The 250,142-nt window shown below is 54.4% G+C and overlaps 4 protein-coding genes and 1 long non-coding RNA gene across 41 annotated transcripts; 3 read left to right on the top strand and 2 right to left on the bottom strand.

Annotated features, from left to right (window-relative positions):
- The first annotated feature begins 16,805 nt into the window (after nucleotides 1–16,805).
- On the top strand, nucleotides 16,806–18,113 carry LOC309539631. Its single transcript, XR_014222883.1, has 2 exons — nucleotides 16,806–16,944; nucleotides 17,531–18,113. It is a non-coding gene; the product is annotated as an uncharacterized lncRNA (long non-coding RNA).
- Nucleotides 18,114–18,203: 90 nt separating this feature from the next.
- Nucleotides 18,204–136,672, bottom strand: PLEC (plectin). Of its 24 annotated transcripts, XM_082235369.1 has the most exons (36): nucleotides 136,510–136,672; nucleotides 134,560–134,600; nucleotides 133,912–134,019; nucleotides 125,338–125,539; nucleotides 54,144–54,205; nucleotides 53,101–53,115; nucleotides 52,505–52,594; nucleotides 50,138–50,215; nucleotides 49,921–50,013; nucleotides 47,595–47,761; nucleotides 44,916–45,031; nucleotides 44,675–44,781; nucleotides 44,467–44,586; nucleotides 43,606–43,701; nucleotides 42,555–42,682; nucleotides 42,039–42,132; nucleotides 41,766–41,920; nucleotides 41,094–41,403; nucleotides 40,444–40,521; nucleotides 39,489–39,650; nucleotides 39,294–39,398; nucleotides 38,913–39,008; nucleotides 38,585–38,710; nucleotides 37,217–37,369; nucleotides 36,966–37,120; nucleotides 36,358–36,484; nucleotides 36,051–36,234; nucleotides 34,717–34,874; nucleotides 34,384–34,562; nucleotides 33,365–33,503; nucleotides 32,192–32,548; nucleotides 31,662–31,745; nucleotides 31,433–31,537; nucleotides 30,516–30,614; nucleotides 25,587–28,967; nucleotides 18,204–24,560 (listed from the first exon to the last, which is right to left on the bottom strand). In XM_082235369.1, exons 1-36 carry the CDS (start codon nucleotides 136,655–136,657, stop codon nucleotides 18,207–18,209), a joined length of 14,172 nt encoding a protein of 4,723 aa, XP_082091495.1. In that variant the 5' UTR covers nucleotides 136,658–136,672; the 3' UTR covers nucleotides 18,204–18,206. The 24 variants fall into 24 exon arrangements, with proteins under 24 accessions (XP_082091495.1, XP_082091497.1, XP_082091493.1 ...); XM_082235371.1 differs by lacking the exon at nucleotides 53,101–53,115; XM_082235367.1 differs by lacking the exons at nucleotides 25,587–28,967; nucleotides 53,101–53,115.
- Nucleotides 136,673–146,811: 10,139 nt separating this feature from the next.
- PARP10 (poly(ADP-ribose) polymerase family member 10) lies at nucleotides 146,812–164,616 on the bottom strand. Its single transcript, XM_082235511.1, has 10 exons — nucleotides 164,430–164,616; nucleotides 161,862–162,107; nucleotides 161,480–161,731; nucleotides 157,158–158,011; nucleotides 154,982–155,194; nucleotides 154,187–154,307; nucleotides 151,759–152,718; nucleotides 151,475–151,614; nucleotides 150,148–150,322; nucleotides 146,812–147,431 (listed from the first exon to the last, which is right to left on the bottom strand). Exons 1-10 carry the CDS (start codon nucleotides 164,593–164,595, stop codon nucleotides 147,130–147,132), a joined length of 3,429 nt encoding a protein of 1,142 aa, XP_082091637.1. The 5' UTR covers nucleotides 164,596–164,616; the 3' UTR covers nucleotides 146,812–147,129.
- A 9,724-nt stretch (nucleotides 164,617–174,340) lies between these two features.
- GRINA (glutamate ionotropic receptor NMDA type subunit associated protein 1) lies at nucleotides 174,341–204,202 on the top strand. Of its 4 annotated transcripts, none has more exons than XM_082235808.1 (8): nucleotides 174,341–174,412; nucleotides 194,770–195,119; nucleotides 195,363–195,422; nucleotides 195,581–195,693; nucleotides 199,161–199,361; nucleotides 199,592–199,720; nucleotides 200,252–200,395; nucleotides 200,912–204,202. In XM_082235808.1, exons 2-8 carry the CDS (start codon nucleotides 194,798–194,800, stop codon nucleotides 201,059–201,061), a joined length of 1,119 nt encoding a protein of 372 aa, XP_082091934.1. In that variant the 5' UTR covers nucleotides 174,341–174,412; nucleotides 194,770–194,797; the 3' UTR covers nucleotides 201,062–204,202. The 4 variants fall into 4 exon arrangements, with proteins under 4 accessions (XP_082091934.1, XP_082091935.1, XP_082091933.1 ...); XM_082235809.1 differs by lacking the exon at nucleotides 174,341–174,412 and adding an exon at nucleotides 191,059–191,079; XM_082235807.1 differs by lacking the exon at nucleotides 174,341–174,412 and adding an exon at nucleotides 191,362–191,739.
- A 1,178-nt stretch (nucleotides 204,203–205,380) lies between these two features.
- SPATC1 (spermatogenesis and centriole associated 1) lies at nucleotides 205,381–249,914 on the top strand. 11 transcript variants are annotated; one of them, XR_014222829.1, is made up of 6 exons: nucleotides 205,381–205,773; nucleotides 206,487–206,747; nucleotides 221,973–225,058; nucleotides 225,239–225,326; nucleotides 227,117–227,189; nucleotides 229,181–229,314. XR_014222829.1 is itself a non-coding variant. In XM_082235470.1 (6 exons), the coding sequence occupies exons 1-6, from the start codon at nucleotides 205,587–205,589 to the stop codon at nucleotides 233,980–233,982; spliced, it is 4,086 nt and encodes a 1,361-aa protein (XP_082091596.1). In that variant the 5' UTR covers nucleotides 205,382–205,586; the 3' UTR covers nucleotides 233,983–234,045. The 11 variants fall into 11 exon arrangements, 6 of the variants coding, with proteins under 6 accessions (XP_082091596.1, XP_082091593.1, XP_082091597.1 ...); XM_082235470.1 differs by lacking the exon at nucleotides 227,117–227,189 and adding an exon at nucleotides 233,653–234,045 and having other exon boundaries at nucleotides 205,382–205,773; XM_082235471.1 differs by lacking the exons at nucleotides 221,973–225,058; nucleotides 225,239–225,326; nucleotides 227,117–227,189; nucleotides 229,181–229,314 and adding exons at nucleotides 236,870–238,353; nucleotides 238,606–239,494; nucleotides 245,539–245,678; nucleotides 249,508–249,914 and having other exon boundaries at nucleotides 205,418–205,773.
- Nucleotides 249,915–250,142: the final 228 nt, after the last annotated feature.

The following is a 250,142-nucleotide window of genomic DNA, read 5'->3' as shown; positions in this document are numbered from 1 at the left end:
TTGCCATTTCGATCCCCCGAGGGACAGCTGCGTATTCCTGCCTGGACTAGATGAGCCTCAGCTCCGTGTGGTGCTATGATTCTCTTTCCCCCTTGCAAGGGGGTCTGGCTGAGGGGTCTGGGGGTGCTGTGGGATGAGCTGAGGGTGGCCCTGCTCTCCCTGCTTGGTCACACACACACCCGCCAGCCGGACCCCTCCCCTCTGGCGGAGAGGAGCCCCCAGCCCAGCCCCTCTGGCCGCAGCCTCAGATCCTGGGAGCCGGGCGGTGGGCTTTCTCCGAGCCCCCCTTTGTCCGGCATGAATGAGCCTTTCAGTTTGTGCCGTCAGGGGAGCGGAGGGAGCCCATGCGCCCAGCAGGAGCAGAACAAAAGGCAGCGGGGGGGGACCCTTTCAGCAGCCTGGCAGCGGCTCAAGACGGAGGGCCTGGGGGGTGCGCACGCATGTGCACCGCCACACACACCCGTTAACCCCTTGTACACTGCGCCGCTGCCCACACGGGGATACAAACGGGGAGGCCAAAGGAAGGGGGAGGCACCTCCCGGCCCCCCCAAGCTGCCTGTACGTTGTTGAGGCCTCTTTTCAAGGCCGGGGTGAGCCAGGCTGTGTAAGGAAGGGCCTGCAAGCGCCAGAGGGCATCATGTGCCACACACCAAGTGGAAACACAGGCCAGCTCACAGAGCCAACCCCAGAGCGACATGAGCGCCACTCAATAAAACACTGGGGGCATGATGTGACACAGGGGCAGGTTCTACCCCTGCCCCAAAAACCCTACACTTGCCATCCTCAGACACCTTGAGTTGCACAGGGATGTGGGCCACCAGGGCTGTGCCCTCCACAGCTGGCACTTTCACCATGTGGGGCAGGACGAGGTGAGTCAGCCGCGAGCCAGCTCATTCCTGGCTTCAAACTGCACTCTGTCCTTGCAGAAGGCGGGGGGGGGGACCCAGTGGGGGGAGCGCTCATGGAGGAGATTCAGCATCTGGTTGGTCCCTGCGAGAACCGGAGGCTGGACTAGGGGGACCCCTGGCCGCATCCTGAAGGCTTTTCTTACGAATGGGAAACTTAAGTGCTGGTGGTTCAGGTTTTCCAAATTTCCTTCTGGTATCTTGCCAAGAATGCAGAAGAGCAGGACTCTTTTGCAAGGTACTTTGCTGGGATCGGACATCCTATGCACTTTTAAAATGGAGGGGGCTGGGGGGGGCGGTTATTGAGTTGTTGTTTTTATTTTGATTATGTAGTTTGTGGTTTTATATTTTGATTTTTATTCTGTGAACCGCCCTGAAACCTCCAGATATAGGGAGGTATATAAATTCTAATAATAATAATATGATCTCGCAAGCTCAGCTCCTTGGAAACTGAGCTCACCCAAACCAGAAAGCCTCAGAGCAGGAGCTGGTGCTGTTGCCTCAAGAGCCTGTTCTGGTGGGGCTGAGAAGCCTAGTCGTGCCCCCCCCATCCCCATTACCTCTGTGGCAGAGTCCCGCTCAGGGAGGCCCGGCAGCCTCTTCTCCAGGGCATCCAGCCAGTGGCGCAGGGAGAGCAGCTGCTCCCGCATGTCTGGGCTGCGCTCCTTCCAGTCGCCCCTCAGCCAGGCCCTGGGAGCAGAAGCAGAGTCAGACCCCACCAGGGCAAGGAGGCCGTCTCGCCTTCTGCCCCGCGGCCACAGAGGGCACTTGCAGCTGGGACAGCCATAGCTTCCTCTTCACCTCTTCCTCAACGGCCCATGGGACATCACGGGCAAGGCATGTAGCCCCCCACCTCTGAGCAAGGGGCCAAGCTCAGCTTTGGGATATTCTGGCTGGCAGGAAAAGGCTGGGCAGTGTCCCACATGCCACCCAGCACTCTGACTGTGGCAAGCAGCCCCCTGGCCGGAAAAACTATATACGGTATATATTGATATGGTGCTTCTATCCCTATGTGCCCCACCTTTGACATGCCTCCTCAAGGAGGCCACTGGCTGAGTCCATGTCCCTGAAGCCCCCCTCCAGACAGGCAAGCAGCGAGAACGACACCACTTCATTTATTTTCCTAAAGCGCCAGCCTGCTCACCCGGGAGTGTCTCCCCGTCTTCTTAATAAAAATGTTTGTGGCTGTCTCAGGGACTAAGCCTCAGGGGGATCCCAGGGGAAGCAAGTGGATCTTGCAGGGATGGGAGGAGCCGTGCTGCTTGCTGGGTCGTGGCCCATGGGGGGATCCAATGCTGGATGATTCAGGAAGTACAGAGTTAACCTGTGGAACTCCTTTCCACAGGAGGCAGGGATGGCCACCAACCTGGATGGCTTTAAAAGAGGATGAGCAAATTCATGGTGGAGAAGGGGCAGTCGGTGGCTCCTAGCCCTGATGGCTCTGCCTGGCTTCCGCAGTTGGGTCAGCAATGCTCCTGAATCCCAGCTGCTGGAAGGGGCTCTTGGGTGCTGCTTGCAAGCTTCCCTTGGGGGCAAGAACAGGAGGCTGGCCTAGATGGGCCATTGGCCGGATCCTGCAGACTGGCTCTTCGGAAGTTCTATCCCAGGCATCCCCAACCTGCGGCCCTCCAGATGTTTTGGCCTACAACTCCCATGATCCCTAGCTAACAGGACCAGTGGTCAGGGATGATGGGAATTGTAGTCCAAGACATCTGGAGGGCCGCAGGTTCTATCTCTTCTGGTCAGTGCAAGAGGGAGAGAGGAGCAGGGACAGAGCACAGTGGAAACATGAGCAGGCTCTGCTCTCTGGCTTCCTGGGGACACTTTAGGACGCCCCTCCCACCACGTGACACCTGGCTCAATCGGCTCAGTGGCTTTCCTCGAAACGGCTGCTTGGATGTTGGAGCAATCAGGGTCAACCTGTAAGCTCTGCTCGTAAGGGAAGATTAAAGGGAAACATTCAAGAGCCGGCAAAGGGGTCTTGAGGTGGACTCAGCACAGAGGCCAGCCGGAAAAAGCCTTTGCAGTGGATGGGAAAGGCAAGCTAACAAGGAGGACGAGTTGCAGAAGAACATAAGAAACCATCCAAGTTGGTGGCCATCACTGTGGCAGCGAGTTCCACGGTTAAACTCTGCCCTGCTTAAAGAACCTCTTCTGTTCCTCTGTCCTGTATCTCCAGCACCAGCCTTCTTGGACGACCACCCAAGTGTTATGAAAGAGGGAGGGCAGCTTCTCTCTCCACTTTCTCCAGGCCAGGACTAAGTCTATACCCTTCTGAGATGTTGCCTCTTACTCGACTTCTCTCTGAGCTCTTTCTCCAGAGAGCTCCCAGCGCCACAGCTGGGGATGTGGGCCCAGAGGGTGGCTTTGTCCCTTTGGGGAAAAGGCTCTGCTTTGGCTTTGAGGCTGGAAACCGACCAGGCGGCCAGGAGCCCCTTCCTTCCCCCTCGGCTGTTTGGCATGGAAGGACGCCAAGGGCAAGCTGGCAGGGCTTTAATCTGATGTAAAGGGCAGCTTCCACTTCATTGAAGGCATTCTCGGAGCAGGCTGGGGGTGCCCTCGCCAGATGCCACAGCAGGCGGCTCATGGCACAGCCCGAGCGCTCGCTGGAGCAGCACCAGCTTCACACTCACAAGCCCCAAGACGTCGTCCACATCTGCCCAGCACGGGGTCTCTCCCAGATTCCTGGTTACGTCTGCCATGGAGCCCTGGATTTGGACATACCTGCCTCCCCTAGACACCTGGTTGGCCTCTGTGAGAGCAGGGCGATGGAGTGCCTGATGGGGAAGAGCCACAGCTCAGGGACAGAGCATCTCTCTGCATGCAGAAGACTCCAGGCTCCACCTCCAATGGGACCTCCAGGCAGGGTTGGGAATGCCCCACTTGCAGCCCTGCAGAGCGGCTCCCAATCAGGGCAGATGATGCTCAGTTACAGAGACCCAAGGTCTGACTCAGGGCTCAGCCACACCTGCACTTGCCCCATGCCTACAAAGCACAGGTCCAAGTCCTTTCCTGCTGGTTCTTCTGTGCAGCTACCATCTCCAATGCTCCCAAAATGCCTGTGTGATGCCACCTCTGACTTGAGTCCCTTCCTGGAAACCCACCTTCCACATAAAGCTCTTGGTTCACCTGGGCCTCAGCTTGAACAGGTACAATGGAAGCACCACCTGTTGGCTCCCTGCGGCCTCTGCCACACCCTACAGGGCCACATTTTAGAGGGAAGGGACCCGCCCTCTTGCACTCTGACAAGCTCCACATACATCCAAGCCCGACCCAAACGCTTCCAGTCTCCAAAATCTCAGTGATGGACCCCTTCATACCTCTCTGATCCCTGTTCTGCATCTGGAGTTGGGGGGTCCGAGTTCCTTCCTGGGAAGCCAGCAGGATCCACCATGAAAAACGTCTGCAGAAGAGGAGAAAACACCACAGGGAGATGGGCATGGATACGGTCAGGTGGTCAAATCTGAAGTGAAGGAGGCTTTGGGGACAGCTCAAACCAACCAAACACATTCCTGGGCTTGCCTTTCTCCTGCAGATTTCTGCCTCAGACTTCACCTCCAGACACTTCATGGAGAATGTCTCTGAAGTTGTGATGGGATTAAGGGCTCATTCACATTTCCTTTTTCCCCTGGAGAAAACCTCTCTTTAGTGCTCATTCAAAGCAAATGGCAATTCCGGTTTTCTCTGGATTGACGTTTGCTCCAATTTAGAGCTAAAGAGCAGGTTTTCCCTGGGAAAGGAGAAAACCAGTTGGACCTGAGCTTTCTAGGAGTAGGAAGTGTGGAAGAGCCCAAAGTTGCACCTAGCTGTGCTTTCTGCATTGCAAAGGGTTGGACTGGATGACCCTTTGGGTTCCTTCCAGCTTACATACCTGCAATTCTGTGAAAGAACGGGAAGCCAGCAATGCGGCAGCAACAGACCCTGCCTGCAGAAAGCAGCTGGAATGCACCAGGCATGGCCATATTTAAATATGTTGTTCATCATGTTTTACATTCAATCTTTCCTTTTAAAACTGATTTATAAAGAGAGTCTTCTGACAGTCGTATTGTTCTAGGTTCTGTCTGCCGTAGAGCTGCATCCTGCACCCACAAGGAAGTGGAAAGGCCTCCTGAACTATGGCTGGCATTTTGTTCACTTTGGGGCCAGGTAAAACCTTTCTTTAAAAAAAAAAAATTCTCCAGGCTTTTAAAATAGTGTTGCTTCATCTACTTGATATTTTGGTTCATTGCCTCTCAGGTTTAGATTTTAGTTCTTTGTTTTGATATTGACATTTTGAATCTTCATGCATCTTCATGGAATCAGTATTTCAAGGAACATTTTCAAAAACACAGAGATTTACAACAGACCCTCCAACATCTGACAGACCCAACGGACCCAACAATAGCTGTGATCACCAATAGTCAGCATGGATTTCTGAAAAATAAGTCATGTTCCTCTTCATCCTGGAGAAGAGTGACTAGTGGGGTGCCACAGGGTTCTGTCTTGGGCCCGGTCTAATTCAACATCTTTATCAACGACTTGGATGATGGACTCAAGGGCATCCTGATCAAATTTGCAGATGACACCAAACTGGGAGGGGTGGCTAACACCCCAGAGGACAGGATCACACTTCAAAACGACCCTGACAGATTAGAGAACTGGGCAAAAACAAACAAGATGAATTTTAACAGGGAGAAATGTAAAGTATTGCACTTGGGCAAAAAAAAAAATGAGAGGCACAAATACAAGATGGGTGACACCTGGCTTGAGAGCAGTACATGTGAAAAGGATCTAGGAGTCTTGGTTGACCACAAACTTGACATGAGCCAACAGTGTGACGCGGCAGCTAAAAAAGCCAATGCAATTCTGGGCTGCATCAATAGGAGTATAGCATCTAGATCAAGGGAAGTAATAGTGCCACTGTATTCTGCTCTGGTCAGACCACACCTGGAGTACTGTGTCCAGTTCTGGGCACCACAGTTCAAGAAGGACACTGACAAACTGGAACGTGTCCAGAGGAGGGCAACCAAAATGGTCAAAGGCCTGGAAACGATGCCTTATGAGGAACGGCTAAGGGAGCTGGGCATGTTTAGCCTGGAGAAGAGGAGGTTAAGGGGTGATATGCTAGCCATGTTCAAATATATAAAAGGATGTCACATAGAGGAGGGAGAAAGGTTGTTTTCTGCTGCTCCAGAGAAGCGGACACGGAGCAATGGATCCAAACTACAAGAAAGAAGATTCCACCTAAACATTGGGAAGAACTTCCTGACAGTAAGAGCTGTTCGCCAGTGGAATTTGCTGCCAGGGAGTGTGGTGGAGTCTCCTACTTTGGAGGTCTTTAAGCAGAGGCTTGACAACCATATGTCAGGAGTGCTCTGATGGTGTTTCCTGCTTGGCAGGGGGTTGGACTCGATGGCCCTTGGGGTCTCTTCCAACTCTATGATTCTATGATTCCCCAAGTTGGTGACTGTCTCCTGAGGGTCTCTGGATGCTTCTAGAGGCTCAGATCATTGTGAACAGTCCTGGGGAAAGAGCTCTCCATCCACTCCAGAGGACTCTCCATAGATGCATCTTGAGATGGCTCCTCTGATTTCAGGATGCTCCTGAGACTCCCTCAGACATCTCTTGTAAGTCCTTTCGCCTTCATATAATCCCTGATGGAGGCAGAGGCCCATCCCTCTCATTTGTACTTGGACCTGTACTATCTTCTTGTGCCTCTTCCAGTATTTTTTGTGTGGTCTGGACTGTGCGTTCAGCCAGGCTGTTGGACTGAGAGTGGGCTGGGCTTGAGTGGTGCCACAATGATGCCCAATTCTCTGGCAAATGGAACATAGGCAGACACCATCTCCCTGGGAATCCCATGGCGGGCAAATACTAATTTGCCACTATTGTGGCAGCTAAATTGTCAGCGAAATGGGGAACTTTTGAGTAGTAATTATTATCAACAGTGTCTGAGTTTAAAAATGTCTGCTACAACTGGTGAAGCACCTGGTCACTAATGGAGTCTTTTTCTGTACAGCCAAAAATAACTCTTTCACCAAGTGTTCAGCATGGCATTGGATTTGAGAATGTGCTGGCTAGAAACATCCCCTTCCCTTGGTGTAGATAGACAATATGCAGGCCATATCATGGGAGTTGCAGGAGCACGTGAAAAGGATCCAGGGGTCTTAGTAGACCACAAGCTTAATATGAGTAAATGATGTAGCTAATGCTATTTTGTTAGTATTTGTACAGTGGAACCTTGTGTTATGTACCGTCCTCCTTACGAACGCTTCGGGTTATGAGCTCCACTAACCCAGAAGTAGCGAACTTTGCCCCGGGATGCAAGTGGAAGTCACGCAGCAGCAGCGGGAGGCCCCATTAGTGAAAGCATGCCTCAGGTTAAGAACGGACCTCCAGAATGAACTAAGTTCATAAACGGGGGTACCACTGTGCTGTATTCGTTAGAAAATGTATTTTAGAAAGAATAAATTGTACTGGGGAAAAGGAAACCAACGTAATGTAATAATGCCATGTAACAGCTGCAAAATCTTGTGACTCCAATTAAGGTCCCAGAAATGCTGAATCGTTGCCTTGTTGGTTTGTTAACTCCCTTTCAGAGTGAGCTTGTGGCTGTCTTAGGCAGTGATAGGAGAGGGGGCAGAATGGAGGTTGGCTGGCTGTTTCACCATTTTGCTGTTGTTTTGCTGAGTGTGGAAACTTCAAGCAGACACCACGTTCAGGAGTTTGTGAGGACAGACAAAGCTATGGACTCATAACTTAAGAAGTTTTTTGGAAGCAAGAAGACCCTCTCTTGGGCTCAAGGGAGAGGAATGCATTGTACTGGACTTGAAATGCCTAAATAACATGACTTATTAATAGTTGCTCTCCTGCAAGTAAAGATTCATCTTCAAAGTCTTGTGTGTGGAGTCTACCAGTAAAGTAGATAAATAGGTACCACTGCGGTGGGAAGGTAAACAGCTTCTGTCACGGTGTCCCATTGCACCATTGCTGGGCACATGACCTGGAAAAAACGGTCTGTGGACAAATGCCGGCTCCCTCGGCCAGAAAGCGAGCTGAGTGCCAGACCCCATAGTCAAGTTTGCCTGGACCAGGGTCCTTTACCTTTATTTCCTCACTAGAGCTTTGAGGGTGAAACTGCTACATCACTCTGCAGGACTCAGAAAAATAGACAACGCATTCTAGGCTGCATTTGCAGAAGTCAATCTATTCTGCCCTGGTCAGACCACAACTGGAGTATTTGGGCACTACTATTTAAGGAGGATGTTGACAAGAGTTTGGATTTGATATCCCGCCTTTCACTCCCCTTCAGGAGTCTCAAAGCGGCTAACATTCTCCTTTCCCTTCCTCCCCCACAACAAGCACTCTGTGAGGTGAGTGGGGCTGAGAGACTTCACAGAAGTGTGACTCGCCCAAGGTCACCCAGCAGCTGCATGTGGAGGAGCAGAGACACGAACCCGGTTTCCCAGATTACGTGACTACCGCTCTTAACCACTACACCACACTGGCCACACAAGCTGGAATGTGTGCAGAGGAGGGTGACCAAGATGATAAAAGGTTCTGGAAACCAAGTCTTATGAGGAACAGTTGAGGGAGTTGGGTCTGAGAGGAGATAAAATAGCCCTCATCCACTATCTGAAGCATTGCCGCAGTGAAGATGCAGCTGGCTTGTTTTCACCTGCTCTGGAGGGAAGGACCCAAACCAAGGGAGTCAAGTTACAATAAAGAAGATTCTGACTAAACATCAGAATGAAGTTTCTGACAGTAAGAGCTGTTGGACATTGCAACAGGTTCCCTCAGAAGGTAGTGGACTCCCCTTCTTCGGACAGCCATGTGTCCTGGGTGCTTTAGTTAAGATTCCTGCACTGTAGGGGTTGGACTATATAGATGACCTCAGGATTCCTTCCAACTCTACTGTTCTATGATTCTGTGAGTCTTTGCAGCCTTGCTGGGGCCTGTCCACTGGGCCTGGTAAAAAATCACTTCCAAGGGTTTGTGATCTGATTGGACCAACACTGCCATGACAAACAAGTATTGGCAAATGAAAGTGAGATATTCTTTGTCAATGTGTGCATAGGTTTTTCCAGCCTGACTTGGGGCTCGAGAGGCAAAGGCAATTAGCTGCTTCTTCAACAAGAGACATGACCTTTAGATGCACCTGCTTGAAATTGTAGTTGCTCTTGAAGATCAAAGAACCTTAAGACGGGGGCCGTTGTGACAGCTGTCTTCAGGCTGACCAAGGTTTGCTGGTGATTGGAGTCCCTTTGCCCTTGTGCATCTTTCCATAGGTGGACCCTTGCAGCACCCTCAGGGCTGGCACATCGGGGAGATGCAGAGAAAGATACTATATGTTCTTGTCCACCAGCAGAGGCATCTGAGGCACAACTTGGGACTTTGTCTGCATCAGGTTCAAGGCTGTCTTTTGTGCCAAGTCCCTGACCTTGTCAACCAGCAACTGGATTTCCCCTGGGTTGAACTGGGCACCATTCTGATGTGCTCTGTCTAGAACCTGTTTAGGGTTTTCCCTTTGTAGCTGTGGCTGTAATCATGTCACCTGCTACAATGCCTGCACCCATGTCACCCACACACTCTTGGTTCTTGGGCTGAACGTCTTCATTTCCTGATTTGATGCCCAAGGGGCAGGCAACCCCAAGGGGAGTTCAGCCGATTCCTGGTCACCTGGTCATTCTTGACAAATTCTTAGTTTTTGGATCTAACAATTCTGTTTCCACCTGGAAACCAACTTTTTTGTCCAATTTGTATGCCTCCATTATTTGATAATAATGGAGCCAATCTCTCACTTTGTTTTTCAATTTTTCAAAGCTCTGCAATTTTATTCTCTCTCCATCTTGTTCCAAAATTTCCCAATATTTTGGCCATTTGGCCTCCATATTGAGTTTTTTCTGTGCCTTTGCTTCCATTGGTGACAACCATCTTGGGGTTTTCCCCCCCTAACAAATCCTTATATCTTATCCAAACATTAGAATCATAGAATCATAGAATCCTAGAGTTGGAAGAGACCACAAGGGCCATCGAGTCCAACCCCCTGCCAAGCAGGAAACACCATCAGAGCACTCCTGACATATGGTTGTCAAGCCTCTGCTTAAAGACCTCCAAAGTAGGAGACTCCACCACACTCCTTGGCAGCAAATTCCACTGTCAAACAGCTCTTACTGTCAGGAAGTTCTTCCTAATGTTTAGGTGGAATCTTCTTTCTTGTAGTTTGGATCCATTGCTCCGTGTCCGCTTCTCCAGAGCAGCAGAAAACAACCTTTCTCCCTCCTCTATGTGACATCCTTTTATATATTTGAACATGGCTATCATATCACCCCTTAACCTCCTCTTCTCCAGGCTAAACATGCCCAGCTCCCTTAGCCGTTCCTCATAAGGCATCGTTTCCAGGCCTTTGACCATTTTGGTTGTCCTCCTCTGGACACGTTCCAGTTTGTCAGTGTCCTTCTTGAATTGTGGTGCCCAGAACTGGACACAGTACTCCAGGTGTGGTCTGACCAGAGCAAAATACAGTGGCACTATTACTTCCCTTGATCTAGATGCTATACTCCTATTGATGCAGCCCAGAATTGCATTGGCTTTTTTAGCTGCCGCGTCACACTGTTGGCTCATGTTTGTCAGTGTCCTTCTTGAACAGCCATGAAAAGCAACCCCCTGCCATGAAAAGCTGTTCGACAGTGGAATTTGCTGCCAAGGAGTGTGGTGGAGTCTCCTACTTTGGAGGTCTTTAAGCAGAGGCTTGACAACCATATGTCAGGAGTGCTCTGATGGTGTTTCCTGCTTGGCAGGGGGTTGGACTTCTTGAAAAGCATTAAACAATGCTTTTCTAACAATATGATTTTTGAAAGCTTTATGTACTTTTACCTTATCATACCACAAATATGCATGCCAACCAAATACATTGTTAAAACCTTCTAAATCCAACACTTCAGTATTTTCAAGAAGCAGCCATTCTCTCAGCCAGCAAAAAGCAGCTGATTCATAATAAAGTTTAAGGTCTGGCAGGGCAAATCCACCTCTTTCTTTAGCATCCGTTAATATCTTAAATTTTATTCGAGGCTTCTTGCCCTGCCAGACAAAACCTTGTCCTACCCCCAAATTATTCACTCCAGATGCTTTTTTAATAGCTCGGATTGAGGGCTGCATGAAACTTTGATCCCAGCTGGGCTTGAAGGGCCAGAAGGCAGGTGGACTAAGCTATGGGCACCTGCAGGATTTTTTGGGCAGTGGAATTGAAAGTAAACACTCCCAAGGAATAGAGATACAGAACTCACAGCAGAGAGCAGGGTGCCCATTTCTAGCAGACCTGGCGACTCTGGCCTCCGAGAAGCTGGCATCCCAGGCCCGCCCTTTGGTTGGTTCCCAGTGGGTAGACCGGCTGCCTGTCTAGATTTGTGGGCAGGGGTGGGGGGACTGGCATCCATTCACAGCTGAAACCTTCCATTTCCCCCTCCTGCCCCAGCCCTTAAATAATTGCACAGCTGCTCCCTTTAAAAAACCCCAAACCACGACCACCCAAAACATGAGGTGAGCAGCTCTGAGCTGCACTTCATGCCGGCCTCTCCCCTCCTTTCAGTAAAAGGGCAGGACCACGTGGGGTAACTCTGCTGCCCAAGCAGGGCTGCCGCCAAGCCCCGCAGAGCTGCTCTGAGTCCCGGGGCGTCCCTGCAAGGGGCAGGGCATGCCTGGCAGCAGGGCCCCTGGGCAGCTTCATCCTCCAGGGCCCGGAGCAAGTGTGCCTGGCTGCCTCCCTCCTCAGTTGCAATTCCACCCGGCTTCCATTCCGCTCCAGATTCGTGCCCAAGGCCTGCCAAGTCCATTTCCACAAACCTGGAGAAATTGTGGGAAGGGGGCTGGCACGACGCTGCAGTTGTGGGGCTGAAGGAAAGGGGCAGCTTCCTTGCAAAGCTGCTGGGCAAAAGATCTGCCCTCCATGAGCCAAACTCCCAGGCGCCATTGCAAGGGGTCAGGGTGGAGGGGAGAGAGGCAGCTGTGGGTCTCAGTCCAGCCCCACAGAAAGGGGTGTCTGCCCCTCATGCCACTGCTCACAAGGCCTGGAGCTCATCTTTTGCTTCAGAGAATGGCAGAGTCAACAAGGGGACAGAGACTGGCCTTTCTCTCACTCTCCTGCCCTTGCAGGGCAGTGGGTGATTCAGAGGGTGCCACCCCAGGGTGCTGCTGCCCTGAGGGCCTCCCCCCCCCCAGCTGAACTGAGGCAGAATGTGGCTCTTTGGGGTCCATCCGCCTGGACCTCATGGCTGCTGGAGAAAAGGGCGGGGGCAGCCCATTCATGCTCCTCTGGCGCTCCCAAACCTCCGGAAATGGCAGCCAGGCTCTGAGGAAACCATTCAATGTGGCCGTGGAGGGGGTTGGCCTGAGGAGAGCTGGACGGAGGGACGGCACTTCGGCCTGGGAAGGTGCAAGGCAGTTGGGCGGCAGCAGAAGATGGCTGCCTGGGAGGAAGGCTCTCTCTGCAGCCGAGGGAACCACATGCAGGCTGGAGGAGAAAGGCCCAGAGGAAACCCTGAAGGCTTGTGGGGGCAGGAGGCCTTGAAACTCTAGAGGAAGGAAGGAAGGAAGGAAGGAAGGAAGGAAGGAAGGAAGGAAGGGGTGCCCAACACTGGCAGCACCAGAAATTGTTTTTCTGAGATGAGGCACAAATGAGGCAAATTATATTTCTAGATGGACAAGAATCTAAAATAACGGTGCATGTTACTGTGGAGCCCACCTCAGGACCCGTGTTTTTGGGACATGTGCTTTCTACCTTGTTCATAAACGATCCAGAGTTAGAGGTGAGCCATGAGGTGGCCAACTTTGCTGATGACGCTCAATTACTCAGGGTTGATGGAAGAAAAAAGGTTTGGGAAGAGTTCCAAGAGGACCTCTCCAAAGGGCGTGAATGGGCGGTTTAATGGCAAATGCAGTTTGTTTTAAGCACCTGCGAAATGATGCACAGCAGGGGCCCCATCCTGGTTCCCTAGATATCGAAGTGTATCTGTGTGGCTCTGCATTGGCAGGTCCTGCTGACATTATACTCCTGCTCCACAACTCCATGGCGTGACCACACTGGAAATACGGTGGGAAAGAGCTCAGAAAAGGGCAGCCAAGATGAGTTTGGGGTGGAAGCTGGTCCCCTTTTCGGAGAAGTTGCAACTGGTGGGGCTCTTTCGTTCAGAAGAGAGACGGGGCTCCCAGAGTGTGTGGAATCCTGCAAGGTGTGGAGAACTTGAAATGAATGTGGTCGAGCGATGAAGCTGAAGGGCAAGAGCTTCAGGACAGAGAAAATAAAGTACCTCTTCATCCAGGGTACAGTTAAACTGTGGAACTCATTGCCACAGGATGGCCACCAACTTCAGACAGCTTTAAAAGAGGATTTGACAAATGAAAGCAGCAGAAGAATCTAAATGGCTGCAGGCCACAATGGCTACGTTCTCTGGCAATCGCAAGGGTTGCATTCAGCTTGGAATTATGGGCTTCCCTCTTCTGGGACATCTAGTCTGACATTTCCCACAGTGCAAGACGAGGTGGGCCTTAAATAAAAAAATGGAGGGGTCAGCTCCCTGCCCATTCTGTGCCCGTCACTCTTCACTTGGGCAGGATTTGGGCACTGGCGGAGGAAGAAGAGGAGTGCGGGGGGAGCACACCGCCCCTGGCAGTGCAATCCCAGTGGGGTGCCATCGTGGCTGCCCCCCCCACGCTGGGCACCATGCCCCCCCCGCAGGTGGCATGCCATGCCCCCACCTGTTCTCCGCCCCCCCAGTGCCAGAGCATGAAGCTCCACCACTGGACATGGGCACAGCTTGGGGAAAAGGGTACGCAATGGGAAGATGGATGGGGCAGATTTGGCCCATGTCAGGTTCCCCTGCGGCTCCTGCCAGGAATGGGTACCTGGTGAAAGAATCACAAACCCCTTCTGGATGGCAGCGTATTACTACCCTTGCCTGGCTTTAGTACATTTTGGCTTTGCATTTCTTAAACAGTGAATTGAAAGGACTTTTTCCTTCTTCCAAAAATGTCTCGGTATTTGCTATCCTTTTCTAAGTTTGACCTCAGATGCCGATCCTTCTTCTTTCATGAAATGACTTAGGTGCCCCAGTTGAAGACCCCCAAATTAAGGAGGAATGGGTTTCTAGTACCATAGAACAACCCTCAGGCATGCCACCCACCTCTATGAGGTGGGCACAGTGCCAGGGATCCCTGCCAGCCTGAGTGCCCAGGAGCTGCCAGCTGCAGCGGAGCCTCCAAGCTCCTCGTTAAAACCGAAGAGGCCCGGCTGTGCTTCCAAACAGCTACATTAGTGTAGTTTGCTCAAGGGAAGGAAAACCTCTTTGCTTTCTCTTGCCTTTGGAAAGGGGCAATGCGAGGAGCCAGGCCCTGGCCTGCTGCCACCTGCTCCAGAGGAGCTGGATAGAGCCGCCTTTTATGTGCCCTGGGACAAAGAGCAAAACAGGAACGGACCCAGGGGGTGGGCAGGAGGGAGGCAGGCCTGCCGCCTTCTGAGCCTGGCAGCTCCAGCAACATTGACACGAATATTCAGGCCCCCAAAACCCCACTGAGACCCATCCTAGCCAGAGGCGGCTTCCAGCCTGATCTGTTCCCAGAATTAAAACATACCTGCTTCATAATCCCTCTCTTTTTCCCCAGAGTTTCGGCATTATTCACGCAGAGATGCTTGGTAACAGTTCATGAGCTTCTATGGATACTGATGGGATCTAGCTCTCAAAGTGAGGTGGACTACAGGTCTTGGGAAGAGGGTGGGTTGCCTTGTGACCCCCTTGCGGGCTGCAGGCACCGTGGGGTGGGAGCCTGGGGCCAAGGGGCCTTAGCAGCAGAGGCCACAACTCCTTCTGCTCGGCTTGCAGCTCGAACCCTGGCGTGACTTTGAGACGGACTGCTTTGTTTCAGAGCACAGGCAGCAAAGACGTCTTGTAAGGAAGGCATGGAAAGCACCAGAGCCTCTTCTCCATACCCAACCAAGAGGTGAATTCACACCAGCGACTTCTCCGGGGTCACTCTTGCAGAGCAGCCCCCGACTCCAGGCCCACGTGGGCAACCCGGTCAGTTACTCACCGGAGGTCTGAAGCTCTTGTGGAGAACGCTCCTTCTGGAAGCACCGCAAAGACCCCATAGCCACCTCCCCCAGGCCGGGACCCACCCAAGGGCTTTGAAGCAAGGAGGGCAGGGAGTTTGGGGCGCTAGGGGGGGGCTCAGTGTCCTTGGAAGAGGAGCGAGTTGTCGCGAACAAACCACACGGAAGCCGTTTCATAGAATCTTCTTTACTGCCCCCGGAGCAGAGGGCCTGGTTCCATACTGCATGTTTTTACAAACACTTCATGGTATTTACAAGTCGCGGTTTAGTGTTCTGCCTCCCGAAAAACAGAGATGAGCCTGAACAGTTTAGTCTGAGGAGAACGAGGGCCGCCTCCGCTGCTTTGAGCAGAAAGAGGCAGGAGGGGAGCCAGGGGAGCTGGGGGGGGCGAGGGAGAGAAGGGGGAGGGCACCCCCAGCCTGTGCCAATGGCCGACACAGAATATGGATACAGGCTTGCTCGAGTTAATACATCATGCAAAAGCAAGAAAAAAAACCAACCAACTGGATAATGAGAGAAGAATATAACATCAACAAATGCCAAGGAATGGGATGGCTTGATTCACATGGAGCAAATAAGGATGGGCTGGCGGAGAAGGACCTTCCGATGCCGGGGGGGCACAGCATCCTCTTGGCTTCCGCAGGCAGGAGTTGGGGAGGCTGCCCAAGGACACCCCCCACCCCGCCGGGCTGTGGCTCCAGCAACAACCCCCCTCAGGACTGAGACCACCTCTGCTCTACTGCTGCCTTTGCATCTCTTATTGCTTTGAAAAGAGGGCAGATACGCCCTGTGTGAGCCCAGGAAAAGCACCCCGGCAGAGGAAGACGTGCCCCTGACCCCACTTATGCTGGAGGGTGGGGAGCAGGGGGGGAGGCAGCACCCTCTGAGCTGCAGCAGGCAGGGGGGCTTTCCGAGGGCCTCTCTCCCCTGCCCACCACTGCCTGGCTGCCTTCCTCCAGAGCACAGCACAGCAGCTCTCAGCCTCGCCCCCCAAGGGCCAGGGGACCAGCTCATCTGCGATGGGCAGAGGACCACTCCAGCTTTGCCAGGCAGCTGTTCCCAGGCCACCTAGGAGGAGGGCTCTCTGTGGCCACCCCTGCCTCCCTACCCCTGCCCCCACCTCACTGGCCCCTGACCGCCAGCCGCGGCCCCTGCTAGCTGCTCCGCTGCGGCGGCTGCAAAGGGAGGGGGAAGGGTCTGCCTGGGTCCTCAGTGCTCTCCCACTTGCCCCAACACTGGGGGACGAGATCCGCGGCAACTGGGAAGGAAGTTGAAATGGACATCCAGCAACGCTAAATAAAGTGAAGAAAAAGAACAGGATGGGATGAGAGAGAAGAAGTCACACGTGACAATGATGCCATCACATCAAGCCAGGAAGCCACTGCCATGCTCAGCCCCGCTGGCTCCTCTGACCCCCGCCTGCCTGTCTGCCACTCCCTGCCCACGATGGACCCTGAACACCCTTCCAAGGAGGAGAAGAGGCTGAGGCTGCCGGCCAGAGACCAGGGGAGGAGCAATGGCCCATCAGCCTCAGAGCCCCAGAGGTTCAGGAGGAGAGAAACAGTGGGAAAGGGGGTGGCTCTTCCCCAGAACAGGGGGCCACTGTTCTCATTCTCAGGATCCGTGGGGAGCACTCTTGGCACCTGCGTATTCTATTTCTAGCTTCCCTGGGTCTCCCTCTCTGCCGCTCTGCCCGCCTTCCATTCAGCACCACCTCAGCCCCCGGAAGCCAGCGCAAGAAGCTCACAGCCCAAAGCGGAAGGAGATTCCGAGCCCCGCAGTTACCTTTGTGGGCGAGAGCAGCGGAGGGAAGGCTGCTGCATCTGCTGCCGCCTCAGGGCCTCCTGCTGAGCTCCTCCAGGACTTGCTGACCTCAGAAAACCAGCTCAGGAGTTCTCCCAGCGACAGGGGGGCCTCTTTGGTGGGACTAGGAGAAAATGTCTGAGAGAAAGAGCGCATGTTATTACGAAGGAACACAAAGCAGCTGGGAAGAAAAAGCACAAGGACGGTGCCCGTTTCAGGGCGCGGCTGCTTCCGCAAGCGCCCATCCTGCCATTTGCCCTCGAAAAGAAGAAAAAGCGGGACTCTGAAAGCATAAGACCCAGGAGAAGACACAGCCTTGGTGGTCCCCGTGAGCATCCCCAGGGGAGACAGCTTTTAGCAAGAGGCCAGGGAACAGACCTTGCTGAGCCGTTGTGGCTTCAAGGGAGACCGTCCAGTTCTAACCTTTGCCTGTCCATGTTTTCATACAGGGCACTTCCCAGATACACAGAACCAGACAGACAGACAGAGAGACAGACGTGCAGAGGTCACAGCCAGCTAAGAGCAGCCCACAGCAGTGCAAAGCTCCCCGTGTGCTGAGCGCGGCAAGCAGAGCCCCACAGAAAGCGCCAGGAAGGATCTGCAGGTTGGAGGCGTGGGCAGGGAGAAGAGACGGGCAGAGGGGGAGGCGTGGAGAGAGGCAGGCAGGCCCATCCGCAAGGCGGCAGCAGCAGGAGGGAGGAGGCGGCGGCAGCGCCAGGGCACACTTACGGTCTGAGTGCAGAGTCCAGGCAGCGGAGGGGAAGCCAGCCAGAGAGTAGCCGCGGTGGAGTGCAGACAGCAGTGGTCTTGGTCGTCCGGCCGAGGGCCCGTGAGAAAGAGCAGTCCAGGCATGGCGTTGGAAGCTTGTGGCAGCCGAGGGGGGCTCTGGGGTGCCCAGGGGGGGTGGGGTCTCTCTTCCTTCCTGACTGGAGGCGGAGGGTGCAGCTTGCATAGGCACGAGGGTCATCCTCTCCCTTGGCGGAGGGAGCTGGTGGGGCTCCGTGGAGGAAGGCGCTGGCTGGTGAGGAGAAGGACAGAGTGCCGCTTCTGCCCAAAGGGCGGCATCCACAGGTCCCTGCCTGGGTTATTCTACTCTGCAGGTGGTACAAAGAGAAACAAGCTCCCGGGTGGCTAAACTGAGGGCGGGGGAAGGATGGTGGAGGATGACGGCGGAAACGCTCTCTCTCTCTTTCTCTCGATATACAAATACTGTCAGAACAATCATATATATTAATATATTAGTCTAGTCTTTTTTGGTTAAACTTTAGGCACTGCTTTGGAAGGAGATTGTGTTTTTAAACATTACAAAATAATAATAATAAAAATGAGAAGGTTAGCCAGCAGCTTTTCCACATGCAGAGCAGGATAAATGCAAAAGTTATCTCAGGCTTTAAGGAGGCAGGAGGGCTGGGAGCACGTTAGGCCACGGGAAGCTGCGGCTGCCCCTGCAGTCCAATAGATCTCCTGCCGCCTCCTTCTCCTCCTCCGCAGCTCACGCTTTGGGGGGCCGAGATGCCAGCAAGGCTGGGGGGGACATCTGTGCTGCCACCGCTGCTTGGACCTGATGTGTATCTTCGGCCGTAGTTGGAAGAACTGTAAGAGGCGGAAGAGAAGGACATGGAGAAGCCGGAGCCCGTCGCGTCGAAGCTCCCTCGCCTGGAGCCCGACCGGGATCCCGTTCGTGAGCCGGATCGAGACCCCGAGGTGGAGCCGGAGCCGCTGACATTGTAGGGGCTGTAATAGCCTTTGCTGGACTGGGAAGAGGCTTCCAGGAGACGCAGGCCGGTGCCCTCCTCTGTCATGCTCCTGTCCATGGCATCCTTGTAGGAGATCTTGAGCTTCGTTTTGGGGCAGGTCAAGTACTTGGAATAGGTGTTCACGTCCCGGAGCTTCTGGGCCGTGCGGGCATCGATGGTGCCCTTCTGCAGCGCCTCGTCCAGGGGGACCCGGCCAGCCACCTCCGGCTCAATCAGCCCTCCAGTCAGATACTGGACCTCCAGGAACCGCTGGCCGGCCTCATAGTACAGCCAGCCCTTCTTCAGGGCTTGCGCAGCGGACATCTTGGTCTTGGTTCTGGGGTCCTCAAAGCCGTAGAAAGCCTTCTGGGCAAGGTTGATCCTGTCCACCATGATCTTGTCCACTAGGCCTTTGTTAACGGCATCGGCGACGGAGAACTTCTCCCCGGAGCTTGGGTCAATGATCCCTCCCGTGCAGGCCTGAGCCTCCAGCAGTCTCTGGCCAGTGATGTTGTCCACCAGGTTGCGGTGCATGGCCTCTGTGATGGAGACCTTCTCCAGGGTGTCTGTGTCCAGGATGCCAGCCACTGGGCCGGTCTCCTCTGTGGGGTCACTCCAGGAGGTCAGCTGAGCTCTCCCGTGGGCTGGGCTTACGGGGTAGGAAGAGGAGGAGCCGACGGAGGAAGATCTGGATCGGAACCCGCTCATGTTGCCAGACAACATGTCTGCAAACTCTGTGATGGACAAAGTGCCCGAGCGGTACTGGTCCAGGGCAGACTGGTCAATCAGGCCCTTCGCAATGGCGTCGTCGATGTCATACTGCCTCCCTGACCTCCGGTCAATGATCATGGATTTGACCACCCCATCCGAGGAGGAAATTGTGATCTCTTCCCATTCGCACTCCTGCTCAGAGAGCTCCAAATAGGTCTGGTGGTCAATGAGGCCTTTGCGGTAGGCTTCGTACACGGACATCTCCTTCCCGGTCTCTGGGTCAACGATCACCACCCTGCGCTTGCGGACGGAGGACTTGGAGGAGGTCTTCCTCTCCCGCTTCTTCTCCTTCAAAGGCAGAAGGCAGAGCCCAGTCTCAGGGTCTGTCATGCACCGCTCCATCAGCTGCAGGTAGGTCAGGTTTTCCTCAGTGTTTGGGTCAAAGAACCCCTTGGTGTCATCGCTAGGATCCAGGAGGATCTCATTCATTTCCTCATCAAACAGGCCTCTCTTGTATGCCATTTCCACAGGCAGGCGATGGCTCTCCTCTGGATCAATGATGCCTCCTGTGGCAATCTGAGCTTCTAGCAAACGGATCCCGTGGTCTTTCAGAATCAGGCCTTTCTTCATGGCTTGGAAGAGGGAGATCATCTTGCCAGAGTAGGGGTCCTTGTAGCCTGTCACAGCCCTCTCTGCCGAAAGCAGCTTGTCCTTGAACTCGGGACCCACGATGCCCATGCGCACGGCTTCCTCCACAGTCAACTTGAGGCTCTTGATGGGGTCGATGACATACCCAGTAGCTGCCTGGGCTTCCAGCAGCTCAAAGGCTGTGCCGGGACGGATGATGCCTTTCTTCATGGCCTGGTACACAGACAGCCTCTCCTTGGAGGAGTCCACGTAGACGCCAGCAATGCAGCTGGTGCCCTCCAAGAACCTCTGCAGGTTTTTGGAGACTTCTTCCACAGAGGTCAAGCCCTCCTGGAGGCGCTGGGCGGTTGCTTCATCCATGACTTTGGAGCGCACCAGCTCTTCAACCGAGATCTGCTTCCTCAGGCCCCTGAAGGTCAGCTTGCGAGTGTCACAGAGGGGCAACAGCAGGCAGCCATTGTTCTCGTCCTTCCTGCATCGCTTGAGGAGCTGTGCATAGCTGAGCTTGTCATCGGTGGAGGGGTCCACATAGCTGCGGACCTCGCTGGGCTCAGACAGCCGGTCGTGCGTCTCCCTGTTTAAGTAGCCACGCTGAATGGCAATTTCTAAGGGCAGGTGGAAGCCCAGGTGTGGGTCTATTATGCCTCCAGTGGCCAACTGGGCATCAAGCAGCCTGAGGGCTTCCTCAGAAGGGATGAGATCCTTCTTCATGGCCTGGAAGAGAGAGATTTTCTGCTCGCTGTAGGGGTCGCGGTAGCCGGTCACAGCTCTCTCGGCAGACAGGAGACGGTCGTGCATTTCTGGGCCCACAACCCCCTTCCTGACGGCCTCATCAACAGTCAACATGTCATTTTTGATGGGCTCCACAATGAAGCCAGTGGCAGCCTGAGCTTCCAGCAAGGGCCGAGCCACCTCTGGGCTGATCAGCCCCTTCTTCAGGGCTTGGTAGATGCTGATCTTCTGTTTGCTGGATGGAATGTAGATTCCAGCAACACAGCCGGAGCCGTACAGGTACCTCCAGATGGTCTCGATCTCCAGGATCTCGCGGATGGTCTTGGAGCCCTGCTTCAGTGCATTGTATATTTCCAGGGAGATGATCCTGGCCTCATAGAGGTCCTCAGCAGTGATGCGGCGGCGGACATAGTCATAGGAGGTGAGGTCTTGCTGCCGGATGATCTCTGTCTTCTCAATGATTTCGATGATAATGATGATCATGCGCTCCTTCGTCACCTTGCCGGAGCGGAACTCATCCATCAGCCGATTGCGTTGCTCCTCGGGGATCAGGTCCGAGTTCATGATCTCCCACAAGGACATGGAGGAGCCGGCCCTGTCTCCCACCGGAATGTCAACCTGGGTCTCCTCAAAGACCTGCTTGGTCTCGGCCTCAGTGTACACCTGGGTTGTCTCCACCACAGTGGGTCTCTCAGGTTGCTTCAAGGGCAGCAGATAGAGGCCGGTCTCGGGGTCTTCAACACACCTCTCCTTCAGCTGCAGGTAAGTAAGATTCTCCTTGGTGTTGGGGTCAAAGAATCCCTTGGTGTCATCTGTGGGGTCCAAGAGGGTTCGGTTCAGTGCTTCATCAAAGTAACCTCGCTTGTAAGCCACCTCCACGGGGACACGATGACTGTGCACGGGGTCGATGATGCCTCCGGTAGCGACCTGGGCCTCCAGCAGGCGGATGGCGTGTTCCCTGAGGATCAGCCCCTTCTTCATGGCCTCAAAGAGGGAGATGGTGTTCCCGGAGTAAGGGTCCTTGTACCCAGTCACAGCCTTCTCGGCGGACAGCAGTTTCTCATGGAGCTCTGGTCCCACAATGCCAGCCTTCACCGCCTCATTGACATACAGCTTCTGGTTCCTGACTGGGTCCACCATGAACCCTGTGGCTGCCTGGGCCTCCAGGAGGACAACTGCTGTGCTGGGCAGGAGCAGGTTCTTCTTCATGGCCTCATAGATGCTCAGCTTCTCCTTGGTTTCTTCCACATACACACCAGCAATGCAGTCGCTCCCTTGGAGGTACCTCTTCACGTCCCCCGTCTCGGAAAGGTCCTTCACGGTCTTCTTCCCTTCCTTCAGCTGCTCATACTGGGCCTTGCTGAGAATCTTGGACTCCCAGAGCTCGCTGGCAGGCACAGGGGCACGCAAGCCACTGAAGGTCAGCTTCTCTTGCTTTTTGGTCTCAGTCTCTTCAATGATGGTGACAATTATTTTGATGACCCTCTCGATGGTGACTTTGCCGGATTTGAACTGCCGTATCAGCTCCCGCCTCTGCTCTTCGGTGAAATATTCAGAATGAATCAGCTCCCAGATTGTGACCGTTTTGCCCTTCAAGCTGCCAGCTGGGACTTCCACCACTGCCTTGCCAAAGGATTCCTTAGCCTGGCTATCAGAGTAGACCTCCTCCTGCTGAAGCCGGATGGCCTGGTCAGAGAGGGAGAGCAGGCGAAGGCCCGTCGGCTTGTCAACGTGGCATTTCCTCTGCAGCTGTGCGTAACTGACCTTCTCCTGGGCGTTGGGGTCATAGTACAGCTTGGCATCGTCGGCTGGAGCAGACAACGTCTTGTGCATCTCTTCACTGAAGTAGCCTCGCTTGCAAGCAATGTCAAGGGGGAGGCGGTGGCTGTTCACGGGGTCAATGATGCCCTCGGTGGCAAGCTGAGCGTCCAGCAGACGGACCCCTGTCTCCTTGGCAATGAGGCCTTTCTGCAGTGCTTGGAAAAGCGAGACCACCTGCCCCGTGTAAGGGTCCTTGTAGCCTGTCACAGCCTTCTCTGCAGACAGCAGCTTCTCATGCAACTCAGGGCCAACAATTCCAGATTTGACGGCTTCGTCCACAGGGAGATACTCATTCCTCACGGGGTCAATGATGTATCCACTTCCAGCCTGGGCCTCCAGGAGCATCAGGACCACCTCTGGCTTGAGGAGGTTTTTCTTCAAGGCATCATTGAGCAATAACTTCTGGCCTGTTGACTCTACCAAGATGCCTGCGATGGCGCTCGAGCCTTTCAGATACTTCTTGATGGCCTCATCGTTGGCGACATCCTTCACGGACTTCTTCCCCTGGTGCAACTGGTTGTAAAGATCCTTGTCAATGATTTTGCTCTCCAGCAGCTCAGCAGCTGGGACAGGCGCCCGGAGCCCATCGAAACAGAGCTGGCTCTTCTTCTCGCTCTCCTCCACCACTGTGATGACCAGCCGGATTATCTTCTCCACGGTGATCTTTCCAGTCTTGTACTGGCGCAGAAGGTCCCGCCTCTGCTCCTCAGTGAAATACTCAGAGTTGATGATTTCCCAGATGGTCACGGTCTTCCCCTTGAATTGGCCGAAGGAAGCGGACACTGTGGCTTTCCTGAAGACGTCTTTTGCCTCTTGGTCGGTGTAGACCAGCTCTCTGCCTTTGGCTGCTTTGTCTGTCAGCGGCAGCAAAGTGAGGCCAGTCTCCGGGTCGGTCACACATCTCTCCATCAGCTGCAAGTAAGTCAGGTTCTCCTGGGTGTTGGGGTCGAAGAAGCCTTTGGTGTCATCCGTGGGGTCAGAGAGGATCTTCTGCATCTCTTCATCGAAGAAGCCTCGCTTGTAGGCCACTTCCACGGGCAGGCGGTGACTATTGATGGGGTCAATGATGCCTCCTGTGGCAATCTGAGCCTCCAGGAGCCGGATTGCGTGGTCTTTCACAATGAGATCTTTTGTCATGGCTTGGAAGAGGGAGATCTTTTCCCCCGTGTAGGGGTCTTTGTAGCCGGTCACTGCTCTCTCAGCAGACAGCAATTTATTGTGCAGTTCAGGCCCCACAACTCCCTCTTTCACGGCCTCGTTGACGGACATCCGCTTGTTCTTTATGGGGTCGATGATGAAGCCAGAGGCAGCCTGCGCCTCCAGCAGGATGAGGGCTGTGCCTGGGCTGAGCAGCTGCTTCTTCATGGCCTGGTAGATGCTCACTTTCTCGTTGGTCGGCTTAACCACCAGGCCGGCGATGCTGTTGGTGCCTTGCAGGTACCTCCTGACGTCATCCCTCTTGGAGAGCTCCTCCACCGTCACCTTCCCTTTGGTCAATTTGTCCAGGTTCTTTCGGCTCAGGATGCCAGCCTCCAGCAGCTTCTTGGCAGGCACTTTCTGACGGATTCCATCGAAAGCCAGTTCTGGCTCACCATTCCGAGAGATGCCATCTACCATGTCTCGGCCGTTGGGCACAGCCTTCGACTGAGGTGCCTGCGTGGATGGGACAACCACCTCCTGGGGAAGGTCATCGGTCTGGATCATGATCTCCCTCGTCTGAGCCAGGGCCACCCGCTGCTCCTCCTGCAGCTTCTCCAGCTTCTCCCTCAGCTTCTGGTTTTCCTCTGCAAGAAGCTTCTCCTGCTGCTTCCGCTGCTTTTCCAGCTGCTGGAGCTCCTCCTGCTTCCGGCGGACATTCTCCTCGGCCTCCGCCTGCTTCTTCTTGGCCTCCTCCAGGGTGGCCGCCAGCTGCTGCTTCTCCTGCTCCATCTGCTTCTGCTGGCGCTCCTGCTCCACCTTTAGGCCCTGAGCCTTGTTGACCTCGTCCTGGAAGAGCTTCTCCAGCTTGGCCTTCTCCTCCTCCACGAACCTCTCCTTCTGCAAGAGGATGTCCTTCTCCGACAGGAAAGTCTGCTGGAGGATCTGCGTCTCCTGGAGCAACTGCTCCTTCTGAGCCACCTGCATCTGGGGGTGGAGGGAGACAAAAGGGAGGTCAGTTGCCTTACACACGATATGCACACAGTGCCCAAAGAGCAGTCAACTGTCAATAGGCGCCGACACAGCAGGTTACATTCAAAGCCAGCACTGAAGGGGGGGCACATGTTAAGGGTCAACCTGGCTGGCCCTGAGAGGCAGCACATGAGGAAGTTAGGGAGTTACCACAATTTCCATGTGAGTAAACAAGCAGCGGGAAAGGGTTGGGGGCACAGAGGGACACTGTACCCCTTCCTTGGGAAGTGGGACCAGGATGTGCTGGAGCAAATGGTGCCCTCTCTGGGTTAAGCGAGTCTTGTGCACAGCTGGCCTCCAGCGGCTCTTGGGCCCCAGCACAGACAATGGCCAGGAATGGGGGGGGGGAGCTGTAGTCCAGGGGTGCTGGGTGGGCCACCACAGAGGAAAGTAGACATGGGAGTTGCCCAAAGGCAGCCTTTTCCCTTTCGACAGGCCTCTCCTTGAAGGAGCCTGAGCTCAGCTGCTCTGAGGAACGACAGCAGAACCCCAGCCCTTCTCTGCACAACGGCCAGAATTGGGCTCCCACTCCTCTCTCCCACCCGCCTTTGACTCATAGGTGGTCTCAGGTGCATCAGAAGGAGGGGGCAGAGTGGACTGTAAAACCATGTCAGAACGTAGGTGGGGAGGGGTCACACTGTTCAATGCTCCACTATGCAAAATGAATAATAGAATAAAATAATATAAACTATCACAGCATGGAGCGGACTTTTATCCTTGCAGTCCAGTTCCATTTGATTTGCAGAGAGAGTTTACACAGAGGATCATCTGCTATCTAGACTACTTTTTCATAAAAGGCACGCAACCCTCTTACCAGGTGTACAAAAGCCTGAGCAAAAATGTGACACCCCCCCCCACCTGCCCTCTGAAGTGGTACAGCCTGCCCTGCCCCGGGGCTGCTGAGTGGGTGGAGCTTCCATGTGCCTTCCTCCCCTGGGGGAGCCCTGGGGGTGGGGCCTGTGGGCACAAGGAAAGGGGTACCTCCTCAGCCTGCTGCTGCAGCCGCTCCGCCTCGCGCTTCAGCCTCTCCTTCTCCTGCTCCAGCTCCGCGATGGCCTTCCGCAGCGCCTCGGCGTCCTGGTCGCTCTTCTGCCTCTGGATCTCCAGCGTCTGCACCAGGGTCACCTTCTCCCGGGTGGCCAGCTCCGTGTCGTGCAGCTTGCGGCTGATCTCCTCCGCCTGCTTCTTGAAGCGCTTGGCCTCCTCCTCGGCCTTGGCCTGGGCCAGGCTCAGCTCCGTCACCTGCACCTTCAGGCGCTCGGCGTCGGCCGTGATCTCCAGCTGCCGGCGGCGCTCCGCCTCCAGGGTCTTCTGGAAGCCCTCGGCCTCCTCGGCCAGCTGCATCTGCATCTGCTCCTTGTCCTCCTGCAGCTTCTTGGCCTGCTCCTGGGCCAGCTCCTTCTGCTTCTGCAGCATCTCCGCCTCGGCCTTCAGCCGCGTGGCCTCCTGCACCGCCTGCATCTTCTCCTTCAGGATCTTCTCCGCCAGCGCCCGCTGCTGCGCCAGGTCCTCCTCCGCCAGCTTGCGCATGCGCGCGGCCTCCTGCGCCTCCACGCTCAGCCGGGCGGCCTCCTCCGCCACCTGCTTCATCTTCTCCGCCTCCTCCGCCAGGAACTTCTGGGTGTTGTCCTTGTCCTTCATTATGAGGATCTTGTTCTCCTCCTCAATGCGCAGCTTCAGCTTGACCAGCTCCTCCATCTGGATCTTCACCTTGAAGAGCTCCTCCTCCACCTGCGCCTTCTGCTTCATGGCCTCTGTCACCTCGTTCTTCAGCCGCTGCTGCTCCTCCTCCAGGATGTTCTTCTGGTGGTCCGTCTCCTCCAGCCGAAGCTTGACCTTGGTCAGCTCCTGCTCCACCTGGGCCTTCTGCCGCAGGGTCTGCTCCGCAAACTTCTTGTGCTTCTCCATCTCGGCGTCCGCCAGCTGCTTCTGCTTGAGGGCCGCCTGCTCCGCCTGGGCCCTCCTGGCCGCCTCCAGCTCAGCCTCCTTCCGGAGCTTCTCCGCATCCTCCTGGGCCTGGGCCTTGGCCTGGGCCTCCTCCTCCGCCCGCTGCTTCATGTGCTCGGCTTCCTCCACCAGCTGCCGGGACAGGGCTGCGTCCTGCTCCGCCTTGACCCGCACAAACTCTGCTTCCTCGGCCGCCTTCTTGGCCCTCAGAGCCTCCTCCTTCAGCCTGTCCAGGATGCTCTGCTCCTGCTGCCTGCTCTGCAGCAGCTCCTGCTCCTTCTGCTGCACGGCGGCCAAGTGGGCCTTCTCTTCTGCCGCAATCCTTTTCTGGGCAGCCTCCTGGGCCAGCTGGATCTGCCTCTCCGACTCCTTCTCCGCCACCTCCTTCTGCCTCTTGGCCTCCTCCACCTTCGCCTTCAGCCGCTCCACCTCCTCCAGGGCTGCCTTGCGCTGACGGGCTGCGTCCTGCTCAGCAGCCAGGATCTGCTTGACCTTGGCTTCAGCCTCCCGCCGGCGGTTCTCCTCCTCCAGGGCCAGCTGCCGCAGCCTCTCAGCCTCATTCTCGGCCTGCTCCTTGCTGCGCTGGACCTCCTCAGCGTTCAGCTTGATCTTGCCCAGCTCCAGCTCCAGGTCCGTCTTCCCCACAGAGGCCTTCTCAAAGTTGATCTTGAGGATGCGGATCTCCTCCTCGATGATGCGCCGCTGCTTGAGCGTCTCGTCCACGATGGTCCTCTGCCTCTCCAGCTCACCTTCAGAGGACTTCTTCAGCTGAGTGATCTTCTCCTCAATGTCCTGCTTGTGCTGGGCGGCCTGCTCCTCCAGCAGCCTCCGCTGGTAGGCCTCGTCCTCCGCCAGCCGCCGCAGCCGCTCGTTCTCGGCCTCCTTCTCCTTCAGGGCAATCTCGGCCTCCGCCTTCAGCCGCGAGGCATCATTAATGGCCGCCAGTTTCTCCTTGAGGATCCGCTCAGCCTCTGCCCGCTGCCGGGCAGCTTCCTCCTCCGCCAGCTGCCGCTGCCGCTTGGCCTCCTCCGAGAGGGCACGCAGCCGGGCCGCCTCCTCCGCCAGCTCCCGCAGCTTGCTGGCCTCGGCCTCCAGGATCTGCTTGGACTTCTCGCTGGTCGAGCGGGTCTCCTCTTCTGCTTTAGTCTTGCTCCGCAGCAGCAGCTCCATCTCGGCCCGCAGCTTGGCCAGCTCCTCCTCCAGCTCCTTGCGCTTCTGGATGGCTTCGTTCACCTCGTTCTTGAGGCGGAAGAGCTCCTCCTCCAGCAGCAGCCGTTGCTGCTCCCCGTTCTCCATCTCGGCCTTCAGGCGGATGAGCTCCTGCTCCGCCAGGAACTTCTGCTGGGCGGTGCCCTCGGCCAGCTTCCGCTGCTTCTCCAGCTCCTCCTCGGCCAGCTCCTTCTGGCGCAGGGCGGACTCCTCGGCCTTCGACCGCTTCCGGGCCTCGCGCTCTGCGTCCTCCTTCTGCTTCTCAGCCTCTTCCTGCGCCAGGGCCTTCTTGTGGGCCACCTCCTCGGCCTGGAGCCGCAGGCGCAGCGCCTCGTTGGCCTTCTGGCGCCACTTCTCCACCTCCTTCTCCGCCTCCTCGCGAGATGCCTCTGCGTCCAGCTGCAGCTTCTTCAGCCTCTCGGCCTCCTCCTGCAGGTGGGTGACCGTGATGTGCTCCTGCTGGAGGGACATCTCCAGCTGCGCCGTCTTCTCAGCGAAGGAGAGGCGCCGGCTCTGCAGGTCTGCCTCAGCGCTCTTCTGCGCCATCTCCTGGGCCACGTGCACCTGCCGCTCCTTCTCCAGCTCGGCCTGCTTCATTCTGCGCCCGGCCTCCTCCGCCTGCAGGCGCAGCTTCTGCAGGTCCTCCAGGGCCTTCTGCTTCTCGCGGGCGGCCTGCTGCTCGGCCTGCACCTTGCGCTTCAGCTCGTCCTCCGCCTCCTTCTTCTTCTGGGCCTCCTCCTTGACCTGCTTGCGCAGGCGCTCGGCCTCCTCCTGGGCCAGGCGCTTCTGGCGCTCGGCCTCCTCGGCGCTGTCCCGCAGCGCCTGCAGCTCCCCCTCCGCGGCCGCCTTCTGCTTCTCGGTGGCGTGCAGCTGCAGGCGGATGATGTGGATCTCCTCCTCCACCTTCCGGCGGTTGATCTCGGCCTCCTCGATCACCTTGAGCTTGGACTGGATCTGCGCGTCCGAGCTGAGCTTCATCTGCTTCAGCTCCTGCTGGATGGTTTGCTGCTGCTGGACGGCGTCGACGGCCACCAGCTCCCTCCGGCTGACCTCCTCCTGCATCCGGCGCTGCAGCTCCTGGGCCTCCCGCTCGGCCTGCGCCTTGGCCTGCGCATGGGCCTCTGCCAGCTGCTTCTGCTTCTCCAGCTGCGCCTCCACCTCGGCCAGGCGCTTCCGCTCCTCCTCCTTCAGCTTCTCTGCGGTTTTCTGCGGGGGGGGGGAGGGAGCAGAGAGAAGGGGGGGAGAGAGAGAAAGATCACACAAGAGAGAGATTGGAGCAGGGGGTGAGCGAGGGGGGCAGGGGTGGGGGGCATGGTGTGGCGGCTCTTCCCAGGAGGCTGCGGGAAGACGTGTGGCAGTCGGGAGAAGCTGGCGCTCACGTCTCTCACTTAGTACGACAGGCAAGAAAGCAGGGAAGACCCACAAACCAAGGATGACGGACGGATGGATGGATGGATGAAGAGACGGACGCAAGACGATGGCAAAGACACACACAACGGAAGACAAAATGGCTGCAGGATGAAGAGAGCAGTTGGCACACCTCCACCATGCTCACCAGGCAGCGAGAAGCGAGATGCCCTCCAGGCAGAGACTCCCCCCACCGACAGCCCAAACTGTGGCAACAGGGAAGACCGATCCGCTCAGCAAAGGTGGGGAGGAGGAGCCAGCCCAACGTGGGGGGTGAGGCGAGGAAGGGCGCGGCAAGAAGGTAGAAAGCCCCACGGCCCCCGGGCGGCCCCCTGCAGGCTCACAAAGGCTGCCAACTTCATCGCCAGGTCCCAGGCCTGCGCCCCAGATGCCCCAAGGAACACCTGCAGGGGGAGGCCAGGGGAGAAGTGAAGAACGCTTCACCGGGTGGAAAGCCCAGGGGTCCGCTCCCTTGCTCCGCTCCCCACGAGGCAGGGAGGGAGGGGGAAACGGAGCGTGCACAGAGCACACCACAGAGACAGAAGCCCCGAATTCTCAGCCCTGGGAAGTGCCAAGAGGACGGCACCTCCTGGCTGGAGAATGCAGGCGGTGGCAGGAATGGCAGATGATCGCAGCAGGGCAGCGGTGATGGCAACCCCCTCTCCATTCTCCTGGCTGCCTCCAGTCGGTGGGCAGGACTAGGACCCCCCCCATCCCGCTCCAAAAAACTCTCCTTCTCAGTTGCATCTGAATTTCTGCCCTTCCTTCTCAACCTACGAGGAACCACAAAGGGTCCGGCCCACAGGAGTTGCAGGAGGGGGGGGAGGGAAAGGAGAAGCAAGGTGTGCACGGGGAACAGGGTCCATGGGGGGGGGGGTCGGCATGCGCACAGTGGAGTACCTGGTGCAGAAAAGGCCCGGATCCTCCTGGTTTTTAACCCTCCATTAGATCCCCAACCAATACAAACATCCCCCAAGACAAAGCACTGGCAAAGCGGCTGGACTTCCAGAGGGCAGAAATCAAGAGTTAGAAAGGTTACAGAGGAGCATTTCAGAGCAGAAGAGGACAGGAGAACCGGGCGGGAAGGAGCCCCGGCCCAAGAAGCAGGTGCAGCTGTACTAAGTGTGTATCTGGGAAATGCCTCTGGCGGACAGGACAGGCCCAGCGGAGGAGGCCCCCCCCCGGCGGGTTAGGGGGCCTCGCGGTCCAGCGTTAGTCATGCGGAAGAGGCAGTCAGGCGAGAGGGATGCTCTGGCCCAGGATGGACCGCGAGGGGGGGCAGGGGGAGAAGGATGCAGCCAAGGCACGCTGCCCCCCCACCCCTCCTCCCACAAGCTGCGCACTCACCTCCTCCTGCTCCAGCCGCCGAAGCGTCTCAGTGATGAACTTGATGTACTGGCTGCTCAGCGTGGTCAGCTCACTGTAGCGCGTCCGCAGGTCCACGTACTGGGAGACCAGAAAGCAGCAAGGTCACGGCGGGGTGGGGAGCAAGACTACAGCCCCCCAGGTCTTCCGAGGCCCCTGACTGGACTCGGCCAGAGGGAGCCACCTCAGAAGGCCTCTCCTGCCCCTGCTCCCCAGGGACTGGCATTTGGAGACAGAACGTGGCTTAGTTGCCACTCAGGAGCTTCTCCTCCTCCTCTGTGCCTTTCTCTTTCCAAAGCCATCAAAACTGGCAGTCATCCCTGCACATCCTGGTGCAGTGAGTTCCACAGTCCTAAATATGCAGTGAGCAAAGGAGCCTTTCCTTTTGTCTGTTCTGGATCTCCTGCCAATTCTTTTAGCAATACAAGGCAGAGTGAGAAAAAGATCTCTCTAAAGGCAAATATCTAGCACATGGTCAGAAGCCCATTTCCACTCAGCCATCAAATACCTCAAGGGCTGTCACATGGAAGAGGGAACATGCTTGTTTTCTCCTGCTCTGGAGGGTAGAATCCAAGCCAATGGCTTCAAGTTACAAGAAAGGAGATTCCCACTGAACATCAGCGGAAACTTTCTGGACAGGGGGACGGTCTCCCTTGGGAAGTTGTGGACTCTCCTTCCTCGGAGCTTATTAAGCAGAGCTTGGCTGGCCATCTGTCATGGACCCTTCAGCAGAGATTCCTGCAGTGCAGGGGGTGGACTAGAGGACCCTTGGGGTCCCCTCCAACTCTATGATTTTATGGCGGGGGAACTCAGTCTGCCTTGCGTGGCATATCTCCACTGTGCCTGCTGCCCAGGACGGCTCCAGGGTCCCTCTCCCCACCCAAGGGTGCCCCTCTCACCTCCTGGATGATGCTGTCCGAGGCTGACTGAACTTTTGGCTTCTTGGCTGGAGAGGCCACTGGCTCCACCTGCGCCTTGTAGGTCACCAGCTGGAGCTCATAATCCTTGTAAGAAGGGGGGAAGGGGCAGAGGCAGGGTCAGCACCTGGAAGCCCCAACTCCCCTCAGCCCCCAACTCCCCTCCTCCATTTGCACGGGACCCCTGTCTCTCCAGCCCCAGCTGCCTCACCTTGATGGCATCTATGTATTGCTTGGCAAAGCGTTGGCACTCCTCCACTTTCTCCCGGTTGCGCTCACATTCCTCCAGGAGTTTCTAGGGAGACAAAGACAGCTGTCAGTAGCCCCGCAGGGAGAGGATGGGCAGGGAAGGGACCACGCAGCCAGCTGTGGTCAGCTGAAATGCTCTGGGCTGAGGAACGACCACTGCCATGCCAACCCGTGCCCTTATAGATCAGGCGAGGGGATTCGTGGGGTGGGGGGCTGTGCTTTAGCTGGTGGGCCGCCAAGAGCCCTTCAGACAGCTGCACCCAGAGGGAAGGCCAGGAGCAGTCGCTCAGAGCTTTCGCTCAGCATCGGCCTTGCGGTGGAAAGCCCTACATGAGCCACCCCATGAGGCAACACTGGCAGCCTCCCCATGGACCCAAGAGGGCCCCCCCAAAAATCAGCAGAGGACAGGCCACCACCAGGGAGAGCCTCTGCTCCCCCCAGCGATGAGACAGAGCTGCAGGCTCAGGGCAGGGCAGGGCTGGGCTGCCTCACCTTCTCCTGCAGCAGCTGCTCCCGCACGCCCTTGCTGCTGGTGATGGGAACGGCCTGGAGGCTCTCCTGGCGCTGGCGGGCGTCCTGGATCCACTGGATGAGGCTGTCGTAGCTCTCGCGGTAGTAGCGCAGCTGGCGCCCCAGCTGGTCCAGCTCCCTCTGGCGCAGGTCGATCTGGGCCAGGATGGCCTGCCAACGCTCCAGCAGCTGCTGCACCCGCTCCCGGTAGCGGTCCAGGTCAATGTCCCTCTCGCTGTGGCCCTGCACCATCCGCTCGTTCACCTCGCTGGCCTTGCCCAGGTCGGCCTCCAGGGTGCTGAAGATGGGCTGGTGCCCTTCCACCTGACCACGCAGCCTCTGCGGAGGAAGACGCAAGGGGTCAGGCCTCCTCCCAAGGAGTGGCTGGGGCCGGGCCCCCTCCTGACCCAAGCAGGCACCAAAGCTAAGAGGCCTGGGGTTTTCCCCACAGGCCCTGATAGCTGTCGGTTATGAGAAAGCTAGAGCAATAATCTGCCAGCCAATTTGGGATGTGGAACTGCAATGCCACGTGAGCGAGAGGAATAAACACCCAGCAATAAAAGATAGTGGGAGAGGATTTACCCCAGCAAATTATTTCTCAAAATTACAAATACCTAAATACAGGCGGTCCTTTACCCTTGCTAGATTCAACGTGCTCCCATCTGCCTTATTGCAGGGCAGATCTGAGGGTAAGCCATACGTAGAACAAGTCTGCCCCTGTGGCTTGATGGAGGTGGAAACTCTCCCATGCCTTGTTATGCTGCCATTTCTACGGGAATATATGCTCGGTATTTATTACCCCTGCTATGCAAAAATCTCCAAATGAATCTGAACTTCAATGTCTAAAATCCCTGGTAGAGGACAAGGATCCTGAGGTCACGTTAAGGGTAGCCAAATTCTGTGCGATTGTCATAAAACTTAGGGAACAAGCTGTGCTATCATAATGATTAAGTTTTTAAATGATAATTTTAGGTTACCGTATATGTTAGTGACTAAGTTTTAATTTATATATTTTTAAACTGTTGCTATATCTGTATTGTCCCTGTTATACCTAATTGCAAATTCAAATGTATCCCTATCTTGTTTTATGACTTCTTTGATATTGTATGTGGGCTGGAACTGGTCTGGGACCGAAATAACAAATTCAGCAGGCACCTTCAGCTCCGTCCTGGTGGCCTCCAGGGCCTTGAGGTCAGAGGGCACCGCTTGCACATCCTTCAGCTGCTCCTCATACTTGCGGACCAGCTCCTCTGCCCCTTGCGTGCTGCGGATCACCAGGTTGATGGTCTTCAGCCTGTGGGGCGAGAAGAGGGGAGCTGGAGGTTTGCGTGGGAAGGGAAGGAGAGCCCAAGCGGCCTCCCATTTGCTCCAGACACCCAATGGCAGCGTGCAAAAGTTGTGACATGGGGGGTCGCTTAATAATAATAATAGTAATTTTATTATTTGCACCCCAGCCACTCTGGGCGGCTTCCAGCAAATAAAAAGCAGAATAAACATCCAACATTAAAAAACGTCCCTCCACAGGGCTGCTTTCAAATGCTGCGTTTATTTGTGATGCAAATGAATGGCTGAATGGGAGAATTTTATGGGTTTGGCACAAAAGGAGGCAGCGCTACGTCAATTCAAAACAGCAAGAGAGCAAAACCCAGCCAGAGCGGCAGCGCCATGCAAAAAGGCCTGGAGCAAGAAAAGGTGATTTGCCTGGCACCAAAATGACCTTCAGGCAAGTGCTGAGATGCCGCAAGGGGGGTTACTACTGAGAAGACACCTCCTAGGCACCTGGCGAGGGCACCCACAGAAGCGCCAGGGGGGATGGCAAGGTCAAGGACCAGGTGGGTCCATGTGGATGAAGCAACTCGCTTCCCCTGCGGAAGAAGAGCCAAGAAGCTCTCACCCCACCCCACAAATATTCCTTCCTCACAGGCTCAGCTCCCAAATGTTTTCACAGGTTGGGCAAACACAGACCAAGACCAGTGAAAGAGCCAATGGGAGAAAGGAGACAGTAGGCGGAGGATGCAAAAGCAGCCCCATTGTCCGGGCAGCAGGTGCAGAGAAGGGCACCCGCAAGACCCAAGGGAAGAGGGCACCAAAGGCCTCGGGAAGTGGAAGCAGCTCCTGGCGACTCCCAGCTGACCAGGTGGGCGGACAGAGTCCCAGGTGAGAGGAGGACCTACTTTTCCAGGTAGATGCTGGAGAGGCTGTACACCTGGTCCATCTTCTGCAGGGTGATGTCCAGCTCCGAGTGGAGGGTGGGGGCCGAGCTGGCCTGCTCTGGTTGTGCCAACACCTCCTCCGTCTTGGCGCTGACTTTGCCCAGGTTCTTCTTGATGCCCTCCAGTTCCAGGTGGATTTGCTAGAGGGAGGAGAGAGGCAGAGGAGGGAGCAGAATGAAGCCCGCAGTGAAGCCACAAAGCGGGGGCAGGATCCGCACTGGCAGTAGCAGCGTCAGACTCGGCGGCAGCTGCTTCACTGCCAGGGTAGGAAGGGATGCAGGGGGGGGGCAGTACCTGCTGGTCACTGATGCGCTGGGCACACTCCTTGGCAGGGTCCTTGTCCAGCGGAGAGCGGATCTTGTGGATGGTGCGGGACTCACAGCCCTCCAGCTGCAGGCGGATGTCCTTCAGCTGGGAGATGAAGTTCCTGCAGAGAGACTCCTCCTGCTCCCCTGCGGCCCCAAACAAACCAAGCCCAGTGAGTGGAGGAGCAGGCAGACACAGCTTCCATTGTGGGGAAGGGGCACAAGGGGAGAGAGAGGGTCTCCTGGGACAGGCCTCCAAAGCCAGCCTTGGGAGGAAAGGGGGCTGGCCGGGGTCCAGCTGAGCAGGGATGGAAGGATGGTTGGAGAAACACCCTCCACCCTCCGCCTGCAAACCTCCTCTTTGGGGACTTCCCTGGCTTTTTTCTGGCCCATGTAGGACCAGTCTGGAAAGTTAGCCTTGGTGAAGACTGAACGTTTTCATCCCCAAAAAAGTTTTTGATTTGAGTTTCCATTGAAATGAGGCTGTATTTTAATATATTTTAATGTTGTATTTTAATTTTGTTTTGAAGTTGTATTTCAGTTAATTTGTTTTTATATACAGTGGTGCCCCGCAAGACGAATGCCTCGCAAGACGGAAAACCCGCTAGACGAAAGAGTTTTCCGTTTTGGAGGTGCTTCGCAAAACGAATCTCCTATGGGCTTGCTTCGCAAGACGACAATGTCTTGCGAGTTCCTGCTGGGTTTTTTCCCTCCCCCCCCTTTTTCTAAGCCGCTAAGCCACTTATCAGCTGATCCGATCAGCAGATAAGCCGCTAAAAGCTGCTAATAGCGCTAATAGCGCTAATCCGTCAATGGGCTTGCTTCGCAAGACGAAAAAACCGCTAGATGAAGAGAATCACAGAACGGATTCTTTCCGTCTTGCGAGGAACCACTGTATCGGGTGTTAATCACCCTGAGCCTGGTCTTGGCTGGGGAGGACGGGGTATAAATAAAATTTATTATTATTATTATTATTATTATTATTATTATTATTATTATTGCCATTGGGGGGCAATTAAGGAAGGAGGGAGGGAACATAGAATTGTAGACTTGGAAGGAACCCAAACAAGACAGAGGCAGCCCCTCAGGAACCTGGGAAGCAGGCAGGCGGCCTCGGAAGATCATGGGATCTCTTGCACTGGGGCTTTTCAAGCAGTGGGTGGGGGGCTGAGACTCTCCAGCTGCGACTCCTGCGTTCCTGGGATTGCACTGGGTGCCCCTTGGGGTCTCTTCTGATTCTTTGACTTTGGAGACCCAGGAGATTTGTTTGGCTGCAGATGCCAGGGGCCTCCCCCCCCCCAGAAGAGCCACGGGGCGCCTCACCTTTCTCCAGGCCGCGCAGCAGCACCTCGTACTTCTGGGTGCAGAGGGTGTATTCGCGCTCCACGTGGAGCCGGTCATCCGGCAGGAAGTTCTGGGAGTCCTGGCTGTTGCGCAGGAACTCCTGGTAGTGGGTCTCCAGGCTGCGCAAGGTCTTCCGGTAATCCTCGGGGGGCATCGTCCGGAACTGGGGGAGGGGGAGAGGCCAGGTCAGGAGGGGGCCCTTCCCCTCCCCCCTCGAGCCCAGCTTGTGGGCCCCACCCCCCACCCCTCCCGCCCCCCAAGAGCTCCCTTAGCGCCCGGTCCTCACCATGAGCAGCGACCAGGACTGGATCTGCTGGATGTCCCTCTGCAGGTACTGCCAGGAGAGGAGGCTCTGCATGTCGATGTGCAGCTGGTGCCAGAAGGTCAGCAGGCTCTGGTGGCTGCCCTCCAACCTGCAGGCAAAGAGGGAAGGAGGCTGCAGACCCGTCTTGGGGGTGGGGAGCTCCCCAGGGCCGCCTGCCCCAAGGAGAGAGCAGAGCGGCAGAGAGGCAGAGTGCCCCCCATGCCACCCCAGAGCCCAAGGAGCAGTACAGCAGCTCTCCTCCTCAAGTGGGGCCGGGGGGGGAGGGCAGAGGCCCTGGGGGTGTCTATGGATGGGCACTGGCTGCCATGGCTCTGCTTCTGCACCCAGAGGGGGTTGTCTCTTGTGCCCACATCCTGCTTGTGGGTGAGAAGAGGAGGCTGGGCTAGAGGGGGCCCCTGAGGGCCTGATCCAGTTCCTGTGGTGTTCGCGTGAGTTTGCAGCAGCGGAAGCTTCAGTGAGATCTCTCTCTGCTGATACGATCCAAGAATTTAATCACGGTTTCTAATCTGCCCCACATGCCCTCAAGGAGAAAGGAAAGCAAGGGGGTTGGGGGGGTGAGGCTGACTCACCTGCTGATGGCCTCCAGGGCCTCCTTGTTGGGTGGGGGCACCAGGAAGACGATGGAGGGCACAGTGGCCTCGCTCCCGGCCACATTCAGCACCTTCCACTTGTACGGCTGGGCATTGCTGAGGAGGGTGCAGGAGTCGCCCTTGTGCACCGTGATCTGGGGGGGGGGGAGGAAGTGAGCAGCCTCAAAAGATGCACCCCAGACCCAGTTCGCCCCCACCCGGTTTCCAGACACGTGACCCCTCCCACTCACCTCCATCTGCTTGTAGTCGCAGACGGCCTGGAGAGGCAGTCGTCCCTTGAGGGTTGTGCTGGGGCTGCGTGGCTTCAGCTGGACAATGGCCTTGGCTCGCTTGGCCAGCCCGGCCAGCTGACCCTGGTACTCAGCCAGGTGCTCCTTCTCCTCCTGGCATGGGGGGCACAAAGGGGGGGGGCAGGAGAGGAAGAGTTAGACTCACAGGGAAGTGGAGCTGGAAGAGACCCATAGAGCTCCCTAATGCCTGCAGGGTACGGGGGTGTTACCGAAATTTATGTAAAGGCTGAAAGGAAGCTTTGCCCTTCCAGCAGACATCATACAGCGCCCCCTCACCAGTATCAGCACAATCACTCCTGCCAATGTCCCCACAAAACACTTCATCACACAGTTTCCTCCTATCTCTATTCAAAGGGCCTCTGCTGCACATTACCAAATGCAACGATTCACTGATAAATGTATCTAAGTACAGTGGTACCTCTGGATACGAACAGGATCCGTTCCGGAGTCCCATTCACATCCAGAAGCGAACACAACCCGCGACTGAACGTCTGTGCATGCCACGATTCGCACATGCACGTGACATCATTTTGCGTTTCTGCGCATGCGCGAGTGGCGGAACCCGGAAGTAACGTGCCCCGTTACTTCCGGGTCGCTGCGGAGCACAACCTGAAAGCGCTCAACCTGAAGCACATTTAACCCGAGGTATGACTGTACTGGCTCAATGGGAAAACTTTAGAAAGTCATACAAAATCGCTCCAGTATCAGATTTGCGCCATTCCACTGTTCAGAAAAGAAATGGCTAGCAAGGGGGGAGTCTGGGGTGTGGGCAGCCATGATCCCCCCAGCCTGAGACCACATACTCAGCAGCCTCCTTGCCTGGGAGAAAATCACTGGCATCCTGGCAAATGGGCGCCAGACAGGTAGTCATCCCACAGACAACAGAAGACCGTCCAGGAATGGATTAAGTTCTCGGACCTGACTGGGAATACCAGGAACTTGTAAATATTCCTACTGTATCACTCGATGGGTGTTTGGTGGTGGGCAAGGAGGGTTGAACCAGTTTCTGCCAGAAACCCCTCCCGGTTTGTGACATATGCATGATGTATATATGCTATGTGCATGATGCTTCCCCAAAGGTGTTTATAGGAAAAAGGGAAAACCTATAAGAGAGGAAGCGTCCCTTTTGGGGGGGCTTCTTCCTGCTTCTCCCAGGCCACCGCATGGAAGTCCTGTTGCAAGAGTCTTGAATAAAGACCAGGCCTACTGGCTGCTGTTTTGCTTCTATACTCCCGGCTGCTGTCTTTGTTTGGCTATCCAAGTGAGCCCAGGGAATGTCCTTTGACAGTGCACAGGGGCCGCACTCACGAGGGAGTCCTGCAGCAAGTCCTCCAGGCGCGTCACGGTGATGGAGCGGTCGCAGACAAACTTCTTCCGCATGGTCTCCTGGGTCTTGCGCAGGAATTCCTCCGCCTCCTTCACGTCGGAGAAGAACTTGGGGAGAGGCAGAGGGAGAGGCGGGTGAGGAGACGCCCAGCTGCGTCTGGCAGGAGGAAAGCAGCCCAGAGGTGCCGCCCTCCTCCCCAGGGACAATGGGGGCCCAGGAGCATCCGCAGGAGGGCAGCTGGCTGGCTGCAGGGGAGAAGGGGAGCAGCCCAGCCCCAGCCCTGCCCGGCCAGCCCCCCGCCCAAGATACCTGGAAGTAGGCGGTGTTCTCCTTCAGGTGGGCCTCAATGCAGCAGCACAGCTGGAGCATCCAGCTCCACTGGGTCTGCAGGGCAGCCTGGAAGGCCTGGAAAAGACGGGGGGGGGGAGAGAAGCTCAGCCCTGGGGCAGGAAAGTGGGGTGGGGCACACCCACCCAGCTCAGCTCCCCTGTGTCTTGTGAGACATTGGAGGGGGGGCAAGAGACCCCCCCCGGAGAGATAATGCCAGGGTGTGGCTCCCCGCCGAGGCCTCGTGAGGCCCACGTGGCAGAGGCAACCACAGCCATCACAAGCTGCAGCGTCATGGGACCCGTTGGCAAGCCTCGCTCCCCACCGAGCCCCGATCCTGCCTGGCGGCGCGCCCAGCCTCACCTCCACAGTCTGCCTGCCCGGGTGCTCCTCCCTCAGCAGCCGGTCTCCCGTGCTCTGGATCTCCTTGATCTTCCGCTCCCGCTGCTCCAGCTCCCGCATCAAGCCCTGGGGGACGGGGCAGAAAAGGCACAGTCAGAGGGCAAAGGGTGGCAGCTCCCCCAACCACCCCCCACCCCCGAGAGGACGGGGCCTTACGGAGTAGCTCTCCTTCTTGGCGGCCATGTTGCTGTTGCGCTCGCTCCAGTCGTAGTTGACCTCTTCCTCCTCCTTCTCGTTCAGCCACATCAGCTCCTTGGTGGCAGCCGCCACAAACGCCTGGAGGCTCTCGAGGTGGCGCAGGCGCGCCTTGGAGGAGTTCTGCGAGGGCACAGCGGGGACGGGGTCAGGCGCCCGGCCTCCCTCTGCACGCGCACAGGGGCACCCTCTCCTCCTCCTCCTCCCTCTGGGGTCCCAGCACCACAAGGGGGCAGCCTGCCCTCACCACCCCATCCTCCAGGCTGGGAAGGATGTTGGGATTCCATTCAAAAAAACAGGGAGGGGAGAAGGGGCCAACACCAAGGAGAGTCCCAAGGATTTGCCCTCTTTCCTTCGTTTGCCTGGGCTCTCCTGCCCACAAGCCCCATTGGGCTTCTCTTCTGAGTGCCAAGACCCACATTTTGGATGACAGGCACACACAAGGAACCGTGTCCATTATTATTATTATTATTATTATTATTATTATTATTATTATTATTATATTTCTTATTATTAAGCAAATGTATATACTGCTCTTTTTCCAAAGTCCACAGGGCAGTTGACATCATCAAAATGCAAAATATTTTTTTTTAAAAAAACCCCTCCCAACAATTTAAAAGGCCACGGACTGCTTATTTAGCCCAAGGCCCGGGAGAAGAGGAATGTCTTTGCCTGGGGTCTAAAGATAAGCAGTGAAGCAGTGAAGGTGCTTCATCCCTGGGGAGAGCATCCCACAAGTGGGGAGCCACTGCAGAAAAGGCCCTTTTGTACTGCCCTCAAGTTCTCTTGTGGAAGAGGCACCTCAGGTGATGATCATGCCCAAAGTCCAGGAGGAGACGGGAGATCCTCTTCAGGCCCTGGAGAGACTGGGATCCAGCCCCTCCCCCTCCCTGCCCTCAGCCCACATGCTCCTCACCAGCAGCTTGGCATACTGCAAGTCCAGCTTGTTCAGGCAGTCCCGGTAGGCACTTCGTGGGCCAGGGGAGAGCTGGGCCTGGGGGGGGGCAGAAGGAAGGAAGAAAAAGGCCGAGAGTTCCAGGACAGGCAGCAGACACACAGCAGACACAAGGGCAGGCCCATAGCACCACCCCACAACCCCCTCCCCTTTGCATGTGAAATTGGGGGGGGGGGCAATGTAGGGGGAGCTGCCTCTGCCTGGCACCTTGGGCACGGCATGCCCACCAAGTGGGGGGAGGCATGGGGGAATTATTTGGCTTCTGCTTAGACACCCCTGCCTCCAAAGCAGAGCTGAGGCACAAGGTAAAGGATACTGCCCCTAGAATTGGTCTGAGCAGTGGAACGGAGCTTACAGTCCTGGTGACCAAAAGGGGAAAACCCACATTTCAGAGGACTTCCTACCCCAAAAAAAACTTTCCTCCTTTCAGAGGGACAATTATGGAGGGTGCAATAATATTATTCCTGATAACAATAGGCAACAGGGTCAGGGTCCCATTTCTGCAATCCTTGCGTTGTAGAGGGCTGGACTAGAAGACCCTCGGGGGTCCCTTTCAACTCTAAGTCCAGGCAGTGCCGTGGGAAGGGCAGCTGGCAATGGGGGGGCCTCACCTCATCCACTCTTGCCCTCTCGATCTTGGCGCGGAACTCCTCGATGGACTGGTGGAGTCCGCGGTGGCTGCCCAGCTGAGACTCCACAGTGGGCAGGTCGACGCCCCACTCGGCCGCGTTCAGGCGCCGCTGGTTGTCCTCCACCCAGGCCAGCAGGTCCTGCAGGTAGCGCAGGGTGACGTCGTCTAGCTCCTGGCGCGGGCGCTGCGTGACGGGCACCGTGACCTGGGCGATGGGGGCCGACCCAGACTTCAGGCGCAGGTTGTATTCCGTGCGGATGGCCACCAGGCGCTCGTGCAGGCGGTAGACCCTGCGGGAGGAAGGGGGCGGTGAGTGGGGGCAGCGGGGGAGTCGCCTGGCAGGGGGCACCTCCTGGCAGCAGCAGCAGCAGCAATGGGGTGCATTCAGCGGACTAGATGCTGGGTGTAAGTTGCCACAAGGGGGCGCTAAGCACCTGCCTTCACATTCTGGGGAGGGGACCCCCTGCTCAGGCCAGACACCCCTCGGCACAGCACTGAGGAGCGTTCGCCCTGCACTACCACCTGCTGCCATCAGGCACAGGGGGGCGCTCTTGGCTTTTGCAGAGCAGCCCAGGCAAGCATGGAGTGAGCAGAGGCCCGTGGGGGCCACAGGAAGCCCCGCGGGGGCCGGAGGAGGAGCAGCGCTGCTGACCTGCGGTACATCTGCTCCCCTTGCGGGTGGCGTCCGTCCTTGAGCGCCTGCACATCGTTGAAGAGCAGGCGGATCATGGCATCGGCTTTGTCCAGGTCGCGCTCAATCTCGGCCGACTTCTGGGGCGCCTTCCCTGCAGCCAGCAGGCGGATGTCCTGCGGGGAGAAGGGGAAGCAGCTCACCAGCCGGCCCTGCAGAGCAGACCGCCCCAAGGTCCGGGGCCCAAGCAGGGGCCCAGCCCACGTGGGGGGGGGCGCAGAAAGGGCCTCTCACCGACTGCAGGAGGGTGTCCGCCTGGTTGAGGTGCTCCTCGCAGAGACCCGACTCCATCTGAAGTTTGCTGACAATGCGCTGCAGGCGCTCCAACCTGGAGGAGGGAAAGGCGACAGGTCAGCGCAGACGCCTCCCAGCATTGTGCCCCCACCTCTGGGCATCTCCCACCGGCCTCCCCAGCCCCCCCCCTCGCAGCAGAAGCGGAGCCCCGGGGCCCACCAGCAGCTGTTCCTGATGCTGCTCGCGGCTGCCTCCCCGGCCGGACTCTGCGGTTCAAGCTGTGCCGTTTCCTGAAGAGATCGGCGCAGATGAGTCACCAACCGTGTGTTTCCCATTAAAGCTGGGCTGGGCTGGCAGCCGGTTGGGGCGGAGGGGGGAGAGGGAGGGAGGGAGGGGGAGGGACCCAGCCGGACTCTCGTGCTCCCTCCCCCCCCCACCAAGGAAGGAGGGAGGGAGTGGCACCCTCTCTCTGTGCCTCCGCCCCCCAGGCAGGCGGACTCAGCCCAAGGGCCCCACCTCTCGAACTCGGAGCGCAGAAGCTTCTCCCGCTCCAGGATGGCCACGTGCAGCTTGCCCCACTCCTTCTCCACGTCCAGAGGGTGGTAGCCGGGAGGAACCTTCAACTGCCCAGACTGGACAGACGGCTGCGCCAGGGCAAGAGAAACGAGGAGACAACGGTCACAGGAAAGGCAAATCCGCTGGGCGGCCTGCACTGCAGGGGCTGGACTAGATGACACATGGGGTCCCTTCCTACAACTCTATGCTCCTATGAGCCCCAAGGGGCCTATACGTGTGTGCCCACATTCCTGGGCTGACCTCCCCTGCTGGCCATGGGCAGCCAGACCCCACCTGGTGCAGGTCCAGAGCCAGGATTGCTCCACCTCCTCCAGGCCCAAAGAGAGAGACACGGGCAACCGGTGCACTTGGGACCTTCTGCAGGCCAAGCAGCTGCTGTTGTGTTTTTTTTCTTTTCCCCTCATTGTGTTTTTACTGTGATTTTATTGGTGTTAGCCGCCCTGAGTCAGGCTCTGGCCGAGGAGGGCGGGGTATAATTATTATTATTATTATTATTATTATTATTATTATTATTATTATGTCACTGTGCTGGGGGCCCTCCTTACCCAGAGCTTCAGAGTCTGCAGACTGCTGGGGTAGGGGGACTGGCCTCTGAAGACCTAGACCTGTCCCACCCCACGGCCTAAACAGGCCCCCCTTTAAAGAAGAGAAGAAGAAGAAGAGTTTTGATTTGATATCCTGCTTTATCACTACCCTAGGGAGTCTCAAAGCGGCTAACATTCTCTTTTCCCTTCCTCCCCCACAACAAACACTCTGTGAGGTGAGTGGGGCTGAGAGACTTCAGAGAAGTGTGACTGGCCCAAGGTTACCCAGCAGCTGCATGCGGAGGAGCGGAGACGCGAACCCGGTTCCCCAGATTAGGAGACTACCGCTCTGAACCACTACACCACACTGGCCAGATCGCAACGCAGCCCCCACCCAGCGCTACCCCACGCGTTTCCCCCAGCCTGCCCCATAGCAAGATGGGGCAGGGAGAGAAGAGCGCTCTCACCTCCAGAGACTGGTAGATGGCCTTGGAGCGGTTCTTGTCGGCCTCCTTGGCGGGCAACTCCGTCTCCTTGAACTTCAGGAACTGGCGCCACAGGATCTGGGGTGGGGGGAGGAAACGGGGGTCAGCGGGGGGAGGGCAGAGCGTGGGACTCTCCGGGGCTTGTGGGCAAAGGCTGGCACTGCCCCTCTCCAGCACAGGAAAGAGCATTAGGAGTGGGTCCGTTCCTTGGGGTCCCCTTAGCTCCCTATGGCCCACACTGACTGGCAGCCGTGGCTCTCTGGGGGTTCAGGCAAGTCTGAGCCTGGAACCTCTTGCCTGTCCAGCCGCTGAGAGATGCCTCTTCCCCACAATCCTCCTGTTCCACTTTTCTAGTGGCTTCCTAACTTGCAGTTCCTGCCTTGCGGGGGGGTTTGGACTAGATGACCCCCAGGGTCCCTTCCAACTCTGCCGTCCTTCGATTCCATGGCAGCCCAGGGCCAGAGAGGAACCCGGATGCTGCTGGGAGGCGCTCAGCCTGGCCCCCTGGACCTCTGCCAGAGCAGCCCATAAAACTCGCACTCCTGGGCCTCCTTCCCCTGGGCACCCTGCCTGGGCACGCCTGCCTTCACGCTGGCAGCCGCCAGGATCCTCTCATGACCAAGGAGGAGGGAGCGCACGGCCTGCCCTTTCATCCGGTGCCAGCCAGGGAAGGGGGAAGGGAGCCGAGGGGGGGAGCCACTGGCCCAGCCCTGACTCAGGAGACCCAGCCTGGAGGGACAGGCTTGGAAGCAGGCGACTGGGGCAGAGCCGTGGGGGACTCAGGTGGACCCAGTCTTGGTGGGAGAGGTGGGCTTGGGCCAAGATGGGAGGTGGATCTCTCACCTCGATCTCCTCAAAGCTGGAGGGGAACTTGCGCTCCTCAAAGATCACCGTGTGGTGCCGGATCCATTGGAGGAGCAGCGTCACCACCTCGTAGTATTCCTGCCAGCGCAGCTGCAGCTCCTGGAGGGGCGAGAGGGAGATGTCAGAGGAGGGTCCCAACCCCAAGCCTCCCCTGGCCTCTTCTGCCCCCCAAATGCCCCCCGCTCACGTTGGCCTGGACGCCGTCCACCACGTCGGGCACGCGAGGCATGGCGTCGTAGAGAGAGGAGACGTAGGTAATGATGGACTTCTCGTCGGGCTGAGGAACGTCAACGTCTGCAAGAGGGCAGGAGAGCGGCCGTCAGCCCCCAAATGCCCTCCACAGAGGGGCCAGGCTGTGCCCACTTGGCCGCCCACTCCCCTTGAGTTGCAACTCCCCAACCCCACGATTGTCCTGCGTCCCTACGCACCTTCCGGGTCCAGCAGCCGCGTCACTCCCAGCTCGTGGTCGGCCACAGAGAAGGCCTGCTCCAGGTTCTCCACATTGGTCTGGCGGTAGACTTTGTTCATGTCAATCAGCATCGGCCTGTTGGGGGGAGAGGAGAGGGTTCTGAGCTGCCACTCCTGAATTGCAGGGGGGTACCAGATGGCCCTGCCAACCCTTTCGAGGGGCTTTCAACTTTGGGGGGGCAGCAGCACATTTGGAAATCTAAGGGACAGCGATGGACACCAAAGCAAAGGCATTTTGACAGCAGGAAAACTGGCAGCACTCAGGACTGCCCATCCCTAACAGGCCAAACTCCCATCGCCCACAAAATATTGAAAAGGGCAGGGAGTGATCTATCTGACTGGGGAGAGCCTTGGTGGGGCAGCATCCCGGACGTCGGAAAGGCTGAAGATGTCCCACAGGAAAACAGGCATTTGGCCTCCTGGGGGTGTACAACAACAACTTCCCAAAGGGGGGGTGTTCAGAAGAAGAAGAAGAAGAAGAGTTTGGATTTGATATCCTGCCTTTCACTCCCTTTAAGGAGTCTCAAAGCGGCTCACATTCTCCTTTCCCTTCCTGCCCCACAACAAACACTCTGTGAGGTGAGTGGGGCTGAGAGACTTCACAGAAGTGTGACTGGCCCAAGGTCACCCAGCAGCTGCAGGTGGAGGAGCGGAGACTCGAACCCGGTTCCCCAGATTACGAGTCCACCGCTCTTCACCACTACACCACACTGGCTCTCTGTTCAGGGCAGGATCATGGCACGCTGAATTTAGAAGCCTGGCCCAGCCCCCTCCCCACAAACTGCAGCAACAGGCTGCTCAGTGCTGGGGCCAAAGCCGGGGGGGGGCAGGAGATGCCTCCGCTCAGCTCAGAAGCATCTCCTGGCAGCAAGCAGCGGCAGGCAAGCGCCGGCAAGAAGCAGGAGCCCAGCCCAAGGCAGGATCACACCTGGCTGTATCCTTCCAGGTAAGCCCCAACAATCCCGGCCAGGTGTCAAGGAGCAGGAGCCGCCACACGCCAGGCGGCAGAGCACAGAAAAAACTTCCCGCGGTGCTCGGGTAAGTGAGCCAAGCCATGGGGCAAAGGGGAGGGCAAAAGAAAAACCAAACCAAAATCCTCCACCCCACCCCCTTGCCAGCCCCAAATGGGACCAACAGCCACAGGAGAAAGCTCAGCCACGCAATCCCATGGGAAGGACACCCCCCCCAAACATCACAATTAGGAGAAGGGACTTCCAATTCCCCAGGGCCAGAGTCAGGGTGGGACTGAGCAGTGACCACCTCCCTGAAGCTGGCGAGGAAGCCCCCAACCGACACAGTTACAGGAAGGAGAGGGAGGGGAGGGGGCTAGGAGGGGGGGCTAGGAGACCCTCCTACATTTCCTGGAGCCGCAGCGTGGAATGGACAGAGTACAAGGAGCCGCTGACGTTCCGGCCTCCTGCCAGCGCCCATCCTTCTTCGCCAGCCCCGTTGCAGCGCGGCAGTCTCTGTGCCCGCAGCCCAGAGTCCACAGTGGGCACCTCCTCACAGACCATCACCACCCGCTCCTCCTTGGTCCGCAGGGATCCAGACCCCACCAGGCCCCGGCGCCCGGCCCGGCGCTTGCCACGCGAGTGCCCGCTCATGCCCACGCGCTCGGAGGAGGGAGCAGCAAAGGCGTCTGCTGCCTCTGGCCCCACTGCACTCCCTGCTCCGAATGGAGCGCGCCGGCAGGGTGGGCCGGATCCCCGCCCTGCTCCCAGCCACGTGTGGGAAGGTGGGGCAGGCGTGCACCAGGCTCAGACTTGTTGCAGCTTTGCAGATCCGCCATTGCCATCCGGCCCACCGCCAGGACTGCTCTGCCAACAACCTTCTCCCTGAAGGACCCACACTCTTCCAGGCAGGGGCTGGGGCGGGGGGAGAGATGTGCCCCACAGGTCTTGGGGACCCGGAGAGGGGGGAGAAGGGGAGCACAGAAGGTGCAGGAAGACAGCAGCCCCCCCCCCGTGCGTGGCGGGTGCCAGCACTTCTCCCTGCTGCAGGCAGCCTCTGAGCAAACAAGCCCAGCCAAGTGGGTGCAGGCAAGCTCTCATGGGGGGGGGAGAGGAAGGTGGGGGGGCAGGAGGAGGAGATGGGGCAGAGCGGGAGAGCAGGGGCTGCAGTCCTGCGCTGCTCTGCATGGAGGCCCAGGGCTCACCCAGAGGGAGAAGCAGCAGAGGGGGCCATTATGCCCCTGGCAGACCACCGAGAGCCAGAGTCAGGCCGGCTGAGACTCTAGTTGCAGGGATGGAAGGGAATTGGGGGGCTAGGAAAAATGCGTGCTGGCCCCCTCCTTTCTACTCTCAACCTTCAAGCACCTTTCTGAAGAGAAAGGATGTTTGGGGCAGCAGGAAATGTGGGGCGTGTGGGGATTGCTTTCCCTTTCCTCCGCTGCCTCCCCAGATCTCCTTCCCCATTTCGTCCCTCTGACCCCCCCCCTTCACGGCGGTGTCTCACTTCCCCTCCTTTTCCGCCCCTCCACCAAACCCCAAACCCACAGGGTCTCCCTCGATGGAGGGCTGGGCTGCCTGTGAGTCATCGGACGAACAGCACTGAGACACTTGGCGTATATCCTACTTTCCCTGCATCCAGATTTGCGTTTGATTTTTTTTAAAAAAAAACCTCCTGCAGACCCCCCTTACTTGTGGCGGTGGATGATGGCGTTGAAGAGGCGCCCGTCTCGCCAGCTGGTGGTGAAGTTGTCGCAGCGCAGGCCCTGGTAGCCCTCGACCATCCGCTGGGACCACAGCAGCAGCTTCTCCTTGGCCGTCATGTCCTCCGACTGGCCGCTCACCTGGATGTCCGAGATCTGCGGGCGAGGGAAGCCGAGGGGTGAGCTGGGGGGGCACAAATGGGGGGCACCCAGGGCCAGCATCGTTCTGCAGCAAAACCCACGGCAGCCCCACTGCCCATGCCAAGGGGGCTGAGGAGGAGGAATGGATAGGTGTGTTCGGGGCAGGGGCATCAAGAGCCAAACGGGCATCGGGCAGCGAAGCAGAGCAGAGGGAGGGTGGGCACCTTCTCCCCTGGGCATCCTGCCTGCCTTCTGAGCCAGAAGGGCATCTGGTTGGCCCCTGTGGGGACAGGGGGCTGGGCTAGAGGGGGCCCCTCGGGTCTCATCCAGCAAGCTCTGATGGTGTCCTTATGTGGCTGGATCAAGGCAGCATCCTGTTCTCACAGTGGCTGCCATGTACCAGATGCAGAGAGGGGTGCCCACTGGGTCCCCCAAGAGGCACGTGCCCCCCTCCCTTCTCCCCACGCCCCCCCTTCTCTGGCGCACAAGCCAAGGTGGTTGCATCAGCGTCTAGCCCTGGAAAATCTGTGTGTCCTGGAGCAAGGGGTGAGTCAGGGCCAGCCAGCCACAGACTCCTCTCCTGCTGCAACCACAGCGCACAGCAGCAGCCCCACCCAGAGTGCGCCTCCCCCCCCAGCAGCACCTCAGGGTGCCCCTCCCCCTGCACAAGGCGAGAGCCTCTCTCCCAGGTCTCCTTCTATGCACCCTCACTGCATAAAAGAATGGGGGGGGGAGAAAGGAGGCAGCGAGGGAGGGGGCCTTTCCAGCAGAGCCCTCCATTGCCGTGCCCCCCAGGCAAAGCCTCTCCTATCCTCCCAAACTCCCACAATTCACTGTTTTGCTCCAGTTACACCTCATCTTTGCTTCCAAGAAGATCAAGGCGGCAGAGAACGGTTTAATCCTGCTCATTGAATTCCCAGAACACGCCTGCAGGGCAGGCGGAGAGGCAGCGACCGGCCCAAGGTCACCCTGTGATCTGCATCACCCAGTGGGGATTCAAACGCCGCTCTCCCAGGTCCTCGTATGGCCCTCTCACCACTGCCCCCCACTGCCCCTTGTCTTCCGTCTCATGAGGGGACCCAGCCCACGAGGTGGAGCAGCTCCCTGAGCCGGGGGGGGGGGCAGGGCTGAACTGTGGGGCTGGGCCACAACTCAGCCTGGACTCTTCTCTGGAGCTCCATGTGACTGATCGGTTTGACTGGTTTGTCCGAGATCTGGATGACCAACAAGCCAAGAGGCAGGAGCTGGGGAGGGGATTCTGCACCTGGATCTATTGGCTACTGTTAAAATGAGGCTGCGTTTTAAATTGCATTTTAACTTGTATTTTAAATTGGTGTTTTTTTCTTTTCCCCTATTATGTTCTTACTGTGATTTTATTGGTGTTAGCTGCCCTGAGCCCAGATCTGGCCGGGGAGGGCGGGGTATAAATAAAATTTATTATTTATTACTTTTATTTTTATTCCCTTCCCTTCCCTTCCCCTCAGAACACCCTCCCTGCCCTGCCCTGCCCTGGCATGGAATGAAGAGTATGGGGAACCTATTCCAGAAGATTGTTGTGATTTTGAGGAGATAGTGAACTGACAGGCTCAACTCTTCCTGGCTCCGGTTATCTATGTTTTCTTACTTTCTCTATCCCTTGTAAAAAAAGTGTCTTTGATGTGTGGTCTGTTGGCAAACGGCACTGGTCAGTGAAAGCCTTTGATGTGTGCCCTGCCTTTTGGTCTTTGATGTAGAAGAGCTCCTAGCCAAACCTGCCCTGGCCCCAACAGGGCACGGCATCTCTCAAATATCTAGTTTTTGAGCACGGCAGTGAGAAGCTGGTCACAGACTCGTGGCCAGAGGGTTGGGCAAAGGAAGACTATCGGGGGGGGGTCACTTTGCCACTTCTTTTGAGCTTCCCAGTGGCAGATTGAAGTGCTGCTTGGTAATGTATATTTTACCTGCTGTTCAGAATAAAATCTGCAATCTTCTCAGCCGCTTGCCTTTGTATTGCTTCTGAATCTAATTTTAAAAGAACCGTCTTGCATTTGACAAGACCGGTCGCTGGCTGGCAGGCCTCCGGGGCCACCACAAGGCAGGCAGCTCTGGCATAGCTGTGCCCAGGCCCCTTTCCCATGCCGCGCTCAGTGTCCCCTCAGTGCCCCCCCCCACAGCAGGCTCCCCTCCCCACTCACCTGGAAGTGGAGGATGATGGTCCAGATGAGGCCCAGCGTCAGCTTGGGGTTTCCGTCCGCAATGTCATCGTTCCGGATATTGACCAGCTTCACCTGGGAAATGGCACATCACGCCAATTATCAGGGGGGCTCCAGCCACCCCGACCCCTCAAGGCAGGCCAGGCCAGACTCCCTCCCTCCCTGACCCCCAGCCCCTTCACCAGCTCCCGGGTCTCACCTGCCGGTGCTTCAGGTAATCCAGGGCAATCTGCACATTCTGGAGCTTGTGGAACCGCATCCGGCCCTTTTCGCGGGGCTGCGGGGAGAGCGGGAGGGAAGTCAATGTCTCTGCCCTGCCAGGCTCCACATCTGGGTGCAGTGACCCCCCCCCAAAAAAAAAACACCCCTGCCCTGGTCCAAACAAGCCTCCCCAGCAGAGGATTCCAGCCCAGCAGGAGGAAAGAAGGGGGAGGCCAGCCCCCAAATCCTTCCTGCCAGACGCAAGTCAGAAAACAATGTCCAGGAAATGCTCCCCCCTCCCCCCCCCCACCGGACACCTTCAGGCAGAGCCAGTGTAAAGGCTTCTGTCATCCGCCTCCTCCCCTCCCCTTCCTGGCGTGCTTCCTGCGCCACACACTGGCCCATCTGAGGAACCCCCTACCCTTGCCCAGCTATGGGGCTGGCACAAGGAGAAGAGGCAGGATGCAGACACAGAGAAGGCCTCTTCCTTCTTTGCAAGTGCAGATCCTGCCCCCGCCAAGGCCCGGCTGAAGCCAAACCTGGGGGGCTGGGGAATGGCTTGCTGGGATCTTCCCTGGCCCACCCCCTTCACTGGCCCTCTTCTCCCTCCCATTTAGCACCCTGATGCCCATAACCATGGGCACCAAGGAAGGCTAACTCCTTCAATAGCCACATGGCTGGTGGCCAGGGGACAACTTCCCCCTCCATCCAGGCCTGGCATTAGCTAGCCATGGGCAGAGGCACCCACTTCCAAGGGAGAATGGAGGGGGCGCCACCAGGATGTTGGGCGGGGCCAGGAGCAGAGATGAATGGGGGGCTGCATCGTTTCAATGGCCAAGAGCTCTTCCTCCACCGCTTTTGAGCATTGGGGAGCCCCCAAAATATTGCGGGCCCCCAAAGAGCTCAGCCCCTGGGAGGTGGCACCTCTGGCCGTGTGCCAGGCAGAGCTCGCCTTGGGAGAGCCGGGAGCAACAGCACATCTGCGCCAGCGAGAGGGAGAGGGGTCTCCTTGGCACCCACCCCTGCAGCTCAGCCCAGGGCAGGCGTGTGGGTGGCGGGTGCAATGCCATGCAGAAAGCGACAAGGGGGGGCAGAGCAGAACCACTCACCAACCGCAAGTTCCGGATCACGTCGCGCTCTCTGGGCTACGGGGCGGCGGCAGGTGGGAGCCGAGCAAAGAGGGGGGCAGAGGCCAAAGGGCAGCAGTCAGAAGGCAGAGTCCCGCCCGGAGGAGAGACAAACAGAGCAGGCAGCAGAGAGAGAGAGAGAGAGAGAGACAGAGAGAGACCCCCGTGCAGCGCACAAGAGTTACGGTGTTAGAGCGCATAGACAGAGGGGGGAGGCGGGGGGAGCAACCGAAGACGAGAGCGGCAGGTGAGCAGCTGTTATTCCCAGGCAGGGCGGGCACCCAGCGTTGCGCTGCAAAGTTCCTGGGGCAAAAGGTGGGCGACGCCTCCTCAAACTAACTCTCTGGACCTCTGGAGTTGTGGGAGGTGGGGTGGGTGCTCTGAACCCCAAAGAGATTCTGGGTAGGTCTTGGGCGGCCCCAGGGCTCTCTGCCTGCCTGTGCCCCACACTTGCTGCCATTCACCAAGGCTTCTCTAGGGCAACCCTCCCCCCTGCAATTGGGGCACAGACGGACTGTGGGCAGAGGACTGGAAGATTGGGGGGGCGTATTTAGGAGACCCCTGCAAGCAGATGAAAACATTAGCAGGATTCAAACAACACTTGTAACGTAACAATTACTACGGACAATTGTAAAATATGGATTATGAAATAATATGCAGCTGAAAATGTTACCCATAGGGCCCAGGATGGAGGCAAGGCTGGAGATTCCAAGAAATCTCTAAATATGGACATGTATTTGGTATTGCTGTATCTTTACATTAGTAAAATCAAATGCAAATTATGTTTTTTTAAAAGGAAGATGGGGGGAAGCAGCTGGGCAAGAGCAAAGAAGCCCCCTTCCTGCCCCCCCCCAAATGCTTCTCTCGTTTTTTTAAAGAAAGAGCTGGACTCTCAGAATCAGGTGGGCTGCAAAATGGAGTTGGCAGGCACAGAGCACTGGATGGGGGGATATTCCCCCCCCAAAAAAAAATGTCTGCCCGGGAGCTGGCAACTCCAGGCTCAGCAGGGAGATGGACCGGGGGGGTCTGGGAGGGGGAGCCCCAAGCAGGAGGGCAATGGGAAGGGGGGGTGGGGAGCAGGCAGGAGAGGAGGGGGCTAAAACACTCTGGGGGGAGGCAGCAGGAGTTGGGGGGCAGTGCAGTGTTCGGAGGGGGCCTTGTTGGCCAGACTTGCTTTCCTGCTATCTGGGGGTACAGGGGGAGCAGCCAGTCCCCCCGGGGGTGAGGATTCTACGTACCAGAGTATCTCCTGAGAGCACCTCCAGGAGGGAGATGAGGTTGTGCCCATCGCGGAGGTCTTCGTAGAGGTCGTTGACGTGGCGATGGGCCTGGAAGGGGCAAAGAGAGAGTCAGGACCGGCAGGGGGGAGCCAGCCAGCCCCCCCTCCCATCCATTTACCACCAGCAAGCAAAGGGCAAGGCCTGAAACTAGGGATCCCAGGCCCCGACCACACAGGGGGCACTGATCCCATCCTGAACGGAGCCCCCACCCCCAGGCCTGGCCAACCTTAAAATGTTTGACCCAAAAGGGATCCCCTCTCCACTCTTAGGGGCCTCCAAGCAGATCTCTAGTTCTGCAGACCCTCCTGGCAGCAGCCGCCACCTGGGGGGAGCACAGGGCAAGGGTGGGGGCTGCAGTTCAGAAGCAGGGAAGCTGTGGGAGCCCCCCCCCCCCCGGAAACAGGAAAGTCCCCTGAAAGGCCAGGGAGTCACCGGCCGGCTGCCTGACTCTCCACGAGGCACCTTTGGGTGTTTGGATGGACAGAGCAGAAGGAAATATGGAGAGAAAGGAGGAGAAAGCAAGACAGAGCCCTGGGCACCTCCTGGGCACCTACCTCTGCTCGCCAGTGCTGTTGCCAGGAAGGAGGAAGAAGAGGAGGAGGAGGAAGAGGAGGAGGAGAGGAGGCAGGAAGAGAGAGAAAGAGGTTAGGAAGAAGAGGAAACAGCCCCAGAGAGAGCACAGGGGGCACAGCATGCCAGGGGACGGAACCTGCAGGGTGCCTGGCACTGGTGGGTTCACACTGGGCATCCCAGCCCTTGCCCCCACCAGGCCTGGCAGGGGCATCCGGGTCCCACCGGGCAGGTTTCTACCTCTCATGAGGCTGCCGGTGGTGGAGAGAAGAGCCCCCACCCCAATGAAGGCATTCAGCTTTTACTCAGAGGAGACCCATTGAAATTGATGGTCAGCTCAGCTCAGCTGGTCAGAGCATGTTGCTGATATTGCCAAGGTTTCAAAGCAAAGGAGTCCCTTCCGGGAATAGGGCTGCCCCCCAGGTGCCACTGGCTGGCAAGACACTGGAGGGTTTGGGTGTTGGGGGCCATGGGGCCTGCAGCCCCAAAGGAAGGAGGAGGACAGCCCAGCCCCCCCCCCCCAAGTGACTGTGATTCCTGCATTGCAGGGGGGCTGGACTAGATGAGCCTTGGGGTTCCTCCCAGTTGGACAATCCTACAGTTCTGTGGGCACCTCTGGCAACAGGAGTCACAGGACTGGGCGGGGGGGGGGGCAGACCACGCCCCACAACCACAGAGATAATAGACCCATTCAGAAGTGAAGCGGGTTGGGGGGGTGTTCTTTCCACCACAGGGGAAGGAAATATGGGGCGTGTCAGATCCAGAATGGGATGGTTGTCTGCCAGGGGAGTGGGGGAGGGAAGAGAAAGAGGCAACCTTCAACCAGCCCCCCCCCCCTGTCCTTGGCAAAGCTGGGTCTTCACCCACCCAAAGGCTGCCCCCCCCCCAGCCAGAGTGTCCTCAGATTCATTTAGTTGGAATATATTTCTCTCTCGCTTGGCAGCCCTGAGAGGCTCCCAGCCTGGCCAGCCATCTCCCAGGGATTTTTATTGGGGGGGGTGCAGGGGAAGGTGTCCCCAGCCCTTACCTTGATAAGGTGTTTGTTGACCCATTTGGTGAAGGTTTTCTTCTGGACCCGATCCCGTTCGTCTGCAAGAGAGGAGAGGCGGACGTGAGTCAAGGGGCTGGAGGGAGCAGCTCAGAGAGTTTGGGGGCAGCCCCCACCTCCAGGAAGGAAATTGCGGAGGGGGGAGGCGGCGGCGGCAGTCGTAGCCAGAATCACCACCAGGCGCAGGGAGGTGATTCACCCAATGCAACAGGAAGGAAATGCAAGAGTGACTCAGGAACCGGGTGCCAGCCCTTGCACCATCACCCTTAGCAGGCCTGGCACAAAAGCCAAGGCCCCCAGCAAGAGAAAAAGAGGCTCCCCGGCCCCTCCCACAAAGGCCATCCCACTACACGCACAGAGGAAGCTGCCCTCCCCTCAGACCATCAGGTCCACAGTTCAGGGTCATCTGCACCCCCTGACCCCCAAACTTTTGGGATCCACTGCCCCCTCAGTCCCATAAGCTCATGCCCAGTGCCCCCCACCCTGTCCTTGAAAAAGGATTATCCAGAATAGCAGTTTGCATGACCCGCGAAGGAAGATAATAACACAATAAAATGCGAAGCAACGACAATTAACCGCACGTGTATTCAAAATCCAATTAAAACTAATTAAGGCAACAAAACTGATGAACTTTATCCGGTGATACCAGCTTTCCAAAGTCCTGCGCTTGCTCTGTGCCCTCCGCTTTCGCCACCACAGCCCCTCCTCCTCCGGCCAGTTGCACACCGGGAGCCAGGCCTGGGGGGCTTTGCTGGGCCAGAGTCCTTCCCCCTGGCGCTTGGGACCCCTCCAAACCAGCACCCCACGAGGGCATGGGGGGGTCCCAGTGAAGTGCCACCAACAGGTCCACCTCCCATGGGTCTGGCTATAGTCCCCGTCCAGTCACCCAAGTCCATGGCTAGGGCCACATTCATGGGCCACCGGAAGCCCAAAGAGGCCACAGCAATCAGGAGGAGTGCCCCCCCCCCCCGTGACAACAATGGGGCACCCAGGGAGAAAGGAATCCAGCTGCACAGGTGGAAAGGGAAGAGAGCACCCAAAAAAAACCCCACCCTCCTGGAAAGACCCTGTCCTGTAAGAGGTGGCAGAAAGAGTCATGGCTCCTCTGCCCAAACTTGGTGTGAGCACAGTCTGCCTCAGCCCCACGGTGCCCTCGGACAGGGGGTTGGACTAGATGACCCCTGAGGTCCCTTGCCATCCACGGTTCCATGACTCTAAGACAGGATTCCCTGGGGAGGGTGTGCCTTGCCTGGAACAGGATGCCACCTGGGCCAGAAATCTAGCTAAGTGGTCACTGGGTGCCCCTCTCTGCCCCCTGGGGACCCCTCAGCCACCCCCTGCGCCTGGGCCGGGCCATGGCTCAGCCCCCATGTGACCGGTTGCCATGGCTTCCGGGGCAGACCAGGGGCTGGCTTGTTGTGTCTCGCTCCCTTCCTCCTCCTCCGGCTCCTGCAGGCTGGGATTTGCCCAGCAGAAGCCGAGCAGCCAGGAGCCCTGGAAGATCAGGGCCAGCCCCTCCCCACCCGACAGGGAATGTGTGGGGAGTGCCCACCCCACCCCAAGGCCTCATGTGCTGCTGCCCCCCACTCCTGGCTGGCAACCCACAGCCTCCTAAGGGGCTGGGCAAGGAAGCTCTCCTGGAATATCCCCTCACACCTGGATTTCCGGGGGCTGGTGGAGAGTCAACAGGCGCAAATCTGCAGAGGGGCGGAAAGCCTAACCTGTTTAATTTCTGCCTGTTAAAGGCACAGGGGCCCCACTAAAAGGTGGCAAGCTCACCCAAGTCTGACAGCAAAAAAGCAGCCACAGCCCCGACTCCAGGTGGGCACACACAGCACAGCCACCCCAGGAGACCCAGCTGTGCCAGGCTTAGGGGGCCCCCAACACACCGAGGGCCTCAGGAAAAGCAGCCAACTGACTGAGCCCAGGGACACCTGGAGTGCCTTTCAGGAGCACCTCGCCAGCACCCCAAGCCCCAGAACCCCTGCCAAGGTGAGGGCACCTGCAGGAGCAAAGCTGCCCTACCATGCGGTGCCTGTGCAGGAACACACAAAGACGCAGCCCAGCGGCAGCCACAACCCTTCTTGGACCTTTATCCCAACCAGAGCCTCCCACTTCCCCATAGCGCAGGCCCCGCTGTGCCCAGAGGGAGGGAAGGAAGGAAGGAAGCTGTGGGGAAATGCAAAATGCCCCACCCATCCCCATCTCTGTCCCAGGTGGGGCAGCATTAACCCCTCCAGCGCACCCACCCAGTACCTTTCTTGCCCTCCGATGCCCTGAGGACTGCCTTGTACAAGTTCTCCTCCGAGTTGCTCTGGTCGGCCAGCCCTGGGGAGAGGGGGGGCCCATCGGCCACCTCTCGGCTGCGCAGCCTCTGCCGGGACATGGTGGGGGCAGCGGCTGTGGGCACAGGCTCCGGGCACAAGGCGCTGAACCAAACAGACTCTGCTCCTGGCAGCATCTAGATGCTGCCGCCAGCAACTGCCTGAGCCCTGCCCCAGCCCTCAGCGCCTCCCCTGAGCCCTGCCCACCCCTCTCTCCAGGGAGGGGACTGGGCTTCCCCTGCTCTGCCCAGCCCAGCCCGGCAGGAAACCTCAGCTCTGCCCAGAGGGCTTCCTGAAAACTTAACCGCTTCCTGGCCAGCCTGCAGCAGAGGCCTGAAAGAAGAGCTCGCCTTGCACCCAGCAAGGCGAGCAGAAAAAGGGGATCAGGCCCCCTCTGCTTCCACACAGCGCTCCTGTTTCCACCCAGAGTATACCCAAAGGAAGAACTTCTATCACCATTTTCATTCATGGTCCCTTTGAAGACTCCCAGCCAGCTCCACTCCCTGATCTGATGCAGGCAGGCCAGCAGAATCACAGAACTGTGGAGTTGGAAGGGAGCCCAGAGGCCATCTAGTCCAACCCCCTGCAATGCCAGAATCACAGCTAAATAATCCAGGGCAGGTGGACATCCCATCTAGTTCCTCCAATGAATGAAAGTTCAGCACCTCTCAAGGTTGTCTGTTCCACTGAGGGCAGGAGCAGGGGAAAGGGTCATGGTGGGCAGTGTGTTGTGGTCTGGGTTCGAATCTCCACTTGCTGGGTAGCCTTGGGGGAAACCCTTCTCTCTGGCTAGCCCACCTCCCAGGGCTGGTGCGGAGAGACAATGAGATGCTGCCCCCAAGGGACCTGCAGAAAGGGCACCACCTGGGTCAGCCAGAGCCTGGGGTGTGGCCGGGTCTTCCTAGCACCAGGGAAGAAGGTTGCTGCCAGCAGACTCAGAGGAAGAAGGCAGGGCTCCCAATGCCCAGGAGGCCATCGCTGGCACCCCCCCCCCACACACACCCTGCTGCTGTCTCCCAGGGCCACTCCGCCATCCTGACAGGCCCAGAGTCTGGAAGCGTGGGCACAGCATTGGAGCTTGCCCGGGGGGAAGGCACCAGGCTGGCACGAGGCTGGGCTGTGACTCACCCTGCTAGTGGGGCAACGCCCAACTAATGGCCACGGGGCTGCGGGGGTGTTCGTGCGCCAACCCTCCCAAGGACCCCTCTGCTCACACCGGGAGGCACCCGGTCAGGTGTGGGCAGGGAGGAGGGGGCTAAACCTTGCCCAAGGTGCAAGGGAAGGAGCAAGAACCCCATGCACATCTCAGGGGCCGGGGGGGGGCAGCACCTTCATCCTCCCCAGTGGTTCCTCAGATCCCCCCCCCCCTTGAGGGAAGAGTCTGGAGAAGGCCACTGGGTGCCACCCCACCCCACCAACGGTGCAGCTGGGAGCAGAGAGACACCCAGGGCAAAGTCTGCAGAGGCGGCTGCTCCAGTGGCTGCCCCCCCCCCCCGCCCCGCCCCGCCCTGGCCCCAGGAGCACATTCCAGGACAGCCAGGCCCAGGCCCCGCCTGGCTCCCCAGAAGCAGAACTGGGCTGGGTCCCAGCGCACCAGAGGAATGTGCAGCACAACAGTTTCGAAACCACAGAGAAGTTCCAGCTGCTGCCGCCGCAGCCAACACATCTGGGCCAGCGGCCTGCACTCTGACGCCAGAGGACGTGGGGGCGCTGCTCACATCCTGCCCTGGTGCCAAGGCCCACACTGAGTCACACCACCAGCAGCAGTAGCAGCACCCCATAGGCAGGGGACACAGTGGCTAAGGAATTGGGGGGGGGGAGAGAGAAAGGCTCTCCTGGGGGCAAAAGAGGAAACAGGCAGGAGGCAGTTAGCTGTTTGCGCTGCTCCTCCCTGTGGTTCCCTCCACCCCACAGCTGCCCCTCCCTGGGCAAACCCAGGAGAAGGAAGGGCAGAACAAACAAGGCCTCAGGGAGAGAGGGGAACAGGGCCCGACCACAAGCCAGGACTCGCCAGCCTCCAGCACCAAGGGGCTCCTCCATCGGGACATTTTTGGGCCCCTCCTTCGCTCTCAAACAGGGAGCAGGGCAGCCCCCCCCCCAAGTGTGGCACATGGAGAAATCAGGGGACTTTTGGCTCCAGGCCTTCATCCCCTTTGGACCAGCACTGGGGCAGGGCTCTCCAGGAAGCTTCCGTAGAAGAGCATCAGAATCTGACCAGAGGCCCTGGAGGGAATCAAGAGTGGCCACAGATTCCCCAAGAGTAATCTATTCCAGCCTCCTGCAAATGCAGGAATCGCAGATAAAGAACGTAACCTTTGCTTATAAGCCTCCAAGGAAGGCGAGTCTGGCCGGCAGCAGCCTCTCCCCCTCGGGAGCCCATTCTGCCCCTGGAGCTGCAGGCAACGCCCTGCAGAGACAGCCTTATCTTCCTCCACAAAATCTCTCCCAGCCACTGTGCCCGGAGGGAGCAGATTCCAGGGGGTTAACTATGCGCCTTCCAGGTGAGCTGACGCCAGGGTGACTCAGGGCTCCAGGTGAGGGCACCCCTTGCCAGATCCTTCCGGTGCCGAGCAGTTGCCGCACTTGTGGGGCAAATCTTTGCACGCAGCAGCCTTGCCCCACAGCCAGGCCCCTCTGAAAAGTGGCTTGGGGGCAGGACCTTATTTGGGGGGGGCACTCACAGCCGGCATCTGCATTTGGGAGTAGAGGGAGCTGGAGTCCAACCCCCGGAGGGCCTGTGCAGGTGAGCCAGCCCTGGAAGAGTAGCAGGTCCCTGCCCCAAGGAGCTTACATTCTAAAAGGAAATAATGGTGCTTCCTCCTGTTGCAGGAATTTATGTATAGGTTGGGGGGGGGGGTTCCCCTCCAGCAGATATCAGGCACATGCAGCCCACTACCAAAATCAGCACAATCACTTTTGTGACTTGTCTCCGCAAAACACTTTATCACAGTTTCTTCCTATCTAATCAAAGGACCTTTGCTGCAAGATACCAAATGATAGATGTACCTATGTACTGGCTCACCTGGAAAACTTCAGAAATTCCTATAGACATGTGAGCTCAGCTCCTCAACAGCCCCTCTGCCTGAGGGATAATCCCTGGCCTCCTGATACCTGAGGGCCAGACAGGTAGCCATTCCAGAAATAACAAACCCAGATGAAGACAAAAGGGTGTGATTAACTTGGCTGGGAAACAGGGAAATGTAAATACCTATTTTGCTTCACTCGATGGGTGTTTGGTGGAGGGCAAGGGGAACCATGGGGCAGGGTCCAGGATGCTCAGATTACGGCCACCAGACCTCCCCTTTCATGATGTAACCGTGATGTATGAGTGATGTAGTTTGGGGGGTGTAACATGGGGATGAGCAGCTAATAAAAGTCTGGGGGCTCTGTTGTTTGGGGCTTCCATCTTGTTCCACCTGGTGGCAGGTGGGAGTCCTGTCACTACCGTCTTCAATAAAGACCAAGCCTCCTGGCTGCTCTTTTGCTCTGGTATTCCTGGCCGGGGTCCTTGTTTTTTGTCCAAGGGAGCCCTCGGATTTCTCCGTTAACACCCCCTTGCCTCTCCATCCTCTGCTCCCTCCTGTGTGTTTTGGATCTCAGGCTCCTCAGAGCAGGAAGGATGCAAAGTGCTGACTGTTCGGCTACATTTCTTTCTGCAACCAAGTTCCTAGCGCTGAGGCCTCCACACCCAGCCGTGAGCAGAAATTGCCAAAGGACTGGGGCGCTGTTGGCAGGGATCCCTCGGACTCCTCCTTCCCCTTTGCTGCCAGGTGAGCCTGCCAAGGGCGGGAGGGGCTCCCTCCTCCCCCCCCCCAGCCGACAGGAGCCCGACCAGGAACATTTTCCAGGCAGGACACCAGGCCTGCCGCGGCTTCCTCTGGGCTCCCAGCCCACCAGAAGGAAGGGGAAACTTTGATTCACAGTCTTCTAATGCAGCCTTGTAATTAAAAATGGTTCCTAGGAGCTGAGCCCCCCCCTCCCCCGCCAGACAGAGACCACCCCAAAGGCATGGAAGACTTGGGAGAGAAGGAGCGGAGTTTGCTTCAAGGACCTCAAGAATGGCCAGTTTGTTTTGCTGTTCGCTGCATTGTGAAAAACAATGAACACACTCGCATATGAGGATGTATTTTAAGACTTCCACTCGCCCGCGGCGTCTCTGCCTCTCCCCCGCGTGGCAAGGGTGGCAAGGGTGGCCTTCAGGGGTGCCAGTCCAGGCACAGAGATGGGGCAGCCTCACCAGAGGCGGCTCCAGCCGAGGAGACCCTGGGCTCTGGCCGGCAGCGGCGCCGGCAAAGGGCTCTGAAGGGTCGGGAGCGCGCACGCAGCCAGGACTCTCTCCCTTGCGAGGGAGCGCGCGTGCGCGGGCTGGTTGCTACGGGGACGGGAGGCGGAGACAGCTCGTTCCGCGCCCCCTTTAACCCTCGGCTCCCCGCGGCTGAGGACGAGGAGGACCGAGCCTGGACGGCGCGCACCCTTGGCAGGAGGGAGGGGGGCAGCTGCTGCCTGGCAGTGCCCGCCTCCCACCGCCCGCCCGCCCGCCCGCCCGCTCGCTGGCAGCCACGCACCCACCCACCTACCTACGCAGCAGAGCTGGCTGTAGAGAAGGCGCTGGCGGTAGCGCTCGGGGGCGCGGAGCCACTCCGAGGCGCCCAGTAGCACCTCCCGCTTGTAGGCGAAGTAGGCGCTCACCGACGGCTCCGCGCTCCCGCCGAGGGCGCTGCTGCTGCTACGGGAAGCCATGGCGACGCGCTCTGGCTCCCTCCCGCCCGGCCGGCTCGACGGCTCCGCCAGCAGGAAGCGCCCCGCCCCGCGCCCGCCCCTCGCCGCCAGGCCCGGCTGCTGCCAGAGATGCGCACCGCCGACGGCCCAGGCCTGGGACTGAGACAGGGGAGCCCAGAGGCCGTCTAGTCTAACCCTAACTGCGATCGGGGCCACTGCGCACACAGAAAAACGCCCCCAGGCGCGCACGGCAGGCCGCGCTCTGACTGCCACTGCCGCGGGATGCGCAAAACTAACCCCACAGGCTCTGGGAAAGGGCGCGCCTGCTCCAGTGCTGTTTCCAGTGCGCATTTGATACCTGCTTCCTCTAGTGATCATCCTCATAGAATCGCAAAGTTGGGAGGAACCACGGGGGTCATCTAGCCCAACCCCTCGCAAGGCAGGAAACGTTTTTGCCCAGCGTGGGGCTCGAAGCCACGACCCTACTGACTGAGCTATTCCAAGCCCGTCCCCTTCAAAGAATTTTTTGCTCTTAACTTTGCAACATTAAATGTGCATTCGACACTTTATCTTCCTCTGTAGGGTCTTGTTGCGAAACTATTATAATAATGTCTTAGGTTCCTGTTAATTGTGTTGCTCTGCAGGGATACATTCTATTTGTTTTCCTTCTGGTTTTGTTCGATGTTTCCACGCAGCTTGTAAACCGCTTTGAGGTTTGCCGCCGACTTCAAAACACAAAGCGACATCGAAACGAAACGAACGGCAAAGAAATAATCATTAACCAGCCGCCTTGCGCAGACTGGCGGGAAATGCCAGGCGGGCACCAAGCCAGGAGCCGGCCCTCGGAGGCTGCAGGCGAGCGACAAGCGCCACCGGAGCCACCCTCGGGGGCGCGGCGAGAAGCCCCCGGCAGCGGCAGCTCCGGCCCGCTGGGCGCTGCGGGACTCGAGCCAGCCGGTCCCCGAGGGCGCGAGCGAGGGAAGCCCCGCCGGAGCCGCGCGGGGACTCCGCACGTCGCCCTCTCGTCACCAGCGCCTTGGCCGGGCGCCGGGCGAGCCTCCCTCCCTGGCGGCGCAGTCAGCCAGCCCCGCCAAAGTCCCGTCCGGATGCCTCTGCTCCTTCTCAGCTCTCCAGAGCCGGGCAGGGGGCACCGGGCTGGGCAACCTCTGGCGCCCCCCGTGGGGTCTCGCTCCTGCCCACGAGGGGAGCCCCCGGGACACGGTGGGGGGCCCTGCGCAGGGAAAGGCCTGCCCGCCTGGCTATCTGGCCTCGCTCCCCCCGCCTGACCCCCGGCTCCCACGTGCGCGTCTGCACGGGGCAGATAAGGCCGCGCGCGGCTGCGAAAGGGCGCGATAAGCGCAGCGGGGGGGGGGAGAGGGGTGCATTTTTCCCTGCAGGCATCTGGCCCCCAGGGGGCTCCCTGGCCCCTGAGTCACGCTGGGATATTCTCAGGGCCAGCCTGGTTCCCAGGGTCTGGGCGGGGCAGGGGGCAGCAGCAGGATCCCGCTGCCCCCCCCCCTTCCCGCCCCACGGAGCAGAGGGACAACTGAGTCACTTGGCATAATCAGAACCAGATTCCTGCACCAGAAGAGCATCCGCCCGCCGCGGGAAGATGGAAAAAGTGAATAAGGACTTGGGGGGCGGGGGGTGCTGCGTCCGGGACAGGAAGAGCACGCAGGCGGCCTTTCCCGCTCACCAAAGCAGCGCCACACCCCGCCCCGCCAACGCCCGCGCTCTGCACATGCTCAGAGGTGCCCTTTATGCTGCACACGCACCAACACGGCTCACTGCCTCCACGCGGCACCGACTGTCCCTCCCAGCCTTGAGGTCTGACTTCCTTCGCCCGCCCCCCAGCAAAAAGCATCCCCCTCAAAGAGAGAGAAAGACCTGGGGGGTGGAAGCTGGGGGGAGGAGATGGGTGCTGCTCCTGAAACCGCGGAGGGAAAGCGGGAACCCCTCCCAGCACGAAGGAGGTGAGAAGAGCCCGCGCAGCAGCACCAGCAGCACAGGGGGCGCGGCTGCCCACTCTGCCCCCACCCCATAGGAAAGAGCAGAGTCTCCGGGCGAGAGACCCACACGCAGAGGGGCTCATCATTATCCCCGAGGTGGCCGCTAGGGGGCTCCACAGCCCCTCCAGCCAGGCCCAGCCAGGACGCCCCCCCCCCCTATCCCACCTGCCTTTTACTCATATCATCTGCCAGCGTCTAGGTCATGGGCAGGCAAACTAAGGCCCGGGGGCCGGATCCGGCCCAATCACCTAAATCCAGCCCGCAGAGGGTCCGGGAATCTACATGAGTAGAATGTGTCCTTTTATTTGAACTGCAACTCTGGGTTATTTGTGGGGCATAGGAATTCGTTCATTATTTTTTTCAAAATATAGTCCGGCCCCCCACATGGTCTGAGGGACGGTGGAGCGGCCCCCAGCTCAAAAAGTTTCCTGACCCCTGGTCTAGGTTGTTGGTGCCCTTGTTTTTACTCTCGTTTTTTCGGTTTTCTTCCCCCCCCCCCAATGCTTTTTATTGAGTTTTCTTTAACATAAACAAACAAAATAAATACTCTAAAATTCAACAGTCATATGTCCACTTATTTCGTTTTTCATGTTTGTTTTCTGTAAGTCACTTTGAGTTCACCTTGGCAGGAGAACTCCACTAATAAATATTATTAATAATACCACGTCACCAGCCTAGAGAAAAGTGGATCGTTCCCCCCCCCATGGGGTCAGAGAACACAAGGGAGCGAAGCGCCAGCCTCAGGACCAACAAATATCAGAATATGCCCCCCCTCAGCCCCAGCCCCTGGGAGAAGGGCCTTTGGCAGGTCTGAATGGTCAGGGGTCCCTTTACCAGTCGCCTGTGGGGAAACCAGCAAGCAGGAATCCCCTCCATGGGTCCCAGGGCAGAGAGAAGCCATCAGGGCAAATAGCCCTCACAGCCCTCTCTAGGTATTGGTCTCATCCTTTCTTAAGGCCATCCCAGTGGGGGGCCATCCCTGCCTCCTGGGGGAGCAAAGGCCACACTTTAACTCTTCATTGATTCTCCCCACACGCAGCTTCACTGAAGGCCCACAAGTCCCCAGGTATTTCCAGAGGGAGAGTGGAATCCCAGAGGCTGTGAAGTGCTCCCACTGCCTGGCCTGAGGCCAGTCCCCCCCCCCCAGTCTGGTCTGTGGTCTGGTGAGGGAGAAACAGCCCCATTAGCAGCAGCCACAGTAACCAGGCCTCTTATTTGGTTTCCAGGATAAACAGCCTCCCTCGGCGCTCACCAGCTGCAGACAGAAGCTGCGCCATCTAAAAATAGACCCAAGCCAGAACTGGGTGGGGCAGCCCCTCCCAGGTTGCCTTGCCCCACAGGGCCCCCACCGGCACAGGGGCCAGGCACCCCCTGGAAAGCCAGCAGCCCTGTCCGGAGTCCAGAGGTGACCTCCACGGCAGTCAAGAATCTGGACACACCCTGGAAGCTGATGCGTCCTGGCAGGTGTGACCTTGACGGGGTGGGGGGAGGGCAGCGGCAGCCCCCCCCCCTCGAGCAGGCCTGGCAAGGCGCCAAGGACAGCCACATAGGGAGGCAGGCAGGCAGGCAGGTGGCAAACAGCAAAAAGCGGAAGTTTTCTGCCCAGAAACAGGCTGCAGCCCAACAGGGATTAGCAGAATCAGCAGGGAGCAGCCAGAGAGGGGAATCTCTGTCAGATGGCTCAGCTACACCCCCACCTGACAGCAGCAGGAGGAGCTGGAAGTCCCTCTACCTCCGCCTGCCTATTCCACCCCCCAAAAAACCCTCCATCAACACTGGTCAGAGTCCATGTCAATTCTGCACTGTGTAGAACATTCAGCACAGACCGCCTGCAGGCTGAGCTTTGGGGCAGCAGTGGTCAGGAACCAGAGGCACCAGACACACGCACCCCTCCCCAGGCCTGCCTGCTTCATTGCCCAAGCTGTCCTTTGCCCTCCACCTGCCAAAAAACCCCATTCCCTCCCCTGCTCCGTCAGCTCCTGATCAGAGCTGTCAACTTTTCCCTTTTTTAAAGGAAAATTCCCTTATTCCGAATAGGATTCCTTGCAAGAAAAGGGAAAAAGCTGACAGCTATGCTCCTGATCTGCCAAAATGATCAGGGGGCTGAAGCAGAAACACAGAGAGGAGCCCCAAACACTCTCTCCCTCTGCGCACACAAACCCCACAAATGCTGTAAGTAGATGCCACCACATATTTAAGTCCATGGAACAACAACAACAACACAAAACACACACTTTAGTATGTAGTATTTAACATAAGCAACCACGGGTGTCGATTCACTGGAGGGGCAAAGCTTGCAGTGGGGGTTGGGGCCCAGCTGATGCCCCCCCTCCAATCAGGGCTGTCGCTTGCAACAACTTACAGTCCTGGGGCAAGGAAAGGCTCCAGCTCACCCACGAGGAGGCCTGGGCAGAGAGGACTCTGTGAGCCATTGCCCTGGAGGTCAAAGGCAAAAGGTTAGACAAGCGCAGAGAGAGAGACATTAGGAAGCAGGAGGCGTCGGGGTCCCCCACTTTGGGCAAGCCTAACAGCGCCCCACTCCCCACTGGCACAGCAGCTTCCATGGGCAGGAAGGCTACAATTCGGGCTTCGTATTCTAGAGAAAAGGCAAGTAAGAGGTAGAATTCTATAAAATTATGCACAACGTGGAGAGAGTGGATGGAGAAGGGTTTTTCCCTTCGGTCCAGGATACCTGAAGGGGCGTCTCCACCCACATCATTCTGCCAGGACACTGAGGTCCAGCTCCAAGGGCCTTCTGGCGGTTCCCTCACTGCGAGAGGCCACGTTTCAGGGAACCAGGCAGAGGGCCTTCTTGGTGGTGGCACCCACCCTATGGAATGCCCTCCCACGAGATGTCAAAGAGATAAACAACTACCAGACTTTTAGAAGACATCTGAAGGCAGCCCTGTTTAGGGAAGCTTTTAATGTTTGATGTATCACAGTATTTTAATATTCTTTTGGAAGCCAGCCAGAGTGGCTGGGGAAGCCCAGCCAGATGGGCGGGGTATAAAGAATAAATTATTATTATTATTATTATTATTATTATTATTATTATTATTATTATTATTATTATTATCTCTCACAGCACCAGGATGTGTGGACTTCCAGGGAAGCTTAATGTTGGCGGGTTCAGGGCGGCGCCAAAGGAAGGACAAGGGAAGAAGGCCGCAAGGGTCACCAACTGAGATGGCTTTAAAAGAGGACTGGGCAAGTTCATGCAGGAAAAGGCTAGCCATGGTTCCTGGCCGCAGTGACTACGCTCTCCCTCCACTATCGGAGAGCTGCTGCCAGGAATCAGGAGAGAGGGGGTGGCTGCTGCTGCTGCCCCCACATCCTGCATGTGGGTTTATTATTACTAGTAGTACCAGTAGTAAAGGTAAAGGACTCCTAGACGGTTAAGTCCAGTCAAAGGCGACTCTGGGGTTGTGGCGCTCATCTCGCTTTCAGGCTGAGGGAGCCAGCATTTGCCCACAGACAGCTTTCCGGGTCATGTGGCCAGCAGGACTAAACTGCTTCTGGCACAACGGGACAGCGTGATGGAAACCAGAGCGAACTGAAGTGCCATTTACCTTCCTGTCACAGCAGTACCTGTTTATCTACTTGCACTGTTTGGCGTGCTTTCGAACTGCTAGGCTGGCAGGAGCTGGGACTGAGCAATGGGAGCTCACCCCATCGCGGGGATTCGAACCACCGACCTTCTGACTGGCAATCCAAGAGGCTCAGTGGTTTAGACCACAGCACCACCTGCTCTCCTAGTAATAGTAGCAATAGTACCCCACCCATCTTGACTAGGTTGCCCCAACCACACTGGGCGGTTTCCAACACACATAAAAACATAATAAAATGTTAAAAGGCTTCACTATACAGGGCTGCCTTCAGATGTCTTCTAAAAGTCAGGTAGTTGTTTATTTTCTTGACATCTGATAGGAGGGTGCTCCACAGGGCAGGCGCCACCACCGAGAAGGCCCTCTGCCTGGTTCCCTGTAACTTGGCTTCTCGCAGGGAGGGAAGGAGCTGGACCTCCATGTCCGGGCTGGAGTGGAGGTGGAGATGCTCCTTCAGGTCTACAGGGCCATTTGGGCATTTGACTGGATGAACAGGATGCTGAGTGGGCTTTTTGCCTAATTCAGGAGCTTAGCTCATCTGCCAGGCCAGGGACTGTTTCCTTGAGCACTGAACCACCACAAGTGATGCAGCAAAATAGTACATCTATAAAGAGAAGCCTAGCCCTGCCATTCTGCCCCCATCCAAATCACAGAATGTTGTGCCTCCCCACCAGAGTGGATAAAAAGCAATGATTTTTTTAAAAATTATTTTTTTTAATTTAAATTGGTTTTTTGTATTTAAATTGGATTTTTAAAATAAAATGCTGGGGGGGGGGGAATCTTTCTAAAGATAGTTTTCTATTTAAGTTACATTACAGTCCAAAGGTTATTCATCAGGAAATAAGGATTTGCTTTAAGTTTTTTATGTGTGCTAAAACTCAGTCTAAGTTTTTTTTTATTGTTTAACCACATCAGTTAACAAACATGGATACATATGCTACAATGTTATTGTTTTAGCTAAATAAATGGTTTAAATAAATGGTTATTAAGGAAATTATTGTTTTTCTCCTTCCAATAAAGTATAGCAGAAAACTTGTCCAAATATAAACAGTTAACTTATTAAACCTCACAGTAATTTCATAATTATCAATGTATTTCTAATAGTATAACCAAATCAGAAATTTTTGATATAACTGTAAAAACTACTCTGAAAAATTATTATTCCAAAAATGAAACCTTCATCTGGTTCCCCACCCTGCCAGCCTCCCTCCCACCCGGGTCCCCAACCGCCACCGGCAGTTTCAAAGCCAGGAAGCTCCAATTTCACTGTTCACGACCAGACTGCGGTTTCCTGATCACTTGATGCGTGTTTTTTGGGGAGGAGGCTGCCATGGCAATGGAGGGAAGGCCCCACCCACACTGGTGCCCGGAATGAGTGGCAGAGTGGCAGAGATTCCGAGAAAACCACCAGCTCAGCTTCTGACAGAAGGGGCAGAGGGGGAAACAGGAGTTGTGGGCAGCCATAGGAACCTCCTCATTTGTGTCACGAAAGTCAGAGGATGTCACCCATGGGTGGGGCACCAAGGCCTGTGCAAGACATGGGACTTGCAGATGTTAAGACACAGAAGCGGGTCTCCCGCATGCAATATTTCTTTGTTTATTAAAGTATAGCAGCCTCTTGCAAAACAGCAGCGCATTGTACAGAAACCACACAAAAAAACCTTTAAAAGCAGGAATAGAACTACCATGAAGACGGCACAATTTTCCTGAGCTGAAAACCCTGTGGCACCCGAAGCCCAAGCTTAAGGGTGGGCTTTGGTTCTGCAGCACCAAGGGAAGATGCACTCTGCACATACTCAGAGAAAGTCACAGACTGAGTCCTAGACTCCTGCTTCTGCATTTGGCTGGGCACAGCACTGCCTGCCAAACGGCACCACAGAACTGGGCCTATGGGAGGGGGGGCAGCTGTGAAATGGGAGCTGAATGCAGCATGACTGGGCAGCATGGCGGGCTGGGCTGGGCCCAAGAGAAGCAGGGAAGGCGGGGGGGCTCTCTCCAGTCTCCCCCACTCTGGGAAACAGCTGGGGGCAGCAGCAGCTGGCAGGGGGAACAGAGCCCAACAAGGATGCCAGCTCAAAAGGCTGGCTGGCACATGATCCCCGTGAGAAGGATGGGGGGGGGGAGAGAGAGAGAGCACCCAGTGGTGACACTGCTATGCAACTCCAGCCTTTAGCTGGGGGGGGAGAGAGAAAGCACAGCAAGTACAGACCCCTTTGCCCCAGAGACCCTGCAGGACAACAGAGGAGGAAGCCGGGAGCACAGTCCTTCCCCCTCCTCCTGCCCCAAAGCGCAGCCAGAGAAGCAGCCTGGCTCCTCCCCACCCTTCTGAAAACATGCTCAGAGGCTGCCACCTGCGCTGTCTGGCACAGCCCCACCCAAGCTGAGGCACAGGTGCTGCTCAGGGTGACCAAGCCTAGCTGGCATCAAAAGGAGAAGGCTGCTGGTGCCTCAAGGAGCGTGTGGCAGAGGGGTGGGGCTGGCATGCTTTTATGTGAGCCATGATGCCACTTCCCTTGCCAGTCCTCTGTTCCCTGGGACCCTCAAGGGAAAGATGTGCTGTGCCTGCTAGAACAGAATGAACAAGGCGGCATGGCACTGCTGCCTCCACCATCCCATGAGGTTTGCTAAAGGCCTAAAAAAAGACATTACGCATGCGGAGCCCTGAGCAGCTGGCAGGAGAGGGTTAAACTCTCCCTCATCCTCCCCCTCCTCAATTTCCCACTGAAAATCACCCCTCCCCAAAGTGCTTTCGCTACCAGAACAAACTGTGCCATTTAAATGCACTCTCCTGCTCCCCCAACAAAGAGCTCTGGTGCCCAGTGCCCCACACACTTGTGTGGGATCGACACAGAACTGCCAAATGCCACATTCCTTCAACTGAAAGGTCACCGGCACATGTGAGGGCGAGGGCGGCATCCTAGGGTGGCCCCAGAAGTGAGATCTGGGGGTCTGACAGACAGACACTGACCCCCTTGCAGAAGACCAGGCAGCATCCCAAACAGAAAACTAAAACAGGAATGTTTGGCCAAAAGAGATTCTGCCTCCCCAATGCCCGCCCCCAGGGGGAAGTGTCCTCTCTGGAGATGGTCAGATGGCATCAGAAGTGGCACTGGAAAATATTCCAGGGGAGGCAATCACGTCATCAAGCAGGAACATCGCTTTCACTATCCAGAAATTAACCTCCTCCTTTCCTGCGCTTCCAAGAGAAAATCAATCCTACTGATCTTTAGGCAAAGCTTTGCTGCTCCCATTTAAAAGCCAGAGAAGCAGCAGCAGCAACAGCTGCCACCCTCCTTCCTGGGGGGGGCACCTGCTCATTCTCCCCCCCCCCCATACCTACAACTAAACCTGCCCTTTGTCCCACTCCTCTTGCCCCCACCCAAGTGGGCAGCTGCTGCTGCTGAAACATGCAATGAAGGCCCCCCCCCCAGTCATTCCCCCAAGGGCAGTGGAGACAGCCTTGCCACCCAGAGAGCAGCAACTCCCCAAGAGAGACCCTCTCCAGCCCCACAAGCAGCTGGCCCAGTGCTGTGCCTGCATTCCCCCCATCTCATGGCAGAGGTAATTCCAGAGTCCAGTGCAGGACACAGCTTGACGTCACGGGTCTCAGAAGGGAACTAATTCCGCAGACCTCATTCTGCTCCTATCTAGAAGATGCTCCAGCTTGGAGTCACGGAGAAGAGAGAGCCCCTCCGACTTGGGGGGCATCCAGTGGGGCAGTTTGAGAGGCCAGTTGGTGGAGCCCCAGAAGGAGGAGAGTGTAGCGTCTCCCCCCAGCTACTCTCGCTGCGAGACTCCCATCTCCCTGGAGAGCCAGGGGAAGCGGAGGAAGGGGCTTCCTCGCCAGGCGGGCTGCGCTGCATCAGGTCAGCAGCAGGAGGCGCCCCTGCTCCCCCTCTCGTCACCACAGCCTTGCAGGGGAGGTCGCCTTGAGCGCGACCCCGACCCAGCTCAGCCAGCGGCACTGAAGGCAGCGAAGGGACCCACAGAGCTTTCGACCCGAAGGCGGCACCCAAAAGGCGCCAAGCAGGGGTCCACGGAATTGGAGACCACCAGGGTCACCTAGTTCAACCCCCTGCAATGCAGGAATCTTTTGTCCAGCTTGGGGCTCCGACCCACAACTCTGCGGCCCAGAGCCCCCCACTCTACCGACCGAATTATCATCCCGACTGACAACCGACGGAGCGGCTCTCCAGCAAAGGCCGGCTTCTCGGCTCGCGGGCGCGCCTTCCAGCCACGCAGGGGTTAATGGGCGCGCGCCCACGTGTCAGTGTTTGGTTGCCGGGGGGGGAGGGGGGAGCTCGGTCGCCTGGCCCCGCCCCTCGGCGCGCGCCCGCCTGCCTCCGGGGCCCCAGCGCCGCCCGCGCGCCCTCTCGCCACTCACCGTCCTCGCCGGGGCTCCCCGCGCGGCGCCGGTACCAGACCAGGGCCAGCGTGAGCGCGTGGCCGGCCACCACCAGCGACGGAAAGAGGTGGCCGCCGCCGCCGCCGCCGGGATCCATGGCGGAGGCCGCGGGCGACGCCGAGCAGGGCACGGAGGTGCTCCGACGGCAGCCGCAGCCGCTACGCCGAGTCCCTGGCGCTGAGCGAGCGGCCGCCCCGCCCGCGCAGGATCCTGATCCTCCTCCTCCTCCTCCTCCTCCTCCTCCCGGGGCAGCCCGCAGGCCCGGCCCCCTCGGCCCGCCGCCCGCACTGCGGAGCCGCCGGAGCCCGGCCTAGCCCGGCGCAGCCTCGACGGCGCGAGCCGCTGTCCCTGCGCAGGCAGCGCTCAAGGTTACCCGCGCGCCTTGACCACTCCCTTCGCCCTCGCCAGGGCAGAGCCCAGCGCCTTGGCACGCCCTCACCAGCTTGGAGCTCGGCCCCTTCGAGCCAACCATTAGGCAGCGCGGCCACACGACCGAGGGAGGCAAGGAAGGAGAATCGCGGGCTTCGCTCGCGCCAGGCCTGATGCCCAACCCTGCCAAGTGCGCTTCGCATTCCCCGGAGCCAAGCGGGAGGGCGAGCGCGGCGCTGCCCCGGGTGGGCAGAGCAAATACCCCCTCCCCCCCCCTCCATCAATCACGGCCGGCAGCGGCCAAGCTTTTTATAACTGCCAGGAACTCGCCCGGCCGGCGCCAGTGCCTCCCCGCTCGGCCGCCCGAGACCCACGGCTTACCCGGCACGATCTTCATGGGAGAGCCGCTGTCCCGGAGGGCAACCCCCGGCCGCGCAAGAGGAGCAGCAACAGGACGCGGCAGCGGCAGCCCCCGAGTGAGGGTCGGGAGCTGCGGGCTTCACGACACCGCCAGCCCCCGCGGGTCCCCCGTGGCTCTTGGGGAGGGGGCAGTGGCGCAGGCGGGCCTATAAATAGCCCGGCGACGGCGAGGACGGGCCTTGTCACGGCTCTCGAGTTAGAACATTACACCGGAGCGAGGAGGAGGAGGAGGAGGAGGAGCCAGGCTGCGCTCGGCCAGGGACCCCACAGCGCAGCTGCCCCCTCCCCGCCGCGGCAGGCACCTGTGCGCGCCCCCTCGGACAAAGGGGGCCTCCGCCGCAGTTTCTCCTCCGGCCGGACCCTCCCTCTAGGGGCGAGGGGCGCTCTCCGCAAGCATCTTCCTACAGTGGGGTTGGTAGGGGGCTTCCACCCCCAACCCAGGGCCTGCGCCAATCGCGGGAGAGATCCTCTCCCTGGGGCCAGCGGCGAAGCTGCTTAGGAGCAATTGGCGCATCAGGAGCAGCGGGCCGAGGGCTAGAATGTCAGGTTCGGGGGTGAGGGGTATGGTCCGTACCCACCTCAAACGCCCTTCGTGCCACGAGTGGCGCCCCCACCCATCGCCCTCCAGCCGGGCTTGGCCTTTGCGCCAGGAGAGGACGCGCCGTCCAGCCTCTCCCAGGGGAGAATTCCAGGTCAGGGCATGGAAGCAACGGGAGGCAAGACCCGCTTCCAACAGCCTTGAAAGGCACGGAGGGGCCGCTTGGAAAGGGGAAAGGTTGCACCATCGTCGTCGTAAAAATGCTATAAACGTATCTGCGGGGCTGGCATGTAACCTTTGCTGCCCTTCAGCAGCACCCCACAGCCAGCGGGGGGTTAATCCTGACACCACAGGGCGGTCAAGCACCGGGGTCCACCCTGGAGGTGGTTCTGATGTAGGAGAGAGATGAGCTGCCCGCGAAGGTTTTGCTCTGTGCGAAAGAATCGGAGTCGATTAGTTGAGAACAATTAAGGCAGCCGCATTGCAAGTTCGGTAAAGGAGGTGGGGGGGGGGGCAGATTCGCTGGAATCAAAGGGCAGGTGGAGGATTCCCAAGCTGTTCATTCCACCCCTCTGCCAGCCCCAGGGCGCCCCCAAAGGCCTCTGAGCTCCAGTAAGGAAGAGCCCACCAGCTCCCTGGGTGGTTGGGTCAAAAGATGAGCCTGCAGGATCGGGCCCACTGCTCAACAAGATGCCAAACTGTGACGCCTGCAAGCTGGATCGGAGCACAACAGCCGCCCCTGCTCACCGGAGATGCCCAGCCCAAGCTGCCTTCTGCTCCTCCAGCCCTGAAAGCTCAAGAAGTCCCAGGGAAACCTTTCCTCTTGCGCCCCTTAGATCTAGCCTCTCCTTGCCCTCTGGGGCTGAGCATATGAGCCCGGACCCTCCTCTCTGAACCAGCCCTTGAAGTAGCTATTGAGCCCCCCCCCCCCCCAGGTTTCTCTGCCCAAGGTTAGATGCGCAATAATTCCTTCAACATTTCCTTTCAAGTTAAATTACATTTTTCTCTCTCCTTTCCTTTGAGGAGCCTGGTGTGTGCCTGTCAAATGTAAGCGATCCTCTTCACACCTTTCACTTCTGGCAGGGATCTAAAGTGCTTGCCTGGAGTCCTAGCTGCTTGATTTGTGGGGAGGGGAGGGGTACATCTGCACCCCCTTTGCTGGCAGTGGGCCTTACTTCCAAGTAAACATAAATGAACAGGATTAGGTTGCAATCGACAAACAAGTTCTGTGATTGCCTAGACATTTTGGCTACAAGTCCTGGCCTGATGACTTTCTACTGAGGAAGATCTCATTCAAAAGTACCAGCACTCTCTGTAAGTCCCAGAGGCTGGAGCCTGCACAGCCGGGTCTCCAGAAGTGGGCAAACCTTCATCGGGATGCAAACTAGGCCTAATAGACAAAATTATAAACTAACAAATCACCAGGACCAGATGAAATGAGCAAGCCTACAGTAGAACAAGCCTTGCTAAAGAAAAGCCAGCGTGGCTTCTGGAGGGACATGTCCTGTCTCACAAACCTAGTAGAGGTCTCAGAGAGTGTCAACAAACATCGACATCCGTACTTGGGATTTTTAAACAGCTTTCAGGTGAATAAGAATAAGAGGAGATATCCTCTTGTGGATCAGGAATTGTTTAAGTAAAAGGAAGCAATAGCAATAAACAGAGCAGAAATAAATGTGACAGTTCTCTGAATGGAGAGATGTAGGCAGTGGTGGAGCTTCATGCTCTGGCATGGGGGGGCAAGAGCAGGCAGGGGCAGGGCTGGGGTGCGTCCTGGGGGCATGACACGCCACCTGTGGGGGCATGGCACCCAGCGCAGGCAGAGGGACAGCCACAATGGCACCCCACCGGGATCGCACTGCAGGGGGCAATGTGCTCCTCCCCCCCCCCCCCCGCATACCTCTTCCTCTGCCACTGGATGTAGGAAGTGGAGTTCCTCAAGGATCAGTATTGGGGCCTGTGCTTTCAACGTGTTCATAAACATTCTAGAGTTAGGTGGTCAAGTTTGCTAACAATAATAATCTAAGGTCATTAAAATAAAGAGATTTGGTCCTTAAAACAAAGGCCCTCCAAACTGAGTAAATGGGTGGTAAAATGGCCAATGCAATTCAGTATGAATAAGTGTAAAGTATTGGCGCAAAAAATATATCTTAATTTCACTTAATATGCTCATGGGATCTGAACTGGCCACAAGTGACCATTAGTGTGACCTTGGGGTCAGTGGATCGCTCAATGAAGACTTTGCCCCGGGAGCAGCAGCTGTGAAAAAGGTGAATTCTATGCTCGGGATCGATAGGGAAGGAATGGAAAATAAAGCTGCCAATATCACCAGGCTATTAAAGAAATCTATGGGGCAACTGCACTTGGAATACTGTCTACAGTTCTGGTTGCATTACCTCAAAAAGGACCCTGCAGAAGTGGATAAGGAGAAGTTCTTCTCCATCTCTCATAACACTGAGGAAGCTGCTGTTGAGAGCCACAGACAAAGTCCTTCTTCCCACCTCAAGAGCACAAGCTCCAGGGTGACTCAGCCAGACGGGCTTCTCTCCAGAGGTCCCATTCAGGCTCTCTTGCCTTGCATGTTCAGAACACACCAGCCGACCATGGTAAGCTTGAAACCAGGCCCAGGTGAGGGAGCCGCCACCTAGCATTTTAAAGTGCCCACCTTAGCCTGAAGGGAAGAGGAGAAAGTGAGAGCTCCCCCATGCCAGGAGGAGACCCAGGTATGTAACTGAAGCTCCGCCACTCCTAGTGGCTTCTTAACTTTTCTAATTATTGCTGTTAGTAGTCTTACTGCTGCTACTACCTTGAGACCCCACCTTTTCTTCAACGCACTCAATGTGTCTTGGGTGCTTCTCCCTCACCCCACGGAAGAAGGTCCTGCGTTCAGACCTCAGCAGCATCTCCAGGCAGGCCTGGGACAGATTCTCATCTGAAAATCCTGGAAAACGGCTGCCAGTCAGTGTTGACAATACTGAATGGCAGTTGCCTATGTTCCTATGGTATGGATCTGAACCCAGGTCTCCCAGACCCTAGGCTAACTCTCTGACCCCACCACCCTGGCTCTCAGAAAGCCAGCTTCACAGGAAAACTGAAAACAACCCTGCCAAGCAATGAAGTCCAGGCGCAGGCCAAGCACTTGTGGGTCAACGGGGAAGGAGGTCTGGGGGTCGAGACCCCACCCCTGTTGCCCTGGAGAGCAGCTGATGATTAGACTTGGCAGGGGTGGGCTAGACTGTTAGGAAGACGCAAGGACCCTTTGTGGCTGGAAAAAGGACTTGAGTAACAACCATCTCATTGCAGCAAGTTCCAGAACAAAGTAGAAAAGTCCTCACCAGCCCCTTCCTGGTTACGTTGGGGAGAGGCTGGCTGGTGGTTTTCATTTGCTCAGCAGGGGACAACACATTTCACTCCACTGGAAGAGCAGCTCCTCTCTGAAACCTTCCTCAGCTTCCAGCTCCTGCCAGGCTCTCCAGGGGCAGCCAATGGGTCCTCCTGCCCGATGGGGAACTGCTCTGGTCCAGCTCCTGGACAGCCAACCTAGAGTTGCCCAGGAAGCTGCTCCAGGGACTTGGAGACCAAACTTCCAGCAACTGCACACACAGCTTGCAGTCACCCAAACCAGTCTTGCCTGCAGGGGGTGCCCTGTGCTCTCGCAACATCTGCCAAGGGGGCAGCCCCTGAAGCCCTTCCCCAGCAGATGAATGGCAGGCAGGGAGCATTGACATCTGTTCACCCCCTGCGGAGGCCTCAAATCAGGGCCAGTTTGGAAGAAGCAGCTGCAGAAGGAAGCCAGATGGGGCGGAGGGAGGGGTGCGCCACGCCCTAAAGGAGCAGGAAGAGGCTGACTCTCCAAAGGGGGAACACTCCACCCCCCTCTCCTGTTCCCGCCCAATTGTGGCTGCAGGGTCCTTCTCCAAAGCATGGCCTGTCCCAAGCCCTTCCTTGGAGCTCCTCCCAGGCATATACTGCCCCCCCCCTGCATACACCTAAGGGAGACGCAGGGCATTATCTCCTTGTGCTCCTTCACAGAACTGATGCCAGTTGTTGGCAACTGGGGGAAAGTGAGGCAGCCTGGAAGAGGAGTCCCTTAGGGCCACTCAGAGGCTGGGAGCTGGGGCTCTTTTGCAGGGAGAAGAGGGGTTTGCCTGGTGGGGGGGGGAGTTGTCTCTCGGCTGGGTCCATGCAGACTATCTCCCTGGACTCAGGAGCCCCTCCTGAACACAACAGAGAGGCACTCAGGGCTCCAACCTGTGCCAAGAGGATGCCTGTGGCACCTGGGTTCTGGGCGAGAAGACCTGGCATCGGATGTTCTGCCTTGCAGCTCAGGAGGCGGCTGCACTTCCTGTCCTCCTGCTGCCTCTTTCCCAGAGACCTGCCTCTCAGTCAAGCGGCTCCAGGCGCCAACTCCCCCTCTTCCCTCTTTCCCCCCCCCACCCAAATGCCACAGGACAGCCGCTCTGCCCTACCTTGCCCCTGCTGGATCAGGTCTTCCATAAAGTAGCGGCCATCCTCCCAGTCCAAGGCTGGAGCTGCCATCCTGCTGCTGCTGCTGCTGCTGCTCGGAGAGTGCAGAGCGCACCTTCCCTTCCCGCCAGATCCTGCCTCCCCGCCCCAGCCAGGACAAGCCTGTGCAGAGCCCCACAGCCGCCGAAGCCCCTCTTTGCCCGCCCCAGCAGCAGCAGCAGCAGCCACACCCCACAGGCCTCGCCCGCCCGCCCGCCCGCTCCCTCCAGCTCCCCCAATGCGCTCCAGCTGCCCTCCGGGAGCCGCCAGGATTCCTGCGGGGGAGCCTTCGGTCCGAGGCTTTGCCTGGGAAAGGGAACTCAAGAGGCAGATGTTGGGACGAGGAGGGGGCGGGGGGGCACGCAGACTCCTGCAGGAACTGGTGCCAAAAGAAGCTGGCAGGACTCTGCTCTGGGGAGGGGGTTTGGTGCGCAGTCCCATTCGGCCCTCCGTCTCCCTCCCACTGCACAGTCTCGCCCCTTCTTTGCGCCGGGGAAAAGCAGCCACAGGAGGTTGCCCCCCCCCAGGCCTGTGCTGCAGAAGAGACCCCCCTCCCGCTTCCTTGATTTTGACACCCCCAGGCAAAGGGGGCGGGCTTATTGAAGCAATGGCAGACATCCACCTGGGGGTCCCCCCTACAGCGCCACGAAAATAGCTGCTTCGGCCGGCAGCGGTGGGGGGGGGGGGTGTTCGGGCCTCCCTCTCTCCCAGGACCAAAGCAAGCAAACTCTCCCGGGAGGGCCAGAGGAGGGGGGGGAGGAGCCGCCGCCGGTGACTCAGGCTGCTGGAATACGAGGCGGGTGCGCGACGCATTTCCTTCCGCGCGCAACGGAAAGTATGAGCCCCCACATGACCGGCGGGGGGGGGTGATGCCCGGCCCCTCCGCCTCCTCGCAGCGGCAAAGGCAGGGCCGACACGTTGCAGCCCTGCCCGGCGAGCGAGCGGCCAGCTGGGGTGGGGGTGGGGGGTCGCCAGCAGCAGAGCGTCCTGCGCGCCTGGTGCGGGAATCAAGGGGGTGGGTATGATTGCAGAAACGCTTTCCCTTCCGCACACTTCTCCACAGACCCCCCCCCCCCCCGCTGAAACCAGCAGCCCGGAGGCTCAGGAGATGGGCGAGGCAGCCCCACAGGCTGCGCGGGGAGCGACGTGGAGGGCGGGATGCCGCGGAGCCAGGTCTCACCCACGCCCTGGGCACAAATGGGCACCCCCACCCCATCACGAGCAGAGACCCCCCCCCCTCATCCAACCTGCTCTATCCAGCGCAGGGGCCGCGGGCAGAAGCAGCCAGGCCGGTCCAGGCGAGCGCACCTGCTGCCCCCTCGCTCGTGCCCCCTTGCCCCCGCATCCCAACCGCCAAGATACCTTCGTCCGACTTGCCCCCCTTCCTCCGGCGCCCCCTGCGCCGCTTCTTGCGGGCCTCCTCCCCCGCAGCAGGGTCCATGGGCAGCCCAGGGGCCTCACTCTGACCTTGGCAGGCAGAAAGACGAGGCGCCGCCACCGGGAGCGGCCGCGAAGAAACGGCTAAGGATAGCCCGGCGCAGCAGCTGCTGCCCACCTGTCAGCACGGCGGCGCCCCCTCCCTCAGGCACGCCGGATCTCTGGACTTACCCCCCACCCGCGACACGCGCACAGGGCAGGGGGCCTCACACCCACGTGGCACAGATGCCGGCGGCAAAAGGGCGCCCCAGAAACCGCGGACTCCCCAACTTCCAGCTGAGCCCGGGGCAAAGGCCTCCCCTTCGCCGCTGCCGCCTTCCACCCCCCCCCCCAGCCCCTTCCTTCTGGCTCATGGAAGCGCGGGAGGGGGTCGCGTTACTGGGCCAACATCAATGAATGGATGGAAGAATGAATGGAGAAGCCCGCCCTGGTGCAACCTCTGACCCCAGATTTTGCAGGGGATGTGGGGCAAGTGATCTGGACACCACCACCCCAAGTTTTCCTCCTCCTGAGCCCACAATCACGGAACAACACAAGCAGCACCAAGGATCAAGAAGGGACCCAAGGGTGCTGGCTAAAAGGTAAGAAGGGAAACAGCCCTGCGCTATTGGCCCCAAACTGCATCTGCCCCCCCCACCTCCCAGACATCATGCCCAATTCCTGACACCCCCACCTTCCCCCACCTGGCTTGGGAACTCACCCACCCCCTCTGCCCTTACCCAGCTGCAGCTCACTTCCCCCAAGCCAGCTCCTGCCCCATAGCTCCCAGGCTTCCCCCACGTGGAGGGCATCTGACCTTCAGCAGGAGGGGCAGCAGAGGCCACCTGTGGCACTGCCCTGGCGGCAACCAGCTCCACGTGCCCAGCAGGCTCCTCCTTCCGGCGGTACTCCTGGCGTGAGGCCTCCTGGGGCTTCGGGGGGCAGGCCAGTGGGCCTGGCACGGTCTGGGTGCGAGGCGGGCGCGGGCGCGGGCTGGGCCTTGCCATGGCCACGGGGCGGCGGACGCGCTGCAAGGTGGCAGGCACAATCTCTGGCGGCAGGCGCAGGTACTGGCGCAGGTGCGCGATGCCCTCGTCCGTCAGGTACCAGTAGCAGTGGCGCCAGGCAAAGCTCTCGCGCACCAGTCCGCGGGCATGCAGGGAGCCCATGGCCCGCTGGACCTGCAGGTGGGTGATGCCCGGCAGCTGGGGGTGGTAGCTGTGGGGGCGCCGGTCCTTCTGGGCCACCATGACCCCGTCGCGAAAGAGCAGCTCGTAGATGGAGCGCAGCTGCTCCAAGGGCATCAGCATGCCAGCCACCATGGCGAAGGCGGCAGCAGAGGAGGCGGCCTAGCCTGGCTCTCCAAAGGGGCAGAAAAGTCTCTGTCTGGCCGGCCGGCTGCCTTCAACAGGAAGCAAGGAGGAAAGGATCCGACCGACCGCCCTCCCCAGGAACCTCAGCCTGGCAAGCTCACAGGAGGCAGCTGAAGCTCCCTCCAAACTCCTCCTCCCCCAGCAGCAGCCAGAGCGGGAGGGGCAGGAGCACATGCGGCTACTACAACCTCAACCTCTGCGCCTGCCTTGGAGCTAGCTCCCCCACCCACTGGGGGTGGGCACTGCCAGGCCTGACTCAGCAGCAAGAGCAGCAGGGCTGGCCAGCCCACAGACTCGTCATCCAGAGCCCCAGGGAGCGCAAGCAGGAGCCGCCACTGCTGTCATCAAAGTTTCCTTCAAGTTGGCAGCAGAGGGTTGGGGTGGGGGCGCCTTCCCTGCCCACAGAGCCCCCACCGGCCAAGCGGAGAAACCACTCCAACCAGGCGGGGGTGGGGTGGGGGAGGCCAGCCTGGGAAGAGAGGAGGGCAGCTGCGGTGGCAGAAGTGGGGGAGAACAGCTGGGACTTCTTCTGCCTGATGGTGGACGCCTCCTGACTGAGGGAGTGGGGCAGGGGGCCCAGAGAAGGCCCAGCCCAGCAGGGTTAACCCTTGGCACCCCATCATACACGGTGCACCCAAGACGGCAGAAGAGATCCCTCCCAGCATGCTCCCCAATTCCCAGGAGTGAAAACTGAGGCACAGGACAGCGCAACCAATGGGGGAGGGGGAGAAGAGAGAGTTATTTATTTGCTGGCTGGCTTGTTTTATAAAAGACATGCACTGTTTGATCGTTTTTAAAAAAAAAACCTCAAAGTGGTTTATGAATAGAGTGACGTGATCAAGTAACAACTCCTAAAACATTCAAAAGAGAGAGAGAACACACACCAACATCCTACATATCTGGGGACGCTTTCCGAAACAAGAATGGTTTTAGCAGGCCCCCAAAAGATGACAGTGAAGGTGCCAGCCTGGTGTCAATAGGCAAGGAGTTCCAAAGTGTAGGTGACGTCACATTAAATGATCAGTTTCTTACACAGATGGAGCAGTGCCAGTTCTTCTGAGTCAAGTGATCAAGTGGGCATATATGGGGTTAAGGTGATATTGCAGGTACCTTGGTCCCAAGCTGTTAGTAACACTTTGAACCTGGTCAGGTGGGAATCACCTATAATATTACAGGGCTCCTCACTTGAGCTGGGCAGAAAGGCTTTGCCCCTCCTTGCCCCTCAGCTGCCCGCTCTCCTCACTCCCCCGGGGCTATTTCTGGTACAAGACATGGATGCTATTTCTATGACTGAATGAGGCTTGCAATGCCCGCCCCCCAGGCCTCCAATTATAGCCTCAGGCCCAGGCTGTATCAAGCCCTCCCCAACACACACACACTAACTGCACCCCCTCCCTGGCTCCTTCTGCCTGGCTCCTTCTGCTCCTTATGAGCCACCTCAGCCCCCAACTCCCTCTCCTTGTGCAAGATGGTCAAGGGGCTGGAAACCAAACCTGATGAGGAATGGTTGAAGGAGCCGGGTCTTTTTAGCCCAAAGAGATGACCGAGAGGCGACATGAGAGCCATCTTCAAATATCTCAAGGGCTGCCACAGGGAAGAGGGAACATGCTTGTTTTCTCCTGCTCTAGAGGGTAGGACTTGAACCCATGGCTTCAAGTGACAAGAAAGGAGATGCCCACTAAACATCAGGAAGAACTTTCTGACAGTAAGAGCTGTTCGTCACTGAACCGCTCTCCCTCCAGATGTTGGGGATCATTCTTTCTTGGAGGTTTTTAAGCAGAGGTTGGACAACCATCTGTCATAGACGCTATAGCTGAGATTCCTGCATTTCAGGGGATTGGACTAGATGACTCTTGGGGGGGGGGCATAGCTGTCAACTTTTCCCTTTTCTTGCGAGGAATCCTATTCAGAATAAGGGAATTTCCCTTTAAAAAGGGAAAAGTTGGCAGCTATTGGGGGGGGGGTCCCTTCCAACTCTAAAGTTCTAAGATTTATCCGCAGGGGGGCCAGAGGATCTGCCCCAAGATAGTCCCCCCCCCCCGCCAAGAGCTCAGAGTGATATGTGCAGCTGGCAGAGCTTAAACCTTAGAGCCACCTGCACTTCAAGGATTAACCTGGGAACAAAGCCCCCCCCCCGAAACAGGACCTGCCCCCCAGCAAGTGAGCTTGACTTGGAACTGTGTGGAAAATGAGATGCAGGCCAGCTCTGTTTCAGGAGGGAGGCGGAGCTGGATTTGCGCAGGGCCACACCTGGCGTCCAGGGCAGAGGCGAGGCCACACCTTAGCTCTCATCTCCATCAACACACAGACACAGGAGCACACATCCTTCTCCACGCCAACCCCCCCCCCCAAGACACGTTCCCAGCCCATCCCTCCAGCCAGTTGGCACCCATTCTCTCCCCCCCCATCACTGGGTGAGGAGGGCATGACAGCAGGAAAAGCCAGCTCCTTTCCCAGGCTCTCCTGCCCTGCCCCCCCCAACCAGGGCAGGTTCCTGAGCTACCAGCCAAGGTCAATATTTGTCCAGGATTTGCCTCTGGCTGCTGCTTCCCCCAAGACCCAGGGAGCCCCACCCAAGGCATGCAAAGCAGATACTGACTGCCCTCTGGTGATGAGAGAGAACCTACGGCAGACATCCTTGCCCTCATCAGGGAGGGAAAGCACTCTGCACATGCTCAGGGGGCACAACCATGTTTTCACCGCAAACGCTGCAGCACTGTCTTCTGGCTCTGGGGCCGAGTCCTGCAGCTCTCTTGCCTTTTGGCCCCGGGGGCTTGAGCCAGGGCACAGGAGGGGGGGGCAGGGTGTAAAGAGAGAAACAACCCAGATCTGCTCTGTAAGAAGCCTCCCTCTTCCTGCTTCTCAGCAGCCGTGGAGAAGGAGGGTCATCAGCCTGACTGGGTAAAGGTAAAGGGACCCCTGACCATTAGGTCCAGTCGTGGCCCACTCTGGGGTTGCAGTGCTCATCTCGCTTTATTGGCCGAGGGAGCCGGCGTACAGCTTCCGGGTCATGTGGCGAACCAGAGCAGCGCACAGAAATGCCGTTTGCCTTCCCACCGGAGTGGTACCTACTTATCTACTTGCACTTTGACGTGCTTTCAAACTGCTAGCTTGGCAGGAGCAGGGACCAAGCAACGGGAGCTCACCCCGTCGCAGGGATTCGAACCACCGACCTTCTTATCGACAAGCCCAAGAGGCTCCGTGGTTTAACCCACAGCGCCACCCGTGTACCTCACCTAACTGGGTGGAGGGCTGCAAAACTCCCTTGGATAAGGAGTGCTGCTCCTCCCCCTCCCCACACACACCCCAGAGGTTACCTGCCCCCCCCCCAGCAAGAGATGCCTGTTATACCCCAGAGAAACAGGCAAGAGGCAGCAGTGGCAGCTAGGCCTCAACAAGAGCAGTGCCAGTGCCCTCCAGGAGGGGGCGCCAGCAGCTCAGCCTGGGCAAACAAAGAGCCTCCTGCCATTGCCCCCCCCCCTTTGGCCTCTGGCCCAGAAGCCGGCAGGAAACAGGCTGCATTGTTCCAAGGAGCTAATCATTAGCCAGAAGCATCTTGGGGGGCTGGCCAGGAGCGCCTGAGAAAGGGAAGCAGAAAGCCAGAGAACCTGGGAAGAATCCGCCAAAGTCCCAGAGGCCAGAGAGGGGGCACCAAGGAAGGAGAAGGCGACACCCAGGGGGAAGGAGGCTTCTTGGACATTCTGGACGCCAAGGCCTGCTTCCAACTCTCTGCCCCACCTGAGCCACACATGCAGAGACGCAGACCCAGAGGGAGGGGCCACGCCAGTGTTAAGAGAGAAATCAGAGGGCTCCCTTGGACAAAAAAAAACAAGGACCCCAGCCAGGAATCCCAGAGCAAAACAGCAGCCAGGAGGCTTGGTCTTTGTGACAGGACTCCCACCTGCCACCAGGTGGAACAAGATGGAAGCCCCAAACAAAAGAACCCCCCATCTTTATTAGCTGCCAATCCCCATGTTACACCCCCCCCCAACTACATCACGGTTACATCATGGTTACATCAGGAAAGGGGAGGTCTGGGGGCAGTAATCTGAGCATCCTGGACCCTGCCCCATGGTTCCCCTTGCCCTCCACCAAACACCCATCAAGTGTAACAAAAGAGATGTTTACATTTCCCTGTTTCCCAGCCCAGTTCATCCCACCCTTTTGTCTTCACCTGGGTTTGTTATTTCTGGAATGGCTACCTGTCTGGCACTCAGGTATCAGGAGGCCAGGGATTATCCCTCAGGCCGAGGGGCTGCTGAGGAGCTGAGCTCACATGTCTATAGGAATTTCTGAAGTTTTCCCAGTGAGCCAGTACACAGATACATTGATCAGTGAATTCTTACATTTGGTATCGTGTAGCAAAGGCCCTTTGAATAGATAGGAAGAAACTGTGATGAAGTGTTTTGTGGGGACAAGTCACAAAAGTCTCAAAAGGGATTGTGCTGATTTTGGTAGTGGGCTGCATGTGCAGGAGATCTGCTGGAGGGGCAACCCCCCCACACCTATACATAAATTCCTGCAACACCAGCCAGAGCCAACTCGGAACCTGCTCTGGGCAGGAGGAAATGGCTCCAGCAAGTGAGCCAAGCAGCAGGAGGCCAAGGGAACTGTCACTGTATAGTCGGAAGGGACCCCAAGGGTTATCTAGTCCAACCCTTTGCAGTGAAGGACTCCCTACTAAATTATGGTGGAAGCTTCCTTATGGCGGTTCATTCATTCATTGAAAATCATACACACTTCCTGCAGAGCGGGTACAGTAAGACACCAGCAGATATAAACAGATGGCAGGAGAGAGCCAGGCGGCAGAGCAGCTCACATAACTGGCGCCCAGTCAGGCAAGGAGCCTCAGCCCAAGAGAAAGACAAACAGGATTCCTCAATGAACACATCAACTGACCCATGCGAGGGACTGCAAGGAGGGGGCTGGCTTGAGAAGGGAAAGGTCTAGGGCAAAGGGATGGTGTGAATGCACTTGGGGTACTGGGGGGGGGCTCCTTGCCCCACCTGGAATCAGGAAAAAATGATGCCAGGAAAATGCACCCTGAACACACACCCCTCCTGCGGGGCCTCCTGAGGTATGCATAGAGGATTAGGAAAAGGATCAGAGGCTCTGGGGAACTTGGCCCCACACCCCCAACACCCAGGCCCCAAGGAGGGCACCTCCCCTGAGAAACATGTTGCACCTGCTCCTACCATTGCTGGGAAGTGCTGAGGAAAGGGCAGTTGTGAAAGGGGGGGGGAGCAGGGAAGAAGCAGCACTGGCAGGGAGAAAGGGGAGAGTTCTCCCGCTCTCAGACTAGAACTCGTGGGCCCCCAAGGAAGCTTGGAAGATTCAGGCCAGATAGAGAAATGACTTGTTCAGCCAGCGCAGGGTTAACCTGTGGAACTCCCTCCCCCAGGAGGCAGTGAAGGCCACTGTTAAAATCAGGAATGGGGGCAGTTAAAAGACTCCCCCAAAATCCCAAGTCCCCACCACAGCCTCTAAGGCCAGGACAATGACCGTTGACACAAGCGCCAGACATGCACAACAGCAAAGAGGCTCAGAAAAGCAGTCTATAAAACTGTAGCAATAAGCAGATACCATGTATCTGTACTGTTTCCTCTGACTATCCAATATAGAAAACTGTAGAAACTTAAAAAAAATAAATCCAAAACTCAATGGTTGGACAGATTTCCTAGGTTCCAGTGGCTAATGACTCCTCTGGAAGAGAGAAATCCAGGGCTCCCCCTGACTCCATAATCCCTTAAGCATAAGGTCACACACTCCTTCCCCTCCACAAGGTGTGAACTTAGCCACACAACAGGAGGCAGCCAAGGGCAGCCCCTACCCCAGACAGGGATGGTGGATTGAATCCTGACACTTCAAAGGAGAAGCGCAGGAGCTGGCCTTGCAGCCAGGGGGGGGAGGGGCAAATACTATTCTTGTTCTTTGGGGAAGAGTTAGAAGGTGTGGGACCTGGGGTTATTGACAGGGGTGGGTGATGGGCTCATGCTTCCACATGCTAAACACTCCCACTTTGTGACCTATTTTGTGAAAGGAGGCTGTATTTTAATGTTGTACTTTAAGTCGTATTTCAATCAATTGTTTTTGTATCTGGTGTTAGCCACCCTGAGCCCGGTCTTGGCTGGGGAGGGCGGGGTATAAATAAAGATATTATTATTATTATTATTATTATTATTATTATTATTATTATTAATCAATGATGCTGTTGAAAAATGTATTATGGGAAATGGGGAGAGGTCTTAAAAGTCCATGCAACTCCATGCTCAGGGTTCCTACTCTTTTGTGTATTTGAACTTTGTTGCAACAAATAAAGGCTGGGTCTACTGACCGCTGATTTGCTTCTTTAACTTGGCTGGAGACTCCTCCTTTTGCTGACCAGAGGGACTCACAGGGAGTGGCACCCTGAGGAGCTGGGCAGCGGAATAAATCCACACCCAAGGATTTTTCTTTTATCACAACTTTTTGTTGTCTGAAATTCGGATTTTGTGGGATAAAATATAACTGACAGAATTCTACAGGATGTGGTGAAAACAGTCAGTCTCCAAGGATCCCCAGGCAGGCAGATCTAGATGGGGGAGAAGTCAGGCTCCCCCACGTTCCCCAACTGCCCTGCAAAGCACCCCCCCTCCACCAGTGATGGGGGGGGGCAAGAGGCAGCAGGGCATCTGCTCAGAGAGGTCCTGGGGATGTGCCTGGTTTCACAGGCCGCCTCACCCGACAGGCGCAGCTCCCACCCCACTCAACACACACCAAAATATGTCACTGCTGCAGCTGCAGGAAAGCGCAGCGTCAGCAAAGCTCAGTGGCTGAAAGCAAGTCAGCCAGTGACAGGCAGGCGCCCGGATCTCTGCCTCCAGCCAGTCCCGACTGCCAGGGAGACACATGGACGGACGCGCACACACACATGCCAAAGCGCCACTGGAGATCAGGCCATGGCAACCACAAGCAGCTCTACGGGCCTCACAGAGAGAGAGAGAAAGACAAGCCAGGCAAAGCAAGGAGAGGAGGGGGTCCCTGCTTAGGACCCCACAACTGTGGAAACCCCAAGGTGCCAGCTTCACAAACCCCACTCAGCCACCCAGAGCTCTGGCCCTGCTCCATCCTTTCTCTGCTCTAGGAAACGGTTTCCTTACAACCTGGGGAAGTTGCTCCCTCACACTCTGGCTCCCAGGCCTCTCAGAGGGGCAGCCCACTGGACACAGGCAGGCAGGTGTTTCTGCAAGGGGAATAGACCCCCCCCAGTCCCACCCCCCTAGGGATCTGTGGCTTTGGCTGGGCACAATTTGCACCCAGGGTTCAGAGGAGGAGCCAACTGTGCAGCTTATGAAAACCTCCAAAGGAGCTTGCTGGGGGGCAAATGAGCACAGATATGCCACAAGGGGGGATGGACCCTCCCCAAATGATACTCTGTTCTCTCCAGCCAAATCATCACACCTGGTGCAGTTTGGAGTGCAGTTCAGGGGGAAGGACAGGCAGAGCATAAGGAGACCCCCCCCCGCCAGCTTCTCTGCTCTCCGAAGGCCCCTTGAAGAGCACAGGGTGTGGGGTGTCCTGAGAGGGAGATGGGGCACCAGAGATGTCATGCAGCCTCTTGGAGCCCCCACCGTCCTCCCCATCTCCTCCTCCTCTTCCGCCCCACACCCTGGGGGAAAGCCTTTGCAGAAGAGGGGCAGGACAGAGGCTCTGACCCCCTCCTTACCCCAGCCCCCATCACTGCCCAAAGTGGGGCTGCCCAGGGATCTCCGCTCTGAGCCAGGGAACAAAGAGGCGGCTGTTTGCAAGGGGAGCCTGGCAGGCTGTGCCAAGCAGGGAGGGCCTGGAGGGGGCAGGGGCCGGATTAATAATCAGGCCGGGGGAGGGGGCAGCCTGTTCTCATGGTAAATCAGGCAGGCTGGCACAAAGGCACCTCTGCAGTGCCTTGGCAGCCCAAGTGGCACACACTCAAACCACCCTGGCAATGTACGCAGGATCTGCCACACTGGGCCCCTCCCAGCCCACTCTGAAAGGCAGAAGGCCCCCTGGCCTGATCCCCAGAGACCAAGGGCAGCCCAAGGATCCCCACCTCTGCACAGCAGCAGCCCTTCCCTCCTGCAAGCAGGCCAAGCCAGCCTGCAATGCCCCCAACTGTTCCCAATGGGGCTTCTGTGTAGTAAAACCAGTCTAACTGGGCAGAAGGAACCTCCTCTGAATATAGGAGATAAATCAAAGATGGGAAGACGGTGAAGGGCACAGACAGGGGCATGTCTGACTGCCACGTGCTGCGTTGGGGAGAGAGGGGATGTGTTGCTGTACCTATTTTTACTATTTTTATATTGTAGAATCATAGAGTTGTAGAGTTGGAAGGTTCCCAGGGGTCATCTAGCCCAACCCCCTGCAATGCAGGAATTACATTGGGAGCTGCCCTGAGGTGTGACGGGCAGAATACAGATTTAATAACTAAATAAAAGAGTCTCACTGTGGACTAGTGTGCCCCAAAGGCTGCCCGGATTCAGTGAGCGCCACTCAGGGCCGGGTGTTGCCCTGGACTCTCACCTGAGCCTCCCACCCACAAGGCGCCTTGCCCCCTCCCCACTGCTGAAGCTCTCCCTGGGTTTCCTCCCCAGCTGCCAACACTCCCCCCCCACCACCCCCAGGGCCAAGTCCCAAGCAGAGCCAGGCCAAGTGGCCAGGCCTTGGGGGGGTGCTCTCGGACTGTGCACCCCCCACACACACCCCATGGCATTTCAAGGGCTGTGGGGCAGAAGGCAAGGAGTGTAGGGCAGGAGAGGACTCAGCTGAAGCCACAGCAGCTCAGGGCAGGCACCAGGACTCTCCCCTCCCCCACTCTCGACAGGCCCACCCTGACCCCATCAATCAGCAGAGGAAACAAGCTGGGTGCCCCCCCTGCCACCTCCCCAGCTGAAAACGGAATTAAGCGTCTCAGGCTCTGCCAGTTGAGCTATCTCTCATCGCTTACTCATCGCAGGAGCCCACTCCGGGGGCAGAGGGGACCAGCCCCCAAAGTTGGTGACACTGCCATTCAATGGGGGTGTGTTTGTGTGCACCACAGATTGTGATCAATTAGATGGGGCAGGGCTTATATACCCCCCCAATATTGTATTCAAGTTGGCATCCAGCCAGCTCCTACGCCAGGGACCCTGGCACCCCAACAGATATGAAGAGTCTTCTCTGGAGCCACGTCTCGCCCGAGTGGCACAGCGGCAAGAGAGCCCCACTGACGCTTTGCAGGATCAGACTCGTGGGGGGACATCTAGCCCAGGTGACTGGGCACAATCAGGGCAGAAGGCAGCATCCGGCAGGTGGGGCTAAACTGCCCCAGAGCCCCTGGAGCAGAGACTCTACACAACCACCAGGCGGGTGACTCTCTGCTGACTCTGCCTGTGTGTACTTTGCAAAGCTCCACTCCCGGGTGAAGGGTCAGACCCAGCCCTCGGCTGGAGGTCACGGTGCCTCTCAGCTGCTCCCCGACCAAAACCAAACACTGCAGCCTGGCCTTCGCAGCGCTCTGCACATGGCCTTGTGCCTCTTCTCTTCCCACCCCTTGGCAGATTCCCCAGCACAGGGTTCGCTGCCTGCAGGTCTCCCATTCAATCAGACAGCTCCGTCCGCTCTCCCTCACTGCCCCTGGTCCGGGGAGGGGGGGCAGATCAGATACTACCCCCCCTTTCCCCTCCTTCCTCTACCCCTCCCCCGCAGCTCATCCCTCCAGGAAACCCCTCGGCTGAGCAACGCCTTCACTCCCTTCCTGCCCCATGCCGGGTTTCAGACTGTAGCCTCCCGGGGCAGAGACCTGCTTCCTGCGAAGCCACAAGCGGCGGCGGCGCTTTCAAAAGCGGGCGGCTCCCCGGGGGATCTTTCCCAGCCCCCCCCCGGGGCTGACCGCGGGACCGGCTGCAGGAGCGACTCCCCCCCCCCCAGGAAACCAGGGCGTCTCTAACCTCCGTCTGAGTGCAGCCCTACGAAAAGGTCCCCCCTTCTCCCCGCCAAGCTCAAGCTGAGCAGCGGCGGCGGCCGCCGAGGAAACTCGAAGAGGGGCTTCCCTCCGAACGGGGGGGCGGCCCGGAGTGGCAACCCCGCCTGCACCGGAAGGGCGGCTGCCCCGCAGAGAGCGGAGGAGCCGCGGGGTTCCCGGGGGCGAGTTGGGCGGGCAAAGGGCCAAAGGTCAGCGGTGGCCGGAGCCCCGCAGGCCTCCCAGATCGATCTCCAGGGTGCCCCCCCCGCTCCTCCGAGCGCCCCTCGACGGGACGGGCCTCCGGAGGGCCCGGCATCTGAGCCACCGCCCCAGGCCTGCCGCCCTCCCTCACCTGGCCGGGCGGAGGTGCTGCGCCGCAGCCGAGGGATGGGGGGCGGCCTGCCCCACCCAGGCGCGCGCCCCGGACCCCTCTGTCGCGCCGCAGTCCTGGCAGGGGCCGCCCCGCTTCTGCCCCCCCCCCTCTCCCGCAGCGGATCTCCCGGGGGCGCAGGCAGGCGGCCGTCGGGTACCTTTGAGCGAGCTGATCTCGTGCTGGATGGAGCGCGCCGTGTCCATGGCGGCGGCGTTGTCGGGGGGTCCTGCTCGGCCGTCGCCCCCCGGGGGCTCTGTCGGCGGAGGGGGCCGGGCCCACCGGCAGCGCGGCAGCCAATCAGCGCGCGGGGCTCCGCCGGTCCCGTCCAGCAGCGAGCGGGAAGCCGCGGCCACTGCGGCACTTTGGAGGGGGGGGTGGCGCGTCGCGCAGGACCCGCCCCGCGGCCAGCAATGCCCGCCCCTCGCCCCGCACGTGCGCCCCGGCCGCACTCAGCCAAGCCTCACCTCTGCACACACTTTAGTGACACCCCCCCCCAAAAAAAAAACCCCAAGCCCGCTGCAGCCGGACGCGGCTTTTGCGAAGATCCGCGGCCTCGAGAGTTGGCGGCTGCAGCAACTCAGCCCCAGCCAAGTGGGGGGGGGGCGGGGAGGCTGCAGCACCAGGCGGCCTTGGCAAGGCCAGAGCGGCTCCCTTGCAGCACCCCAGCGGGGGCTCCTTCTGTCCAGGCCCCTCCCGCGTGGGACGCAGGTCGAGCGCGCCCGGACAGGGAGATTTCACTTGCTGGCACATCTAAGCGCTGCCTCAACTCCTGCCTGGGTGAAGTATAAATGGCACAGGAGGGGGCATATCCTACACCCTGCAGGACGCGGGGGGGGGCTCACACATCCAAAATATGTTGCTCTCAGACTTGGGGAGTGTTTGGAGGCCCCATGGAGGCTTCAGTGTTGGTTCTGCAGGGCTCAATCCTATTCCCTATGCAGTTTAATATCTACATGAAACTGCTGGGTGGGGTTATCCGGAGGTTTGGAGCATGTTGTCAGCAGGATGCTGGTGACACTCCGCTCTCTTTCTTCTCTACATCTGCAGGTGAGGCAGTGGAAGTGCTGGATCAGTGTCTTGCCTCAGTAATGGACTGGATGAGAGCCAACAAACTGAGGCTCAATCCAGATTAAGACTGAGGCACTGTTAGTGGGTGGTTTCTTAGACCAGATGGCTGGGAGGTGGCCTGCTCTTGATGAGACTTGCTCTGAAGGAGCAAGTTCATAGCCTGGGGTTACTCCTGGATCCCTTGCTGTTGCTCGAGGCTCAGGTGGGCTCAGTGGCCCAGAGCGCCTTCCATCAGCTTCGGCTGGTGGCCCAGCTATGCCCCTATCTGGACACGGATAGCCTAACTACTGTTGTCTATGCTCTGGTGACCTCAAGGTTAGATTACTGCAATGCGTTATATGTGGGGCTGCCTCTGAAGATGGTTTGGAAACTTCAGCTGGTGTAAAATTCAGTGGCCAGGTTGCTCACTGGAGAAGATGGTTTGAGCATATTACACCTGGTCCAACTGGCTACCAATTAGTTTCCGAGTCCAATTCAAATAGATGAAGGGCAGTAATAATAATATTAATAGAAGGAGAGGAGAGCATGAAAGGGGTGTGTCCTGTGCCCTCCAGAAGGGGTGGGGTGAGGCCCACGGCTGGTGCAGGAACACCAGGCCAACAGACAGCTGGGGCTACTGGACCCTGGGAGGGAGGGAGGATGGATCCTGCTCCTACTGCTTGATGGGAGGCAGCTCTAACAGGCTGTCGGAAGAACTCTGCTGGATCAGGGCCATGGCCCACCTCGCCCAGGTGCCTGTGGGAAGCCAGGGAGCAGAACATGAGCCCAGGAGCCCTCTCTTCTCCCGTGGGGTCCAGCAATGGGTCTCAGGAGCATCGCGGCCTCCAACTGTCAAGGCAGAGGGTAGCCGTCATGGCTGGTAGCCAAGAGCCTCCCAGAGCCTTCTTTTCCGTGAATTTGTCCACGGGGAGGACGAGGGGGAAGGACTGAAGTCACACGGACTGGAAGCGCGGCCTTCGTGATCAAGAGGAGTGTGGCAGAGGTCAAGTGGAACCTCCCCCCATCTGTGCAAGTCACAGAATGGTAGAGTTGGAAGGGACCTCGGGGGTCATCCAGTCCACCCCCTGCAATGCAGGAATCTCCGCTCAAGCATCCCTGACAGAGGACCAGCCACCTTCTGCATAAAGACCTCCAAGGAAGGAGACCTTCTGAGGGCGTCTGTTCCACTGTTGAGCAGCTCTTACTGCCAATAAAGTTCTTCCTGATCTTCAGTCGGAATTTCCTTTCTTGTAACTTGAAGCCACTGTCTGCCCCCACATCACTCTGAGCCCCCCACTGCCAGCCTGGTGCCAGGGGATGCCCAGTGGGCACAAGGCTGCAGAGGTTGCAAGCTGGCCACCCGCCCAAAGCCCCCTGGCAGAAACGCCAGATGTGCACGCCCCAAAATAATAATAATAAAAAATCTAGCTCCTGCCTCTGTGTCAAATGTGCAGAATTCCTGGTTCATTGTGGGGCTTAGGACTGGAAATGGGGGGGGCAGAGGGGAAGGGAGAGGAAGTGACTCAGCCCCAGCAGCTGTGGTTCCCAGGCCCCCAGCAGCAACCAGCACAGGGTCCTAGTGCCTGACGGGCCCATCTGAGGGCACTTTTGGCGTGGTTTCACAACGCAAAGCAACAGTCCACAAGCCCAGGGGACAGTCAGCAGGCAACACCTGGGGCACTGATGTTCCCAGCTCCACAAGGTTGCTATTTGTGTAAAAGGAAAAGGGGGGGAGCACAAGGCCTGGCCCCAATCCCAACCCCAGGTGGCAAAGCAGGCTGCAGCCTCAGCGCGAGAATGGCTCCTCCCCAGCCCTGGAACCAGAGATCTGCTTAGCTGAAACTAGCAGGGGCTTCTCCCACCCCTGCCCCATTTGGAGCCCCAGGGGCTCCTAGGGGAGGTGCCCCTCATGTTGCAAATCAAGGCCTGCCTGAGTGATGAAAGAAAGTATTTCTTTACACAACAGGGGCTGCGAGAACACTAATTGCCAGAAATTGGGGAAAAAGAAATAATACTGACAAAAAAAGAATGGCAAGATAAATTATTGGATTATATAGAATTGGCTAGAATGACTGATGTATTTAGGGGTCAGCCCAAACAAAAATTTCAAAAAGATTGGGGGAAATATAGAGATTACCTTAAAAAGCAGTGCCCTCAAATTAATACTTGGACTTGTTTCGATTAACTTCTGCAAATAAATTATGCTGTAAAAGCTAAAAATGGAAAGAAAAGAGGGTAAAAATGAAGTGTGATGAGTGATGAGGTTCTGTGGAACTTCCGCATTCAGAGGCAGTCTACCTTCTGGCCAGCAGCTGCTACCTTCTGGCCAATTCCCTGTGGTTGGGATTGGGACCAGGCCTTGTGCTCTGCCCCTTTTTCTTTTACACAAATAGCAACCTTGTGGAGCTGGGAACATCAGTGCACCAGAAGAGAGCCAAGGAGGAAACGATGTCCCATTTCAGGCGAAGGTGCAAGGCAAGAAGACTCCAGGGCAGGCACCCCCCTAACTTGGCCCTCCAGATGTTTTTAGCCTACAACTCTAGCAGGACCACTGGTCAGGGATGATGGGAATTGTAGTCTCAAAACATCTGGAGGGCCGAGTTTGAAGAAGCCTGAATTCTAGGAGGCAGCAGGCGGAATCCCAGAACTGCAAGATCACACCCTCCAGAACTTGCTTGCAGGAGGAAATAGCCAGAGAGCCCGCTGGGCTGTTTTGCCAGCCCCTGCTCTGCACCAGCCCCACGGCAGAACACACACCGAGTGGCTCTTGGCTCTGATCTTGAATACTTCAGAACCCGCGCAGATTGCAACAGAAGTGACGACTGAAGCAGGCAGCTCAGAAGTATCAGCTCCTTCTGGCATCTTTCCTGGAGGAGAGGAAAGGAACGTGGCTGGTCCTGCCTGTGGTGCAGAGAGGGCACTCAGTCACGCCTCTTGGAAGGGAGAAGAACCCCTATAGGGCGCTCCTCCCCAGAAGGGTCCAGAGAAACCCCTCTCTGTCCACTATCAGAGAACCTAAGGAGAGCCTGGGGGATCAGGCCAATGCCTGTCTAGTCCTGTTCTCACAGTGGCCAACCAGGTGCCCCAGGGGGAGACCCTCAAGCAGGACTCGAACACAGAGCAGCACTCTCCCCTCCTGCATTTGTAAGTTGTATTTCAATCAGTTTGTTTTATATTTGGTGTTAGCCGCTCTGAGCCTGGTCTTGGCTGGGGAGGGCAGGGAATAAATAAAATTTATTTATTTATTATTATTATTATTATTATTATTATTATTATTATTATGACCCTCTCAATCAGGATTCGAACACAAGAGCAGCCCTCTCTCCACCTGTGTCTTCCAGCAAGTGGGGTTTGGAAGCACTGCTGCCTCCCAGAACATGGGGCCCATTGTGTAACGCGACCCACAGAGAAAGGAAGGCCGAGTCTGCACTGGCAGGAGATCCTGAAAACCCCTGCTTTCATTTTATTCTTTCTCTAGTCAGTTTCTAGTCCTTGAGATGACAGAGCAGACGGCTTTAAAATATGTGGGAAGTAGTAACTCTTGAAATCCCAGAAACTGGAGGAGGAGGAGGAGGAGGGAGCTGGCTACGGTCCCCTGGGGTCTGGCAAGATGGACATGAGAGGCCGCCTGCCTCCTTGCAAGGCCTGCCTCCTTGCAAGGCCTGTGCGGACTCGCTCTCCTCGCTTCTCAGGCCAAGGTGGGGGGGGCAGTTTCTTTTCTTTCAAACTGGGGGCTGAAACTGGCGACTTCTGCAAGCCAAGCCAAGGCTGGGATGAGGCTCCAGCGTGTCTCCTTCTCCCGAACCAGGATTAGCAGAAGCAGAATTTTGCAAGCAGTAGAAAAAAAAGTGCAGAATAAATTATGCCTCCCCCTCAAAACTCATTTGGGGAGTTTTATTGAATAAAGGTGAAAGGACTGCCTAATGAACAGGGTGAGAGACAAGGAGGCTGCATTTGCAGGATTTAGAAAAAGGAACAGGATTTATGGGTTACTTTGGGCCTAAGAACCCCCCTGCTTGGAGGGACTTCCGGTTCGGCGCCAGCGCTAATGGCTGCTCCCTCTCCGAGCTCCGGAGAGAGGACGGCTCTGCGAGTTCGGGTCTGACCCGCTACGGCAAGCGGGGGACCCCTAAAATCACAGGAACGGAGCCTGTGAACAAGGAGATTCGGTGGGCACCTGAAGCGCCCCCCTTTACCGCAGAAAGAGCCTTTTTAAAGGCTCCGGAACGACAACGGGGAGCGCGGTGCTGAGAATCGCTACCCAGCCCGCAGGGTGAAGCCGCGTCGCCATTAGTGGAGAGCGCCGATTCCCTTCCTGAACAATTTGGACAAAAAAGACCCGTGAGTAAGATTGAACCTCTATTCGTGCCAAAACTATCTGAAATTAGGCTGAAAACGGGAAAGGCGAAAATTAAGGAAGTCTGCCTTCCCCCGACTGCATGACAATTAAAGCAACGAAAGTTACTGAGCTGCATCCGTATGGGATATTGTTTTTAACTGCTTGAATCCGACATTTGGACTTTGACTATCCCCTCTAGCTTGCAGGGCAGAGGGGAGGAATAAGTGACTCTATAAGCTGCATGACCAACTGAAAGGAAAGGGAACTCTCTGCAGCCTTCAACCTGGCACAAACTGCTATTAGAACAAAGGAACACTGAACTGACTTTAGACTCTTGTGAAAGTAACAAAGTGGAAGTCTCATTGCTTATTTGATACAAAGTTTTGGGACTTTGTGGATACAATATATCAGGGAAGGCTGGGACTTTATTTAATGAGAAAGTGTTGCAATATACATATAGAAGCCTCCCGATAAATTTGCTTTTCAAATACTCCTTGCCTTTGTTTACGGACATTTTGATTTGCTCCCTCTAGAGGGTAAATTAAAAGTTGCTACGCTTTGGGACAGTGGAATTTTCCTTTAGGAGAAGGCTCTCGTGGGAAACGACCTTGAGATATGAGTGGCCCAGTAGATGAGATAAGCACGAGAGTCAAGACAAGGCAATATCAACAACAGCTACAGCAACATAAGAAAAGAGGCTCGATCTCAGGCATAACCCCTACAGTGACAACAGGACAAGAAAAAGGTACAGCAGTCTCCATGGATGCAGTGTCGCAAGCCCTTCTTAAGATAAACCAGTCTTTGGAGAATCTAACAAAGCAGACGGCTGAAAATACCAAGAAATTGACAGAGAATTCACAGAAATTGACAGATTTAACAACAAGACTTGACCTGAATACAGAATCTATAAACAGGCTTACACAAGAAAATTCTGCCACACGTCAAATTGCAGAGGAAGCCAGAACTATTGCTGGAGAGACCCAGGAAAAATTAGAACCGATTGCCAGGAAGGTCTATGACCACGACACAACTCTGGCATTGTGGGAACTACAAAGAAAAGAAAGGAATTTGAAATTACGATCAATTCCAGAGGACGAAGGAGACAATCTTACGGACTTTTTAACGAAAGAGTTTGCTGATTTCTGGGAAGACCTAGAGGAAGACGAATTTAAAATCACAACAGCATTTAGACTGGGCAGAAGACAGAACAGAAAGGCGCCGAGAGACTGTCTGATTACCTTGAGATCGAAGGAGGAAAGAGACAAAATTCTAAGACTGCACTTTGAAAAGGCCTTACAAATTGGGAACTCTCCGATACAGATCTTTAAAGATATTCCTAAACATATTTTGGACTTGAGAGCTTCTTATAAGGATTTGGTCTACCTGTTGAAGAAGAACACCATTCTTTTCAGGTGGGAATTTCCACAGGGACTGTCTTTTGACTATAGAGGGAAGAAGGTGAAAATAAAGACGATACAGGATAAAGACAGGTTCCTGCAAAGAAATCAGGAAGACCTACAGAAAGGAACTGTAGACCCAATTGCTGAGCAAAGGAGTGTAATTGACATCCTGAACCTTTCGTTTGGACAGAACCTTCCACCACCAACAGAGGAGGAACAACAACTGGGAGCTGTTGGAGGAATACCAGAAAAATAACAAGATGGCCCTGCAATTCCTTAGTTGGAATTGTAATGGGATGAACAGCCCTTTGAAGAGACGACAAATATTCCATATTTTGAACAGAGAACAACTGGACTTGATTTGTTTACAGGAAACCCATATAACCAGAGCACACAGGAGACTGCTTATGAATAAAAAATTGGGACAAGAATTTATTTCGTCGGACAAAGTTAAAAAAAGAGGAGTTGTGATTTATGTAAAAGAGAAGTGGACCCCAAAAATGATGTTTAAAGATGAACAAGGAAGATATTTAGCGGTGGAGATTCAGGTACAAGGAGAAAAATTTTTGATAATTGGGATCTATGCGCCAAATGAAGGTAAAGCAGAATTTTTCAAAAAACTTCATGAAACTTTGACGGACTATTTGGAATACAATATGATAATTATGGGAGATATGAATGGTGTAGTTTCTACAAACATGGACAAGACACAAAGACTGACTCTTACTAAAGAAGGGAGACTCCCGAAGACTTTTTTCGAAATGACTGAAAATATGGACTTAATAGACATTTGGAGAACAAGGAACCCTCTTGAAAGAGAGGGAACCTTTTTCTCCCATGCAAAGATGACCTGGACCAGAATTGACCAAATCTGGGTTACTAGTGGAATGGCTCCGAAGATTAAGAAGGTAGAAATCTGCCCAAAAACCTGTTCCGACCATAACGCCGTGAAGATGGAAATGAAATTTACAACAACTGGTCAGTTTAGATGGAGAATGAATGACACCCTATTTCGAGATAGAGAGATCCACATGAAGGCCCAAAAAACTCTAAAGGACTATTTTGAAATCAATCTAAAGGGCGATGTGGAAAAAAGAGTGATCTGGGACGCAAGTAAAGCTGTGATGCGAGGATTTTTGATTCAACAAAACTCAATAAAGAAGAGAAAACAGAATGAGAAAAAGGAAAAAATTTTGGAAAAGATAAAAGAAGGAGAGAAAAAATTAAGATCAAAACCAAAGTCCCAGGAGATTTTGAGGGAGATTAAGTTGTATCAAACACAATATATGGAATTGATGAACCAAGAGATAGAATGGAAAATAAAGCAAATGAAACAAAAGACATTTGAGTCGGCAGACAAATGTGGTAAACTTCTGGCATGGCAACTTAAGAAAAGACAGAAATTAAACACAGTTACAAGTCTAGAAGTGGATGGAAAAAATATATCTAAACCCAACGAGATAAGAAATTGCTTTGTGAGTTATTTCAAAAAACTCTATTCCCAAGGATTACAAAATGAAGAGGACATAGATAAATTCCTTAATAAATATGGATTACAAAAAATCTCTCATCATAGCAAGGTGGAGCTAAACCAGAGAATAACAGAACAAGAGATAGAGGGTGCCATTCAGGATATGCAATTGGGCAAATCTCCAGGGCCAGATGGACTGACTTCCAGATATTACAAATCTTTAAAGGAATGGCTAATACAACCGTTGAAGGAAGTTTGTAACGAGATCTTAGAGGGAAAAAAGGCACCCGAATCGTGGAAAGAAGCATATATCTCACTCATACCAAAGACAGAGACTGAAAAGACTCAATTGAAGAACTACCGCCCAATTTCATTATTGAATGTGGATTACAAAATTTTTGCAGACATTTTAGCAAAAAGATTTAAAAGAGTATTGATGGAGAAGATTCACAGAGACCAAGCAGGCTTTCTCCCAAAAAGACACCTCTCAGACAATGTTAGGAACATAATAGACATTTTGGAAAAGTTAGAGGTGAATATAAATACTAAAGCAGTTTTGATATTTGTGGATGCGGAGAAAGCCTTTGACAATATTTCGTGGAGTTTTATGAAAAAGAATCTTCATGGGATGGGGGTAGGACAAGGATTTGAGAATGGTATGGGTGCAATATATTCTGAACAAAAAGCTAAGCTAATTGTAAACAATGTAATAACTGAGGAACTTAAGATAGAAAAAGGAACACGACAGGGGTGCCCAATTTCCCCATTGCTTTTTATTTCGGTCCTGGAGGTGTTGCTGAATATGATTAGAGATGACCAGCAAGTTAAAGGTGTACAGGTCGGAACTAAACACTATAAGTTAAGAGCGTTCGCAGATGACCTCGTATTGACTTTGCAGGAGCCAAACACTAGTACAAAAAGAGTGTTGGAAATAATCCAACAATTTGGGCAGGTAGCCGGATTTAAATTGAATAAACAAAAAACTAAAGTCTTAGGGAAAAACCTAACAGATATGGAAAAGAATAAGTTTCAAGAAGAGACAGGTCTGACGGTGGTTAAGAAGGTGAAATATTTAGGGGTTAATTTAACATCTAAAAATTTGAATCTGTATAAGGATAATTATGAAAAATGCTGGTCAGAAATTAAAAAAGATCTAGAAATTTGGTCAAATTTGAGATTGTCAATGTTAGGCCGAATTGCAGTGATTAAGATGAATGTATTGCCAAGAATGTTGTTTTTATTTCAAACTTTGCAGATTATTGACAAGATGGACTGTTTCAAGAGGTGGCAGAAAGATATTGCGAAATTTGTCTGGCAGGGCAAAAAGCCCAGAATAAAATATAAAATATTAACAGATGCAAAAGAAAGAGGGGGATTTGCCCTGCCGGACTTAAAATTGTACTATGAAGCAGCAGCATTCTGCTGGCTGAAAGAGTGGATGCTCCTCGAGAATACAGATATCTTGGACTTAGAAGGTTTCAATAATGCATTTGGCTGGCATGCATATCTATGGTATGACAAAATCAAAGTGCATAGTGCCTTTAAAAATCATATTGTAAGGAAAGCGTTGTTCAATGTTTGGATGAGATATAAAGATCTGTTGGAAAACAAAACCCCTAGATGGTTGTCACCCTTAGAGGCTAAGGCCCACAAGAAAGTTAATATGGAGGACGGATGGCCAAAGTATTGTGAGATCTTAGAACAGGATGGAGAGAAACTGAAATTAAAGAGCCATGAAAAACTAAAACCAAAAGTACAAGATTGGCTCCACTACTATCAAATAATGGAGGTTTTCAAACAAGACAGGAAAATTGGCTTCCAGGTGGAAAAATCAAAACTTGAGACAGAACTGTTAGAACCCAATACTAAGAACTTGTCAAGAATGTATAACTTGCTGTTGAAATGGAATACACAAGATGAAACAGTTAAATCAGTTATGATTAAGTGGGCACAGGATATTGGTCATAATATTATGTCTGCTGACTGGGAAAGGTTGTGGAACACTGGTATTAAATTTACGGCATGTAGTGCTTTAAAGGAAAATGTTATGAAAATGGTCTATAGGTGGTACATGACCCCAGTTAAGCTAGCAAAAATTTACCATTTGCCTGATAACAAATGTTGGAAATGTAAGGAAACTGAAGGTACTTTTTATCATCTTTGGTGGACATGCCCGAAGATTAAGGCTTTCTGGGAGATGATATATAATGAAATGAAAAAGGTATTTAAATATACCTTCCTTAAGAAACCAGAGGCCTTTCTCTTGGGCATTGTCGGCCAATTGGTGCCAAAAAAGGATAGAACTTTTTTTATGTATGCAACAACAGCAGCAAGAATACTGATCGCAAAGTATTGGAAGACACAAGATTTACCCACCTTGGAAGAATGGCAGATGAAAGTGATTGACTATATGACATTGGCGGAAATGACGAGCAGAATTCGTGACCAGGGAAAGGAGACTGCGGAAGAAGACTGGAAGAAATTCAAGATTTATCTTAAGAACTATTATAAACTTGATGAAGCTTAGAATGTCGAGATTTTACAGAGAGAAAGGGTTGCAGTAATATAAGATTAGATTAAGAAAGGACTATGATGAATTAGGATGGGAAAGAACATTTATAAGTTGCTATAAAATTTGGACATGAGGATGCAGAAAGGGGAGGTATGGGGAAGTCCGAGGAAAGAAGTCTATGAAAGGATATTTTGAAATTATATTTGTTTGTTTGTTTGTTTTTCTTTTATGTTTGTTTGTTATAAAAACTTTTGTAAAACTAATAAAAATCTTATAAAAAAAAAAAGAACCCCCCTGCTTGGATCAGGCTGAAGGGAGCAACCCCGGATCAGCCCCCTCTTTCTACGGGGACCAAGCAGACGCCTCTTCTGGAAGCCCACAAGGGAGCAGGGCCTGAGGGCAAGAGCAGGGCTCTCCTGCCCTGTGCTGGCCAACAACTGTCCCTCAGAAGCATCACCTCCTCCAGCTGCGGAGGCCCAGCAGAACCACCAGAGTCAAGAGCTGGGCCATTATTCTAGGGAAAGAGGTGCCAGAACTCATCTTGGACGCCTCCCATGTTCTCTTACGATGGCAATGGTGCCCACCTGAGCAGTGCCAGAACTCAGTTCTGGTGGGTTCTGGCTTAAAAGAAGCCCTGCTCAGGAGCCACTGAGAGCCTCCATGAATTTCTCCAATCCTCTTTTAAAACCACCCTGAGTTTGTGTCCATCACTACATCTTGTGGGCGGGAGTTCCACAGTCTAACTATGCCCTGCATGCAGAGCTTACTTTCTGCTTCACTACATGGCCCCATTGGGTTCCAATGTTATTCAAGAGAGGGAGAGAAGCTTTCTAGCTGCTTTCTCCACAGCTTGCGTAATTTTAATGCACCCCCATTCTTTATTCACCATTTTCCTGGGCCAGGCGCCCTCCTCCCTGCCCCAAGCAGGCAGGGGAAGGTGCATGGGGGCCCCCAGAGGTCTGGGCCACTTGGCTGGGGCAGGGCAGAGCTGCCTGGCTCCATCTCTCTGCTTGCAGCAATCCGGGGGGGGGGTTACCATTTGGAGGAACTCCACAGCCCATGCTCTATCCTTGCCCACCCCCGCGTGAGTCTGAACCAGCCGGAACATAAAGCCCCCCCCCCAAGGCAGAGCACCCTGTCCTTTGCACCATGCAGCTGCCACAGGAACGCCTGCCAGGCCACTTGCCAGAATCAGCCACAGCAGCAATTCCAGCTGCACTGCAGCCTTGCGGGGCCATAAATCCTGGTGCACCAGCAAGGAGGATGAGTCTGGCCAGCCAGCCAGCCCTCCGGCATCTCCCAGTCTTGCGCTTGGGGGCCTGGCTCTCTCGCTAGTATCTCCATGTTCCTGCATTGCGCCTCACCCCACCCACTGCCCTTTCCACACCAGCTCCCAACAGGACCAGAGACAGGCAGGAGCTGCACTGCCCCCCCCCCAGGCAGGCACAGGTGGCTGCTGCTCCTCCTCCAGCAGGTGCTTCCCTCCCCCCCCCCCAGGCTAGAAGGAGCCAGGCAGGGATGGGCGTGACTCACAGGAGCCCCAGCTGAGTGCAGCAGACAGCCAGGATTGGAAGAAGGCCCTCACACAAATCTATGGCGGGACCACATTTGGAATATTCTGTGTGCAGTATTTTGGTCGCCTCACCTCAAAAGGGATATTTCAGAGTGGGAAAGGGTTCAGAAAAGGGTCACTGAAACGGATCAGGAGGGGGAGCGATGGAGCAACTCTCCTCTGAAGAAAAGCTGCAGGATTGGGGGCTTTTTAGCTTAGGGAAAAGGCAAGTCAGAGGCAGCAAGAGAGACGTTTATAAGCGGACGCATGACCTGGAGGAAAATAGAAAGAGAGGAGTTTGTCTCCTTCTCCCACATAACACCAATTAAGTCCTTCTTCACACAGCGCAGTTAACCTGTGGAACTCCAACCTGGATGGCTTTCAAAGAGGATTGGATAAATTCATGGAGGATTGGGGGGGGGCTATCAGGGGCTATTAGCCAGGATGGCTGTGTTTGCCTTCACTGCTGAAAACCCACAGGAGGGGAGAGGGCTCTTGGGCTGGAATTCTGCCTGGGGATTCCCAGGCAACTGCTTGACCTCTGCCAGGGCTTCTGCTGCAGAAGGCAGAGCAAAGCAGAGGATGTTAAGCCCCCACCCCCCCTCATGTCCCCCACCCACAGGAAAGCATACCTGGCTTATTTATTAGATGTTCAGACCACCTTTTATCCCATAGTATCCCAGGGCAGAGTTCAAAAAGCAAAGGACTTTGTTGGCCCCAAACTGGAAATCCCAAGAAGTTCCCACCACTGCGGAGTGGCAGACGAAAAGGACAGACTATGCGGAGCTATCCTGACCAGCAGGATTCGGGATAAGGATGATCAGAGATTCCAGGAAAATTGGAGTAAATTTATTGTATACTTAAAGGATAACTGTAAAAACTTAAAGACACTAGCAGGATTGAAGTAATTCCTACAATGTAGATAAGATAGATAAGATGTAAAAAGTTAAAATACGCAACTGGATTTGATAAGGGACACCAAGTGGAGGGAAGGTGCCAGCTGAGCAGAGCAAAAAGGTTCATATGTTGATTAATGTATTGTAAGAATGAACATGTAAAGAAAATAATAAAAATTTATGGGGGCGGGGGGGGGGGACAAAAAGCAAAGTCAAACCAGACCACATAAGTAGCTGGCATCCGTCTGTCTCGGGAGACAAAGGAAGAGTGTGCCTTGGGGTGAATTCCACCCTTGGCAAGTTCAGCGCCTGCTTCTGCACTGTGCAAAAACTAATTAAAACCAGGACACACCACCAGAAGAAGTAAATAGTAGCAGACATGTTGTTTTTAAAATGCCCAGATCTAGACTGACAAGTCTTCCACAACCATCTGCATGAACAATCCAAGTTTTGACACTCTGGCCTTTAGGAGCCCAGCCCCCCCCCTCCCACCCAGGGCTCTGGAAATATTACTGCAGGGCCTCCCCAGACCCTCCCAAACTCTCGCTTGTAGGAACTGCCTTGCATGCAAAGGAACAGGTGACGCAGCTCTGGTTACGCCTGCAAAGGGAGGGGTGTGGCAATTGCGGGGAGGGGGTTGTGGAAGCATTTCTCAAGAGGCAGCAGACACTCAGCAATTTCCCCCCCCACCACCTCAAAAGTGAGCTCTGCAGCTACCAGCAACACCCCTTTGAACCACTCAGTGCAATGGCCCACGTTGGTCAACACAGCTGCCCTACTTTAATCTTGGAACAACCACACATAACAGGGGCAGACCTAGGCTGGCATCACCCACAAGTTGCTGCCAGATTGGGGGGGGGCATGGCAAGGGAGATACAACTCCCAGATGGAGAAGAGCCTGGTGGGGGCTGCCACTTTCAAGTCACGCTTCCTGCATTGCAGGGGGTTGGACTAGATGTCCTCAGGATCACTCTCAATTCTGCAAGTCTAGGATTCCACCTGGTGGGAGGAACATGTGCAGACAGCCGTTGTCTCGTAGCCGCAGAACCACAACGCAATGCCACACACGCTTCTGCCTTGCACAAGATCGGGAGGCAGCAGGGCTTCTCCACCTAGTCCCACCTGGAAATGTGCCCCCCCCCGGCAATCGCAGTGGGGGCAGCAGCCAGCGGCTGAAGCAAGCCACACTCAGCTCTCCAGGGGGCTAAGAGAGCCTGGGCTGCCAAGGTGGTTTGGGGGGGAGCCAGAGTCATGCAGGGGCCCCTCCCTCTCCAAGCAGCCCCCGGTTCAGCTGCAGGGACCGGGACCAGGCAGCAGAGGCCCAGCCGTCAATTGCAAAGGCACCCATCCCTGGCTGGCAAGTGGCAGGTGCCAAGGCCAGAGTGGGCAAGAGCAGCCTTTGCCCACCTGGTAGCTTCCTGAGTCTTTGGACCACAAATGCCACCAGCTGAACAGGTTGAGACGGAGGGGAATCGTAGTCCCAAGCCTCTGAAGGGCACCAGGTGGGCGGAGACTGGGCAGCAGTGCCAGGCCAAGGGGACCCAGGGGCCGCTCCCCACTCAGCATCACCCAGGAGGTCACAGCGTTGCAAGCCCCCCCCCCAAACGGGTCATCCATTGCAAGAATCCCTGACAGGTGGCTGTCTACCCTCTGCTTGGAAACCTCAAAGGAGGGGAGTCCACCCCTTTCTGAGGGAGAAGGTTCCACTTTCAAACAGGTCTCACACTCAGAAAGGTCTTCCTTAATGTTCCTGACTGCTGCGAGGATTTAAAAAAAGGGAAAGGAGAGAGGGAAACGTCTATGGAATAAATAAACTGCAGATTTCTGGGGTTCCCAATTGTGCCCCCAATTCCCAGCCCTGAGAGCTGAACAGGGCACAGCCCCGCCCACCTGCTGTCAGTCAGGAAAAGGGGGGGCAGCCTGCCTGTCCTTGGAAGGGCAGCTGAAAAGCATGAAGGCAGCTCCATGGGACTCGGGGAGGGGCAGGGTACCCCCACTCCCTGCCCATCATCCCTGAGAGACATCAATGAGGACTCTGGCAACAAGGGCAGAGGAAGGAGGGCCAGAGTAAAGGGAGGAGGGGCCCCAGGAAGCTTCTAAATAGCTCCCAGGTCCCTCTCCCACCACAAGCAGGCAATTATCTCCCTTTGAGAGGGGACCCACTCCTCCCCCCCCCAGCAACCGCTGCCCAGCATCCTGCCCAGGGGACCCACTGCCCACCCCCAGCCCAGCATTCACATGTCCTGCAATCAGAAAATGTCTGGAAATTGGTGGAGGGGGGGGGCATTGCCAAAGACTGACAGAGAAAAGCTGCTCTCAGGGGTAATAAATAAATCAAGGCGTGCAGAGTGCCTTTGTCTAAGTGGCCACAACCAGCCTGAGCTGAAAGGGGAGGGGTTCGGGTCAAAGGGCAACGGCCCCCCACCTCCCCAAAGTGGGAGCTAATGTGAAGAGATGTGCATTAGAGACTGAGCATAGAGCATCTCCAGATCAGAAGGGTTTATCAGCTCTCATGGGGCCAAAAAATGTGCCCTGTCTAGTTGGAAGCCCTCAAGGCGTTGTCCTTGGCCCAGGAAGGCGGGGGGGGGGGGCTCTCCTCCCCAGCTCCCCTCAGTCACTGGCAGAACCCGGGGGGGGGGGAGGAAGCGACCCCTGGCGAAGTCCGCCCATTGCTCCATCTGGCTCAGGATTGTGCCCACTGACTGGCACCAGCTTTCCAGGATTTCAGATTTTGTGTATAAAACTTCCAAGGAGAGAGGGGGCGAGGGGGGCACCCAGAGTGAGCCCCCCATCCTTGGCCCACACAGCCCACCACCTGCTCCCCAAGGGGCAACCCTGGTCCGCTTTTCCCTGCTCCTGTCAGTGCACAGCACCTTGTGGTATGTGGGGCCCCTTCCTCCGGACTCTGCCCCACACCCTGCCAACTTCTGCCCCAGACCCCAAAGCCTCGCCCCTTCATCGACAGCAGCTGCAGAGGGACGGAGGCAACCCAACCCCCAGCCCAGCTTCTCCTCGGAGGGACAGAAGTTGCAGCTTCTGCTTCCAAGATGGTCCATTTTTATTCCCTTTCCGCTTCACCAAAAACAAAACCTTCCCCCAAACAGAAGCGAGCCCGCCCTGCTGTTCTAAAGAGCAACGCGCTTCTCGCGTTTCCTCCGACTTAAAAGGACAGGAAGGCGGAATATCGACGTGTTAATTGATTTTACTAATTGGCCCCGCGGCCCCCAAGCCTGCCCTGCCCACTTCAGCGCGCTAACGGAGCGCATTCATGGAGCCCCGAAGGGAAAGGGCAGCCGGGCGGCGGCGGCGGAGCCGGGCTCGGCCAGGACCCTTCCTCCTCTCCGGCAGCGCCCCGGGGTCTCGCCCGCCTGCCTGCCTGCCTGGCCGGCTCCCCTTGGTGGGCCAGACGGCGCGGCCTCGCTCCCCGGCGCCCGGGGCTCCGCAACAGGTCCGGCCCGGCGCAAACTTATGCCCTATTAAGGGAAGGCGGCGGCGGCGGCGGTGCGTGGCGCCCGTCGGGCACCGGGAGCTCCCTGGGCCGCCCGCCCGCCCGCCCGCCCGCCCGCGCCACGTGGGGCGCACCGCCCGCCTACCTTTGTACTTCTCGCGCACGTCCTCGTAGGCTTGGATGAAGTCCTTCTCCTCGGGGTTGGCGGGCAGCAGGCTGAGGTTGAAGGTGGCCATGGCGCGGGGCGGACTGGCCGGCGAGGGGGCGCGCCCGGCCTGCCTGCCTGCCTCTCCGGGGGCGGGGAAGCGCGACGGGGCGGGAGGCGGCCCGGCCGGGGAGCCAAGCCCTGCAAGGACATTCCAGCTGCTGCCGGCCGGGCCCGACCCTTTAAAGGCACCGCCGCCCACGCCGCCCAACCCCGCCCGGGGCGGAGGAGCGACGGGGCGGACCGGCCGGCCGACGGACTGCGGAGCACCTGCCCCCTCCGACCTCGGGGCCAGGCCTGCCAGGGACCCCGCCGTCCCCTTGGGAAGGAGGCGGCGCGGGGCCACTTCCAGACTCCTCGAGGGACGAGGCCACGGGGAGATCCCAGCTAGCCGGGTCCCCCCCCCCTGTCCTCCCGGGGCCCACGGGGGTCTCTTCCGGGCCTGAGCGCAACTGCAGCTGCTCTCCCCACCTGCAGCTCCCCACAGCTGGCCCTCAGAGGGGGAAGGGAGGCGGTAGCCATGGTGGCTAGTGGCCTGCAATAGCCTGGTCCTCCAGGAATTTGCCTCCTTCCCTTTTAAAGTCTCAGCCATGCCACCTCTAGTGGGAGAGAGTTCCATAGGGCCCATTTGGTCCAGCGTCCTATTCTCACAGTGGCACAGCCAGCAGGACCAGAGAGCAAGGGCCCGCTCCGCCTCCTCTCTGGCGAGGCAGAACAGAGCCCTCCTGGCTACATCCACAGCCCTCCACCTCCTCCATGAATTTGTCTAAGCCTCTTTCTAAGCCCTCCAGGTGGGTGGCCTCTCCATCACGGCCACCAGAGGTGGGGGGGGGCTGCCTTGGTTCTTCCTTCAGTGGCTGGTATGGGGAGGGTCTGTGCCTGGGGACCCTGGAACCCCAAGAAGGGGACCCCGACATAAAGACTCTCTGGCTGGCTGCAGAGGGATTTCCAGGGCAAGCGTCCTCCTCCTGTGGATTTCTCCTCCAGGTCCCCCCCACCCAAGTCCTTCTGCCTGAGCCTCTGGCCCAGCCATCTTCTCTTGGTAGCAGGAGTGTAACTCGAGCAGGTGGGTGGGTGGGCTTCCCCTCCCACAAAGCCCAGCAGGACAGACAGAGGGAGAGAGACGGGGCCATGTGTCCTTTTATTGCGCCAGCCCGCCTGCCCCACCCCCTGCAAGCTATGAGGCCAACAGGTATTTATAAAGCGCCCGCTCTGACTCCAACAGGTTCCAGGGATTTTTCCAGCAGAGTTCTTTCTCTCTCCAACCCCCTCCCCCCGAAAAAACTCCTCAATGGCCAATTATCCCTCGTCTTCCCCGCAGCTGGCACATGTGCCCCACCACTGACGTCAGCGGCAACAAAATAGCCCCATGGCTGCACCAAAAGTACTGGACGAGGGGGGGGGAGAAGGAGTGAGAACCCCAGCGGGATTATTTGTGCTGCAGAACTCAGAGTGCCCCAGCCTGGCCCAAGTATGCGCTATGAAGTCAATGTGCCCTCTTAGGGAATGACAATCGCCTCGTGTTCCTAAGCCTGCAGGACAGCACGGTGGCACCAGAAAGTGCTGCCAGGGAGCCAGGGGGTTTGGGGGCAAAGCAGGGGGCACAATTCAGCCAGGGAGGGGGCCACCCAGGGCATTAATTCAGGCAGGACTTGGAGGACCAACTGGCATAGGCAGGGCTGCCCACCCACTCATCCCCACCTGGGCTTGGGTTTGGGGGTCCTCCTCTGCACCCAGTTTGCCAAGGTCTCCAGTATGATGGGGAGAGAGGAAAGGTCAAAGGTCGGGCTGGCTCCTGCAGCTGTTGAGAGCCAGCCTGAGCCCCCTCCTCCAGCCCAGAAGTCATGCTCAGACTTCGGGAGTTGGCCCCCTGGCTGTGTGCCAGGAGCTCCTGTGACTCAGCCCTGGGGCAGAAGGGAGTGGTGTCAGGTGGACTCTGGGCAGGCTGTGGCCATGCCAGGCTGATCACTGGCCTTTGACAGGAGCAGACGTGTCAGAAACCAGCCAGGGAACTCCCCTGGGGTGCCCCACCTGGGTTACCCAATGCAGCGCCACAGAGGGCATCTGGAGGGGCCAAGAGGGAGCCTCTGCCACTGGTCTGGCCAGCTGCTGGTGGCCTGAAGGCAGCCAGCAAATGGGTTGCCCAGGGAAGACCCCATAAAAGCTCCTTGCCAGCCGCCAACTGCTCGGCTCGGCTGCTCCAGCTGTGAAGAAGCAAAGGCAACCTGGCCGGCCCGTTGAAAGCAGCCCAGCAAGAACTGAAAGAAGCACCTCTGGGCTGGAGGGAACCCAAAGGCCATCCAATCCAGCCCCTCCTCCCCACCCCCATTCCCAAGACAGAAGATTCAGAAGAGATAAGACGAAGGACTTCTGCATGCAGCACAGAGTCGAACTGTGGAACTCCCTCCCACAGGAGGCCACCAGCCTAGAGGGATCTATACCAATTCATGGCAGAGGGGGCCAGGGAGGGCTCTGCTCTGCCCCCACAACTGGGGGCTACAATGTTTCTGGATATCAGATACTGGAAACCACAGGAAGGTTTCCCACAGGCCTCTGGACGGCCAGTGTGAGAACAGGAGGCTGGGCTAGATGTGCCGCTGGCCTGATCCTGCAGGCGCTTGTACTGTTCACATGATCCTTTTTACGCACAAGAACTGGCCTGGGGTGCCAGCGCCTTAATGCAGGATGGCGGCTAGAGGTAATTCAGGGCCCACCCTCTTTCTTACCCATTGTGAAGTCAGACTAGGCTCAGAGTGTTGGGGGTCACCATCAGTGGTCCCTCCTAACCAGCAAAGGGGGACCCACACACACACACACACACGCAGCACCCCAGAGGCCTCTGCCCAGGTGACTCATGCCAGTAAGCCAGGCCGCCTGCCAGATTCCATCGCTTCCCAGCTCTTCCCAGTGTCCCTTGTGGGTTTGGGTTAACCCCGTGGGAGCTGAGCTGCATCCCACACATCCAACGAGAACGGCAACTTAGCTCACAGAAAAACCTAGTTACGACTAAGGCAAAGGAGAGTCCACAGTCTCCCAGGAGAGACTGTTCCACTATCAAACCGCTCGTGTGTCGACTCTTAGATTTGCAGGAAGCGCACCCCAAGGGCAGAATTGGACCGCGACATTTAATAATAATAATAATAATAAATTTTATTTATATCCCGCCCTCCCCAGCCGAAGCCGGGCTCAGGGCGGCTAACAACACTAAAATAGTGAACATTATAAAAACATCATAAGAATTTCCCTGGACCTTGGTAGGGAGAAGCTGCATGTGGCAGAATTACACACACACACACACACACACACCTCCCCCAGAGGAAAGAGGCTCAAAAGTGCTTAATTGTGCCTGGATCGCTGCCCTCTAGTTTTCATGCCGCCAGCTTGGGATAGGAAGAAAAGGGAGCTCTCTTGGGTTGCCAGGATACCTCCTTCCATGGGAAGAGTAGCTGCCTTCTGGGAGCTGAGGGGCCTCCTGACATCACACACACACACACACACACACACACACCCGGATTCCTAGAGCCAGGGGCAAACATTTCAGCCACAAGGTCACAAACTCTGCTTTGCCAGGCTAGCCTGGATCCCTGCTGGGAAGAGGAGAAGGAGAGCGGGGACTTGGGTCCACTTCCACGCTGGCTGGGCCTGGCAGGAAACTCTGGACTCCACAGGCCAGCGATCAAAGGGCTCCTAGGTATGAATAATGACCCCCACCTGCATTCCAGAGCAGGGATCGCCTCTGAACCTTTGGCGCAGGAGGAGGGGAGGAAGACGCAAACTTGCCAGACAAGAGGGCTTTGCTGGCAGTGATCTAGGGGTCAAGCACATTCCTCCACCAGGAGGGGAATCCCACAGCCCTTCCGGCTCCTCTTGGAATCACATAATTATTGAGGAACGCCAGGGGTCATCTAGTCCAACCCCCAGCAATGCAAGAACCAGAGTTCAAGTGTCCCTGACAGGGACTTGACCCTTAAACACCTGGTGCCTTTTGCCCCACCCTCTTTGGGGCACTCCTCTTCCTGGCGACAGGTCTCCTGGCAGACATGGCAGCATTTCACAATACAGCCAGGTGTGGGGCTGAGGGGTTGCACCTGGGTGAGCAAAAGTCCCTTCATTTCCCTGAAAACAGGGCTGGGCCTTTCAGGGCTCCTCCTTCACCCCCCCCCCCCCAGGGATGGCTGGAAGGAGGAAACTGGCTCTCTTACTGGTAATCAGCCTCTGCCCAGAGCGCAGGAGCAGGATGATGCCCCTCCAGGCTGGCCCCAGCCACTGCCCAAGATTGCTTAAGGCAGGTGAGTGACCTGCGTGGTGGGAGGGGGAGGGAGGACAAAGTGTCTGTCCAGGGAGGGTGATGTCATCTCCCCAGATGGGTGCTATTTGCCGAACCTCTGCACACCAAATAAATAAGCTTTTCAGAGAGAGAAACCCACTGAACAAGCCCAGCCAAGAGGGAGGCCACACCTGTGTGCAGAGCGAAGGGTTAAGCCGCCACTGCCCTGGGATTGCAGGTACCCAAAAGAAAGACAAGTGAGGCTTCTGAGTCCTCCGGAATCCCCCCTCAGGCTGGAGGGAAGCAAAGCAGGAGGTTTGAAGAAGAAGAAATTGAGGAAGAAATTCAGACGAAAGAAGAATGGCAGACAAATTAATGGACTATGCAGAATTGGACAAAATGACGGGAGGGATTCGAAACCTGCAGGACCAGAGATTTACACAAGATTGGAAGAAGTACCATATTTTTCGCCCCATAAGACGCACCGGCCCATAGGACGCACCAAGTTTTTTTGGGGGGAAATAAAGGGGAAAAAATTTATTTCCCCCCCAGGCGCTTGTGGGGCCGGCAGCGGGGAGAAGCGCTCTTCTCCCCACCGCCCGCCTTCAGATCAGGTCTGGGGACAGCGGGAAGACGCGCTGTGCCTCCCAGCTGTCCCCGGAGCTTGGGGGGCAGGCAGTGGGGAGAAGCGCTCTTCTCCCCGCCACCAGCCTTCAGATCAGGTCCGGGGACAGCGGGAAGACGCGCTGCGCCTCCCCACTGTCCCCAGAGCTTGCGGGGGCTGGCGGCGGGGTCTCCCCGCCGTCAGCCTCCAAACCACTTCGGGAGACAGCGGGATGGCGGCGTTCCGCCTCCCTCTGTCCCCCGACCTTGTGGGGCTGGCGGTGGGGCTCTCCTGAAGCCTGGAGAGCGAGAGGGTTCGGTGCGCACCGACCCCTCTCACTCTCCAGGCTTCAGTGAAAGCCTGCATTCGCCCCATAGGACGCACTCACATTTCCCCTTCATTTTTGGAGGGGGGAAAGTGCGTCCTATAGAGCGAAAAATACGGTATATGAATTATTTGAAGAGCAACTGTAATCAACAAATTACGCCAGTAGGACTACGAGAAGTTTTGTAAGGAGAAATATACAAAGTGTTACAAAGTAGAAAAAGAGCGAGAGATTGCCTATGAGTTTGAAATGTAACAGGGAAAATAAGAAATGCATACTAAGAGATTAGATCAGAAAATTTTCAGATAGGACTGATGGAAGTAAAAAAAATTGAATAAGATGTAAAAGTATGTTTAATTATTGTTGAAAATGGTATGTTATAAAACTAATGAAAATTTATATTTTTTAAAAAAGGAAGCAAAGCAGGAGGACCACAGAAGGGCAGAGCTGGAAGGGATCCTCAAGGGTCATCTAGTCCAGCTGAAGAATCCCTGACGGATGGCCACCCAACCTCTGCCCTGAAACCTCCAAGGAAGGAGAGCACTGCCTCCCCAGGGAGTCGGCTCCATGGCTAAGAAGCTCTCATTCGCCAGGAGCAGAGAGAGAGTCACCCCCCAGCTTCCTCCCTTCAGCTGCCCCAGAGCGGTTTCAGAGGCTCCCCTGGGAATCAGATGTTTCTCAAAACTGGGGGGTCATAGGATGTCCCTTGCAGAATAGAATGCATCTCCCAAGCTCCCCATGGCCTGCCAGAACTGCAAGTTAAAAGTCAGAAGATCCCTTGGATGAGCTAAGAAGAAGAAGAAGAAGAAGAAGAAGAAGAAGAAGAAGAGGAAGAAGAAAATTTATTTATACCCCGCTCTCCCCAGCCAAGACCAGGCTCATGGCAGCTAACACCAAATATAAAAACAATGGATTGAAATACAGCTTAAAAAACAAGATTAAAATACAACATAAAAACATTAAAATGCAGCCTCATTTCAGTGGAAACTCAAATCCAAAACTTTTTGGGGGATGAAAACGTCAAGTCTTCACCAAAGCTAACTATCCAGACTGGTCCCACGTGGGCCAGAAAAAAGCCAGGGAAGTCCCCAAATAGGAGTTCCATCACAGAAGGAGAAAGGAAAAAGAAAGAAAGAGGGGGAGGGAATCAAATTGATTCCAAGCTGCCCTCCTTTCTGGCAGCAGTTCAATGGATGCCGGAAACTGAACCCGGGACCTTCTGCAGGCAAAGAAGATGCTCTCTGGCCCCATCCCCAAAAAGAAAAAGATCACCGATGGGAGCGTCTCACAGAGCTGCTCTGGCTGCCCATCTGCTACCCAGCCAGCTTCAAAGTCCTTCTATTAATTGACAACACCCTGAAGAATTTGGGTCCAGGGCACCGCAGGAATCGCCTGAACCCTTCTGATCCAGCTCAATCACTGAAGGAAGCTCGTTTTACAACATCTGCCTCATTGACCCGGTCCTGTGGAACTCCCTGCCAATGGAGATTCAGCGGGCGCCTTCTGTGCCAACTTTTAAAAGCCTGCTGAAAACTTTACTCTTCCATCTAAGGCCCAAGCAGGCAGTTAATACATCCCTTCCACAATCGTCTACTGATGTTTGTTTTTAATTCTTTTGCTTTGAACTTGTTTCTGAGTTTTTCTTATTTTACTGTGTGGCTTTCTATTATTGTAAACCACTGTGATAGAAATGATACAGTGGTATGGAAATATTTTTTATATAAATAAAGAGTCGCACCCCTTCCACTCCCCCTGGCAGGTAGCCAGACCTCTTTCCCCATGAGCAAAGGCGCACAGCCAGGAAAGGCTCCCATGGGATGAGTGCGCATGCCAGAGAACTCCTCCAGGGAAGACCATCTCACCTGCAGGCCAGGAGAGGCTACGCAGCCTCCATGCGCTGGCATCAAGGCAGCCAAAGCCGGGAACCTGAGACAGGTGAAGCCAAGGACACAGAGGGAGGGCCCAGAGCGGGCAGGACTGGGCGCCCCAGGCCCCTTCCTTCGCAGGGCTCACTGCTCCCTCAGGCATCCCTGGCATGCCACCCGGGCCCAAGTCCTTCAGCCTTCAGAAGTGGCACCTGGGCAAAGCGCCAGGAGGGGCACAAAGACAGGCAGAGGAAACCAACTGCCCTCAAGTCTGTGGCTGGAGCTTGGAGGGCAGGGGCTGCAGGGGAAAGGGGCGTCTGTATGGGATTCAGAGCTCAGCTTCAACGAAAAGAACTGCAGCCCCTGGTCTCCCTCAGAGCAGAAGGAAAAGACTTCGGGGGAAGCCAGGGAGAGAGAACCAGGGAGCTGGAAGGGAGAGGCCAAGGGCACCCCCCACAAGGCCAGGCCAGGCCCCAGCCCTCAACCAGCCAGTGCAAGGCAGGGCACACCACAGGGCTGTAACTCATCAGCAGAACACCTGGCTTCAGTCCTCCGCACCTCAGTACCTGACGGACCACCTCTCCCCATGGAAACTGACCCTGCAGGTGTCCTTTGAGGCCCGTCTCGAGGTGCCCCCTGCCTGAGAGGTCCAGAGGGTAGCAGCACGAGAACAGGCCTTTTCTGCAGTGGCTCCCCATCTGTGGTTGACTCTCCCCAGGGAGGCATCACATGTCTTCAGGCGCCAGGCAAAAACAGCCCTCTTGACCCTTCGGCCATTAAACAGTCTATAGTATTTTAAATGTGGGGGGACTGTTATCACAATTATTCTATTATTAAGCTACCTCAAAGGGTTGTTGCAAGGAAAAAAATACAGATGGGAGAACTGTGCACATTACCTTGAAAGCCTTGGAAGAGAAGATGGGATCATGGAATCATAGACAGAAATGCAAGACGTAAATACAGTGGGCCCTCGGGTTGCAAACGTGATCCATGCAGGAGGCACGTTCGCAACCCACAGCGTCCACAACTCGCAGCACCACTTTTGCACACGAGCAGGTTGCAATTTGGCGCTTCTGTGCATGTGCAAAGTGCAATTTAGTGCTTCTGCACGAGCACCGAAACCTGGAAGTAACCTGTTCCGGTACTTCCGGGTTTTGGCATGTCCGTAACCTGAAAACGCGCAACCTGAAGCGTCTGTAACCCGAGGTATGACTGTAAATAAATGGGCTGTCTGTGGGTCCAGTGCCAGGCCTTGCCCTCCCTCCTGTGGGGCTGAGGGAGGTGCAGAGAAGCTGGACTGGACACTGCCCAGCCTGAGATCAGGGGAAGGACCCAGCCAGGAGTGCTGGCCTAAGGGAGGAAGAGGGGGGGACACCGTGGCCCCCGCTCTCTGCCCAGGCGGCTCCTGAGTCTCTGCTTGGCTCCTCCAGGGGCTCCTTTGCTGCCAATGGACAAGGAGGTGCTGGGGGGGGGGCGCGAAGGGAGCTGTATTGCAGGGCCCCCTGCTGGAGGCTGCTCTCACTGCAGGGCAGGACCAAGGCAAGGGGCATCTCTGCCCACACAGCCACCGCTGCAACACACCCACATCCCCAGCCCCTCCCCGCAGGAGACTAGGCAAGAGGGGCCCAGGCCCCCAGGGTCCCACCCAGCACAGGAGAGAAACAGTCACCCCACTAAGGACAGAGAGAAACTGGTGGGTGAATCTGTCCCTTTCAGGCCCTTCTGCTCTTCAGTTCTCCAGGCCAGTTTGCAAATTATTATTTTTTAAAGTCTCCATGAAGATCCACCAGCATGTTCATGCAAATGTCTCTCCCAATATACAATGCAGTTTTCCCTAATAAGCTCCTTTCTGCACACAAGGCTATGCACACATTATCCCAGTACAGCTGTACCTTGGTTCTTGAACTTAATCCGTTCCAGGAGCCTGTTTGACTCCCAAAACCATTCGAAAACCAAGGCACAGTTTCCAATTAACTGCAAGAGCTTCCTGCACTCAATAAGAAGCTGAGTCGGACGTTCGGCTTCTGAAAAACGTTTGAAAACCAGAACACTTACTTCCAGGTATTCAGTGCTCAGGAGCCAAAACGTCCAAGTACCAAGGCGTTTGAGAACCAAGGTATATGCAGAGCTGGAGTTACCTGGCTGAGAAACTGCCCTGCAAAATCAGGAGAATTTCAAAGGACGCAGGGTCCAGTCTAGTCCTTGCCTTGCTTGGAAAAGTGGGAATTAGGCTGGGCCAGGGATAGACTGGGGAATGGAGTCAGTTCACGTTTCCTTGGATTTCTCTCCCCCATCCTTACCTGTGGCCAAAGGGTGTGCAGGTGACTCTCAAGGTGGGGGAGGGGAGAGCTTGAGCCAAGGCAGACCCAAGGAGAGTGACCCAGAGCGTGCCCACTTAATTTACAACAAAGTGGCAGTGCATAGGGATTTTTTTAGTCATATAGTTAGAAACTCATTATATAAGGTCTGGGACAGGTATCACAGGTTATTAGAGCCTAAGATACCCTGGTGGGTATCCCCAGAGGAGATGATATCAGTAAAAAAGAAGAATATGGATACAGATTGAGTAACCTGCCAGCAACTGATAAAAATAGAACAGGGTCAATAGGTTACGATTTTTTTCAATGAACCCAGAGACACTTTTCAACTTCAATGGATTTTGTATGGGGACTGATTTGTAAATCCGGGGACTGACCCCGGGAAATGGGGACATCTGGTAACCTTACAATACACACATGTGTAAACCTTTTTTTCTTTCTGTTATTTTGTAGAGATAAAAACCTCAATATAAATTAATTTATCAGGTTTTTTTAAAAAAGGAGAGTGACCCAGAGGTGCTGAATGGAGCAGGATGACACCCCCCCCCCCTCGCAGGCAGAGGGCCAACCAGAGCCTCAGCGTCAAACAGAGCAAGCAAACAAGACCTGCCCATGCCCTGCTGGCTATGGCAGGTGGTGGCTGGGTGTGCCCCTCCCTCTGCCAACAGGAAAGGAGCTGTGGGGGGGGCATGAACCTGGACAGCACAAGGGTGGGGGGTTTGCAGGGTTTGCAGGGTCTCTCATTCTCACACAACAAGCCTCAGGGGTTGCTGTGTTGTAGGGATCAGATGGGATTACCATGAGGAATTATAAAATATATATCAAACCATTGTGTCCACGATGAATGCATTGTGTTGACTGGGTTTAATGTATTGACAATAATTTCTGATTAAATCCCATAAGCTTCTACATTTATGCCATATTTCCTCTACTGTCCATTTCTCTTGCTTGACAAGTCAGGCACACAGCACCCAGGCAGGCATCCTGGGTCATCAGAGACAGTGGGCAGTTTCTTTGATGTAGATTTTCTGATATGTTAATCTTAGGATGTTAATCTTAGGGCCAGGAAAGAGATCTCACCTGAAGGTGATAATGATAGCTGTCCTCCTGGCCATCCTTCTTATCATGTTTATTGCTTGTTTATCACCTTCTGGGGTTGCCAGACAGCACTCCTTTGTAGTTCTGTTCTTTATTTACCCCAGAAGTGCATGCTTAATTAGCTTTTGTAGTTTAACATTGTCCCCACGGTGGGGTTTGTTGAAATGCTCAGAAGAAATCTGATTGGTTCTTCCGAACCCTCTGTAAAAGGTTCTTGTGAATAACGACCTGGGCCACAGGGTGGAGAGAGAGATTATTATAGGCACCCTTCCCAGAGTCTTGCTGGTTCAAGCCTCTGTGTGCATTCTTATTAATCAGAGTTCAATCCTTCCTTTGCTTTGGGAATGCCTCACTGTGTAAAACCAGCAACTGGCTCTGCCAACGGCCAGGAAGAATGAAGGCCAAGGGGGAGCTCTTTGCCCTCCCCTCCAACCAAAAAGAAACCCCCTTACAGCACATCACAGAAATGGCCAAAAGGCTCTGGAGGCCAAAACCCAAGACCTCCAACCCACGCGACTGACCACCAAAGCTTGGACTGCCCCTGTGAGGCCAGCTGGAAGGGGTTTCAGGTTTGGGGGAAAGGGCTTTCTGTTTGCTCAAGGCTTGCAGCATTTAGTTTTTCAGTTTTGCATTTGCTTCTGAGTTTCATTGTTTTCCATCTGCAAATCGTTTGGTTCTTTCTATCTTTGGCTTCTTTTAATATTGCTTTTGTTGTTCTTGTGAAATTGTTAAATTGGAAGCCTCCTTGTAGATTCATGAAACCGAAAAGCAAAACAGATTTTTTTAAAAAAGCTGACTATAATAACTAGAGAGAGCAGGTGCCAGCCAGCTGCTTAGCAGGAGGAAGGTGCCAGTCAAAAGGAGAGGGCCAGGGTGCTCTGCAAGACCTCACCTGGAGTACTGTGTCCAGTTCTGGGCACCACAGTTTAAGAAGGACACTGACAAACTGGAACGTGTCCAGAGGAGGGCAACCAAAATGGTCAAAGGCCTGGAAACGATGCCTTATGAGGAACGGCTAAGGGAGCTGGGCATGTTTAGCCTGGAGAAGAGGAGGTTAAGGGGTGATATGATAGCCATGTTCAAATATATAAAAGGATGTCACATAGAGGAGGGAGAAAGGTTGTTTTCTGCTGCTCCAGAGAAGCGGACACGGAGCAATGGATCCAAACTACAAGAAAGAAGATTCCAGCTAAACATTAGGAAGAACTTCCTGACAGTAAGAGCTGTTTGACAGTGGAATTTGCTGCCAAGGAGTGTGGTGGAGTCTCCTACTTTGGAGGTCTTTAAGCAGAGGCTTGACAACCATATGTCAGGAGTGCTCTGATGGTGTTTCCTGCTTGGCAGGGGGTTGGACTCGATGGCCCTTGGGGTCTCTTCCAACTCTATGATTCTATGATTCTAAGGTCTTGTCCACATTGGAGCATCATTCAGCTGCTATTCCATTCCCCTCCATTCAAATTAGATGCAGAGCAATGCACACCTGCACATATTTGAATTTATATATGAGGAGCAACTTCCTCCTTCCTGTTCCCTTTTGGATCTGTCCCTGCCATCCGATGGGTTGTGCATGCACACAGATCGCAGAGCATGAGCCTTGCTTTTTAAAATAAAATTTCCCACCCAAGAAGTGTGCAAAAGCACGGAGCCAGCCTATTGTAACTTACTTGTGAAAGATTTGTGCAAGTCTGAGTGATCTGAAAATATATGTACACACACATGATGTGATTATATATCAATGGCTGAGCTCCTGAAGTGCTCTTACTAGCAAACTGGGGGCAGGAGAGAATGAAAGCAATTATAAATTCTCAGCAAACGCTTTTCAGAATGCTGCCCAGTATATCGGGTGTATAGATTTTTAATGCGGCTTGCTTCTGCAGTTTTCTGGTTTTGATCTGAGGGATCAAACAAAAAAGAATATTCCTTCCTTCCGGAAAGCACTGGAAATAGTTAAGAGCACAGCTGGGAAAGTCATGGGGAAGCAGCAGGCATGGAAAAGGGAGCAGCAGAACCGCCCACCCAGACACACTGAAACAAATTGCTGGCGACCCCCATCAGAGAGGTCTGGAGCCCAGTTTCCCCCTGACTTGCTGCATCTTCCCCATATGCAAGCATGGAGATCCCTGGGCCCTCCAGGTGGGACCCAACTAGAGCAAGTACGGCTGATAGCCAGGGCTACTTACTGATGGGAGTTGCTGGCCTCTGTCTGTCTCGAGAGGCAATGGAGTCTGCCTCCAGGGGTGAAGTCCAACCGCTGTGTTAGCAGCACTGAAGGGACTTCCCTGGGATGCAAGCCTGGGCTGCGTGTCTGGAGGTCCTGGGCTGCCCAGGCGACAAGACCCCCCTCTCGGCATTGCAAAGGAAAGCAGAGCGAGACTTTGGCACCAACTTGGCTGCAGGAATTGCGTGAAGGAGGCGTGCCAGGCACCACCCAACCGCCTTAGGGACTCCCCTTTGGTTTACTCCTGAGCCTTTTCCTCTCCCAAAGAGATCCCGCAAGGCAGTGGGGGTTTAGGAGCAGAGTTTTCCTTCTCCTAGGTGGGCTCCCTTCCCAGGTGGATGAGCCCCACCTGCCCCTCACATCCCTCTTTAGTACATGCAGAAACTGCCTTCTTGACCCCTGGACCCCCTCCTGGTCTTGTTGATGGGAGCTGTAGTGCAGCAAAATATGGCGGGCCAAAGGTTCCCTATTCCTGCCGTATCAAGTAAGCCCAAATTTCCAGGGGGAAAGCACTGAGCCCGGTGTTGTTTGGTAGTAACATCATGCGAAGGACGCAAATTAGACCAGGACACATGCAGCTGCAAACACACAGTGAGGACCAGCCCCACGTGAGCCCCACAAAGTCACAAAGCACCACACGCCTATTAAGCCAGCTGCTAGAAGCAGCTTTGCCATCCACCCCACCTGTCTTCCCTGCAGGCAGGCAACATGGATTCCACATCCATTCAGAGCCCTCCCCAGGTATTTCCTGAGAGGTGCCAACCCAGACCAGGTGCCTCCCCAAGTCTGCCATCTGCTGATGACTCTACACCCCTTGGAAAAAAGAAATATACCTCCAGCCACATTTTCTCTGCACTCCGGAGCAGAGACAACGGCACAAGGAATCTTTCTGTGTGAAGTGAGGTCTCTTTCTCTCAGAAAAAAGGGGTTTGGGGATCCCCTGTGCATAACATCCTAACTTGTTCTACTTATAATGCTTGTTTTTCCATCTCTGAAATCGCCTGAAGCCTAAACTAGAACGCATTTTTGTTGTTTCGGGGTTTTGTTTTGTTTTAATTAACTTGGGTTTAGGGTCTGTTTGTTCCTGAACATTTACGCCCCTTGCTTCAGGTGGCTCCTGCAGCTGCCTGGGGGATTCCCAAGATCTGGCCCAGACCGGCCTCTGCGCTGCCCCTGCCTGGATCTTTGGGAGGAAAAACAAGTGCGGCACATGAAAAGCGAAGCCCCAGCAGACAGGCTCCCTCCGCGCTGGTTTGGAAGGTGTGCGTGGCTCTGCCGGATAAGCCCTGGCTTTGCGGCTGGCTCCCCTCACGTAGGTGGCAAAGACTGGTTGGACAGCTTTCATGTTTACAGAATCGTAGCTAAGCTTTGTGCAAAAGCTTATTGTGGCCCAGAAACATACCTGGAGCCAGGTGAGGAGGACAGAAACCAGTTAAGGTGCAGAAGGGAAGTTCCCTGCTCTTAACAAGCTGAACTTGGACAAAGTTGGCAGGCTGGTCTGTGGCCGAGTTTGGTGGAGGGGCCGCACTCTGGCTCCCCTGCTCAGAATGGGCCACACTATCAGAAAGAAAATTTAATCATGCCACACTGATTTTTCTTTTTCCTGATAAGCAATACATTGTAAAACAAAACAAAACAACTCCTGGCACTGCTCGATTTATAACACAGAACACAACTGCTTTATAATATGACTAAGGGACATCTAGGGACGCGGGTGGCGCTGTGGGTTAAACCACAGAGCCTAGGGCTTGCCGATCAAAAGGTCGGCGGTTCAAATCCCCGCAACGGGGTGAGCTCCCCTTGCTCGGTCCCTGCTCCTGCCAACCTAGCAGTTCGAAAGCACATCAGAGTGCAAGTAGATCAATAGGTACCGCTCTGGCAGGAAGGTAAACGGCATTTCTGTGCGCTGCTCTGGTTTGCCAGAAGCGGCTTAGTCCTGCTGGCCACATGACCCGGAAGCTCCCTCGGCCAGTAAAGCGAGATGAGCACCGCAATCCCAGAGCCATCCACGACTGGACCTAATGGTCAGGGGTCCCTTTACCTTTAAGGGACATCCAGGAAATATAAAACAATGCAGCTACATAAGAACATGAATTGTTCCCAAATACAATATTGGTTGTTCTTGAATCTTCCTGCCACACTCGCCCTCCTCTCCTGCCACACCCTTGGAGAACCACTGGTCCAGAAGAGTTTGGATTTGATATCCCACCTTTCACTCCCTTTAAGGAGTCTCAAAGTGGCTAACATTCTCCTTTCCCTTCCTGCCCCACAACAAACACCCTGTGAGGTGAGTGGGGCTGAGAGACTTCAGAAAAGTGTGACTGGCCCAAGGTCACCCAGCAGCTGCATGTGGAGGAGCGGGGAAGCGAACCCGGTTCACCAGATTACGAGTCCACCGCTCTTAACCACTGCACCACACTGGCTCATCACAGGTGCATCAGAATCCCAGACGGTGGAATCTCCCGCCTGAGGGAGACATACCCCTTTCAGTCACATAATAAACAAGCCTCTGGAGGGTACCAGTTTGGGGAGAACTCATCTGGCCTTCAGCCATGCAGGTTTTATTTGCTTGCATGCAACAACTGTCCGCCCAGTCCAAGGGGTCTAACCATCCAGTCACAAAATGATAAAACACCACAATGTTGTTTGTTTGTCTTGTAAAGCCCCAGCAAACAATAAAAAGCAGCAGACCTGTGATCCCTGCATTGCAGGGGTTGGACTAGATGACCCTTGGGGTCCCCTCCAATGGCTCCAGGACTTATTCTCCAACAGCAGCAAAAGGCAAAAATGCCAGATCCCTTTGCCTGCCCCTATGTGCCCCCCTTCTCTCCCGAGGGCAGCATAAGATGGGCTTCTTCTTGCCTTATGGAGGGGCTTCCACTGAAGAGGCCCTGCTGTCCCCCTTGCACTCATTCACCCACTGCCCCTCAATGGACAGGACCTCTGATGTGGACCACAGCGCATGGGAAGCGGCAGAGAGGAAAAAGCGGTCCTTAGGCTGCCCATTAGGTCCCAGTCTGCTAACGGGAAGAACCAGCACCTTCCGTTGAGCCCCAAAAGAAGCAGGGAATCAACAAAGAATGAACTGGATCTTCAAATAGGATCAGCTGTTTTCCAGCAAATGTGTGGCTGCGGCATTGGGACCTTTTTGCAGTTTCCAGAGGTGTTCAAGGGCTGCCCCACGGAGAGCAGATGACAGGAGTCTAGTCTGAAAGTACTTGATGCAGTATAACACCTGCTTGGGGTGTGTGTGTGTGTAGCAAGATCAGTTCATGTGGCCTGTCCTGCTCCCAGCTTTTCAGACTGGACTTCCTAGCAGAGAAAGATAAGGGGCCAGGCTTACTGGGGGTGGTGGGGGGAGCAGGATGCTGCCATGGCCTGGCCTGCAAACTGAGCTGGGACCCCTCTGTCGCTTGGCGCTGGGCTCCTTCCATGACCCTGACAAGGGCCTCAAGTGAGCGGGGGTTGTCGCCAAATAAGCTTTACTCAGAGTAGTCTCACTGAAATGAACAAACATGACTAATCTCAATAGGTCTGCTCTGAGCAAAGCTTCCCTAGGAGGCCAGGCTCAACTGATGGCCTCTGGGATGCTTTATTGCCTGTGAGATCCCAGCCCAGGTCCCGAATAATGCTCTGCTAATGAGATTTCATCCTCAGCCAGGCAGACGAGCTTCCTGCATTTCAGGCCCAGGAGGAAACGAGAGGGAGGAATATCACGCACCCCCACCTGTCCTGCCCCCCCCCCACTTGCATTCACTAGGGTGGCTGTTAGGCGGTAATTTTCTGAAGCACCAAAATTTTTGGTATACAAAAAGCTTATTTATACAGTGAGTGTTTTCTCCTAACTTCAGAAGAATGGAGGCGGCTTGAAAGAGAAAGGAGATTCGGGGCTCTCCCCCCCCCACTGCCCCCCCCCTGCTCCCTGCAGCTGCAGCAGCACCCTGAGCTGGGGAGTTGGGACTGTGAGGAGGAAGGTCTTTCCCCCTTGCAGGGGGGCTGCTGCTGCCCCCACTGCCCTTGCCAGGGGGGTCAGAGCAGCAAGGAGAGCAGGGAGGCCCCCCCCATTTCTGACCATAACTGGCCTGCGGGCTTCCTGGCCCCCAGCACACCTCCCCCCCCCAAGGCAGAAGGCAGCTCCCCCTGGGCCAGAGGATGATAATTCCACAAAATAAGCAGACCGTGGGGAGGACAGTTAAACGCTGCAACTGCAACTGTTGATGACACAGCGAATGCAAAAAATAACGGCTCATCAGAAATGTCCCAACTCAGTTGTAGCAGAAGCTGTTAAGGAGGAGGAAACGGGCAGCAGGTTAAGAGGCACTTTTGGGAAATCTCTGGGTTCCTTGCCAAAATCTCCAGAGCAAACCTAGCAGTCACAGGTTGAGAGGGCAGAACCATCCCTCCCCCCACCTATCTGTTTTTATTTATTAAACTTCCTCATATATATTTCCAGGCAATGTCCAATCGGCAATAAAAGCAACTCAAAATCAGCAGGAGAAACGCAATGCAATGTGGCCTCCCGCCGTCCTTCTCTCGATTCAAGGTCACCCATCAAGGCAATCAAGGCTGACTCAGTTCCAACCCTGATCTCAACCCAGATCAAAATGAGTCAAGGGGGTCAGTTTCCCCCACAAATATCTGTGTTTGTGCCCCATGACCATCTCAAGTGCTCTGCCCCCAAAGGGGGTATTTGCAACAGGGTGGGGGTTGCTAAGACCATCAGGCGCAGGGTGGGTTTCCTCCAAGGAGGGGCCACCCTACCACCTCCTTCGGGGCAACAGGCCCCCCACCCCCCTCAACACGGAAAGGCTCATCAACCCTAGTGATCTAAATCGATATATGAGAATATGCAGGAATGGTGGGAAAATTAAAGGGAAGGGAAGATGTTGAATATTTTTGTTAAAAGAAAAATATTGATGGTGGAAATATATTTTTGAAAGCGAATGTGATTTTGGAAATGGTAATAGTGAAAAATGTAAATAAAATTTACAAAAAGAAAGAGAGGGTCTCCAACCCGTGACCCTCCATCCCACCCAGCAGCAACCAGGCCAGCTTCCATCAGCCAGGAAGGGCAGCGGTCAAGAGGGCACCTCGCTGGGCACAGACTCACAAGCACCCTCTCAAGGGTGGCAAAAACGGACCCCACAAACTGTGTCTGGATGGAGCAACGGAAACCTCACCAGGAGCTGCATCAAACATGGCGTCCGTTTCCCTAAGGAGGCAAACAACTTTGGCCCCCAAGTGCCCCTGAGCAAGACCCCCAGGCTCCCTCCACCAACGTGGATCTCAACTGCCTACAGACCATCCTAGAGAGCTCAAGAGACGTGACGCAAGCCCCCGACACAACACTCAGCCCAGACTCAGCTGCACAGGAGACCCCAAAGCACCTCTGGCAAGTGGCCCCCAGAGGGACCCCCGGGTGCACAACAACACAGCGCCACAACACAGCGCAAGGAGGGGCAGGGCCAGGGATGGTGGCTCACAGAAGCTCCTGGTGCCCTCGCCAAGGTCAACTCAGGAGAGCCCCTCACCCTCCGGGCCCCAATCCAGCAAGACCCCCTGATCTGGGCCTCCCAGCCTCAGCCCCCTCTACCTGCAATGCGGATGACCGCTCTCTCCGCAGGGTCCAGGACCGTCCCGTTGCCGGACGACGCCTTGGTCCTCTTGGTGCGCTGGTGCTTGGGGAGGTTCCAGGGCAGGGTGTCCCCCGGACTAGGAGAGCCCCCGCTGCTGCCGCTGGAGCTCTCCTCCGCCATCTTCGGCTTCTCCTTCCGGCGGGAAGAAGACATCACCTCCTGCAAGGCGGGGAGGAGCAGGGTCAGAGATGAAGAGACAGGGAGCAGCCTGGCCCCACCCTGGACCCCCACTCTGCAGGACGGGCGGGGTCCACGTGGCCAGAGCAAAGCAGCTTGTCCTGCAGGGAGGGCCTAGGAGCCCCCACTCCACCCTCCTTGCAGGGTGCAGACAATGGCAAGGAGGGAGCAGAGCCCATCCCACCCTCTGAGCCAGGCAGCTCGAGCCAGCCAGCCAAGCCGCATCCTGCAGCAGGGAGGGGAGCAAAGTCCTCATCCCAAGGGGGTCACTTGGCAACCTGGCGGGAGGGAGGGGGAATTCCTGGCCAGCCTCAGACGCCTCCATCCAAAGACCCTCAGTGCGAGCCAAGCCCTCAGCCTCAACTCCCTGCTGCCTGTCCTGGCTCCCGGTGGGGCTGCTCAGGGGGAGCTCCCAGAAGGACAGCTAACACCATCCTGCCCCACCACTTGGGGGTCAGGATCCTCCAGGATAATCCTGGCACTCACCCAGAATCCCCCTGGCCTGAGAAGACATGCGACACCAGAGGGCCAATCCTGTGCCATGACCAGCTATGAAAGCTCTGCTTTTGGGGGGGCGATATAGACACTCCACCCCCAGGCCCCCCCAAGCAGCTGGCCTTCAGTACTCGAGGGGAAGCTGGGGGGGGTCTGCATTCCTGGTGGGGTTCCAGGTTAGGGGGAAGTGCTTGGGGGTGGGGGGCGGGAGGGAGAAGCACTTGCCCCAAACAGCCCCTTGGGGACTATGAAGATTCAGAGCTGAGCCACCCATGGCACTAACCACTGAACGACACTGACAAAGGTTGAGGAAGTCCTGCCAAGGCCCGGTCTGCCGCACCCCCAGCCCCCAGCCTTGAGGAGTTCTGTGCTGCAATTCCTGGGGCTCACCTGGGCACGGTGGGGGCCAGGAGCAAAAGCCCCCCCACAGAATGCCTCAGCACAACAGCAGTGGAGGGAGGTGGACCCCCATCGTTTTTCAAACGGTTCTTTATGACCCTCCTAACTAGAGGCAAAAGTTGCTCCAGGGCCAGAGATTGTCTCCTGAAACATCCCCAGGTCTCTTAAGCAAGCCAGCCAAGCCACACTTTCCGGAAGAGGAGGGGAGAAAGGCAGACCTTTTTGCACCCTTCCTCACCAGGAAGAGAAATGAGAATTAGCCAGGCTCCAGGCCTTAAACAAACCCTTTCCCCTCCCCAGTCTTTCCTCCCTATCGCAGAAGAGAGATAAAAGTGAAACCACAAGTCTCTCTGTAGAAACCGAGAACTCATGGAGCTCCAAGGAAGAGGAGCCTGGGGAGAGGCGTGGCCTAGGAAAGAAAGCAGCGTGAGGGTAAACTGTGGAACTCCCTGCCACAGGAGGCAGCCATAGCCACCAACCCAGATGCCTTAAGAGAGGGCACGTCTATGGAGGGGGGGGGCTATCCCTGGCTCCCAGCCAGGAGGGAGGCTCTGCCTCCGAACCCCACTGCTGGGAAGGGCAGCTCAGCAGAGGAGGCTTGTGAGCTTCTTCCCGTCTGGGCATCTGAGCTGCCCTGGGAGAACAGGGTGCTGGGCTCCGTGGGCCCCTGGCCTCATCCAGCACAGGAAGCCCTCTCTCTTTCCCAACCCAAGAGGCTCTTGTGGCCTCAAGCAAAGCAGCTGAGGTGCAAGCCCACCCAAGACCCCACGCCCCTTACGCACATGCACACACACAACCCCTCTGCACATAGACACTGGCACCCAGGCACTGACAGGCACTCTCCCCCTCCAGAGCGCTCCCATGTGCATCCTTCCCCTGGCACACCCACCCATTCCCTGGTACAGGCTGGCCCGCGGGTGTGTGCGTGTCTATGGTCCTGCCATAGACAGCCCCTGGACGACCCAAACTTTGGCTGCTGCAGGAGCACCACCAGAGCTAGGAGCCCAGCCCCACCTGCCTCTCCCCTCAGCAGGCCCCACTTCCTCCATGCTGACTCACCCCCTGCTCTGGGGAAGGGGGCACACAGCTCCCAGAGTCTCTGGAGGAGACTCTGCCACCAGCCGGGTCCCATTTTGGCCCAATGAAGGGGCACAGGCAGGACCAGGCGGGCAGAGAGATGGGCAGAGCCCCCTGGCTCAAGGACAGCTCTTCCAGGTCAGGGGAGGGAAAAGACACCCCCAGTTGTGGCCTGACTCTGTGCCCAAGGGAGCTCCTTCTGTCCCCAGGAGCCCAAGAGGCTCCCCCCCATGTCCTGGTGGGGAGAGGGGGAGGCAGGAAGACCTGGAGCCCCCCCCATTCCAGGGAAAGCGTGGCTAAGCAAGGCCAGCCCTCTGGACCCTGTGAGGCTCTGCTGCCTGCCTTCATTTCAGCAGCCAGTTCCAGGCCCCTGAGACCCTCCTCCTCCCCCCCCCAGCACAGACTGCAGCCCCCTCTCAGGTGCACCCCCTCCGCCCCCAACTGCCTCTTGCACTGGGGAGCCTGACGTCAGGCTGCCTCTGCCAGGAAGTGTGTGTGGGGGGGGGGGTGATTTAGCATCCTCCAGGGCGGCTGGGGGCTGAAGTGACAGTGCCAGCTCTGCCTCTACTTGGCACTTCGTGGTTGCCATGGACACAGCTTCCTGGGCACCAATAGGAAGCTGGCAGGGGGGCACAAGCCCAGGTGAAATCAGGAGGCGCCCCACCCCCTGCCCCCCACCCCCCTCCTGCACAGGGGCTTCCCTGGGCCGCAAAGGCCTCTCTCCCCAAAGGGCTCCGCAAACTGGCCCCTTTCTGGCCTTTCCCCTGGGGATCCCCCAGCCCCACTCACGCTTTCTCTGGGTCGCAAGACGCTGCACGCTGCCCTAGAGAAGGACTGGAGGAAGGGAGGAAGGCGGCTGTGAGCAGGAGCTCCGGATCCCAGCAGGACTGCTTGGCCTCAGGGCCAGGAACCAGCCCGGCAGGCCAGAGGCCGGGCCCAGCTCCCCTAACCGGTTCCCGCCCCTGGGGGGGGCCTGGCTTCTCCACCCTCTTCTCCCCACCCCCCAACACCAGCACCCCCTGAGGCCTGGGAGGAAACCGCAGGGAGGGGGTGGGTGTCCAGGGAGCCCGTGCCCCACAGCAGCACCCTCCCCCTGCCCAAGGGGCTCTGCCTGGAGAATGCACAGTGCCCCATGGCTTCCCCTTTGCTTTGCCCACACAGCAGGGCCCGGAGTCTGCAGGGGGCGCCCAGCTCTGCCCCACTCTGCTCCCTGGCCAGGCCAGGCCAGCAGAGGACACAGACCGGCTCCCCACGACACCCACAGACAGGGCACAGGGGAAGCAGCAGCAGCAGAAGCAGAAGCCGGCCAGGGGAGGGGAGCACCGTCCTGGCATCCCTCGGCCCCTGAGCCTGGCACTCTCCTGCCGCATCTTAGGAAGGAAGGAGGGCAGGCGGGCAAGCCGGCAGACCCCCCACGCCCGACCACTCACCGTCTCCGGGTGCGCGGGTGCGTCCTGCCCCTCTCCTGCCCACGAAGCATGTCTGCCTACCTTGCCAAGGCAGCCAGGGGAGCCGGCCGGGCATGGGCAGGGAGCAGCGGGCAGGCGGCAGGCGGCATGGGGAAGGGGCGACCCTGGCGGGGCTCAGCGCCTGGCAGGCGTCCCGCGGAGCCCGGCAGCAGCGCCGGCAGCGATGATAAGTCGGGCCGGCCGTAGCAACATGCAGCCGTTTCTTGCAGCGCAGGCTCCGCCTCCCGCTCTGCAGGCTGGGTGCGCGCCTGGGTGTGTGTGTGTGTGTGTGTGCATGCGTGTGCGCGTGTGCGTGCGAGTGTCTATCTCGCCTCCGCACCCGCCCAGCGCCGAGCGGCCGGGCCGGCTGAATTATTAACCAGGGCACAGGCTGGCAGCAGAACAGAGCCCATTCAGACCCGGACAATGGACGGAGCCCATCCGCTGCCAGCCTCACAAACACAGAGCGCCTGGCAGCCGGACCCACGCCGGGGCCTGCCAAGCAGGGGGGCACAGCGCGCCCTCCCTCCTCGCCTGCCCACCCCGAGGCAACTATCCTGCCCCCAGGGTCCCTGGCCTGCCGGCAGGGGGGGGGGCGCTGGGCGAGCCCCGCAGGCCTCCCCACTGGGACCCCCATCTCCCCCCGGGGGGGCAGACAAGGAATTCTGCATCTCTGCCAGGCAAGGGCACCTCTCTGACCTCGGCTGGCCTGACCCACAAGCACGGGATATCCGGGGCCTCTGAACACACAAACCCGGGCAAGGTCGCCTTCAGCGGAAAAACAAAAGGAATAAATAGAGCTCGCACTTGGAGCCCCCCCTTTCCCCCTCCCCCTTCAGCCCCTGCTCAGCCCGCCTGAGGATGTGGTTAAAGGAAAGTAACGGCAGCCCTGAGGGGGGGCCACGGAAAATAAAAGGAAGTTGGGGGGTCGCGCACCCCTCTTCCCCTGCCCTTGGGGAGCCCCACTCAGATCACACCACGCGGCTTCATTTGCACCCCAACCACCGCCCCCCGACCTTCCTGCAGTCCAATTCCTGGTTCCCCTTTTGCCTGCCCTCCCCCTGTGGGGCTGGGGGCAGAGGACCCCCACCCTAGCTGCCATGCCCCGCTCCGAAGAGAGAAGCCCCGGCCTCGCCCCACACAAACACACCCCACTGCTGCCCCCACATCTCCCGCTCGCCTTCCGCCAGGCGGAGACTGCAGGCAGCTGGGAGCCCCACCCTCGCTCCCCACAAGCCCGAGGAAACGCCGCGCCCCACCCAGGAGGAGCTCGGGCGAAGCCGAGAAGGCGCCGCTGCTCTCTGCCCCCCAGCAATGCCCAAAAGGGAGCCGAGCTTCTCCTCCATCGCGAAGCTTCGGCCGCTTGGAGAGACCGTCCGCTCGACCCTGTTCTTCGTGGGTAACATGGGGAGATTTGGGGGGGGGTGACACTTGTCTTTTCCTAAGCCCGATTCACCCCCCGAGACACAATGTGCCACGTAGGCCGGGGAGCGGGGCTCTCTGCAAAGTGGCCCCTTCCCTTCTCGGTGGAGGGGGTGCCCAAAACGAAAGGAAGCCCCCCATGGGAGTCACCTAGGGCAAGAAGGACCCGATCCTCCAGGCGCAGGACCCCCTCCCAGGGCAGCTACAGACCCCCAGCCCCTGGCTCCCCAGGGCTGTTAAGAGCCGCGCAACAGTCAGGCATCCAACTGGTGCAGCCTCCAAAAGCCAGGAGACACACTGGTGGGGAAACAGCTGCTTAGGGCCTGCCTGTCACACCCCAGCTAAAAGTTCAGGAGCCCAAACCCCCCCAGTAAGAAATAAAAGTGGCGGAAGAGGCTGCGAGGTCTTGGGCCTCTGCTTGTGAGCTGCTGCTCCAGGCTGTGCTATGGTCCTTCGCGGGCACTCCACAAGCAGGTGGCAGGGAGTCCCGCAGGCCGTAACAGCAAGCCCTGAAGCCTAGAGGTGGGCAGAGGTCTTGGAAGCAGGCACTTTATCCTAGTCCCGCCTGGAGATGCCACGGGGGGGGGGGGTTGAACCTGGGTCGTCCTGCATGCCAAGCCGACGCTCTGCCACTCAGCTAGCTACTTCCCTCCCCTTATTTGTGGCCCTTATATGAGCTGGTAAAGCCCAGAGGCAGGCAGAGGGCCTGCTTCTGATGCAAAAGGGCCCCATGCAGACAGGCAAGAGCTGGCCCTGGGAGCAGAGGAGCCCACTCCTTGGAAGAAGGTGGCACCCACAGCTCCCCCCCACCCACAGCCCCCATTGCGCTACCTACAGGCCTCCTGAAGCAGCAGCAGCAGCAGCAGGAAGAGAACGCCAGGCAGCAGCGGCGGGTGAAGGTCGGCTGCATGTGAGCCCCCAGGATGGAGCCAGGGCCCCCAGGTGGCACTTCGTGGGCAGCGTGGGTCTTGCCGAACGCAGCAAGCGGCCCAGGCTTAAATGGCAGGGGCAGCGGGGGCGGAGGAGGAGCAGAGGAAAGGCCTCTTCCTGCCCCCCCCCCCGCGTGGTGCCTTGTTGATCTGGCACAGAGAACAAGGCCAGGCTGTCCGGAGCCACAGCAGCCCCACCCAAGGCCCCGGGGCAGGAGGCGCTCAGCAAGGCGGACATTGCTTCATAGAACCAGAGAAGGGTAGAGCTGGACGGGACCCCTGGCGGTCATCTAGTCCAACCCCCTGCAAGGCAGGAATCGCAAGGGAAGCATCCCTGACGGATGGCCACCCAAACTCTGCTTAAAAGGAGGTTCCCCAGAGCAGGGGAACGGCAGGCAGAAGGTCCCAGGTTCAGTCCCCAACAGCCTCTCACCTACATAGTTGGGGTTGGACTAGATGACCCTCAGGTCCCTTCCACCTCCGGTTCTGTGATTCTCTTCTCTCCGAGTCGGGCTGGGAATGTCCCCTGCCTAAGACCCCAGAGAGCCATTTCTGCAGCAGACTAAACTGAGCAAGGCGGACCAGTGGCAGCTGTCAGGCCCCCTGCCTGAAATCCTGGACTAGACAGACCAGCGACCTGACTCTGTATAAGGCACCTTCTTCCTACGCTCCAGGGACAGAGACGGAGAAGGGCTGTTGGGAAATGGCAGCGCCCACAGACAAGTCCCTGAAAGGATGAGTCCTGGGCAGGCGTCATCCTGCGGCACTCACTGCCACTAGGCGGCTCCAGGGACTCAGCTACATTAGTAAAGAAACAACAATTCGGATGCGCTATAAACATGAAACACCAGATGGCGCCAGAGAGCAGGACATTTTTTTATACCTGTTTTTATATAGGGTTTTGTTGTTATAACCATCTAATTTCTGACTTATTTATAGTGGGGGTTTCCCCCTGTGTGTAGATCCACGTCAGGAACTGTGCACATTGACCTATAGAGTTTCACAACTGGCCAAACAGCCCCAGCCCAGAGGAAGGGGTCAAGGTGTTCAGGCTCCGCTGCCAAACCCCCATGGCTTGCGCATGGGACAATTGTGGCGGGTCCCCCAGGAGAGACTCCTTAGGGAGCTGGCAGCATCTGTGCTCACCATCAGCCCCACTCATAACAAGCCTCTTGCATGCCTGTCTCTCAGAGGCAAGAGCGAGGTAGAAAAAGGAGCCTTTGCAGGATCTGGGCCTCTTGGGTCCCCTCTTCTCCACCCTGGGTCCTCAACATGGCGCAGGTGGGCACCTGGCGCCTTCAAACATCCTTCTTGGCATCTGCCAAGCCACTCTGTCCCTTCCAGGTGTTGTTTTTTTTATTATTATTATTACAGAAGGTGGCTTTCGGATTCTTCACATTTATTTGTTTGGTTAGGGGGAGTTGCCTGCTTCGTTTGTTTGCTTTGAGTTGAGTTTTATTCGTTAGACAATATTAGGAGACATTTTGCCTGTTGTGCTTTTCTGGAGGGGAATTCTGAGCACCAGATTCTCTTCTTTGAAATGAGAATTTAGCAGAATCTGTGACATTTGCATAGCTTTCCAAATATATCCAGAAAATTTTGGGGACACCTCTGGTTTGCTCTGGTGCCCAGTTCTGCCCCCCCCCCCTTGGCCTCTTGCCTCTCCCTTGTAAACTCCCTGGGAGAAACAGGGGGGGCCTCCCTCTCCCTTGGCACAGGTTGGAAAAGTGCTGCATGCATCCTTCACCCTCCGGCTATTGATTGATTGATTGATTGATTGATTGCATTTGTTTATTTCGCCCAGAAGCTCAAGGTGGCATATACATGGTTCTCCCCCTCCTCACTGAATCTGCACAACAACAACAACCCTGTGAAGTAGAGCAAGCCGAGAGGCAGTGACTGGTCCAGGGTGGGCTTCGTGGCTGAGTGGGGAGGACTTGAACCCAGGTCTCTCCCAACCCAACATGCCAACCATCGCACCACCACTGGCTCTCAAACAGGGTTTTGGAAGGGCTCATCCTGCAAGCCTCCCCATACCAGACGCCTCATCTTCAGAGCTTGAATATTTTGCAAGAGGAAGGCCAGCGGGAGAGGCCTTTGGGGTCAGAGCCCAGGGTCTTCTGCCCCTGGGCTACCTTTGCAACCCAAACCTTTGCATCCCAAATGTTCAAAGCGGTTTGCAAATAACATTCAGCAATAAGTAACATATCCACCCACAATAAGCCCTTGAACTGGATCAACGTAAAACACACCTCTTCCTTCTCCTTCTGGGAGTCGAGGAGGAAGGAAGCTGAGCAGAATTCCTCCACCTGACCCCTGAGGGCCCACAGCTCCCAGGTGCCCCCCCCCGGGGCCTGGCCTGTGGCGAAAGGATCCGGCCAGGAGAAGCCCCTCGGGAGTTCATGGTGGCAGCAGCAGCAGCAGAGGCTCCTCAGAGTAACCAACCAGCACCTCCCATGCCAGGTGCAAGGCAGGTGGCACAGGGGGTGAGGGGCAGCTGGGCTGAGCCTGAGCAGCAGGTGCAAAGCGGGGAGAGGCACCCTCTGGGCTTCCACCTAGCCGGGCACACCCTGATCGTCCTCACCTGCTGCTTTGTTGCTGCCAGGGGCGCAGAGTCCGGCCCAGAGGGTGCTGCCTGCTCCTTCCTCTGACTGGGTGGCGGCTTTCCCTTGGCACTCTTCTTCCGGCGCTTCTGGAGGTGGCAGACAAAAAGAGGGTGGTCTGGGGACCTGCAAGCAGCCCTGAGACGCAGGCGCACCCCCTGCCCTCCAGTGCCCCCAGGGGGCAGAGGCCGGAAGGGGCGCAGGGTGGCTGCGTGCCAGCCGGCCGTGGACGTCTCTCTCTTCCCTCTCCTCCTCCTCCTTCCGCAACCAAGAGCCTTCTGTTCTCGCTGGCATGGTGAGGAGGCGAAGTGAGTGCCCTTGTCAAGTGCCCAGACAATGGGGGCCTTGAGGGCTCCCTGCCTGCCCCCTATCACGTGCAGGAGGACCCTCCCCTGCCCCCCCGCCTGGGGCCCCCACAGCAGGGCAGCCGCAGGCTCTGAGATGCTTCAGGGAAGGTTTGGGGTGGCAGGGAAAAGGAGAGGCCACTAGCCAACAGGGCCAGTGTTATGCTTATGACCCTGTCCATCTGGCTGGGTAAGGTGTGGGCAAAGCCTGGGGTCAGGGCAGCCCCAGCCGGGAGCTCTAGGGTGGGCTGGGGGAGCGCAAAGCAGACCCAGGCCTGGACTCACCTCGGAGGTTGTCTGGGACTTGCTTCCTCCCAGCTGCTGACCTGGGGGGAGAGAGTGGGGGGCAGAGAGTTAGGCCAGCAGTGGAGAGAAAAGAGAACTGCCCCACTCCAAGCCAGAGGGCAGGATGGAAACCAGAGCCGGCTGGATCAGGCCCGTGTCCCAGCAAGCCCAGCATCCTGTTCCCACAGTGGCTGTGCAGTTGCCCATTATGGGAAGCGGGGCAAGCAGGATTGGAACCCAGACCCCGCCGTTTCCAGCCACTGAGATTCAGAAGCAACGCTTCCTCCAGATGTGAAGAAAGAGGAGGGGGCTCAGGACTGGCACCCCTTTCAGGCGGGCCTTTTCTTGGCTCCTTGTCTTGGCTTGGTGGCTGTTGCCCTGCGCCCAGTTCCCAGGAGGCCCAAATAGCAGACACAGAAAAAGGAGAGGGACAAGGTGCTGCCTGATTATCCACCGGACAAAGCAGCCTGCGGAACAGAAGGCCACAGGAAATCAGCTGCCACCTCAGGAAGGCCTCAGAAATGGGGCCAAGGCGGTTGCTCTTCTGGATTCTGCTCCAGAATGCTTTCTCCGAAACCGACTCAACCTCGTTTGCTCCTGTGCTTCACCATAAAGCACCCCAGACATCTTTAATAAAGGGCAGTAGAAATTGCCTAGAGGGCCCATCTTGTCGGCCTCCTGTTCCCACAGCGGCCAACAGGCAGCGGGGGATGGTGGCACCGTCCATATGGGTGGGGGCTCAGCCCCTGCCCCGAAATATTGAGGGGACTGAAGCCCCTTCTGCCCCCTATCACCGGCACCCCGCTAGTAGCCTTCAATAGCCCTCTCCTCCATGAATTTGTCTCATAATTCTTTAGCGCACCGTTAAACTATGGAACTCACTCCCACTTGAGCGCTTGTGCTTGAATCCTGCTTGCATCGGTGAGAACAGGAGGCTGGACAAGATGGGACATTGGCCTGATCCAGCCGGCTCTTGTGATGTTCTTACGGGTCCAGAGGGCCATTCCCCACGACCCCAAGGTCTCGCCCCCTTCAGAGCCCGTGAGAGTATTTGAATTCTCACGTGCCTCACTTTACGCTCTCTTGCATGGACTCACATTTGCCGTTTGGATGGCTATTCTGGCTCTGTGTTGCTCTGCATCAACATCGAGTTTTGACCTTGGATGAACTAACCCCAAATTCCTTCCAAATTGCGATGTTGGGGGGGGGGCAGGAGGCAGAGAGGAACTAAGACAAGCCCTTCTGCATCCGGGCCAGAGGTCCATTGGGCGCAGCCTCGGGTTCCCACAGGGGCCGCTTCTGCCTCTCGCTCGTCAGAAATCATCTTAAACCGGCTGCATGCTTTAAGCCAGCAAATAATGGGAATAATAATAATAATAATAATAATAATAATAATAATAATAAGCCACAGCCCTTATTTTCCTGAAGGAGAGACACTGGCAAAAGGTCAAAGGAGGGAGAAGATCGCTGCATTAGCTGGGGCATTATGGGAGGGCAGCGTGGTCCAGTGAGGTGAGCCACTGAAAAGTTGTGGCTAAAGACATGTCTGTGAAATGGGCGCAGCAGCGATGCTACATCCAAGCCCTTTGGAGTCAGGAGGGACTGGAGGAGAACCTTGCTCACAGGAACTGCCTTGCAGGGCAAAGGAAGGGCAGAGGGAGTGTGCCCCATATTGCTCACCCCCCAGTTCACTTGGAAGGGAGATAAATAAATGCCTCGCATCCAAGTATTATGATAAATAACACTCCCTCCAAAGCTGCAACAGACACCCCAAGAAATGGGCTCCAGGCCCCGCAGCCCTCTGCCGCCTGCTGCCCCCCTGCAAGTGAGAGGAGGGGGTCAGGCCCAGAGCATCTCCCTCCCTCCTGCAGCCCCTTGGAAGGGCTCCCCTGCCTGGCCAGGATGCCCTGCATGCCCACGGGGGGCTGGATGGGCAGCCCCGGCACCTACCTGCCCAGAGGCTGGGGGGCTGGCGTCCCCGCAGGGAGCAGAGCAGGAAGAGAGCCCAGACTCCCAGGGAGCCCAGCACCAGGGAAGCCACCCAGGCCACGCGCAGCCAGGCAGGATCGCTCAGTGCCCACGGGCTCAGGGAGGCCATACTCAGCCGCCGTGCCACGCCAGCCGCTGCCTTTGGGGCGAGAGGGAGGGAGGGAGGAAGGAAGGAGGGTGTGCCGGCAGCAGCAGCGGCGGCCCCGTTAACCCTCGACGGCCTGTCCGCGGCCCAGATGGGTTCCAGATGTGCGCAGCCCCGTCCGCTGCCTCCCTCCCCACAGCTGGGCCGCTCCTGGTGAGTCAGACGGGCAGGGCGGGCTCTTAACCCTCAGTGGGAACACAGGCCCTGCCAGGGCTGACGGAGCCAGAGGAGTCCAGAGGGGGCACAGAGGACCCCCTTCTCCTCCCCACAGCCCTGGAAGTGGGCGACACCAGCTTCAGGGCTTTGGGCTGTCAATCAAAGGGCTTTCTAGGGCGAGGAAAGCAGGTCCAGACCTGGCTCATGTACAAGCGTGGCTTGTTGCCCCCCTTGCCTAGTTGTCCCAATGCCCCCCTCCCCCAGCAGGGGGCTCTGCCAGGAAGGGCCTGGGAGTGTCAGAGCCCCCTCCGGGGCAAGACCTTCAGCTCCAGCTGAGAGCCAAGGAGGCATTGTGTGCTCCTTTTGAGGTGGAGAGGCCACCTTTCCGGGATGCTTGAGTTGCGGTTCCTGCACAGCCGCGGGTTGGGCTAGATGACCCCTGGGGTGCCTCCCAGCTCTACAGTTCTGTGATTCTATGATTTATTCTGCTCGTCGTCCTCCTCCCCCCTTTCCTTTCAGCTGCCTCTAGATTCAGCTTTTTAAACTCAAGCAAGATGTATTTTTGGAAACGAAGGGTGGGCTGACTCATGTTGCCTCTGACGCTCCGTTCTGCCTTCACCCAGAAAGAGGGGCAGCCCCAGTCCCCACGGAGGCCCCTGTGGCTCCCCCGGCTGGGGTCCCGGAGGCAGGAGGGGCTGGGCCCCCCCCCCAGGGAAGGGCAGCCTTTGCCACATGGCATCATGCACACACGACATCAGAAGAGGGTGCTGGATCAGGCCAAGTCGGCCTCCTGTCCTCCCAGTGGCCAGCCAGAAGCCCCAGCGGGAACTCGTGCGCAGGATCCGATCACAAGAGCAGCCGCAGCTGGGATTCAGAAGCAGGGCTGCCTCCAGATGTGGAAGCGGAGCAGAGCCTTCAGGGCCCCCCCCCCCATGACAGGAGACGGTGGCCTTTGGGGATCAGCACAGCCTCTCTGCAGAGAGAGAAACAGCCTGCCAAGGGAAACGCTCAGCTCAAGTTCCCCCTTCTGGACATTTCTGCATGCAGGATTTGCCCCCTGCCTTTGGAGGGCTGCCTTTGGAGGGCTCCAACTTGCCAGTGCAAACTGGGCCCCTTGATTCTGCAGCACACCTATTATTATTATTATTATTATTATTATTATTATTATTATTATTATTATCTTGTTCCCCACCCAGCCTCTCTGAACAGGTTATATCTATTTGCTTCACAAGGAGCCCGGGGGCCCCAAAGGGGGCCCAGAAGAAAACGTTAGGGTTAGGGAAGTTTTTAACGTTTGAAGTTTTATTCTGTTTTTAGTCCTCTGTTGGGAGGTGTCCAGAGTGGCTGGGGAAACCCAGCCAGATGGGCGGGGTACAAATAAAATAATAATAATAATAATAATAATAATAATAATAATAATAATAATAATAGGGTCCCTCCCCCCGGCCCTCCGTAAACCACTTCCCAGTTCACCTAAGACAATGGGACCCCTGAGCCAGGACTCCTCGTGGGCAACTGAGGCAGGCCAAGATCTATAGCTGGAGGGCAGCATCCCCTCCCCTGGCTGGAAGCAGCTGCCCTGGGGGGGAAAGGAGCCCAGCAGCAGCAGCAAGCAGGCAGCCCAGTTTCATCAGCTGAGCTGCTCCCCGGCCCCCTATCCCCCCCCCCCCGAGGCCACCAGTGCTACCTACCCTGGGAGGAAGAGGAGTCGAGAGGCAAGGCGGTCTTCTTGGAGTTTTCTAGCACCCAGGTTTGAACTGTGAGGTGCCTCACAGCAGGAGACTCATCTGCTTGGGAGTGGGAGTCATCGTGTGCCTTCTCCTCCCTCCCAACCCCTTTTCCTTTTGTGCTGTGTCTTTTAGACTGTAGGCATAAGGGGGGGCAGGACTGCCTTTTTACCGATCTGGGGGGGGGGCTGCTCTGGGAGCCTTTTTTTGCTGAAAAGTGGGATGCAAATTGCTTCAATAAATAAAATTTCAAAAATACCTTCAGCTGGGGATGTCACAACGTGAAAAACAGCACCAGAGGCTGTTATGCAATCTCTCTGGTGACGCAGAAGTCTTTGGGGGGAAATTAGGAAGGAGAATGGAAGAGGCCTCTGAGCGAACAGCCAGCCTTGCTCTGCTGAGCGCCTCTCTCGTCCGCCTGGAGAGACCCTCCACAGCTTTGTTGGATGCGGCAGGGATGGCCTGGCCACGATCCAGAGCAAGTGGACAGGCTCAGGCAGCACATGCAAAGTGTGGGGAGGGCAGCAGAGGGGGCCCCAGCCCCCATGCCCTCTCAGCTCACCAGCCCCTGCCCTCTGCTGCAGGACAGGCAGGCGGGGGGGGGGAGGGCGGTTGTGTTGGTGTCTCTACATGGACTGTGGGGAAGGAGGGGGGGGGCTTTGCCTCCAAAGTGGACCCAGCTAGAGCAGCCTCTTCTGGGAAGCTCCAAGCAGAACCTGGGTGCAACAGGTCGACCTGTCCTTGTGATTCCCAGGATCCAGTATTCATTGGCCTCCTGCAACTGCCCTTGCGATAGCCTCATCGCCCCTTAATTTAGGACATGCCGGCACCAGCCCCGTTGGCAGACCTGTTCTGTGCTCCAGAGATGTCTGCAAAGGTGGCATGGAGGCTGGCAACGTCCACCTCACTGTGTGGGAACCCCTTCCAGGCGACCGCAGCAATGACCAGAGGAGGAATGGCCGCTGGGAGGAGTGCAAAGAGAAGAAAGGCCCCCTGGCATCTGCAGCAGCACAACTGGATGCTCTTGTCTGGCCCGGCTGCAACAGAACATGTCTCTCCTGCGTCGGTCTCTACAGCCCCAGCAAGGATCCAGCAGTAGGACTTCACCCCCAAAGGTGCCTCCTCCCGTTTCCCAAGACACAGATGCCAACCAACTTTTTAAATGCCACCCAAGTCAGTGGCCATCTCTGCCTCCTTCCTGCAGGAGCTGTGAGAGAGGGAGGAAAACTTGTCTCCTTCCACTTTCTCCAGGCCAGGCATAGTTTGAAACTTCTGCCTCTGACGCCTCTTTCCTCTAAACTAAAAAGCCTCAAGTGCTGCAACTCTCTTCATAGCAGAGCTGCTCCCAGACCCTGGGACATTTTGGCTGCCCTTGGCTGAACCTTTTCCAATTCTTCAATATCCTTTTTGAGGCGAGGCGCCCAGAACGGGACGCCGTGTTCCAAACGCGCTCTAGACTTGTATAGCAGCACCACCATAGGGGCAGTTCTGTTTTCGGATCCTTGCCAAGAATTCGCCTTTCCTTTGAGGTCCACCCACTCCTGGTTAGATGGGGCAGCCGGCTGCTTGGTGAGAGACGCCCCCACCCTGCTGGGCTCCCAAGGGGGGGGAGAAAGGCTGGAGGGCCCGAGGAGGGAGAGGCGGGGGGCTGCCCCACGTGGCTGGGGGGCATGCAAGATCTCCTGGTGTTTCTGAAAACAGCTGGAGTCCCAAACGGAGGGAGGGGCTGGTTATATTCCCCTGTGACGCAGTGATTGGCAGGGCCTGTTGTGGGCAGGCTCACTGCATGGCGGGGTTGGACTAGATGACCCTTGGGGGTCCCTTCCAGCTCTCCGAGTCTCGGATTCTTGGCTTCTTCCCCCAAAGAGGCTCCCGCCCCGCCCTTCTCCCCTGGGTGGGCGGGGCTGCCGGGAAAGTGCGGGGGAGGGGGAGGGGCGCGCCCGATTCGGAAAGCGAAAGTGATCCTGGCCTCCCGCGGCGCGGCTGCTGCTGCCACCTAGAGGCCGAGCCCGGAAGCGCAGCAGCCCTCCGGCCCCGGGGTGGCCCGCCCGGCCCCCGCCTGGCTCCCAGGGCGGGGAGGGGGCAAAAGGGAGCAACTGGAGGAGGATCGCGGCTGGGAGGGGGGCGCTTTCTGGGGCGGGAGGGGCCTTGGGGTGCCCCGCAGCCTGGTGCCCGCTGGTGGTGCGGGAGGAAGGGGTCGCGTGGGCGCGCCCTTGGCGAAGGGAGGCGGGGAGCCCCGGAGCTGCCTGCCAGAGCCAGGCGCTTTGGAAAGAGAGTCCGGGAGCCCTCCGCGAAACGCGGCTTTGCGGCACAGCCCCTTCTCACCATGGGTGGGGGACTGCCTGTCTTGGGGGGTGGCGTGGGAGGTGAGGGAGACCCCCCCCTTCATGCGTCAGAGCCCTCCCATTTTGGTCCAGTCTCTTGCACACTTGGGGAGGGGGTGGGCTGCGCTGCCTGGACACCTCCGTGAGTTTCTTGGGTGGAAAGTGAGATAAAGATGTACAGTATGCGGGTGGTGCTGTGGGTTAAACCAGAACCTAGGACTTGCCGATGGGAAGGTCAGCGGTTCGAATCCCCGCGACGGGGTGAGCTCCCGTTGCTTGGTCCCTGCTCCTGCCAACCTAGCAATTCAAAAGCCCGTCCAGTGCAAGTAGATAACTAGGTACCGCTCCAGCGGGAAGGTAAGCGGCTTTTCCGTGCACTGCTCTGTTCAACAGAAGCAGCTTAGTCATGCTGGCCACATGACCTAGAAGCTGTCTGCAGACAAACGCTGGCTCCCTCGGTCAATAAAGCGAGATGAGCGCCACAACCCCAGAGTCGGCCACGACTGGACCTAATGGTCAGGGGTCCCTTTACCTTTACATGCAATAAGGCAGTCCAGAAGCTTCAGCCATGAGGAAGCGCAATGGAGAGGTGTGCCTTGCTGCAAAGGCATCGCCCCTCTTTGCATCTGCTCCCCGTTCGCCTCCAGCCCCATATCAAGGTTTCAGAGCTTTCAAACGGAGGCTGGGGAGTCTTTAGCCCGTCCACACTGGCTGGACAGCAAGTCCCAGGACCCCAGACCATTGGGCATACTGGCTGCGGGAATCCAGGAACATCTGGAGGACCCCACCCCACTTGGAAGTTTTCCGGGGCCCCTCCACATCCAGGGCCCAAAGACCAGGAGAGGCAAAAGGGCTTCGCTCAGGCAGCCCCTCCTGAGAAAGAGGCAAGGGGCCTTTGGAAACCCTCCTCCCTTGTCAGAAAAAGAAAACAAAAGAGGGTTTTTTAATGGCAGGAGGCCTTCAGCTTACTGGAATCAAATGGAGGCAATTCTTAAATTTCTTTACTGGCCCTTACACTGCAAAGCTTTGCAAATTATTGTCATTGATTTATATTTTGACTGCAGACGAAGGCGGCTAGAATTGGACGTTTTCGCAGGAGCAAAGGCCTGATGTCCCTGCAGAGGAAGCTCTCCCTGGAGGGAGATGTGGAAGGCAAGAAGCAGCTGGGCTTGGACTGGAAGCGTGGCTGCCCAAGGGGGGGGCTCTCCTCCCAAACTCTGCTGCCTCCACAGGGCTTTGTTGTGCTCCCCACCTTCTGTTCTGTTACGGCTAAAATCTGGGTGCGGGGTTACTCTGCCACCCAGCTCATCGGACTAAGTCCGTGGGTCCCTGCGGAAGAAAATGAGCTCAGCCGGACGCAGGAGCAAACTGCAGAAGATCCAAGTTTATTGCGCAACAGGTTCAAGGCGAGATTGAACCCAGAGAAAGGGGTGACATGAACTTTTGAAATTTCCCTCCATATCCCAGAATACAGTGCATGAAACGTCACGAATACATTATGGGAAGGTTGGGTTTCACAAGTTACATCATGAATATACTTTACACGTCATGAATACATTATGAAAAGGTGGGATTACATTAATTAGCATTTTCGGATGAGGGAGGGGGGATATGCGGAGCGGGAAATATACATAGATACACATTTATTGAGTACCGGTGGTGGCAAGACAATGGGTCAGAGATATGCATCGTCTGCCACCTAATATTGCCTAGAGGGAAGGTTTGGCGAATTAAGAAGTTCCTGCGTACGTGACCTGCCGCTTCGGGGATTATGGAAGTAGGGATAGCATCATGGAGTCCACGGGGAACTGAGTTGAATGACACTGAGAGCGAAGAAATCGGAGTTACGGTTGATTTTATATCAATTTCTAAAGATTTCAATGATTTCAAACCCCTTCTGTACTATAGGGCAAAAGCAGAAACAGAATGGATACATTGTAACAGGTTTCGGATCCACTGTTCTCGCCGTGGGGGGCCGTCAGCAGCTTGTCAGGGGTGAAATGAGGCGTGCAGGAGCTCCCTGAGCTAGCTTCTGCAGGACGAATGCATGGCTGTGATTGGCTAAAGCGGGGCCATAGGAATAAGCGGGGCCTCGGATGTTCCTAGAAGGAAGGGGGAAAGGAGCCCCCCCCTTCCGTTCCGTATCAGTTCCCTCCTGCTTGGAGTAAGTTGGCAGCCACTAGGTTTGTGGGTAGCAGTGCCCCCCACTCAAAGGCGTACCCAGGGGCTGGCATGGTTGTCCCCTGCCAAGGGCACAAGGGAGCCGATGTACGTATGCTTAAGGTTGAGGCGCCTCTCCTGGACCCCGTCCTTTCAGACTCAGAACCCGGGGGGGGTTTCACAGAGACTCCTGGAGACAACCACTCACCCCCTTTTGGGTGTTCCATTCTGGGGGGGGGGCATTTCAGAGCAGCAGAGGCACTGGGAGCAAAGCTCATCTGGGGCGAAGAATGAGCACAGCTCCCCCTGCACACACACCCCCCATTTCGGACATGCAGGGGGTGGGGAGAGGCCTTTGCATCCAAGACTTGGGGCACCATCAGAGGCTAAGTTGTTAACAAGCTCCCATTGTCCTTTCTTCCTATAAGAAGTTGGCCTGTGGAGCTGCCTGGCAAGAAAGTGAAACCGCATTGGCTTAGGTGCCCCTCTCCCCCCAGTGCCCAGCCGCTGCCAGTTGGCTCTGGAGGGAGCTTGGCCTCTGGGGGCCCTGAGCAAGTGCCCCCCTCGTGGGCTCTGCAAGGCCGCAGCAGAACAGACCGGCCAGCCCCAAAGTGAGCATTTCCGCCATGTGGGGAGAAACTGTCCCAACTGGTTTGGTACCTTATTCTGCATATACTCAAGGGCAAAACAGTGCTTGGCAGCATCAGGCGTCAGTTGCAAAATCCTGGGACTGAATATTCAGCCACAGAAGTGGGCATTTTTGCAAAGCTCTGCTTTCCGCCTCCTATGAAGGCTCCCACCGCCCAGTGACCTGGCGTGAGCATGAGGCATCGGGAGCACCGTTGAGCCAGGGCCACCCCTGATCTTGCCTGGCACAACTTCTGCTACAGCACAGGGTGGGGGGCACACTCCTTGCCCCCCCCAGTAGCAGCGCCACCACCCCTGGCTGGTTTTAGAAGGGCTGCAGCACATAAAGGGTTAAGCCCCAGGCTCCCTCCTCTGCATGGAAAAACTGCCTCAAACCAACCCTTTTCATTACATGAAAAGCAGCTTCTGCTCCCAAACCGCAGCCCTGGCACCGCCCCATAGCGGCCCCTTTGATCTGGTGGGGCAGCAGCTTCCAGGGAACAGGAGGAGGGGGCAGGACCCCCCAGGGAGGGAGAAAGGGCCCTTATCCGCACCCCACCACGTGCATTGAATTGGAGGGAGAGGCAGCGGAAGGATTTTTTGCAGGGGGAGGGTTGTACTCAAGCTGAAGTCCCCCCCCCCAGGCCTCTGGCCCACCATCATGGGTCTCCCCCCCCCCACCAAAGTTTGTGATGCCCCCTGCCCGCCTGGGGTGCCCCCCTCCTCTCCCCACTGCCACTGCACCCATAAAAAGCCGCAGGCCACCCTGTGAGCCCATCACTAAGCTGGCGGGGGGGGGTCTTCTGCCTCATGAACACCTGGGACATGCTTCCTTTGCACTGGGGGCTACAGGGCCCTGTTGGCCCCCTCCCACAAGGCTTTCTCCTCCCATTACCTCCAAGGCTCAGATCCACTTTCTCCAGAGAGAAAAAAGACCTCAAAACATCTGATCTGTCAGAGCAAACACACACACAAACACCACACACACAGACTTTCACCAACACAGTTGTTTTTCTGCTGCTTGGAACATTCTGCCCCCCCCCCCCTGATGTTCCCCAAGTAATGAGCAATCGGGGAAGAATGGGCCCCAGGGAGCTGGCGCTTCCTGAAGCTGCCACACAAAGGGCCGGAAATGCCTCTTGTGCAGGAACTGCCAGCTTCCCTGCCACCACCACCCCAGCCCCCCCCCCCAGCCCTGCCCGAAAGCAGCCAGCTTCCTCACACACACACACACCACCTCTCTGGCATCAATCGGCCAGGGTGGGCTCGACAAGAGCACCCCCTTGTGGTGCGCGGAGGAACGGGAAACTCCTGCTGGCCAGAGAAGGTGCCCACTTCAGCTCTGCAGCGCCAGGAGGGAGGAGCCCCCAGCCCCACGGCTTCAACAGGTGCTGCCCCAGGCCCAGGAGGAAGCGCCTGCTGGATCAGGCCCAGGGCCCATCCAGTCCAGCCTCCTCTTCTCACGGGGGCCAAGCAGCTGCCCATGACGGGGAGCCTGCAAGCAGGATTCGAACACAGAGCCCCCTCTCATCCTGTGGCTTCTGATCTCCCTCTGAAAGCATCCAAGTTGGCGGCCATCACTCGTCTCCTGGGAGGGCAAGTTCCCTGGTTTGAGTTCTTCTGTTTACACTCTGTAGTAACGGAAAAAGCTTTCTCCATTTCCGTGGTCTCTGTCTGAAGCCAAGCAGAGCCACGGCTGCGTTGGACTCCAGAAACAAACAGGAGGACACACTTTCCCGGGTCAGATTGTGCTCCCAGAAAACCAAAACTGATGAGGAACAGTTGAGGGAGTTGGGGGTGTTTAGCCTGAAGAAGAGGGCGAGGAGATGGAGATGGAGATAGTTGTTTTCTTTTGTTCTGGAGTGTTACGGAAATTACGGGGGGGGGGACGGGACACATCTTTAAAGTTATTAAATGTTACAAATATTATGCATAAACGTATCCCATTGACTTGACAGCTCAGGGAAGTTACCTAGCTTTAAAAATCATATAAAACCAACTCCTTTGCCAGTTTCCTTCATTCCACCGCCAATTTGCTTCATTGGCCAAGGACTTGGAAACCACTCGGTCCCCGCCATAATCCCTCAAGTGGGAGGAAGGGACTCATAGGTGTCAATCTCTGGGCAAAGGCACCCCTCAGGACTTGCCCAGGTGGCAGACTATGCAAACCCAAGTTCTATTGTCCCTTTGTCGCAGGTGCTTAGAATGTACTTCCCAAGACATATCCTGAATCCGCCGGTTGCCCCAACACATTCCTCCGATGTTCATCATGTATAACCCGCCCCTTTTCTGATGTAGCAATGATGCTGTACAAACTGTATTCTGGTATATGGTGGGAACGTTTTAAAAGTTCTTGTCCCCCCATCCTCGGGGTTCAAATTTCCTCTTTGAACCAATAAACTTTGGTCCACAGCTATTTGCTCCGGTTGGTGGCTGGACTCCTTCCTTTATTCCTTTATTCCGCAGGGACCCGCGGACTCTGCCCAACCAGCTGGGGGACGGAGCAGCCTCACACCTAGATTTTTCCGTAACAGGAGGGAAGGACTCAAACCCATGGCTTCAAATGACAAGAAAGGAGATCCTGACTAAACGTTTGAAAGGACTTTCTGAGGACAAGAGCTGCTCAACAGTGGAGACTCTCCTTCCTTGGAGGTTTCTAAACAGAGATGGGCTGGCCATCCGTCAGGGATAATCGAGCTGCAATTCCTGCATTGCAGGGGGCTGGACTAGATGGCCCTTGGGGTCCCTTTGAGCTCCACAGTTCTCCGATTCCTCTCCCCTCCAGGCTACTCTCAGGCTGCAGGAGGGAGGGAAGCCAGATTCAAAGGCTGGAACAAGAATCGAAGAAGAGAGGACATGCGCCAACGTGGCGAAGTTGCCTGCAGGGCGCTGGGCTTCTTGGGGGACAGGCGCAGTCTGGGGCAAAGGCACAGAGGCAGCCCGTCTCCCCTGCCCCCCAGCCCCACCCAACCGGCCCTTGGATCCTGCCCAGAACCTGCAGAGCCTGAGACTCTCCCAGTCAGGCTGGTCTCTGCTGCTCTTGCCAAGCCAAGGAGCAAAGGAAGGGGGCAGAGGGGGCACCCCCCAAATAAAACACCCCCCAAGCAAGACAGGCCCTGCTCTGACTTTTCCTTGTGTGCCTTTTAATGCATGGCTTCTCCATCCTTCAAACCACCCCCAAAGTGATGCCCCAAGTAGGCAGCAGCAGCAGAATCAGCAGCCCCCCTCCCCCCCCCACAAAAAGAGGTAATATGTTGAAAGCAGGGTCTGTAGCAGATCCAGTCTGAACCAAGGCTGGTGCCCAGTGGAGTCTCGCTGGCTCTGCCCCCTCGAGAAGGCCCAAATCAGACAGTCTGGCCACGGGCATCCTTGCCCACCCCCTGCTCAGTTTTGCCTGGCAGCCCTGGGGGAGAGGGGAACAGCAGCCCCCCCCTTGCCCCCCTCAGGGCTGCTTGGACCAGCGGCAGGTGATGAGGTGCTGAGGATACGCCTGAGTGTCGTTGAAGATGACAAAGACGCCTGGGTTGCTGAGGTTGTCCACGGTGCTGTCGTAGCGCCGCGGAACGGCGTCCCCTTCCCGCAGAGGCGGTGCCCGCATGCTCGGGTTGCCCAGCGCATAGTCCCCGGTCAGCGTCCGCGTGACAAAGATGTACTTGTTGCCGTCGCTGCTGGAGGGGGAGTACATCTCCTGCACGGAGACGACGGCCTTGACAGCAAAGTAGACCCCGTGGCCGTAGCGTGTGGCTGGAGGGACAAAGAGGAAGGGAGAGGGGGCTGGGGTCAGGAAATGGGACGCAGGCAGTGTAGGACCCCTTGGCTCTTCCTGAGGTCTCCCCCAGCCCCAAAGCACCTCCTGCCAACCTGCCTAACCCCTGCGAGGCTTGGGGAATTATAGAGCAGCAGGCAAGGACCTGCAGTTCCCCATGTGTCCAGCTGGGGGCTCTGCTCAGAACAATTCTCCAAGGAGGGACAAGCCTTGCTGTTTTCCAAAGCATGGCTGGTGAAGAACCCTCGCCTGATGGGTCAGTCCAAAAACCTGTTGGATCAGTCTAAAAGTCACCAGGACAGTAGTGTTCTCACATGCCCCTTATAGGGAACCTTCCAGCAGGATCCGTGCCCAAGAGGAACTTTTCCCTCCTGCGGTTCCCAGCATATCCATCTGGCCAGCAGCCATTGCGAGCCCCTCCTCCGTGAATCTGTCAAACCCTCTTGCAATGCCAAACTTTAAAAGCTAAACCTTCCCTCTGTTTATTATTTACCATATTTTTCGCTCTATAAGATGCACCCAGTTTTTAGAGGAGGAAAGCAAGAAAAGCCAGCAAGAGCCGCAGACACGCTCACTCGACGCGGCTCTTTAGAGATAGAGTGGCTCTTGCTGGCTTTTCCGGGAGGTGGGAGAAGGGACTGACGGGCTGCCCTCTGTCCCTTCTCCCACCTCCCGGAAAAGTCAGAGCAAGCTGCGCTGCTCTCCCTCTTGCTGTGCTGGCTTCAGCGATAGCTGCGCAGTCTGCATTCGCTCCATAAGACGCACACACATTTCCCCTTATTTTTTAGGAGGGAAAAAGTGTGTCTTATGGAGCGAAAAATACGGTACTTAGTTTATTTCTTACATTTATAGACCATGTTTTTTCTACCAAGGATCTCAAGGGGGTTTGAATGGTTCTTCTTCTTCTTCTCCCCACCTCATCCTCCTCGGTTAGGCTAAGACAGGGGTCGGCAAACTACGGACCACGGACCACATCCGGCCCAATTGCCCTCAGGATCTGGCCGGCGGACATTCTGTGGATTGGCGATTCTGTTTGTTTGCAGTGCCATTTTTTTCTGGCCCTATTCCCCCCCCCACACACACACCGCAGTGCCTCCTCCCTCCTCCTGGCTTCTCCCCGCCCTGCGTAGTGGAGGAAGGAGGCTGCGCTGAGCTGCCTGAGCACCATTTTGGGCAGCACCTCTCTGGAGCCAGCCAGCACTTTCGGGCCACTCGTCCCGCCGCTGCCGCCACCAGCCTCTGCTGCTCGCAAGGGCAGGCACAGGAGCTGTAGTTAGCGCAGTGCAGTGCCTCTCCCAACCGCAGCTCCTGTGCTTGCCCTTGCCAGCGGCAGAGACTGGCGGTGGGGAGATAAGCGGCCCGAAAGCAGCCCTCGTATGGGCAGGCACAGGCGCCGCGGTTGGGAGAGCACAGCGCCGACGGCAGCAGCATAGGGAGGCAGGGGGAGGGGAGGGGCTGGGGGAGAGAGAGAAGCTTCCTCCGCCCCACACGCGCGCGGTCTAGCCCACCACAAGGTCATTAGGATATACCGTATTTTTCACTCTACAGGACGCACTTTTCCCCTCCAAAAAATGAAGGGGAAATGTGTGTGCATCCTATGGAGCGAATGCAGGCTCCTTGGCTTCAGCGAAAGCAACGTGAAGCCTCCGGAGCACAGCGCGAATTCCCGCTGCTCTCCGAAGGCTTCGGGTTCCTTTTGCTGAAGCCGGGAGAGCAAGACTCTCTTGGCTTCAGCAGAGAGGGAGAGCTGCGCAGCACCCCTTCAGCCAAGCGGGAGGGGCGCTGAGCAGAGAGGGGGGGTTTCTTGTTCTCACCTTCTAAAACAAGGTGCGTCCTATGGTCGGGTGCGTCCTATAGAGCAAAGAATACGGTAGTTCCATTCCACCTTAAAAGGGACAGGCGTGACTATTGTATGTCACGTGCCCGTTTACATTTCCAGCACAGCGCTTTCCGGGAACTTCCATTTGTATATAGCTTTTGCACTGCTGCTGTTTTGCTGGAGATGAAGGGAAGCAGACATGTTTTCCTCTGTTCCTGAACTATGCTGAATAAAATGTTGTACATTATGCTTGCACATCTCTCTGTCCGCCTCTTCTGCTGTGAGAAGATTTACGCACTCTGCTTTCAGAGCATGAACGGGTCTCTAAATGTATCTGAGGCTCATGTCGCTGATTGATGCTGTTCCAAGGGAGACCAGCTGCCGGCCAGTGGCTGGAGCCAGCTGGGGGCCGGCCTGATGCCCCCATCTTCCAGGCAGTATCCCAACAAAGGTCTGGGGGATGGTGAACTGGCCCCCTCCCAAAAAAGTTTCCTGACCCCTGGGCTAAGAGATGGTGACTGGCCCAAGGTCACCCAGGGAGCTTCACGGCTGAGTGGGGATTCGAACTCTGCTCTCCCAGGTCCCAGTCCGACACTCTAGGCAAGGTGTCCATTTCCAGGCAGGAGCAAGTGCCCAGGGAGGTCCAAAGGAGAGCAGAGAATCATAGAATTGTAGAGTTGTAGAGTTGGAAGGGACCATGAGGGTCATCTAGTCCAACCCCCTGCAATCTTTTGCCCCTCGCCCACAACTCTCAGATTTTTTTTGCCCAATGTTGGGGCCCAAACTCTGGAAGCTGCTAGATCTGGGGCCCTTGTGGTAGCCCTCCTGGGTGCTCCAGCCTCCCCAAATCCAGCCCCTTCCCACCCCTGGCTCACCGTTCTTTCCGCAGAAGCTGCGGTTGAAGCCGTGCAGGCAGATCTCGCGGCTGGACTCCTCCGTGGTGCCGTGGAAGAGGAGGCGCTCCACATCCCGGCGCCTGCAAACGTTCAGCAGGGCCACCTTCTTCAGCTGGTACTGCTGGTAGAGAAGAGGGTGCAGCAGCTTCTCCACCTGCCGGGCACGGAGGGAAAAGGAGGGACCATGAAGGCAGCGGTGGTGCAGTGGTTAGAGTGCCAGATGAGGACCTGGGCCAGACCTCAGCCACGAAGTTCACTATCTGTGCCAGGCTTTGGAGAAACGCAGCCATTCTCATAGTGAAGGTGCTCCCAATTAAGCTTCCCTCCTACTCCTACCCCCCCCCCCAAATTATCTCCATCACTTCCCCCTTCTTGCAACCTGATCTCGCAACCACTGAGCCTTCTGCGTAGCAACCTTATCAGCACTCCTGGGAGAGAGAGGCTGGACACTTCCTAGCGAAGGGGAATCAGTTCTCTCTCTTCCTCTTCTGCTTCTCCTAGCTGTTCCCCACTCAGTTCTGCCCAGCTGTTGTTTTCCGAGCTATGCCCCTCTGCAAACCAGTTCTCTAAATCTATGCTGCTCCACTGTTCCTGGGCAGCGTCAGGATCCTGAGCAGGAGCAGGAAGAGGGGGAGGTTCCCACCGTTCCGCATCAGAGCTGTAATCCTCAGTCGGGTCTCTGACAATTTGTGACCCTGCACCAACTCACTGCTGCCCAGTCTGCTTGCTAGTTAAGGCATCATGAACACCCAAAAAAGATTGAAAGGTCCGTCAAACAACCATGTCAGCCCCCTCCCCCCACTGTATCCAATTCTGGGTACCGAATTTTAAGGAGGACGTTGACAAGCTGGAAGGTGTGCAGAGGAGGGCAACCAAGATGATCAAGTATCTGGAAACTAGGCCTGATGAGGAACGGTTGAAGGAGCTGGGGATGTTTATCCTGGGAAAGAGGAGACTTTGAGGAGGTAGGAGAGCCACCTTCAAATGTCTCAGGGGCTGTCACAGGGAAGAGGGAACGTGCTTATCTTCTCCTGCTCTGGACGGTAAGACTCGAACCCATGGCTTAAATTGACAAGAAATGAGACTCCCACTAAACAGACAGAAACACTTTCTCACAGTAAAAGCTGTTCAGCAGAGGAACAGAACGAGAGATGGTGGACTCTCCTTCCTTGGAGGTTTCAAAGCAGAGGTTATTTGTCGGGTCAAGCTTCTTGCCAGTCTAATTCCAGCACGGGCACCACGCTGGCTCCCCTTGCTCCGCAGCATGGTGCCCCCGGCTGCCCCAGACCAGTGCCCGCCCCAATACCTTGACAATGCGGATCTTGTTGTGCATGTCCTCCAGGGTGTCGTAGAAATGGCGCACCGTCTCCCGGAACTCCTCTGTTCCCTCCACAAGCTGCACCAGCCTCGCCTCCCCGTCATCCAGCCCCACAGGGACAGAAGGACCTGCAGAGGGGGGCACTGCCCGTCAGGAGGAGGGCGTGGGCTCAGAGGGACCCTCCCCCCACGCCACGGCCGCTCTTGGGCCAAGAGGGAGCCCATGCAGCCCTGGAGGGGAAGACCACCCCCGAAGGGGGTGGCAGAGCCTACCTGGGAGGCGGCCAATGGGCACAGTGCGGGCACTGCCCAGATCGTACTCTTCCATGCGCTCGAAGTCGATGGCGAAGGGGCGGCCGTCAAAGAAGACGTCCAGGCGCTTGAGCCCCCGACCCCACGCCTGCTCCAGAAGGGCGCTGGCCTGCGCGGAGTATGGGGCGGAAGACCCCTGGAGGTCCCAGTGCACCCAGCAGGCGTCGCCAGGGTCCCCCACGGCCTCCGTGCGCAGCAGCCGGGTGAGCAGCAGCGCCAGGTCCCGCGTGGCGGCCACGGGGTAGTCAGCGAAGCCTCGCACCACGGCCACCTCCCCGTCCAGCGAGATGCGCACGGCGTGCTTGCGCTCCAGGTGCGCCAGGTAGGCCAGGCAGGGCGGCGCCAGGGAGCGCAGGGCGACGTGGGGCACCCTCTCCTCCCGCAGCTGGGCACGCAGGGCGGCCTGCAGCTCCCGCGCCAGGGGGGCTGCGTCCTCCTCCGCCCCCAGGAAGACGGCCACCTGGGCTGAGTCGGCCGCCTGCCTGGCATCCTCCAGGGAGATGCTGAGAGCCGAGAGGAGGGTGGCGTCGGCGCCAGGCGCCTGCTCCTGTGCCCAGCTGGTGAGGGAGAGCTCCATGGCGCGGCGCAGCTCCTCCTCCTCGCGCCGGGCGCTGTCCATCGACTGCTGGATGGCCAGCAGCAGCTGAGCCTCCTCTTCCTCCTCGGCCACGCTGCTCCGCAGGGACAGGGGTCCTTCCTCCAGCGCCCCCTCCTCCTCCTCCACCGTGGCATCAGTGCCCTCCGCCCTGGCAGCTGCAGGGGCCGTCTCTGCCCCCTGCGAGGGCCGCTCGGGGTCAGTGTACAGGTCCTCCTGCTCTTCCTCCTCCACCTTGACGTTCTCCAAGGACCAGGACCCCCGTCCGGCGGCTGGGGAAGCCCCCCGGGGAGGCTGGAGGGCAGCCAGCAGACCCTTGATCTCTTCTGCAGAGGGAAAGGAGGCCATCAGGGGGCAGAACAGGGGCAGGGAGGGGGGCTCGCTGCCCTGGCAGCCCCGCAAGCACACACCCCCACGCCCGCCCCCCCCAGTTAGAGGGCTTCCCAAGCCGGGCTCAGGGCAGCTAACAACAAATTTAAAACACTTAATTATAGAAGCAGCATAAAATACAGTATAAAAACATGAATAACAATAGAAATCAAAAATCAATCAGATAATCCCCAGGGCTAGCTGGCTGAATTGGTCCTACTTGGGCCAGCGAGGAGACCAGGGGAGAATTAGCTGTGGGGTCTCAGAGCGGGTAATGTTCATAAAAAGGGGAGGGGGAGGGAAGGAAGGGGAATAAAAGATCAGGCTAAGTTCAAATTAAAAGCCAGGCGGAATAGCTCTGTCTTACAGGCCCTGTGGAAGAAGTTAAATCCTGAAGGTCCCTGGTCTCCTGGGACAGAGCATTCCACCAGGTCGGAGCCATCACTGAAAAGGCCCTGGCCCTGGCGGAGGATAGTCTGACTTCCTTAGGGCCCGGGACGTCTAAACTATGGTTATTCATAGACCTTAAGGTCCTCTGTGGGGCAGACCAGGAGAGGCAGTCCTGTAAATACGAGTTGGAAGTAGAGCTGGAAGGGGTCTTCAGGGCCAGCCCAACCCCCTGCAATGCAGGAATCTGAATAGTGATTTTATGATTTATTCCTCTGGGGCTCTGGCAGGGTGGATAAAAATCAATGATTTAAAATAAGAATAATAATCGGATTTTTAAAAATTTAAATCAGATTCTTTAAATTTAAATTGGATTTTTAAAACAAAATGCTTTCAGAAGAAAAATCTTTCTAAAGCTAGTTTTCTATTTAAGTTACATTACAGTCCAAAGGCTGTTCATCAGGAAATATGGGTTTGTTTTAAGTTTTTCATGTCTGCTAAAACTCAGTCTCAGTTTTCTGTTTAAAAAATTGTTTAACCACATCAGTTAACAAACATGGATACATATGCTAGTATGTTATTGCTTTAGTTAAATAAATTGTTTACATTTTTATTAAGGAAATCGTTATTTTTCTCCTTCCAATAAAGTCCAGAAGAAAAATTGTCCAAATATAAACAGTTAACTTATTAAACCTCACAACAATTTCATAATTATCTGTCTTTGTATTTCTAATAGTATAACCAAATCAGAAATTTTTGATATAACTGCAAAAACTACTCTGAAAATTTATTATTCCAAAAATGAAACCTTCACCTGGTTGTAAAGATTAAGATCATACTAGCAAGAATGAGTCTTTCTGTAAAAAAAAGTGATTTAAAGCAAGCCTTACTTTGGGGGTGGGGGAGGGACATCTCCAGAGCCCCTCCCAGGGGCAAGAAAGGGCAGGAAGCTCAACCCCCCCCCTCCATCATGCCAGCCCCACAGCGCCTCTCTCCTCTCCGTCCCCCGGCAGGCAGGAGAAGGGGGCAGGATCTTACCCAGGTTGGCGTCACTCGGCTCACCAGCTGCGCCCACTGGGGCTCCCAGCCGCTCCTGCCCATGGGGGGCATCTCGTGGGCAGCTCACCGCCAGCGGCTCCTGAGACGTCTCCAGTTCGTGCTGGGGAGAAATTGGGGGAAAGAAAGTCAGAGGCATTCGCAGAGTCAAGACGGGTCCAGTCTGGTTTCAGGGGGGGGGAGGGCTGGATACCCTTCCAACTGTACAAGTCTATGATTCTATGCGCCGTACCAGAAAATAAAAGGCACATAGCATATTATTATTATTATTATTATTATTATTATTATTATTATTATTATTATTTTATTTATACCCCAGCCATGAAAGTATAAAGGGAAAAGGGAGAGGGGCTGGAAACCCCCCTTCAGCTGGAATATGGTTTCACCCCCAGGGAAAATTGTTGTTGTTGTTTGTTAAATTTACACACCACCTTACATCCAAAATTCACAAGGCGGTTTAAGACATAAGAACATAAAGTGCAGAATGTAATAATACAAAAAAAAATTCTGCCCCCCCCCCAGGTGCACCTAGAAGGCCACAGACTGCTTAACAACCAAAGGCCTGGGAAAAGAGGGAGAGTTTTGTCTGGCGCCTAGTGGAGGCAGCAGGTGAGCTTCCCCAGGGAGTCCCATCAAAGGGGGGCCACTGCAGAAAAGGCCCCACCACTAAGCCGCTTGGCCTTCACATTCATGGGGGGTGTCTCCTTCCCGCTTTCCTCCTGAGCTCCCCTTTTCCAGGGCACCCTCCCTCTCCCGAAAAAGTGCACCTGAACCCACCTGCGTCTCTGGGGGGCTCCAGCGGACCCTCTCCAGGCCGATGGTGCAACGAAAGCGCCTCTCCAGTTCCTGCAGCGTCTCCTGGCCCCGTTTCTCCAGCAGGAAGCGGCTGATGCCCGGCAGCTCCAGCCTCACCGTCTGGGTGTGGATGGCGCTGAGCAGACTCTGCAGGAGCTCAGCTGCCGCCTGGCAGGCTCCGGCTTCCCCACTCAGCTGCACAGCAGGAGGAGAGCAGAGGCAACAGAGACGTTTGCATTCCCCAAAGGTCCAGCTCAGAGCCGATTGCTAGAATCACAACAGCGTCACGGAACAAGAAGCGTGGCGATCGCCAGCCAGTTCAGTCACATCTTGCACAGGGGCCACGCTCCGGGAGGGGCGCGCATATGGAAAAAGACAAAAGTGGAACCTTGGTTCTCGAACTTAATCCATTCCGGAAGTCCGTTTGACTCCCGAAACCGTTTGAAAATCAAGGCGCAACTTCCAATTGGCTGCAGGAGTTCCTGCACTCAAGCGGAAGCTGCGACAGACGTTTGGCTTCCGAAAAACGTTCGAAAACTGGAACACTTACTTCTGAGTTTTTGGCATTCAAGAACCAAGGTGCGACTGTACTCAAATTGCATCCTTGGGGAAAAACAAAAGCCATGCAAGAGTTGCAAAAAAGAGCTTTAAAGCTCTCTGTCTTGCTGGCCGCTCAACACATTGGCTCTGGAAAACTAGGGATGCTCAGAAGCCCTGCCAGATCTTGTGAGGGCAGCTCGGAATGGGTGTGCCCCAGACAGGGCGGCGGCGGGGGGGGGAATAAAGGGGGGAAATTATTATTTTTTTCCCAGCCCCAAAGAGCAAAGAAGCCAAGACAGCCAGAGGGATCCATCCACTCCGAAGGCTTGCGGATAGCTTCCTGAAGCCTGGAGAGTGAGAGGGGTAGGTGTGCTTTAGTGAAAGCCTGCATTCACCCCATAGGACACACACACATTTCGCCTTCATTTTTGCAGGGGGGAAAGTGCGTCCTATAGGGCGAAAAATACAGTAATTGGAAAGAGCTCCTGAGTGCCAGACGACATCCTCTCTCTGGGAAGCAGAAGACACATCGCCTTTCCTGCCAGGGGCTCCCCTGAGAAGGCGCTTGGTGTTCTCCCCCTCCCCATTTTATCCCCACAGCAGCTCTGTGGGGCTATGCCAGGCTGAAGGCACCCATCTCTCTGTCCAGGCACCAGGGGGGAGGGGATCGTGGCCTCCTGCACCCAACCTTCGGGGGCTCAGAAGCACCCCAAAGGCAGCCGGCCCGGCACAAACCTGTCTCACCCAGGCTGCACCCTCCCCCCAGGCCACAGAGCCCTCCAGCCCCAATGATCTGGGGCAGAGTGGACTGCAGAAAGCCAGATGGAGGAGGAGGGGACCAACCCTGACCTGGCTGGGGGGCCCAGAGAAGGGAGGGGCGCTGGGAGGAAGGTGCCCAGGCCCCACAACAGACACCCTGGGGCAGTGGGAGGGGGTGGGGGTTGAAAAAAGAGGAGAGGGCCACGGAGGCAGCATGACGTGGCAGCTGCATTCCCCTCTTGGGGGTCCCTCCCCACTCTCCAGTTCTATGGCTCTGGGGGTCCACCCTGCTGGGGACATCATCATAATCATTTTTCATCATTTTTCATTTTGTATACCATCTTTCTGTCTTACAATACTCAAGGCGGTTTACAAGCTGAAGAAACAAAAAATGTACATCTTATAACAATCTAATGCAATACAAAAATGCGATAGTGAAACTTTAAAATAGGCAAACTACATCAAAAAAGTATCATAACAATCATTACAATAATATTAAATAATAATAATAACAACATATAAAACATATACTGTATTTTTCACTCCATAAGATGCACCTGACCATAAGGCGTACCTAGTTTTTAGAGGGGGAATGCAAGGGAAAAATATTCTTTAAAGGGAGTGCTGAGCAGAGCCTCCTGCCTGCATTCGCTCCATAAGACACACACACATTTCCCCTTACTTTTGAGGATGGGAAAAGTGCGTCTTATAGAGCGAAAAATGCAGTAATAACATATAAAAGTTAAACAGAAATCCACTCAACAGTTACAATAAATAATTTCTAAACTATAATCAATAAAACAACGGCAAGCCAATACAATCCAAACGGAGAAGCAGGACCCCGCAGCCCCTCTCTTACCCGCAAGCCTGTGACGTCGTCTCCTTCCAGGGGCAGGAGGGTGACGCTGCCCATGCCCGCCAGCACCTCCTGGTAATAGCTCTGCAGGTAGCGCAGGGCGCCCGGCTCCATGGCCACCAGGGCCTCGTCGGGCATGCTCTCCTGCAGGCAGGCCGCCAGCCGCGCCCGGTTCTCGGCCTCCATCCCGGCCAGGGTCAGGCCCTCCAGCCGCTCCCCGCCCTCCCCCAGGCGCACCAGGCAGCAGGGGAGCGTCTCCTGCAGCTGCGCCCAGCGGGGGGAGGCCAGGGCCGGCAGGTGCCTCTCCGACAAGGGCAGGGCAAAGTGGCCCAGGGAGGAGCCCAGCAGCTCAGTGGCCAGCCGGGCCGTCTCGGGCCTCAGGGCCGCCACCAGCACCTCGTCCGCAGCGGGGAGGAAGCAGGCGCCCAGCCCCCGCTCGGCCAGCCGCTCCGCCAGGCAACGCCGCACATCCTCCTGCCGAAGGAAGTCCAGGACCCAGGCGGAGAAGGGCAGGCGCTCGGGGGTCACGTTCTGCAGGACCCCCTGGATGTGCTCCAGCAGCCACTTTTGGCACAGCGGGTCGCCCCCCGAGACGCGCAGGCCGGCTTCGTCCAGGGCGATCGCGCATTCCGGGTCAGGGGCGGTCAGCTCCCGAAGGACCAGGTCCACTTGCAGCAGCTGCCGGGGGAAGGCTTCCGGGAGGGGCAGGAGGGCAAAGGGGGTCCCCGAGTCCCCCGGAGAGGCTCCGTCCACCTCAGCCCCTTCTTGCTCTGGGGGCTCCAGGAAGTCATAGTGGGGGGAGACAGCCAAGCTGTGGTCCTGGAGGCGGTGGGTCTTCTGCAGCACATTCTCCACCACTGCAAGGGAAGAGGGAGAGGAGACAGGCAGGTGAAGTGCCATCACCGCGACTGCGGGCACACTCCAAAGACGGAGCCACAGAATCACCCAACGGTAGGGGGGAAGGGGTCCGAGGGTCAGCCAGCTCCACCCCCTGAAATGCAGGATTCTCAAGCACCGGGCAGGGGGCCGTGGAGGTTGGAAAGAAAGGGATCTGGAGATGCAAAGAGGTTGAGGATATGTTTTGTCATATGCGGTGGACTTGTAAAACGGTTTTGGGAAACGATATATAATGAATTGGAAGAAAACAGTATCCTTTTTGTTGGGGATAATTCAGAGGGAAATTCCCAGTTATCAGAAAAGACTTTTTAGGTACACTACTACTGCAGCCCATATTCTGTTAGCCCAAAAATGGAAAACGAGAGAGGTCTCAGCCAAAGAAGAACGGCAACTTAAGGTGACAGAATATGCACAGAATATGCACTTAACATATACAGGTGAAACTCAAAAAATTAGAATATTGTGGAAAAGTTCATTTATTTCAGTAATTCAACTTAAAAGGTAAAACTAATATGAGATAGACTCATGATATGCAAAGCGAGATATATCAAGCCTTTATTTGTTATAACTGTGATGTTTATGGCGTACAGTTGATGAAAACTCAAAATTAACAATCTCAGAAAATTAGAATATTAAATGAAATCAGCAAAATGAGGACTGCAAATAGAGCAATACTGGACCTCTGAGAAGTAGAAGCAAGCACAGTAATCCCATGGGCATTGAACCAGGTTTTGGTACTTTTGGCAGTGTGGGCAGGTGCCAAGTCCTGCTGGAAAATGAAGTCAGCATCCCCATAAAGCTCTTTTTTTTAAATAAATATTTTATTAAGTTTTCACAATAGAAAAGCATTCAAGAAAATATACCAAGACAAAGAAAATACAAAATCACAGAAAACAATACAATACAAAAATACAAACATTGAACACATCAAAAGAAAAAGAGAAAAGAGATAAAAACACATATAATAACAAAAAACAAAAATTCCCTCTTTCTTAATTTCTCATCTTCAATTAACTTATTTTCCCGACTTCCTCACGTCTCCCGTTCTTGTATCCCTTTTAGAAATTAATTCAGCAAATTCATATCCTATTAATTTATCTGTTATTAATCCAATCTTACATTTTACTTTGTTGCTAAAGCCCCTGCGATTCATTTCAATGTCCTCAACATTCAAAAATTTTACAATATTTCTGCAAATAAATTTTAAATTTCTTCCAATCTTTCTTCACCGACTCCTCTCCCTGGTCTCGGATTCTGCCAGTCATTTCCATTTCCAGCATCCCCATAAAGCTCGTCTGCGGAAGGAAGCATGAAGTGCTCCAAAATCTCCTGGTAGATGGCTGCGTTGAGCCTGGACTTAATGAAGCACAGTGGACCAACACCAGCTGATGCCATGGCTCCCCAAATCAACACAGACTGTGGAAACTTCACACTGGACTTCCAGCGTCTGGAATTGTGTGCCTCCCCATTCTTCCTCCAGACTCTGGGTCCTTGGTTTCCAAATGAGATGCAAAAGCTGCTCTCATCAGAAAAGAGATTTGGGGAGCCATGGCATCAGGTGGTGTTGGTCCACTGTGCTTCATTAAGTCCAGGGTCAAAGCAACCGTCTACCAGGAGATTTTGGAGCACTTCATGCTTCCTTCCGCAGACGAGCTTTATGGGGATGCTGACTTCATTTTCCAGCAGGACTTGGCACCTGCCCACACTGCCAAAAGTACCAAAACCTGGTTCAATGCCCATGGGATTACTGTGCTTGATCGGCCAGCAAACTCGCCTGACCTGAACCCCATAGAGAATCTATGGGGCAATGGCAAGAGAAAGATGAGAGACATGAAACTGAGCAATGCAGAAGAGCTGAAGGCTGCTATTGAAGCATCCTGGTCTTTCATAACACCTCTGGAGTGCCACAGGCTGATATCATCCATGCCACACCGCACTGAGGCAGTAATTGATGCAAAAGGGGCCCAAACCAAGTACTGAGTACATATGCATGCTTCTACTTCTCAGAGGTCCATTATTGCTCTATTTGCAATCCTTGTTTTGCTGATTTCATTTAATATTCTAATTTTCTGAGATTGTTAATTTGGGGTTTTCATCAGCTGTACGAAATAATCATCACAATTATAACAAATTAAAGGCTTGGCATATCTCGCTTTGCATGTCATGAGTCTATCTCATATATTAGTTTCACCTTTTAAGTTGAATTACTGAAATAAATGAACTTTTCCACAATATTCTAATTTTCCGAGTTTCACCTGTAGAATAAGAGAACCAGAAAAATGTACGCCTAAAGAAGACTGGAAAATGTTTACTGAGTACATGGGTGAAAATTGTGTTCATTTAAAAAGGCTGGTAGCATTAAGATAAATTCAATTGTGTAAATAAGTTTTGATGGATGTAACAATGGATTACTGAATGGTTTAGTTCATGTAAAATATGTCGGGATGTGTGGTATGTAAAATGAACCACGGAAAGAGAAGGGAAGTCACTGATTTAAGGCTGTTTAAATGAACATTTTGAAATGTAAATCTGAAAATTTAATAACAATTATATATATGAAAAAAGAACAGAAAGAAAGGGATCTGGTCATTGCAAACACCAGACCAAGCGGTAGCAATGTTGATGAACCCCCCTGCCGTGCGTGAAGCCTGGGGGGCAGCTGCCCCCACTGCTCTCCCTCAAAAGCCCCCACCTCTTGCGGTCAAGGCCAGCCGTCTCCTGCAGGAAGCCAGCGCAGGAGGGATACCAGAAGGACTAGGCTGACTTGGCTCGGACTACTGCAGTGCGCTCTGCATGGGGCTACCTTTGAAGGTGACCTGGAAACTACAACTAATCCAGAATGCGGCAGCTAGACTGGTGACTTGGGAGTGGCTGCAGAGACCATATAACACTGGTCCTGAAAGATCTGCATTGGCTCCCAGGACGTTTCCGAGCACAATTCAAAGTGTTGGTGCTGACCTTGAAAGCCCTAAACAGCCTCGGCCCAGTATACCCGAAGGAGCGTCTCCACCCCCATTGTTCTGCCTGGACACTGAGGTCCAGCGCCAAGGGCCTTCTGGTGGTTCCCTTGCTGCGAGAAGCCAAGTTACAGGGAACCAGGCAGAGGGCCTTCTTGGTGGTGGCTCCCTCCCTGTGAAACGCCCTCCCATCAGATATCAAGGGAATAAACAACTATCTGACATTTGAAGGCAGCCCTGTTCAGGAAAGTTTTTAATGTGTGACATTTTGATTTATTTTTAATCTTTGTTGGAAGCCACCCAGATAAATTATGATTATGATTATTATTATTATTGAGTCCCATCAGGTCTGACTGCCTGAATTTTTAACACTGCCCCCCCACCCACTCAGGTTGGCAGAGGATGCCTGCAACCCCCCCTGGCCTTCCTGGAGGAAGTGAATCTGTGGAGAGTTCCAGACTCAGCCCTTACCTGCCGGGTTCTGGAAGGAGACGACAGCCACCGTGGCCCCCGCAAGCAGCCTGATGGCCCGCACTGGCCCCCCACCGCTGCGCTTGCTCTCAAAGTACAGCTCCAGCAGGTCCTGGCTGAGGGGGCGGGGGCTGGGGCGGGGGCCCTCCCCCCACTGCACCAACACGCTGTCCGTCTGCTCCACCCAGTCCAGCGCCAGGCGGGCCCCGTCCAGCGGCCGACTCTCCACATGCTCCGCCAAGGCCAGGAACTCTGTCAGGACGAGAGGGAGAGAAAGGAGACCGAGTGAAGAGGAAGAAGCCCAGAGGAAGGAAGAAGAGCCCCCCCCCCCCCCGCGCGAGGAAGACAGGAGGGAAGCAGGAGACACGCAAGCCCCCCGTACCTGCGTTGCTGAGCGGACTGGGCAGCTGCACCAGGGCCTGATCCCCTCTGGGGCTGCAGAAGACGGAGCAGTCGCCACTCTCGCAGTTCAACATCCTCTCCACGTAAAGCTCCACCAGGTCCCGGCTGGTCTGGGGGTTCAGGCCTTGCAGGACCACCTTCCCATAATCCCGAGGGGCGGCCGGGTGCACCGTCAGGTGGGCGTCCTGCAGCTGGTGGTCTGTTCTGGAGAGGACCCGCTGGGCATCTGGATGGAGAGAGCAGGAGGCCAGAAGGTCAGCTTGCAGAAGAGAAAGCGCCAAGCCAGCAGCCCAGGAGCTCCATCCCTGGGGGGCCCAGAGGCTGGAGCGGCAGCAGCAGGCAAGGCGAACCTGCTGCCCCCAGGGGCCACGGGACCCCCTTCACCCTAGGCAGCACGGCCAACGGTCAGGGTGGGTGGGAGTTGCATTGGCACCTGGAGGGCACCACAGGTTCCCCGCTCACTCTGGGCTACGGCAACACCAGCGCAGCAAAGCACCCCTGGACTATCGGATTATCTCCCAGATCACATGCCAAGGGCCAGACCCCCCCAGCCCTGCTTCCCATGGAGGCATCCGCAGGGCCACGGTGGGAACACCAGGCTGGACGAGATGGGCCCCATCCAACTGCAGGGCTCTTCTGGGGTGTAAAGGCCCACTTCCAGCTCCCCGTCCGGAAGGGGAGCTGCCCTGCTTCCCCCTCCCCTCCCCATGGCCGCTGAGAGGTCCTCCTCCAAGGGCCTTCTGGTGGTTCCCTCCCTGCGAGAAGTGAGGTTACAGGGAACCAGGCAGAGGGCCTTCTCGGTGGTGGTGCCCGCCCTGTGGAATGCCCTCCCATCAGATGTCAAGGAATAATAATAATAATAATAATAATATTTACACCCCGCCCATCTGGCTGGGCTTCCCCAACTACTCTGGGCGGCTTACAACAAAATATAAAAATACCGTGATACATCAAACATTAAAAGCTTCCCTAAAGAGGGCTGCCTTCAGATGTCTTCTAAAAGCCTGGCGGTTGTTGTTCTCTGTGACATCTGGTGGGAGGGAGTTCCATAGGGCAGACACCACTACCGAGAAGGCCCTCTGCCTGGTTCCCTGTAACTTGGCTTCTTGCAGCGAGGGAACCGCCAGAAGGCGCTTGGTGCTGGACCTCAGTTTTCAGGCAGAATGATGGGGGTGGAGATGCTCCTTCAGATATACTGGAAATAAACAACTATCTGACTTTTAGAAGACATCTGAAGGCAGCCCTCTTTAGGGAAGCCTTTTAATGTTTAGTGTTCTGTTGGGAGCCAGCCAGAGTAGCTGGGGAAGCCCAGCCAGACAGGCGGGGTATAAATAATAAATGGATGATGATGATGATGAGAGTCGCCTTTCTCCCCCAGTAAGGATGACAACAAGTGCTCCCCTGCCTCTTTTGTGCAATACAAATTTTCTTCCATGTTCGCAGACCAAAATAATTTCTCTGGCATGGCTGTGGGAGACAATCATGGTCTACAAAATGGGAGCAGCAGTCTCCAAGGAGAGGAACCGCAAAGGATGGCAGGAGTCCCCTGCCAGCCAGCCAAGCCTCTGCACCCCCCAAGGTTCCCTTTGTTGATGGAGAAATCTGAGGGCTCCCTTGGACAAAAAACGAGGACACCAGCCAGGAATACCAGAGCAAAACAGCAGCCAGGAGGCTTGGTCTTGATTGAAGACGGTCATGACAGGACTCCCACCTGCCACCAGGTGGAACAAGATGGAAGCCCCAAACAAAAGAACCCCCCATCTTTATTAGCTGCCAATCCCCATGTTACACCCCCCTCCAACTACATCACGATTACATCAGGAAAGGGGAGGTCTGGGGGCCGTAATCTGAGCATCCTGGACCCTGCCCCATGGTTCCCCTTGCCCTCCACCAAACACCCATCAAGTGTCACAAAAGAGATCTTTACATTTCCCTGTTTCCCAGCCAAGTTCATCCCACCCTTTTGTCTCCATCTGGGTTTGCTCTTTCTGGAATGGCTACCTGTCTGGCCCTCAGGTATCAGGAGGCCAGGGATTATCCCTCAGGCTGAGGAGCTGAGCTCACATGTCTATAGGGATTTCTGAAGTTTTCCCAGTGAGCCAGTACACAAATACATCTATCAGTGAATTCTTACATTTGGTATCGTGTAGCAAAGGCCCTTTGAATAGATAGGAAGAAACTGTGATGAAGTGTTTTGTGGGGACAAATCACAAAAGTCACAAAAGGGATTGTGCTGATTTTGGTAGTGGGCTGCATGTGCAGGATATCTGCTGGAGGGGCAACCCCCCCCCCCGAACCTATACATAAATTCCTGCAACCCCTTTCCATTTGCGGGGCGCACTTGGGCAAAAGCAGGCAGCCCCGCCCCCCTCTGCCAGGCCACCCCACGGGGCGCGGGGGGCACACTCGGACCCCCCTTGATGTGCCGGGGGGCTCCTGCTTTCCCCTGTCAAGGGGGAGGGGCGGGGAAGCTGCAAAAGAGCCCAGCCCTTGTTTGGGTGCCCTTTGGTGCCCCGCCTGCCCCCCCCCTGCCCGGCGGGCGACGCACCCTCTTCCCTCTCGAAGGTGAGCGTGGCGCGGGCGCCCCTCCGACGGCAGCTCCGCACGGCGCCCCCGCCCGAGCGACGCCGGTTCTCGAAGTAGAGCACCAGCAGCTCGTCCGCCACGGCGCCGGGGACCCCGCGCACCTCCACCGCCGCCGCCGCCGCCGCCATCCCGGGAAGCGAAAGCGAAAGCGCCGCAGGAAGGGGCGGGGACGCGCGCGCGCGAGAGAGAGACCCGGAGCCCCGACGCCCCCCAGCGGACGCGCGCAGCCCCGACGGACTCGGCGCCCGGGATCCCCGCCGCCGCTGCGCAGGGCAAGAGCCGCCCGTCCCGCGCCGCGGCAGCCCCGGACTACAAGGCCCACAAGCCTCTGCGGCCCCTGCGCGCCCCCGTGCCTGGAGGAGGCGGACCCAGGGCGAGCAAGAGCCCCCCCCCGCGGCCCCCCAGATCTGGAAGGGCCCTGCCCGCCTCTCGCCCTTCTCTCTCCGGCGCCGACCCTCAGGATCGCACTGCGCGCCGGCGCTCCCTCCCCTTGAAGGATGCTGGTGACCCCCAGCCTGAGCGAGGAGGGGCTGCTGCCCTGCCCCACTGCGGGGACTGAAGGCAGGGGGACCAGGCGGGGGGGGGGCGTCCAGAGGGGGTCCCCTCGATTTATTTCCTTTCCATTCCCCCTTTATCTGCTCCAGGTGGTCTGCCTGGTTCTCCTCCTCCTGGGAGGCAGGTGAGGCCAAGAGATCGGGACTGGCAGCCCGGGAGCTGCAGGGCGGAGCGGGGTCTCGAACCCTCAGCCTAGGCTGGCTGCCCATGAGGGAAAAGCTTCCCCACTAGAAGTTAGAATCAGAGTGAAGGGCCGTTACAATATTGTTCTCTATAGGATCCCAAAAACTCCTCTAGGCATTTTCTCCTCTCTCAGATGTTCTCCCCGAAACCCCTCCCTTTCAAGCCCGGAGGTTTTCACAACCAGCCAGAAGAGCAAGGCTTTTTCTCCTCTCTCAGATGTTACAGTGAAAATGGGCCTCTCTCTCTCTGGAATGTCTGGCTGAGGCGGGTAGAGATAAGAGCAAGGTTGAATGGCTGTTATTGCAACCCCAGACGGGGGGGGGGGAGGCTGAAAAGGAGGAGGGTAACACAAGAAACAAAGCCCCATCTTATTGCTATTAGTGTAAATCACGGGTTTTACATGTGAACACGTGTCTATGCATTCTAAGGGGCATAAAAAGTGGGCGCACCCTTACTGGGGTGTGCAGGTTGCGAGCGTATCGCTCTGTACCTTTGTTCTGCAGATGCATTTCAAAGAAAACCTTGTTAATAACCTGCAAGGACGTTTTGCCACTTTGTGTGAATCTGTGCTCCGGGGACCCAATAGCAGATATGGAACAGGTCACAGACTTGTAAGGTTGGAAAGGGACACCGACGGTCATCTAGTTCAAATGTATTGGTGAGCAACAGAAATAAAAAACCAGGAGTCTGCTTTTATAAAAAGTTGGCTAGCCAAAGATGCCCCCCTAATCCATCTCTGCCTCCCCACAACAGGCAGGTAGTTCAAGTGAGCATCCTGGGTCTCCTGCTCAGCAGCTCCCCCCTCTCTTTCCCCTCCGTCTCTTCCTTGTGGGTCTCCTCTCATGACTAAAGAAGGAGTCACTCGAACTCAGGACACAAGGGAGAAATGTGCTAAGAGGAAGGCACGCTTGGCAAATCCACACCGGGATCAGCTCCCACCTGGAAACCTATGTCCCCACTGTGGAAGGATGTGTGGATCCAGAACTGGCCTCCACAGTCACTTAAGGACTCACTGTTAAAACCGTGCTTATGGAAGACAATCTTACTCAGCTATGAGTGGTTGCCGAAGAAGAAGAAGAAGAAGAAGAAGAAGAAGAAGAAGAAGAAGAAGACACAGCTACCATTCAGCCTCTGCAGCCTGCACCTCATTCCCTGCCATCCAGATTTCATAAAGGATTTGGCTCTATCCAGGCAACATGGCGGCCTCCCTGCTTCCTTCTGGATACCAGACCAGCTGCTCCCTCTCAGGCCAGGCCTGTGGCAACGCAGGTGGGAACCTCTGTGGTCTGGAGGGGATTCCTTTACCTGCGACAGGTGGGCTTCCTGCTTCCCTTGGTCTGGCCCTTGGGACTCTCCGCAGGCCTTGCCCATCACAGTCCTCCTCTGGAGCTCTGCTGCTGCAGGAGGATGGAGAAACCTCTGGCTGTGCAGGGCTGGGGGGCCACTGGCTGTACAAAGTTTAGCGAGGGCTGCAGCAGGCAAATGTCGAAGAGAGAGTTAAGTCCTTGAATCAACAACACACAGCCTGGTCAGATGTTTATTGCCTGTAGGACCCCCCCCCCTTTTAAGGTTTCATGAATGTGTCTTTGTGAAGTCTCCATTTAGGCAAAAACAAGGGACCCCCTCCCTTTCTGAAGGCAGCCCTCTTTAGGGAAGCTTTTAATGTTTGATGTATTGCAGTATTTTAATATTCTTTTGGAAGCCTCCCAGAGTGGCTGGGGAAACCCAGCCAGATGGGTGGGGTATAAATAATAAATTATTATTATTATTATTATTATTATTATTATTATTATTATTATTATTACTATTACTATTTTACACAAGTGTGCTGATGACATCCCTGAAGTGGACCAGCGAGGCATCGCTTGGGGTCTATGAAGGAACAAGGTGGGCCATGAGAGACCTGCCCAGTCCAGTCGGGGGGGGGGTGTCCCGGAAGCTCCCAGCGCTATGAAATGTGGTAGCTAAAAGGCCTGGGTCTCCATCCCATATGTGAATTGGAAGTGCCACTTGGCTTGGCTTTCTTTAGAAGCTCAGCCTACTCCTGGGCTTACCACAAATGATGCACAGGGTGAGTCCTTTAAAAGAGGCCCCGTGGATACAGAGTTCACATGTTCCACAGGACCTCTTTTAAAAGACTCACCTTGTATAAAGGGGAGAAATTCACCTCCAGCCAGAGGAAGTGCTCTGCCAACAGGACTGTATTTTGAGGCCCCACTCGCGGGATCATCACCTTGTGGTGAGTGGGTTGCATGTTCCTATGACCCTTGTGAGCGAAGCCGTCTCATACTCCGTAAGGTCAAAGGGAAGGAGCCAGACAAAGAATGATCCAAGAAGTCCTCAACGGCAGAACAGGCGGATGATAACAAGCGATATGTTACAATGGCTGTGAAGGCGGATGAAGGCGGCAGCAGATAGGAATCTACCAGTTTGTAGAGACTACTTCATGCCAACGGAACAGAGCCCTACTGCGAAGACTGTGCGTTGGTCAGTGTGCACTGATCTACACGCATAAAACAAATTCACACACAGGCATCTTCCAAAAACCCATCCCAAACTCCAAATGTCCCCTGGCGATCAGCAAATGGTAATGGGGGCAGGATCGTGAAATCTGGAAGCCCCTAGTTATGAACTGGCACATGGGCGGTGGATACAGATTCAGTCGTTCTGACTCTAGGAAAGAGGCAGTTGAGCAGCTCAGCAGCTGTATCCATGACAGAGCAGCCCTTTTTAGGATCCACTCTGCTCACCCCGAAAAGGGGGAGGGGCTAGAAAAGGTGCCCTAAGCATAGTCTGCCTCCCTTTTCTCCTGACTGGATTACCGCGCCCAGTGGGGTCACCACCTAGCTGTCGTAAAAGACAATTGAACTTTGGAACATGGAATAAACAGACTTTGTCAGATAACACAGACAGCGAACGTCCTGAACGCAGAACTGCCATCATTGCAAGAGAGCTACGACGTTTTAACATCGATATTGCAGCGCTTCAAGACTTTTGAAGAGCAGGCGAGGGACAAGTGAAGGAAGAAAAAGGAGGCTACACATTCTTCTGGAAAGGTCTATCTGAACAAGAACATTGAATACATGGGATAGGCTTCGCTATAAAAAACGACCTTGTGAAGCTCCTGTCAGAAGTCCCTACCAGCATTAATGAGCGACTCTCAACCCTTCGAATAAAGCTCACCAAAAACCAACAGGCTACTATTATAAGCACTATTATAAGCACTTATACACCAACACTGAATGATGATGAAGACATTAAAGAAAAAGTTTACTCTCAGCTGGATACTGTCCTATTAGAGACGCCTAATGAAGATAAAATTATCCTGGGTGATTTTAATGCAAGAGTTGAGCGAGATTTCAATCTGTGGCCTGGGACTATTGGGAAAGAAGGAGTTAGCAACAGCAACCAGAACAGAATCTTACTTTTGACGATATGTGCAGCACACAACCTTGTTATTACTAACACACTCTTTCGACAGAAAATAAATTTAAAACTTCATGGAGGCATCCTCGGTCAAACCGCTGGCACCTCTTAGACTATGTTATTGTCCGTGCTAAAGATCAACATGATGTGCTCCTAACCAGCCACAAAGACCATCTATGGGCCAATAAATCATGGCATATGCCCCCTACACTCAGCACACGGTACCACACTTCTAAAAGGTAAAGAAGCTATTGCACTGTGCTGGAAAGGCCACTACCAACATCTCCTTAACTGCAACTCCCCCATAGCTGCTGAGGTCCTCTCACAAATCCCACAAAAACAAATTAGAGATGAGCTTGCAATATGTCCAAATCTGGGAGAGTTGTGTACAGCTATTAACCAAATGAAAGACAACAAAGCCAGTGGACCTGATGGGATACCTGCCGAAATCTTCAAAGTGGGCGGAATTGAACTTACACAACAACTTCACAAACTCATCGAAAAAAATCTGGGAAAGAGAAGAAATCCTAGCAGACTTTAGAGATGCCAAAATTAAGGTGACAGAACTGATTGTGGAAACTATCAAGACATCTCTCTATTAGCTGCGGCCGACAAAATTCTCGTAACAATATCCAAGGTGACCCTTCCTGAATCCCAAAATGGCTTCCGGCCTTCTAGGGGGACAGTGGACATGATTTTCACCGCTCAACGGCTTCAAGAAAAATGCAGAGAGCAAAACCAACCCCTGTCTATGGCATTTATTGACCTGACTAAGGCTTTCGACACTGTAAATTGTAATGCCCTGTGGACTGTCCTTCTGAAAATTGGCTGCCCAGATAAATGTGTGAACATCATTCGGCTCCTCTATGATAATATGACAGCAACAATTGCAGATAACAGTGGCTCTCAAAGTGAACCATTCACAGTGGGATCAGGTGTTAAACAGGGTTGTGTTCTTGCCCCAACTCTATTCATTATTTTCTTGGCCGTGATCCTACACTTTGTCGAAGGGAAACTCCCCACCAGGGTAGAAATCATACATCGAACAGATGGAGAGCTCTTCAATCTGAGCAGGCTGAAAGCAAAGAGTAAGGTTACCGTAACTTCCATCATAGAGCTTCAGTATGCTGGTGACAACATAGTGTGCGCACGCTCAGAGGAAGACCTCCAAACCATCCTAAATATCTTCGCAGAAGCTTATGAAAAGCTTAGGTCTATTGCTCAACACCCCCAAAACCAAAGTGCTGCACCAACAAGTACAAAATAACCCCTGTGCAGTGCCACAAATCCAACTCAATGGTGTAACATTGGAAAATGTCGCTTCTCCTACCTAGACAGTTATCTTTCCACAAGGGTCAACATTGATGCAGAAATCCAGTATCGCCTGAGCTCTGCGAGTGCGGCTTTCTCCCAATTGAAGTGCAGAGTGTTTGAGGACTAGGACATTCGCAGGGAAACCAAAATGTTTGTTTACAAAACTATTGTACTGCCAACCATATGCTTGTGAAACATGGACCAATTATAAACGCCATCTCCAACTCCTCAAAAGATTCCATCAACGGTGTCTCCGAAATCACTTGGGAACACAACACTTGGGAAGACAGGCGAAGTAATATTAGTATACTGGAAGAAGCAAAGATCACCAGTGTTGAAGCAATGATTCTTCAACATCAACTTCATTGGACTGGTCATGTTGTGCGGATGACTAATGATCATCTTCCAAAGCAACTACTGTATTCCGAACTTAAAAATGGAAAGCGTAATGCTGGTGGTCAACAAGAGAGGTTTAAAGGCTGTCTCAAGGCAAATCTAAAGAAATGTAGTATAAACATCGACAAATGGGAAACACTGGCCTGTGAGCGCTCCAGTTGGAGAACAGCCTTTTCCAAAGGTGCCATGGGCTTTGAAGACACTTGAACTCAGGACGCAAGGGAGAAATGTGCTAAGAGGAAGGCAAATCCACAGTGTGATCAACTCCTGCCCGGGAACCAATGTCCCCACTGTGGAAAGATGTGTGGATCCAGAACTGGCCTCCACAGTCACTTACGGACTCGCTTTTAAAACCGTGTTTATGGAAGACAATCTTACTTGGCTACGAGGGATCGCCAAAGGAGGAGAAGATTTTGAGGCCCAACCTTGGAAGTTACCAACTTCCTGTTCTGCTGCAAGTAAAGCCCCCCCCCCCCATTCTAGATCATCCTGTTATACAAATTGGGGGTTGCCTTGGTTCAGCCCTACTCAAGGGACCTGCCACCCCTCAAGATTCATTCCTCAGTCAGAGTAAAAGAAAAGGGGGAAATCTTCCCCATTCCCCCCCCCCACAGCTGCCCTGTTTGGCAGCTCCATTTTTGCCAGCTGCTCTCCTTGCTCCCCTCTTGCTCCAAAGGGCTTCATGATTTGTTTTGGATAACAAAATTAATAATAATAATAATAATAATAATAATAATAATAATAATAATAATAATAATTTATTTATACCCCGCCCATCTGGCTGGGTTTCCCCAGCCACTCTGGGCATCTTCCAACAGAGTATTAAAATACAATAACCTATTAAACATTAAAAGCTTCCCTAAACAGGAAAGAAATAGGAAGCTTCTCTTTGACAGAGGGAGGTTCAGGGTCTTATAAATTATTATAAATCAACTTCCGGGGTGGCGCCACCAGCAATGGCGGACTCCCTCTGAACTGGAGGGACTGGCTCCGCGGTAAACAGGGTCTTCTCCGCTACTGCGAAGCGGGGACCCCTTTAAAATCACAGGCGGATGAAGCCTGTGACCGTGGGACTCAGCGGGCACCTCTAGGGCCCCCCAATCCGCCAAGGAACCCACTAACGGGCTCCGAAGTGAGGAGGGGGAAGCGGCGCGGTGCTGTGAGTCAATCACTATTTCCGTGGAGCGAAGCCGCATAGCTGTTGCCGGAGAGCGCTGCCTTTTTCCTTGGACAATTTGGACTCTAAAATAAGCACCTGTGAGTACCTAGAGTTTGAACAATTGGATATCAAACAAAGATTTGTGAGTAGGACAGAATCGGACTTTAAAAAAATTAACTTGAATTTGGTACGGAACGGAAAGGGCTAAACAGGAAGTCACCCTTCCGTTCTTTTGTAAACAGAACAAAGCAAAGGCAATTTAAACTAGAGCTTAGAAAATCGTCTTTAAAAGACTGGATTTCAGCATTTTAAATTGTGAACCTTTTTTCCCCCGGACTGTTTGAAGTGATTTTAAAGGGAAGTAATTTTCCTCCGTCCTGACCCTGGAACAGGGTGTCAGGACTGACCTGGAAGTTCATTGACCAAAGACAACTGCTTTTTGACAGATAGTTAAAAGAAGAGAAATTTTGCGATTCCACTGCTCCCTTTCGCATTTTAAAGGGATACATATGGACAAAGTATCTCAAAAAAGGATATTCTGTAGCAAGAATAAACATAAGTCTTCCCCCTAGGGGAAGCTTGTGAAATTGTAACTAACTCCAGGGAACCGACAGCTGTTACAGAATAACCGTGGGAACAAGTACGTGACCTTGTACGACAATGCATTCAGAAGCCTTGTTGTGTGCTTTTTACAAAACAAATGCTCTACTGGAAGAATTACATGAAAAGGTGAACTGGATGGTGACTTCGACTAGAAATCTTCAACAGGCAGTGGAACATTTTGACCAGACAGTGGGAAAACATGTGGAGCCCACTCAAGATTTAAACCAGGAGTGTGTTTTGACAGAACAGGAGACCCAACAGGTGTATGATCCTTTGGATTGGACAATTGAATTTGGAAAAAGCCAGATCTGGAAAGGAAAAGCTTGGTGTGGTTTGGAAATGGGGGGCTGGATTGACCCCCCTATGTTGGGATGTCTGGACTTTTTAAATATGGTAATGGGCTGCGAAATGTTTGGGACTACGGGGGCTCTCAATTTTGGAGGGCCCTTGAAACATGCTTTTAAATTCTACATGGAATGCAGTGACGATTACGGAAAAGGGTCTGATCTGTCGAGAAGGGTTAAAAACATTGTCAAGTTGGAGCTACCACGAGCAGGAGATAAGGGAAACTGCAGCTACAAATATGAAGAAGAGCCGCGGAATGGCCATGGAAGTGGCTTGAGGGCCTCGGACATAAGGCTACCAGGTTAATGGGCTAGTCTGATGAGAATAAGGACTGACAAAACCCGGAACCAGGAGGAAGGGACGTTGGAAAAAAATTGGATCTGTTTGTACCTTTCTTTCTTTTTTCTTATTACTAGAATGTTTTATAAAGTTGATGAATGATAGAAAAAATGTTGGAAGAAATTACCTGGCTTTAGCAAAGATGCTTAAAGAATTATGAAAGAATATTATGATTATAAGAAGCTGGTAAGGTTAAGACTTAAGTTTTAAATTTTAAGGTTTATTCTATTATAGAAAGATAAGATCAAAATAGTCTAGGGTGATGTAATGACAGAATTTTATGAAACATGGAATGGAAAGGATTTGCTGGGATAATTAATAACTAGGATACAAAGGAAGGGAGGAGGAGGAAGTCTAAGAAAGAAGGCTATGACAGTTAAGGGTCTGAAAACAATGAATTTGTTTTTAAATGTTTTTAAAAGGTTAGGGTTTTTTGTATTTTTGTCACTTTTTTGTTCTCTTTTTATTGATTTTTTCCCCTTCTTTTTTACACGGTGGGAAGGGGTTTGCTTTTTTCTTTTTCTTTTTACTCTGTTAATTATTTTTATTCTTTGTATTCCCTTTTGATTCTACTTTGTTTGTTTTTCTTTTTGTAATATATTGAAAACTTTAATAAATATCTTATTAAATATATATATATATAAATTATTATAAATCATTACTCCAAATTGCAAGCCACCCGCCACTTGCAACTTCAGCCCCGGCTGCGCGCGCAGCCAGCAGGCTCGCTCCGGCTCATTCACGTCGACCAGCTTTTCCCACGCAACCCTTTTCCGATTGGTGACTCTGGCTGTCAGTCCGAGCCCCAGAATCTGATTGGCCCGGCTGCCTCCCTTCTTCCCTCCCTCCCATTGGTTGCCTCCGTCGCTTCAAGCGCTCTAATCCCACCCCAACATTGACTTTCGCTCGGCTTCGTTGGGAGCGGCTGATTCGCCAGACGCCGCGTCCCTCAACCTGCCCGGTCCAATCAGCGCACATGTTTATTGCTCGGGACCCTGTTTTTCCCACGAAGGTGACGGGCCGCTCAAGGCAGCGCGCCCCCTGGCGGCGGAAAGGGCTTCGGCGGGGAAGCGGCTCGGGGCAGAGCCCTGCTTGGGGGGCCGAGGAGGAGGAGGGGCGGGCGTGGGGTGGGGGCCCCCCGGGGCTGCCCTGGGCTGGCGGTGGGGCAGGACGGCTGATCCGGCTGCCCCCTCGGATGCCGCGCAGGGAGAGCGCTGCTGCTGCGCTCGGGTCCCGCGCAGACGGAGGGGCTTCCACTGGGGATCTTCGGTCCCCCCCCCCGTGGGCGCGGCTTAGGCTGCCCGAGAAGCCCCCTGCGCTGCCTTGGGGCCGGATCCGGCGCCCGCCGGGCTGGTGGCGCAAGCTGCCTCCGAGGTGCGCTTTCCCTTGCCCGGAATCCAGAGCTGCAGCAGCCAGCCTCTCCGAGGGGGCGGGCGGGTCTCTTTCTGGTCGGGCGGCGCTGCTGCGCCTCCCCCTCCCCCCCGGCTGCCTTGCGCCTCCTGGCCACGCCCCCTCCTCCTGACGCTCCGCCCCCGCCCGGGAGGAAAGCCCCCCCCGCCCCTCCCGCCATCCCTCGACGCCGAGCTGCGCCAGGCGAGCCGCGGAGCTGCGCCCGAGCCCGTCAGGTGAGCCCGGCGACGGGGGGGGGGGTCCCAGCAGCGCTTCGGCGGGGGCTGCGCGGCCCGAGCGGGATCCTAAGCCCTGGGTGGGGGGGGGGGAGAGGTGATGCTGCGGATGCAAACTGGCGCCGGAGGAGGGATGCCTTGGTGCGCCACGCGAGCGGGGGCCCCGTCGCGTCACCTGCTCGCCCCCCCCCCCGTTCCTGCAATGGGGTCCTGGTCGCGGTCTTTCGTCGGGCGGGGGCCGTCGAGCTGCCCCGCGGCGTCCGGGGCTGGAAGGCGAGGCCGGAGCCGAGCCTCCTCCTCGGGGGGGTGGGCAGGCGGTGGCCGGTAGGGGGCTCAGCCCCTCTGGCTCTCCCCGGAGGCCTGCAATGCGGTGGGGCGGGAGGGGGGTCCGGGCCGGGCATGGCACCCCCCCTTTCCGGCTTTGGCTCCGTCGAAGGAGGGATGGAGCCGGGGAGGAAGGGGCGACGGAGATTTTACCCCCCCCATTAAAACCAATTCCAGCCTCACCTGCCTTTCCAGGAGCCCCCTAAGGTAGCCTCGATCAGGCGGGGCGGAAAAACCCAGCGCGGCCTGAGCAGCATCGGAGCAGAGGCAGCGCCCCCCCCTCAAAAAAAACCGGGATTAAATCGTGAATGAAAGCTGGCCCAGATGAAACGCAGGCGGGCAAGGCAGGTTGGCTGCCTTCAGTATTGAAGACTTTCTGGCATAGGAGCCAACTCCTGGGGGCCGAGGTCCCTTGCCCCCCCCCATAAAATATTTGAGAAGCTTCCCCCCAGTTGATGGGCATTGGCAGGCAAATGGTGTGCATGAACCCTGCCTTGTGGTCGATTATGTGGGACTGGGCTTACCTGCCCCTCCCAGGTATTTTATTCTCAAGTTGGCACCCCTGCTCTCTGGCTTTTCGTTTTCCTTTCGTTTTTTCCGAGGGGAATGATTTCCTTGATATCTTTGGGAGGGGGCCTTTTTAGAAGGCGGGGGGAGGCAAGGGGGGTCCTGGCACCAGGTGGGTGTTGAGGGAATAAAGCCCAGACTGGGGGTGTGGGAGGAAGGAGCCAGGAGGAAAAAGAAGTCGTGTGGTTCCCGTTGTTGGTTCTTACCTCTATATCCTTGATTTGTCCCTCTGGGCAGCTGGCAGCTTTGAAGAAGGCAGGACACAGGCAGACAAGAGAGTCTGATTCAGACGGGGTGGTGAATCCCCCCCCCCCACTGGCTGACCCCCTCCTGTGGTTTTGCAGCTGGCTTGGCCTTGCGGGAGTCACACTCAGCCTTGCTGGGAGAGAGGAGAGTTGACTGGCTTGGGGGCCTTCAGGTGTGTCAGACCACAACTCCCATTTGCCCCAGGGAACTTGGCCTCAGGGGGAGGGCAGGTGTCATTCACAACATCTGCTGGAGAGTACCAGTGTGCTAGGATGCGGGGGGGCGCTGTGGGTTAAACCACAGAGCCTAGGACTTGCCAATCAGGTGGTCGGCGGTTCAAATCCCCGTGACATGGTGAGCTCCCATTGCTTGGTCCCTGCTCCTGCCAACCTAGCAGTTCGAAAGCACGTCAAAGTGCAAGTAGATAAATAGGTACCACTCTGGCGGGAAGGTAAACGGCGTTTCTGTGCGCTGCTCTGGTTCGCCAGAAGCGCTTAGTCCTGCTGGCCACATAACCCGGAAGCTGTATGCTGGCTCCCTTGACCAGTAAAGCGAGATGAGCGCCACAACCCGAGTCGGTCGCGACTGTACTGAACTGCCAGGGGTCCCTTTACCAGTGTGCTACAACCATGGTGGGTGACTGGACACAGCCCAGTTCCTCCTTGGTGCAGGGCGCTGAGGTCCCACGAGTGGGCAGGCAGGATCAGAGCCCCTGTGCTCAGTGCCTGGGCCTTGGCGCATGTCCTCCCTGTAGCTGGGGGAGCCAGATGTGTGTCCCAAATGCAGCAGCTGCCTCTGGTCAGCGCTGGCTGGGTGGGAGCAAAGGGTCTTGGCTTGCCACGTTGGCTAGTGGGGAAGTGGCGCAGAACCAGAATGTGCTGCGAGGGCCTGCAAGCAGTGAGCTGGGGGCTGCGAAATGCTTTGGCCCCTCCAGTCTCCTTTGCAGCCGGCTGAAATCAGCTCCAGCCCAGGGCCCAGATGACGTGGGTCTGTGTGGCGGTGGCCCCCGGGGGCCCTGATGGGGCAGGGAGGACTGCTGCTGCACCAGAAGGCTGCTGCCCCCTCCCAGCTCATGGGCCTTCCCCTAGGAGGAAGAAGGGGGGGCTCCCGTGCTGCGGCTGGGGGGGTGGCAGAGCAGCCCACCCAGGACTGGGGTCCCTCATGGAAGCTGCGTGTGGCACTAAGTCTGCCTTTCAAAGAGTTGGAGGGGACCCCAAGTTTCACCCAGAGCAGCTAAAGGTCCTTGGCAAGATTGCTGGTCCCACAGAGCAAAGGACCCCGAGGGAGCAAGGCCCCATTTTAGGGGGTCCACCTGTGTTTCTGAAGCTTGGCAGGGGGTTGGACTCGATGGCCCTTGGGGTCTCTTCCAACTCTCGGATTCTGTGAAGCTGGGAGGGAGGTTTCCGACTATGCTGAACTCTTCAAGTGTTCAAGGCGCACCGTGCAAGACAGAGATTGAGGGTTGGAACTTCTACACTGGACCATTTTCTGTCTGCCTTGCACCACCCAGGTGTGCAAAGGATGAGCGGAGGGGAAGAATCTCCTTGCCAGGTAGAGCAACCATTTCAGCAATGAGAGTGCAGGATCCTACCCTTGGCTCAGACTTCTCAAGAAATGAGACAAGGGGCAGCCTTTTGCTCCAGATTTCGCTGCATTTCTGGAGTCTCTGTAAAAAAAGGGGGGGCTGACCAGGATGGGGAGATAGAAGGGAGGCCAGCACTGGGATCCAGATGGGTGGAGAGTGGAGAGTGTCTGGTGGAAGGAGGGATTGGGGCCTTGTGTGGGGGACAAAGGGAGAGCAGCTTAATCTTGTGGAGAAACAGGTGCCTGGGGGCCAGTTTGTTTAATGGCCCCTTGGAGCCATTGGGAGCGTTTAACCCTTGGACGCTGCTTTGCACGTCTGCTTGATTTTTAAAAAGAAAGAAAGAAAGAAAGCAGACTATGAGCAGGGCACATTCCTTGCCAGCGCGATGCTCTCCGCCACAGATCAAGCGAGGGGCTGCTGCTCTCCAGATGGCAGAAGAGAATTATGGGATGTTTTCCTGTGACGACACTGAACATGCTGCTCCCTCGACGGGGGGGGGGGGGATATCTTCTCACTCTGTGAGGGAAGAGCGCAGTCACACGCTCCGTGTGCTAAATGGGGCTGCTTTTCATGTACGGCGTCAATGCACAACCCCGCAAAATGCGTAGAGAGAGGCACATTGCCATATATTCTAGCGCACATAAAACGCTCCATCTCAGGGAAGTGAGGGCCGGAGAATCTATTGTGTTGGATGTGGAGGTGCTTCTAAGGCAGGCATCCCAACCTCCGGCCCTCCAGATGTTTTGGACTACAATTCCCATCATCCCTGACCACTGGTCCTGGTAGCTGGGGATCATGGGAGTTGTAGGCCAAAACATCTGGAGGGCCGCCCACCCGCCCAGCCTGTGTTCTGGTCTGGTTTCTTTCTAGGTGATTAGGCTGGGTTTGGGGTTTAGGGGCTGGTCGGTGCCCTGAAGTCTCTTGCCTGGTTCCCACAATGCCAGACGTCACGTAACACATTTCTGGATTGGCTCCCGGCGTCTGTCATCTTGGTCTCCAAGCCCAGTTTCCAGAGGGCAAGACACTGAGAGTTGTGAAGTGAAATCCTAGCTAGATGCACTTGGGAGAAGGGTTCTCCAGAACCCTCCACTTGAAGGGGGGCTTCTGGGGCCACAGAAAGGGGGTCTCCCCCCCCACTGGTATGACTTGAGCCTTCAGCCGCTGTGTGAGGCTGGTCCCTCTGCCCAGGGCATGGGAGGAGGTACAGAGTGGGGCTGTGTGCCCCGTGGAGCTTCCTGTCTTGCTGGCTGGCCCTTCCTGCAGAAGAGCTGCTTTGGCCTTGGGCCCTCTGCGGCTCTGAGCTTGCGGGTTTGTGTTGTGCGTTGCCAGGTGCCTCTCTCCCAGACTGGCCCCGAGTCTCCCCCTGGCCAGGCGGCACACCCCAAGAATTGGTCTTCCACTGCCAGTCTCTTCAGGGGCCCTTTTATCCCTCTCCATAATGGAAAGGGGCTTGGAGAGAAAGGCCGCCCCCCACAGGCCCAGCAGAGGAGGCGGCCTGCTCTAGCCCCTGGCAGGGATGCCAGGCAGGACCCAGGAGCCATGGTGGGGGCGCTGGGCGGCAGGGGGACCCGGGAACTTCGCCCCTAGAGCTTCCCTTGGCGCCTTTATCCGCCTTTGTGGAAAGGACCTCCGCCCCCAGAATCACCCCCTGCCGCAAGCCTCGTTTTTAAAAAGAGGGGGCAGCTGATCTTTGCGGGTGGGGAGGGGGCGCTTGGGGTTTCTGTGGTTTTGGTGATGTGGAAAGATCCAAGGTCCCTGGTCTTTGCTGCCCTCCGCTCCTGGTGGCTGATTTGGCCGGGGGCATCTCAGTGCCCTCTCCCCGTGGTGGGTGGGCCGAGTGAAGGGATTAGGGTTGTGAGGCCAGAAATAGGCCCGGCCGGGAATTAGGGCGCCTTAAGCTCAAAGCGGATTACGAGCCGGGGGGGAGGGGACGCCGTAACCCCCCCATCCTCGGCTGGCGCTGCCACCCGTAGGGGTCTCTGTGTGCCTTGCGTGGAGACGGAGCCTGGTGACGCAGCAGCAGCGACGGCAACGGGGGCATGTGCAGCCTTGGCCTGCTGGGATGTTGCTGGGATGCTTGGCCCTTGGGAGGGGCGGCCTCTCCCTCCACAGCCTCCCAGGAGGGGGGTCTTTGGCCGGCCTCCTTTCAGGCAACTCCCACCCTGTTGCTTCCGCTCTGCTGCCCTGTTTGGGCTTGGCGTCTCTGCTGGAGGGGCTTCTTGGCTGGCGAGCGCTGCAAGTGGCACCAGCAAGGGCTCCTTCCTCCCCCCCCCCCCCGCAGTTCCCAGTCTGCCATCATCCATTCTCAGTGAGCCTGGAGCAGAGCCTCTCTGGGCATGGGGAAAGGAAGCCCCTTTGGGTGCCTAGGGGGCTGCTTTGGGGTCCCTCTTGGGCCAGGGAGCAGGGGCATAATTCTTGGCCAGCTGCAGCCCCCCCCAGCCTCCCCCCTCCCCCAGTGCAGCCAGCCACCCTGCCCCATCCTGGCCTTGTTTCAGCTGGGAAAGTGCTGGAGCCCAAGTTTCCTTTTCTACAAACAGCTGCCTGGTCCCCTCCTAGTTGCTGACAGAAGCGGCAAGTGCTAGGAATGGGCACTAAGGGGGGGTCGAGGGGGGGCGTGATCAAAATGCTGCCTTCCTCCCTTCCATCTTGCAGCTCCTGGCTAAGTGGCACAACCAAGTTGTGCCCGTAGCTGTGGGCTGCAAAAGTGGAATAACATGTCCCTTGCTGCTGGCACAGCCTGGCATCTTCTCTGAGCACCCTCACCAGACCCCCTGCTTGGTCTGAGGGGAGGAGGGAGCAACACCCCCCCCAGTTTGCTAGGGTGTTATCATGGACTGCTGCCACTATCTGGGGTCCTTGAGCAAGAGATTCCATGCAGAATTCCTCCTTCGCTTACCTGTTTGCCCTTCCTGATTACCTGGGTGTTTGCCTTGCCTTGCATCTCATGTCTTGTTTCTGGGAAGGTGTCTCCCCCTTTCATTTCCTTAAATCCATGCTCAAGGTCCAGCTCCCCTGCCAAGGCTCAGGCTGCTTCCTTCAGCTGCCCAATCATTGCTGCTCCATTGCCAGCTGCGAGGAGGAGGAGGAGGAGCAGTGCTGCAGTGGCCTCTTCGTACTGCGGGGAGTGCTGGGCTCTGCCTGCTACTTTCTGTTCACACAAGCAGGCAAGCTGCGTCTGCTGCGGGGGGGGGGGCGCTTTGCACCTCAGCACACGTTCACCAGAACCCCGGTGGGGGTTCATTTTACAACCCTGTTTTAATTTTTAAAATAAAGCTTTTAATCATAATTAACGTTCCCCCCCCCGCCTTTTTTTAATGAAAGAGAGGTGCACTGTTGAATCAAAAGAACAAAAATGGAATTATAGGAGGTGCCCCCCTGCAAATGCTGCAATGGGCCTGCGCTGCGCTGCGATGGGTTCAGTCTGCCGACACTTCGCTGTCTGCATCAAAGCCATGCCTTTTAAAAAAAGACAGAAGGCACTGCTAAGGAACTCCTATTTGGGGACTTGCCTGGCTTTTTTCTGGCCCATGTAGGACCAGTCTGGATAGTTGGCCTTGGTGAAGACTTGACGTTTTCATCCCCAAAAAAGTTTTTTGATTTGAGTTTCCATTGAAATAAGGCTGTATTTTAATGTTTTAATGTTGTATTTTAATCTTGTTTTTAAGTTGTATTTCAATCAATTTGTTTTTATATTGGGTGTTAGCCGCCCTGAGCCTGGTCTTGGCTGGGGAGAGCGGGGTATAAATAAAATGTATTATTATTATTATTATTATTATTATTATTATTATTATTATTATTATTGACATCTGCCCTGGCAGATCTGTGGTCCTCATCTGTTCTTCCGACAAGTTTCTGTCATCTGGGAAAGTCCAAAATGGGGAAAGCACGAGTTTAGCATGACAGTGTTAAGTGGATATCCCGTAAAAAGTGAGCAAACAGTGTCACACTCAATGCTGGTTGTGACAGAGCCCTGAAAGGGTCACATGGTGGATGCAATTCGCCCTTTCATAACAGCTGTCTTGGTCTTGCAAAACAAAAGTCAAGGCCCAAGAGACAATCTGGCCCCTGTCAGTCTATCCAGGGAAACAGCCTTCGCCGCTAATCTGAGTAACTTCAATTACTCAAGCACTTGATATTTACTGTTTGGGGCCAGTGAACCATTTCATCCGCTTCTTCTTGTTGCGTATACAGTAGTTCAGATTGTGCTCATCAAAGGCAGAAGAGCGCTGCCTCCTCAAAGGACACACGACCCAGACTGTGCGACACACACACACCCTTCTCCTCTTGGCGCACTGTGTGCTCTCAGCCAGGCCTGGCCGTCTTTGCACATTGCAAGGAGCCAGGATGGCTGGCACAGCTGTGTCCACTTGGGAGCAACGGGGGGGGGTCCTTTCTGCCCGGCCACCCTTCCCTAGATGTGAGGGGAAGAAGCAAAGCACAAGACCACACTTTATTTAATTTATATGCTACTTTCCCTTGCCCCTTTTATTTTCACAACCACCCTGTGAGGTATACTGGGCTGAGAGACTAGACTGACTCACGTTCACCCAGTCCGCTTCGTGACCGAGTGGTGATTTGAACCTTGATCTCCCCCGTTCTTGCCTGTGACACTTCTGTAAAACAACTCCTGCTATTGCACCACTACTTGGAGAACTGACTGTTGCTCCCTGTGACACCCAAATCGGAGAGCCCGGCCGGCTTCTCCCTAAGAAGCCAGGGCTTGCAGGGCAGCAACAAGACACTGTCTGAGGCCAGCAACGCTGGGTTCAGATGTCACAGGAAGCCAAGGTTCATTGCACTTTCTGGTTTGTTGCTCAGAAGCAGGAGGGCCGCAGCAGGTGCCCCTGTGTGCTCCTCTTTCCTGGTAAGGTGGCAAACCCCGGCAGCTTTTCTCATTTGCTGGAAGAAGAGGCCGAACTTGCACACTCTGCTTGCAAATTGCGCACCTTGAATCCGCGGTGTCCTTGGGATTATTTGAAGTCCTCCCTTTCTCTGCAGACAGAGCAAAAACCAGAGCATGCTTTGGCTCCTGATCCTGGGCATCGTTACCAAGAGGGAAGTCCTGTTGACTGCAGGAGGACTTTGCTCCAGGGAGGCGGACTTGAGGCGGAGCTCAGGGCCTGTTTCCGGGAATGGCAGATTGAGCAGCTGCTTAAAGCAGGCTCTAGACCAGTGGTGGCCAAACTTGGCCCTCCAGCTGTTTTGGGACTTCAGCTCCCATCATCCCTAGCTAACAGGACCAGTGGTCAGGGATGATGGGAATTGTAGTCCCAAAACAGATGGAGGGCCAAGTTTGGCCACCACTGCTCTAGACCAGCGGTTCTCCACCTGTGGGTCCCCAGATGTTGTTGGACTACAACTCCCATCATCCCTGAGCTCTGGCCTTGCTAGCTAGGGGTGATGGGAGTTGTAGTCCAACATCTGGGGACCCACAGGTGGAGAAAGGCTGCTCTGTGTGCTGATTGGGCTGTCAGGATCCTGCAGGAGCATCTGCAAGTGGCTATTTGGGCAAGGCGTTGAGGCCCAAGCACAAAGAGGGTGCCCCCCTTACTGCCGGTAAGGGATGGATTCCTGCTGCTGCTTTGGCAAGAGGGTCACACACACCCCCCATTGCATCTTGAGGGGAGTAGACGCTGGATCCCCTGAGGAGATGGAGGTGCTGACGGCAGCAAGCCCTTCATGGCCGCAGGAGGAGAGCAGCTTCCCTGGAGAGAAGGAGGCTTGGCCGGGCTCAGCTGGGATTCTGCAGAGGGCTGTTGTGGCTGTCATTGGACCCCCCAGGGGAAAGGGAGAGGCACATGTTGTTGATCCAGGCTGGCTGGTGAAGAAGAGAAGGCTCATGTGAGCAGCTGGGCTGAGGCACAGGGCTGCACCTTGGGCCGCGTGCGGCAGAGGCTGGTGTGGCCCCTGAGGCTGGTGGGGGGCTCAGCGTGGAGGTCCAGGGCAGGCTCATGCTGGTCCCCAGAAGCAAGAGCTTCCTGGCAGGGATGTGGGAAGATGCTCTCCCTTTCAAAGTTACAAGTGGGGAAACAGGAGTGTTTTTGCAGCTTCTGCCCCCGCAGGAATGTCCGGCCTGCTGCACACGGGGCTGGTGGTGTCGCTTGCCCTTTGAGAGTGTGTGGCGCAGCACATTTGCCAGCTGGGCAGGACAGGCAAGTCCTGGAGGAATCGAGGGAGGGAAGGGGGCAGGTGCCAGCCCAGTGGTGGGTCAAGTGGGAGGGGGAAGGGAGGGAAAGAGGGGTCTAGTTCTGGGAATTGGAGGGGGGGGGAATTCCCAGCCACCCTTTGCTCCTTGTTTCCCGCAGGTAGACAGGCTTCCCTCTGGCTCTGCCTTGAGCTCTCCCCAAGGGGTGGGGTGCGAACTGGGTGCAGATGGGGGCTCTTCTTCCCCAGGAGGATCACGCTGGCAGCTAAGGAGGCAGCTGTCGTGCTCCCAAGGTGAGGGCTGGTCTCAAGAGGCCTCTTGTGTCACAAGGAGCCAGCCAGGCATTGAGGCTGCCGGAGGACAGCGGTCAGATTATGAACTGGAGTGAGCTGATGGGGCTCTCACTTGTGAGCCAGCGTGGTGTAGTGGTTAAGAGCGGTAGACTCGTAATCTGGTGAACCAGGTTCGCTTCCCCGCTCCTCCACCTGCAGCTGCTGGGTGACCCTGGGCCAGTCACACTTCTTTGAAGTCTCTCAGCCCCACTCACCTCACAGACAAAATAAAAAAAATCCTTCCAGTAGCACCTTAAAGACCAACTAAGTTAGTACTTGGTATGAGCTTTCGTGTGCATGCACACTTCTTCAGATACACTGAAACAGAAGTTGCCAGATCCTTCTATATAGTGAGAAGGTGGGGAGGGGTATTACTCAGAAGGGTGGTGAAACCCCTCCCCACCTTCTCACTATATAGAAGGATCTGGCAACTTCTGTTTCAGTGTATCTGAAGAAGTGTGCATGCACACGAAAGCTCATACCAAGAACTAACTTAGTTGGTCTTAAAGGTGCTACTGGAAGGAATTTTTTTATTTTGACTATGGCAGACCAACACGGCTACCTATCTGTAACTCACCTCACAGAGTGTTTGTTGTGGGGCAGGAAGGGAAAGGAGAATGTTAGCCGCTTTGAGACTCCTTCGGGTAGCAATAAAGCGGGATATCAAATCCAAACTCTTCTTCTACTTGCCAGCATAAAACTAATGTGGAGCAGCTTCTGGTGCATTTGCAGGCTCAGGTTGAGGGGGTGGTTTTGGCCCATGAAGCCGCCTGCAGCTTGAGATCAGGAGGACCCCTTGCACCACCCCGATCCCACCCCCGTCTTTAAAGTATTCATCAGAAGGCCCTCTCCAGGCTCCTCTTCCTCCCAGTCAACATCCCTTCAGAAGTGAGGAGTTCAGTGCTTGAAAATAGTGGTCCCTTGCTTCAGATATCTTAGTACGTGGGGCGGAATAGGGGTGCCTTGGAAGGGAAGGGCCCTAATATTGCCTTGGGGTGCTCTTCCCACTGTGGCTCAGCTGGTGCCCAGACTCTGGACCTGAGGCACAAGGCTAACATGTTTTTGTCCTCTTGTGAGCGTTTAATTAGGTCACTCCGTGATCTTTTGCTCCTGGGCTGCTCTCTTCCAGCTGCGTTTCATGGCTTGCCTGCCTGCTTTTGCTGCTGCTTTTGCTGACTGACTTCTTCGCTGGTTCACACATAGTGCCAAGTCACGGCTTGGCAGACCAAGAACCTGACACTGCAAGTTGCTGCTTTCCCCCAAGTTTGTTCTGTTTACAGCTGCTCTTGCTCCGTGTCAAGGAAGAGTGTTGGGCTTGCACATGACATCAAGCCACAGTTGACAGAAACCATGGTTGTGAGCCGACAGCAAACCATGGTTAAGCCACTGGGCAGGGTTTGGGTGACCAAGCAAACCATAGGTGAAATGAACCGTGGCTTGGCGTCATCTGCAAACAAGGCTTGTTTTGAATCTGTCATGGTTCGTCACCTTGAAAATTCCTTAAGAGCTGGAAGATGGGGTGTGCACTTTAGCATACATTTAGGACCATCCTCAACCTGACCCGGGGGGGGGGGATCTTCATGCTAGACTGTGTGGCACTCAGGCAGCCGCCAAGACACGGTGGAGTCCTTGTTTTCTTCCCTTACATAGGGACCCGGAAGTATCTGATGAAAGATTGCATTAGGTTCCAGTTAAACAGCTCAGATTTCCTCCAACGCCCTGCCTTAGCCAGAGCTGAGTAGCACACCCGGTGTGGGGAGAGGCAGGAGGACGTTTGACCAGCAGGATTAGGCCAGCCTTGCCTGGTGGCCTTGAACTGTTCCAGTCTCCCTCCTGGGTGTCACTGCCCCACCTGGGCCCTGGCATCCCTGTGGGCAAAAGGCCGACTCAGAGCTGAACAGAAAGCAGCCCTGCCCTTTGAACTGGGCACCTGGCCCTGGACTGACTCCAGGCTGTTCCCAGTCCCATTCCCTCCGTCTCTGATCCAAGGTAGATGAGATGTTGGCTGCCTGGCATCTGAGTTTGGCAAGTCAGAATGGGGCATAGCAAACGGGCTGGGGGCATTTAACCCCCCCTTCTGTGTCCCTGGCTGGAAATCACCCAAGGGAATTGTTCCTTCTGGCGGGGGGCGGGGGGGGGGTCTAGTGGCCTCGATCCTGATTCTTTCTCTCCTGCTCCACATTATTTTAACCACCAAAACAAAGCTTGCTCCTTGAATGCCAGCCCCAGCCCGGCTATCTATGTGTGAGGAGGAGCTGATCTTTCTGCCATGACTCTGATGCTCTTATGAGTCACCTGCTGCTCTGGAGTAACTAAAACTATTAGTACTAATCGGTCGTTCAGTTCTCTCTCCCTCTCCCTCCCTCCCTCCCTCCCTCCCTTCCATTTGGCACCATGAAGAGTTTTCTGGTGGCAGCGTCAGGGAAGGAGGGGCTGGTCACTTCTGTCTCTTAGGGGCTGCCCTGTTGCAGTTCCTATGGGAGCCCATCTCTAGGGAGAGACAGTGGCCTTGTGGGGAAGAGGGGACGGCCGAGTGACCTGGCAGCCTTGGGAGTGGCTATCTGATGCGCAGGCAGGCTTGCAGCAGTCCAGAGGGGCCCAGAATGACAGCTTGAAGGGGGGGGAGGCATGGCTGCTGGATGCAGAGGACTGTCCAGACTTTATCTATCCCTCAAGGAGGAGATGAGGAACTGCCCAGGGGATCTGTTTGGGGTACTGTGGAGGCATGAGGATAGGTCCTTAGGGATCCCTGGATTGCCCCCTGGCCAAGCTCATTTTGGGAAAGCCGACGGGACTTTAATTCAGAAAGTACACTGGGAAGAGTTTAGAACAGGGGTCGACAACCTAAGGCCCATGGGCCACAAGCGGCCCACGGGGGTCGTTTAACCGGCCCCCTAGCCAAGCCTCCCGTGCAGTGCTAAACCGGTGCAGCACGGCACACAGACTCACTTCTGCAGCGCCAGAAATCGTGTCTGTGCAGACGCCAGAAATGGCGAGCACAGAGGGATCTCTGCTGTAGTGAACTGGCCCAGGTGAGGTAAACCTTGCCAACCCCTGGTTTAGAAGAAAAGGGGCAACAGGGAGGAGCACCTGATAGGCTTCAGCACCCTCTCTGCCCACCTGGGTGTTGGGGACATTGGACTTTTAGCTGCTACCCTCTGAAATGGGATGTGTGCCTTGGTGGAACAGGAGGAGAGGGCCTCTCGTGGGTCGGAAGGGGGTCAAGGAGCAGGAAGAAATGGACAGGCCTCCAAATAGGGAGTTGTAGCAAGTGGAGTCTCCCAAGGATCAGTCTTGGGACCTCTGATTTTTAAATGTTCATGGACAGTTAGCGGGGAGCATTGGGGTTGCCAGGTTTGCAGATTGTTCAGGGTTGCTAGAACAAAAAGAGATTGTGGAGAACTTCAAAAGGAACCCTCTCTCCAGATGCAGTTCAGTGTCAGCAAGTGTGAACTGATGCACATCAGGGCAAAAAATAAATAAATCTGAATTCCACGTAAATGTCCCTGGGGTCTGAACTGGCAGGGATCGTTGAAACTGCAAGGAAAACTGCCAATAGTGTAATGCCGATATACAAATCTATGGTGCAACTGCATATGAAATACTTTGCACAGTTTGGGTTGCCTCCCGTCCAAAGGGATATCGCAGAGTCAGAAAAGGTTCTGGAAAGTCCAATCAAAGGGGATGGAGTCCCATGGAGAAAAGCTGCAGCACTGGGAACTTTTCAGTTTAAAGAAAAGTGACATGATAGAAGTTTAAATAAAAAAATTCCTTCCAGTAGCACCTTAAAGACCAACTAAGTTAGTTCTTGGTATAAGCTTTCGTGTGCATGCACACTTCTTCAGATACACACGAAAGCTTATACCAAGAACTAACTTAGTTGGTCTTTAAGGTGCTACTGGAAGGAATTTTTTAATTTTGACTATGGCAGACCAACACGGCTACCTATCTGTAAATGATAGAAGTTTGTAATACTATGCATGGCTTGCGGAAAGTGGGTAGAGAAATGTTCTTTCCCTCTCTCACCTAATACCAGAATTCAAGGATGTCCAATGAAACTGATTGTTGGAAAATTGAGGACCAATACAATAAAGTCCTTCTTCATGCAGAGCACAGTTAAATGATGGCACTTGATCAGTGTTAGAAACTCAGATATATAAGCTAGGTGCCAAAATGGTTCTTTAAACCAAGGTTAGAGTCGCCAAAACAGAATTTTGCCATTTGGGGGCAAGACTAAAGTCTTATTTTTCAACGGATGGACTGACTGTGATTGATTCTCCGTTAAACATCTGGCTGGTTCCAATGACAACCCTGAGCTCGGTTAAGAACTTTGAGAACTTAAAGAAGAAAAGTCACTTGGCCCAGGGACAGTCAACTTATACACCGGCCTATTCCTACCTCTTTTTCTTAATGGTGATAAGGACCATTCATAACATAATAATATTATTCACAACTGTGGGGTAATTGAAGACAAATGACAATAATTAGCTATAACTTTGTTCACTGCTCAGGCTGCACAGAAAAAGCATTTTGATTCCTGAAATTCATTCTGATTCTGCAGATAAAATATAATGGATAGAATTCTACAGGATAGAGTATTAGTTGAGATCCAAGGATCCCCAGGAACGCGCCTCCAGATGGTGGAGATGTGAGGTGCCACAACACAAAAGGAAAAATGTGGAGGGAAGAGGGAAGCAGGAAAACGCAGGACACTTCCTTCTTCCTGCTAGAATGTTCTTAAGGCCTTGGCGATTCCCAAGAAAAACCAATGACCCTCCCTTGCTGGAAATGGCTAATGCGGACCGTGGAATGTGGGGTCATTGTCTTCTGGGGCCAGGCTGGGCTCTGTAGGTTCACAGGGTTGCAGCTGACAGCATTGCTGAATTGAATTTGACAGGAGCCTCTTTGTGGGCAAAGAGGAGCCCTGTCCTACTGGGGAGGGCAGCAGCAGGAACTGGAGGGGCAGCTGCTCACTATCTGCCGCCGCTGCAGCTGCTGCTGTTCCTCCAACGTAGACAAGGACATGGTCCTAACAAACTTGGCACATGTGCAAACAGAAAGTAAAATCTGGTCACATTTAACCTCAAAAGAAGAAACCAAAATGAGGAAATCAGTTGCAAAGAGTTATTCTTCCTGCTGCCAATTATAGTAGAGTGCCTGCAAGTTATTCCAGTCCTATGGCTGTTCTCCTCTGGTCGGCCACTGCAGGCCGGGAACAGGAAGTGTGCCGGACTTCCCTTGCTTCCTTGCTCAGCCTCCCCCAACCTGCTCCCCTCCAGATGTGGGGCTGCAATTCCTGTCAACCCCCCCCCCCAGCATGGCTGAAGGGAGTTGGGAGTCCAGCTTCGTCTGAGTGGCCAAAGTGCTCCAGGTAATATGTTTCCTCTGCAGCCCCTCCAAATGGTTCAGCGACTGCAGGCGCTTCCAGAGACAGGAGGCGTGTGAAGGCAAGGCATCGTGGCCAGAGATGTTGCTGGCCAGCCGGGTGTAGGCAAGAGATGCTGAGGTTCAGTTGTACTGGGATGGGGTGTCCTCTGAGGAGCAACTGGCTGCCCCATGAGGTGCCTGAAGAATATGCTTGAATTGCCCATGACAACTCCTTAGACCAGCGGCTAATCTCCAGGAACAATTACTCTGTGGTTACTCGTTCTTGTGAATTGGGGAAGACAGACGGTTGTGAAAAGTCTTTGCACTGGAAGCAAGTGGGGCATTTCCCCTTGACAGCCACCTGATGAGGCAGCGGATGATGTTCTAAAGAGGTCCAGAAGCAGCCTGCAAAAAGGAGGACAGGGTCCAACCCCACACCCCACTCCTGGAAATAACCTTTGGGCAATGGCAGGTCCACTAGGAAGAGGCCCCAGTTCCTTTTTCGCAAGGCATAAAGATCTGGACCCCTCACCGATTGCATGGAGTCTGGACTTGAGCGAAGGAGAAGGTCCCCCAGGGTGGAGAGCTTGGTGTTTTGGGATTCTTCTTGGGCGCTGAACTGCAGGCGCCAGTTGCTGTGATTCTGAGGGTCTCAGACAGGGAGAAGTGTGTGAAAGCAGAGCATCTTGGCGGAGGAGAATCTACAGGCATCATAAAAGCAGAAGACACCCTGAACTGCAGAACCAAAGGAGGGCTCCTGGGGTAGCTGTGCACAGGGATACCAAGAAAAGACAATGGAGAGATCCGGTCTCCTGTTTTATTAAAGAAAGAGGTAGACTCACAGCAAGTCTCCCAGCCTTTGCAGACGCAGGATGGACACCACAGCAAGGAGACTTCGGTTTGCCTGCACCCTAGAAAATGTTCACACATTCTTTATACACAAAGCAGCATCCGTCCCTCTGCCTAGGACCCCCCAGCGGAGGGCAGAGGTGGTAATAGCCAAACCTTACCCTTAGCTCCCCTTTCGGGGCTCAGAGCCCCGCACTGCAAAGCCCACAGATAAGGGGAACATCCAAGCCAGTCAGTTAGCCTGTATCAAAGCAAGCAAATATAAGCATCTATGAGCCCACTGCTACAACCACTGCCAGTTAACTGTGGGGTTATCTTGACTACCAGCATGGCGTTAGGGAAGCTTTCAGAACAGCTCAGCTTTGGTTCAACACCCTGGATGAGGCCCACCTTGTCCAGCCTCCTGTTCTCACAGTGGGAAACGCGCAGGTCAGCTTCGAACACAAGCCCGCTCCCCTCTTGCGGCTTCCAGGAATGGCTATTTGGAAGCAGATGCTGTTCCCAACTATGGAGGCAGAGCAGAGCTGTCCTGGCTAGTAGTCACTGATGGCCTCCTCTGCCCAATCCTCTTTGGAAGCCGGCTCACTTGGTGGCATCCCTGCCTCCTGGGGCAGGGAGTTCCACAGGTGAACTCTGCACTGTATGAAGAAGGACTTTCTTTGGTCTGTCCAGAATCTTCCCAGATGCCACGGCTAGTTCAGGACACAGACCCTGACTTGAGGAGCCCAGAAGAGTTTCCTGCAGCCGTCTTGCGCTGATGACTTCAACACACCCTGTTGTGATGACTGCACATCCTCCCCTTTGTCTGCCCTTCCTGTGCTCCTCGTGAGAGTGCCCCCAAGGTGGGGGTCCGGAGCCTGCAAGAGCGCTTTGGCCCCCAGCCACCAGGAAGGAAGGCTGCTGAGAACGAAGAGGGGTGGCTGTTGGTGGCTGCTATGGCAACAGAGGCAGGAAGAGAACCCGGCCTCCTTGGCAGCAGTTGGGGGCTGCTCCTGCTGGTCGCCGGGGAGGGTGTGGCTGCCTTGGTCCTGGCCTGCTGGGCACGCTCTGCATCTGCCAGGCGGGCAGCAGGAGGAGCATTGTAGGCAAAGCTGCCGCCGGGTGGGGTGAGAACGGCCTTTGTGGAAGTGGGGGTGGGCCAACGTGGCAGAAGAGCCCCTCCCTCCAGTTGCCTTCTGCTTGGTGGTTAAGAGCATGGGCACAGAGCCCAAAGACCCTCTTGGCCCCAGGTTGCAAACGCCCAGCTGTGGAGGTGGGCAGGGCAAGGGGGTCTTGGATGCCCCTCTCGGCCCAGAGGGAGGCAGGCTGGTTACGCTGTGTGTGCCCAGAGGGTCTCTGGTGTGGAGACCCACCCCCTCGCGTGCTTGGCCAGGAGAAGGCTGCTCCCCAGGGACCCAGGAAGGGCCAGCGCCTTCTCCTCCTGCCGCTTGGCATCTTGAGAGCCTCCTGGAGGGCAGGTGTGGGGCTGGAGCCGGGGGCGCAGGGGCTGGCCTGGGGGATCACTTTAGAGTTCACCTCTTCCCTTGGCGTCCTGCTTGTCTTCCAGGGAGCTCAGAGCAGCCTGCGTGGTCTCCCCTCCCCACGTTCCCCTCTCAGGAGCCCTGCAAGGCAGGCGAGCGTGACCTGGGCCTTGCCAGCCCTGCTCCTGCGCTCTGACCGGGAGCCAGTTGCTTCACTTCAATGGGTTCTTCTCTGCTTTTCAGCAGATTCTGAGGGCTGCCTTGAGAGACCAGCCCCTCCCTGGAGACCCTCTTCCTCCCCCCCTGGCAAAGAGATCTGGGAGCAGAGCAGCAGCAGCAGCAGCAGGAGGAGGAGGAGGACCCCCGGCTCCTGCCAGGCCAGGCCTTGTTTGAACCGCCGCTTGCTTGTAACTTTGGAGACCAAACCCCAGAGGGCGGATGAAGACCCAAGTGTGGGTCACGCCGGCACCCGTTTTATTCTTGTCTTGGGGGAGGGCTGGTTAAAAAGAGGACAGCGGAGAAGTGGGTGGGAGCCAGGTGTGAACTGGGGTGCCGTTCTGCTGCTCATGGCTTTTCAGTCTTCCTCCCGCGGTGGCGGGTGTGTGTGTGTGTCCCCTCCAGGGGTGTTCTGCCCTGGATGCCGGGGGGGGGGGCTGTGTGTTTTTGTGGCTGCTGCACAGTTGCCAGTGCCTGACACTCCAACCCCTATACCACACCGGCTCGACTTTGGAATGGGGCAAACCTTCCCACGCTTTTCTAGAAGACATCTGAAGGCGCCACTGCACAGGGAAGTCTTAAATGCTTGAGGTTTTTATTGTGTATTTAATATTTTGTTGGGAGCCGCCCAGGGTGGCTGGGGCAACCCAGTCAGATGTGTGGCATATAAAGAACAAAATTATCCTCATTATTATTACTCTCTTACTTCCAACTGGGAAATGGGATTGCCTCCACCTGCCTCCTGACCTGCTTTTTTCTTCCTGATACTTCCACTTCCTTAATTCTCCGTGGAGTGTGAAGCCCCTGTGCTTCTCCCTCCCAGCTGGGGGGGGGGCCTGGAAGGGCTCCTTCATGTTTGGCCCTTTCCCCAAAGGGGTCTCTTGGACGCGGCCTCTTCTCTCCCTCGGACTTCACATTCCTGCAGCTCCCCGTAGAAGTTGCTTCCTCATCCGCCAGTGATTCCCATTCAATTTGTGAAGAGTTCTTACCTGAAGCCCTTTCCCCAAATGGCCAGCTGTTTACAGCACAGTTTGGGAATTGCTTTTCTTCTTCATATTGAAACGTGTCCCCTCTTCTCCCGGCACTTTACAGCGCACACACACACACACACACACCCTCAAATAATCTATTTAAAAAGGAGCATGTGAAAAAGTTAGGACAGCGGATAGAAAGTTAGCAGGGAGGCGTGTAATGAAATCAAAAGTGCCAGGCCAAAGGACTGTTTGAGTAAAATGGTCTAATGGATGACTCAAGGTCCCTGAGGGGAAGGCTCAGCAGATTTCTTGGGGCAGGCAGTTCCACAGGTGCAGTGCTGAAAACGCCACTGTGCGCCTTCTCGGCCAGAGCATCTCGGGTGGGCATGTGGTGGCGAAGGCGCCAGTCGTATCTCGGTTGCATCGCTGCAGGCTCCCTTGGGAGGAGACTCTGGACGCTTCAGGCAGCGCAGAATTCTGCCCCCAGGATGTTGGCCTGAGCTGGGTCTGGGGAGCTGGCGACTTCCTTACTGCTCTGTCCCCAACCATGCCAGATTCGCCTTCGGCAGGGGTGCTGGGCAGGCTTTGGAGCTGCCTCCTTCTGGCCTGCCCAGTTGACAAGCTGCTCCCTGCTCCTTCAGGGGCTTTTCCAAGGGTGCTGAGGCTGCTTTTTGTGATGGTTTTGCTGCTCCTGCCGCTGGGTTGCTCCCCTTCTCTCCCTGGTCTCTGTAAGTGCTTTTTCATTGCTCCTTGTGGTGCTTTGCTAGCTATTTGTTAGCCATCCTGGGGAGAAGAGAGTTTGTAATAGAAACAAATCAGATCTGAGCAGACAGGATCTTGTGGGAGAGACGGTTAGTTATGCCCCCTGGTTCTGTGCAGCCAGCACTTTGAACTGGGCCCAGAAATGAACCGGGTGTCAGTGAAGCCGATACTTGGAGAGGAAAGCGCTGCATGCTCCAAAAATCTGTATGACTTTGGAAGAGCCGGGCAAATGTAGGTTTGATGCCAGGGGTGATCCCTGAGCATCTTGGACATTTCTGGCCCTTCAGTATCCCTGTTCCAAGTGCTGGTGCTGAGTGCCAGGTGATCAGAACATCTGCCTCCACACCGCCCAACCCACATGCTCAGATCAATGCTGGAGGCCTTGCTTGTCGCCCCCCAATGACGTGCATTAGAGACAGGGCCTTCTCCACAGTGGCCTCTCGCTTAAGATGCTCAGTTTTCCCCTTCAGTTGCCGTGTTTTAGGTGGGATTGAAACCCCGCCTGTGCTGAGTGGCTTTTAACGGTTGCACTTGATGAACGATGTCGTCTGGAAATGTTTCTTATAGGGCTGGACTGTATTTCACTGGATTGATGGGCTGGTGGGGTTTTGTATTTTACAGCTGTAGCTAACCGGTATTATTTCCCTGGGAAGGTGGTGGAGTCTCTTTCCTGGGAGGTTTTGAGCAGAGGCTGGATGGCCCCCTGCCAAGGGTCTTTTAGCTGAGATTCCTGCCTGGCAGGGGGTTGGACTAGATGACCCTGGGGGTCCCATGCAGCTCTACATTTACATGAATCTGTGATAGAGAGAAAGCTTTCTTCACCTCCTTGAGAAGCCTTGATCCTGAGAGGCAGCTTTTCCGTCTATACACTGGTACCTCTGGATGCGAACGGGATCCGTTCTGGAGCCCCGTTTGCATCCAGAAGCGAACGCAACCTGTGTCCGCACGTCTGCGGGTCACGATTCACTGCTTCCGCGCATGGCATCATTTTGACCGTCTGCACATGCGCGAGCGGCGAAACCCGGAAGGAACGCACTCCGTTATTTCAGGGTTGCCGCAGCGCGCAACCCGAAAATACTTATCCCGAAGCTACTTCAACCCGAGGTATGACTGTAAGTAGCGATAGCAGCCGTCCGTAGGCTTGAGAAAGGACGGGGGGTGTCTGGTCAAAGGTCAAAGTCCTGAGCTGGATTTTCTGGTCTTGGAAGGGGGTGGGCACTGCTCAGGGCCTTGTTCCTCCCCCGGCTTTAATTTCCCCAGGTCTTTTCCGCCCTCTCCATTCTGCCCTCTGCCCTCTCACACCTGTCCTTGTAGAGAAATCGCACCAAATGATGTGAAAAACGGGCTCTTAGATTGTGGGAATATACGTGAGCGTACTGTTTGGTTTGCACAGGGTGAGACTTCTGGGCAGAAGGGGAGGGCGTTCCCCGGGACCCCCGCTGAATCTCGGGTGGGCTGCTTGTGGCTGGGGAGGGTGGTCTCCCTCTGCGCTGAAGTTGCCAACCCTCTCTCTCTCTCTCCCCTCTGCAGCCGCGAAGTGGTGGGAGACTCGCCCGAGATGTCGCATGAGAAGAGCTTCCTGGTGTCTGGAGACCCCTTCCCTGGGCAGCAGCCGCCGGCCCCACCTGGCTATGCCCAGCAGCCCTACCCAGTGGCTCCCTACCCGCAGCCCCAGCCGGTGGCATACGGCCAGCCTGGATACCCGCAGGGCGCCTACCCGGTTGCGGCACCCTACCCACAAGCGGCACCCTACCCTCAAGCACCCTACCCTCAGGCACCCTACCCCCAGGCGCCCTACCCGCAAGGGCCCTACCCGCAGGGGCCCTACCCACAGGGGCCCTACGCCCAGCCGCATCCGGGAGTCGCCGTGGACCCAGACTGTAAGTAGGCTGCTTTCCTGCCTTGCTGCAATGGTTGGGGGCAGAAAGGGGGGCTGTGGGGTCTCTCTTGGTGTGGCAGAAGAGCTGCTCCTGTGAGACTACCTTGCAGGCGGGGAGGACTCTTCCGCCTTGTGGCTGCTTCCGTGGGGAGCTGGGCTGCCCCCGAGGAGCCTGGGGGGCGCTGCTCTGTGGCCCCCTCCTCAGTCTCCTCTCCTCTTCTCTTGCTGCACTTGTGCCCCCCAGCTGGAGCGAGGCGCCCTGTTTATGTGGTATGGAGAGGAGGCACCGCAGACTCTAGGATTGGTGAGCGCCCTCATCACCCCTGCCACGGGCTGGGTGAGGGGGCAGGAGGAAGAGGAGGAGGAGGAGGAGGAGCTGCTGCTGCTCCCTCTGGAATCTGTAGGGAGAGCCGCCGGGTGGGGAGCCCCTGCCTGACTGGCTGCGCTGCTTCTCGTCCCCAGCACCCGTGCACAGCAACTACCATGAGGACGGGCCCCCCTCCTACTATGACAACCCGGATTTTCCCCCCACCAACTGGGAGGACAAGACCATCCGCCAGGCCTTCATTCGCAAGGTGAGTTGGGCTGTGGGTGTGCAGGGGCTGTGGGGCTGCTGCCCTTCTCCCTCCTTCTGCCTCTGGCCCTGGCAGTGGGGTGCAGTCAGTGTGGTGTAGTGGTTCAGAGCAGTGGACTTGTAATCTGGGGAACCGGGTTCGCTTCCCTGCTCCTCCACCTGCAGCTGCTGGGTGACCTTGGGCCAGTCACACTCCTCTGGAGTCTCTCAGCCCCACTCACCTCACAGAGTGTTTGTTGTGGGGCAGGAAGGGAAAGGAGAATGTTGGCCGCTTTGAGACTCCGTAGGGTAGTGATAAAGCGGGATATCAAAGGATTCGCACAGGGCGGAGCTGATGGTGTTGCCAGCCTTCATTTGAAACACAAGGTCTAAAACTAATACCAAAAATGGAAAACGAGCCAGGTCCCAACCAAAGAAGAACGGCCACTTAAGTTGACAGAATATGCACAACTTGCAGACTTAACATATAGAATAAGAGAAGAACATACATTTAAAGAAGATTGGGAAACGTTTGTTGAATATATGGGAACTAATTGTGTACAGCTGAAAACACCAGCAGCATTAAGATAAATTCAACAGGGTAAACAAGTTTTGATGGGTGCCATAATAAGGGAGTACTGAATGGTGTAGTTTTTGTAAAATATGCAGGGATTTATTATATGTAAAATGAACCGTGGAAAGAGAAGGGAAGTCATTGATATCTTCAGGGTGTAAAATTAGTATTTTTAAGTTGTAAAACAGAAAATTTAATTAAAAAATTATACACACACATGCGGCCTAGGACCCATGTACCTACAGGACCGCCTCTCCTGAAATGTCCACGGAGGACCTTAAGGTCCACAAATGACAACACTTTGGAGGTTCCAAGTCGCAAGGTGGTTAGATTGGTCTCAACCAGGGCCAGGGCCTTTTCAGTACTGGCCCTGACATGGTGGAACGCTCTGTCACAAGAGACCAGGGCCCTGTGGGACTTGACATCTTTCCGCAGGGCCTGCAAGACAGAGCTGTTCCACCTGGCCTTTGGTCTGGACTCAGTCTGACCCTTATGTTTCCCTCCCCTTATGGTCTTGATCTACGGGCTACTACTAAAATGAGGCTGCATTTTAAATTGTATTTTAACCTGTAATTTAAATTGGTTCCCCCCCCCCCATTATGTTTTTATTGTACCGTATTTTTCGCACCATAGGGCGCACCGGACCATAGGGCGCACCCAGTTTTTAGGGGGGGAATTCAAGAAAAAAAATCTTTTTACCCCCCGCAGCCCCAAAGAGCAGCGTACAGGCTGCACACAACCTCTCCCTGCCGGAGGGGTTGCGTGCAGCTATGGATCAAGCCAAGGCAGCGAGCGGGATGGATCCCGCTCGCTGTTTTGGCTTCCCCTTTAGCCCCGTGCAGCCTCTCCTTGGCGGAGGGGCTGCACAGGGCTTTCCTGGCTTTACTGGGAGGTGGGGGGATTCCCTCACCTCTCCCAAAAGCCCGCAGAAGCCGCACGCCTTTTAAAAGGGCTGCACGGCTTCTCCTGGCTTTCCTGGGAGGCGGGGGGATTCCCCCACCTCCCGCAAAACCGGCAGAAGCCACGCGCCTTTTAAAAGGGCTGCACGGCTTCTCCTGGCTTTCCTGGGAGGCGGGGGGATTCCCCCACCTCCCGCAAAACCGGCAGAAGCCACGCGCCTTTTAAAAGGGCTGCACGGCTTCTCCTGGCTTTCCTGGGAGGCGGGGGGATTCCCTCACCTCTCCCAAAAGCCCGCAGAAGCCGCACGCCTTTTAAAAGGGCTGCACGGCTTCTCCTGGCTTTCCTGGGAGGCGGGGGGATTCCCCCACCTCCCGCAAAACCGGCAGAAGCCACGCGCCTTTTAAAAGGGCTGCACGGCTTCTCCTGGCTTTCCTGGGAGGCGGGGGGATTCCCCCACCTCCCGCAAAACCGGCAGAAGCCACGCGCCTTTTAAAAGGGCTGCACGGCTTCTCCTGGCTTTCCTGGGAGGCGGGGGGATTCCCTCACCTCTCCCAAAAGCCCGCAGAAGCCGCACGCCTTTTAAAAGGGCTGCACGGCTTCTCCTGGCTTTCCTGGGAGGCGGGGGGATTCCCCCACCTCCCGCAAAACCGGCAGAAGCCACGCGCCTTTTAAAAGGGCTGCACGGCTTCTCCTGGCTTTCCTGGGAGGCGGGGGGATTCCCCCACCTCCCGCAAAACCGGCAGAAGCCACGCGCCTTTTAAAAGGGCTGCACGGCTTCTCCTGGCTTTCCTGGGAGGCGGGGGGATTCCCTCACCTCTCCCAAAAGCCCGCAGAAGCCGCACGCCTTTTAAAAGGGCTGCACGGCTTCTCCTGGCTTTCCTGGGAGGCGGGGGAATTCCCCCGCCTCCCGCAAAACCAGGTTCCCCCCCCCGCCAGCCTTCTAGCCAAGTCGGGGGACAGTGGCAAAGGCGCGCTGCGCCCCTGCCGCTGTCCCCCGGGTTTGCGGGGCTGGCGATGGGGAGGAGCAGGCTTCTCCCCCCGCCAGCCTTCTAGACAAGTCGGGGGACAGCGGCAAAGGCGCGCCCCTGCCGCTGTCCCCCGAGTTTGTGGGGCTGGCGACGGGGAGGAGCAGGCTTCTCCCCCCGCCAGCCTTCTAGACAAGTCGGGCGACAGCGGCAAAGGCGCGCTGCGCCCCTGCCGCTGTCCCCCGAGTTTGCGGGGCTGGCGACGGGGAGGAGCAGGCTTCTCCCCCCCGCCAGCCTTCTAGCCAAGTCGGGGGACAGTGGGAAAGACGCGCTGCGCCTCTCCCGCTGTCCCCCGAGCTTGTGGGGCTGGCGACGGGGAGGAGCAGGCTTCTCCCCCCGCCAGCCTTCTAGACAAGTCGGGGGACAGCGGCAAAGGCGCGCTGCGCCCCTGGCGCTGTCCCCCGAGTTTGCGGGGCTGGCGACGGGGAGGAGCAGGCTCCCCCCCCCGCCAGCCTTCTAACCAAGTTGGGGGACAGCGGGAAGGGCACGTTGCGCCTCTCCCTCTGTCCCCCGAGCTTGTGGGGCTGGCGGTGGGGCTCTCCTGAAGCCTGGAGAGCGAGAGGGTTCGGTGCGCACCGACCCCTCTCGCTCTCCAGGCTTCAGCGAAAGCCTGCATTTGCACCATAGGACGCACACACATTTCCCCTTCATTTTTGGAGGGGAAAAAGTGCGTCCTATAGTGCGAAAAATACGGTAATTTTACTGGTGTGTGCCGCCCTGAGCCTGGCTCTGGCTGGGGAGGGCAGGGGATAAATTTAAATTTATTATTATTATTTATCTATCTAATACCAGAAATCAGTATCAATAACAGCAAAATTGACATCTCCAATATTAAATCTTGACGCCAGCAGAAGCCCCTGAGCAATGATGGCAGCCTGAAGCAGCTGCTGCCAGGGGGGCACCACCATGTTTGGGGCTTGGGCGCTGCCTGCTCTGCCCCCCTGCGTGGCTCTGGCTGGCGTGACGGAGGCTGCCTTTGTCCCCCTGCAGGTGTTCCTGGTGCTGACCATCCAGCTGTCGGTGACCTTTGCCTTTGTGGCCATCTTCACCTTCGTGAAGGGCGTGAAGGGCTTTGTGCGGAGGAATGTCTGGACCTACTACGTCTCCTACGTCTTCTTCTTCATCTCCCTCATCGTCCTCAGCTGCTGTGGGGAGTTCCGGCGCAAGCACCCCTGGAACCTCGTGGCCATGGTAGGCGGGGCAGCAGGCAGGGGGCGCGTGGCCTGGGGGGGGAGCGGCTGCTGTTGCTGCCGCCACTGATTGAATTCTGAGCTTAAAAAGTCTTAGAAGCCTGCCGTGGCCTAGCTAGGCAGGCAGGCAGCAGAGAGGGCTGCCCCTGGACACTCAGATATGGGGGGATGTGGGGCCTGGAGTGAGGCTCACTGCTGAAGGTACCTGCCTCTCCTCCTCCTCCTCCTCAGTCCATCCTGACCCTCAGCCTCTCCTACATGGTGGGCATGATTGCCAGCTTCTACGACACGGACGCCGTCATCATGGCCGTGGGCATCACAACCGTCGTCTGCTTCACTGTCGTCATCTTCTCCCTGCAGGTTGGTGTGTCTGCTCTGCCCCCCTTCCCTGGGGGGGGGGGGACGACAAGAGGCAGTGTTTCTCCCAGTGTGAGCGACTGGGTTGCCCAGAAGTGCACCTTGGGCTGTTGGGTTGGCATCCGGGGGGCTGTGAAGCCAAAGAGGCCTTTGCTCTTCTGGATTGTGGGCGGGTGGGGAGGCAGAATTGGCACCCAAGAGATTCCAGGCAGCGACGGCTGCGCAGGGACGCCTTTCCTGGGGCTCTGCGTTGCTCCCTACATCTTTTGACCCAATGGCTGCTTGATGCAGAATAAGACCCTGCAAAGCAGGCTGAAGGGCCACAGGTCAGGCAGCTGGCCTCTGGCGGAGTGTCCTGGTTCCCCTGCTTGCCACCCTTGCCCAGGCTGCCAGGGCACCATGTCCTGCACTGGCCCCTTGAGGCAAACGGGCCCATGAAGAGATGGCGTTGGGGGCCCTGGCATGTGGGGCAGGGGGCCTAGGCTGTGGGGTGCTGCCTGACCTCTGTCCCGGGGCTCCTCTCCTCGCCTGCAGACCAAGTACGACTTCACCTCGTGCCGAGGGGTGCTGATCGTCTGCCTGGTGGTCCTGTTCATCTTCGCCATCCTTTGCATCTTCATCCGGAACCGCATCCTGCAGATTGTCTACGCCTCCCTGGGCGCCCTCCTCTTCACCTGCGTGAGTCTCCCCGTGGGCCCCGAGATCCCCCGCTGAGAATGAAGGGGGAGGAAGGTGTCTCTGAGGCCCCTCCCTGGTCAGCCCAGGCCCAGGGATCAAAGGCCCATCTCTGTGCAAGGCCTTCTACACAAAAGACATTTAGAGGAGAGCTTGTTAGCTGTTGCAGTTGTCAGGTAACAGGTAGTTGGAGCCTGTTGTTGATCTGCTGTTGGCCACCCACCCACAGAGATCTGCCAGCAGATCCCGATCTCCCCAGCCCTAAGTTAGAGTCCCTGCGGACCCCTCCCTCTCCACCCCCCTTCACCCCCCTGTGCTGGTGGAAAGAGCACCTGCCCGGCCCCCTCCTTCCTTCCTAGGATGCTGAGGGTCTGAAGGCAGCTGAGACACCATCCCAGGCCCAGCAGTGGAACGGGTGGGGGTTCCAGAGGAAGCAAGCTGGGGGGCGTGGTGGGGCGCAGGCCCCTTTGGCTCTCCCGGGGGTTCTTGTGACCCACATGCCCTGCTTTCTCCTTGCAGTTCCTGGCCATGGACACCCAGATGATAATAGGGAACAAGCAGCTGTCCATCAGCCCGGAGGAATACATCTTTGCGGCCCTCAACCTTTACACGGACATTATCAACATCTTCCTCTACATCCTGGCCATCATTGGGCGCGCCAAGGAGTAGGCCGCCCTCTGACCCCTTCAGGGGCTAGTTCCTTCCAAGCCCTGTCTTTTGTTGTGGTTCTCCTCCTTTTTATTCCCACCCCGTGGGGTCTCCCCTGCCCTGCCCCCCCCGCCCCGGTTTTTGTTGTGTTCCTGCCCGTCCCTTGAGTTTGAGTTCTTTGCCTCTTCCCCCTCCCTGTCTTGTGCTTTTCTGGGGAAGGATACCTGAAAAGAAGGGGGAGTCCAAGGTAGCCAACGGGCCCCCCCCCCTCTCGACCAGGGAGGCAGCGCTCACCTCCAGCCTGCCGTACGCTGGTGTCAGTTTTTGGAAAGGAAAGGAAGGACTCCTCTGCCCTGCGTCTCCCTTGGGCTGTGCAGAGTTCGGAAGAGGATGTAAATATGCTGTGCTTGTCTCTTTTGTATTTTGGTCTAGAAATGCTAATTTAATTTTGAGGAATGCCCTTGTCTTGGGCGTGCCACTCACAGCCGCTTCTTCCCGTGGGTACAGGGCTTTTCTGGGGCTCTGGACACACGCAAACCGCCCCCTGCCTCTTGGCTGGCAGCGAGGTTCCCCCCCCAACTTGCCACCTTCCACCCCACCCCTGAATGATACTGATACGGGTGCCGCTTCCTGTCCTGCCCAGGCTGGCTTCCCACTTTGCTGGGCTCTCCTGCTCCAGCCACTGTGGGGGCTGAGTGCCTGGATGAGGTCCATGTCCCATTTTTACAAATATCGTCCAGAAAAGTAGGGGTGGTTTCTCCCCTCTAGCTCGGGGGGCAGAGACTGCTCAGCTGCCTTTTCTCAGGCTCCCCTTGGGGCGTGCGGGGAAGACGCCTTCCTTGCTCCTGGCCCTCAACACTTTGCTTTTCTACAGAGCTGTGAAGTCTCCTGACCCTCTTTGTCTGGGGACCCTGTACCCCCTCCTTCCTTCCTTCTCCCCTTCTTCTCCCCCCTCCCTGCCCCCCGCAATCTGGCTGGCTTTAGGGGGGCCCTGCACTACTGCATGCTGAGCAGCCACTACCGTGCCCCCGGGGTCAGCCTCTGCACTAAACTGTAAAAATAGGATGTCCTAATAAAAGTGAGAATGTACCAGAGATCGATAGTCCTCGGTTCTGTCTTTGGGGCTGGAGGGGAAAGGTTCTTTTCAGCACTGGGGTGGGGGGGGAATGCCCCAGGGCCAACATCCCTGCAGGGAGGCTGCAAGGCAGGACGCCAAGACCAGGAGCCTCTAGAGTCCTGGGCCTGCACAGGGACTAAATCTCTGGGGCTGAACCTCTGCTGCATATGGAGGGGCTGCAATGAGCACAGGAATGCACACATCCTGCAGCTGTTGGCATGTTGACAGGCACCGGCGGCTGCTTAGGGAAGCCAGCTCAGAGTAACTTGATTTGCCCGAGGTCTAATGTGGCGCATCCAGGTTAATACAGCAGGTTTCGAAGCTGCAGCTCCGTAAAACAGCTGTGCTATTGCAGTCACAAAGGACTGCAGCTCCAGCGCTCCTTGGAGGAGGCAGTGGCAGTTCAAGTTTAGGCCCCTGCAAAGAGGGCTGCCTTTCTCAAGGGCTCTGCTCCCCCTTCCCCATCTCAGCTTGGAATGCTTGCGCTGCCCCCACCCTGTCCATTTCCTTGTGTGGTTTATCACGGGCACCATCGGAGAAGAAGCGAAGACTCTCATCCTCAAACACCAGCAAAAGATTTCTCGGGAGCTGGACATACAGACCTATAGTTTCACTTCAGTTTTTAACCCCTGGTCTAGTATTGGCTAAGCAGATTTTTAAGAACATATATATTCAGGGCAATTAGGCAGGATTTATGAAAAACCACAGGTTTAACATCAAATATCCAGAAACCTTTCAAAAACAATTCTCTAAAGTTAGAAGCCAGAAAGCATTTGATAGAATGGAACAGACATACTTATTTCGAGTACTGCAAAATCTAGAACTAGTGTCAAATCTGATTACATTTGAAGGGAGGAAGTGGCCATTTAACAATTAACTTGGGCACAGGTGATATAGCATTGGTATTTTAAAAAATCCAAGTGGTTGACACAAATAAGGAACTTTGAAATTATCCAAGATTGCAAAGAGTTAATCATACACTACCATTCTAAATAATAAAATATCTGCCTAGATTGGAAAATTAGAATTTCTTCTGGGCTGGAAGGCCAGTTATAAGAATGAACAAAATGCCACAGAACTTCCTTATATTATTAAATATTGCACTTAGTCAGCAATTTCTTTCTTAAGAAATTGTCATTTTATTTACTTTCGGGGGGGGGGGAGCATAGGGTAACCTAAAAGACCCTTTACCCTACAGTGATTAGTAGGAAGATTTGCATTCCCAAATGTAAAGTGTTAAATTACCACTCTTTGTTAAATTACTACACATTGGGGCATTATAAGAACATAGTTTGAGAACTCTTGCTACACAAAACAAATAGGTTTATCAACTAAAATTGTCTGACATAATAGGAAAGATCTTGCAATAATTAAATTCAAATCCCATTACTAGTCATTTGTAAGATTTGGAGAAAATTTAGGAACAAGTTAATCCCAAGCTACCTGCTTCTTGCAGCAATCTTTTAGAATATGGAATGTGAGGGGAAAGACCAGTTAGTTGAAATAAAATTCTGGGAAAGAGATATGACTAAATTAAGGTCTGTGATGGAAGAAGAGTTAACATATTGAAAACATATTTAGTAGATTTAAATACCGCCCTGCACCCGGAGGTCTCGGGGGGGGGGGGCGGTTCACCAGCAGAAATGTGAGTTTGATTGGAAATAACTGACTTTTAATGAAAAACTTACAGATAAGGCATAACACATCTAGATTTCAGAGATGGCATGAGTTCTTGAGTTCTTGGTCTCAAATATTTATTGATTTATCCGCCCTTTCCCCTCAAGTCCTTGACTGGGTTACAACCATTTAAAATACACCAGTGAAACAGTTTTGAAAACCTTGCGGATACAAAACAAAAACAAAAAGCTGCAATCACAAAAAATTGGGTTGGTTAATTATGTCAATAATCAGAGAATTAATCCTCATTACGTAATTAAAAACTAAAATGGGAAATAATCAAATTTATTGTATACTGACAGAAAAATGGAGAAATTCACTGCACAACTCTGGGCAGTGAATTTGAAAGTTGTTGTGTTTTGGTTTTTTTTTAAAAAACAAAGCTTTAACCCAATGGTATCTGACACCACTTGGCTTAAGTTATAGCCAATACTCCGTGATCAATCGCAGAAAGGAAGGCATCTGAAACTATTTCATGTCATGTGAGGCTGCCCAGTGCTTCAAGAACGTTTTTGAGAGCCTGCATTGACAGAGAAAGGGAATATTCTCTGACAGAAACTACTCAGAGGTCTAGTTATTTATTTGATAGTACACATTTAATGTAAAGGTGTATATTTCTATTTTTTTATAACATAACTGTTAACCTTGAGTCCCCGTGGGCTCACCACAAACTCTATTTATTATTGATTGCTCATGTTTACTTATTCTAAAATATATTAGCTCAATCAATATATTCTATTTATGTCTACGTTTCAATGACTGAAAAATACTAATAAAATTGCTGGCACGCGTGTGAGTGTTGGCGAAGGATGCCTGAGCTTGGTTGGGGTGGCAGTTGCTGTTCCCCATGGAGGCCACACGGGGGCAGCTGGTGCCACATTCCCTGGGAGTTCGGTCTGTTCAGCAAAGGGGTTGGAGCTAAACTGACCGCTCAGTTTGTATCTACATTTGGAATGTAGTGCATCCGCCATATATTGTAGAGCTGGAAATGTGCAGAAAAAGACAATGAAAATGGACAGTGGCTTTGTTTATTTTATTTCACATTTATACACACATTGATTGCAAAAAAACAAAAAAAAACCCCTCAAAGTGGTTGTTGTTGTTGTTGTTGTTAACTTACACCCTGCCCAAGACACTCTGGGCGGTTTTCAACAGAATATAAAGAGTACGGCAAGAAGTCAAACATTAAAAGCTTCCTGAAACATAGCTGCCTTCAGATGTCTACGAAAAGTCATATGATTGTTTATCTGTTTTGACGTCATCTGGGAGGGCGTTCCACAGGGCGGGCGCCACCACCGAGAAGGCCCTCTGGCTGGTTCCCTGTAACCTCACTTCTCGCAATGAGGGAACTGCCAGAAGGCCCTCGGAGCTGGACATCAGGGTCTGGGCTGGACGATGGAGGTGACCTCCAGGTATACAGGGCCAAAGGGGGTCAACAGGGCGCAGGGAATTTCCTGGGTGATGGCGATGCCCGCCCTGCTTTTCTCTTGCAGCTTGCCTGCCCGCCCGCCTCTCTTCCCCTCCCCCACAGGGCTCCTAAGAGCTCCAGCACACTGGGGGTTGCTTGCATCACAATCGCCGCCCGTGTCATCCCTAGCGCCAGACTACCTGGGCTGCCTGCTTGTCTCCCTGGCTAGCAGTGGCCAGGAGAGGGGATCCTATGGCAGCTTGAACACCTGGATGGCACCCTGACACCCTTCTGGGGCACTCCCAGGCAGCTCACGATCCCTGCACCAAGACATCTCGCAGGGGATGGCCATCTTCGCTCGCTATGACGACTTAAAAAAGGAGATTGACGCCCTCGTGGCAGAAAATGACGAGCTGAAACACCTCATACAGATGCTCAAGGAGAACCAAGAGCTCAAGTCTATCCTACGGAACCAGTACCACGAAACCAACTTGATCCCCAAGTTTGAATCTACCCGGATTGATGCCAGAAGTAAGTGCTACAGTTGATGGGGGGGGGGCTCCTGTGAGGCAGGCTGGTCCCCCAGGCAAGATCTTACTCTGGAGAGCAACGGGGGGGGGGTTTCAGGCCTTAGGGGACAAGGAGGAGCCCCAGAAGGTGGTCTGCAGAGGGGCACAATCCAAGGAGCAGGACTGCTTCTGGGATGCGGAAGAGGGGAGAGCACGAAATGCTTTCCCAAAACGAGGGTTAGCACCCCATCCCAAACAATCAGTGAAAGTTGTTAAAAACAAACAGAAGTTTATGTGGGAATATTGGCAGCTAAAGGGATTGTGAGTTTGGGGAAATGCATTTATAAATTTTATTTCTAGTCTGTTCTTCCCCCTGGGGAAAGCAGAGTAAACAATGAACAATAAAAATGTAAAGCGAAGTGAATTAATCATCACCATAAAACTAACAATGATCAAATAAAACAGGCACCAGAAGCAAAAATAAAGTATCCATCAGGCACCCCCCCCTTCCCCAAAGGTGGAATGTAGGAGAAGTCTGCACCTCAGAAGGGAGACGACTCCACAGCCGGGGGGCTGCTGGGGAAGTTCCTGCTACACCGAACCCCCTTCCTAGGAGAGCTTCATCTGCAGACCTTAGCTCACATTTCAGAAATGTGGGTCCCAAATCACTAAGGGCTTCACAGGCTTGCGGCTGGGGACTCTGACTCATCTTAACCTGCCTGTTCAACCCCACAGATTCGGTCCTCAACAACGCCTTCCAGGACAGCCACAGCTGGGAGCAATCCCGCTTCGCCCCCAACACCAACTTCAGGGTGACTGTGCGCCGAAGGCTTCCAAGCGATAACACTCCTTCAAACATTTCTTCAAACATTTCTCCGGTGGGTGGAACGATGATAAGAAGATCCTCTCCTGGCCCACGGGTGTCCACGCCCCTCAACATGACGGACAGAGCAGCAGGACTGCAGGTCGTCCGGTTTGCTCCTGACACCACGACAGGTGAGAGCCCGTCTCGTCTCCAGGAACATGGCTAGCGGGTGGGGGCAGGGCTGGTGGCACGGGGCGAGTTGGGGTGTGGGCCAGGATGGGCCCTCTGCATGGCACCAGCAACTCAAGTGGCTACTTGAGGTGGGGATCTTTTTAGGGGCACCAATGCAAGACTCTCTTGCTGGGTTGCCATTCTGGTACTGAGCAGGGTCCACGGGGTCCTGGGTCTCAGCTGTGCAGGTCATCATCAAAATAAGCTTTACTGGACTAGCCAAAGGCCACAACGAAACCATACAAATGCTATGAGGAAAAGAAATATCTATATAACTATATATAGAAAGCAGAGCCACTGCCTGAACCATCAAGATCATAACATGCAGATGCTCGTTTTGATTGGGGACTCCACAAAGCATAGAATAGTTTCCTATTTAGGCCTCTGAATCTTACAATTCACTGCAATTTTGTCCAGGTTCTTCCTGATCTTTTTTGTCCCCAGCACAAAGAGGGCCACATTATAAGTAACTGGAGCATTAGCATCCCTGAGCAGCCAGAGACCCCTCTCTGCCAGGGAGAGACAGCTTTCCTGGACAAAGGATTTAGAAAGCGTCTCCCAGGTTCTGAGTATAGTGGGCACTGGAATAAATCATGCTAGATGTTCTCCACCTGCGGTTGCCCAAATACAACATCTATCTGCGTATGGAACCCTATTGTAACACCTGTCCAGGACAGCAGAGGACATTCCTGGGAAACGCAACTCAGTAAAGGCATATCCTCATGAATCTGGCGGACGTTTAGACAGGGGGTTGGCTCTAAAACACACTGTTTTTAAGAATGAAAACCATGGGGAGCATTGGGAAGATTTGATCACTTGTAAATCCCGTTGAGATTCTGTCCAGTAACACCCGTCCCTTCAGCTGCGCAGATCAAGGGAAGCGGGTGGCCATGAAGCAACTGGGCATTTTCTTGGGCATGCTCACATCTCCGCATGAAGCAGTGTTACAAGATGTGTGTTCAGCGCTCATGTGTGTTCAGCGCTCATGTGCATTCCTACACTCATCACGAAGAGGTTTAGGACCTTTTGTAGAACTATAACGTGTGTTTGTTATGAATATGCACTCACCATTACCCTCATGCCCACTGACAAGAGGAATGAAGCAAGGTTGGTTTGTTACATGAAATGAGAGCTTACAAATGCTGCTTCAGGCAGCCAAGTCACCATGTAAGCAGGCAGCAGCTCCTACAGCACATGCACACCTTGGTCTAAGAGTGAAAGAAGGATCCCTATTCAAAGCCTAAAGAGGGCAGGGCATTTGTCACACTAGAAGTGAAGCAGGAAAGCAAAGGAAGCAACGCACAGGGTGCGGCTGGTCCCTGAGAGCATGGAGTGACAAGGGGATCCATGCTGGAGCTTGTGAGAACTAACCAAGCCCTGAAAACCTGGGGTTTAAGTATGATTTCCAGCCACGTTTAGGTTATGGAGAGGGGAGGAGGCCTTTGGGATGAGTAATCCCTACAATACCTATATTCTATTGTTCTGTCGCTCGCTTCTTATTAAGTTCTGGCCTGCTTCCTAATTTGTTTACTTAATTGGGAGTAGAAGGGCTATGGCCTGAGTGAAAAATAACTAACTGGCTACCTTTGTTTCTTGAGCTCTAACTTTATGTATCATTGTCTACGTGGAACCTTTTTGCAGGTGATGCAAATGAAATTTTTGCTGGTAACCCCAAATTGCTGTGCTGATCTTTACATAAAATCTTAGGAGATCTGAAAGCCTTCCGGGGCATCAGAGATATGAACTAGATCAGCATCAGGAAAGTTCGCTGAGGGGTATTTTCTATTAAGAATATTAAGAATCAGGTTTATGCCAACTGTGCTGATATCATGGTCTACATGAATAAACCATAGGAGAAGTTCAGATTGGCTCACACCATTTCAGCAGCACCTGGGAGAAGGTGCAGGAGCAGATAGGAACTCCTTCTCTAGAGAAGCCAGATTGGCTCCCTCCTTGTCCTGCTGGCAAAAAACTGTTGCACCTTTGAGCTCCAACAGTTTTTGAGAACTGACTTCTTTTAATGAGAGGGATGATGCTAAGCTGCTTTCATTGTGATTGTCTTTATGGTTTTTAATGGATCGTTGTGATTGTCTGTATGTTTTTAATGGGAATGATTTGGCAGGGATGTAACGACACTTGTAATGTGGAATTATTTATGGTAATTATGGTTATATAATAGATGGATAATGGTAAAAGATGCAGCAAATTAAAACTTAAACATTGAACTCATGGAGGCAGGAAAGGAGATCTGAAGGTTCAAAAGAACTTTGCATTTTAATGTTTGATATTGTTGTTTTATATGTATAAAATTATCAAAAACCCAATAAAAATAGTTAACCACTATCTTGGAATAATTCCATGTTGATCTGTAAGCGTAAATAGGTTGGCAAGTGGTAATGCACACCATTCTGTATGCTTTTTCAAAATCTCAAACAGAAATCCCGCCAGAGCCGGGGACCTTAGCAAGTTTTAGTTCTGTGATTAGTTCTATAATTTCATCTGAGCTTACCAATGGCCAATTGGGTATATTTGAGGGAACAAGCTTGTCAGCATTAGATAGAAGACAAGGCGAATCATTAAATATTTTAATTTTTTAAATAAAGAAATTCACCTAGATTTGAGGGGGAATAGCATATATATTTAGAAGGAAATTGGTGTTCAGATGGCCAGAAGTTATTTGCCAGGATTTATGATTGTTCATTTTTATTGCATTTATTAAATGTGTCCATTTATTCTGATAGTATATTTTCTTTTTCTTAGCAATAAGATAATTATATAGCTTCCTACATATAAAATAGATTTTAAAATTTGTTATATCTCCTTTTTTGTGAAGGTCCCTGAGCAAAGTTCTGAGTAATATTTTCTCTGTATAGCATTCCTAGTCAAACCAAGGAGAAGGATTAGGGAGGGCCACTGATGCAGGCTTAGCTATCGTACTGCAGTGGTCTATTAATGGAGAATAAGATTATACTGCTACCTTAATAGGGTTGTCCTCAGATGTAACATTCTATCTGAGTCCAAGAATTTGGCAATCACGCCTTCAGACTGCAGTGACCACCTAATCTTTTCAAAACGCCGTGGTCACCACCTAGTGCCCCTGCCCCCACATCTTGTTGCGGAAGGCAGATAATGGACAATCTGCGGGTGGCGCAGTGCAGCCCCCCCCCTACCCGGGGGGGGGGGTCAGAAGGGCTAATTACCCACATATTAACCCTGAATTACTGGCATGACTGGGGGGTCCAATCTCTTGGGAGGCAGCCATATCTCACAGCAGGAAACCGGAAGCTGACCACCTAATCTTTTCCAAAACACTATAGATGGTTTGTTCTGGATGGCCAGGCTTTGAGATTTTATTTGCTGGTCTGCACTGCAAAGTCGAAAGTAAAAGGGAATTGCCACTTTTCTGTATGAGATCCAATAGAGAAGTTAATATTGGAACATAAATATAAAGAACATAGGATGCGGGTGGCCCTGTGGTCCAAACCACAGAGCCTCTTGAGCTTGCAGATAGTAAGGTTGGCAGATAGAATCCCCGTGACGGAGTGAAGTCCCATTGCTCTGTCCCAGCTCCTGCCAACATAACAGTTCAAAAGCATGCCAGTGCAAGTAGATAAATAGGTACTGCTGCGGAGGTGTCAGCTTGCCAGCTGCATGCGTTGCTGCACTCAGCAGAGAAAACACACCCGGCAGCCAGCCATAAATTCCTTTCTTTATTTCCTTCTGACAAGATTACATGCAGAATAAACAAAGTGACCCGTCTCCCATGAAGCGTTGCTCTAACTAATTTCTCTTTCCCCTTTCTCTCGAGACCAACACAGCCAACAGCTCAGCCCCTTCCGTTTTCCCCTGTGACATGGATCCCTCTCTCTCTGAAGCACCCCTTCCTCCCCAGACTCACTATCCTCTTCTCTGTCTTCTGAGGAGGACTCAGTACTGAGCAGTGGAGATTGTTCCCTGTATCCTCTGATTCTTTCCTCCCTCGCTGCCTGCAGTTCCCTGACAGGAGGGAAGGTAAATGGCCTTGGTCCAGTATATCTGAAGGAACGTCTCCACTCCCATTGTTCTACCTGGACACTGAGGTCCAGCACCGAGGGCCTTCTGGCGGTTCCCTCACTGCGAGAAGCCAAGTTACAGGGAACCAGGCAGAGGGCCTTCTCAGTGGTGGCACCCGCCCTGTGGAATGCCCTCCCATCAGATGTCAAGGAAATAAACAACTATCTGACGTTTAGAAGACATCTGAAGGCAGCCCTCTTTAGGGAAGCTTTTAATGTTTGATGTATTATAGTATTTTAATATTCTTTTGGAAGCTGCCCAGAGTGGCTGGGGAAGCCCAGCCAGATGGGCAGGGTATAAATAATAAATTATTATTATAATATTATAAACAGTGTTTCATCTCATCATCTGAGGGAGAGAGATAAACATTTATCAAAATTACCTATTTGTTACCCATATTTATTAGGAAAGTTTGGGATAGAGGAGGATGTGCCAATAAGAATTATTTCATATGGCAGACCCAATTTGATTAATATTAAAAGGACAGCTTTAGAGAATTGTCTGTGGTCAGGTTGTTTGAATGAAGAGAACCCAGCAGTGTTTACCTCAGTCTCTAACCAAATTTCTTGGAATAAAATACAGTTGAAACCATTGAAATATTCAATGAGCCAATAAAGGCTGAATACATGCATGCATGAAGGACTGTTGGGAAAATTGTAATTAGCTATTGGTTATTGTTAAAGTTCTAAAGGTGTGGGCAATATTAGAACAGTCTGTAATACCATATGACAGCTGAGCTACTTGTCCTATATGATGTGATATACATAGATATACGCAGATACACATACACACATACTCACACATAAGCCATGAAGAAGCCTGGAGAAGAGGAGGTTAAGGGGTGATATGATAGCCATGTTCAAATATATAAAAGGATGTCACATAGAGGAGGGAGAAAGGTTGTTTTCTGCTGCTCCAGAGAAGCGGACACGGAGCAATGGATCCAAACTACAAGAAAGAAGATTCCACCTAAACATTAGGAAGAACTTCCTGACAGTAAGAGCTGTTTGACAGTGGAATTTGCTGCCACGGAGTGTGGTGGAGTCTCCTACTTTGGAGGTCTTTAAGCAGAGGCTTGACAACCATATGTCAGGAGTGCTCTGATGGGGTTTCCTGCTTGGCAGGGGGTTGGACTCGATGGCCCTTGTGGTCTCTTCCAACCCTAGGATTCTATGATTCTATGATTCTAAGTCAGTGGATGAAATACAGTTCTTTTTCTGTAGGTGAAATTTTGGGGAAATTAATCCTGCGTCCAGTCAGCGCTTCCCCTGTGCAGCTCTGCTTTGGGGCTTGAGGCTGACCTGGCAGGGAGCAGAGTAGCAGCGGTCCTGCGTCCGTGTGAGATGAGGGATAAATCAAGTCCAAAGACAGTCCGGTTCTTATCTCTAGAAGCGTTTATTTACAGAGCAGTAAATCCATCAGAACTTTCCGGCATCTTTCCTGTGCTCCAAAAGCACACACACAGCCTCTGAGCTGAGCTGTGTCTCAGGCAGAATCAAAAGCAAGTCTGAACACAGACACAGACTCTGACGCACTTCCCTGCGTCAAGCTCCTCCCAGATACAGGACACCACGGAGTTTTAACCCTGTCAGTTCCAAACTCCACACCCCCTCTTGTCCTGCATCTGGGGACAATAGCCAACAATGCTTTCCCCATACACAGACCCTCACAGAACTCCTCGTGCTTCTGGAAGGTTAATGGTTTTGTGAAACCATCAGCGAGGTTCTTGGTTGAGGGACAGTATTTCAGAGCAACTAGCCCCTCATGAACGCTCTGACATACATTCCGGAAACGTATGTCCAAATGTTTGGTCCCCGCCTTGAATTGCCCCGTCTCGGCCAATTTGAGGCACGGTTGATTGTCTTCATGCACCACAACGGGCAGACAATTCTCTCCACAGATTTCCTTGACCAAACACACATAGAACTCCAGCTCTCTGGAAACCTCTGATAGCGCACTGAACTCAGCTTCAGTAGACGAAAGCGCTATGAGACTTTGCTTCCGGGACCTCCACCCAATCACTGAGTCCCCAAACTTCACCACTAGGCCTGACACTGATCTGCGGTCCTCAAGGTTAGCCCAATCCAAATCCACCCAGGCGGTCAACTTGACACCGCCTTCAGCTGACATCTTGAGGCAAAAGTCTTTGGTATCTTGCAGGTAACGTAGCACCCGTTTAATACCATTCCAGGCCTGCACACTAGGACTTGAAGCCTCTCTACTGAGCAGATTGACAGCAATGGCAATGTCTGGTCTGCTCCACTGTGACAGATACAGTAGACTACCCAGAGCTGACTGAAAGAGTTCAGTATTTTCGAACACAGCGCATTCTATTTGCTGACACTCCTTCACGTAACCAGTCTCCATGGGTGACCTGGCACCTGCACAGTCAGACATCCTGAACTTCTCAAGCAACTGTTCAATCTTACCTTTCTGGCGAAGCAAAAAGCTTCCATCACTTGCTCTTGTGATCTCTATGCCTAAATACGATTTGACATCTCCAAGCTGCTTTAACTTGAACTGTTTTCCAAGCTCCTTAGGAAACGTCTCCACCTGTTTACTTGTCTGTGCCATGATCAAGTTATCATCAACGAACACCTTGCTGTTTCAAGCCTGCATCCCTAATGTAAAGACAACTGTCTGCAAGAGATCTCTTAAAACCTAGCTCTTCCAAGGCTTCATGTAGGCACATATTCCAATTCCTGGCAGATTGGCGTAATCCATAGATGGATTTGTGCAACCGCCACACGACGCCTGGCTCACTGATTTCAAACCCTGGAGGAGGAAGCATGTACAACTCCTCCTGGAGATCTGAGTTCAGGTAGGCGACATCTACATCAAAATGGTTCACCTTCCAACCTCTCTGTGCTGCTATCGCCAAAAGCGTTCTCAAAGTGTCTGCTCTCGAGGTCAGCGAATATACCTCTGTGAAGTGGACACCCTTCCTCTGTGTGAATCCTCGGGCCACTAATCTCGCTTTATGTGGTTCTCCAGCTTCTGTGGGTTTAAGTCGGTAAACCCACCTGCAACTCACAGCTTGCTTTCCAGCCGGCAGTTGAGTGAGAACACACCAAGAGACTCCATTGAGTTCATCTCCTTCTGCATCGCCTCACGCCATTTACTAGCTTCTTCCTGAGGCAACTTTTGAACATCCTCAAAGGATTCAGGCTCACATCTAGCCACACCAACCCAGACACTAGTGGCTTCATACCTTTCAGGAGGCTTACCCTTGGTTGACCTTGCTGACCTCCTCAGCGTGAATTCTGGAACTGCGCCTGATTCACTTGGATCAACCCTACCATCTCCTGTGTCAGAAACTTCCCCCTCTGACCTGCTGCACCATTTCGGGCGTACAGCTGGTTCTGCTGGCGAGGATGGTTCACTCCCTGGCTCAGACTTGACAGAGACCTGTGGAGGGGTCTTGGGACTCCCTTTTGGAGAGGTTCGGAGCCTCTGCCTTGGAGATCCCGGCTCTGGACTCTGTGGCTGTGGACTGTGCACCTCAGCAACAGGTTCAGCCTCATCCTCCTCCTCTTCCTCATCTGAGTCTAACAGAACATCTGGGTTCCCGTGTAGATGTTTCCACCCACTCTGCTCGCAAAACTCAGCACTGCCGCTAATAAGCAGCTTAGACTGGTTGCCAATAGGGTATGCGAAACGCCATGCCTTTGAACTCGGCTCATAGCCTACAAAGATCATCTTCCTAGATCTTGGCTCACCCCTTCTGCGCATGGCCTTTGGAACGAGGACCTAAGCCTCACAGCCAAACACTCGCACAAAGTCCACTTTCGGTTTCTTTCCATGAAGCAGAAAGTACGGTGTGACTCCCACACTTGAATTGTACACCCTGTTCTGAACAAAGCATGCTGTCTTATAACTCTCAGCCCAAAAGCGCTGTGGCAGACCCGAGTCTGCCAGCATAGCATTCGCTGCTTCCTGTAGGGTGTGGTGTTTTCTCTCCGCAATTCCGTTCTGTTGCGGAGAGTAGGGGGCAGTCAATCGATGACTGATACCTTTCTGCCTGAAAAACGACTGCAGCGCAGAACCTGGGAACTCCCCCCCCCCGCGATCAGATTGAAAGGAAATCACCCTGGTAGAGAAACGCAGCTCTACCGCTGTGATCCAATCCCTGATCAGTGCAGCCGCCTCCGACTTGTGTTTAAGTGTAAACAACCAGGTGTGTTTCGAAAAATCATCAATCAGAACCAGAATCCATTTAGACCCAGCTAAAGAAGGTGTTGGCATGGGTCCTGACAAATCTGCATGCACAAGTTCAAAGGGTTTACTGGTTCTCCTCTCTGACCTGGGGTATGTGCATGTTGTGACCTTTGATTGCTTACAGGCTTGACAATCTAGGTATCTGTCACATGCCTTGAACCTACATCCAATTGTGTTCTCTGCGGCTTTTTTTACATATGACCACGTTACATGCCCTAAGCGTCTGTGCCAGAGATGTAAACAATCATGGTGTGGTGGGACATTTGCACACTGCACTTGGGCATCTTTAATGGACTTTCCACTAGCCCCATTTTCCACCAGCCCCATTTTACCAACAGACCCATTTTCAATGGGCATCTCCACCAGAAAGAGCCTGTCTTTCCTCTCAACACTGTAGATCTTCTTCCCATCCCTGTAGAAGGAACACAGATTGTTAGAGAACAGAACACCAAACCCAGCAGCCATAAGTTCTGATACACTTAAAAGAGAATGTGCAAGCTCTGGAACCAAAAAAGCTTGCACCTCATAATCTATAAAAGAACAGTACAAAAACCCAGTTTCAGTCAGTGGTCTCTGAGACCCATCTGCTAATGTGACATAGCGTCCAGTTTTAACTGTCTTGCAGTTCCTCGGGAGCCCTCGGGAATTCACGAGGCAATGAGACGCTCCGGAGTCGATTATAAGAGATAAAGTGTCTCTCTGGCTGTTTTCCAAAGCTGCCATGGCGGTGCTTGCACTCCCACCGGTTGCCATGGCCACAGCCTCCCCCCAACTAAGGCTTTCACAGTTTGCCAGAGACACCATCGCAGCTGTGAGGTGATAAGACGCCTTGTCTTTGTTTTTCTCCTGGCCTGCTGCTTTCCCACGTCTTTGCTGGGAACCGGCCCTGGAACCGCCGCTTATCTGCTTTGTTGACATTCCTCTCCGGACGGTGTCCTTGCCTTCCTGGGCCTCTGCAGAACAATGCCCTTTGCTGTTGGACGTCTCCGCAGAGCACAAACAACGCTTGGAGACTTTGGCTTTCCCAGAGCTTTTGGAACGGCCTGCACCCCCACTCCTGGGTGCCCAGCTGCCTGAGGAACGGACTGCAACTGCCTTCCTCTTCCCAGCTCTCAGCCTCTCTCCAGCACCATCACACAGACGTGTCGAAGCATAGAAACAGCTTCCCAAAACAGTCCCAGCCCCCTCTGGGCTTGATGCTTTCTCTGGGCATCTCTTAGCCCCCTCTGGTCTGGCTCCCACTGCGGCTTGACATGCCGTCTTCAGTGCCTGCCACGCGACCCAGGGCTTCTTCCCTTGAAGGTTTGGCAACAGCCAAGCATCAACGCTGGCCCTTAAAATGGCTAGTATCCTTTGCTCTCTCTCCAGAGCTGCAGCCACGTCTGCATCACAAGCTCCCACTGCTCCTGCAGACCTCTCACTGGGCTGGTCAAGTACTGGATCGGCCTGGGTACACTCCCAAAGCTTCCTTTCTTCCAGCCAGTAGTACATGCGCTTACTCCAGGCTTCCCAATTGGCCCCACTCAGTCTTTCACCGGGGCAGCTCTCATGGCCTTGCTGTGGTTGAGCAGCAGCCATCTTCCACCCCCCAGGGCTTAAACATACTCACGTTTGCCAGCTAGCTGGACCTCTGAAGCAGCAGCCTCCTCTTGGCTCCGTTCTCCAGCAGCCTCTCCCACTGCCCTTCCTGGCAGGAGCTCAAAGCAGCTCAAAGCTGGCAATCTTCCTCCCTCCTCACACTTGTCAGGAAACGCGGAACCCCCATAACCTTTGGGGAAATTAATCCTGCATCCAGTCAGCGCTTCCCCTGTGCAGCTCTGCTTTGGGGCTTGAGGCTGACCTGGCAGGGAGCAGAGTAGCAGCGGTCCTGCGTCCGTGTGAGATGAGGGATAAATCAAGTCCAAAGACAGTCCGGTTCTTATCTCTAGAAGCGTTTATTTACAGAGCAGTAAATCCATCAGAACTTTCCGGCATCTTTCCTGTGCTCCAAAAGCACACACACAGCCTCTGAGCTGAGCTGTGTCTCAGGCAGAATCGAAAGCAAGTCTGAACACAGACACAGACTCTGACGCACTTCCCTGCGTCAAGCTCCTCCCAGATACAGGACACCACGGAGTTTTAACCCTGTCAGTTCCAAACTCCACAGAAAACACTTTCCATGCTTCTGTGAGTACATTCTATACATTCTGTTACTTACCTTTTATAGGACAAAGAGTGAGAATTCCACACGGGGAAACACCTACTGTGGAAGGGCCCAGAAGGTGTGACAACAGCCCTCTGCTCTCACTGCAATAAGCCACTTCTACCCATTTGGACTGGTTGCAACATTAAGTGGGGTCAGGGCCGGCCCACCCATGAGGCAAGTTGAGACAACCGCCTCAGGTGGCAGGATCCACTGGGACAGCAGATCACAATCTTTCTTCCCTGTTGTTTTTGATGTAGATCTTCCATTTCTCTCTGCTATAAAGCCTTAAATGGCTCAGGACCACAATATCTCAAGGACTGCCTCTTCCCATATGAACCTACCCGGACCCTGAGATCATCTTCTGAGGCCCTCCGTTGTGTGCCTCCCCCTCAATAGGTCAGGAGGGTGGCAACACAAAAATGGGTCTTCTCTGCAGTGGCTCCCTGTCTATGGAATGCTCTCCCCAGGGAAGTTCGCCTGGCACCTTGATTATACACCTTTAGGTGTCAGGCAAAAACTATAGGAGTGCAAATATCCAGAGTGTGGGGTCGGGTGGGATTACTATGAGGAATTATAAAATATGCATCAAGCCATTGTGTCCACAATGAATGCACTGTGTTTAATGGGTTTGATACATTGGCAATAATTTCTGATCAAATCCCACAACCCTCTGCATCTCTGGCCATTTCCTCTACTGTCCATTTCTCTTTCTTGACAAGTCAAGTACGCAGCCCAGTTGTCGCCAGGCAGGCATCCTGGGCCATAAAGATAGTGGGCAAGTTTCTTTGATGTAGCTTTTCTGATATGTTAAACTTAGGGCCAGGAAACGGATCTCACATGAAGGTGATAATGATCGCTGTCCTCCTGGCCATCCCTCTTATCATGTGTATTGATTGTTTATGACCTCCGGGGTTGCTGAATGCGCTCCTTTGTAGTTTTCATTCATTTACCCAAAAATATGCATGCTTAACTAGTGTTTGTAGTTTAACATTGTCCCCACGTGGGGTTTGTTGAAATGCTCAGAAGAAATTTGATTGGTTCTTACGAACACTCTGTAAAAAGCTCTTTTGTGAATAAAACGACCTGGGCCAGGGTCTGGAGGCACGCAGAGATTGTTATACGCACCCTTCCCAGTCTTGCTGGTTCAACCCTCTGTGTGTATTCTTATTAATCAGAGTTCAAACCTTCCTTTACTCAAGAACGCCTCAAGAAAAAACCCTTCCAATCTACGCCCCATCCCAAGAGACAAGGGTAGGGCGAGCAGAGATTACCCACCTCCGTCACTGGTGTTGTGCAATGTCAGGTCCATAGGCAATAAAACCACCACCAGGCGTGACTTTTTGTCTTGCAGGGGAATGACCGGGCTTATGTGACGGAGACCTGGGTACTTTAAGGCGAAGTAGTCTCCCTACATAAGATAACATCCCCAGGTTTCTCTGTCCTCCATCAATCGCAGACTGCGGGTCGGGGTCGGAGGAGTAGCATTGTTAATCCGGGAGGATTGCTCTTTCAGAGTTCTGCCAGCACCGGCGACCTCCGGCATTGAATGTGTTGGTCTTGTGTGGGGCACCAAGGAGAGCTTGGCTGTCTGGCCAAGTATACCGACCACCCAGCGCACCGGCAGCCACCCTGTCAGACCTGCTGGAGGTGGCGGCAGGCTGGGCCTTGGAGTTCCCAAGCCTATTGGTTTTGGGAGACTTCAACATCCATGCCGATGCCACCCCCTCCTCACAGGCTCTGGACCTAGTGACTTCCATGGCAACACTAGGCTCTTCCACTTTGTTTTGGGCCCCACTCATCAAGCAGGCCACACACTGGATTTGATCTTTGGTGCTGGCATAGATGTGATCATGCCATGCCCTGTGGAAGTGCCATGGTCTGATCACTATGCTCTGAAAGCCAAGATTGACTTCCCGCTCCTCCCCTGCTTGATTGGCGAGCCCATTTGGGCTTGCCCATGAAGGCTGATGGATCCTGATAGATTCCATCAGGCCTTGCGGGACCCTGCTCCTCCTGGCGACTCATTAGATGACTTTGTCTAGAACTGGAATAACCAGCTCTTGGCAGCTATCAATGAGATCACGCCTAAGCGCCCTCTGCGACCCTGTCAAAACCGGGCCCCTTGGTTTACCGAGGAGCTCCGGAAAATGAAGCAGGATCTCAGACGGCTAGAGCGAGCATGGCAACGGACTTGTGACGGAGCTTCACGAACATCTTATAGGACGCTTATGAAAGCTTATGAGATGGCTATGAAAGCTGCTAAGAAATCTTACTTCACAGCTTCCATTGCATCCGCTAGCTCTCGCTCGGCACAACTTTTTAGATTAGGTCGATAACGTCCTTAGAAGGACAACCAAATATAAGCACAAATTTGACTCACAGCTGTGAGGCATTCATGAGCTTTTTTGCGGAAAGTCCTGTTGCTCCGCCGTGACCTCCATGCAGATACAGTGACAGAACTGGAGGCCCCTCAATTGTGTTGGACCATTTTGATCGGATACTCCCTGCTGATGTGGACAGATTCCTCCAAGCTGGTAGGCCCACCACCTGCCTCCTCGATCTGTGCCCATCTTGGCTGATTAGGGCGTGCCCAGATGTCATGCAGACCCCCCTGGTTGAAATTATCAATTTGTCCTTTGGCATGGGGATATTCCCAGGGGAGCTGAAGGGAGCAGTGGTGTGTCCGCTCTTAAAGAAAACTTCACTAGATCCTTTAGATGTATCCAATTACCACCCAGTTTCAAATCTTTCATATCTGGGTAAGGTAATTGAGAGAGCGGTTGCTGAACAGCTTGGTAGGTTTCTGGAGGAAACATTGGCTTTAGATTCATTTCAGTCCAGGGTCCGTCCTGGTTTCGGGACCGAGACGGCTCTAGTCGCCCTTACAGATGATCTCCGTAGACAACTGGATCGAGGCAGGCCAGGACTGCTGATTCTTTTAGATTTATCAGCAGCCTTTGACATGGTTGATCATGATCTTCTGGACCACCGCCTCGCAGACGTGGGGATACAGGGCATAGCCCGTAAATGGCTGTGCTCTTTTATCTCTGGTCAGGTACAGAGGGTGGCGCTAGGGAGGGATATGTCATCGCGCCACTCCTTGGTGTGTGGAGTGCTGCAGGGCGCAATCTCCCCGATGCTTTTTAACATCTTCATGCGCACCCTTGCCCAGACTATCCGGAGCTTTGGGCTGGGCTGTCACCAATATGCTGAGCTCTATCTGCTGATGGATGGCCACACCAACTCGACCTGGACACACTGACCAGATGCTTGGAAGCTGTGGCTGGATGGTTTTGTGGGAGCCGATTGAAACTAAATCCTTCGAAGACAGAGGTCCTCTGGCTGGGTCAAGATGGTATGGGGATGAGGGACCAACTCCCTTCTCTTGCGGGGGCCCAATCAGTGCCACTGCCTTCTGGTAAGAGTTTGGGTGTAATCCTTGACGTCTCCCTTTCCATAGAGGCTCAGGTTACAGCAACAGCCAAGGCAACATTTTTCCACTTTCACCGCATCAAGCAGTTGGTCCCTTACCTTTCCCACCCTGACCTGGCCACAGTGATCCATGCGACGGTCACCTCCAGGTATGACTACTGACTACTCCAGCAGGTGCAGAATGCTGCGGCGAGGCTCCTCACAGGGTTTCTGCCACGGGAGCATATTCACCCAGTGCTTTTCCAGCTGCACTGGCTCCCGGTGGAGTACAGGGTCAGATTTAAGGGCTGGTTTTGACCTTTAAAGCCCTTTACAGCCTAGGACTCTTGTACCTACGGGACAACCTCACCCGGTATGCCCCACGAAGGACCTTAAGGTCCATAAATAGCAACACCCTAGAGGTCCTGGGCCCTAAGGAAATACAAAAAGTTGTATTTCAATCAACTTTTTATTATTGGTTGTTAGCCACCCTGAGCCCGGTCTTGGCTGGGGAGGGCGGGGTATAAATAACATTTATTTATTATTATTATTCCTTTTTAAACAGGTCTTTAGTTGACCCTTTAAAATGTGGCTTTTTGGGGAGGGGATGTTACTGGATTATTGTTGCACATTCAGGTGATGAACAAACCCTCCATCATGGGTAGGCAAACTAAGGCCCGGGGGCCGGATCTGGCCCAATCACCTTCTAAATCCAGACCGCAGATGGTCTGGGAATCAGCATGTTTTTACATGAGTAGAATGTGTCCTTTTATTTAAAATGCATCTCTGGGTTATTTGTGGGGCATAAGAATTTGCTGACCCCTGCCAATCTTCCAGGGTGTAGCAAATATGATGCAGATCATTGGATTCCTCCCTGTAGCTGCCTTCAGTCTCAGCATTTGGCATTGACATTTTACTAAAGAGGACCGTGAGCCAGACTTCCTCCACCAGGTGTCCTCCAGATGTTTTTGATTGCAATTCTCACCTGCCACTAGCCAGCATCAGTCGTGCGATGCTGGGGCAGATTGTAGAGATGGTCCACAACAGCTGGGGTACAGAGGTAACTGAAACATCTTTAACTTCAAAAAGTGCCAGAATTGCTGTCATCCAGCCACCGTAAATACCTTTAAAGAGAACAAACCAAAGAGAAAACTAGAGCCAGAACCTTCCAAAAAAATGCAGACCATCTCTATGACCATGGAACTCAGGGCTTCCCTTGTTGTGATGCCACTAGTAGCTTCTGAGTGTTAGGGATGTGATGCCCTGTGAGGTCAGTGTGACCCCGACGCTCAGCGGAGCCTCTCTCTCTTCTTTGCAGCTAATGCCGCTTTATATCCAGCCCATCAGAGTCTTGCCACGTCCTCCTCTCAAAGTCCCAAAGGCTATTGCTATGAGTGCTCCTCTCCGGTGCATCCACACCATCCACAGACTTCCTCCTCCCAAAGTCCCAAAGGCTATTGCTATGAGTGCTCCTCTCCGGTGCATCCACACCATCCACAGACCTCCTCAACAACTTCCTCTGACCCCAGTAACACAAATCTTGCGGGTGGCACAGTGTACGCAGTGGGAGTCCCCCCACTCTGGTCCTTGCCCAGCTCCATGCCCCCTGGGGTTGATACAGTCGTCTTACCTCCAGGCCGCCCCAAAGTTGCCAGGACACAAACAGTAGACATCACCACTCTCCAGCCAAGCTCTGGGGGCACCTATTCTCCAAATGCCAACCAAACAAGAGAAATTGAATCAACTTGGTCCTGGCCCAGCTCCATGTCCCCTGGGGATGATACAGTCTTCTTACCTCCAGGCCGCCCCAAAGTTGCCAGGACACAAACAGTAGACATCACCACTCTCCAGCCCAGCTCTGGGGGCTCCTATTCTCCAAATGCCAACCAAACAAGAGAAATTGAAACATATTGGCCCTGGCCCAGCTCCATGCCCCCTGGGGGTTATTCAGTCTTCCCTCCTCCAGGACGCCCCAAAGTTGCCAGGACACAAACAGTAGACATCACCACTCTCCAGCCCAGCTCTGGGGTCTCCTTTTCTCCAAATGCCAACCAAACAGGAGAACTTGAATCAACTTGGTCTTGGCCCAGCTCCATGTCCCCTGGGGATGATACAGTCTTCTTACCTTCAGGCCGCCCCAAAGTTGCCAGGACACAAACAGTAGACATCACCACTCTCCAGCCCAGCTCTGGGGGCTCCTATTCTCCAAATGCCAACCAAACAAGAGAAATTGAATCATATTGGTCCTGGCCCAGCTCCATGTCCCCTGGGGATGATACAGTCTTCTTACCTCCAGGCCGCCCCAAATTTGCCAGGACACAAACAGTAGACATCACCACTCTCCAGCCCAGCTCTGGGGGCTCCTATTCTCCAAATGCCAACCAAACAAGAGAACTTGAATCATATTGGTCCTTGCCCAGCTCCATGTCCCCTGGGGTTGATTTAGTCGTCTTACCTCCAGGCCGCCCCAAAGTTGCCAGGACACAAACAGTAGACATCACCACTCTCCAGCCCAGCTCTGGGGGCTCCTATTCTACGAATCCGAACCAAACAAGAGAACTTGAATCAACTTGGTCCTGGCCCAGCTCCATGTCCCCTGGGGATGATACAGTCTTCTTACCTCCAGGCCGCCCCAAATTTGCCAGGACACAAACAGTAGACATCACCACTCTCCAGCCCAGCTCTGGGGGCTCCTATTCTCCAAATGCCAACCAAACAAGAGAACTTGAATCATATTGGTCCTTGCCCAGCTCCATGTCCCCTGGGGTTGATACAGTCTTCTTACCTGCAGGCCGCCCCAGATTTGCCAGGACACAAACAGTAGACATCACCACTCTCCAGCCCAGCTCTGGGGGCTCCTATTCTCCAAATGCCAACCAAACAGGAGAAATTGAATCATATTGGTCCTTGCCTAGCTCCATGTCCCCTGGGGATGATACAGTCTTCTTACCTCCAGGCCGCCCCAAATTTGCCAGGACACAAACAGTAGACATCACCACTCTCCAGCCCAGCTCTGGGGGCTCCTATTCTACGAATCCGAACCAAACAAGAGAACTTGAATCAACTTGGTCCTGGCCTAGCTCCATGTCCCCTGGGGATGATACAGTCTTCTTACCTCCAGGCCGCCCCAAAGTTGCCAGGACACAAACAGTAGACATCACCACTCTCCAGCCCAGCTCTGGGGGCTCCTATTCTACGAATCCGAACCAAACAAGAGAAATTGAATCATATTGGCCCTGGCCCAGCTCCATGCCCCCTGGGGATTATTCAGTCTTCCCTCCTCCAGGACGCCCCAAAGTTGCCAGGACACAAACAGTAGACATCACCACTCTCCAGCCCAGCTCTGGGGTCTCCTTTTCTCCAAATGCCAACCAAACAGGAGAACTTGAATCAACTTGGTCTTGGCCCAGCTCCATGTCCCCTGGGGATGATACAGTCTTCTTACCTCCAGGACGCCCCAAAGTTGCCAGGACACAAACAGTAGACATCACCACTCTCCAGCCCAGCTCTGGGGGCTCCTATTCTACGAATCCGAACCAAACAAGAGAAATTGAATCATATTGGCCCTGGCCCAGCTCCATGCCCCCTGGGGTTGATTTAGTCTTCCCTCCTCCAGGCCGCCCCAAAGTTGCCAGGACACAAACAGTAGACATCACCACTCTCCAGCCCAGCTCTGGGGTCTCCTTTTCTCCAAATGCCAACCAAACAAGAGAACTTGAATCAACTTGGTCCTGGCCCAGCTCCATGTCCCCTGGGGATGATACAGTCTTCTTACCTCCAGGCCGCCCCAAAGTTGCCAGGACACAAACAGTAGACATTACCACTCTTCAGCCCAGCCCTGGGGTCCCCAACTCTCAGGATACCACCCAGAATGCCTCTCTCAATGTTACCCGGGATGCTTCTCAAAATGCCTCACAGAATGGTCCTGTCTCAGTGCTAAATCTCTCAGGCCCTCTAAGCAGTGCTGATGTTGCTCAGCGCTGGTGGGAGTCTCGGCCTTTCACCCCTCCAAGTGCAGCACTCAATGCCTATGTATGCCAAGCATGGCCTGCCATGAGCATGCCAGCACTGCAGCAGGCATTGGCGCTGGGGCAAGCAATGCAGCAGGCACAAATCCTGACTCCAAGGAATGAGAAGCTATTGGGAGGGGTAAAGGAACTAAGGCAAGCCCAAGCAATGACACAGCGACAGGCAATGGAGCGGGAGCAGATGCAGCCTAGGGCGTGGGCGCAGGCACCCGTAGTGACCCAGGCACCAAGACTGACACAGCAGCAGGCATTCGAGAGAGCACAGGCACAGCAATGGGTGAAGACCTGGGCAGAGATGGAGCAAACAGCACGACGACAGGAAATGGAGCGGGCACACTGGGCCCAGGCCCAGGCCCAGGCCCGGGCCCAGGCCCAGGTAATGACCCAAGCACAAGCCCAGGCACTTGCACAGCCTATAATCCTGAGAAGCCCTGCCCCTTTCATACTGCAACCCCCCCTTGTTGGTAGGGAAGCCATGCCACCCCCTTTCCAACTACCCTCTCCCGAAGCCATGCCACCAACCCACCTCCCTGCTAATCCACTCCAAGCCCCACAGAAATATCCCGATGTGAAGCCAAAGGAGCGCAGAGCCTCCACTAAGCAAGAGACTGACATGAAGACCAGCAGCGATGCCAAAGGAAAAGGTGAGAGGGGCCAGAACGGAGCTGGGGCAGGCAGGCAGGGTGGAGTGGAGCAGAGCTATGTGGCGGGGGTACAATTCACAAGGAACTGCCACTAGCCCTAGAGCCAGCAACAAGCAGCAGCATGGGCAGCCCAGGCCAGCACCATGAGTGCTGCTATTTGCAACCCCAAAGAGTTTATGAGGACAGTGCCCTGCCCTGGAGGAGATCCAGAAGCCCAAGGGACAGAGGGAAATCCTCTGTGGTCAGAGGCAAGCCATGATCTGCCCCTAGATGGCTGAGGGATGCCCAGGAAAGTCTGGTGTAAGTTGGCTATATGTGGGCACTTAGTCAGGGCCCATTTGCCAGAAGCTGAAGTTATCATGGGATCATGAATAAATCACAGCGGGCAACTGAAGGTCAACATCAGCAACTCTTTTTCTGTGAGATTTTTATTCAAGTTTTTCATAATAAAATAAAATAGTGTCTACAAAAAATACAAATAGAGTCCTCTCCTAAAAGTAATTCTTAGCCCTTACCACACACAGAGGATAGTAGCTCCTCCCAGCTGTCACTTCCCACTCTGGGAGACCAACAGTTCCCTGTTTCTCACCCAAGGCCCTCCATCAAGCATCTACCACTCCCATTCATATACAATCTCTGGACCTTAATAAAGGCCCCAGACATAGGACTCCAAGGAAAAAACAAAGAAGAAAAACAAAAAGAGAGACAAAAAAGAAAGGAAGGAAGGAACAATAAGAGAGAAAAGAGAGAGAGATAAAAAAGACAAAAGAAAAATAAACGCTAGAGAAAGATACAAACAAAAAAGTCCCTTCTGATTTTCCATCTGCCGATAACATAAAAAAAGGAAAAGGGATTACCATACTTTACCGTGTACAACACGCCTCCATGTATAAGACATCCCCTATTTTGGAGAAATCAAAATTAAGAAAATTGGAGGGGGGGGGAGAGATTGTTGAGCTTTTTTGGGATTGCCCACAGTTGTTGAGCTTTATTCAGGAGGGGGGTGGCCCACAGTTGTTGTGCACACATCGCAAAAGTCACCTATCCTCTGTCCCATCGCCAACAAAAGCAGCAAACAGGCTGCCCAATCAACAGCCAATCAACACCAGCCCTTGCCGCAGCCACCAATAACAATCTCCGACTCACAGCAGCAACAGCAACCAATCCCATGTCCCCCACAATGCACTACCCATATATAAGACAACCCCCAATTTTAACATGATTTTTCATTAAAAAAAACAGTCTTATACACGGAAAAGTATGGTATTTAAGACATTTAGCCCATGCTAAAATCCATCTTCTGCACTTTCTGTTAAACAATATTTATTTTAAGTTAAGGTGTCTCAGAAGCATTCATTTTGTTTTCCCACTAAAAGTACAAGAGGAGTTCCCTAATTGTTATTATTGGCTAATGTCAACCATATTTTTTCTTTTCTATTAACTTTATTTCCATTAATTTCCACCACAGTTACTCCATATTGAGTGACAGCAAATTCTTTCTATCCATGTCCATTTTAAAATCTCTCCATTGTTATCACATATTGGAATAATATTCCTTTTTCTTCTTATTATATATCCTTTAGTTCATGTCCATTTCCATATGCTCAAATTCCACTTCCTGTTGCATTTCCATTTCCTGTTGTATTTACAGTACTATCCTGATCTCCTCTCCTCTAGAAACTTCCATTTTCATTTTTCCCAGTCTTTTCCCAGAGAGAATACCATAAATTTGGCAGCATCATTCTCTGAATTTGCTCCAAATCATATACAAAATACTTTCTCTCTGCTAGAACTGAAGAATGGCCAGGACTGAAGTTTTCCCTAAAGCTTTCCCTACCTCAACTCCATCAATGCCAAATCCAGGTAATTCCCCATTTGTGATTGTATCTCCTCCTCCTCCAAATCCTTGTATGGAATGCATTTCATTTCCGCATCTGCTTTCTTCATCCAGTCTTGCCAGCTTTTCATTGATTTGGTCCGAAGCATCTAGGTATTCTTCATTTCCATTTTCCATTTCAGATCTCTTTGACTCATTTTCTCTCCACCTTTCTTTTCCACTGATTGATTCCAATCATTTTTAATTGTTCAGCCATCAACTGCTGAACAATGCCAACAGTCACTGGGAGATCTAAAGGTACCTTTGCCATACTGGATGCTTTTGATGATTTGAATATTATTAGCAACTCTATGTTAATATTTCCACCTTAAAACCACAGCCACAACATGTCTTATAGGAAATTCTTTTCCACAACTAGAAATGGCCGCTTTACTTTCAGCAACAAGAAACAGAAAAAGGGTTAGATTTTTCACACAAGGGTTTCCCTTGTCTGTCTAATCTTTATTGTTAACCATAAATCAGGCTTTTAGCTTTGCCTTGAGACACTTTAACAACCAGTTTTCCTTTCTGTTCTTCATAACAACAGAAAGAGGTACGTACGATTTTTCAGATTGTAAATTTTCACCAGCAGCATAGAGGGATCTCTCCGAGTTAGTTTTCCTTGTCCCAGAGGTGTTTAAGAAAGAGAGTGTGCTGGTCTTTCTACCTATAAAACATGCTTAAGTGACATTTGGGCACAGTGTTGACTCCTCACCTTGCCAGCTCATTGTAACTCCCGTCCAAGCCGCCAGGCACAGACAACATAAAATGACCTCAGCAAAGCATTTCAGGTCCCCCAGATCACCCTTATTCTCCTGAGTGATTACTGTATTGGCCCGAATATAAGCCGCACCCGCAAATATATTCAATGGCTACAATTCCGCAGGCACTCACATCCAAAAATGGCAAATGTCTAAGAAAATCCTACGGGTACTAGAGATTACCCGTAAGCTTGCAAATCGGCAATAAAACATTTCTTTGTTCCGTTTTACTATATGTCTGTTTCAGCAGCAAGATCATAAAAGCCTATTTTTGTAAGGTCATGTATTTAAGCTGCACTTTTTCACGGTCGGAATTTGTGGGGAAAGTGTGGCTTATTTTTGGGCCAATACGATAACAGTCAGTCTGACTACTATCAATCACCACATAATTATCTTCTGTCAGCAGAGAGCTAACAGAGAGGCAGCCAAACTGCCATTCCTCTCCCTGGAAGTTATCAGCAGCTGGCCAGTCTTCAAATAATGGCCTGGCCACAGACAGGCTTTATACAGACCTATAAGTGCCTAGTAGCAACTGTAACTATTGCACCCTATGCCTGAAAGCTGCCTTAATGACATTCCTTTGCCACAAAATGTGTGCCACTGGGGGCCAGCTGACACATCATTTTTTTAAAAAAAATGCTTCAATTAGCCAGTTTTAGTTTGAAGAAGGAACCACCCATGCAACTCCAATCCAGAATGGACTCACACCGTGGTTGCCCGATTTCTTCCCCTCTCCTGTGTCCTGTTAGCTCCCAAAGGTGGCTGCAGACAGCCCCATGATCCTGCCTAAAATGAACAGCTGTCCTTCTGAGCACCGTTAGCTTACAGACTTCTTTTCTCTCTCACCTTTTGCATCGAATGCGCTGCACTTGGGCAAAATAAAAAGCTGCTCACCTTTGTATTTTATTTATTTATTTAGAAGGATGCATACAATTCTAAGCATAGTGCAGGACAAAGCCCTTAACTTATATTCACAGGAGGGGTGTTGGTGCAGAGTTTACAAAGAGACAAGACAGGCTGGCTTTAGTACATGGAGCAGTGCAAACAGGGGGGAAGGTGGGGAACTCCACTCTGGTCAGCAAAATGTGGCCTGGGCTGCTAGCTGTGAGGCAATAGGCTGGCAGGGGAGGGTGGACAGCTTGACCAAGGGGAGTGGGCACTTTGTGGATGGTGGAGGGCCAGGGAGACCTCCTCTCTGACAGGAAATGTCTTTGCAGAAACCAGCAAGCAAGAGCGCATCGTGGGCGAAATTGCATTCCAACTGGACCGCAGGATTCTCTCCAGCATCTTTCCTGACCGCGCGCGCCTCTACGGTTTCACCGTCCGGAACATCCCTGAGAAAGTCGCACAGGTGAGGGGAAACTCCACTTACTGCCTCTGGCCCTAACCCTGGCATGGCAGCTTAGAGAGAGAGAGAGAGAGCGTGCAAGTAGAGCCTTTCCACATGAATTTGTGGAACCCAAACTGGGGGTTTCCCCCAAGGAACCGTCAAAAGGGACCAGTCATTTCAGGCCAACTAGGAATGGATGTCAGTGGGTCAGTTCAAGCATACCGTGGTACCTTGGTTCACAAACTTAATCCGTTCCAGAAGTCTGTTCCAAAACCAAAGCGTTCTAAAACCAAGGTGTGCTTTCCCATAGAAAGTAATGCAAAATGGATTAATCCATTCCAGACTTTTAAAAACAAGCCCTAAAACAGCAATTTAACATGAATTTTACTATCTAGTGAGACTATTGATTCATAAAATGAAGCAATAATCAATGTACTGTACTATAAAATAAATAAGACTGTATTGTAGATGATAAAAATAAAAATTACTTTTTTTTCTTACGTGTACTAATGATAGTCAATATTTGGATGGGAGGCTTTTATCCATTTCTGCAGTCACACAACCAATCAATCAGTAGCTGAACTCGGTTCCACACAGTCACAAAAACGAAGTCACAAACCACAGTCACAAGGCAGTCCCATAAAATGAAGAAGAAGAAGTCACAGTCAAAAAATGAAAAAGCCACACAAACAAAAACGCAAAAAACAGCAAAAACAAAAGCTCCAAATATCACCTCTGTGTTGTGTGGGAGCTCAAGACTCAACACGAAGCCTCTGATAAGCAGCGGGGGACTCAATTTACAAACGGAACACACTCAACAGGAAGTGGAACATGTTTCGCTTCCAAGGCAAAGTTCACAAACCGGAACACCTACTTCCAGGTTTGCAGCGTTCTATTTCCAAGTTGTTCATAAACTAAGCTTGTCCCACATAGAGATTTCTCAGGAGACAGATGAGGTGATGAGGCACTCCCATTTCTTTAAGAACTTGCCATAGTTTGCTGTGGTCGGCACAGTCAAAGGCTTTTGCATAGTCAATGAAGCAGAAGTAGATGTCTTTCTGGAACTCTCTAGCTTTCTCCATAATCCAGCGCATGTTTGCAATTTGGTCTCTGGTTCCTCTGCCCCTTCGAAATCCAGCTTGCACTTCTGGAAGTTCTCGGTCCACATACTGCTTAAGCCTGCCTTGTAGAATTTTAAGCATAACCTTGCTAGCGTGTGAAATGAGTGCAATTGTGTGGTAGTTGGAGCATTCTTTGGCATTGCCCTTCTTTGGGATTGGGATGTAGACTGATCTTCTCCAATCCTCTGGCCACTGCTGAATTTTCCAAACTTGCTGGCGTATTGAGTGTAGCACCTTGACAGCATCATCTTTTAAAATTTTAAATAGTTCAGCTGGAATACCATCACTTCCACTGGCCTTGTTATTAGCAGTGCTTTCTAAGGCCCATTTGACTTCACTCTCCAGCCTGTCTGGCTCAAGGTCAGCAACCACACTACCTGGGGTGTACGAGACATCCGAATTTTTCTGGTATCATTTCTCTGTGTATTCTTGCCACTTCTTCTGCTTCTGTTACATCCTTACTACTTTTGTCCTTTATTATGGTAATCTTTGCATGAAATGTTCCTTTCATATCTCCAATTTTCTTGAACAGATCTCTGGTTTTCCCATTCTATTGTTTTCCTCTATTTCTTTGCATTGCTCGTCGAAGAAGGCCCTCTTGTCTCTCCTTGCTATTTTTTGGAAATCTGCATTCATTTTCCTGTATCTTTCACTATCTCCCTCGCATTTTGCTTGCCTTCTCTCCCTCACTATTTGTAAGGCCTCGTTGGACAGCCACTTTGCTTTCTTGCATTTCCTTTTCATTGGGATGGTTTTCGTTGCTGCCTCCTGTATAATGTTGCAAGCCTCCATCCATAGTTCTTCAGGCACTCTGTCCACCAAATCTAAATCCTTAAACCTGTTCCTCACTTCCACTGTGTATTCATAAGGGATGTGACTTAGATTGTATCTTACCGGCCCACTGGTTTTTCCTACTTTCTTCAGTTTAAGCTTGAATTTTGCTATAAGAAGCTGATGACCTGAGCCACAGTCAGCTCCAGGTCTTGTTTTTGCTGACTGTATAGAGCTTCTCCATCTTTGGCTGCAGAGAATATAATCAATCTGATGTTGATGCTGCCCATCTGGTGATGTCCATGTGTAGAATCGTCTCTTGTGTTGTTGGAAAAGAGTGTTTGTGATGACCAGCTTGTTCTCTTGGCAGAACTCTATTAGCCTTTGCCCTGCTTCATTTTGAACTCCCAAGGCCAAACTTGCCAGTTGTTCCTTTCATCTCTTGACTCCCTACTTTAGCATTCCAATCCTCTGTAATGAGAAGAACATCCTTCTTTTGTGTCATTTCTAGAAGGTGTTGTAAGTCTTCATAGAATTGGTCAATTTCAGTTTCTTTGGCACCGGTAGTTTGTGCATAAACATGGATTACTGTGATGTTTTTGTCCAAAACTCCATGGAGAAAAACAACAGGCATATAAAAGTTTTAAAAAATAAAGTGTTAAAGTCATGTGGAGTTTGGTTCCAAGTCTGCAATGTTGATTCCTTCCTTCCTTTGGCAATCACTCGTAGCTGAGTAAGATTGTCTTCCATAAACATGGTTTTAACAATGAGTCCGTAAGTGACTGGAGGCCAATTCCGGAGCCAAACGTCCTTCCACAGTTGCGTAGCTGGGGAGGTAGCTGCCCCCCATCAATAAAAATCAATACACATCTGAGGTTCTGCTTCCCCCAAAGCCCTACAAAAATCTTGGTTATGCCCATGCCCTCTATATATCAGGGGTGGGGTGGGTGGCTTGGATCCTTTCCACTTTCTTCCCCCCTTCACTGCCCAGCTTTTTCTCCATTGCCTCCAGGTCCACATTACTTATCCCTCCCTTCCCACTAAAATGTTAACCCAAGGCTTGGTCCTTTAACATCCTTTGGGCTGCAGCCACCTTGTCTTCCCTGCTCTTGCCTCTCACCATGGATCCTAAATCCTGACTTCTCTCGCTTCTTGCTCTGAGCACGTCCTCCCCACTTACCGCTCTGGCTTCCTTTTCTGTTTCCCCATAAGGTTCAACTTCTTTCCTTCCAAACCTCCTGACAGTCAAGCCTCTTGGCAGCTCCATCCTCTTTACCTTCTCCAGCTTCTCTGTCAGTGTTTGGGTTCCAAATTGAGCACCAAGGCGTTTGAGAACCAAGGGACCAATAGTCTCTAAGCAGTTTACAAAGATGCAACACAAAATAAAAATCAGCTATGATAAAATCAAACTATAGTTAAAACGCCTGCTGAAATAACAAAGCCTTTTGTAGGCACTGGAAGTTCAGTGGGGAAAGGTTCGTCTGACCTCAGCTGTAATGGAGTGCCAAAAACTTCTCCTACCCCTCTGACCCTTGCCATTAACTAATTGGTGAGCCAGCAAGCAACGCCTTGCTATTATCCTGGGATAACTGGCCAGTGTATTGTACATGCTAAGTTCTATTTCAGAAGGAAATCATAGTTGCAAAAAGCCCATTGTGGATTTAGCAGCTAGCTGTTTTAACACATAAAAAGTATATTTAAAATTTTGTATAGAATATAATGGCTGGAGTTTGAGGGGTTGTAGCCAACTACATTTTACTCAAAACAGACTAATTAATCTGTTAGTTATGTCCATTAATTTCAGTGGGCTTACTCTGTGTAGGGCAAACATGGGCGACAACCCTGAGACTATTAGTAGCCCAGCACTGCATGGGAAGAGATCCCACAACGGAGCCTCTGGCATTTTCAGTCAAACAATCTCAGGCAGCAGCTGACGGTGGGTGGGTGGGTGGGGCTTGGAGAGCCACTGCCAGTCAGAGTAGACAGCATCAGGGCTGGACAGACCCAAAGGGACTGTGTCAGGCCAAAGTAGTTTCTTCTGGACTTCATATGGTATCAAGGGGTTTCTGCGGCTTCTGTCCGTTGGGATGGGTTTCTATTACTTTCACTGGGGGCACAAATAATTATCTATACAGTGGTACCTCTGGTTAATTACTTAATTCATTCCGGAGGTTTGTTCTTAACCTGAAACTGTTCTTAACCTGACGTACCACTTTAGCTAATGGGGCCTCCTGCTGCTGCCACCGCACGATTTCTGTTCTCATCCTGGGGCAAAGTTCTACTTCCGGGTTAGCGGAGTCTGTAACCCAAAGTGTTTGCAACCCGAGGTACCACTGTATCACCATCAATAGTATTTACATTCTCAGTTACTTTATATAAAAAAGAAAAAAGTCTCAAACAACTTGAAAAGTGAACACAATGTGCCTTAATGCTGCTCTTCTCTCTCTCTGTTCCGCTCTCTCCGCAGAGTGGAGCTGACCCCTTCCTGCAGCTGACAACAGAGCAGGCTTCAACCATCATGGAGCGCTACAATAACATCATGGACCGCCTGAAGCAGCTGGGCTATGACCCAAGCGTCCACCCTACCCTGACGGAGCACATTGTCAACACTTTTGGCATCCTCCGGGATCGGCCAGACATGACAGGCGCAGAGGCAGCCGCCTACAATGACATAAAGTATCTGCAGGAGGTGGTCAAGAATGCCACCCCTCCAGACATGTTCAACAACTGCATGCTGCTCCTCAACTGCCTCCATCAACTGTCTCAGGATGACGGGAAGCCCTTGTTCATATGGTGAACCTCCCACTCCCCCCACAGTGCGCACTGTATCACTGCAAACACAATAAACCATCTGAAAATGTCGAGTGAGTCTTCTTGTGTAACCCACAGACAATTTGTGCCACCTTGTCCAGTTTCATGATTTGGTGTCCGGCCCCCTTGGCCCTCAGCTGGCCTTCTTCAGAACTGCATTAATTGCCAGCAAGCCAGAACATAAAGAGCAAGGGGTGGTCATGATTAGAAATATACTGAAATTCATTGTTACAGGAGGATATTCAAAGGGTAAAAGGTTGGCATGAGGCAGGGTTTACTTTATGGGAAATGGTCTGCTTGAGTGATAACGGATCTGGTAAGCCATGATTGTTTCATAAGCAATAACTATTTCCATAAGCCATAATTACGACAAGACTTGCTACTGAAAAATAATCAATGTTAAGATGCTCTGCAGTGATGTATTAACTCCATTCTGTACTCTGTATTCTAATACTGGTATTAATAGCTGGTTAGTAAAAAAAATAACTTTTCATCAAACTGGTCTTAGAAATGCTGGTGTTAAATAAATAATTTCTCTGTGCCTTCTGCTTCAACATTTGTCTGAAGGTGGCAGCTCGGCTTGGAAACTAAATGGCAAAAAGCAAAACAAAGTCTATTGCGATTTCAAAGGACAGGAGTGTAAATCAGTGAATTCTCAGGCAGGGCTTCACCTGTCAGAGGAGGCGACTTCTTTGGCAAACCCCCTCCACCAAAGTGCAGCAGCAGCACCTTCTCCTCCCTGGCTATTCTCTCTCTTCCTGTTGATCTCTGCCGAGTGCTTTTGGCAAATCTTCTCACTGCACAAAGTGTGTTGTTTTTAATCTCCTCCAAGGTTAGGCCAGGAGGGAGCAGTGGCTCACACCGGCCACCACAGCAGCAAAAGGAGCCTCTCGGTGCTATGTTCATTTCTGAATTTTCTGATTGTTTGCAAAAGGGGGTGGGGGGAGAGATAGTCTTTCACTCAGACACTGACATCTCTAGTGGTCAAAGTGTCCTGTCAGAGGCCTGCAGGCAGCAACAGAGTGCTGAGCTCCTAAGACCTTGGTTGCTGCAGTAAGAGCCTCCCCATTTACATGCTTTCTCCCAACACCATTTTCCCAATTGAAGAGCATTCAGTCTGCAGGTGGAGCCCCTCAGCAAAGAAAAGCCTGGCTGCTAGTTCAAGGATATAGCAACAAGCTAATCAATAAAGTTACACCAGACTGCATTAAAATAGTCATGTTTCTTTTGGCCTCTTGATACTTTGTTTTTGTGTCAGTTTCTCCAATAATGCTGTCTGCTAAATTGCATTGTATCATTGGTCCATAATCAATAATTGTAATGATTTCCATGTCCAGGCAAGTTGTTTTTGCAGCAGTTAATGGAAGTGTTATGAGTTCTTTGTTTCTAATTCGCAACATATCATGACTGTACAAGTTAAGTATAGGCAGTCCTGGGGTCCTGTCTGTCTTGTAATTAAATATATTTCTGTAAATACATTTTCCCATAACATTTCTATTTTTGGACACTCCTACCACAAGTGCTAATATGCCGCTATAGCAGGACATCCTCTCCAACACATGGGAAAACTGTTCGGTTTTATATAGGCTAGGAGTTGGTCCAGTCTGTTCCATGTCTTTTCTTCAGTATTTAAGTCTCAATTCAGTTCCCGCCACCTTCTCAAAATTTTGCAGAGGAAAAAACTGCACCTCGATTATAGATTTATACAAAGATATTAATCCTTTTGTTATTATATTTTACTCCATTATAATTTTTGTATGCTATTGTCTCATGACTTTGTTTTTAAACTGGGAATTTGTTAAAAATTGGTAGTCTAAAAATCGTGATATTTGAACATTTGCCTGTGCAATTTGCATCACAGTTATGGTAAGCAGTCATCTATCTTTGTAAAAATATTTCAAATATTACAATTGCATTTCTTTCAACACCTCTATATTATAGAGTCTATATTTATTTTTGAAAACTGGGTAGAAGTGTAATGGAATAATGGGTGAGAAGCCTGCAACCAGGACTTTGCCCATTTTGTCCAAATCTTGAAAGTTGTAAGTGTGAATGGATTTGTAAGCCAGGTTAAGGTATTACTTTCATAAAGACACCATCTATTTCCAAGTTCTCTAATGTGCTCTACTGAGCTCCTTTACTGCCAGACAGGTCTATCATGTTGATGAGTGGATGTGTGTAGTAATCTTTATAAGGGCATCTTGGGAAATGGCTGAAGGGAGAAGGAGCAGCCTATATGAGCCAAAGAGGATGGTCTTGTGATAGAAACTGGGTGTGGGATAAAGTAGTGTGAGGTAGCCTCAGAACACCAAGCTTGAAATTGTTATTGCCTTGCCAGGCAAATTGTCTAAACTGGATCATGGGATAGTTACCCTGATACCAAGTCAAGATCAGGGAAAAACCCAGGTACTGCCAAATGAATGTACAGAGATTTTTCCACCTAAAGAGCAGTCTAAGTATTGTGAAAACGTTTTTTCAAGTAAGGGATGGCTTGTTGAGAATTTGGGATAAGGATATCAGTAGGATTTGCCTATCCATATCCAGCTTTCAGAAAGATTTCCTATCCTAGAGTGCTTGAAGCATGCCCTCCTTGTTTCAGCACATGAATCTTCTTTCCTTCTTTCTTGGAGAGGAGCCTGGGCTTCTTTCTCTGTGGGTGGGGCTTTCCCCTCCTCCAAGAATGGTTTCTTCTTGGGGGCAGAGCCCACATGGGTGCCTCCAGCACCAGGCCATGGCCACCGTCAAAGATGTGCTAGGAGGGGGAGGGAAGAAGAGCTGGGCAACTTCTGAGGGTTCTTGGTGTGTCTCTGCAGCCAAATCAACCAACATCTCTCTCTCTCTCTCTCTCTCCCCTCCCCCCCCCTTCTGCACAGATGGTGGCACAAGTTCCCTCTACCTCCAGGGTGGCGCGGCTGGGCGGCCCAACCTGCCTCGGCAACGTGGATTCTGCTTTCAGTGCCCCTTTCCTTGGCACCCCCACAAGCCCCAGCTGGCCCTGCCAGCCCCGCCCACCCCTTCCTCCAGCCTCGCTCCCCTAGCTACCCAGAGTGCAACTTCCCAGGCAAACTTTGGCCTTGGCAACCAGAGCCGGTCTTTGCCCCCACCCTCTCCCATCATCATCGTGCCCTACTACAGCCCGCCCCCTGGCCACAGCGTCACCAGTGATGCCTCCTCCTCCACCGTCACCTCTGCAGCTTCCAACAAGTCCTTCTATGCACTCAATGCCACTGATGACACCTCCTCCGCTGCTTCCTACCAGGCACCAGGCTACCGAAGCCTGCCCTTGCCCCCCGGCCCCGCCCCCTTCCGCCAACCCAACTACAGCCTGCCCCTTGGTCACAAGATCCCTTATGGCCCCCTCCCATCTTCCCCCACTATCACCTCTGGTGCCTTCTATGACTCCATCCAGGGAGAGCCACTGAGTTTCGGTTCTGGCCACCAGAGCGTGCCTCCATCTCCCATCTTCTATGCGGTCAATGCCAATGACACCTCCTCCTTCCCCGCTGCTTCCTACCAGGCACCGGGCCACCAGAGCCTGCCCGTGCCCCTGCCCTCCACGCCCAGCCCCTTCCACCAGTCCAACTACAGCCTGCCCATCAGCAACAAGCTTGGCTACGAGCCCCTCCCTTCCTCTCCTCCTCCCTACCAGTCCATCCAGGGCGAGCCACTGAGCATTGGTTCTGCCTACCAGAGCCAGCCCCCATCCCCCATCTACTATGCAGTCAATGTCACTGATGATGCTTCCTACCAGTCTGCTGGGCGCCGGGCGCCAGGCCACCAGAGCCTACCCCTGCCCCCTGCCCCCTTCCACCAGCCCAACTACAGTTTGCCCCTCAGCAACAGGCCCATCTATGAACCGCTCCCCATCGCTCCCACCACTTCCTACCAGTCTGGCCAGGGTTACTCACCCGGCTCTGCTGATGGCCAGCTCTGGTGGGATTCGTACGCACCACTCCATGATGAGTCAACTATGGGCAGCATCTTGTCCAGACGAGAACTCTTCACAAACTCCCAGCGAACCCCACTCAGTGCAGGAACCTACTTTGACGAGAACATAGACGACTCTGCTTTCCATCGGCCTGTCAGGCCCAGGCCTCCCCCCCTCCAAATGCCCCCCCCAGGATTCTCCCCCCCCTTTGAGTACCCACTTCCCATGGTAAATCCCCATTTATCTCCCATACCTTACCCAGTGTTTAACGCTAGAAGGTTGGGTACCAACTTCTATTTTCCCTCCCCTCGCCGCATGTTAAGGTTCTGCCCAGACCTGTATGGGAAGCTGCACGAGATTCCGGCCACAGACATGGACCAAAGCCAAGTCCATGAAAGCCCACTCAGTGAAGCCTACTTTGCCCCAAACATAGACGAGACTGCTATCCATCGGCCTGTCAGGCCCAGGCCTCCCCCCCTCCAAATGCCCCCCCAAGAAGTGTCCCCCCTCCTTGTGTACCCACCTCCCATGATAAATCCCGATGCATCTCCCATACCTTACCCAAACTTTAACCCTAGAAGCGAGGGTACCAACTTCTATTATCCCTCCCCTTTCCGCATGCTAATGTTCTTCCCAGACCTGTATCGAAAGCTGTATGAGATTCCGGCCCCAGACATGGACCAAAGCCAACTCCATGATGAGTCACCTGTGAGCAGCAACGCGTCCAGACGAGAACTCTTCACAAACTCCCAGCAAAGCCCACTCAGTGAAGCCTACTTTGCCCCAAACATAGACGAGACTGCTATCCATCGGCCTGTCAGGCCCAGGCCTCCCCCCCTCCAAATGCCCCCCCAAGAAGTGTCCCCCCTCCTTGTGTACCCACCTCCCATGATAAATCCCGATGCATCTCCCATACCTTACCCAAACTTTAACCCTAGAAGCGAGGGTACCAACTTCTATTATCCCTCCCCACTCCGCATGCTAATGTTCTTCCCAGACCTGTATCGAAAGCTGTATGAGATTCCGGCCACAGACATGGACCAAAGCCAACTCACTGACCAGACCCAAAGCCATGATGTGGCACCTATGGGCAACATCTCGTTCAGACAACAACTCTTCACAAACTCCCCGCAAACCCCACTCGTTCCAGGAACCTTCTTTCACCAGTTCATAGATGACTCTGTTTTCCTTCGGCCTGGCATGACTCCCCCCCCGCGACAAGTGTCCCCCCTCTTTGTGTACCAACCTGGCATGATAAATCCTGATGCATCTCCCTTGCCTTACCCACCCTTTGACGCTAGAAGCGAGGGCACCAACTTCTATTATCCCTCCCCTTTCCACATGCTAATGTTCTTCCCAGACCTGTATCGAAGGCTGTATGAGATTCCGCCCCCAGACATGGACCAAAGCCAACTCACTGACCAGAACCAAAGCCAAGCAGCCTCTTCTCAAAGCCCAGCAGTAGCATCTCAGGCCTTCAACCAGAGCCAGCCAATGGTTGTGAGGCCAAAGGAGCGCCGAGGCACCGACAGGCAAGCCACCTCCCTGAGCAGCACCAAGTCAAGCAGAGGTGGGTGAGTGTGTATATGTGTTTCTGTTGTGTAAGCAATGTGTGATGTTTCTGGGCCCTGACTGGGCATGGTGAGCTGATCTTCTCACAGATGGTCACTTTCCATTGATATAGCTCTACCACAGACAGACACTATCAAGCCCAAAGAGCTGAACAGTTACAGTGCAACCGAACTCAGGCAGAGTTGGGGCATTTCCTACCATAGCTGTCAGGCATGGGGGAATCTCTCCTCCCCTAGTAGCATCAAAGAGCAAGGAATAAACAAATAAGTTAATATTTATGGTTTTATTTAGTCATCGTGTTACAAGGCAAAGAATCCAGTCCTTAACTCCACAGTAATGTTGCTCACTCTGAGCTCCTCCTCTTCTTTCCCCAGCAACAGCCCTTGGCTCTATGAGGGGCCTCAGGAGTCAAATGTAGCTGAGTCCTTTGCTCTTGAACTCTAAATGAGCAACATGTACATGGGGATGGTGGCCCTTTCCAAGGGCATTTCTGCTGTCAGCACTACCCCTCCTTCTCCTAATGCCTCATAACTAAGCTGCTCTGAGTTCTGCTGTAATTCAATCATGTCTCCCTCTTCTCTTGAAATTAGTAGAGAACGGGGGATGATCACCACCATTCCTCCTCCAAGGGAAGCAGAGAAGGAAAGGGTGATCTCCAGCCCTCCTCTTCAGTCAAGTCCCTGACATCACCCTTTCTACAGAGCCCTCCTCCTCCTCCTCCTTCCCTCCACCCCTTCAGTTTTGGTCTGCTGGGGTGACTTCTATAAAACTCATTTTGCAAGTCCAGGGCATGAACATATTCTGCACATTCCCATTATCTTTCTTCTGGCCCATACCCGCTCCACACAATCAAGTATTGCAACCTCTTCCTTCTCATTTGTGAGTCTAGAATTTGTTCTACTTCAAACTTTTCCTCTCCTTCTACCAGGACTGGAGGTGGAGGTGTTTGTCTAGGTGCTTGGTAAGGGTGCGCAGGCACCACTGGCAACGACCAGGATCTATGGAATACAGGGTAGCTCTTCACTGATACCAGCAACCTGAGCCTGAAAGTCGCAGGATTGATCTATTCTATCACTTCAAATGGCCCCCCTCTCTGGCGGTCCAGTTTTCTATATCTATCTTTCTGAAGTAAATAATGTGTTGACAACCACATCTCCCACCTTGATGTCACTACCTGGCTGTCTATGCACATCAGCTGATTTTTTATATGCCTCCTTAGAAACAGTCCAAACGCTCCTTAAGCAAACTCTGGTTAGCTGTCAATACTTCTACGAAGTCATCTGCTGCCAGCACTGACAGGGCGTTGGGGATGGTATCCATGACTGGCAAAAAAGTGGGTCTGTTGCGTTGAAGCATGAAGTGCATTGTTGTATGCGAACTCCGCCAAGGGCAGTTTGGACACCCAATCATCCTGCTGGTAGTTCCCATAACTACAGAGATACTGCTGCAACATGGCATTAGTTCTTTATGACTTTCCATTCGTCTCTGGGTGTCAAGCTGAGGTGAAGCACAATTCTACCTTGAGTAGTTGCACGAGCTGCTTCCAGAACTTTGAGGTTAATTGGGCTCACCTGAGATCACTCTGAGAGCACGTGCAACTTGAACACATGGTCTACAAAGAGCTGTGCTGTTTCTTGGGCTATCAGAAGTCTTAGTGAACAGGTATACCACCAACCAGATCACTGTCTGCTGCTGCGATTCCGGCAGATCAGTGATGAAGTCCATAGCTATGGTTTGCCAAGGGCCTTGCGGGGAGGGCAACGGTTATAGCAAACCCGCTGGCACTTCTCTGGGTCTCTTCGCCCGCTGACACATTTCACAGGCTCTGGCATATTTCTTGACTTTCCCCCTCTACCTCGGCCACCAGAATTGCCTCATCACACGGCATAGCGTCTTGTGCGGCCCCAAGTGTCCAGCTGTAGGGTTATCATGGCATTGACGTAAGACCTTGGCTCAGAGGTCTCCCTCTGGAACATAGAGCTTCTCCTCTATACAGTAGCCCATCCTTTTCCAGGAACCTCTCCACATCACTGGCATCCCCCCACAGCACCACTAGCTCGCCTTCCGCGAATGCATCCTCCCTTGTCTTCTGCTGGAACTCAGAGACTTCCATAACTGACCCAGCTGCTAGCTGTAGCTGCTCTGGCTTCAAGTTGTGCCTGTACACTGGAACTGGCTCATCATCCTGATATTCCGGCTTCCTGGAATGGGCATCTACTCCTTGATTCAAAGTACCAGCTACATACTGGAGTCTAAAATCAAATCTGGCAAAGAACTGCGCCCAACAAATCTGCTGTTGATTGAGACATCTCATCATCTGCCAATACTCTAGATTCGGACTTTCAGTGTGCACCTCCACCTGGTGTCACCCCCTCCACACTTCAAGGGCTTCTTTGATCACTAAAAGTTCCTTCTCCCAAATGGTGTAATTCTACTCGGAAGGAGTCAGCTTCCTGGAGTGGAAGGCACACGGGTGTAGGTTGCCATCTTGGTCTCCTTGAAGCAGCACCACCCCCACCACCCTGTCAGAGGCATCCATTTCCACAATCAGTGACCAGTGAGGGTCTACATGTGCTAGGTATACCGTTGAGGAGAATATGGTTTTGAATTCAAATGCCTGCCACACCTCGGCTGTCCACTGGAATGGCTTCTTGCCCCTCAAGCAATCTGTGAGGCATAGTGAGTCTTGAATAGTCCGGCACGAAGTTGCAGTAGTAGCTGGCAAAACCCAAGACTCTCTGCAGATCTTTCTTTGCCTTGGGTTCCTGCCATGACACTCTGCTCTGCGCCTTAGCAGGATCCATGTGCATCCCCTCCAGTGTGAGGCAGTGACCTAGGAAATCTACTGTTGATACACGAAACTGAGACTTTTCCAACTTGGCACAGAGTTGATGTTTCCACAGCCTCTGCAGCACCTCTGTCACGTGACATACATGTTGCTCTGGGTTCTCTGAGTATATCAGCACATCAAGGTAAACCACCATGAATCTATCCACTAGGCTTCTGAGGACATAGCTGATGAAGGCTTGGAACATTGCTGTCCCTGACTGCAGTCCAAAGGGCATGACCAGGTATTCGAAGCTGCCATATCTGGTGCAGAACACTGTTTTCCACTCATCTCCCTCTCTCACACGGATTGGTTATAAGGCCCCCTCAAATCCAACTTTGTGAAGATTTTTCCTGACCTCAACCTTTCCAATAAATCCCCAATGTGTGGTAGCAGACAGCGATTGAACACCATTATGTGGTTAATCTTCCTATAGTTTGTGCACAATCTAGGTTCTGAAGTACCGTTTTCTTCACGAATAGCACAGGGGCGCCTCCTGGTGCCTTGGGCGGTCTGATGAAACCCGCTGCTAGATTCTTATCCGAAAACTCTCTCAAAACCACAAGCTCTGCTTGTGACATCAAATAGATCTGACTGTTGGGCAATTGCGCACCTGACAGAAGATCTATTTTACAGTCATAAGGTCTATGGGGCAGTTGGCTCTCCTCTCTGGTCAGAGGGCTTACTTGTATGCAAAGATTCCACTTAGACCTCTGAGTGTGGAAACAGATGCAACTTGACTAGTAAATCACTTAAACTACTCTTAAATTAGTTGAAAACATATTAAATATATTATATGGAAGTTTATTTAATATTTTTATTAAATCTACTACTTCCTTACATTTTAAGGCCCTCCACAGCTGCAGAGAGCCTCAGCAAAGTCCTCTACTGCTGCAGGGAAGCACAGCACATCCTCCACAGTGGTGGGGAGGTATGGCAGGACCCTCTGCCACTCTGGGGAGGTGCAGCACACCCTCCACCACTGCAGGGAGGTATGGCGGGACCCTCTGCCGCTGTGGGGAGGCCCAGCAAGGCCCTCCACCACCACAGATATATATCGTGCTATATCATGATGTTTGACTGGTGATATATTGTGATGTTGAAAACCAGATACTGGCCAGCCTTACAGGTAATATGTTTCCTGTTTCCTCGGCTACACCACCTTACCTATCTGAGCAAATTGCCCTCTATCCCCAGATGTTTTAAAAAGGATTAATGGAGGATGAGACTGTCTATGGTTTAAAATCATGGTGGCCATGGGGCTCTCTCCAGAATGAAGAGGCAGCGTGGCCCTGAATAAATAATAAATAAAATCATCTTTCATTATAATAAATAAAATAAAAATGCATGTTTGTGAAGGGGGGTTATTGGTCCGTTTGATTCTTAATGTATTTTTGTCTTGTGTTTATTTTTATGTTGTGAACTGCCCTATGATCTTCGGATGAAAGGCAGAATACAAATTTAATATGCTTCTGGCATCTGTCTGTCTCAGGAGACAATGAGCAGTGCCCCTTTATGGGTAAAGTCAGACTGTTGGAGAGTTATAACATCTGCTGTAGCTGCAGAAACTGATATGGGAGAGACGCGTTATGTTTCAGCTAAGGCAGATAAAGGCATCCAGTTGTGCTGATATAGGTGTACCATGGCATTTCTTCTTTCTGAACTCCTCCCAGAGGTCTTTTCTCCTCTGGTCACTGCTGTGGATGCATGACCTGATTGACTGCCTCCAGGCACTGCAATTGTCTGCAAGAGATTCCCACACTGTGGGGTTGGTGGTGCCAGCATTCATGTTATATTCGCAGACAGGTCTGTTGCCTGAAGCCAGTTCTTCATAAGGCACATCCTTAGGAATCCTGCCATCTTTTATTTTGCGGACATGATCACGCCAGTGTAGACGTCGCTGAGAGTAGAGTGTAAACATGCTGGGAATGTGGGCTTGAGAGAGCACATTTTTGCTTGAGACTCTATCCTGCCATATGATGCCCCAAATCTTCCTCATGCAGTGTGATCCAACACACGAGCCTAGTAGGCCTTCATCTTGGTATTGGTCATTAGCATCACAACAAAAAGCTTTTATCCAAGAGAAGCCTTGCGGTTGGGGGGGGGGAATCTCCCTGTGCTTTAAAAATCAGCTTGGTTATAGGTTGTTAGCATCACATTCTGCCATTCCCTTTTGGAAAGGCAAGAAATTGGTTGTTAATAGTCATGGCAGTCACCTTTGTTCTTGTAGAGGGTCACAACGCTGGAGTCATGCATGTCTTGTGGCATGGATCCTGCATCCCAACACAACAAGAGGAAGTAGTGGAGGTGCAGCATGAGGGAGGACTTGAGGCCAGCTTTTAGGAATTTGGTACTGTCCTGGGACTTTTCCTCATGCCTGAGAGTTGATGGCATTCTTCAGCTCATCGAGGGAGGGAGGACATCCAGCTCTCCCAAGACAGGCAGTGTCTGGATGCTGTCAACTGCTGTGTCAGCAACCATGTTTTTCCACAAGTACAGTTTTTGATAGTGCTCTGCCCATTGCTTCATCTGCTTTCTATTTCACAATATACCAATATATGATTTCATAATATCTTGGATCCATATACAAAAGGTCAGTTATGGTTTAAGGGGGGTTTTTTATTGGCGTTCATCTGTCTCAAGAGACAATGAAGTGTGTCTCCAGGGGTTTAAGGAGTGATACATAACTTTTTGGGTGCCTTCGGTTATGACTGAATTTCAAGCAGAATGTCAAATTATATTAATGATTATATGAGTGAAAATAAAATATAAGGTTGAACAGTGTCTTGGCATGTTACATTCCAATAATTAACAAACTATTTTTCAATAAATATTGTTTAGTGCACTTCATTCAATCTCTCTTTCATAATATGCAAGTTTTGTCAACAGGACTAAACCTTATATTCTTTTGTGCCATTGGAAGATGTCAACCAGCATATCTACAAACACACACACATCACGTTTCTCTATCCAGGCAAGTCAGAGGCACCTCAAGGACACATCCTGCACAGGCAAAAGCACTCAAGGAGGGCACGGAGGATGTCCAGTGAGGGTGCAGTATGGGGACAGTCCTAAGGGGGCTGCCCTGGCCCTAAGGCTTCCCTGAGCAAATGTAGCACTTCGTTGGGTGTCCCCCTCAAGGAGGAGTTGGGAGATCTGCTGCCTACTGCGCTATCCTGCTGGACTGACTGGAAATCCCCCCTTGGTCCTTACAGATCCCAAACTGGTAACCATGGAGCGCATCGTTGGAGAGATTGCCTTCCAGCTGGATCGCAGGATCCTCTCCAGCATCTTCCCTGATCGGGTCCGCCTCTACGGTTTCACCGTCAGCAGCATCCCTGAGAAAATCCAGCAGGTGAGGGGAGATTCCCCTGCCCCCCACTCCCCAGTCCTAGCCCTGCTGTGGTGTGTTGACAGGGTGCAATCGAAGAAGATGGAGGAACAGGAACCCTGAAAGCTGCAGTCCAGAGATGGGAAGACGCAGGCCTAGGGGCTAAACATGGCCCCTGAGGCCTTTCTGTTTGGCCCCCCCGGGACTTTCCCCAGGCCACATTCCTCTGGCCCTGCTTTGCCCTTGTCCTGGCTCCTACCCAACACCTAGAGGAGAGAAAGACACCTTCATCCAGGCAAGTAATGGTACAGTTTCAGCAGCAGACACCGTGCTCAAGTATCGCAGTTCAGGAATTTAGGAGCAGGCCAAGGAGTTAAGGACTGGCGTGGGATGCTCACTCACAAGATTCCCTTGTCGTGCGGGAATATCAAGACTGCAAGAGTGCACACCATCGGAGCGGGCGAGTCTGCTCCATCTGCAAAGGCACTGTCAGCTTCTAGGCCACAAGGCTACACCCTCCAGCTCAGGATCCTGGTCAGTCACTGCTGCCTCCTGTCCAGCCTCCAGTGAGTGGATCAAAGCCCTCCATTGAGTCTTCCTGCTCCACAGGAATGTCAGGAAGAGAGACGACACCCCTGCTCGCCCTTCCAAAGTGACCAAAGCCAGGGTGGAAAGGAGATCTCACTTCAACCCAGGTTCCCCAGCCCTCACCCCCGTTTCTTCTGCATCCTCCATCAGAGCCTGCCAATCCCAGCCCAGTTTTGACAGAGCTGCTGGGCTCATGAGGTCACTCTCTTTGAGTGTTTTTGCCTGGATGGAATGTGTGTCTTTGATCTCTTTATAATGGCTCCGGCTTTCCTGGATGAAGAATAGAGAGTGGTACGTGAGTGACTATAGAAAGCAGCCACTCTTTCCTATAGGTAAAAACAACAACTGTTGCTCTGCCCACTCTTGCCTCTGGCTCTGCCCACCACTGACGTGCACCCCAAATAAAGTAACCGAGAAGGGGATGTGGCCCTCAAGCTAAAAAGTTTCCCTTATTGCAACTCCTGCCGTGGCCTCTTCTCCTTTCAAAGTTGTGCTTATAGGAAGAATCCGTCTATTCCCACTTCTCTCCGTTATGATGTCCAATTCACCACCTGCATCAGTCTGCATAGTATTTTTGAGGCACTCACAAGAACTCATCAGGCTCTTAAAATGCATTTATCCTGATTTATCCATTTTAATACGCATTTTTGCGTAATATATGCGTTTTTACAAACAGGTTTCTCCAATCAATATAATGCAATTGTCTGTGTTCTTTTCATTAACACCTTTCATACATTGTTCTATCTGTATCTCTCTGCACATTTATTGGTTGGAGAATGGGTCCATAAATTCCAGCTGGCACAGAATGTTGCAGCCAGATTGCTGATGGGAGCTTCTGGCCAAGAACGTGGTTGCAGAGGATGGCTACCAAGATGACCAAGGGTCTGAAACCAAGCCTTACAAGGAACAGTTGAAGGAGCTGGATATGTTTAGCCTGGAAAAGAGGAAACTGAGAGGAGATGTGATAGCCAGCTTCACCTATCTCAAGGGCTGTCACATGGAATATGGAGCAAGCTTGTTTTCTTCTGATCTAGAGTGTAGAACTTGAACCAGTGGATTCAAGTTATAAGAAAGGAGATTTCCACTAAACATCAGGAAGAGCTTTCTGACAGTAAGAGCTGTTCGAAATTGAACGGTCTCTCTTGGGACTCTCCTTCCTTGAAGGTTTATAAGCAGAGGTTGTGTGGCCACCTGTCTTGAATGCTTTAGTTGAGATTCCTGCATTGCAGGGAATTGGACTAGATGACCCTTACAGTCCCTTCCAACGCTACGATTCTGTCAGGTGTGCATGAAGCAAAGCCCTGTGACCAATAGGACTCTGCAGGACTGGGGCCTTCCTCTGAAGAAGCAAGGCGCGGCCGCACAGGTGAGGCCGATTGGTAACTCACAGCACCTGGTGGCAAGAGCAGGGAAGGGATATGAGGTCAGCATTTTCCCTTCGGCTCTTTGCCACAGCAACACGCTTCCTGCCTTGCTGTGTTTGACTCCTTGCTTCTTGATCCTCGGACCCTTGACTTTGTGACCCCTTGCTTCCTGACCCTCGGACCCTTGGCTTCCTGACTCCTGGCTTCTGGACTTCCCTTCCTGCTCCCACCCCGCCATCTTGCCCCCGGTCCCGACGTCCCCAGCCAGGATCTCAATCGCTTGTGAACCAGACCGTGACAGATTCTATGAACATGTGACACCATTGTTAAAACAGCTGCACTGACGTCCCATCTACTATTGAGCCAGGTTCAAGGTGGTATTAATTTTCAAAGCCTTGAACATCTATAGGAATGTCGTTGGTTGTTCCCCAAGTTGGTGATGCTCACTTGACAATGAGAAACCAAGTCTTTAGTGCCATAAACCCAGTCAATAACGATTCAGCAAGAGCCTGCTGAAAACCTTTCTATTCTGCAAGGCCTATGCAGGCAGTTCAGATTGTATCTTTCCGCAATGGTTACCTGATGCTTGTTTTTAACCTTTACACTTTTAGTGTATGGTTTTCTATATTTTTAATGTTGTAAACTGCTTTGATATATTTTTATGATTGAGTAGTGTGTAAATATTTTTTATAAATAAATAAACTGCGTCGCAAGATCCAGAGGAGCATGAATCTCAAAGGGTAGCTGTGTTTTATGTCACTGTTTCAAGAAATGCAATTAAAGAACTTCATGTTAAAAGGCAAAATGAACCAAATATCTCCCCCCCCCCGTCCCTCATTTGTAGTGGTGTCAAGTTCACTCCTTTTTCCTTTGGTGCAAAACAATAAAGAGAAGTCAGCCTCCATATCCCTCCTGCGCCATGTATTGCTAGGGAGATTCAGGCAGCTTCTGAACAGCTCTGCTTTCTGCTATTTTCAAGTGGCAAAGAACAGAACAGGAAGCAGCCCCCATCCCACAAGGCGAGGAAGCAGCATAGCCCCAGCTACGCAAACACAGGGCAAATTTTGTGGTTTCTCTGACCCCTCCCTTCCCAGCACCAACCTGTTAAATGTGAACTATTTGGCTCCCTCCCTCCATGCTCAGAATGCAGCCTTGCCCACGTAGCTCAATCTAAAATGATTTTAGTGAATCACTTTCTAATAAATAAATAAATTGATTAATATGATAAATGTCTTTTTTCCTGTTTGATTAAGCTTAAGGGTAATTTTTGGTTTACGTAAGGCCCTAGTGATATCTGCGTTAAATGCAGTAGCCATTGTCTTCCGAGAGATGGATGCCAACAACGAAGGAAACAGAAATGTACAGTGGTACCTCTGGTTACGTACTTAATTCGTTCCGGAGGTCCGTTCTTAACCTGAAACTGTTCTTAACCTGAAGCACCACTTTAGCTAATGGGGTTTCCCGCTGCTGCCGCGCCGCTGCTGCACAATTTCTGTTCTCATCCTGAAGCAAAGTTCTTAACCCAAGGTACTATTTCTGGGTTAGCAGAGTCTGTAACCTGAAGCGTATGTAACCTGAGGTACCACTGTAGCTGCCTATTCGCAACATGTGCCTCCAACTTTCTCTGACTTTGGGGTTTGAACTCTCAAACTGACTGGCTAGGGTTGATGGGGGGATAGCAGCTCCAAACCAAAGGAGGGTGCCAGCTTGGGGGTGGGGAACTGGCACTGACCATAGGGAATAATCAAAGATGCCTCTCCCCCCTCTTCTGAAGATGCCAGGAGCGGCAGGAGTTTTTCCCACTTGACCCTCCTGGCTGCATAAACCTACAGCTCCCTAAAGGCAGCTGAGGAGGCTGGGCTCAGAAACCCTCTTTTCTAACGCTGCTTCTCTCCCCACAGGCAGCCAATGACCCCCTGTCTCCAATGTCAGCTGAGGAGCACCAATCCATGATGGAGCGCTACGACACCATCATGAATATGCTGAAGCCAAAGGGCTATGACCCAAACTTCCACTCCAAGTTCACAGAGCACATTGTCAACTCCTACGGGATCCTGAAGGAGCGCCCAGATGCGACAGGCCCTGAAGGAGACGTCTACAACAACCCGAGCTACCTGCGGCAGGTGATTGAGCAGATCGTGCCTCCGGAGAAGATGACGGACTGCCTGACCCTGCTGGACTGCCTCAGTTTCATGGCGTCCACGGACGGGAAGCCCTTGTTCATCTGGTGACCATCCGCCTGCCTGTCCCCCTCCTGGCATGCCATCCCACTACAGCCACAATAAACCATCTGGAAACAGCTGGCAAAGCGTCTTATGCAAAGTCCATCCCACGGGGGGGGGGGGCCCTGCCGCCACCAGAGTCCTTCCGTTACCTGGGAGGAAGTCTTTGACAAACGGACCCCAAACCCCACAGTCCTAGGCTGGCAGAAAGCTGCCTCAGCCCCAGAACCAGAAGGCCAAAGCAACATGGCGGCTGGCTGAAAAGATGCTATCCAGTCGGCTGCCGGTGCTATATACCGTATTTTTCTCTGTAT

This window comes from Podarcis vaucheri (genome assembly GCF_965113315.1).
Source record: "Podarcis vaucheri genome assembly, chromosome: 8".
Classification (NCBI taxonomy): Eukaryota; Metazoa; Chordata; class Lepidosauria; order Squamata; family Lacertidae; genus Podarcis; species Podarcis vaucheri.
The sequence above is the reverse complement of the archived record's forward strand: the minus strand, read 5'-3'. Positions and strand labels throughout refer to the sequence as shown.

Excerpts from the sequence above, each read along its gene's own strand:
- PLEC (XM_082235368.1), bottom strand. The coding sequence starts at position 79,797 with ATGGTGGCTGGCATGCTGATGCCCTTGGAGCAGCTGCGCTCCATCTAC. Across the intron at positions 42,683-43,605 it reads CCATCTACCAGTCTCTGGAG|CCGTCTGTCCAGTCTGGGCA; the intron begins GTGAGAGCGCTC and ends GCCCTGGCGCAG. Across the intron at positions 34,563-34,716 it reads AGCGCATCAGTGACCAGCAG|CAAATCCACCTGGAACTGGA; the intron begins GTACTGCCCCCC and ends TCCTCCCTCTAG.
- PARP10 (XM_082235511.1), bottom strand. The coding sequence starts at position 164,595 with ATGGCGGCGGCGGCGGCGGCGGTGGAGGTGCGCGGGGTCCCCGGCGCC. Across the intron at positions 155,195-157,157 it reads ACGACGTCACAGGCTTGCGG|CTGAGTGGGGAAGCCGGAGC; the intron begins GTAAGAGAGGGG and ends CCTGCTGTGCAG. Across the intron at positions 147,432-150,147 it reads CAGCTTCTGCGGAAAGAACG|CCACACGCTACGGCCACGGG; the intron begins GTGAGCCAGGGG and ends TTGTCCCTCCAG.
- GRINA (XM_082235807.1), top strand. Across the intron at positions 195,694-199,160 it reads GCCAGGCCTTCATTCGCAAG|GTGTTCCTGGTGCTGACCAT; the intron begins GTGAGTTGGGCT and ends GTCCCCCTGCAG. Across the intron at positions 199,721-200,251 it reads TCGTCATCTTCTCCCTGCAG|ACCAAGTACGACTTCACCTC; the intron begins GTTGGTGTGTCT and ends CCTCGCCTGCAG.
- SPATC1 (XM_082235467.1), top strand. The coding sequence starts at position 205,587 with ATGGCCATCTTCGCTCGCTATGACGACTTAAAAAAGGAGATTGACGCC. Across the intron at positions 205,774-206,486 it reads TACCCGGATTGATGCCAGAA|ATTCGGTCCTCAACAACGCC; the intron begins GTAAGTGCTACA and ends TCAACCCCACAG. Across the intron at positions 229,315-233,652 it reads TCCCTGAGAAAGTCGCACAG|AGTGGAGCTGACCCCTTCCT; the intron begins GTGAGGGGAAAC and ends CTCTCTCCGCAG.